The sequence below is a fragment of the Hyperolius riggenbachi genome, chromosome 1 (assembly GCF_040937935.1).
Source record: "Hyperolius riggenbachi isolate aHypRig1 chromosome 1, aHypRig1.pri, whole genome shotgun sequence".
NCBI lineage: Eukaryota > Metazoa > Chordata > Amphibia > Anura > Hyperoliidae > Hyperolius > Hyperolius riggenbachi.
Window position 1 is genome coordinate 578029368 of NC_090646.1, and position 230483 is coordinate 578259850.

At 47.1% G+C, this 230483-nt stretch overlaps 1 protein-coding gene across 2 annotated transcripts; it reads left to right on the forward strand.

Moving 5' to 3' along the window:
• The first annotated feature begins 816 nt into the window (after positions 1-816).
• Positions 817-120382, forward strand: ACOT12 (acyl-CoA thioesterase 12). Of its 2 annotated transcripts, XM_068247953.1 has the most exons (16): positions 817-839; positions 32429-32682; positions 36501-36570; positions 54128-54188; positions 57752-57853; positions 66160-66295; positions 68186-68342; positions 72823-72942; positions 75635-75785; positions 77795-77850; positions 77981-78044; positions 84363-84446; positions 94436-94569; positions 99124-99252; positions 103880-104006; positions 117906-120382. In XM_068247953.1, the coding sequence occupies exons 2-16, from the start codon at positions 32490-32492 to the stop codon at positions 118047-118049; spliced, it is 1728 nt and encodes a 575-aa protein (XP_068104054.1). In that variant the 5' UTR covers positions 817-839; positions 32429-32489; the 3' UTR covers positions 118050-120382. The 2 variants fall into 2 exon arrangements, with proteins under 2 accessions (XP_068104054.1, XP_068104052.1); XM_068247951.1 differs by lacking the exon at positions 817-839 and having other exon boundaries at positions 32228-32682.
• The last annotated feature ends 110101 nt before the right edge of the window (positions 120383-230483 follow it).

Genomic DNA, 230483 nt, shown 5'->3' on the forward strand with positions numbered 1-230483 from the left:
CCATGTAATTGCCTATTATTTACCAAATGCACTGAAAAATTCAACTGTAGCTACACAGCAAAGTGCGGCTATACATATTCAGCACATTTAAGTATTTAGTAAGAGCATGCAATGCTGAAATGTTAGGGCTAATTTCCACAGGCAGTTGAACTGTGTGCTCAGCAAGCAGTTACCAGGCAGCAGCAAGCAGTTGCAAGAGGTTTTTTTTTTAAAGAGGAACTCTTTATAAAATTAAAAAAAAAAGTGCTTAATTTTTACAATTATGTATAAATGATTTAGTCAGTGTTTGCCCATTGTAAAATGTTTCCTCGCCCTGATTTACATGCTGACATTTATCACATGGTGACATTTTTACTGCTGGCAGGTGATGTCAGTGGAAGGAGATGCTGCTTGCTTTTTTGGCAGTTGTAAACAGCTGTTATTTCCCACAATGCCACAAGGCTGCCACAGTGTTTCAGAACCATGGTCCTGACATCACATTGTGGGAGGGGTTTCACCACAATATCAGCCATACAGAGCCCCCTGATGATCTGTTTGTTAAAAAGAAGAGAGGAAAAAAAAAAGGAATTCTCATGGGAAAGGGGGTATCAGCAACTGAATGGGATGAAGTTCAATTCTTGGTTACAGTTTCTCTTTAAGGCCTCATTTCTACAAGCAATTGATAGGCAGTGAAAAGCCGCTCAAACTCTCACAACTGCTTGTTGCTGCCTGGTAACTGCTTGCTGACCAAACAGTTCAACTGCCCATGGAAATTGGCACTTAGAGGCTTTTCGCTGCCTATCAACTGTTTATGGGAAAAGGGGCCTTATATAGTTCCAAAAACTTCAGGCACCAAGCAGGTACCGTACTTCTAATGTTGGCTACAACTGCTGCTTATTAACAAACCATTACAGCTTATCGTAATTGACTGCATTTCACGCTGAAAACTTGGGTGCCCATTAGCAGCAGAAAAATGACCAGCCTGATGATAAATAGTTGCCCAAATTTAACACGTTAGCCGATATTTTATATAGGTAAGATGGGGAATGGTTAAGGTTAGGTGGCTCTCCAGTACTCTGCTTCACCGAGACCTGGCTAAGTGAGACCATCCCCGACAACTCCCTCAACCTACCAGGCTTCAATCTTATCCGTGCAGACCGCAACCACTCTCTCTCAGGGAAAAGTAAGGGCGGCGGAATCTGCTTTTATATCAATGCCACTTGGTGCTCAAACACAAGCATCCTGCAGAATTGCTGCTCCCCAGACATCGAGTTTCTACTCATAAACTGCAGGCCTCAGTACTCGCCAAGGGAGTTCACCTCCTATGTCCTCGCAGGTGTCTACATTCCCCCGGATGCGGACACCAAGAATGCCCTGCGTATACTCAGCGACATCATATCATGGTGGGAGACGTCCCTCCCGGACTCCCTTTTCATCATCTTAGGCGACTTTAATAGTGCAAACGAAGAGGCCAAGCGAGCTTGTAGAGAGATGAGTAGGAGACACAGAGAGCCCAATATAGTGTAGTATGTATTGGAAACCGTGGATGAATGTAAGTGTGAGATGAATATACTCACAAACATGGGTTACCTCTTAGGCAACCACTGTAGATGCAGGTGAGGAGATTAGACTTGTCCTCACTCAGGATTAAGATGTCGCTCTCTGTAGATCAGGAAAGTAGGGGTAGGTCACCCCTCCACCAGGGGTGGACACAGTATTATCGTAAGAGAACAGAGGCGCCAGCAGGATAAAAGGTAATACAAATTTTAAAATTTGCTGGGAGGCAGTGGATGACTTACCTCCGGAAAGCAGACTCAAAATACTGTCTGAATTAAACAAATACATTTATTATTGGTACCCCAAAAGATGCAACGCGTTTTGCAGGCACAGCCCGCTTCATCAGGCAATAAGATAGGGGACAAACTGTGGACAAAGACAAGACGTTGCTGTAGCGAGCCACATAAAATTAACTAAGTATGTAGTATCGTGCAAATTGTATGCAACATTTTCACAATATAAACACTGGATATAAGGTTGCACAATTAAAACAAGGTTGACAGACCCTAGCGTCATAAAATCCACAAAAAATTGATTGAGGTCAACACCGAGTCGTGATAAGTTTTCATACAGGATGATCGGACATATGGTGTTGAAAGTGGAGCTGAAGTCCAGGAGCAGGATTCTCACGTAGGTGTTGGGATTATCTAGATGTCCCGTGATGTGTGCTAGGCTGATGTTAATGCCATCCTCCACAGACCGGTTGGCCCTGTACGCAAACTGCAGGGGGTCCATTTTGGTGGTGGTGTGATCCTTCAGATAAGAGTGGACGAGTCTTTCGAAGGTCTTCATGATGATTGGAGTTAGGGCAACAGGTCTGTAGTTGTTAAGATCTGTGACTCCTGGCTTCTTGGGGACTGGTATGATGACGGCTTTTTTGAAGCAGGAGGGGACCCTGCCCAGCGACAGGGATTTACTGAAGATGGAGGTGAGGATCGGGGCTAGCTGAATTGCACAGGTTTTCAGGCACGTGGGGGATATGCCGTCCGGGCCTGAAGCCTTCCTGGAGTTAAGCTTCTGGAGGTGCCATAAGACTTCAGCCTCGTGGGCTATTTCCGGTTCCAGGGGGGCAGCGACAGCTAGGCGGGATGAGGAGGGGAGAAGCTCCGTTGGTGAGGAATCGAGTGCTAGGTTCACGAGGTGGGTGGATTGGTGCTCAAACCTGCAATAGAATTTGTTGAGCTCCTCAGCTAGCGCAATGCTAGGTGTGTGTTGAGGACGGGGCCTGAAGTTGGTGGTGGCCCTGAGGCCTTTCCAGACATCCCGTGAGTTGTTGGACTGCAGGTTCAGACTTCATTTATCTGAATAGTCTCTTTGCCACCTTTTAGCTCTCGATTCAAGGTATTCCTGGCCTCCCTGAACTCCTCTGGGGTGCCAGATTTGTGTGCTTCCTCTTTGATCCTACGGATTCGGCGTAGCCTGCCGTTAAACCAGGGTTTGTTATTTGGGAAGTTGATAGTTGACGTGAACTTTGATAGTTGACGTTGGGATGCATGACTCCTCACAGAAACTGATATAGGAGGTGACGTTCTCTGTCCATTCATCCAGGCAGGGAGCCTCCAAGGCTGACCAGTCAGTGCTGTCGAAGCAGGCTTGTAGTTGACTCTTAGCCTCTTCCGTCCACTTTTTCACTGTCCTGACAGTCGGCTTGGAGGTCTCAAGGTGCCTTCTGTAGGTGAGGATCAGGTGGATTAGGCAGTGGTCAGAGTTACCTAGGGCAGCCCTGCGGGTAGCCTTGTACGCATCTTTGAGGACCGTGTAGCAATGGTCCAGGGTGTTCTGATTTCTGGTGGGGCAGGTGACGTGTTGCTTGTATCGGGGCAGCTCCTGGCAAAGGTTTGCACTATTAACGTAAGAGAACAGAGGCGCCAGCAGGATAAAAGGTAATAAAAATTTTAAAATTTGCTGGGAGGCAGTGGTGGACTTACCTCCGGAAAGCAGACTCAAAATACTGTCTGAATTAAACAAATACATTTATTATTGGTACCCCAAAAGATGCAACGCGTTCGCAGGCACAGCCCGCTTCATCAGGCAATAAGATAGGGGACAAAGACAAAAGACATTGCTGTAGCGAGCCACATAAAATTAAGTGTGTAGTATCATGCAAATTGTATGCAACATTTTCACAATATAAACACTGGATATAAGGTTGCACAATTAAAACAAGGTTGACAGACCCTAGCGTCATAAAATCCACAAAAAAGTCAGTACATCTTGTAGCCTAAGGAATAATTCAATTTAGTGTAGGAGGCAAGAAAGTGCAGAGTGCTAATTATGTAGTGCAAAATATTGCTAATAAGGTGCCATAGTGTAGCAGCACAAGATGTGTGACCGCAGATACAATTAATTGTAAAGTGCAGCAGTATAGGGCAAGTATTAAGTAAAAATGCATTGCATAAAAGTATGTAGTATCATGCAAATTGTATGCAACATTTTCACAATATAAACACTGGATACAAGGTTGCACAATTGAGACAAGGTTGGCAGACCCTAGCGGTATAAAATCCACAAAAAAGTCAGTGAATCCTGTAGAAAAATTCAATTTTATGCAGGAGGCAAGAAAGTGCAGAGTGCTAACTATGTACTGCAAAATATTGCTAATAAAGTGCTGAAGTGTGGCAGCACAAACTGAGTGACCGCAGAAAAAATAATCGTAGTGTGCAGCAGTATACGGCACATATTAATAGAAATACATTGCATAAAAGTCAATTGCATAAAAGTTGTAGTGCGGCAGGGTATAGTGAGTATAAGCAAGGATTGTGAAATATATTTTAGGATACATTTTCAATACAAATGGCCACATTACATTTGGCAACAGCCGATTGGCTGCCTGTCCCCCTCCACGTATCTCTGCCCCGCCCACCCTACACCCTCTGTTTCCTTCCATTGGCAGACACATCCCAGGCACCATATATAAAGCATGAAGTGTCCTCACTTCATCACAGAGGTGCCATTCGTGCTACTGGTAAGACTACTACTATTTCTATTTTACTATTTTATCCTAAAATATATTTCACAATCCTTGCTTATACTCACTATACCCTGCCGCACTACAACTTTTATGCAATTGACTTTTATGCAATGTATTTCTATTAATATGTGCCGTATACTGCTGCACACTACGATTATTTTTTCTGCGGTCACTCAGTTTGTGCTGCCACACTTCAGCACTTTATTAGCAATATTTTGCAGTACATAGTTAGCACTCTGCACTTTCTTGCCTCCTGCATAAAATTGAATTTTTCTACAGGATTCACTGACTGTTTTGTGGATTTTATACCGCTAGGGTCTGCTAACCTTGTCTCAATTGTGCAACCTCATATCCAGTGTTTATTTTGGGAAAATGTTGCATACAATTTGCATGATACTACATACTTTTATGCAATGCATTTTTACTTATATCTGCCCTATACTGCTGCACCTTATGATTATTTTTCTGCGGTCACTCATTTTGTGCTGCTACACTACTGCACCTTATTATTAGCAATATTTTGCACTACATAGTTAGCACTCTGCACTTTCTTGCCTCCTATACAAAATTGAATTTGTCCTTAGGCAACAAGATGGAAAGACTTTTTTTGTGGATTTTATGACGCTAGGGTCTGTAGTCCTTGTTCTAATTGTGCAACCTTATATCCAGTGTTTATATTGTGAAAATGTTGCATACAATTTGCATGATACTACATACTTAGTTAATTTTATGTGGCTCGCTACAGCAACTTCTTTTGTCTTTGTCCCCAGTTTGTCCCCTATCTTATTGCCTGATGAAGCGGGCTGTGCCTGCGAAACGCGTTGCATCTTTTGGGATACCAATAATAAATGTATTTGTTTAATTCAGACAGTATTTTGAGTCTGCTTTCCGGAGGTAAGTCCACCACTGCCTCCCAGCAAATTTTAAAATTTTTATTACCTTTTATTCTGCTGGCGCCTCTGTTCTCTTACGTTAATAGTGCAAACCTTTGCCAGGAGCTGCCCCGATACAAGCAACACGTCACCTGCCCCACCAGAAATCAGAACACCCTGGACCATTGCTACACGGTCCTCAAAGATGCGTACAAGGCTACCCGCAGGGCTGTCCTAGGTAACTCTGACCACTGCCTAATCCACCTGATCCCCACCTACAGAAGGCACCTTGAGACCTCCAAGCCGACTGTCAGGACAGTGAAAAAGTGGACGGAAGAGGCTAAGAGTCAACTAGAAGCCTGCTTCGACAGCACTGACTGGTCAGCCTTGGAGGCTCCCTGCCTGGATGGACAGAGAACGTCACCTCCTATATCAGTTTCTGTGAGGAGTCATGCATCCCAACGTCAACTATCAAAGTCTTCCCAAATAACAAACCCTGGTTTAACGGCAGGCTACGCCGAATCCGTAGGATCAAAGAGGAAGCACACAAATCTGGCACCCCAGAGGAGTTCAGGGAGGCCAGGAATACCTTGAATCGAGAGCTAAAGGTGGCAAAGAGAGACTATTCAGATAAATGAAGTCTGAACCTGCAGTCCAACAACTCACAGGATGTCTGGAAAGGCCTCAGGGCCGCCACCAACTTCAGGCCCCCTCCTCAACACCCACATCTCCTAGCATTGCGCTAGCTGAGGAGCTCAACAAATACTATTGCAGGTTTGAGCACCAATCCACCCACCTCAGGAACCTAGCACTCGATTCCTCACCAACGGAGCTTCTCCCCACCTCATCCCGCCTAGCTGTCGCTGCCCCCCTGGAACCGAAAATAGCCCAGGAGGCTGAAGTTTTATGGCACCTCCAGAAGCTCAACTCCAGGAAGGCTTCAGGCCTGGACGGCATATCCCCCACCTGCCTGAAAACCTGTGCAATTCAGCTAGCCCCGATCCTCACCTCCATCTTCAGTAAATCCCTGTCGCTGGGCAGGGTCCCCTCCTGCTTCAAAAAAGCAGTAATCATACCAGTCCCCAAGAAGCCAGGAGTCACAGATCTTAACTACAGACCTGTTGCCCTAACTCCAATCATGAAGACCTTCGAAAGACTCGTCCACTCTTATCTGAAGGATCACACCACCACCAAAATGGACCCCCTGCAGTTTGCGTACAGGGCCAACCGGTCTGTGGAGGATGCCATTAACATCAGCCTAGCACACATCACAGGACATCTAGATAATCCCAACACCTACGTGAGAATCCTGCTCCTGGACTTCAGCTCCACTTTCAACACCATATGTCCGCTCATCCTGTATAAAAACTTATCATGACTCGGTGTTGACCTCAATCTGTGTACCTGGATCAAGGATTTCCTTACCAATAGGTCACAGCTAGTGAGAATTGGCGGCTGCTCCTCCAGTGTAAGAACCACCAACACAGGTGCCCCTCAAGGGTGTGTGCTGTCGTCGATACTCTTTTCCCTGTGCACAAACAGCTGTTCCTCATCCGCCGAATCTGTCAGTCATCAAGTTTGCAGATGACACCACCATCCTGGGGCTCATTGGCAAGAACGGGGAGCATGAATACCGCAAAGAGATCGAGCGGATCCTCGGGTGGTGCAAGGATAACAATCTCGTACTAAATACGGCTAAAACTGTGGAACTGATTGTTGACTTTAGAAGGAATGCTCCGTCTCCCAGTCCGATCTTCATCAATGGTACTGAGGTCTCCAGGGTACACAGCGCTCGGTTCCTAGGAACTACCATCACTGACAACTTGAAGTGGGATGTAAATTCCACCGTAACTCAAAAGAAAGCCCAGCAGAGGCTATTCTTTCTCAGGCAGCTGAGAAAGTTTGGAATGCCGTGGGAGCTAATGACTAGTTTCTACACTGCCACCATTGAGTCTGTCCTCTGCTCCTCCATCATTGTCTGGTACTCTGGGGCAAACGCAAAGGACAGGCACAAACTACAGAGGGTAATCAGTGCTGCTGAGAAGATCATCGGGTCACCCCTGCCTCCTCTGGATCTCCTTCATACATCTCGATTGATGTCCAGGGCCAACAGGATTACCCAAGACCCTTCACACCCGGGCAGCCGCTTCTTCGATCTCCTTCTCTTAGGCTGCCGTTATAGGACCATCCACACCAAAACCGCCAGGCATAGAAACCCCACCTTCCCCCAAGCGGTCCTCCTACTCAACTCGTGCACTATCCCTTGACATTCCCTAATCCTCCTTAGCTGGCCCAGCGGATGAGTGTTTGCCTGCAGGGGTGAGCCTGGGGTGCCTGGCACCTGGGTGCAAGATTTTCTCTGGCGCCTATGGGAGTGGTTAAATTAACCACGCCCAACCACATAACCACACCCATGTCCTGCCTAATCACACCCACACCTTCCACCTCTTTACGCATGCATGTGATACCCCATTCCTACCCCTCTTCCATGGGCTTGCTCCTGGCTGGCTTTGGCTGCCTGCGAGTCTGCTAGTCTCTAGACTGAATTCAGGCTGAGAGGCTCTGCGAGTGCGACGCAGTCACACTGTATTTATGGCTGCCTGCGGCCACCCTACTCTCGCTCGCTGACATCGGCTCCTCCCCCTTGCCAAGCCTAAGCGTGAGGTGGGCTGCCTGTATCTTTCCCGTTGCGCCGCGCAGCCTGCCAGTGTTGCCAACCTTTCAAGATTTTTAGATGACAAAATTTCCCCTGTAAATGCACATAAGAGACAGCTTTTCACCAGTAAATGCACATAATGACAAACAGCCAGTGTCCCCAGAATATATAGCCAGGGATATATGTGCCCAGTATATGTAGGCAGGGGTATATGTCCCAGTATAAGTAGGCAGGTGTATATGTGCCCAGTATATGTAGCCAGGGGGTATATGTGCCCAGTATATGTAGCCAGGGGGTATATGTGCCCAGTATATGTAGCCAGGGGGTATATGTCGGCAGAGGTATAGAGTCCCCGTTTAAGTAGTGAGTGACAGGAGCGCACTGCCTCCCTCCCTCCGCTGCCGCTCCCCCCTCGCCTTGCAGCAGCTTCAGACCTCAATCAGCAGGCGACCCGACCAGAAAGAGGGCGCCGGACGCACCCGCTCTATATGCGGAAGTGATGTCACTTCCGCATATCAGTGCGGCGTGCTAGGTCCTAGCGCCCGCCCGCCTGATCGAGGTCTGACGTGGCGGCTGGAGGGAGGGAGCTTCGGCCACAGGGGGAGAGCAGCGGCCGGGCGGCGCCTCTGAGGCAGGCGCCTGGGTGCCTTGCACCCGCCCAGGCTCGGCCCTGTTTGCTTGTAAGATATCCCCAATGCACTATATGCTACCATATCATGTTTGTGTTTGCACAAATTGTCTTGCCTATCTACACTATGAGCTGTTGTGGTTGTTGTTAGTCAATTGTAATGGTAAATTGTATTGTTGCTCTGTAGTTTTTTTATTCTGTACCATATTGATGCGATCTATTGATCAATGCACTACCTGTACTTTGCCAATGGCCATGTGTCCACAAATGATTCCGGGTGCGACTTGGCGAATAAAGTTGATTCTGTGGAAGGGTGGGGGGGTTGATTTAGGATTAGGCATCAGCAGAGGGTTGGTTAAGGTTAGGCATCAGTAGAGGGAGGGTGCTGTGTAAAAATCTACAAAAGTTTGCTTTCTTAAACCGGAAAGAATTTGCGATAATTCAGGTTGGAGTGAGCTTGAGATGTCTCCCAGGGCATCACTGCTGAATATATGCAAATTAACCATTGTACCCTTAGAAGCTAAACACACCTCCAGAACCGCTGGAATGCAATGATGTGTCAGCTTGTTAATTTGAACAGAGCCATAATAATCCAACATGCATGCAGACTGTTTTTGGATTGTTTGATCCTCATCAGTGCATGGCATGGATTAATTTGGCTCTATGCTGTAGGGCTTGAAACACCGAGAGATACAGACTAATGCTGCATACACACTTGAGATAAAAGTCTTTGGAAAAGGCAAGATCACAGACCAATTTTACCCCATTCCATGTAGTATGAGAGCCATACTCTACACAGCCTTTTCTATGGAGCTGCACTCCCCATCAGACAGAAATCTTTGCAAGATGCTGCACACATTCAAAAGATCAGTATCTGCAAAAGATCTCTTCCTGCAAAAGATCCATTCCTGCAAAATGCATTCATAGTCTATGAGATCTGCAGATCATCATACACACCTTGTTTAACAAAATCCTCTGCAGATCAGATCTACCAGGATGGATTTTCAGATCTGCAGATGATTGCCAGATATGCAGATGAAGTCTGTTAAACAGGGTGTGTATGAGGCTCTGCAGATCTCATAGACTATGAATGCATTTTGCAGGAAGAGATCTTTTGCAGATAATAATCTTTTGAATGTGTACAGGCATCTTTGTGTGCAGCATCTTGCAAAGATTTTATCTGATGGGGAGTGCAGCTCCATAGACTAGACTGTGTAGAGTATGGCTCTCATACTACATGGAATGGGGTAAAATTGGTCTGTGATCTTGCCTTTTCCAAAGACTTTTATCTCAAGTGTGTATGCAGCATAACCAGCAAGCTCATGGTGACCCAGAACTCATTGGAGTGTGTAAGGGACTACAATGGTCCTAAAAGCCCTATTCTACTAGCTGAAGCTCTGTACTCATTTCTTTGCGCCTCTCTTTCATGCACTTTTTTTTTTTTTTTTTTTTTTGTATAGTGAACTTATTTATAGCTGATATTTTGCACAGTAAAGATGATGGTAGGCCAGCATCAGTCATGTGGAGGGGGGGGGGGGGGGGGGGTGGTAAGGTAGTGTGTAGTTGTTGCCACCTCAGAGCCTCGTTCTTTTGTCATCTTGCCAAAAAGGTCTGATGTGAGCAGTGAGGGCCAGCACCACCACCTTGCCTGTGAACCTGCAATTCTTAGGAAATCATTGACTATCCCGTGTGTTAGTTGTCAGAAAGGTGGCTAATGACAGAGGAAAATAACCAAAAACGCCAGCACAAAGAGGGAAGTAAAATATTGATTACTGCATGGTAAGGTTCTTGGGCGCTAATGCTAAGTACACACTATGAGATTTTTCTGGCCGATTTACTGTCAAATCTATTATTTCCAACATGTCCAATCTGATTTCCTGTTTTGACTGTTTTTCCGCTCACTTCTATCGGAAAACTATATCGGACATGTTGGAAACCAATCTGGCAGAAAATCTCATAGCCTGTACCTAGCATAACATAATCTGCTGAGATAAAGAAAAACCTGCTGCTCTGTTTACACAAAAAAAAAAAAAAAAAAAGTGCCCAGGCGTGGCTGTATCACCTCATGCTGGGTACACAATGAGATTTTGTGGCAGATTTCTGATTGTTTTCTGATAGAAGTGAACGGAAGAAAGTCGGAAATCAATCGTAAAATGATCGGACATGTTGGAAATAATAGATCTGATAGTAAATCTGCCAGAAAATCTCATAGTGTGTACCTAGCATCAAACATTTACTACCGATTTACCGATCATCTTTCTGGCCTGATATGACCCAAGTGGTGATTGCAGTGACTATCGGCATATAATAGGCAAAACTTGTGCATAGCCATGTGTATCACATGGTTGATCTTCCCTTAGGGCTCGTTCACACTGTAGGCGTTTTCAGGGTTTTTTTTTTTTTACATGCGGGCGATTTTTATTTTTATTTTTTAAAATAGCCCACAAAACGCTTGTGCAATGAATGTCTGTGAGAAGGTTCATATCAGCGCGGGTCGTGTGCTGTCAATTCAGTAAAGCGGTGCCTGGGACAGTTTTGAGGTGATTCTGCCTCAATGGAAAGTATAGGAGAAACCCAAAATGCTCACAATTGCTTTGTATTGCATTCGCGTTTTTCAGAATCAATACATTGTATTTTTTTCCGGGCCAAGGAGTTCACTTCCTGACTTGCGTCGGGAGTGAATTACAAAACCGTTTGAAAAAAAAAAACGCTTAGAAAACCGCTAAGCACAAAAACAAATCGCCCACCCAAGCGCTGGAATTTCGGAAAAAGACTCCTCAAAAACAGCCCAACTCGGACGGACACGCAAACGGAACGAATGCGGCCCAAATCGGCAGTGTTTCCCCGCAGGTGAGTCAGGTGGGGGAACGCTGCCTATACTTTCAGTAGTTTGCTGTCTGAATCGGACTGTGGAGTGATTCTGGACAGCATGCACCTGAATCCCTAGTTGTGCATGGCTAAGCGATCTGGATGTGTGCAAATATCCATTCAAGGGCCAGCCTGCGTCCTCTCACGGCACGCGCCAGCTAGTGGAAACTGGCCCATATACAACTCTGCGGCCTCTAAAGTACCACTCCAGTGAAGAAAGTAACAGTTAAAATTAAGCAGAACCAACAGGTCTAGTCCATCTCCTCACAAGGGATTCTCAAGGTTTTCTTTGTTTTTCAAAAACCTTTCCTGAATGGCAGTTGCTAAGCCTAACTGCCAAAATACTGAGCAAGTAAGACCTCCTTTCCAAGAACTGTTGATAGGCAGTGAAATGCCTCTCAAACGCTCTCAACTGCTCACTGCTGCCTGGTAACTGCTTTCTGAGCACACAGCTCAACAGTCCATGGAAAGGAGCCCTTAGACTTAGCAGCTGCTTTTGAAAACAAAGAAAACCCTGAGACTCCCCCATGAGGAGATGGGACTAATCCAAAAGCTGTCGGTTCTGTCAGATTTTAAGGCCTCTTTTTTTTTCCATGGACTGTTGATGGGCAGTGAAATGCCTCTCAAACTCACAACTGCTTGTTGCTGCCTGGTAGCTGCTCACTGCAGCCTGGCAACTTCTTGCTAAGCAAACAGTTTGTGGAAAAGAGGCCTAACTTTTTAATCTGTACCTTGGAGTGGTCCTTTAGCAAGAAAAAAAGCGTAAGGGCCCATTTCCAGTAGGTGGCAGCGTCTGTCTACATAACGGACACTGCACAAGTGCATTTCTGAATTCCCATCGGCTTCCCACAGCAGTCAGGAAACGTGGAAAAGGACGTATCTATTTCTCTTTTTTTTTTTTTTTTTTTTTTTTTTTTTTTTCTCTTTCCCCTCTAGACAAAAAAACTTATATGCCAATAATTGGTATGCTGATTGGGTTGCATTGTTACTAATCCAGCCACCCCAGCCTTGGGCCACATACACACATCAGACCATAGTCTTTTGAAAATGAAAGATCACAGACCAATTTTACCCCCTTCCATGTAGTATGAGAGCCATACCTACACAGTCTTTTCTATGGAGCTGAACTCGCCATCACAAAAAAATCTTTGCAAGATGCTGCACACACAGATGCTGTACAGACACAAAAGATCAGTATCTGCAAAAGATATGTTCCTGCCAAAGATCCGTTCCTGCAAATTGCATTCATAGTCTATGAAATCTGCAGATCATCATACACACCTTGTTTAACTGACATTCATCTGCAGATCAGATCATCATCTGCAGATCTGAAAATCCATCCTGGTGGATCTGATCTGCAGATTAATGTGTGTTGAACAAGGTGTGTGTACGAGGATCTGCAGATATCATAGACTATGAATGCATTTTGCAGGAATGGATCGTTTGCAGTAACAGATTTTTTGCAGATACTGATCTTTTGAATGTCTACAGCATCTTTGTGTGCAGCATCTTGCAAAGATTTCTGTCTGATGGGGAGTTCAGCTCCATAGAATAGACTGTGTAGGTATGGCTCTCATACTACATGGAAGGGGTAAAATTGGTCTGTGATCTTTCATTTTCCAAATACTATGGTCTGATGTGTGTATGAGCCTTTGGTTCTCTAGTGATTGGCCAACAGTTTGGGGGAGGTGGTGAAGACTAAATTTTCAGAAACTTTAATGAAAGGAACCCACTTAAAACACAATCTTGATTGTACAATCTTGACAAACTTACTGAAATCTACAGTCCTGGTCAAAAGTTTTGAGACTCAAAAATATTGGAAATTTAGAAAAGTTGGTGCTTAAGTTTTTTTTATTTATTATTATTTTTTTTTTAATAGCAATCTGCATATACTCCAGAATGTTATGAAGTGTTCAGATGTATTGCATAGTCCTTCTTCTTTGCCATGAAAATTAACTGAATCCCCAAAAAACCTTTCCACTGCACTTATTGCTGTCATCATTTCAGTAATTGTCTTGTTAACTCAGGTGAGAATGTTAACGAGCACAAGGCTGGAGATCATTGTCAGGCTGATTTGGTTAGAATGGCAAACTTGATGCTTGAAATTATTGATCTTCCATTGTTAACCATGGTGACCGCAAAGAAACGCATGCAGCCATCATTGCGTTGCATAAAAATGGCTTCACAGGCAAGGATATTGTGGCTACTAAGATTGCACCTAAATCAACAATTTTATAGGATCATCAAGAACTTCAAGGAAAGTGGTTCAATTCTTGTTAAGGCTTCAAGGCATCCAAGAAATTCGAGCAGGCACCAGGATCGTCTCCTAAAGAGGATTCAGCTGCGGGATCTGAGTGCAACAAGTGCAGAGGTTGCTCAGGAATAGCAGCAGGCAGGTGTGAGCGCATCTGCACGCACAGTGAGGCGAAGACTTTTGGAAGATGGCCTGGTGTCAAGAAGGGCAGCAAAGAAGCCACTTCTCTCCCAAAAAAACATCAGGGACAGATTGATCTTCTGCAGAAAGTATGGTGAATGGACTGCTGAGGACTGGGGCAAAGTCATATTCTCCGATGAAGACCCTTTCCGATTGTTTTGGGCATCTGGAAAAAGGCTTGTCGGGAGAAGAAAAGGTGAGCGCTACCATCAGTCCTATGTCATGCCAACAGTAAAGCATCCTGAGACCATTCATGTGTGGGGTTTCTTCTCATCCAAGGGAGTGGGCTCACTCACAATTTTGCCAAAAAGCACAGCCATGAATAAAGAATGGTACCAAAACGCTCTCCAACAGCAACGTCTTCCAACAATCCAACAACTGTTTGAAGAACAATGCATTTTCCAGCATGATGGAGCACCGTGTCATAAGGAAAAAGTGATATCGAAGTGGCTCGGGGACCAAAACGTTGAAATTTTGGGTCCATGGCCTGGAAATTTTCCAGATCTTAAAGGATACCCGAAGTGACATGATGAGATAGACCTGGGTATGTTCAGTACCTAGCACTCAATAACTATGCTGTGTTCCTTTTTTTTTTTTTTTCCTCTTTCTGAAAAAGTTAAATATCAGGTATGTAATTGGATGACTCAGTCCTGACAGACAGGAAGTGACTACAGTGGGACCCTCACTGATGAGAAATTCCAACTATAAAACCCTTTCCTAGCAGAAAATTGCTTCTGAGAGCAATAGTGATAGACAGGAATTTCTTATCAGTGAGGGTCACACTGTAGTCACTTCCTGTCTGTCAGGACTGCGTCATCCAATTACATACCTGATATTTAACAAAGTGAGAGGAAAAAGGAACACAGCATAGTTATTTTTGTGCTAGGCACTGTACATACACGTCTGTCTCATCATGTCACATGTCATTTCGGGTATCTTTTAATCCTATTGAGAACTTGTGGTCATTCCTCAAGAGGCGGGTGTGTGAGGATATATGTGATATGTACAGCAATATGCAGAACATAGCAGCCATATTGTATCGCATGGAGGCCATATGCTTCATTTTTCTGCCTGTGTCACATGTGTATGTCTGCTAAAAGGAAGCTGTTACCTTGAGTTGCTAGCTTGGGGCAAGGAAATGGCTCATTAGGCCACTAGCCAGTCACCTTTGATCTGCTGTCTCAGATGTGATTGTCTGTGAAACTACGTTTGCATTAAGTTCCTGGGGTAGCGGGGAACTGCTAATTAGCAGCCACTTGAGGAAGAAAAGGCTGGTTTGCATGGCTTTTGAACTCCTGTACATGTAGACAGCCCATTCTCCCAATACATTAATCAAGACTACAAGAGTCTGGGGACAGTGGAAGCTAACACAGGAATGTTTGAAGTTTACATATGACCGCCTACTGGAAGTGTTTGAAGTCCTTTTTTGATACAATTTTACCTGTGGTCTGAATATTGGTCTGGAGGCGTTTGAGTGTTTGAAATCGGTAAACTTCAAAAGCTGACACAGGAACCCTTTGAAGTTCGCATATCACAGAAGGGATATGACAAGCGTTCTGTGCAAACAATTTGGGACTGAACCTTAAATGCCCCAGGCCCCAAATCTGGCTATAAAACCCCAGCTAGGACAGTCACAACTCGTAGCTCTTTGGAGATACGCTAGGGCTATCCTGGTCTGACCAGAAGCTGCGTTCTCCCGCAAACAACGTTTAGACCTTCAAGTTGGTAACGTTTTGATTCCTGTTTTATTTTTATGCAAATATCCTTGTGTGTATCGTTGTAACGTTTATCTTTGTAACTTTTTACTTTTTGTAATCTTTTGTATATATTTTCTGCATTCTTCCACTATTGGAATATTAAATCGTTATTTAATAAGTTTGACTTCTGCTGTACTAAGCTAACGCTCATAGCCTAGAAGAGACTGCAGTGTAACTTGCATTACAAAGTCAGTGCCTGATTGCGCCTTGCTACTGTAGGATTGTACTGTGTGTGGCGTTCTCGTATTTGGCCTAAAGCGCAAAGCTGACTCGAATACGAAAACGCGGATTGCATGCAGATCACTCGACAGCAGAGTGGAAGTGACTAGCGGTAGCTAGTGGTGGCAGTGAGAAGTGTTCTGAGGGGTCACATCCTTGTTTTAGCTTGAATAAGGCTGCTCCACGCTTGTTCTGGTCAAACCCGCAGTTCGGAACCGTATCTGCAGGCTTGCCGCGGGGCCGGTTCCTGACAGGGTGGACAAACAAAAATCAACTAATTCTGAGAAACTCAAAGTGATTATGAAAGAATGGGTTGCAATCAGTCAGGCTTTGACCCAGAAGTGGATTGAGAGCATGCACAGTTGAATTGCAGAGGTCCTGAAAAAGAAGGGCCAACACTGCAAATACTGACTCTTTGCATAAATCTCATGTAATTGTCAATAAAAGCCTTTGAAACATATGAAGTGGTTATAATTATATTTCAGTACATCACATAAACAACTGAAATAAAGATCAGCAAAGCAGTTTAGCAGCAAACTTTGTTTGGCCAGGACTGTATACAGAAGAATAAACGCTGTGAATATACTTTGAATTTATCACTTAGAAAGAATCTCTAAGGGCTGGTGCACACCGAGCGGCTTTTCAGCGTTTCTGCAGCCGCTTGCGGCTGCGGCTACGCTTGGTCAATGTATCTCAATGGGGTGGTTCACACCAGAGCGGGAGGCGTTTTGTTGAAACGCATACTCCCGGGGTGAGGCATTTTTTGGATAGCGGAGGAGTTTCTGCCTCCAATGTAAAGTATAGGTAAACAGCAAACCGCTCTAAAAAACAGCAGTTCAGAGCGGATTTGCAGGCGTTTTTGTTACAGAAGCTGTTCAGTAACAGCTTTACTGTAACAATATATGCAATCTACTACACCAAAAACGCTTCACAAAACCCCAAAATGCTAGCTGAAACGCTACAGAAAAAGAAGAAAAAGCCCTTCAAAATCTGCTAGCATTTTGCGGATCTGCTAGCGGCTTTTGGTGTGCACTGGGCCTTATTGCATGGTAGTAAGATTGTACAATTTTGATTGTATCATTGATGGGCACCTCTTACAAAAGACACATAGGAGCGATTGACAGATAAGTGGTACTTGCAGGGTTTCCCTCATGTTAGCTAGCAGTCGCAAGTTGCCTCTCCGACTCTATTTGCTATCATCGGTGGCCACAGTCAACGTCAGTGGTTAGCAAGTGCTACAGAGCTGAGGGCATATCGTTAGGTAAACTAGGAAGCTGTAAGCAGGGTACACACTTGCCTCAACTGCATGTGCACTATGGGAAACTGTGCCACATAATTTAATGGGCTACTTGAGAATCATGACTTTTTTTTTTTTTTTTTTAATTATCCATTATCCCATCTGGGAAAAAAAAATAAAAAAAAATGGCTGTGGTTGCTTGTGGTGTATAAAACTTTTTTTTTTTCCCCCAGCACTCCTTCTCCAAGCTCATCTGAGGACCGTTAGAAGGGGGGGGGGGGGGAGATAAAGATGGAGAGCTTGGTTGGAGAGTAGAAATGTCAGGGAGGACTTATATCGGGACTGCAAACATCACCAGTGCTGTTTGGCAGGGACATGCTGTTAAAAGAAGTCGCTGAAATCGTGAAAGCGGTAATGGTCAAGGGGGTAGACAACCGGGTGGGAGGAGGAGCTGGGAAAAGATAAGATTACCTGCAATCAAGCTAATCTAAATTGCCTGTAGCTTGCTCCTGTGCTCACTACAGGAGTCGGCTGTCAGCACCTGTATCACTGGCTTCTGCAACAGCAGATTGCCCTGTATTATTAATTACTCTGATCAGGATGAATAATCAATAGTCTAGGGCAGGGGCGTTTCTAGGGTCCTTGGAGATCGGGGGCACCTGTGGGCACCAGGTGGGGAGGTATATGTGGCGCGCGCAGCGCGTCGCGGCAAAAAATGGGCATGGCCATGGGTGGGGCCAAATGTACATGAACTGAGCAGCGGTGTAAGCTACAGATAACGGGCCTGCCCATCGAAATATTGGATGGAGCCCCCTGTCCTTTATTTGGATAATTTACAATCAGTATAGGCATAGATCAAAGATGTATACGCACATACAATTTTGATTGGTCAATCACTGACCCCCAATTTTACCACCCCCGTGCAGTAAGTGGGCCAACAGACAATGAATTTTATGAACAGAGCTAAAATTGGCTAATCAAAATTGTATGTGTGTACCAGGCTTTACAGCTAATACTGTACATACTGAAAGTAGCAGGGATCAGCATACAATATAGCTGGTTTACAATCAGTAAAGGCACAGAGTAACACCTTACACTGTACACACTGGAGGTAAATCAGCACACAGTGCAGGCACTAGAGAACAGCGTATACTGTACATACTGTAGGCAGCAGAATTCAGCACACTGCAGCTAGCGTGGCAAAAATATAAGGATCACGTTGTGCGGCGTGCTTATCGTGCCGCACCGAAAAATGGGTGGGCCATGGACCAGAATATAGGTGTGGTAATGGCCGGGTGGAGACAAATTTACATGAACCTAGCAATGGTGGGACATTAGATTATGACAGTGGTGGCGAACCTTTTGGAGGCAGAGTGCCCAAACTGCAATCCAAAAGTCACTTACCTATCGCAAAGTGGCAACCGCAATTTAAACTTAATACTGTACAAACGTTTTAACTCCTACATGAACATTATGGAAAATCCAAGTTGAAAATAAACTGTGAAGATAAACAATTTCATCCATCCTACGCCTGAAAAATGTATTCATTTTTTTTTAGAACCTCCCAGTTTTATTTTCTGTTTTAAAAAGCTAAAAAAGTAGGTTTAATGCTATTGTCTCAGATAAGGATTCAGCTTTTCCCATAGTCTCGCATTTAGCAATCATGTGACCCCCAACAAGACAAATTCAGCAATCATGAGGCCCCCAACAAATCATGAGGCCCCCAACAAGACAAATTCAGCAGTCATGAGGCACATAGACAGCATTTCACATAAATAGGCAGAATGCCCCCTTAATATGGTAGCCCCCCAAGTTAGGTAGTGAGTGACAGGGACCCCCAGGTTAGCTAGTGAGTGACAGGTGCCTCCAGTTAGGTAGTGAGTGACAGGGACCCCGATAGTGACAGGGAGCCCCTTTAGGGAGTGAGTGCCAGGGAGCCCCTTTAGGGAGTGAGTGCCAGGGAGCCCCTTTAGGGAGTGAGTGCCAGGGGGAGCCCCTTTAGGGAGTGAGTGCCAGGGGGAGCCCCTTTAGGGAGTGAGTGCCAGGGGGAGCCCCTTTAGGGAGTGAGTGCCAGGGGGAGCCCCTTTAGGGAGTGAGTGCCAGGGGGAGCCCCTTTAGGGAGTGAGTGCCAGGGGGAGCCCCTCTAGGGAGTGAGTGAGTGCCAGGGAGGCCCCCCCGCCGCCGCTTCCTCCCACTCCCCTTACCTCGTAGCAGACCTCAGGATTAGCGGCGACCCGACCAGTAAGAGCGGGCGCTGGACGCATCTGCTCCATATGCGGAAGTGATGTCGCTTCCGCATATCAGTGCGGGCGCTGGGTCCTAGCGCCTGCACGATTGGTCGCCGGCTCGCCGCCTGATCCTGAGGTCTGAGTGACGCGGCGGCGGCTGGAGGGAGCCGCTGCTAGAGGGGGCGGCCGGGCGGAGATCCGTGGCACCCCAGGACAGATTGGGGGCACGTGCCCCCCAAAATAGGGCTAGCGACGCCCCTGGTCTAGGGCACTCTGGTATTACAGCAGCCAGTGCACATGGCTATTGACAGGCCAGGGGCGTAACAATAGGCCCTGCAGCGCCTACGCCCGCGGGGGCCCCCCCCCCCCCCCCCCCCCCCCCGCTGGGGCCCGCTCAGGGCCGTTTTTTGGGGGCTGGAGGGGTGGCAGCATGAGGGGAAAGCCTTGCCCACAGTCGGCGGGGAGAGGGGTAGTTCCCCCCCCCCCCCCCCTCTCCCTCACCTTGGGGCTCTCCCCTCTGCGCTCCCCTCCAGCTAGTTAACGTGTGTGGGCAGCGGGCAGCAGCGGCGTCAGGATACATACCTTCTTCCTTGCGTTCCATCGCCGCCTTCTCGCTCTAGCGGCTGACGTCACTTCCGCTTCCGGAAGTGACGTCAGCCGCTAGAGCGAGAAGCCGGCGATGGAACGCAAGGAAGGGGGTATGTATCCTGACACCGCTGCTGCCCGCTGCCCACACACGTTAACTAGCTGGAGGGGAGCGCAGAGGGGAGAGCCCCGAGGTGAGGGAGAGGGGGGGAACTACCCCTCTCCCTGCCGACTGTGGGCAAGGCTTTCCCCTCATGCTGCCACCCCTCCAGCCCCCAAAAAACCGGCCACGAGCGGGCCCCAGGGGGGGCCCGCTCTGATATTTTGCAGGGGGGCCCGGTGGGGCTTAGTTACGCCCCTGTGACAGGCTACTTCTGAAGCACTAAACACATCCTGCTACCTCTCCCTGCTAATGTCCCAGCTGCAGCATAGCAATCATTCTCTCCACTCACCCTGCTGCTCTGCACATTCATTCACTGCAGGCTGTATGCAGAGAGCCAGGAAACACATTACACATGGGACAGAAAGTGGGAGGGGTGCTACATCTAGTGCAGGAAGTAGTACAGTCCCCTGCTCTACCTGCTATTTCCCAGATGTTGCCCAAACTATGAAAAAAAAAAAAGGTCCCAGGTGGAAGAACACAGTGGCTGTGCACCACAGCGGCACCCCTAGCCATGGCCACACCCGGTGCTGTGAGCACCATTAGTCTTGTGATGGGTACGCCCACTGAATTCCACTTCCTTCCAGCCAAATTATTAATTTGCATAGTGCCAGCATCTTCCGCTGCACTTGGTCCCAGTCTTCCCCTCATTGTATGTATGAAAGTTTAGGGTTGATAAGGGGGTGCATAAGTTGTCATTATGCAGGAGAACAGAGGCGCCAAAAGGATAAACGAAAGCTAAATGAGCTTAAAAAACAAATTCTTGGTAAATAGAGGTAGGTTTTTTTTTTTTTTTTTTTTTTTTTCTTTTTCTCCTCATCTACAGAGAGCGACTTCTTATTCCTGAGTGGGGTCAGGAAAATCTCCCCACCTGCCTTTACAGTGGTTGCCTAATGGTAACCCTGGTTTGTGAGTATTAATATTTACTCTATCTAGTAACCATTTACCAGTACATATTACACTATTGGGGCTCTTGGTGTTCCTTGTTTTTATGCAGGGGTCATTGCTGAGGTTACATGCTTCACATTATTCACCGTTGTGCGTCTGAACTGCCACCATTCAGGGCCTCCATTGGCAGCTAGCCCTTCATTACTGATGGGAGCCTGGGCAGCTACCCTTTGGACTGAAACAGACCAGTCGGAATCCTCCCTTTTCAAGAAGGATTCTCATTGGTCCACCAGGCAATGGACCAATGAGAATCCTGCATAGGGTCTGTTTCAATCTACTGGGGCTCCCATGGGTATTACAGCGCTTGTCTCCTGCGGTGGAGGACCAGAGCGATGATGCAGAAAGTGATAAGACAAGTGAACGAATGGATACGGGAAAAAGCCTAGTGAGAAAGGACACTTCTGTCCCCATCGGCTTTCACCGTTTCCGTAGGCATTCACAGCTTTTAGGTCTCTGGAAAAGTCATATAGGGCCTAAATTTGCATTCTGATTTTGCTGCTGTTTAAAACAAGTCTGGATCCTATGTTATCTATAGGAGCCCTTCACTTGTCCGTTTTTTGTCAATGCAGAAAACAACACTTAGTGTGACCCTATGCTTAAAAGGAATAAGGTGACGTGGTGAGACAGATGTATGTACAGTGCCAAGCACACAAATGACTAGGCTGTGTTCTTTTATTTTCTTTCTCTATCTGAAAGAGTTAAACTTCAGGTATGCAAGTGACAGTTACTGTCCAGTTGTGATGTGGTCGACCTATAGTGTAACTCTCATTTATAATTACAGCCATAAAACACAATCCAGAAAATGGCTTCTGAGCGCAGGAAAGGGCAAACAAAAAAAGGGTCAATAGTTCATAGATTTTGATATGTGCCATTGAGCAGAGACAATGATGCAATAAAAATCAAAGTAGATTTAAATATTTAATAAAGCTATCTTGGGTTAAGCCAGTGGCATAGCAATAGGGGTTGCAGAGGTCTCGACCACACCGGGGGCCCTTGGGCCAGAGGGGCCCCATAGGGCCCTCCCTTAACCACAGTATTAAGTTTTATTGGTTCTGTGTTGGTAATGATCACTTGTATAGATGCTTTGAATAATAGTAGTAATTAACAAATTGTTTTCCATTTCCTTCTTGCACCTCTGACACTGGGGTTGTCCTTGGCAGGTTTTGGGGCGCCGTATCAATTATGTATAGTGCTTGGAGGGGCCCCAATGTAAAACTTGCACTGGAGCCCATAGTTCCTTAGCTACGCCATTGGGTCAAGCCCTTAATGTAACCTCAGCCCCGCAAAGACTTGCCCCCCCACCACGGATGCACGCAGCAGCAGGAAGTTTGGTGTCTTGAAGAGCAGTCTGTCCCTGGAGAGCAGACATCACAGGGTCCAGATAGACTAACTTGCAGGCAGCCTCCATTGTGCCCCTGTCTCCCTGTGCCCTTCTGTCTCCTTATGCTACCTCTCGTGCCTCCTTCTGCCCCTCTGTGCCAGCTCTGCCCTGCATCATAATTTTTTTCCCCTCCTTCTGCCCCCCTCCTGTACTGCAGCAGGAGATGTCAGGCACTAGGCTGCACGAACAGGTGCAAGCACAGAACTGGACACAGAGTTGAGAGCACAGCTTTTGCGCTGTACTCTGCAGGAGCGTAACTAGAAATCACTGGGCCCCTCTGCGAAGCTTTGGGTGGGGCCCCCCTCCCACCAAACACCTCCCCCATGCAGATAAAAACAGCAGTGAAGCACGGCACACGTTTTCTCTACCTATTACATTAGCTTCTGTGATAAAACGGGCATGTTTTCACATGTACAGACACACATGGTGTACAGAAAATGCATACAGAAAACAGACAGACGAGTGTGCTCCCTGCCTAAGCTGATTATACTCACTCTGTCCATCTCTGATGGAGCAGAACTGGCTCTGCAGCCTTCTCCAGCATCACTACAGTACCGGGAGGTGGACTGACAACTCATGGGGCCCCCGGGCAATAGTAAATTAAGGGGCCCGTACACCTGCAAGCCACACACACTTGCGCGCCAGAGGCATAGGTGCCTCCAATATAGGTAGCCAGTACAGTTGCCCCATTATAGGTTAGATAGGTAGGTTCCCCAGTATAGGTTAGACAGGTAGGTGCCCGCAGTATAGGTTAGATAGATGGGTAGGTTCTCCTAGTATAGGTTAGATAGGCAGGTGCATACAGCATAGGTGAGGTAGGTGCCTCCAGTATAGGTAAGATAGGTAGGTGCCCCACATCGGCGGGGGGAGATGGCATAGTAGTCTCCTTCCTCTCCCGGCGTCTGTCACATTGGTAACAGCATCCCCCTGTGATGAAATGCGGTCACGTCATCACAGGGAGGTGATGCTACCTATGCGATTGACGCCAGAGAGAGAGAGGGAGAAAGGAGATAGAGGTTGCAGGGGATTGACGGTGGAAGGTGAGTTGTAACTGCTAGGCCCAATCCGCCCTCCTCTCCCTGCCTCTCAATTGCACCAGGGGCAGGCCCCCTACTGACCACAAGCCCTCAGTCCATGCCCGAGTGCCCTAATGGTCAGTCTGCCCCTGTACAGAACACAGCACTTGGTGAGGGGTAGAAAGCTTAGGGACTGGGTGCTGTGCAGAAGAGCCTGCAGCACACTGAATAGAGACTGTCTACAAATCTTTGCAAAACTTTGTAAGATTCCTTATCAGTGGCTGAGCAGATGCAGTCATTAAAACAATTTTGCATAGAGCAAACAGCTTTTTTTCTCTGTGCCCTTAGTTGTCTGTTTCTCAGGACAAGGAAAATAAACTTCCCCCTCCCCTCACTGGGCCCCCTGTGGCTCCTGGGCTCCCTTTCGGCTGCATCCCTTGCAGGGTCTATTGTTACATCCCTGGTACTCTGCATTTGCACACTGGGTAGAGGGAGTGCAAGAAAAGGGGCGTGCAGCAAAATGCGACAGGATCGGCTGGTTATTTGTATCTCATGGACTCGTTGTATGTATTATGCATCCACTTTTGGCACATGGTTTATATCTTCTAGTGCCTTAGTACTTTGTTTTTTGTAGTAGTTACAGAGGCGCCAGCAGAATAAAAATTAGTAGTCTATCAAAACCAAATAAAATATTGTGGGACTGGGGTGGATCCGTCTCCCCAATATACACTGTATATGACACAACCACCATTTATGGTATCCAGGAAAAAAAATAAAATAAATATCTATCTCAGTACTCCACAAAGTTATGCAACGCATTTCGCGGGTCCAAAGCCCGCTTCCGCAGGCAAATACAAGAGCAGGAGTAAGGCCCGGTTCACATTAGCGGCTGCTATCCGGAATCGCCGTGCCGGAGCCGGACCGCATGCGGACCGGACGAAACGGACGCACGGCATAGCAATGAAAGTCTATGCGACCGTTCACATGCGTCCGTTTCGTCCGGACCGGAGCCGGACCGGATCCGGACTCCGGCGTCCGTTCCAACATGCGCTATTTTTTGGTCCGGCTGACGTATCCGGACCGGAGCCGGAATGTTGCATCCGGCCAATGGAAACCAATGAGAACCGGAGAGCGCACAACACACTGGCTATAAAAACCGGATGTTGTACCACACTTCCTATGCTGACTCTATGGTATGGTGGCCATTTTGGATGGGGACCACATGGCACCAGCGTTCACAGAGTGGAGCAGCAGTGACTTCATGCTGGAGCTCTTTGGCAGCAATATGGAGCAGGATCTGTCTGATAGCGAGGGGGTGAGGCCCTACACATCAGAAGACCTCATCCTACAGGTGCAGCAGGTACCAGCCCTGTGGGACAAGGGGGATGCGGACCACAGCAACATCAAAAAATGCAGAGGCCTGTGGAAAAAAATTGCCAAGCTGTATGTGGAGGACTTTGAGAACTTGAGCAAGAGACAGCAAGGCACAGAGGGTATGTTGACTAGAAGTTTTTTTGGGGGGGGCTTGTGGTTTAAGCTTGTGATGTATTCAACTTTTGCTATGGATTTGTGTCACCCACGTGTTGCCCACCCACCCGTGGCCCACCCACCTGTTCCCCACCCACCTGTACCCCACCTGTGATGTATCCCACCCACCTGTACCCCACCTGTGATGTATCCCACCTGTGATGTATCCCACCCACCTGTACCCCACCTGTGCTGTATCCCACCCACCTGTGATGTATCACACCCACCTGTACCCCACCTGTGATGTATCCCACCTGTGATGTATCCCACCCACCAGTACCCCACCTGTGATGTATCCCACCCACCTCTACCCCACCTGTGATGTATCCCACCCACCTGTACCCCACCTGTGATGTATCCCACCTGTGATGTATCCCACCCACCTCTACCCCACCTGTGATGTATCCCACCCACCTGTACCCCACCTGTGATGTATCCCACCTGTGATGTATCCCACCCACCTGTACCCCACCTGTGCTGTATCCCACCCACCTGTGCTGTATCCCACCCACCTGTGCTGTATCCCACCCACCTGTGATGTATCCCACCTGTGCTGTATCCCACCCACCTGTGATGTATCACACCCACCTGTACCCCACCTGTGATGTATCCCACCTGTGATGTATCCCACCCACCTGTACCCCACCTGTGATGTATCCCACCCACCTGTACCCCACCTGTGATGTATCCCACCCACCTCTACCCCACCTGTGATGTATCCCACCCACCTCTACCCCACCTGTGATGTATCCCACCCACCTCTACCCCACCTGTGATGTATCCCACCTGTGATGTATCCCACCCACCTGTACCCCACCTGTGCTGTATCCCACCCACCTGTGATGTATCCCACCCACCTGCGATGTACCCCACCTGTGCACATAAAACATACACAATGACCAATTATTATACATCAATTTATTGTAAAAAATTAATACATTTAAAATCACTCAAACTTGAAACTCCAAAATAAACACATTTCAACAAAACATATTAAAAACCAAACATTCACCCTCGTCCAGGTGGTGTGGTAAAATTCTCAGTTGGTCCCTGTTCCGCAGTGACACTACCCTTGGCCTGGTTGCATACCTCCGCAGGGGCATTAGTGGAAGCACATTCGGGGGTTCCGGAGTCTCTCTTTCCTCCTGCCGCACAAAGTTGTGGAGGATGCATGCTGCCTTCACCACGACAACTGCGTTGCCCGGTTTCAGCAGCATGGGCGTGTGGAACACCCTCCACTTTGACACCAGGATCCCAAATGTGCACTCCACCATTCTCCTTGCACGGCTCAACCGAGCATTGAAGTGTAGCTGGCTGGCATCAAGTCCCCTGTCTGGGTACGGACGCATTACATGGTCGGACAGGGCGAAGGCCTCGTCCCCCACAAACACATAGGGGTAGGCCGGTGCCCTTGTCCCAGGCCAGGGTCTGTCACGGGGGAGACGCAGTCTGCCTTCCTCCATCAGCCGGCAAAGGGTCGTACGCTGGAAAATTCCAGAGTCATTGGAACTACCGTACGACCCCACATCCACGTACACAAACTTGTAGTCCGCATCTGCCACTGCCATTAGAACAATGCTGAAGTATTTTTTATAGTTGAAATAATGGCTGCCACTCCCCACGGGTTTGTGAATCCGGATGTGTTTCCCATCCAGTGCGCCAACACAATTAGGAAACTTGCACTCGGTCCAGAAGCCCTGGGCGATCTCCTCCCATTTCGTGGTGTCCGGCACAGGCATGTATCTGGCCCTCAGTCGCGTCCAAAGGATCCTCGAAGTCCTCACGACGATGCCTGCCACCGTGCTCTTCCCAATACGAAATGTGACATGTAGCGATGTATATGTTTGTCCAGTTGCGATGTACCTACAAGAGAAATAATCGAAATCAATTTTTCATGTCGTTACAGGAGAAAGGTACAAGACAAGGTGGCGCAATATACGGGATGCATATGTGAAATGGCTACGGAAGAAAAAACTTGCCGAACGAAGTGGCAGTGGCGGGGGAAGGCGACAAAAAGACTACCAATTTGCCAAGCAATTGTCTTTCATCAATGCAAGCCTGGAACCTAGACTGTAAGTACCACTACTGTGGGCAGGAACTGAGAGCTCATTTACCATGACTTCGGCCATGTATTGCTATGGCCTCAATTCCCATGGCTAGCGAACTTTTCTCACAAGCTTTATCAAATGTTGGGTAGAAACGGGTGATAAAGTGATTGCTAGTGTTTGCTAGCTCTGTGAATTGACGCCACATGCTGTTTGGCACACCAATAAATATTTTTTTTATCTACAGGACTGAAGACAATTTGGAGCAAGAGGAACCGACCCAGGAGGCACGGTTCAGCAGTGAGGAGAGCTTGGTGGATGATGACGTCGCCGATGTAACCTATTGCCCCGAGGCGAGGAGTAGGAGGAGGGAGTCCTTAATCACAACTCCGTCCTTTGATGATGACTTGGCAGAAGAGAGCTTGGATGTTGAGGTTGCAGGACCGAGTGTGGAAGAAGCTGAACCTCCACAATCGACCGCTATGGAAGCTCCAGGGGAACAAGAACAAAGTGAGGAGCACCGAGAGACTGCAGCACAACCAGCGCGCAGGGCAACCCCGACACAGGCCAGAGGACGGGAAGATGCTGCCACACCACCAGTGAGGACCACCACACCAGTGAGGCGTCGAGGTACCCTCCCCCCAACAAGGAGAGAGACAGAGTCCGAGATGTCCGGGGCTGTCTCCGGACTTCTCGGGATTCTTCAGAGCCACCAAACTCTCATAACCCGGCAGTTGCAAGATGAGGACAGGGGCCATATCATGGAGCAGTACAAGTCCCACATCACTACACTGCAATGTGAGCTCGACACTGTACATGGGCACTACAGGGACGAGCTTAAAATGATGCATGAGATGCACAGAGGAGAAATCGACCAACTGCGTGCGCAGCATCATCAGTCGGTGGGCCAGCTGCAGAACATGATGCAGCAAATGCATCAACAAAGCAAGGAACTACTGAAATTGCAGGCACACCCGTGTTTTCACACTGTGATGTCTCTAATACCATATCTTGAAAAGGTGCCTTCACAAAACCTGATGGCGTGCCATTCCAATTTGCTGGAGGTGATTAAACAGCACATGGACACGCCATTATTGCAACCACCAATTTTTAGACCCCCACAACCAACAGCGGTGCCCACCTGGCAATCATCACAGATGTACACCGGCTACAGAGGCAGTCAATATGGGCCACCGCTGTCAGGGTCCAGCTCATCCACGACCAGCACCCAAGAGAGTCCAGATTTCCAGGCAGCAACTCCCACCTTTTCTAGTAGTGGTGCCGATACAATTTGAAAAAAAAAGTCAAATTGTTCCTGGACATGCTCCTCTGAATACCTCCGATCCTCGGAGGAAGGATACCATCACAGGGCTTTTTAACTTTTGGTTTTGCTGGACTTGAACTTTAGGGCCTGGTGTCCCCGAAAGACACTACCTGGGTCACAACCTTGTGCCTGTTGCACTGCACCTGTAGTCCTGCACCTGTGCCTTTGATTACTCTTGTTCCTTACTTTGTTGATCCTAATCACTTGCACAAGACCCTTGGAGCCATGGGTGAAGGACACCTTGACTGGTCGGTGAGAGGCCTAGCCTTTTCACTGACCTGTGTCCTTCATCCATGGCTCAGAGGGTCCTGTGCCAGTCGTTAGGTTTTAGAAGCACTAATAATTTAGGGCCTGGTGTCCCCGAAAGACACTACCTGGGTCACAACCTTGTGCCTGTTGCACAGCACCTGTAGTCCTGCACCTGTGCCTTTGATTCCTCTTGTTCCTTACTTTGTTGATCCTAATCACTTGCACAAGACCCTTGGAGCCATGGGTGAAGGACACCTTGACTGGTCGGTGAGAGGCCTAGCCTTTTCACTGCCCTGTGTCCTTCATTCATGGCTCAGAGGGTCATGTGCCAGTGGTTAGGTTTTTGAAGCACTTCAATTTTAGGGCCTGGTGTCCCCGAAAGACACTACCTGGGTCACAACCTTGTGCCTGTTGCACTGCACCTGTAGTCATGCACCTCTGCCATCGGTTCCTCTTGCTCCTCACTTTGTTCTTGTTCCTAACCACTTGCACAAGACCCTTGGAGCCATGGATGAAGGACACCTTGACTGGTCGGTGAGAGGCCTAGCCTTTTCACTGCCCTGTGTCCTTCATCCATGGCTCAGAGGGTCATGTGCCAGTGGTTAGGTTTTTGAAGCACTTCAATTTTAGGGCCTGGTGTCCCCGAAAGACACTACCTGGGTCACAACCTTGTGCCTGTTGCACTGCACCTGTAGTCATGCACCTCTGCCATCGGTTCCTCTTGCTCCTCACTTTGTTCTTGTTCCTAACCACTTGCACAAGACCCTTGGAGCCATGGATGAAGGACACCTTGACTGGTCGGTGAGAGGCCTAGCCTTTTCACTGCCCTGTGTCCTTCATCCATGGCTCAGAGGGTCATGTGCCAGTGGTTAGGTTTTTGAAGCACTTCAATTTTAGGGCCTGGTGTCCCCGAAAGACACTACCTGGGTCACAACCTTGTGCCTGTTGCACTGCACCTGTAGTCATGCACCTCTGCCATCGGTTCCTCTTGCTCCTCACTTTGTTCTTGTTCCTAACCACTTGCACAAGACCCTTGGAGCCATGGATGAAGGACACCTTGACTGGTCGGTGAGAGGCCTAGCCTTTTCACTGACCTGTGTCCTTCATCCATGGCTCAGAGGGTCATGTGCCAGTGGTTAGGTTTTTGAAGCACTTCAATTTTAGGGCCTGGTGTCCCCGAAAGACACTTGGGCAGCTATGCCCTACAACTCTTCCAGCACAAAGTTGGTGGTTGGTGTTCCTTAAAACTGACCGGGCTATACCATAGATATGTTATTTTTTTGTCTTCCATGTTGGAAGAATGTTTCCATGTTGGAAAGTGGTTGTTTTTGCAATAAAAAAATTTGTTTTTACATACCTCAGTGTGATGAGTAGTTGTTCTTGTGGTGTGACTGCTCTCCTGAACGTGGTATCCTTCTTCCTAAGGTCATCCTTCACCATCTCCAAAAGGGTATCAAACCTGTCAGGAGATGTAAAGGAAGAAGCTGTAAAGTATGTTGTGGGACAAGGTGTTGGGTGGAGGATGGGGGAGGTGTGTTTACAGAGGTTTGGGAGTGTTGTGGAGGGTGGGGGTGTAGTGTATAGCTAGGTATACAGGGGTGTGGGGGTCAGGGTGGTGTGTTTAGCTAGGTATACAGGGATGAGGTGTTGTGGGGGTGAGGGTGGGGTGTTTAGGAATGGTGGGGGTTGGTGTATTTAGGCCTATATACTTACAGGGGAATAGACATCCGAGTGTAGCTGTAGAACTTCTGTGGGTGTCGTCTGAGGTCCCGGTAGAGGGCCTGGAACTCTCCCTTCCTCTGCCTCCTGGCTAGTAGAGGGTGCACCCACCATCTCCTGCGAGGAGCACGCCTTCTCCCCACATAGTAGTAGGTAAACAACAGGAAGGAGAGAATTCCCAGGTAATAAGCGTAAAAAATGACTGGATCCATGGTCCCAACTGCTGTCTCTGTATCCAAGGATGGTCTCCACACGTCCAGCTGTCTCCAACAATGACCCCAGAGCTTCTGCTGACCTCCCAGAACCCCAGGTATTTATACAGGTTGTTATCTCTTTAAGAATCCGGATCCGGACCGCAACCGTGTTCATACCGCACGGAAACCGTATGCAACCGGACCGGATCCGGACCGGATCCGGACAGGAACCGTACGGTTCAGGTCCGATCCGGCTCCGGTGCGGTCCGGACATCCGGTGCGGTTTTTGCAAAACCGCAAGTGTGAACGGGGCCTAACTCCGAGGTTGTGCAGATAGGTGCAGCGCCTCTGACAGAGGCGCTGCACCTATCTGCACAACCTCGAAACTCGTTGCATAATTTTATGTGGAGCACTGATTATAAATCTATATTTTTCTGGATACCATATATGGTGGTTGTCATATATATTGAGGAGACGGATCCACTCTGGTCCTCCAAATTTTTATTTGGTTTTAACCTCCTTGGCGGTAACCGCGCAGGTTTTCTCCGGCCCTGCTGGGCCGATTTTTGTTTATTTTTTTTTTATTTTTTTGCTGCACGCAGCTAGCACTTTGCTAGCTGCGTCAGCACACCGATCGCCACCGCCCCGCGCTCGATCGCCGCTATCCGCCGCGCGCCCCCCCAGACCCCGTGCGCTGCCTGGCCAATCAGTGCCAGGCAGCGCTGAGGGGTGGTTCGGGACTCCCAATGACGTCCCGACGTCGGTGACGTCATCCCGCCCCGTCGCCATGGCGACGGGGGAAGCTCTCCAGGAAATCCCGTTCTTTGAACGGGATTTCCTGATCGGAGATCGCCGAAGGCGATCGAAGCGGGGGGGATGCCGCTGAGCAGCAGCTATCATGTAGCGAGCCCTGGGCTCGTTACATGATATAAGAAAAAAAAAACAAAAAACTGCTGCACTGCCTCCTAGTGGAATTTTTTATACCGCCAGGGGGGTTAATAGACTACTAATTTTTATTCTGCTGGTGCCTCTGTAACTACTACAAATATCATTATCCACCTGGTGGATGGGTGTGTACACCCTTATTTTTCTTCTACAGAGAGCGACTATTAATATCCCCATATGCGATTGGAGTGATTGCCTGAGGTCGGCAACCCAGACTTGTGAGTATATCCATATCTGCTGTACAAATTGAAGATTACTTTATCTCAACAATAATACACTATTGGGGGCTCTTTTTGTCTTTTAGTACTTGGTTTTTTTGTTTTTGTTTTGTTTTTACGTTGCAAAGTACTTCTTGCCTGGGGGGATGAAACGGAGGCTACTATTGTATCTCATCAGTTTATTTTCACCCAGTATTCCTTTAACTGCAGCACTGAGCCACAAAGCTTCCATTGCTATTGCAGTGTGTCCTGTAAGTGGATCTGCAGAACGTCACTGCTGCTCTCACATGCCACACACGCCCAGACTTTCCCTGGTACTGGCATTAGTCCCTCTTCCTATTACCAGGCATCAATAAGAGAGGTGTGAGGCAAGGTGTGGCACGATGCCACCATGGAGAGCTGCCAGGCAGCTCGAGTGACCTGGTACTGCAGTGCACGCATGTGACCTCTGCACAGCTGTGAGCAGCCTGTACTTTGTATTCCTGTTGGAAAATGACCGTAGAAGTGTGACAGTTGCTGCAGGTATCTCACAGACACATACACTTCCCTCCATCATTCACAGCAAAGTGCCCGAGCCCCGCGTCTTATCGCTGATTGCCTCCGCTGATAACTCATGCTGTGCCTCATTACAGAGTCCGTAGTGACAGCCATCAGCCTGATATGTATTCACTGCACACAGCACTTGGCAATTCATGTTCTCGCTGCTCCCAGATCCAGGACTCCCCTCCCGGCCCCCCGGCACCTGCTGCAGAAGTTTGTCAGCCTCACCCGCATGCTGCTGTCCGGGGACTCGCCTGATGGAGCGACCAGCGCTGCCCGGAGAGACTGCACAGCCCTGGCTTCAGGATATGAGATGGGCGAGGTGCAGATGTGCCACACCGTCTTCCCCTGGCACTCCAACCACTGCGGCGAGCTGAGTGCTGGACAGCTCCTCACATGGATCGACACCACGGCCTGCCTAGCAGGTAAGACTGCAACCAGCCTGCATCATTAGTGGGTTCAGCTATTCTTCACTTCTGTATCCCAAAGTGCTGCTAAGCCACTGTGCTATTGCTACCCATGATGTCAGTGCATGTACTAATTGTTATTGGGGATTGATAAAAAAGCTGCATGGAACTGGGTAAGGAGACATCAATTGGAATGTACCAAAAATCTGACTTGACAGCAAATCTCAGCTACATATTATGACTTGTGTACTGCTGGCATACACAATGCAAACACGTTCTTTAGTTATTGGTCACTCCTTTCACAGATAAATATGTTGTCATACAATATTGATAGGTATCCCTTGTTCAATTCTACCTCACTGTTCATAAGAAAGATCTTAATTTAGATTTTAGCAGGGTAATTGACTGTACTACTTAATGCAATATAAAGCTGGCCATACACGCATCGATTTTTTTTTTTTTTTTTTTTTTTTTTTTTTTTTTTTTTTTGCTAACTGATTCCATTGGCATTATTAAATCTGCCAGTTCTCTGTGAACTGCATCGACCATTCTTTTGATAGATTTGTGCCAAAAATCTATCGAGTTAAATATTGGTCGCAGTGGTAAACTGATGGCCCATAGCGCTGCACTGTTTCAAACAGTGCAACTCTGCAGTTCAATAGATTATCATTGATTTTTGGTGAAATGTATTAAAAATCTGTGTGCAGTGTATGGGGTGGGTATCAACCCCTCATTCTTCAACCCTCTATTTTAAATTCAGATCAGAGAGGAATTGATCTGTTGGACAAAAACTGTGTGTGTGTGTGTGTGGCCACTTTAACTCTGTGCAGTCTTCAAACCCCTGCCACTACACCACCTGCTGATACTCGGGTAGTTTATGTATGCTTTACAAAAAAAATTGGTCACGTCTCTTTGATAAGGTAAGCTTGAAACTTGACAATCCTAACCTTCACCTGACATGACCACTTTTCTGATAGCAAAGCCTATCCTTGACCCCTTCCTGAAGTGTAACCCTATAATCCTCCCTTAACCATAATCTGTTTGTTCCTGATTCCCAACTATGCAATGGGGACCACTATAGAACCATGGCCGGTTCTAGACTTTCTGCTGCCTAAGGCAAACTTATGAGAATGCCCCCCCCCCCCCCCCATTTTAGGAATGATCGCACAGCACCACCTCACTTACCATCAGACTCCTCACACAGCACAACAAGCTGCTTTTCCCCAATCATGACCTCTTCACCTTGCTTTCAGGGGCGTAGCAATAGGGGGTGCAGAGGTTGCGACTGCATCGGGGCCCTTGGGCCAGAGGAGCCCCAAAGGGCCCTCCCTCAACTACAGTATTAGCTTTCTATTGTTGCAGTATTCATAATAATCACCTCTATAGATACTATGAATACTGGTAATCATTAACAATCTGTTTCCCATTCCCTTCTTGCACCTCTGACACTGTAGTTGCCATTGGCAGGTTTTGGTGCACCGTATCAATTGTTATGTATAGAGTTCTTGGGGGGCCCCATGTAAAACTTGCATCAGGGTCCTCAGCTCCTTAGCTACGCCACTGCTTGCTCTCATCTCACTTTTCCTCCTACTCTTACTGCTGTTAGTGTAAATGCAGTGCAAAAATGCTGCCCCTGTAATCTCTGCGCCTGATGCAAATATTTCACCTTGCTTCATAAGAGAACCTCCCTGTATATAAAACATAATTCTAATCACAGGAGGGGGGGGGGGGGGGGAGTATAACCCATGTTTGGTGTAATATCTGCCTGTGTCTGGGCCATAGTTACAGCACTGCAGGCTGGTAAATGAAAATATAAGCAAAATATTCTGTAGTCTGCCTACGCCAGCCAATCGGGTTCTTGTTCGATTAGCTATCTTAGTGGTTTTGGTGACATTTAAGCAAGTTGTCTTCATGTTTTGAAAATCAGCTTTTCATTGCTTCCCAAATTGAAAGAAAAACCGGTAAAATTATTACACAGAGTTCCAAAACCCCAAAGAAACCCAGCAGGAGATCAGTGGAGAGGTCTCCTGAGAAACACAAATGCGATTCCTATTACCTTAGCATGCCATAAACAGCAAAGCAATAGCAAGCTAAAAGACACCACAAAGTAGATACCACACCTAGAGGGCACAACAGCTCCTTTGTGGCATAGCTGATACTCTACCAAGGCTAGTTAGTGCAGGCATCAGATGTGAAGTGTGGTGGTAGGAATGAGAACCAGAGATTACGATGTACAAATGAGACCCATTACATCAAAGAGCAGCTTCCTCCAAGCTGGTCTCACTCCAGGCACAAATGGTTTCCTAGATCTGTCTAGGCACTCTTACTCTGCATGTTCTTTATACTGAAGTGACTCTTTAACTATGCACTTGAAACAAAAAGAAAAACCGAGAGCCCAATATAGTGCAGTAAGTCTAACAATTGTTGGCAAAATAATTAACAGATGTGGATATACTCACAAACACGGGTTACCACATAGGCAACCACTTGAAATGCAGGTGGGGAGTATTAGAACCTGACCCCACTCAGGTTTAAGAAGTCGCTCTCTGTAGATAGAAAGAAGGGGACAGTCCCCTCCACCCAAGGTAGACTATATACTGTGCAAATTTGGACAGAGGCACCAGGCAGGTTAAAATGATCTAAAAACAACTAAAAAGGAGGAGTACAGGTGGACTTACCTCCTGAAATGATGGACAATCGAGATTGTTCAAATCGCAAAAAAACAATCTGTCGCACAGAGGCGCATTGCCACTATTGGACCTTTTTGAGCTTGCACTCCTTGCCTGATGAAGCGGGTTATACCTGCGAAACGCGTTGCGGAGTGCCAAAATTGTTTTTTGCGATTTGAACAATCTCGATTGTCCATCATTTCAGGAGGTAAGTCCACCTGTTCTCCTCCTTTTTTGTTGTTTTTAGATCATTTTAACCTGTCTAACTCTTTAACTAGCTTCTGTCAAATCAATCCCCTATAAATACCTGATCTGGAACTGAGTCCTAACCACTGGTACAGCAACCCTGCAGCCATAAGAAAGTGGGGGAAGCTTAAAGTAGTACAGGTAGAGGACTAGCAGGGCAGCCAGACAATGTACAGTATATGCATACATGCAAAAAGGCGTTGGGAAATTTAGGTGTAGGATGAAGCCAAAAAACCCTGCTATTGCAAATTTCCTGGGGTTGTTAAATTACTATTCCTCCTCCAGGCTGCCATGGGATCTGGAAAGATGCTATTGCTGGCAGCTGATTTGCACTGTTTTTATTTTTTTGTGTGATTTGGGCTCTGTCTTTGCTGGTGCCCAAATTGCCCTCCTGAGCACCACTATAGCCATAGTTCACCTTAGTCTATGGCAGCGCCCAAATGCCCAGCCCCTATTTGCATGTCTTGAATTATTGCATTGTTTTACAAGGAAATACATGTCAGTCTCTCCTTCTCCTCTTCCTCTCACTTCAGGTGATATACTGAATTACACCTTGTCCTATGCATAGCCGCCATCATCAGAAACTTCCTGGATTTAGTTTTTCCTGTAGAATATGAAGTAAATTGGCTGTGATGGGTATCAAGTGGGTATGGGAAGAGGATTATGGCTTGGTCTTCACCTGGAAAATTGTATACTGTGGAAAAGTGATAATGGCAGATGGATTTCAGCCTAGATTAATCTTGTAAATTCTGTGTCAAAATGTCCACATACAGGTAACTGCCAAAATCTTCCAAAATGCTGGTAGATCTTTCATGCACAAGCATCATAATTCAGGAAATGGCAGCTGGGATGTGTTTGTGTCACTATCCTCTATGTACTCTATGAATTCTGTGCTAATCCAACCTTCCTGTTTCTTTTAAGCTGAGAGACATGCCGGGATGGCCTGTGTGACGGCGTCGGTGGACGACATCCAGATTGAAGAGACAGCCAGGTACCACATATCTTATCTTGGCGATACAAGTGAGGAGGTCTGCTGTTCATTTTAAGAGAAAATCCAAAAACCTACTTTTTGTGAAAGTGTAAACACATGTAACTCTAGACAAAATCTTTAATGGCCAAATGTAGATAGTTCTTGCAAGCTTTCAAAACCTGATGCTTCTTCTTCAGGGATGATGCAGAACTGTACCTGAGCCATAGAGAGCTGGATGGCATGTGCCATAGGAGACCTCAGAAATGGCTTGTTAATGTCCTCATGTCTTTAGTGTTCTGAGACTGATATTATGAGGTCCCTTAGACACCGTTTAAGGTCACTGTATGGTCACTGGTAGTCTAAGATGAGAGAATGGTCAGAGAAAGTGGCAGTTGGGCTCCCTGACACCCACTGGGCCCCAGGCGCCTGCCTTGGTTGCCTTGTGAATGCTTCTGCTCTGACCAGAATAGTTGGGATGTGTGCAGAGGTGTTTAATAATATGCATGTGTGTTAAAGTATCCATCTACCTATTAGGTGTCTAAATCTGGTAAGGAAAGGAAATTGTTTCAGTGTAATTTTATGAAATTATTCAAGAGCCTGGAGGAAGGATTAATGCTGAACTAAGAGTTCTCGTTCCGATTGTCCTTGTCCACATCCATTTTCTTTTCCATGCAGTTCCCCTTTGTATTATTATTACTAACCCTTCCTGTATATATGGACAGACTGTGGTCTTCAAAATTCTCTAATTTACGACTGTATTCCGCCAAGGTTACCCTCCGCGTAGGTACGCTACAAGGATACTTCAACACAGGAACATGTTTGTTATTCAACCCCTCTTCAGACATCAAAATCCTGTCCTACTTCTTAGCCTGTTGGTCCAGTGTTGCACGGGCTGTGTCATATTGAATGTAATCACATTGTTTATGTACATAGGAAGTTTATTATTTCCTATTTCCCATTTCAAAGTGGACAAGAGTCCAGGAATTAATAATATCCGTGGCAGATTGTTCTCTTCACCTAAAAGTCATTTCTGCTGCCTGTCTCTGGTATTGTGTATCTGGGCTTGTGCTAGTAACATCCAGCTCTCCATGGTTCTGATCCAGTTCCTTATTATGCCTGAAGAAGAAGCCTGGTATATTAAAGCTTGTGACAAAACTTTCCACAGTCATTAAATTTACTGCTATATCAACTTTTGTTTCTTTGGCTCTTATCTTACAATCAGAATAACTGCAGAGCACAATGTGGTGGCCTCACTGCCAGCAGCAGCTGATTTTTGTTTAATTAGTGAGATCAAATTTTCAAGACTTTGTTCTACCGTTAAAGTGAACCCGAGGTGAGAGGATAGGTTTCCTTTTAAACAATACCAGCTGCCTTTAGAGATAGAGAGATAGATTAATTGACAAGATCATATTGGTGTCACATCTTCAGCACAACAGTCAGGCAACTGGCATTTTGATCTGCTGTAATCTGGGCAGTTAGCTGATCTGCTGAGTTACTTGGAATATATTAGAGCCAGCGAATTGTCACAACAGAGGGGCAAACAGCACTATAAAGAACAGAAATTATTATGAAGGCTGCCATATTTATTCATTTCAAGTAATACCAGTTGCCTGGCTATTCTGTGGATCCTCTGCCTTAATACTTTATGCATATGCTTGTTCAAGGTCTATGCCTAAGAGGGTATTTTATTTTAGTATTTATATAGCGCCGACACCCGGGCCGGATTTAAGACTAGGGCACCACAGAATTAAGGGCAGGTGGGCAGCAGGCTATACTGGGGGAGGGGTCACCTGGCTGCCTGTACTGGGGAGAGGGGGTCATCAGGCTATCCAGAAGAGTGGGAAGAGCTTCTTATACTAGAGGTAAGGGGTCATCGGGGTACTGTTACTGGAGGGAAGGGGGGGGGGGGGCATTATGCTGTCTAAACTGGAGGAGTTGAGGGAAGGGTTATCCATCTACCTATACTGGGGGAGAGGGAAGGTCATCTGGCTGCTTAGAATAGAGGTAAGTGTCAACAGGGTACCTATACTGGAGTGAGGGAGAAAAGTTCTCTGCCTATATATCCGGGGGGAGGGGTTATCATCTGGCTACCTAAAGTGAAGGGGGCGGCTGCTGACAGTGGCCTTGGGCAGTAAAGAGTACAAATCCGGCCCTGGCCGACACGTTTCACAGCACTGTAGAGTGTATATAGTCTTGTCACTAAGTGTCCTTCAGAGAGGCTCATAATCTAATCCCTAATCTATTTCTGACATTTGTCAGATCTGGCAAGATTAGCTGCATGCTTATTTCTGGTGTTGTTCAGACACCACTGCAGCCAGATAGGTAGATCAGCAGGGCTGCCAGGCAATTGGTATTGTTTAAAAGGAATTAAATATGGCAGCCTTCATATTAATCTCACTTCAGTTGTCCTTAAAATGGAAATCGCCTGTTATGCTGGGCATATACGGTGAGTTTCTGTGCCGGAATCGAGCCGGCTCGTCCCCGAGGGCGACTGGATCGATTCCAGCTCGTCCCTGCAGGCACTTATCGTCCCCTCGTTTTCTTCTATTGTCCGCCCGTGGGGATTGAGCGCGGAATCGATCCGGCGCGGTGATCGGACACGTCGGAAATTATCAGTCGAGCCATCAGCGGCTCGATTGATGAGAAAAAACTCAGTGTATGCCCAGCATAACACCCATTTCCCCCTCCTTTCAAGTTTTTAATTCCTGAAATGAGAACAGTCAAGGTTGTGGTGGCTTTTTTGATACATTGGCCTGATAAATGCAGATGGATGAAAAATCCTCAGATGGTGAGCCAAGCCTACCTAAGTAGGGCAGTTCAAGATAAGATAGAGTACAAGGTCTTAAGCAAGACTGGGCCTTGTTCCAGCACCCTGAAGCCTCCATTGCTCCAGTGAAGTAAACTTCAGAAGGACTACTCCACTGAGCTCTGCTGGAGATGTCCCAGACGTTGGAGAAATGGGGAAAAGCCTCTAGCTATTTTGCTTTGAGAGGAATTGTTTAGTGTTTCCAAGCAGTTCTCTACTAAACAGCAAAATGAAATGTGCCCAGTATTCTCTGTCAAGTGTCAGAGGCTCCCAGAGCTTGTAATGAAGGTTTGAACAGTGTTGCCAACCTTTCACGTTGTTTTTTACTGACAAATACCTAAAAATTTACTGACAAAAGAATTGTTTTTTTACTGACAAAACCCCCTGCGCCGCGCGCAATGGACGTGGCCACGCAACAGAATGTGGGCGTTGTCATGGGTGGGGCCAAATATACATGATTTTAATATTGCTGTGAAAGGTCTGCCAGGGAAGTTTAAGCTCTGCCAGCGTCCCCCCCCCCCCCCACCTTTCCCCCAAAATACATGTAATCTTACAGCATTTCACCAAAAATCCACGTAATCTGGCAGAGGTTCTTCCAAAATACAGATATGGCAGTGGTTCCCAAAAAATAGATGTAATCTGGCAGCAGCGATTCCCCCAACATACACATAATCTGGCAGCAGTTCCCCAAAATACATTTAATCTGACAGCAGTGGTTCCCCAAAAATAGGTAGCCCCAGGTCTATAGGTGTCCCCAGAACAGGTGGCCAGGGGGAGAGATGTCCCCAGAACAGGTGGCCAGGGGGAGAGATGTCCCCAGAACAGGTAGCCAGGGGGAGAGATGTCCCCAGAACAGGTAGCCAGGGGGAGAGATGTCCCCAGAACAGGTAGCCAGGGGGAGAGATGTCCCCAGAACAGGTAGCCAGGGGGAGAGATGTCCCCAGAACAGGTAGCCAGGGGTACAGGGCCGGTTCTAGACTGGCACATAGTAGGAGGCAACATGTTCGAGGAAATTTGCGGTGACTAAAGTGGGCATGGCAAGTAAATGCACATAATGAGAGACCGCCTTTCACCAGTAAATGCACGTAATGAGACAGCTTTTCACCAGTAAATGCACATAAGAGACAGCTTTTCACCAGTAAATGCACATAAGAGACAGCTTTTCACCAGTAAATGCACATAATGGCAAACAGCCAGTGTCCTCAGTATATGTAGCCAGCAGATATATGTGCCCAGTATATGTAGCTAGAGGTATATGTAGGCATTGTTATATGTGCCCAGTAGATGTAGGCAGGGTTATATGTGCCCAGTAGATGTAGGCAGGGTTATATGTGCCCAGTAGATGTAGGCAGGGTTATATGTGCCCAGTAGATGTAGGCAGGGTTATATGTGCCCAGTAGATGTAGGCAGGGTTATATGTGCCCAGTAGATGTAGGCAGGGTTATATGTGCCCAGTAGATGTAGGCAGGGTTATATGTGCCCAGTAGATGTAGGCAGGGTTATATGTGCCCAGTAGATGTAGCCAGGGTTATATGTGCCCAGTAGATGTAGCCAGGGTTATGTGCCCAGTAGATGTAGCCAGGGTTATATGTGCCCAGTAGATGTAGCCAGGGTTATATGTGCCCAGTAGATGTAGCCAGATGTATATGTGCCCATGGGTAGCCAGGTGACCCCCCCCCCCCAAAGCAGGAGAGGAGCAGCTCGCTCTCCCATCCTGAACTAAGTGAGTGAGTGGCTGGCAGTGAGCGGAACTTGCCTGCGTCTTCTCTCGTCGTCGGCGTGGGATGATTTGCCGCTACTCTGGTCTGGTCCAGACCAGAGCTGCAGAACTTCCGGTGCAGGAGTGAGACGGAAGGTAAGTCCCACCCGCTGCCAAACGCCACTGCCAGCCACTCGTCACTTAGATCAGGAGGGGGACAGTCAGTGAGGAAGGGAGAGCACTAAGGTGAGAGAAGGGGAAGGGGGGGGGGGGGGGGAGATTGCCCCCCTTCTCCACCGCTGCCCACAGCTCTCCCTCCACTGCGCTGCTGTCCTCCTGCAACAGAGCGGGTGGCCAATCGGCCGGCCCTTTTACGGACGCTGCTGAATTCCTTACGGAATTCACGGGCAGCTTAATTTGTATCAAAAATTACGGGCTGCCCGTAAATTAACGGGCGGTTGGCAACACTGGGTTTGAACTGAGGCTGAAGAGTCTGCAAAAGGAGGGTTTTTTATTTTGCTTTCTTCTGTCTAAATATGGCTCGTTTTTAGAAGCTTGCCATATATATGTGAGGTGTCAGCAGCTTCAGCACGGAGGCTATGGAATCGAAGTGAGGGCACAGACATTTACTAAAGTGGAGAAGAGTTGATCACAATAGCAGTCTGAAGGACATTTTCCTTCCCTGGTTCCATAGTCCATCAGCCACAGTGATAAGATGGCAAGTGAGAGGGAATATGGGCACGGTGGCCATGCATTGGCACTATGGATAATTACCATGTTAGGCTCATCAATTAAGCCTCTTTTTTGTTTGTTTTGTTTTTTTGTTACTGAAGTTGGGCCTGTCATGGACTTTGCCCTCCAGAGTGAAACCATTGCATTCTTTTGTGGTGGCATCAACCCTCACCTGTGTATTCTGGCTCTCACTAAGAGAAGACCACACACTGTGCATTATATAAAGCAGGGGTGTCAAATTCAAATACAGAGTTGGCAGAATTGAAAAATTGGAACCAAGTCGTGGGCTAACTTTCATGTTTATTCGCCACCTCGCTCCCTTATAGAGTTCACCAATTTCTAATTGCCCCCTCCCCTGTACAGTTCCCTGGTATCTAGGTGCCCCACTTCCTCCCCTTGACAGTTCCCTTGTGTCTGGTTGTCCCGCCCCCCTCCCCTGCCCCATACAGGTCCCTGGGGTCTAGTATCCCCCCCTCCCCTATACAGTTCCCTGGTGTCTAGTGCTTTCCCTCTCCCTCACCCATATGGCTTCCTTGGTGATCTAGGGCTTTACCTCCAATATAGTTTCCCTTGTGGTCTAAAGTGGGCCAAACATAATGCAAAGCAGGAAAATGACTAGGCGGCCAGATTTGGGCCACGGGCTACAGTTTGACAAGTATGCTATAATCTATTACATTTCTTCAGTGCTGAGCAGTTGGTAGATCTACTCAAACATCACTTCAAGTGATCAGTAGGGTGCATTACCAATAGATCTTTTCTGGCAACCTAGTGCAACTGTCCTGCAGGCTACATTGCTGCTGGAGTTTTAGTGTCAATGGATAAAAGGCTTGCTTGGTGCCTATCGGCTGCACCAGAAGGACCTAGGTTCTCACTGACTGTTCTGAAAAAAAGTTAAAGCAGCAGTAATCCCAGTTGTTGCATTGGGTCATGTCAATGCTGGTGAATGGTATGTGTGAAAAGCACCAGTCCAAAAGGTCCAACACATTCTCACTAAAGGCTTTTAAAGTGAATTGGCCCAGTGAAGTTTGCTTTGTCAACATTGTATGGTGGGCAGTGGCGGCTCCAGCTTCAAATTTGGAAGGTGGGGGTGCACAAATGGGGCACGATTGCTGGCTGGTGGGGCCCATTTGGGTGATCAAAATCGATGTTTGTATGGTGAGCTTAAGATATATTTTTTTTTTTATTTTTTTGCCCAACTCAGATAACATTAAGGCTAAGTAGTTCAGCAGTGATAGTAACCAAATGTAAACATCACAAACAGAACTCAGGCTTTTGAGCAGATTGTCCAAATGTTGGTGCTATTATTGAAGAAATGTTACCTACAGATGTATTGGCTAGTTTGCAGGCATGGTTTAATCTTTACTTCCCAGCAAGCTGCTCCTATGCGGACAAATCATTCCAGCCCCCAGCTTGTGTCTGACAACTCTACAAGCAACGGAGGGGGAAGAGGCAGGAGGGAGAGAAACGCTGTGTAATTCTTTCTTAGGACCGAAGCATGGCTGAAGACTAGTTTGCATTTTACAGACAGGAAGTTTTTCAATCAGGGTTATCTGTAAAATGCAAGCTCTAGTTTATTAGTTCATTTAAAAGAAAAAACCGTAAGCTTTCAGCTTGTGAGCCTTCTTCAGACCCATTTCCTGTTGTCTGACAATGTTAGAACAATCAGAAGGAAGTGTAGAGATATTTTTGCAAGTATAAGTGTCATCCAGATACGTTAATTACAAGGGATCTTGCAAGGATTGTTGGGTATTTATAGCAAATGGATAAGCCCCTTGGTTTACTTATTGCCTACCCAGGATGTCATTGAGAGGTTTTTTTTTTTTGTTTTTTTTTTTGTTTTTTTTTACATACCCTAACTGTTTCCAGGCTCCAGCAGCAAACAGTGAACTGTATGTTACTGAGCTTGGGGGGCACAGTGATTCCCAGCGTGCACCAGTGTATCGGCCGCCAGTGGTGGTGGTTGCTGAAGTGGAGCATTATGGACTGATCCTTTATAATTCTCCTTGTTTTGAACCTACAGTACATTTATCTGTTGCACTCTACATCACTTTCATTATAACTTTTTTTTTTTTTTCATGCTAACACCTTTCAGTTTGATTGCAAGCTGTAGTAAAATGGGATACATGTTCTTTATTCTTCTGCAGTGACGTAAGATTATCAAGCTAGTTAATTTAAATGTGTCTGACCCTCCATCTAAATGTAGATCGTTGTGATGTTTCAGTAGTACTGGTCAGCGCTGTACCTCTGCCATGTTGTCACTCTAGTCTATACTTAGTCATCATGTAGTGATGCTGTGAGGAATTTAAATAAAAGATCATATGATGTCCCCACCCCTCTTCCGATTGGTTGTGCTGTCCTGAAATGAAAAGCCCTTGGCAGCTGAGAATGGAAAACTTCTAGGCCAGTCTTCTTTGGGCTGTGACCTATTTTCAGTCCACAACTCTCTTCTGTCTCCCTGACGAGAAATGTCCTTGGCTACCAGCTAAATGAATGCTTCAAATGGATGGGAGCTGGAATACGCAAATGATTTCAATAGATGTGCAGGAACATTTTCTGCCACAAAAGCTTTCCATTTATTAAGACGAATTATACAGCTTAACAAAGATTGATGCTTTACGCCGCAATATAAGGCAATTAAATAAAATGTTCAGAGGCTGTTTAACTCCTGTGGTCTGCCTGGGTCCAATGCTTTCACCCTCCTCAGAATCAACTTAATTTGATTCCATTTATGTAAGTGATTATGTGACTGGCTTATATTGGTGAACTGTCTGTACAGAACAGGATGATGATTGATGTGGGGCAGAGATGTGACTTGTCTAGATTATAGTTCCTTGCGTACAAGTGCCATTAAAAAGAATTAGATTACCCAATAGTTCACTTCTGGTGAGCCGACTGAAAGGTATGCATACATTTTTATAGCAAAACGCAACACAAACTTGGGAACTAGAAACTGTGTATTTATACAAAATAGTTTGTCCAGTGAAACGTCAGATCCAGACAGAGATATTGGTTTGTGAATTCGGGCAAGCCATCAAGACACAGAACATTGATAGTGTGCTCTTCTCCTGGTGGACTCAAAGCGCCAGAGCTGCAGCCACTAAGGGTGCACTCTATAGGCAGTAGCAGTGTTAGGGAGACTGGCCCAAGGTCTCCTCACTGAATAGGTGCTGGCTTACTGAACAGGAAGAGACAAGATTTTGAACCCTGGTTTCCTGAGGCAGAGCTCTTAACCATTACACTTTCCAGCCAATGGTCCATTGCAATAATGAGGCATTGCAGTCAAAATGTTCTTTTAAGGCCAGTGCACACCAAAAACCGCTAGCAGATCCGCAAACGCTAGCGGTTTTTGAAGTGTTTTTTTTTCTGAGCGATTCTAGGCATGTTTAGAGCATTCCCCCCCCCCCCCCTAATCCTGCCTAGCATTTTTGGGAGCGTTCTTGTGTAGCGTTTTTATATTTTGTTACAGTACAGGTGTAACTGAACAGCTTCTGCAACAAAAACGCTTGGCAGACCGCTCTGTTCTAGCGGTTCCTATACAGAATTGCCTCAGAAAGCAGCAAAAATGCTGCAGGACCCACGTTTGCGGTTGGGGGAAAAACGAACCGCTCTGGTGTGCACCATCCCATTGCAATACATCAGCCAAGCAGTTTTCCCGAGCAAGCGTTTTAAGAAACCTCTCAAAGGCTCTTTGTGTGCACCAGCCCTCAAACAAGTTGCCTGAAGTTTAAAGGAAATAAACATGGGAGCCTCCATATCCCTCTCACCTTGGATTCCCTTTATCTTTTGATGTATGCTGGAAGGTTGACCCTCCTATTGCCTCTTTATAGCTCTAATGCTGGGAATACAATGGTCGATTGTAGCGCTCGATTCTGCGCCCAATCGTTTTTGCTGCTCGATTCTGTGCGCAATTATCTTATCTTCCGCTCGTTTTTTTTTTTTCTTTTTCCATTGTCCTGAATGCAGAATCGAGCGCAGAAACGATCGGGCGGGAGATCGGAAGTGTTGGAAATTATCTATCGAGCCATTTAAATGACTCCAAATTGAGCCATGTATTCCCAGTGTTAGGTACTCTGGTGCCAGGACCTCAGTCTAGGGTGCCCGGTGTCTTATGAAGTAGTAATGTAAGGACCCAATCAATTCTCATTCATCCTGCTGCATTCTTAATGTGGGAATTACCCTGTTTAACAGATTAAGGTCCTCTTGCAACCTGTTAAGATATGTGATGATTCCAGGGCTGGATTCCTGGAAAGGCCGTAAAGGCCCAGTCCTTGGGCAGCTGCAGCCCAAGGGGGCATCTGGACATAAAAGGGGGTTGCTGCATATGAATGAGGCTGAAAAATTGGCAGCTGCACATGAATAGGGAAAACGGATACCCAAGGGAGCTGTTTGAGTGGGGCTGCATACACAGATGTTATACATGGAAGAGGGGGCTGCACATTGGGTGGGGTGCTGATGCACATGAAAGGGGAGCCATAACATACTGTAGTTGGTCTAGGGGCACAAAAAGTATAACCTACATCCCAACTTTTCCAGGTGAGAAAAGGGGTCATTTAAGCCACACCCCTGCCACATCCTTGACCACGCCCCTAGTCACACATACCATTAAGATTTCATAAGAACAATATGTTTAATAATTAAAACCACACTGGTCCTTTTCTATCCTGGTTCATTTTCCTTCATAGTAACATTTCAAAATAAGAAATGTATCAATTTAAAAGAGGGAAATAAAGTTTAGAGCTAATGAAACACATTTTTCAGTAGATAAATATATATATTTACATAGAAAGAGGGACAAATGAGGGAGAAAGAGGGACAGGGCTCCCAAAGAGGGACTGTCCCTTCAAAAGAGGGACAGTTGGGAGCTATGGTATAAATTCATATGTCCTTATAGGGAACCTAAACTGGGAGTGATAGGGATGTTTCCTTTTTAAACAATGCCAGTTGCCTGGCATTTCTGCTGATCTCTTTGACTGCAGTAGTGGCTGAATCACAAACCTGAAATAAGCATGCAGCTAATCCAGTCTGACTCCAGTCAGAGCACCTGATCTGCATGCTTGTTGAGGGGCTGTGGCTAAAAGTATTAAGGTGCATACACACATCAGACTATAGTCTTTGGAAAATGAAAGATCACAGACCAATCTTACCACCCTTCATGTAGTATGAGAGCCATACTCTACACAGTCTTTTCTATGGAGCTGAACTCCCCATCAGATAAAAATCTTTGCAAGATGCTGCACACAAAGATGCTGTACACACTCAAAAGATCAGTATCTGCAAAAGATCTGTTCCTGCCAAAAATCCATTCCTGCAAATTGCAATGATAGTCAATGAGATCTGCAGATCATCATACACACATGATTTAACTGACATTAATCTGCAGATCAGATCCACCAGGATGGATTTTCAGATCTGCGGATGATTGCTTGATCTTCAGATGAATGTCAGTTAAATCATGTGTGTATGATGATCTGCAGATCTCATAGACTATCATTGCAATTTGCAGGAATGGATTTTTGGCAGGAACAGATCTTTTGCAGATACTGATCTTTTGTGTCTGTACAGCATCTGTGTGTACATCAGAAAAAAATCTTTGCAAGATGCTGCAGAGTTCAGCTCCATAGAAAAGACTGTGTAGAGTATGGCTCTCATACTACATGAAGGGTGGTAAGATTGGTCTGTGATCTTTCATTTTCCAAAGACTATAGTCTGATGTGTGTATAAGCCTTTAGAGACACAGGATCAGCAGGAGAGACAGGCAACTGGTAGTATTTTAAAAGGAAAAATCCATATCGTTCTCAGTTTAGGTTCCCTTTGAACAGCTTACCCACTGATGTGACACTCCACCATGGAGTGGCTTAATATCCATCATCTGACGATGGTGTCGGTTTGTTAACCAGGAAGTGTTAGTTTACTCAGAGCAAAGAAAGAGAACAGTGTGTGTTCTTGAGAGAAACCAAAGCATGGTGTCTGTGTGCACTTTGTCTGTCAGAGATCTGCTGTAACTCATAAGATTAGTAGTACACAAAAGATGCTGGTTGCCCGTCACTCAGTGAGGGGGACATGATTGGGTCTGCTGCACCATATATATTAGACAACCCCGTCCTAATCCTTGCTGTAACTTGGATCCTTGTGTGAGGAAGCGTGCATACAGGTTTGCTTTAAAGGGATACTGTAGGGGGGTCGGGGGAAAATGAGTTGAACTTACCCGGGGCTTCTAATGGTCCCCCGCAGACATCCTGTGTTGGCGCAGCCACTCACCGATGCTCCGGCCCCGCCTCCAGTTCACTTCTGGAATTTCTGACTTTAAAGTCAGAAAACCACTGCGCCTGCACGCCCGTGTCCTCACTCCCGCTGATGTCACCAGGAGTGTACTGCGCAGACACAGACCATACTGGGCCTGCGCTGTGCGCTCTTGGTGACATCAGCGGGATCGAGGACACGGCAACGCAGGCGCAGTGTTTTTCAGACTTTAAAGTCTGAAATTCCAGAAGTGAACCGGAGGCGGGGCCGGAGCATCGGTGAGCGGCTGCGCGAGCACAGGATGTCTGCGGGGGACCGTTAGAAGCCCCGGGTAAGTTCAACTCATTTTCCCCTGACCCCCCTACAGTATCCCTTTAAATCATCATTCATATACAGTACACACAAGACAGTCTGTGCACCGCTTCCTTAAGCCACATTTATTTCTCCATTAGTTCACATCAGCAGGTGGATGGGCACAGATACAGTAGCCACTTGTGCTCATGTACATATAAATTGTAAACGATCTGACCTGTGCCGTGGACGGGTGCGGGAGGGTGACCAGGGATGAGAGGACTGCGCGACAGCCGTTTCGCGCCGGTGTGGCGCTTGTTCATGTGCAGGTGTCCTTGGGCAAATGGCGACGTGTACGGGCTTCCGTGATGTTACTCGGAAGCCCCACCCATCACGCACACCATTGGCTCCTGAGTGTTGGGTAGTGATCGTGCGTAAGGCTAGGGGGGAGGAGACCGGGCTGTGACGTTACAGTGGTTTGGTGGTTGCTATGCCAACAAAGGCATGCATGTGCATTAACAACAGATCGCCGTAACATGGCGCTTTAGAACTTGTGAGCATATTATCAATACCTTGTGACTGTGCCCAATTACGTAATGTGTGTCCGTGCAAACCTCTTTCAATATCTTAAACCTTGAAAACTTGTGCATTCCTTGTACCTTAATAAGAGACCGGCTCACACCGGGCCAAAGTGACTATCTGAACTATGCCTCAGTCTCCGCCTGCTTTTTACTTAAAAAGACAACTTTTATTAGACTACTTATCTAAAAACACCCTAATACCCTTAATTAAAATCACTGTGAGGTTGGGAAGGGAGATTAATGAGTAAAGAGACACAAACCTCTGGACAAATTTCTTAAACACTACATTGTGTGATCCCCACCCCCTTCCTAAATCACCACTTTCCCCTTCTTGGAACATTCCAATTGGCACCCTTCCATTCTTGGTGCCAATATTGGGGGGTGGAGAGGGGGGGGGGGGAAACCCCTACTTGCGCCCATAGAAGAGGGCATATACATTATAACGCTCATTTTTATAAGGGGATCCTTTGGTGACAGCCAGAGGGCAGGATTGCATATACTTGGAAAATGGGAAGGAAAAGGGAAGAAGGGAACGGGGGACCTCTGGTGTATCTCCAGGAGCATTGGACCCCCCTACATCTTGGGGACGCAATGGATATGGAGGCAGTGCAAATGTGCGATGGTCTCATCCCGAGGAGGGGTGCAAATGTGCGATGGTCTCATCCCGAGGAGGGAAGAACAAAAAGGACGCCACTGGGGCATACATATCATCCCCAAGCGGCGCCCCCCCCACACACACCCCCTCCAAAGGGACAAGAGTGGGGGCATGACCTCCTCCCCTCCTGTGGCCCCTGGGCCACATTGCCATCCACAAGCTAAAAGCACCTGCCTCACCCCAGCGCATCCCCATCGGTGGTATTCCCACCCATCTGTGCCCCAGGTTCCTGATGCATCACTCTTTGGGCCAGGGGCACATTAGGAGGGGGCGCTCCTGAACAGTAGTACATTTTTATCAGGACCCACTATTCACAGGGGAGGGAAGTGAAAAGAAGGGAAGGGAGGAGTAGGAAGAGACCAAAGGGGGCTCCCATTCCTAAAGGGACACAAAGATCGATATTCACTCATATTCCAATGCCATAATGACACATAATCTTGGCTAATCCTACGTCCGGGAGAGGAAGGGGAGGGAATTTCTAAGGGAGGAGGGGGAGATGTTGTTCTAAAAGGGGGATTTCTGCAACTGGTGGGGAAAGGGGCAGGTGGGAGGGGCACCTACAGGGGAAAGAATCTAAGAAACATTTTCCAGGCACCAGGAGAGTCAAGGGTGGGGGAGCCACCCCTCGTCCAATGCATTGTCCAGGGAAGAATGGAGATGTCTTAACGCTATGGATCAAGGAAGCAGGATAGTTCAAGCCTATCATTGAGGCCCACGGGCCCCATTGCCCCCGTACGCAAGATTACCCGTGATTCACGTCGGGTCAACTCCTGATCCCTATTACCTCCTCTTCTGGAGTTCGCAACATGCAGGAGTCCCGCAAATTTCAAGCATTTAGCTTTTCCTCCATGGGACTCCCTAACATGTTCAATTAGGCGTGGGCATCCCTTCCCGGACTTGATGGACTTAAAGTGCTCCCCCACCCTCTCCTTAAGTGGCCTGGTTGTTTTGCCCACATAGAAAAACTGGCAGGGACAAAAGATGACATAAGAGACAAACTTGGTCTGGCAGGTGATGAAAGCTCTCACCTCCCACTGTGTACCCCCCAATCTAAGGTTCGTACCTTCCAACATCTGTGGACAGTATTTACATCTGCCACATCTGTGGTTTCCTTTTGGGCGTTCATTGGTCAGCCAATTGGTTGGCACAACGGAGCGATACTCTCTTCGGGTTAGGATATCTCCTAGAGTCGGGGCCCTTCTATACACCACTCGTGGGGGATCAGGGAAGATTTTTTGCAAGGCGGGGTCTCTGGTTATGAGAGGCCAGTTCTTTTTTATGACTTGTGACAGTTTCCTGGTCATGGGGGTGTAATCGAAAGTACAGGTAATAGAGCCACCCTTATCAGGTTTCGGCTGTCTAACCAGAAGGGTGGACCTCTCCCTTCCTCTGGCCTTCTCTCTAGCTACCCCCAGGGCAGCCTCATCGTAATCCCTGGCCCGTAGGCGTGTGGTAAGCTCGTCCGCCTGTACCTCGCATGCCTCTGGATTGGTGTTGTTGCGTCTGAGACGCAAGTACTGGCCGTATGGCATGGAGGTTTTCACATGTTCAGGGTGGTAGCTGCTCCTGTGCAGCAATGAGTTAACAGCCGTGGGTTTCCTGAAGCCCTCACATATCAACTTTGCCCCATCGGGTTTGATCAAAAGATCCAGGAACCACACCCCACCGTCGTTGATCTCAGACGTGAAGAGCATGTTGATCCTGTTGACATTGAGGTGCTCCATGAACTCCCCAAATTCCCCGACTGTTCCCTGCCACACGACCAGCACATCGTCCACATAACGCGACCACACCTTGATCTTCCCACGGAATGGGTTCGAAGGGCCCCACACGCAATCCTCCTCCCAGGCTCCCAAAAAGAGCCCGGCGTAGGTACATGCCACAGAGGTCCCCATGGCCGTCCCGGAGGTCTGGTGGTACCACCTTCCGTCAAACAGGAATGCATTGTCTGTTAGGATGTACCTAAGGCATTCACACAGGTAATCCTTATATCCCGTGTCTTTATTGGTTCTGTCGAGAAACCGACGTACTGCCTTCACACCTTCCTCGTGGGGTATACGGCTGTACAGGCTCTCCACATCAATTGTGGCGAGCCTGTACCCCGGTCGCCACTCTGCATTCTCAACAATGTTTATTGCGTCTAACGTGTCTGCCAGGTAGCTGGGGACCCCCCTAAGAAGGGGGCGCAACAAATGGTCCAGGAAGCGTGATAGTCGCTCCGTTAGGGACCCACACCCCGATACTATGGGCCTGCCCGGGGGATTTACCATAGACTTGTGCAATTTAGGAAGGTGGTACCACACAGGGTACCGGGGGGACACGGGCAGCAAATCTGTGGCCAACCTCTGTGGCATGTACCCCAACTGTACCCAGAATGGAAGGGTGCCAATTGGAATGTTCCAAGAAGGGGAAAGTGGTGATTTAGGAAGGGGGTGGGGATCACACAATGTAGTGTTTAAGAAATTTGTCCAGAGGTTTGTGTCTCTTTACTCATTAACCTCCCCGGCGTTCTATTGAGATCGCCAGGGAGGCTGCGGGAGGGTTTTTTTTTAATTAAAAAAAAACTATTTCATGCAGCCAACTGAAAGTTGGCTGCATGAAAGCCCACTAGAGGGCGCTCCGGAGGCGTTCTTCCGATCGCCTCCGGCGCCCATAATAAACAAGGAAGGCCGCAATGAGCGGCCTTCCTTGTTTTGCTTAGATCGTCGCCATGGCGACGAGCGGAGTGACGTCATGGACGTCAGCCGACGTCCTGACGTCAGCCGCCTCCGATCCAGCCCTTAGCGCTGGCCGGAACTTTTTGTTCCGGCTGCGCAGGGCTCAGGCGGCTAGGGGGACCCTCTTTCGCCGCTACTCGCGGCGAATCGCCGCAGAGCGGCGGCGATCAGGCAGCACACGCGGCTGGCAAAGTGCCGGCTGCGTGTGCTGCACTTTATTTGATAAAAATCGGCCCAGCAGGGCCTGAGCGGCAGCCTCCGGCGGTGATGGACGAGCTGAGCTCGTCCATACCGCTCAGGAGGTTAATCTCCCTTCCCAAGCTCACAGTGATTTTAATTAAGGGTATTAGGGTGTTTTTAGATAAGTAGTCTAATAAAAGTTGTCTTTTTAAGTAAAAAGCAGGCGGAGACTGAGGCATAGTTCAGATAGTCACTTTGGCCCGGTGTGAGCCGGTCTCTTATTAAGGTACAAGGAATGCACAAGTTTTCAAGGTTTAAGATATTGAAAGAGGTTTGCACGGACACACATTACGTAATTGGGCACAGTCACAAGGTATTGATAATATGCTCACAAGTTCTAAAGCGCCATGTTACGGCGATCTGTTGTTAATGCACATGCGTGCCTTTGTTGGCATAGCAACCACCAAACCACTGTAACGTCACAGCCCGGTCTCCTCCCCCCCTAGCCTTACGCACGATCACTACCCAACACTCAGGAGCCAATGGTGTGCGTGATGGGCGGGGCTTCCGAGTAACATCACGGAAGCCCGTACACGTCGCCATTTGCCCAAGGACACCTGCACGTGAACAAGCGCCACACCGGCGCGAAACGGCTGTAGCGCAGTCCTCTCATCCCTGGTCACCCTCCCGCACCCGTCCACGGCACAGGTCAGATCGTTTACAATTTATATGTACATGAGCACAAGTGGCTACTGTATCTGTGCCCATCCACCTGCTGATGTGAACTAATGGAGAAATAAATGTGGCTTAAGGAAGCTGTGCACGGACTGTCTTGTGTGTACTACTCATAAGATTAGAAAGCGGCATCAGGCCAGCTATCCCATCTCTTTGGGCCCATACGCATTCCCAACTGATGTCGCCATCAGACCAGGACCGGATTTCCTTGAGCGACATCGCTGGGCCGTGCTGCACACATACGTGTCAGCTGTGTAGCTGATGTGCTGTACTGCTATGTGGGGAACGTCAAGCTGCGCTTGGGTGACATCACATGGGGGAGCGGCATGAACAGTGGGGATAGGCGGGGGATCGGCGTTGCTGGGGCTGGGTACATCCATCTGGCGGATCACTTGAGGGTTGGCTGTCATTGGCTGCCTTACACATACCTGATTGTCTGCTGAGGTGGTCATTATCAGCCGCCTCAGTGGACTTAAGTCAGGCATGTGTACGAGGCATTAATCAAAATGGCAACACAATCATTATGGCTGGTGTGTGAAAGTGCTGATGAATGAGCTAACATTTGTAGAGTGTTCCTCTTGTAGGACTGGGAAGCCAAGAAGTGTGTGTGTGTGTGTGTGTGTGTGTGTGTCCTATATAATAATTTCCCTGTCCCTGCGTCATCCTGTGTCTGTGCGTTCATCATGCCTGGCACACGGGCTGACTTCAGGGCAGTGGTCGCCGCTCGCACCTATTGGCCTAGTCCCCATTAAATAGTTGTCAGGGTTTTTTTTTGGTTTTTGTTTAGGGGAAAGCCAATTTAATTTCCAGTACGATTTTGGGGATCTCAGCCATGTAGTTGGCCAGAGAGAGAAATTTTATAGTTTTGTACTGTTATGGCTCTTAAGCATCGTCTCTTTGGTTTAAGTTGTTACATGGATTTATTGTACTTCTATTTTCCAGGGTTGGTCAACAAATCTGCATCAAGGCAAAAGTAAACCGAGCATTCAATACAAGCATGGAGGTAAGTCTTTTAGCGCTACATTACTAGTTCTATAGTAGTGGTTTTGTTTTTGTTTTGTTTTGTTTAGACCATGCAAAATTGGGGTCTGGCTTATAGGGTGGCAGCATATCACTGCTTAATATGTTCATATCCAGTCATTCACCACCATAAAGCTTTTTATAAAGGGTTGACATTCAATCACATTGCAGCAGTGTCTTTTGAAGGCAGGAAATGTGGGTGCTCATTGGGATAAGTTTGAGCTTCTCATAGACACCTATTGAAACTATCCGTATCAATATGAGATTTTATCGCCCACTATTTGTAGCCATTTTTGATTGCGGGCGGTCTGAGCTATTGGATGCGCATGATGCCCAAACTTCATACTTGTACCAATATGGGGTAGGGGTGTAAGGTTTGCCTGGGGGGGGGGGGGGGGTGGTTAAGGTTAAGCATCAGTTCAGCATGAGACTAGGGTCTGGTTTAGTTGTAGAAAAGTATCAGCATTTGTAGAATGTACTCTCGCTTATGTTAACTTATTTCTATGTTAATGACCAGACACTTGAGGTCGTTTCAAAGAGGTTAAATAAAAGGGGTTTATTTACAAATATACATATGTACAAGTTAGATCATACAAACTGTGACTCACATAATGGCTCTATATACCCTATGCACAGTCACACACTTTCATTAGCTGAGCCCCTATTCGGTTCCACAGTCCATGGCAGCAGCATTCCCAGAGAGATAGAGCTTCCCAAGCATTGTCTTATATCTGGATACCACAGGTATAGAGACTCCTCCTCTGTGTTATACATCATCAATAGTTCCTGCCCTTAGCAGCTGGGGGGAAGGAACTTGTTGTAGCTAGTCCCATGGACCATTGTTGACAAACCAGATAACTCAGTTTCCTCTCACCTTGGATAGCCAGTTCCTCAATGGCCATTTGCGGGGGCTGGGGTCAGTGTCAGAGGCCATTGTCTTTGCTGTGTTATTTACTCATATGCAGATGTGTGTGGTTGTAAAAAGTCATTTATGAAACACAGGCTTTGCGCAAGGTCCCAGCTGATCAACTAGATTCACTGTAAATCTCTCACAGCAACATAAATGTCCAGACATACTTTTCCATTAAGGCACACATGGAAATACACAGTTTATACCGATAAAATACAACATTATTTACTTATATTTTACATTGTAATTGGAAATTTAACAATGTAGAATATCTGTAAATGTATTGATATTCTACTTGCCGAAATTGGGTGCCCAAATTTCCTGTTGCCTGTTGCGAGCTAAAGCGGTCATCATTGGGAAAAAGCAGCTTGTTGTGCTGCGTGAGGAGTATGACAGTGAGTGAGGAGGGGGGAGGCAGGAGAGCAGCAGTTTTATTTGCCTTGGACAGCAGAAGGGGGGAGGTGGCACTGCTGTCCTGAGGCGGCATGGAGGACAGCCAACAGGCTGAGGGTCAGTTTTTTTTTTTTTTTTGTCACAGACTCGCAGCCAGCCAGTATGTTGTTGTGTTGAGCTGCAGCATGTCAGTTGTTGCATATGCTTCCTTGCTGACTGAGAACATTAAATGAAGCAGAGTAAATTGTCGGGTGATGTGCAATCATTGCAAATCGGAGGGCAGGGCATCCTAACGCGTTTCTCAGGCAGCAAAAAGTCTAGGACCAGCCCTGGCAGTATGCGGCCTCATGGAGCAGGCTTGAAAAGGGGACTACTCCATGATGAATTAAACAAATGTAAAACAATGTAAGCCTGCTCTAATATTGGGTTGCAGCACTTGATGCATGTTTTAAGGCTCAGTTCTCACTGCAAGGCCATAAAAAGCATATGGTGGAAATGCATCTGCTCTGGACTCACACCAGGCACAAAATCCCATCAGTGTCTGCTCCAATAAGCCATTTGTGATCAGGCTCAGTGAGGCAAATCCATAAAATGTACGGTACATCTATTATGTAGACGTGTTTGCATATGTGTATCAGCGCCAAGGAAACAAAATGGCCGGTGCTGAGAGTAGAACAATGTCCAGAGTTCACAAACAGGTAAATTTTATATATGCTCAGCGCAGAGTCCAAAAACAAAAGACGAGTCTTCAACAAAGGATAAAGGCAGGTAAATCTCCACCACAATAAATATTGGGTTCACGGCACAGCTCTGCAATCATGGATACCCAAAAATGGAGAGAGGCTTACCAGCTGGCGACAACCCACATTATAAAGTTGAATCAAGGCTTTGGTAGGACATCCGGAGAGCAACAGTCTGTCCAGGATCCACCAATTCAGCAATGATTCCTCTCACGAATGGATATCAGTAAACCTCATAAAAAACAAACGGCAACTCTAAGTGTAACCCGTTTAATATAGAGTTTTCATAGTAAAAACAGCTTAAAAATAGCATAAAAACACAACTTACATACGAGGCCCATGCAATGGGAACCCCGAGAAAGTTGCACATGTGTATGGGTCAGCACAGCAGTAAAGGACAGTATGAAGGTGCTGCCTGTCTCCTTCCCGACCGGTTTCGCAAACTAGCGTCATCAGGGGATTAAGGATACAAGCGGCTGGCACCAAATATATAAACTTTTACTTTTTTTTTTTTTTGGTGCCAGCCGCTTGTATCCTTAATCCCCTGATGACGCTAGTTTGCGAAACTGGTCGGGAAGGAGACAGGCGGCACCTTCATACTGTCCTTTACTGCTGTGCTGACCCATACACGCGTGCAACTTTCTCGGGGTTCCCATTACATGGGCCCCATATGTAAGTTTTGTTTTTATGCTATTTTATATGCTATTTTTAAGCTGTTTTTACTATGTAAACTCTATACGGTTTACACTTAGAGTTGCCGTTTGTTTTTTATGAGGTTTACTGATATCCATTCGTGAGAGGAATCATTGCTGAATTGGTGGATCCTGGACAGGCTGTTGCTTCCTGATGTCCTACCAAAGCCTTGATACAACCTTATAATGTGGATTGTCACCAGCTGGTAAGCCTCTTTCCTTTTTTGGGTATCCATGATTGCAGAGCTGTGACGTGAACCCAATATTTATTGTGGTGGAGATTTACCTGCTTTTATCCTTTGTTGAAGACTCGTCTTTTGTTTTTGGACTCTGCGCTGAGCATAAATAATTTATTATGTAGACGTTACTAAGCTTATGGCTGATGTCCATCTGTATACCAGGCAGACTGTACATCTCATGTATGAATCAGACAGTTTTCCTGCCTGTATTTGTTTCATGATGGAGAATTATGGCCCATGTGTCTTAGTCATCCATGTCCATTCCTTTTAGCTGACCTCAGGCAATATCGGGGGACTCGTTACTCATATAGTAAGCATCCTTGCTAGGAGAAAAGTTTTGATGTTTTATCAGCACAGCCAATCTGTATGCAAGTCATGGTAACTCAATACTCCCATAGTCTGCCTGTTTCTTCTATACCCCCCCCCCCCCCTTAACACAATCCCAGAGTATGATCACAGGACTTTATGCCGTCCAGTCCCGCTCACTGGAGGGGAAGGCTAAGAAGGATCTGGCTCTGTTTTTTTCTTATGCTTAAAATTTTTTTTTTTTTTTTTTTTTAATCTTTTCATAGGTTGGTATTAAGGTGGCGGTAGAAGATTCACTCACAAATTCTCAGAAACATGTCTGCACAGCTTTTTCAACATATGTAGCGAAGCCAGCTGGAACGAAAAAGGTACAGTCCTTCTAGTGTAGGAGATGATTCGCAGTACATGCATGGGAGTAATAATGCACGGATTGTACATATTTGATGAAGGCATAGATTGGAGTAGCATCGTTGACTCCAGCATCATTGACTACTGCCTCAATAATGACTGTTGTGGGACAGGCAAGAAACCAGAGCAGAACTAAACTGGATAAGAAAAGGATCTAGGCAAGTGGCAGACAAAGCGCTCATTGGAGATGGTTAAAATGCTAATAATTCTGTCCTGCATTCAAATCGAACACTAAGGGCCTGTTACCACTACACGCAGATTGGATGCAGAAAAACTGACTCCAATGAATGCTTATGGGAAAATCTGCATCAGAAAAATAAAGTTTAGTGGAAACAGGCCCATAGGCATTCAATGGAATCAGTTTTTCTGCATCCAATCTGCATGTTGTGTAAACAGGCCATTATTGTTCTCATTTACTTTTTCTAGTGGTCATAGGCCAGGCCACACAGGTCAAGGCAGGTGGACGGTTTGGATGGTCAATGGGGGGGCAAATTTTGAGTTGATGCAGGAGCAAAATTTGTATGTGAAACTATGTAGCTTGATGATGGACCACTCAAATCACCCAAGGTGGAATTCAATTGGTCATAAATTTGCATAATTGTCATCAACTCTGAATTATTTGCATCTGAAGGACTATCCCTACTGGTGGTAGACCCTTCATCCTATTCGTTCCTGCATGTTCTACACCTCAAAACTGCCTCCCTTCTTCATGATGTGGACCTATTCTAGGCCAGTGTTTCTCAACATTTTATTGGTATGTACCCCTTTTAAAACCCTGTACTCACTAAGTACCCCCTAGCATAGTAAACATTATCACAAGTACCCCTTAAATATATTTAATCATAGTACATAATTGTTTCTAAACAATTCTCAGTCATTTACTATTGCGTTTAGTTAGCTAAAATACTAACTTTGTCTAAATTGTTATTCTTGGTTAAGTATATCAAGCCCGAGTACCCCCTGGAACCATCAGGAGTACCCCCTGGGGTACGCGAACCACATGTTGAGAACCTACGTAGGTTCTAGGGGATGGATTGGCACCCTTCATCCATACCCGATCCTGCTGAAGCACATCTGGGGACCAGTATAAAGAATACAAGAACTCATTAGAAAATTTGTACCCTGCATGAGTGTTCTCTGCAACATGGCGCAAACATGCAGGGTGGCATAAGCCGAGCAACAGATTAACACTGGTACAATAGAAGAGATTTTCCGGTAATATCATTTTCAAGAACGTATTCTTCCTGGAGTTGAGCGGTGGCATAGCTGAACCATGTGTGCCTCCCAGTTAGAGGCCTGCATCTGGTCGGGTACTCGTGGGTTACCCAAAATGCAGGCTGGGTTTGGGTACCCATTTTTTTTTTTTTTTAATTTTTATTCGGGTTGCGGGTCAGGTGTGGGTAGCGGGGCTGAAAAATTAGACTTGTGTAGGGCATCAGGTCGAGTACCTGTGGTTACCTGAAATGCAGGTCGGGTTCAGGTACAGTTTTGATTTAATCAGGTAGCAGGGGTGCGGGTAACAGGTTCACCAGAAAGCGGTTTACGGGTCGGTGCGGGTAACGGGGCTGCGGGTGTAGGTCTGAAAAATTAGACCCGTGCAGGCCTCTACTCCCAGTAATCAGTAAGTAGTCTTTGTGGCCACAAATATTAGTAGCAGTTTATGCCCTTAGATGGCAGTGTTGGGTAGCCATGCGTGCTCCCAAATAGCAGTATTAATGTGTTGGGTTGCTGATTAGAGGAGAAAGAAAAACACTGACTGGAGGAACGGGGATCTCTACTGGCATATCTACATTTTGGGCTCTACACGGGCCCCTCTCAATTGTGACTTTTTGCCGTTACCCTAAACAGCCAGACTGGGTAAATATTATTTTTTTTATTATTTTTCTGTCCAGCTTTGGCTAAAAGAGTCCTATAGTGACCCAGAGTTTGTATTTGCACTGTTTGTTGTGACATTTGCCAGATTTTAATCTAAGTAAGGTAAAGGTGATTGTATGTGTTGACTTCTCTATCTTCTGGGCATCTTCGCTTTTTAGTCATAGGTCAAAGTTACTTAGTGTTACTAGAGGACAAAAGTTGTAATTATTAACTGAGCACTAATATATATACTGTTTCTGGAAGTCCCAAAGGTTTATTTTAATCTTTGCTTTTTAATAGTTTCAACATTTTTAACCATACCAATATATGGATTATCTCACAATGCAAAATAAGGTGTTTCATATTAGGACAGTCATTCTGACTGACTGCATGTCATTATTTATGTTAAAGTGAACCTGAGGTGAAAATAAACTGATGAGCTAAAGCAGTGTTGTTGAAATTCATAGATATCTGGGCCAAATTTTTTTGTTTTGAGACTACATGGTGGAGGGCAGCTCCAGAGCATTATAGCCCGTCCTGTCCAGAGATTGCAGTGCCGTGTCGTTCATTAACCTCAAACAGGATTATTGATTTTATAAAGCGCCAACATATTCTGTGGCACTGTACAAAGCAAGGAACGAACATGGGGTACATAATACAAACAATGGTATACACCAGAGGTGCCCACACTTTTTCGGCTTGTGAGGTACTTTAACAATTAGCAAGTCAAAATCCTCTACAGATGTACAATTTTAGGAGCAAAGTTATATATACTATAATATATATATAGAGAGAGAGATACAGAATGGAAAATGTAGTACAGTTGGGATCTACCATAAGTCCTTCGCGATCTACTGGTAGATGGGGAACTACCCAATGGGCACCCTGGTATACACCAATATACAAAATACATAATTGGTGACAAAATACAGAAATGATACTTCTATCAGTCATTACCAATTCTGCATTTTGTAACCTGATGAATAAAATGAATAATGAATTCCAAGGCACAAAAGGGTGAGAGAGCCCTGCCCTTGCAACTTACAAGCTAAAGGAATGTGGGGGAGGGGGGTTCAAGACGTAGGGGTAGAAAATAATAACCATACCCAGAGGCAATGTGTTTTAAGCTATCTAGGAGTGCAACTTGGCCTTGGTTGGGTTGGCAGAGTTTTGCACATTACCTGTTCCGCTCACTTCATCACACCCATTGGCAGCTACAGTCTTGGAAAGGAGGCCTTAAAGGGGCACTATGGCGAAAAATTGTAAAGTTTAAAATATTTGCAAACCTATACAAATAAGTAATTTTTGTGTTTTTCCAGAGTAAAATAAGCCATAAATTACTTTTCTCCTATGTTGCTGTCACTTACAATAGGTAGTAGAAATTTTGACAGAACCGACAGGTTTTGGACTAGTTCATCTCTTCACAGGGGATTCTCAGGGATTTATTGATTTTTCAAAAGCACTTAGTGAATGGTCGTTGCTCTGTCCAACTGCTAAAAAACTGTGTAGCGAGCAGGCAGGCTGTCCAGCATCATTGTTTTAAATCCTTTTTAGGGAATATCTTTATAAAGAATAAAAGCCTTGCTGAGAATCCCCTTTGAAGAGATGGACTAGTCAAAAAACCTGTCACTTCTGTCAGATTTCTACTACCTACTGTAAGTGACAGCAACATAGGAGAAAAGTAGTTTATGGCTCATTTTACTCTGGGGAAAAAAACGTACTTCTTATTTGTCTGTTTGCACATATTTTAAATGTTACAATTGTTTGCCATAGTGCCCCTTTAAAGAAGAACTGTGGTGAGAGGTATATGGAGGCTGCCATATTTATTTCATTTTAAGCATACCAGTTGCCAGGCTAACCTGCAGATCCTCAGCCTCTAATACTTTTAACCCTTGACCCTGAACAAGCATGCCGCAGATCAGGTGTTTGACATTTTTGTTAGACCTGACAAGATTAGCTGCATGCATGTTTCCAGTGTGATTCACACTACTGCAGCCAAATGGCTGAGCAGGGCTGCCAGCAGGGCCGGAGCTACCATAGGAAAAAATAGGCAGTTGCCCAGGGCCCCAGAGCCTGTAGGGGCCCCCAAGTTGTCCCTCCCCCATCTGAACTGTTGCTCCCCAGGGACACTGCAGAGTCTGTTAAGTTGGGGGATGATTGGGGGAGGGTCAGCAGCCAGCTCAGGGGCCCAGGAGGGAAATTTGGCTGCAACAAAGGGCCTCTGATGACGCTTTTTGGTCAGGGTGGTGTCTGTTGGGGGGCCCCCCCAAGCTAATCTTGCCCTAGGGCCCCATTGTTACTTGAACCGGCCCTGGCTGCCAGGCAACTGGTATTGCTTAAAAGGAAATCAATATGGCCGCCTCCATATGCCACTCACTACAGTTCTCCTTTAATAAAAAAACAAAGATACTTAATGGGGAGCCAAGGAGGTGTTTTTTTTTTTTTTTTTTTTTTTTTTAATGTCCCAGTTTTTGAATCTTTTTAGGTGTCCCAGAGCTAATCTACATGACCTGTCTCTATCCCCTGCACTCAGCTGTTCTCTTCTAGGAAATAATTTTATGGCTGTAATCCCTTCAGTGGTGTCACAAGAATAACTACGTACCTGGAGCAGGTGCGGCCGGTTTGTAGAGGACAGCTTCCCCTGCGACTTACCACCCCCAGGCCCTGAGGATGAAACAGGGACCAGTGGGAGACAAGGGGCAGGAGCACTAGTGAGACAGCCGGTGTGACGTCGAGAAGCGTGACCAAACTGACTCTCCGTCACTCCCACGGGGGTTGTGCAATGACCTTGCAGCAAGATTGGTGTATTCTGCAGGTCGTAACCCCGGAGGATGACTGTTCAATTGTAGGCTTCTCAGTCTTAGTTGCACAAGTTGAGTTCTTTAGTGAAGCAGATCCGAAGACGAGCAGGGATCCAATACTGGAACAAGTAGTCAGCCAGGCAGAGGTCGGTATCAGAGCGGATAGTCGGACAGGCAAGGGTTCAGCAACGGAGCGGGTAGTCAGCCAGGCAGAGGTCGGTATCAGAGCGGATAGTCGGACAGGCAAGGGTTCAGCAACGGAGCGGGTAATCAGCCAGGCCAGGGTCAGCATTCCAGGAGCAGAGGACAGATTCCAAGATCGAGCACGGAAGACACGACAAATAACACGACCGGACAAGCTGCAATACTACAGCACCGATCGTTAGTCTCTCCAGGTTTAAATAGGCCTTTGGACGGAAGTGACGTACGCGACGCACGCGCACGTCAATACTCATCACGCCGCGCATGCGCAAGTTAGTACGCATGACGCCACGCACGCGTATGTCAGTACGCATCATGCCACGCACGCGCACATCAATCAATGCATGTACATGCGGACGCCCCGTACGGGCGCACGCACGTCCGCACCCACATGGACGCGTTTCCACGCCCATGCCATGCTAACGCGCATAACGCCCGCGGGCACGGACAGCAAGGCCCCCAGGAGCCCGGCCACCCACACCAGGATGCCCACGGACACCAGTCTGTAGCCGCCGCCTTCCCTGGACACGTAAGTGACTGTGACAAGTGGCTAGAAACTGGAGAGAAACTTGCATACCTGAATGGTTAACTTTCAGGCAGAAATAGTAAATAAGGAACAAAGCTTAGTAGTTAATATGCTTGGCACACTGTACATACACCTTTCTATCTCATCCTGTCACGTCGCCTCGGGTACACTGGGATGTAAATGCATTCAAATCCATTACATCGTTTTTCCTTCTCCTTATATTCAGTCGCTCTCAGAATATCTTATTGGAGGCCTGTAGGTATGCTTGCATCATTGATATTTCCTAGTCACTTGCAGCAACCGGCACTGGGCAGTTTATCCACTCTCTCTCGCTGCAGCTTCCTCTGGACAGTAAGTGATATTGTACTATTGATGACAACTGACCACAGTTAACAATAGGTTGACCAACCTTGCACTGACTGCTGTGAGCATCCAGTGGCTTCTTCACATGCAAATGGATCAAAACTGGGAACAAAGTCCATAAAGGAAGTAACGGTGTGGGGGAGAGAGAGTGATATTTATAGATTAGTTTTTTAAACTGAAGTGTATGTTACAACATAGACAAATGATAATAGTATTTTCTATGTGGCCTGGTAGTAATCCAATGGTAGCATTTACTTTTTCCAACATTTCTGGATGCATTTACTGCCAAACACTATTGCTAATGTCCACACTCACAGTATTTCTGGGTCTGCAATGTCTAAAGGTGCGTACGCACGTAAAGCAGTTCTCATCAGAGGTGGTTGGCGTCTGGGCAGAACTTGGCCTGAACTATCATCCAAGATATTGAGTTCTGATCCCTCATGGGTGACATTCGTTGTATGTGATGTGTGCCCAGCTTCGGTTTCCGGAAAACGATGGACCATCACTCAGCACTTGGTGCAGAAATACAGTTTATTGTAATAACTCCAAGTGGTTTATTGTAATAACTCCAAGCAAAGCTAAACCAAATTGTTTCCCATCTGTCCTGAAACTTTTGATTGTGGGACTGTTCACTGAGATTGGAAGTAGGAATCCTTGGAAACTGCCCTCTTCCTTTAAATGTACCCCTCTTGTGAGAGATCAGTGCTGGCTTTCTTTTACTGGCCCTCTAGTTGTAATGGGGACTAGGGATGTTTTGTGAATTTTCACCAGTGCCATTTGCATCCCAAAGTGAAACAAGAATTTTAGAAAAATTGGATTTGTGCTAGCTCATTTACAGTATGTTACAGTGAATTCCTTTTTTTCCATGCTCACTGACATCAATGCATTTTTGCAAAGCGAAGAAAAAATATGCTTTCTTGCTTTTCACCTAGGTGAAATGGGCAACATTTGATGATTACAAATGGTGATGCTTTGGCTATAATGGAACAAGCACATAGATGCCTTGCACCAGAGTCTCAAAAATCCTGATCTGCAAACTCCTTCCAGTCTAGACTGTAAAGCTGAATAACCCACCACAAGGATTGTGGAAGATGGATCCGGGGATGCGTGGCGACATAAGATGCGATGATCGTTCCCCGGTCCATCTTCTGCTTACTGTGGGGACAAACTACGGGCACGAGCTTGATGTTGAACCATTTCGATAATTGGTGTGGGGGTCAATGGAGATCGGAACGACCGTCCACGATTGGGTCAGTCATGATGGTCGTTCAAAGCGAACGATTATCATGTGTAATCAGGCCAATTTAACATTTTATGAACTTTCGGTAAACGATGCTGTGCGATACCACGCAAACAGTTCGTCAACAGTTCAACGCAAATCTTCTGGTGGGTATGAAGCTTAAAGCGGATACGAGATGAAAAACTATAACAAGTAACTTGTCTATATATCCTATCTAAAGTTTAGATAGTTTACACAGCAAATCTAGCTGCAAACAGCTTCAACAGAATATGATTTCTTCCTGTGATATGACAGCGGCCATGTTGTTTGTAAACATTACACACAGGCAAGCTGATCTGTGCATCTCCAGCACTCAGCCTGCGAAAACCTAATTCCCCCCCTCTTCCCCCTCTGCCTCTGAAATCTCTGGCTATCTGGCTAATAAACGCCTCCCACTCCTCCTGCCCAGACTGAGTTCCTATAAGCTCTTGCTACTGTCTGAAAATGCCAAGACACTATGAAAAGCTGTGGGCGAGGCTTGTTTAGTTTATAGGGAATTAGAGTATTAAAACAAAACAACAAAAAAAAGTATTTGGATTGAGGAATGCCCTATAAAGCATATGAAAGGAACACAATTCTGTAATGAGTAAAAGTTTATCTTGGATCCACTTTAAGGGTTCAGTGACATAAATACACATTCTGGCTGTTTTAAAAAAAAAAAAATAAAAAAAAAAAAAAAAAACCCCTCCAGGGATAGTAGCCTAAAATGTTAGATGTGGACACATTTCTAAGTACTCTTACTCACTGAAAAAGTACTACACACCTTAAAAAGGTGATTAGGTAAAAAGCCCCAGTCCTGTGTATACCTGCATGCCATTGATATGCTGAGGGCAGTTTTTTTTTTTTTTTTTACCTTCTACAAAGATATAGTCTAAAACGGCCTGGACCTATTTATAATTTATAACCCCCTTAATTTTTTTTTTTTTTTTTTAAATTTACATTTGATATATCCTGTTTTTTTTATATGTATATGTATATTGTGTGTGGGTGGGTGGGTGTGTGTATGTATATTATTTTTTTTTGGGGGGGGGGGGGGGGGGTAAACCTGTAGTGTTGTAGAATAACAAAGTGGAGTAGAGGGCAACAGTGGTTATGTAAATATTTTACAAGTCCTGTACCAGGATAACTGTTTCACCTGATTATGCAAGAATAAGATAACTAACAGATTAATTGTTACTGTAGTTTTTAGACTCTCTAGCTTGGACTTCTCACCATGTCTGATGGTCTCTAATATTTTTGCAGGTTAATCTGAAACCGGTCAGGCTTCAAACTCCACAAGATCACCTAGAATACAGCCTGGCAGCGGAAAGGAGGCGGGTCCGGCTCTACCATGAGGATGCCTATGACAACCTGATGGAGGACGGCAGTTTGCTTTATGGTTTGTGACATATTTAAGTGCAGTAAGACAGAGTTCTGTTTCATATGAAAGCCCACCTGGTGGAATGTGGCACAGAGTGGCAATTATGCCTACTGTTTACCTGAAAAACTTAGTACAAAGACGTTTTTATTTATTTATTGTGCATTTATAAATACTGTAATAAGTGCTGAGAAATGCTTTATTATTGGCACTATAATCTATTACTGTAGAAAATGTGATCAGACACAGCTCCAGCATAGCAGCTTAGTGGAGAGCAGTGATGGGCTTCCGAATAGCTACCTCCTCGTAACTACTCTGAAGAGAAAAGTTAATTACAGCACCTGAGGGAGCGGGTGAGGGAGGGTTAACTTGCCCATGCTGCCATCTGCTTGAAATGCGTTCCAAGTCACGTTCACGCCACTACCGCACTTCCTCCTTCAATCCCTGAATGATGATTGTAAATGGTATTGTGTCAAAATGGTAGCGATTTTGCAGAGATTTTTATTGTGAAACAGGACCCTAAGTGACCTGGATAAACTTGGGTATCTATAGAAGGAAACCTATAAAAAAGGGGTGTGTCTTCAACTGAGGGAATAAAAAAAAAATCCCCTCTAGCTCTGCATACCAGTAGTAAATTGGATTCCATCCCATGATGTGTGAAGCATTTTCTCTACACCAAACTGACAGGGTAAGATTTTCCTTACCACTACTTCTCCTCCTTTTTAACACACTTTTCCTTTGTTTTGTAAAAAGAAGAAAAAATCCTCCCCTTACAGTTCTTCTTTAACCTCTTATGGATCACATGCTTACACCCCCCTAGTGACTAGGCCAATTTTCAGTAATTCAGTACTCTGAAGCTGTAACAGTTTATTGCTTGGCCATACAACTTAGCAGCCAAATATATTTTACCTCCTTTTCTTCCCACCAACAGAGCTTTCTGTTGGCGGTATCTGATTGCTGCTGCAATGTCCTCCTTTTATATATAAAAAAAATTCTCCATCCATCCTTTCCTCCCTCCCCCGAGATCCACCGCTACAATCGCCTCTCATAGGCATCAGCCTATAAGAAGGATTGGATTGTGAGCCACTCCAGGGGACAGCTAAGTGACAAAGCGCAGCGCTGTACAATTGAAAATAACTTGCTTGTTTTTTTGTGTTTTTTATCTAACAGCCTGCCAGCTCGATTGCGGGTGGCAGGCTGTTTACAAATACCTTCTCTGCGTCACTGCAGAGAACGCACGCGGCATGCATTCCCTGCTAGTCCCTGCCCACCGCTCTTAATGCCAATCGTCATTAGGCGGTCCTGGGGGAGCCACTCTGCTACCGCCCATCGGCGTTAGGTGGTTGCAGAGCAGTTAAGTATTTTATAATATAACTTTAAATGCAGATATAACCTTTCAGAGAAATTGAGTTATAAAATTGTAACCTGAAGAAAAAAATCAAAACCCTGCTTTTGTGTTTGCCTAATACAGAGGTGTTAAACTGAAATACAAAGTGGTCAGAAATTGGACACTGAGACCAAGTAGCGTGCCAACCTCAATGTCTAATGGCTACCCTTCCTCCTTAAGTTCCCGGCTGTCTAGTGACTACCCTCCCTTGCCTATACAGCTCCCTCATGTCTAGTGCTTTCCCCCTCCCTCCCCTAAATGGCTTCCCTGGTGACTTAGGGGCTTTACCTCCAATATAGCATCCCTGGTGTTCTAGACGGCCAAACATAATACAAAGTGGGGAAACCACTTGGGGCCAAATTTGATGTCTCTGAGAGCCAGATTTGGCCCACGGGCCAGAGTTTGACATGTATGACTTAATAGAACTGTGAAATACCACTCTAACTTATATCAACTTTTTCCTCCTTTTTTATTTTTCGAGTGATCATCTATTGTTCCCCTGACAGATGCATTTTCTATTCCAGATGCAGTCTTGGAAAGCGACCATAACAAGGTCTCCACAGACTCCACCTGTGTAGAAAGCATTGAGCTGGTCCTTCCGCCACACGCCAACCACCAAGGAAACACGTTTGGAGGTCAGATCATGGCTTGGATGGAAACTGTAGCGAATATTTCTGCAAGGTTAGTTTTGATATAGTTGGATAGACTTAGTATATGACACATGCAGCTAAATGAAACTCCTGAAATCTATAGAAATGGATGTGCTGCGAGTTTGATAGGCATTGATCACAATCCAATCGCTTCTGAGAGAGTAAATGATTGGTTTGCCACATTGTGGAGAGATTGTGTGTATGGCCAGCTTTTATCAATGAGATGCTCAATCTGGCTTACATGCAAATTTTATCCAGATTGTACGCATCTTGGGATTGGGCCAATCAAAGTTGTTAAAGTTCATTTGATTCAGTTCCAAGCTGCATAAAATCTGCATTCTAGGACAACTAAAGTGAAAGGGATATGAAGGCTGCCATATTTCCTTTTGAGTAATGCCAGTTGCCTGGCTATCCTGCCGATCCTCTGCCTCTAATACTCTTAAGCGGAGTACGCAGGATGCGATTTTTCCCGATGACCGGTGACAGTTTGAGTGATTGCTTCAGCGATCTCACAATGTGGGTACAGGCGCGCAATCACGCAGACATTGCACAGCGATAACTTCCTGATGACTCTGCGCAAACTTGCGGTTTGCGCCTGTTGTGACGTTGTGCAAACCCACCCGCCAGAAGATAGATTGTGGGGCGCTTGTCGTTAAGGAGACATCACTGCATCCTTCTTCCTGATTGCTGGGGTGAGTATTCAGCTTTAGCCATTGACCCTGAACAAGCATGCAGCAGATCAGCTGTTTCTGACATTGTCAGATCTGATAAGATTAGCTGCATGCTTGTTTCTGGTGGTGTTCAGACACTACTGCAGCCAAATAGACCAACAGGGCTGTCAGGGAATTGGTATTGTTTAAAAGGAAATAAGTATGGCAGCCTACATATTATTCTCACTTCAGTTGTCCTTTAAATGCATGTCAGAATTATCAGTATCATTGACCATCTCTATTTCCTGCTGGTGATGAGTTAATTAAAAAGTGTAAAAAAAAATAAATAAATAAAATCTTGGCATACCAATTCCTATTGACCCTTGCAAAGTACGTCCATTGTGTTTCTACGCAATACGGATAATTAATAGAGATGGCCCGAACAGTTTGCCGGTGAACTCACAGGGTTCACGATCGCGGAGAACCGCAAACTTTTCCGGAAGTTCAATTCGCCCCCATAGTGCATCATTTGAGTCAACTTTGACCCTCTACATCAGTCAGCAGGCACGTTATAGCCAATCGGGCTACACTCCCTGCTGGAGCCCCCCCTTATAAAAGGCAGGCAGCGTCAGGCTTTGGACTCACTCATGTGCCTGCAGTAATTACAGAAGGGAGAGCTGCTGCAGAGAGAGCTATAGGGAAAGCTTAGTTAGGCTCTTGTAGGCTTGTTAGCTTGTCCCTTGCTGATTCTTATCGCTAAAAAAAGCACCCCTTAACCTGCTGGGCGGTCTGGACGAGCTCAGCTCGTCCAGTACCGCCGGAGCCTGCCGCTCAGGCCCTGCTGGGCCGATTTGGCTCAAATAAAAAGCAGCACACGCAGCCGGCACTTTGCCAGCCGCGTGTGCTGCCTGATCGCCGCCGCTCTGCGGCGATCCGCCGCGAGCAGCGGCGAAAGAGGGTCCCCCCAGCCGCCTGAGCCCAGCGTAGCCGGAACAAAAAGTTCCGGCCAGCGCTAAGGGCTGGATCGGAGGCGGCTGACGTCAGGACGTCGGCTGACGTCGATGACGTCACTCCGCTCGTCGCTATGGCGACGATGTAAGCAAAACAAGGAAGGCCGCTCATTGCGGCCTTCCTTGTTTGTTCTGGGCGCCGGAGGCGATCGGAAGATCGCCTCCGGAGCGCCCTCTAGTGGGCTTTCATGCAGCCAACTTTCAGTTGGCTGCATGAAATAGTTTTTTTTTTATTAAAAAAAAACCCTCCCGCAGCCTGCCTGGCGATCTTAATAGAACGCCAGGCAGGTTAACAGCTCTTTTGAGAGCTAATCTTCTTGTGATCCATTTTATTTTATTTTTTTGTGTCCCACTGGCATTTGTGTTGCATAGACAGCCTTGGTAATTCCTACTGTGCCACTGCCAGGCCCAGCACATTCAGTGACTACCTGTGTGTGACAGGAAGCTGCACATTTGTAAACTCAATCACTGCACCTGTTCACTGTTCAGTGCACCCACCTACGTGAGCACACGCAGTTTTATATACCACCACCAGTCGCTTCACCTGTTCACGGTACCTGTGTGTGTGACAGCTGCACATTTGCTATACCGGTCACTGCAACCTGTTCACTGCACCTGTGTAACCAAACATTGTATTGATCAAGTCAGTGCATACCTTTCACTTCATACCCCCCCCCCCCCCCCCCCAATATGGACAAAACAAAAGGCAGAGCCAGAGGCAGGCCACCTGGCAGGTCTGTTCGAGGTCGCGCTGTCGTGATTTCGTGCGGCCCTCGACCAAAGTAACGTGTTCAGAAGAAAGCATGTGCCATCAACCCCCAATATTGTCAGGACGTAGTTGACTATGACCTAATCTTTCTCAGCTTCCGCACGGAAGCGTGACATCATCCTCCTCCTGCTCTGATTCTGGCACCCCACTTAACACTCAGTTGGCTGCCGCCACCAAAGTGCCATCACCCCGGGGCTCAGCGGTGTGGAATTTTTTTGTGTCTGCCTTAGATGAGAGCAATGCCATCTGTACTCTCTGCCACCGAAAATTGAGCCGTGGAAAGACCAAGACCCGCATAGGGACAACTACCTTACGAAGGCACATGATTACAAAGCACAAACTGCAATGGCATGACCACCTGAGGAAAAGCGGCACACAAAAGCAAAGCCACACACCGCAGCGGAAGATACCAGGCCGAAATTTTTTTCTCAAAAAAGGCGATACCTAAACTGTACCGTGATGTTGAAAGGCAAGTGGTGACATCTCTGGCGTTGGGTCAAGGGGCCATCTGACCACGGATGCCTGGTCTGCAAAGCACGCTCAGGCTTGCCCGAAGAGTCAGTCCCCACACACAGCATCTCTGCCTGCTCGCCGTGTGACTGCCTTCTTCGCCACCACCAACAGGGTCCACCAGGACTCCAGGTGGATTCCTGAATTTTGAAGGCCGCTGCTAGCAGCGGCCACTATAACAATGTAAAACTTGCACCGGGGCCCATAGCGCCTTAGCTATGCCACTGGCTAATAATGTTTTATTTCTTAGCTGTTCTAAACATACAAGTCATTATATCATAAGTTTTATTTTCACTTCAGATTCCCTTTTTAAAGGGGTTCTGTGGCATGTATAAAAAAAAACTGACAATTACCTGGGGCTTCTTTCGGCCCCCTGCAGCTGTCATGTCCCACGCAGTCTTCCTACGATCCTCCGTTCCCCGGTGCTGGTCTAATTGTCTAACTAGACGAATAATGCTCGCTCCCGCGCGTGTCAACGGGAGTTTACTGTGCAGGCACAGAAAAGTTTTCTTGTACTGCGCAGCAAATTCTCGATGATACGTGTGGGAGCGAGCACGCACTCGGCCACGCAGCTGCACTCTGGTTAGGGTAATAATTAGACCGGGAACAGAGGATCGTAGGAGGACGGCGCGGGACATGACAGCTGCAGGGGGACGATAGAAGCCCCAGGTGAGTGTCAGGTTTTTTTTGTTTTATTTTATACATGCCACAGAACCCCTTTAACCAGTAATATTGCTTGAGCCATAGGTAAACCTAGACATTACCTTGCACATCGGTTGTCCTTTCATTTATAACTGACAGCAACTGATATAGTGAAAAAGGGCTCTAAGGCTTTCAGCTTCTAGAGAGACAGAACTGTAATGCTACGTACACACATGCGACAACGATCGTTCGTTGAGAACGACGAACGAACTTTTTAATTGATGAAATAACGACCTAAGTAAAGTTAGTTTTAAAATGTGTGTAACGATCTGATCGTTAGAACGAACATTACATCACAGAAAGCAACTATTGCGCCTGCGCATAAAAATGAGAAGTTTCACGGAGAAATTGTGAAATGCGCATGTCAAGCCTAGTACTAACGATCGTCGTTGGTTAAAATCCGCCGAGACAGAACTTTCTTTTGTAGCGATTTGGCTCGTTTGTCGTTTGCCTTAATAGTCGGTGGTTCGTTTTTTTGTAACGATCGTCGTTGGTAAAGATCAGGGAACGATCGTTACAAACAACTATAGTCGCATGTGTGTACGCACCTTAAGAAATCATTACCTCATGCGGTGAGGTAAGTATGTAATAATTTGCAAGTACGTCATTTTGTTTTTATTTTAAATATTTTTGGTCCAATTTGATTCTGCCCTTCCTGGTTCTGTGTAGCTAGTAATTAGATTTACTCTTTGTGTATGAAGTGAGTAGGCGATAGCACCTGTCCTTTTTAAATTATGTAAAGTTTTTGAAACTTCTTTGTCTAATATTTTACTATTAGACATAATAGTCATACACTATTGTTGACATTAAGCCCTTAGAATGTACAAACTGGTCATCTGTATTTAGTTTTATCTGTTTTTCTTCCCACAGCCGTTTGTGTCACACACACGCAATCCTTAAATCTGTTGACATGTTCAAGTTCAGAGGACCCTCCACTGTTGGTGATCGACTGGTATTTCGTGCCATTGTAAACAATACCTTTCAAAAAAGGTAGTAATAAATTATATTAACTAATTTACAATGTATAGATTATGCAGCATGACTAAATGCTACAGACCAAACACTAGGGCCACCGTGGCACCTACCTTACGTGAGCACTAGAGACCTTTGGGCCTCTTGTGTCTGGCCTCTAGTGTTTTGTCAGGTGACACAGGAGAACAGGCTGGGCTGCTGAATCAGTCATCCCGAAAGGGAACGCAGCTAGCAACATGCTCACGACCAGTCGGCGACTTGATCCATCAAATGATTGAATAGGCTGGATATCGGTGGAAAATATTGACCTGTGTATGGCCACCTTAAATGAGCTTGGTCTAGTGAGCTTAGTCTGTCCAAATGTCAAGGCCAGGCTGTTATAAGTTTGGGAGGGGGCCAGAATTGCCAGCGGAGACCATAGCTGGATTCTGTATATGAGGAAGGATTTGCTGATCAATGGGACAGGGCAGCCTATTACAGCAGTGGGTCTAGTGTGAAACCTTACAGCCACATAAGAAGCACTTGCCTACTACAGGGTCAATTTAATTACTGAGGTCATTAAGGCCCAGTGCACACCAAAACCGCTAGCAGATCTGCAAAACTCTAGCGGTTTTGGGAGCAGATTTCAGAGCGATTCTAAGCATGTTTAGAGTGGATTTCTAAACATGCCTAGCGGTTTTGGGTGCGTTTTTTTTGTGTAGCAGATTACACAAATTGTTACAGTAAAAGCTGTTACTGAACAGCTTCTGTAACAAAAACGCCTGGCAAACCACTCTGAAGTATCGTTTTTCAGAGCGGTTTGCGTTTCCTATCCTTTACATTGAGGCAGAAACAATTCTGCAATCCGCAAACGTGCAGCAGGAGGCACGTTTGCGGTTTGCTACAATCCTCAAACCACCGGTGTGCACCATCTCATTGAGATACATTAACCAAGCGTTTTGACAGGCGGATGCGGCCGGCGGATCGCATAAAAAAAGCTCGGTGTGCACTGGGGCTAACGCCACATTTTACACAATCCGAGTCGGATAGGGTTTGTGTGCTTTAGTATTTCCATTCCATTACGCTAAGGTGTGGTTCACATTAGCGTTAAACAGCAGACTGGAAGCGGAATGGATGTGAATGGATCCAATGTTAGAGGATCTCCATCCTAAAATACAAAATCCTGCAGCGCTGCTGTAATGAAGTTATATTTACATGCGGTGTCTTGTCCCACGAAGCCGCCTCGAAGACCCCGCATCACTCCACTTCCGGCGACTGGTCCTGTCTCCCCTCTCTCCTCGGAGAAAAAAAACACCCGGCAATTTACTGCAGTAAATAGCTTGGTGTTTGTTCTCAGAGGGGAGGCGGGGTCAGGCACCGGAAGTGGAGTGATGCAGGGTCTTCGGGTCGGTTTTTGGGACAAGACACTGCAGGTAAATATAACTTTATTACAGCTGCACTGCAGGATTTTGTATTTTAGGATGGAAATTCTCTTTTACCAATGGAACTGTTCACAATAGGGTTGAGCAGAAACCACGCCAGTGCGAATTTACGCATCGTAGTTTGCATCTACGCATTGTAGTTCGTAGGTGAAGTTTCAAAAGTACGCTTACAAATTTACGCGTAGCGAAGTACTGCTATGCATAGCTTACGCCCACTATGCGTAGTTAACATGTGTATTGCGTAGTGAACTTAACTACGAATGCGTTACTAGCGTATAATTTTCCACGTGCGGTTGCATGCTTACAAATTTCCGCATTGGAAAGGGGAATGTACACATAGTTTCCGCCTTAAGCGTTTAGCGAAGAATTAATTTGTAAAATTTTCTGCATACGGGCATAAGCATCCGCATACAATACGCTTCACTCTATGCGTAATTGCGTATTTTAATGCATAGTCTACGAAATGCATACGAAGTGAATATTTGATTTCAAAGCCGTAGTTTTGGCGAAGCGTAATTGCGTAAAACTACGTGTAGTTCCAGGGTAGCGAAGTTGGCTGACTACGACCATCCCTGGTTCACAATCCTCTACTCAAAAGGATTCATTCTGTACATTCCGCTGGATGAAATGCAACTTTGCTGTAGCACCAATTTTTTTTCATACCGCTGAGCCCACCGGATCGGAAACGGAAGCTAAAGCCCTGCATTGGGGGCAATGGGAGATTGGAACGTTTCTTTACACTACTGAAGAAACGGACCATTCTAGGTCTGGGGGAGATGTGGGGACGCGAACTGACCCCTACCTGGGCGGGTTAGGGAGGGTTAAAACTCACTCAGGCATCTTCATTGCAGCTGGGTGGTAGAGAGTTTTTCTTCTAGCTCCTCTGACAAGACAGAAGCTGTCACTGCCATGCCTAGAAATTAAGTTTCAGGCAGCAAAATAAAACATCCTGGTTATTAGTTACATTTGTAGTATTGTCTTGCACACACCAAGTTTCAAACCCATGGTCTTTTAAGGGGAGTGCAACAGCTGAAAAAGAGGGATTAATGTTTTGAACTGGACGTACACGTTTATCTCATCATGTCAGATTGTCTTTGGTACACTTGGAGAAGGTGGGAGATTAGTGTTTCGGATTTAAAGCGTGAGAACTGGTAGGTGGGAGTTTGTCAAGCTATTACCAACTACTGTACAATGTACTAACTATAGGTAATCTGTGCCAAACATCTATAACAAATGTATGCGTAAGTGGCTTAATACCAATAATTTGGCAATATGTGCTTTTATTACAGTGTAGAGGTTGGCGTTCGAGTTGAAGCTTATAACTGTGAGGAGTGGACAAAGGGTAAACCGCGCCATATTAACAGTGCTTTCCTCATATACCAAGCACTTGATGCCAAGAACCAGTATATAACATTTCCCAGGGTCAAAGCCTGTACAGAGGTGAGCTCATTTGTATGTCAATACTATGTTATGACAAGCTCTGAGTTTCCACAGGATGAGTGAGGTACACGGGCAGTGGCGTAGCATTGGGGATAGCAGCCATAGGGTTGCTACGGGGCCCCGCGGCAGCGCTACGTCACAGGGGGCCCACAGCTGCCTGAGAGGACTTTTTATTTATTTATTTTTATTTTTATTTTATTTTTTTTCCCGCCAGCTGTCCGGTCGGGCGGGGCCCCCCTCCCTCACCTTGCTGCCCCCCCCGCATGCCTCACCTGGGGTCCCCCCTCCTCACCTAGGGTCCCCCCTCCTTTAATCAGCGGCGAGAGTGCGGCATATAGAGACAGCTCCAGCGGGGGTAATCAGCCGCTAGAGGTTCAGCTGCCACCGGGCTACGCGGTCTCCTCTGTATTGCTGCTCGGCGCTCGCACCACTTCCTGGTTTATTGTGAGCAGCAATACAGAGAAGACATCGTAGCCCGGGAAGCAGCTGAATCTCTAGCGGCTGATTACCCCGCCGGTGCTTCCTGTATATGCCGCTCTCATGCCGCTAATGGAAGGAGGGGGCACCCCAGGTGAGTCAGGGGGGATAGAAGTTGGGCTCCTACCCCACTTACTACACGGCTACCTCCCCTCCCACCCAGCTACCTAACTGCCCACTACCTAACTGCCCACCCTCCCACCCGGCTACCTAACAGCCCACCCTCCCACCCGGCTACACCCCGCTACCTAACTGCCCACTACCTAACTGGCCACCCTCCCACCCGGCTACCTAACTGCCCACCCTTCTACCTAACTTCCCACCCGGCTACCTAACTGCCCACCCGTTGCCTATCTGCCTACCCTCCCACCCAGCTATCTAACTGCCTACCCAGTGCAGTGCCGCCTGCACCGCAAATAGTGTACCAGCCTGCCCAACCACCCTCCCTCCAGGTAATTAATGTTAGCCCACTATAGACCTAACTACATATACTGTATTTTGTTGGGAAATTTGCCGACAATCTGATTTCTATTTGTTGGGAAATCTGCCGACAATCTGGTTGCATTTTGTTGGGAAATCTGCTGACAATCTGGTTGCATATTGTGTGGAAATCAGATTTCCCCACAGAATGTTTGGGTGGGAGGTCCGAGGTCCGTGCGGTTGGAAGGTCGTTGGGGGGGAAGGGGGGGCCCATAATTTTTTTTTTTTTTTGCTATGGAGCCCAGTCATTTCTAGCTACGCCCCTGTACACTGGAACAATCTTTCACAAGTTCCAGCTACCCGGGACACAAGGGGCGAGTTTACACAGAGCCCAAGTACGTGGGACCGAGTTTACACAGAGCCCAAGTACGTGGGGCCGAGTTTACACAGAGCCCAGGTGAACCCCAGGTGAACAGGGCCGAGGTTTTACAGAGCCTAGTTGTACACTTACTTGATGATATATCTGAGCACTATAACAAAATTGGCAGGAAGATGAAACTACACTGTGCACAGGTCCATCGTTTGTCAGGAAATTGAACGCTGGTACCGCCTCACACCCGATCAAACCACTTTGACTGAGATTTCCCAATCCCAGCACCATTCATTTAGTCCGGAAATTAATCCATCGGGTGGCCATGTTGCAGCACCGATTTCTGGCAGATTCGATCATTATGATAAAATCGGCCAGATATCAATGCTCAAAATCGAGTAATATATGGGCACCTTTAGTTTTTGATCTCTAGCTTCCTTGCCTGATCATGATTTAGGATCAATTAAAAAACGACGAGCTGGAGTCAATGGACCTCTGTGATTATTCATACCTATACTTTTAAAGGAGGCTCCCAGCAGATACCAGGGTCTGTACTTGAAGCAATGCTTTTGTTTTCTTGTCATTGAGTTTTTCATCATGACTTGCTTAATAAAGTTGTGGGGCGGCTGTGCTGTTAGTTTGGGCCCGACACCATCGCAAATTCTCATCTCGGATCATTATAATCTTTACACTCAGCAAACTGGTCCCTCTGCTAATGTGATTATTCTTTCCTTGTATATAGGATAGTATCCGACGCTTTCGTGGAGCCATTGCACGCAGGAAAATACGTGTGGCCAGGTACTGTAGAGAACGCTGCATGCGTGTTTGTGTCTGAGAATATTTGCTATTTCTGAAACTTATTTTAATGGATTTTCTTACTTTTTGATCTTTTTTTATAAAGTGTTTGTTTTCTTTTTTTCTTTTATAGAAAGTACATTCTATCAAGTGTACCAGAAAAGCCAATCTCTCATCCTTGGGATAAAGGAAATCAGGTACTGTATTTATAAGCTTGTATTATTGAGGCTCTCAACCCAGTCATACAGCTGGCATGTTTGTGGGTGGCTATTCAACTGGGCATTTTTTTCACTGGTGTCATGTGACCCCCTTGCCCCAGCCCTTCCCCAGACTTCATAACTACTTCTGTAATTCTATATAATTGGAATGGCTTTTGAGCATGAACTATTAACATTAAGATTGGCTCTTGAGGATGTGAGCTCTGCTTAAGAAATTTGTAGAGCTTGGCCTTTTAGCCTTGCTTTTAAGATTTATGTGATATTGGCGCATTTTTTTTTTTTGACTGAGCTGGTGGCCACTCAGTTGGCATGGGGGCAGAAAATGACTTTTGATGAAATGGGGGCCCTAGACACCCCTCCCCCCTCTTTTGCCTACCACTGATCACCTGGCTTTTTTTTTTTGTCGATTTGGTGGGGGATAGCGTCCACCAGGAACTAGGAAGCTGTTTTGGTTTAAGTAGGCACAGGTAAACACAGCACTTAACCTCAAATATTCATTCTGAGACAAACCACCCGTTAATACTAGGAATGTATATACAAGTTTGTTCCATTGTTTGCAGCAATACAAGCTATATCCTGGGAACACACATAAACCACTTGCTTTAGACTAAATACATCATATGCAATCCTCAGCTGTGCAAAGGATTTTGAGCCGCATACACCTTATAAACCGTCCCCAAAGGCTACTGACAGGTGGAGTGCTCTTCCTAGATGCTTGCGTCCTCAATGAAAGCTTTCAAAAGGTAGAATCAGTGCTCAGGCCTAAGTGCAATTATATAGTTGTCGGAAGTGTGCGACATTGCCCTGCACATCGACTCCCCCTTCATTTAAGGAACCCGCCAGATTTTGCGGCCGTTCCGGGCCCGTCAGAGCTGCTGGGATATAGGCTACCCCAATGCCTCTCTGGCACACTGCGTCGCCACTCAGATTTCTAAGTGTGGAAACAAAAACACTCCCATTGCGTAAAAGCGGTTTAACTTTTTTTTTTCACGGGCATAAAAAATGTATAGAATTAAAAAAAAAAAACTTTAAAAATGCAAGTAAAATGATAAATCGGCCACAAACTCCCTCTGAGTAAATCCGTACTACTGAGGGGGTACCGCTATAATGTGGACCCCAGAGATTGTGCCAGGACAGGGCTTGTGTGTGAAACAGCCACTGGCTGATAGCCTCTCACTACTCGCGTGTAGCCACTATACAATTAGAAGTCAGTCCAGTGTACGACAAACGAGCTATGTCCAGCCTAATGTCGCACGGTAATGATGTCACTCCGCCCAACACATTTCTTCACCTTGGCAACTCATCAGGGGCTACAGAGCTATCACGAGTGACCTCCTTTATAGTCTCTGAATGCGCACATGGCTAACAGCTCTCACTCACCAGCCATCCGCATATTCCATCTAATTTAAATATGCTAACAAAGGTTTCAGCTTCATGCAGCAGCTCCCTGCATTCCCTTTACACAGGGGCGTAGCAATAGGGGGTGCAGAGGTAGCGACCGCATCGGGGCCCTTGGGCCAGAGGGGCCCCGAAGGGCCCTCCCTTAACTACAGAATTAGCTCTCTATTGGTCCTATGCTCATAATAATGACTTCTGTAGATACTTTGAATAGTAGTAATCATTAACAAACTGTTCCCCATCCCCTTCTTGCACCTCTGACACTGTAGTTGCCATTGGCAGATTTTGGTGCGCCGTATAAATTGTTATGTATAGAGTGCTTGGGGGGCCCCATTGTAAAACTTGCATCGGGGCCCACAGCTCCTTAGCTACGCCACTGCCTTTACATAGGGCTGCATAGCATAAAACTCAATAAATATCCCCTGATGAGTTGCCAAGGCGACAAAATGCGTTGGGTGGAGTGACCTCATTAGCATGCGACTGGCTGGACACAGCTTTTTTGACACATGCTGGACTGACTTCTATTCAGATAGTGGATGCACGCAAGCAGTGAGAGGCTAACAACCAGGGGCTGTTTCACACACAAGCCCTGCTCTGCATAGTAGCTTAGTGCAGCTGCTTGATGCAACCTCTGGGTGTCCGCATTATAGTGGTACCCCCTCACTCAGTAGTACTGATGTACTCTAAAGGAAATTGCTGTGGCCGAATAACCATTTTATTTTTAAAGTTTTTTTTTTTTAATTTTTTTTTTTTTTTATATGCCTGTGAATAAAAAGTTTTTAAACGCTTTTACGCAATGGGAGTTTTTTGTTTCCACAAATAGAAAACTGAATCAGTGTGCCAGAGAGGCATTTCGGTAGCCTATATCCCAGAAGCTCTGAACGGCCGCAACATCTGGCGAGTCCCTAAATGAAGGAGGAGTCTATGTGCAGGGCAATTTCGCACACTTCAGACAACTATTGCACTTAGGCCTAAGCGCTGATTCTACCTTTTTAAAGCTGCTTAGGTTTGCCTTATGGAAGATCCGGCTCTGCATTGGGGCGGTGTCCCCCATCTTGAAACTTGAATCTCAAGAGATGTCCAATAAAATTAAAGTCTGGGCTTTGGCTGGGCCACTTGCGGACATTCACAAAGCTGCCCTGAAGCCACTCCTTTGGAGCCTTGGTTGTGTGCTCGGGGTCGTCCTGCTGAAAGATGAACAGTCGCCCCAGTCTACATTGAAGAGCACTCTGGAGCAGGCTTTCATCCAGGATATCTCTGTACATTGCTGCAGTCATCTTTCCCTTTTATCTAGACTAGTCCCCTAGTTCTTGCCACTGAAAAACATCCCCACAGCATGATGCTGTAACCACCATGCTTCACTGTAGGCATAGGCAAATGCAGGGGGGGGGGGGGGGGGGGATTACAGCTGCCCAGAATCCCCCTCATACCAGGGCCGGTGGAGTGTCTGGGGACAGGCACAAGTTCAGACACCAGTATATCTACAGGCATCCTGCAGCTCAGCATGGAGCAGCAGTGTGTGTACAGAGCATGGAGTAGCATACGCATGAAGCATGGAGCAGCAGCATGTGTACACAGCATGGAGCAGCTCTGGGGAACTTAACAGTCAGGTATGAGCACAGCCCTGTGCCCCTGCTGTGTGAATGCTTCACTTTCCCCTTCATTAGCATTGTCGGCTGTCCTCATTTTTTTATCTGTATCCAAACTGCTCCTGATTGATCCCATTGTCGATCGAGGGCAGATCGGACATCTAGGAAATAATTGTCAGATCCTGTCAGTCGGACGGAAAATTGCATTATGTGTACCCAGCAGGATGTCCTACCATATTATTATACTGTTTTGTGTGTGGCTGAGGGAGACCTTTCAGGAATCTTCTAGGAAGAGTCCTGGTGGTTTTGAACTTCTTCCACGTATGTATGATGGGAGGTCACTGTGCTCACTGAGTCTTTCAAAGCAGGAGACCTTCTTCTGTAGCCTTCCCCAGGTTTTGTGTCTTGAGACAATCCCGTCTCGGTCTACAGAAAATTCCATTGACTTCATGCTTGGTATGTGCTCTGACATGAACTGTAAACTGTGGGACCTTATATGGACAGGCGTGTGCCTTTCGAAATCCTGTCCATTCAACTGAATTTACCACAGGTAGACTCCAATTAAGCTGCAGAAACATCTCTAGGATGATCAGAGGAAACATGCTGAGCTCAGTTTTGAGCTTCATGGCAAAGGCTTTGAATACATGCATGTGCTTTTATGATTTTTATTTTTTTTTTATTTTTAATTTGCCAAAGCCTCAAACTTATTTTTTTTTTTCACACCTTCATTATGGGGTGTTGTGAGTAGAATTTGGGGTAAAAAAATGAATTTGATCAATTTTGGAATAAAGCTGTGATCCGTGTCAGACTGGGAAGTGGAAAAACTGAGGAAACCCACTTGCTGGCCAAGCAGCAGTAATCAGGTATTGCTGCTCACAGTGAATGCTTACTACAGGCTTCTATTGGGAATGATAACACCGGGTTACTGCTGCTTGGCCAGCAGGTGGACTTCCTCAGCTTTCCTAACCTCCAGTCCGACATTGGCTGTAACATAACAATGTGGAAAAAGTTATATGCTGTGAATACTTTCCAGATGCATTGTAAATTAGTTGTGCAATATTGCTATTGGAGAACCTGCTATTACACACCCAGGCGATGCACTGTTAATCCCTTGGTAAACATGCTTGTGTACTACACAGCCTTCATATGGGTGTAATAATGGGTAATATCAGGTGTCTGAATATAATAATTATTATTATTATTATTTAGTATTTATATAGCGCCGACATATTACGCAGCGCTGTACAGTATGTGTATATGTGTATATATGTATATATGTATATATATGTATATGTGTGTATATATATATATGTATATGTATATGTATATATGTGTATATATGTGTATATATGTGTATATATATATATATATATATATATATATATATATATATATATATATATATATATATATATATATATATATATATATATATATATATATATATATATATATATATATATATATTCTCTCGTCACTAACTGTCCCTCAAAGGAGCTCGCAATCTAATCCCTACCATTGCCATATGTCTATATTATGTAGTGTAAGTACTGTAGTCTAGGGGCAATTTTTAGGGGGAGCCAATTAACTTATCCGTATGTTTTTGGAATGTGGGAGGAAACCGGAGTGCCCGGAGGAAACCCACGCAGACACGGAGAGAACATACAAACTCTTTGCAGATAGTGCCCTGGCTGGTATTCGAACCAGGGACCCAGCGCTGCAAGGCAAGAGCGCTAACCACTACGCCACCGTGCTGCTAATGAAGAAAGGAGGCGTATGACAAACTCTGTCTGAATCACACAACAGAGCAATTACAAGACTGGAACAGTGATCATTTTGTGTAATACAAATATTGCTGGTACTCTTCTACTAGAATTATTGTATTTATAAAGCACCAAAATATTACCCAGTGCTGGACAATAATTATACAGTGGTACAAAAGATGACAGACGTAACAAGTTTATACAACATAGGACCAAGGCAAACTGGTTACCGAATACATGATCATGCAATTATGGGATGGTTAGGTAGGACCAATAATACAAGTACGAGGTGGTTATAGAAAATGAACACACAATCATATACAATAGGGAAGGGAGCACCCTGCCAAAGGCTTACGCTAGAAGACAAGTTACTAAAACTTTTCTACAGTTATAAAGGCAAATATCTAGTGGCTGGATAGTGTACTGGTTAAGGGCTCTGCCTCTGATATGGGAGACCAGGGTTTGAATCCTGGCTAGGGTCAATACCTATTCAGTAAGGAGTCCTTGGGCAAGACTTCCTAACACTGCAAGGTGGGCCCATGAGCGCACCCTTAGTGGCTGCAGCTCTTGAGCAATTTGAGTCCAACAGGAGAAAAGTGCTATACGAATGTAAAAATAGACTTTCTTCATTGCTCTAAATGATTGAGTTTCTTTTTAAACAGCTTTCGTAATTTAAGGCAACTCTGAGTTGTAAGAATACCTGTATTGCGTGACTTTAACACTGTCTAATATACAACTATTCAGAAGGAGACTTTGCTGAGACTGAAAAAAAATGCTTTCAACGTTCTCTTTTAAATAAAGCACTAATCATCCTGAACAAATCCTCCTTATTCCTGTTATGAGCGTTTTAAATTGTACATTATTTTTGTCTGCCGCTCAAACCCCAGTCCTTTGCAGTTTAAATGGGCTGTGAACCCTGTGACAGCTTCAGGGTCGCGGCTCCAGTCGTGATACAAGTGCACACTCTTATGCGCCACCCTGCTCCAAGTATATTACTGGGCATGGAGCAGGGTGGTCTAGTTGCGTACAGCTGACCATTAGATCCAATGCAACTCTATGGGCCATCAATCTGCTGCCAGCAGCCGATTAGCCTAGATTTTCCATCCAGTCAGATAGGTCAAATTGATCGGCTGATTCAATAGAATCTATTTTTAAACGATCAATTCTATTGAATCGATCGATGGCTGAAATCGACCAGTGTATGGGCCCCTTTTACTCTGAGGCAGCATTGAGGACACTGCCTTGATGCAATTGCCTCTGTATATAAGCAAGGCACTTTTGGGCAAGATTAACTAACATACAAGCACAAGGCCTTGCTGCAGGTTGTACAATAGTTTGTGTCCATTTTCATGGATCTCTACATGTGGTGATGGTGCTATATAAACGGTTAATGGTAATATTTAATGCAAAACCTAAACACCCAAATGCAGAAATTGTTGTTTGTATTTTTGAATTTTCAATTTGTTCTATGCTTGAATAAGCAAGAAGTAAATACATTTGGGGCATAATGCATTTAACCCTTTTCCTCCTGTTTTGTCTTATCGCAGGCATATCTCAGTTACAACAATATTGCCGCTCTGACCTTCCTGGCTGCCAGGAATGGATGGGAGTTGAACAGTAAAATGTACAACGTAAGCACCTTTTTAATTTTGTTTGTACACCGCTAAGCTCCTTTATTTACCCTCTCTGCTTACATTTTCACAGCTTCCCCCTCTCGCTTTGCAAATGCCATAACCATTATAGTGGACCTGAACTCTTACACAGGACAGAAGGAAAAACGTAGAGAAATGCAGCCCGAGTGTATTTAGAGTTTAGCCTGTCTAATTCCCCCCCTTATTTGTGTCTAATCACAAGTTGCAATTTGATCCTCCCCTGTGTCACATGACCACCTATGGCAGATAAACAGATAAGCCCATTTGAAAGCACTGGCTGTAAACAATGTCTGCTTCCATGAATCAGGAAGTAGAAACTGTGCAGATTTAGTTTAGGTTTTGTATCAGCTGTAACAAGTGTTTTTTCTATTTTTTTGTTTAAAGGTTATTATGCTGTTGTGTATTTTAGAGCAGAGAGGAATTCTGAGTTCAGGTCCACTTTAAGGATTTTTATTTGCAGGCTACTTAACCTGTACCCTGAGGCTGCTTAAACACTAAGACGTTACAGGCGCACGTTAGTGCAGCCTGTAACGCTCCCCCAACGCACAGCAATGTAACACAAGTGGGCTGTTCACACTGCCCACGTTGCGTTACATGTAACGCTGCACGTTCTTCTGAAAGTTCAGCATACTATAGTGTTACAGCGGCTTAAGCCGCGTTAGACTGTTTGCACATGCTCAGTCATGTTGGGGAGGAGCGGAGAGCGGCCAGGCACTTGGCAAATTAATATTCACTGCACGCTGTGACGTGCAGTGTTTACTTCCTGGTGCGGCCGCTCTGTGCGGCGATTGGCCGGCGGGACCACGTGATGCCGCATGCGTCCAAGAGTACGCATCACAGACGCCAGAGTGAGCTGCACAACGCAGCTCACTCTGACGTCCACATCGAAGAGCACCAGGCCTTGCGTTAAGGTCGCATAACGTGCACCTAACGTAGCACCTAACGCAACGTCTTGGTGTGCAAGTAGCCTAAAGGTGCGTACACACTATGTGTGCATTTTTCATGAACAGATTTTTTGCAGATACTGATATTTTGAATGTGTACATTATCTTTGTGTGCAGCATCTTGCAAAGCTTTTTATCTGATGGGGAGTTCAGCTCAATAGAATAGACTGTGCAGGTATGGCTCTCGTACTACATGGTAGGGGGTAAAATTGGTCTGTGATCTTTCATTTTCCAAAGACTTTTATCTGATGTGTGTACCCACCTTTAGAGGCGCATTGCAGTGAGATTTTGTTCACCCTGTTTACAAGGGTTTCCTTTCGGTAATCTGGTTTTCCCTCACATCCCAAAAACCTACTGGTACATGAACTAATCCTCCCCCTAAAATTGCCTTAGACTATTGCAAGGACATCCTTGAGCTATGACTATAGGGGGGGGGGTTTGAATGTGAGTTCCTCTGAGGGAAAGTTAGTAACAGGACTATGTACTCTGTAAAGTGCTGTAGAAGGTCTCCGTGCCAATTAAATACTAATAATAAAAACATCACTGCTGAGTCTTACTACAGCAAGTCTCCCTTTCTCTAAGGCATACGTATCTAGAACGTATCTAGAAGCGCTTTTCTGAGTGTTTTGGGATTGATTAGTGTTTTATAAAATCGCTCCCATTCACTTTCATTAAAATCGCTGTAAAATCGCGGAGATTTCGCAATAGCGTGCATGAAAATCGCAACATTTGTTTACGCGATTTTAATTAGTGAATTGGAGCGATTTAAAAAAAACTCAATCGCAAAACGCTCAGAAAAGCGCTTCTAGTGTGAATGGGCCCTCGGAACCTTAAGATTTGGTCCTCAGGTGGTTTCCCCACCTTGCATTCTGTTTGGCCCACTCTAGACCACCAGGGAAGCTATATTGGAGGTAAAGCCCTAGATCACCAGGGAAACCATAGGAGGGAGGGGGAAAGTACTAGACAACAAGGAGCTGTATAGGCAAGGGAGGGTAGTCACTAGACAGCCAGGAACTGTATGGGGGAGGGAAGAGGCATTAGACACCAAGACATTGTATAGTGGAGGGAAGAGGGCCACGAGACACTAGGGAACTTTAATAATAATAATAATAATAATAATAATAATAATTGCAGTATTTGTATAGATTTAAGGGAGGTTGGCCCACGTCTTGGTCTCCGTGTTCAATTTCGGCCCACTTTGTATTTCAGTTTGACACACCTGCTCCAAGGCCAGTTTTACATGTATTTTTTGTGTTGCAGTGGGCAGTGGCGTAGCTACAGACCTCAGGGCCCCGATGCAGAATTTGGACATGGGCCCCCCCCCCCCCATACTTACTCTGCCAGTGCCCTATGTATTCTTTCAAGTGATGTGGAAGCAGACAGCAATATAGCTGTCACCTGCAGGCCAATATAGCTGTCACTGCAGGCCAGTGTCCTCAGCAAACAGGCGTGTGCACCATGTGACGCCGGTAGCATTGGATCTGGGGGAGGGAGGGTAAGGAATATTGAGGGGGTAGTGAGAAGAGAGAGCGGGATTATTAGGGGTCTGGGAAAGGGAGGGTGGGGAATATTGAGGGGGGAATGAAGAGAAAAAGGTGGGTTATTAGGGGGGGTGAGTGAGGAGAGACAGGGGGGTTATTAGGAGTCTGGGAAAGGGAGGATGAGGAATATTGAGGGAGGAGTGAAGCGAGAGAGGGGAGCTATTATTAGGGTCGGGGGACAGTGAAGAATATTGAGGGGGAAGTGAGGAGAGACAGGGGGGTTATTAGGGGTCGGGGGAGTAAGAAGGGAGAGCAGTTAGGAGTCTGGGAAAGGGAGGGTGAAGAATATTGAGGGGGGAGTGAGGGAGGTTATTAGGAGTCTGGGGGAGAGAGGTTGAGGGGGGGCTAGTGAGAATTCTGGGGGGTGGATAGAAAGACAGGAAATTACTAGGGGTCTGGTGGAGGAAGGTTAGTGAGCACTGTTGCGGGCTCTGGATACAGTAAAGGCTGATAAGCAGTGACAGGGAAATAAAGAGGGAGACAGCACTCACCTCTCATACCTCCCGCTCTGTTTGCCTGGGGGAAGGGAGCTCTTGGCTCATCTCCATCTTCTCCCATGCTCTGTCCTTGCTGTGCCAGCCAATGGGATTTGCAGGGGCAGGGCTCGGTGAAAGAATCACGCAACTCACAGGAACGATCCTGTGAGAGGCGGAGCTACCCGTGATTTGGGGGCGGAGCTACCCGCGATTTGGGGGCGGAGCTAAGCGGCTGTCACGGAGGGCCTGGGGACAGAGGAGAATGCGGGGAGCAGGGGCCGGTACGGGCCCTAGGAGATCGCGGGCCCCGTCGCCAGTGCGACTGCTGCGACCCCTGCTCCTACGCCAGTGGCAGTGGGGATGCGATGCTGAAACCTATGATCCTGCGGCAGAGTGCACCGCACTCCGCTCAGTGACATGCTGTCTGCAAGCAGGAAGTATGTCACTAGGATTCCCGTCGGTCTGTGTATGTGCGCCAAGACTCACCAACCCGTCGTTTACACTACACTGGTAGCCCTTTGACTGCCATTACCCCAAGCACCTGTTACAGTTGCCCTTGAGTCGGACCACACTTCCAGCGCACTGCAAGGGACTGCAGTAAGTGTGAAAGTCTCCATAGACTTTCATTGCTTTTGCACCCCCTTGAATAAATCCAGCCACAGGCAGTCTCAAAATCCGGATAAGGCCTGGTGCACACCAGAGGAGTTTTTCCGAGCGTTTTGAGTTTTTAAATCTGCTGCTAATGTTATCCTATGTGTCTGTGCACACTGGAGCAATGAGGTTTTGTAAAAAACCTCATAGCATTACACAGGGCCGGGCCGAGGCATAGGCTGGAGAGGCTCCAGCCTCAGGGCGCAGTGTAGGAGGGGGCGCACAATTCATTCAGCTGTCATTCCTAATTGTGTTTGAAGCAGAAAGAAATAAGAAAAGGAGATGCATGGAAGTGACTACAAGCCAGATAACTAGAGATTAAGGTGTTGGGGGCTCTAGGGCACCTTAGGCCACATACAGACATCAGACCATAGTCTTTGGAAAATGAAAGATCACAGACCAATCTTACCACCCTTCCTGTAGTATAAGAGCCATACTCTACACAGTCTTTTTTCTATGGAGCTGAACTCCACATCATAAAAAAATCATTGCAAGATGCTGCACACACAGATGCTGTACAGACACAAAAGATCAGTATCTGCAAAAGATCTGTTCCTGCCAAAAATCCATTCCTGCAAATTGCAATGATAGTCTATGAGATCTGCAGATCATCATACACACATGATTTAACTGACATTCATCTGCAGATCTGCAAATCCATCCTGGTGGATCTGATCTGCAGATGAATGTCAGTTAAATCATGTGTGTATGATGATCTGCAGATCTCATAGACTATCATTGCAATTTGCAGGAATGGATTTTTGGCAGGAACAGATCTTTTGCAGATACTGATCTTTTGTGTCTGTACAGCATCTGTGTGTGCAGCATCTTGCAATGATTTTTTTCTGCTGTGGAGTTCAGCTCCATAGAAAAGACTGTGTAGAGTATGGCTCTCATACTACATGAAGGGTGGTAAGATTGGTCTGTGATCTTTCATTTTCCAAAGACTATGGTCTGATGTCTGTATGTGGCCTTAGTCTAATAGCAATCAGTGTGTGAAGGCTGGGGTCGGAGGGATAGGGGGGCGCACTTTGGTGTCTCAGCCTTGGGTGCTGGAGGACCTTGTCCCGGCTCTGGCATTACATTGGGAAGAGCTTTTAGAGGTTTCAAAAGCTCTTCCCAATGTAATGCTATGGTTTTTTTTTACAAAACCTCATTGCTCCAGTGTGCACAGACACATAGGATAACATTAGCAGCAGATTTAAAAACTCAAAACGCTCAGAAAAACTCCTCTGGTGTGCACCAGGCCTAAGTCGTGATTGTGATCTGGATTTGAAACTAAGGGCTGGTTCACACAGGCGTCTGGCCAGCTTTCGGTGGCGTCGTGTTTGGTGGCGTTGCGGCAGTAACGTGTTCGGGCTTTCAGCAGCCTTCACGTAGCTTTCAGATGCGGTCTGCGTTTTTCTTCCCCCTAAGGGAACATTAACCGTGGCGGTTAACTGCCCCAGGAATCTACATGTAGCGTCCAGGGTCGCCTTGAACTCCAGCGAAAATCTGGAGCCGAACTGGTAAAAGCCTGGTATAAACGCTCCCATTCACTTGAATGTGAGTGTTTAAAGGGATACTGTAGGGGGGTCAGGGGAAAATGAGTTGAACTTACCTGGGGCTTCTAACGGTCCCACGCAGACATCCTGTGTTGGCGCAGCCACTCACCGATGCTCCGGCCCCGCCTCCGGTTCACTTCTGGAATTTCAGACTTTAAAGTCTGAAAACCACTGCGCCTGCGTTGCCGTGTCCTCGATCCCGCTGATGTCATCAAGAGCGCACAGCGCAGGCCCAGTATGGTCTGTGTCTGCGCAGTACACTCCTGGTGACATCAGCGGGAGCGAGGACACGGGCGTGCAGGCGTAGTGGTTTTCTGACTTTAAAGTCAGAAATTCCAGAAGTGAACTGGAGGCGGGGCCCAAGCATCGGTGAGTGGCTGCGCCAACACAGGATGTCTGCGGGGGACCATTAGAAGCCCCGGGTAAGTTCAGCTCATTTTCCCCCGACCCCCCCCTACAGTATCCCTTTAACGCCAAGTCCCAAACACTGGCAGTAATCGCTCTGCAGACGCCCGTCTGAACCAGCACTAATTGGACTCGGCTTTTATATGGGATTGCCTGTAAAATCCGTGATCACGGGTTTGTGATCTGACTTGACTTTAACGTTAATAGCAAAGCTCCCATACATGCTACACAATCACCAAAATTGCTTGGATTGTAAAGGTGATCAGTAGCTACAATTAAACATTTTTTTTTTTTTTTTTTTTTCAAAAAGACTTTATAGTTTTTGAGAAAATCGAATTTAAAATTTCCAATGAAAAAGTATTTGTGATTAAATACGGCCAAACCCGCCGACAGCCGTTAATAGCAAAGCCCCCTTACTTGCTATAAACACAAAGACCTTATCGTTTTTGAGATGACTTTTAGTATACATTTAAATGCAGTAAATGAGTTAATGTATTTACCGCATTTTACATGTATACACTTTTTTTTTTTTTTTTTCCCCTCTAAAATTTCCTTTGAACCTTTAAAATCGATCTTAAACTATAAGGTCTTTTCACCTTGTTCCCACTGTTCTACATAACCTATCCTGCAAGCTTGGTATTTATATCATGTAAGGGGCCTTTGCTATTAACGACTAAAGTCTGCGTCTTTTCAGCTTCTAATCACGGATATATTTTCCATGATCATGGGCCGAATACGTGAAATAACAGCCGCATCCGTGATTGAATTCTGTGATCGATTCCCGATCACTGATTCGGATCACTGTTGGATAGTGAAGAAATGCTCTTACGGATTGTGTCTGAGCAACACTGGTGTCTGTAAATGAACAGCTAGATATGTATCCAAGCACTACAGCCTAGTTTCTCAACATACGGTACGCGTACCCCAGGGGGTACTTCTGATGGTTCCAGGGGGTACTCGGGCTTGATTTACGTAACCAAGAATAACAAATTTAGAGTTTTAAAAATGATAAATCTTATATAAACACCAAGTTAGTATTTTAGATAATTTAAAAGCAATAGTTAAGGCTTGGAAATTGTTTGATACCAATTATCATGTACTATAATTGAATATATATTTGTCAAGGGGTACTTGTGATAATGTTTGCTATGCTAGGGGGTACTTGGTGAATTCAGGGTTTTAAAAGGGGTACATACCAATAAAATGTTGAGAAACACTGCACTACAGCATAGCACTATAAAATGTGATAAATGCAGATTTAGGCCCGGTTCACACTTGCGGTGGCCCTCCGGAATCGCCGTGCCGGAGCCGCACCGCCTGCAGAACGGACGCACGGCATAGCAATTAAAGCCTGTGCGTCCGTTCACATGGGTCCGTTCTGCAGAACCGGAGCCGGACCGGATCCGGGCCGGATCCGGACTCCGGCCTCCGTTCCAACATGCGCTATTTTTTCATCCGGCCCCTCCGGCAGCCGTATCCGGGGCGGAGCCGGACTGCACCATCCGGCCAATACAAACAAATGGGAACCGGAGGCCGCACAACACACTGGCTGAGAAATCCGGATGTTCTACCCCACTTCCTATGCGGATTTTTGCGGCGATATTGGCTGGGGACACATGGGCAAGCATTTTGGAGTGGAGCAGCACGAGCTGGAGGTGTTGGCAGCATGTCGGAGGTGGAGGTGAGTGCTAAACAGCAGAAGGCCTGATTCCACAGGTCCCCCTTCTGCTGACCTCCCAGACCCCAACATTTTTTTTTTTTTTACGTTAACTTTGCCAAACGGATCCGGATCGCATCCTGATTACCACCTGATGCAACCTGACCGGATCCGGATTGGATCCGGATCAGAACCGTACGGTTCCGATCCGGATCCGGATCCGGTCAGGTCATCCGGTCCGTTTGGCAAACAACCGCTAATGTGAACCGGGCCCTTAGCCTGTTAAGTGCAGCACTGCCCTCTAGTGTTTATCTTTTCATATTGTTTCTGAAATTTTGGATTGGGCAATGTAGTATTACTGAAAAAATAATATTTGTATAGCTCAGAATCTGAAGTGTGATTTTGATGTGAGATTTGCAGAGAAATGAGGGAAACTGCTCTCCATAGGGCCCTGTAGTCCTGCGCAGCTCAGAATTAACATGGGCTTGACATTAGTCTTTAAAGTGAACCTGAGGTAAGAGTGATATTGAGGCTGCCATATTTATTTCCTTTTAAGCAATACCAGTTGCCTGGCTGCATTGATTTAGCTGGCCTAAAGCTGTGTTAATTCATTTGTTTATCCAGGATTACTATCCCAAGCTACCTCCGTAGAGTAGTGCTTCCTGGACCTATGCTCTAATTCCTCTAATAATGAATGTTTTATAGGTAACCTCACATATGCACAGCTGGGATAAATGTCTCATTAATGTGGATTGACTACTTGTGTCACAAAACATGCTATTTTGATACGACTTGGGAAAAAGCTGCTTTAGCCAGTATCTAGGCATCACCTTCAGCTACGGTTACCAGTCTGAGCATTAACAGTGGCATAACTACAATTCATGCCCTCCTACCGCAAGCGCAAGCAGAACTTTGATGGGGCCCCCAATGTTCCCACCCCTTCCCTTGCCTCTGTGTGGTGTTCTTCTTAGGCTTGGGGCCCATCTCACAAGGATCATAAACAAGTGTGGCCTTCATGATCTTCACACCCGTAACAAGTGTGGCCACAAAAAGATCTGATCTGAAGTATAGCCCGCTCTATTGGAGGAAGGGAGAGGTTACTAGTAGTTGGGGGGGCCCCTTACAGCTCTGGGCTCCTGTGCAATCACAGTGGCTGCTTCCCTCTAGTTATGCCCCTTAGCTTGATCCATTACATGGTTTTTAACACCTGTTATTGACAGTACCATAATAAAATGCCTCCAAGAGAGGGAGGTACCTACTTATCTTCCAATACTTCATGCTTTGCTAAACCTTTTTAGAACCTATAATGAATTCTACCCTTACCCATCCTAATAGGTTTATAATTTAGTTGTGATCAGCTGTGCTGCATAAAAACATGGCTGAAAATAAATGTGAAGCTTTAGCAAGAAACCTAGGACAATTTATTGTAAGGATGAGAGATTGTTCTCTAAATTTGTATCCTCCTACTCTGTGGATATTTGAAAGTGAACCAGACCTTTTCTCACAGAGCACTACATTTTGGACCTGAATGGCTTTTGATCTGACTTTTTGCACATTCTGGGATTTTTATTGACCCATTCTGACAATGCGTGCACTGATAGAATGGTAAGGCTGCATACTAGACACCGCCTCATGCCGTCCTTGGCAGCCCTGCTGGTCTATTTGGCTGCAGTAGTGTCTGAATTGCACCAGAAACCAGCATGCAGCTAATCTGGTCCGATCTGACAATTTCAGAAACGCCTGATCTGCTGCATGCTTGTTCAGGGTCTTTGGCTGAAAGTATATGAGGCAGAGGATCAGAAGGACTGCCAGGCAACTGGTATTGCTTAAAAGGAAATAAATATGGCAGCCCCCATATCCCTCTCACCTTTGGTTAACTTTAACCACTTGAGGACCCACCCTTTACCCCCCCTTAAGGACCAGCGCTGTTTCAGCTGATCTGTGCTGGGTGGGCTCTGCAGCCCCCAGCACAGATCAGCGTGCAGGCAGAGCGACCAGATCGCCCCCCTTTTTTCCCCACTAGGGGGATGATGTGCTGGGGGGGTCTGATCTCTCCTGCCTGCGTGTGGGGGGGGTCCGATCTCTCCTGCCTGCGTGTGGCTGGCGGGGGGGGGCACCTCAAAGCCCCCCTCCGCGGCGAAATTCCCCCCTCCCTCTCCTACCTGCTCCCCCCTGGAGATCCAGGCTGCACAGGACGCTATCCGTCCTGTGCAGCCAGTGACAGGCTGTCTCCTGTCACATGGCGGCGATCCCCGGCCGCTGATTGGCCGGGGATCGCCGATCTGCCTTACGGCACTGCTGCGCAGCAGCGCCGTACAATGTAAACAAAGCGGATTATTTCCGCTTGTGTTTACATTTAGCCTGCGAGCCGCCATCGGCGGCCCGCAGGCTATTCACGGAGCCCCCCGCCGTGAATTGACAGGAAGCAGCCGCTCGCACGAGCGGCTGCTTCCTGATTAATCAGCCTGCAGCTGGCGACGCAATACTGCGTCGCTGGTCCTGCAGCTGCCACTTTGCCGACGCACGGTATAAGCGTGCGGTCGGCAAGTGGTTAAATAGGTTTGCGGTATTGTGAAAACATCAGATTATGGTGAATGGGAAATGTTTACCTTCGTTATGCAGCCTACCTGAAATGCTAAACTTCATAGGTGTTCCTGACTGATGTTCTGCTTTCTATAACACAAAATGCCACTTCTACTCCTCTCCACAAACATGCATTTTTAATACACTTTGCTGTTTATATTCTTCAGGTGAAAGTTTTTACTCATGAAGAAAACGATACTCTTTCTATTAGAGTTGATATGCAAGTGAAGATACAGGCCAGTCAGGCCTATCTGCTGCTGTCTGACCTTGGTCTGCGGCCACACTGGGATGTGCACTACTTGTAAGTGTTATGTCATTTCAATTTCTTTTTTACCTTTAACGTACACCTGTTACAAGGGAAATATATCAAAAGTGCCTTTGAACTCCTGAATCGTTCCCATGTGACTAAAGATGCATACACACCTATGATGTCTCGCCCGTCAGGGATCGGCACCTGATCCCCTTGGGTGACCTCACAGGGCTGGCCAGTACAGACTCGTGTCAGCTATGCAGCTGATGCCGCATGCTATTGCTATGCTGAATGAGTCGCTCACGCGTGCCTTACACGGCGGGCAAGGGGAGCAGCATCTTCAAAGTAGTTGGCAGTCCGTCAGGGGCTGCCGAACACACGATTGGCTGAGGCTGTCATTATCGGACGCCTCAGCTGACTTTAGTCATGCATCTGTGTGAGCTTTAAAACCAATTTGCACGCTAGGTCTGAAAATAAATTTACAGCCAGGTAAAAAGAATTGCAAAATAGTTGTTCAGGATTATTAGAAGGCATGCAACAATCACTGGCTTCATATTTCTCTAACAGGCTTATGTTAAATTAGAACTGCTACATTTTGGTTATGCAGGTCTATTGATCTTGTAACAATGTGAAAGTCAAAAAAATACAAGTAAAATGTAGTGGATATTGTGGTGATATGTGGTGATGATGATATGTATGGTAAAATGCAGAACATGGGTACAGTTTTTGATTAGTATCTAAGGTAGCCTCCATCTTGTTCGTCTACCTCGCATGCATTTGGCTATCGCCTGGAAATGGTACATTTGCATCTAAAGGTGAACTTTTGTGAATAGTAGGAACAGGAAATGCTAAATTGGTTTGCTAGCCTCTGGCGAGGAAATGGATAATTAGTCCAATAGCCAGCCATGTCCTTACCTTTGGTCTGCTATGAACTACTGTCTCATGTGTATTTTGCTTTTGTCACCTGTAACTTGTAGTAAGGAAGTCTAGAGTGCCTATAACAAGGAAACGGATAATTAGACTATTAGCTAGCCATTGTCCCGAATTCACACCTGGACTGGCTGCAGTGTGCTTTGATGCAGATCAAGCCAGGAAGCCCGGACTCAGAAGTCTTTTGATGTGTGTGTTAAAATACAATTTTACCTGTGAAAATTAGATCTATGGGGCGAGGGGAAATGTCTGGTAAGTTAATTAAAACTAGTTCCTCTCCTTCCAAACTGGCTTGCAGCCTCAAGGCATATCATCCAGCATAAAAGGCAGGGCCATCATCTTCTCTTGGAAGTAGCGCATAGCTAGAGATGATCCTGAGCGAATCAGAAACTAGTGTCTTCCCACGACCAAGTTAGACCTCGTATTGGTAACGTTTATTCCCATTTTTATTTTTAAGTTGAACTGTCTTGTGTATCTTTGTAATTTTTACTTTTTGTAAATCCTTTTGTATATATTCTGGTCTGCACTGTTCCACTTTTTTTTCTGGAATATTAAATCTTCATTTAATAAGTTGGACTTCTGCTGTACTAGCCCAAACTCATAGTCTGGAGAGACTGCAGTGTAATTTGCGTTACAAGTTCAGTGCCTGGTTGTGCCTTGCTACTGTGTGATTGTATTGTGTGTGGCGTTCCCGTATTTGGCCTAAAGCGCAAAAACTGACCCAAATACGGAAGCGCCAGACTGCGTGCAGGCCATTTGACAGCAGAGTGGGAATTGTTGAAGTGTCTAGCAGCAGCTAGTGGTGGCAGTGAGAAGTGTTTTGAGGGGTTACAGCCTTGTGTTAGCTCGAATAAGGCTGCTTTCCCTCTCGATCTGGTCAAACCCTCAGTCGGGAACCGTATCTTTAGGCGTGCCGTGGGGCCGGTTCCTGACCAGAGCCCTGGTTCCAAAAGATGACTCTGAGGCAACACCGCAAGCTCATGAAAGTGGCGCTTATCCTAAAACGACAAATCTATTTCTAGCCAACAGCTAGAACTCGGCTGTCGCACACAAGGCCCGCATGCCGAAATGTGGGCCTCCTTGCCATTTTATGCGGTCCTCAAGCTTCATAATGTGCATCATTGTAAATCACTGAAAATGCCACCACACTGCCTTCTCATCCAAAGGAGCACAACGGTGACTGAGTTTCTAGTTGAAACACATCCGTTTTTAAGGTGGGGTGGAGACATGACCCATGGGAACCAAACCCCTTGTATGCCTAGAACCCCACCCACACACACACCCACCTTCGCCACTATCTCATGTTACCCAAAAATCTTTGGGAAAAGTGAAGGCTAGCATCTTGCCTTGGGCCACATTTTGTTTTGATCATTCTGCCGAAACCGCACTGGGGCTGGTAAATATTAAACTTCTCCACTGGGTTACTTTGCAGAAGGGGGGGGGGGGGGGGGAAGCGGGCAGAGCCGGGACAAGGTCCTCCAGCACCCAAGGCTGAGACACCAAAGTGTGCCTCCATGCCCACCCTAGCCGTTAAACACTGATTTGCTATTAGAGTAAGAGGCGCCCCAGGGCCCCCAACACCTTAATCTCTAGTTATCTGGCTTGTAGTCACTGCCATGTATCCCCTTTTCTTATTTATCTCTGCTTCAAACACCATAGGGGAATGATAGCGGAGTGAGTTGTGCACCCCTCCTACACTGCGCCCTGAGGCTGGAGCGCCTCTTGCCTCCGCCCTGCCCTGGGAGCAGGCCTCCCACTGTTGCTATAGTTACGCCACTTAGTTTGAGACTGTTAAATCTTAATAAGCAATTTGGTCCACAACTTGACTATGTGTTAGGTTTTGGCCCCGTCCATAATCGAGTATGACAACCCTTAGCTAGAATATGGAATTTGCCACAACCCTGGGCCCTTGTGCAAGTCCAGGGTCTGCTTTTTCCAGTTGATATGCTTTTTCTGGTTAGTCATTTTCAGATTAACTACCGTAGTTTGTTACGTTATACTTTCCTAAGCCATATACTATTGCAGATGCATAATAAAAAATAAAATTCTGGGAGGACTTGCTGGGAGAAAGTAACCATTTTATTTAATGCCTTGTAGGCAGGTGAGAATTTGCAGTTAAAGAGAATCTGTATTGTTAAAATCGCACAAAAGTAAACATACCAGTGCGTTAGGGGACATCTCCTATTACCCTCTGTCACAATTTCACCGCTCCCTGACGCATTAAAAGTAGTCAAAAACTGTTTTAAAAAGTTTGTTTATAAACAAACAAAATGGCCACCAAAACAGGAAGTAGGTTGATGTACAGCATGTCCACACATAGAAAATACATCCATACACAAGCAGGCTGTATACAGCCTTACTTCTGAATCTCAAGAGATCACTTGTGTGTGTTTACCTTCTGTCCCCAGCTTCTCTCATGCACTGAACATTACAGGCTTCCTGCAGACAGCTCTGCCTATGTCGTTAATTCCTTAGTATGTGACAGACCAGCTCCTTTCACAGCCTCCAGAGGAGGATTTTTATCCAGCTCTCTTCTATCACTGATAAGATAGCAGAGAAGCTGCTGGCTTATGTAAATAAAACACACACTGGAGTGTGCATAGAGGAACAGTTCAACACTGAAGAACTTGGCAGCCTTCCAGACACAGGCCGACAAGTCTGACAGGGGAAAGATACATTGATTTATTACAGAGATGGTTATAGTAGAAAGAGCTGCAGCAAGCCAGATCACATTAGAATAGGTTTAGGAACTTGTAGGATGGTAGAAAAAACGTTGTAATTTTTGTTAGAGTCACTTTAATATTTCAAAATTAAGAGCCTTAGATACCCACACGCTGAATGCCTGTTCAAATTATCGGTTCAAATATTCCTAATCAGTTTTTAAAGCAAAATGGGTGGGAAGCTCATCAAATGTATAAAGTCATTATAGTGGCAATATTGACATATTTCTGCTGGAAATCATTAAAAATCTGAAATGTTTGAGGGTGCACCTGTTGATATTCCACTGTCACAGTTCCAGTTGGGAAAAACAGATAGTGAGAGCTATAGTCCCGTTCTATTGATGCCAAGATTAGCGACGGTCAGAGCAGGGACAAGGTCCTCCAGCACCCAAGGCTGAGACACCAAAGTGCGCCCCTCCATCCCTCCCACCCCAGCTGTCACACACTGATTGCTATTAGACTAAGAGGTGCCACAGGGCCCACAACCTCCCCAACACCTTAATATCTAGTTATCTGGCTTGCAGTCACTGCTATGTATCCCCTTTTCTTATTTCTTTCTGCTTCATACATAATTAGGAATGACAGCTGAATGAATTGTGCGCCCCCTCCTACACTGCGCCCTGAGGCTGGAGCCTCTCCAGCCTATGCCTCGGCCCGGCCCTGGCGACGGTTGACCAATGGTATCAGCTTGGAGAGGAAGGAAGGGGTAGACACAATTTATGACTCAAAGTTTCAATCCATAAACAGTTGGACACAGGTTAACTTTCAGAAGCAGTTCGTCACGCCATCCTACTGGTGTTCACCGAATATGTAATTCTGGCTTTCAGAGAAACTGACCCTTAACCATAGAGCTATTTAAAAAAAATTGTCAGTAATAAAGGTTTCTTCTGAGTCTTTAACTGAGTTTAGGAAACTTGACTCTAACAAAATATTTTACTTTACAATGTATTTGCAGGAGCTGTGAAGTAGTTGAAACTGCCGGTGTTGATGATAAAATATTTTACATTACTTGTCCTCCAATAAAACAGAAAAGGTCCACAGACTTTGTGGTGCTCATGTCTAGGAGGTATCCGTGTAAAAATGGGTAAGTCGTAATTTCAGTGTATTGAAATGGAGTAGTATATGACATGGAAAAGAGTTGGTGTGTCTGAAAAAGTCAGGTTCTTTTCTTACATCAGACCTGATGTAAGAGGGATATAGGGACTGTCAGCCTTATTTTGGAGGGGGACTATCAGTTTGTGTGTGGGGTGTTTTTTTTTGTTTTTATTTTTTTTAGGTCATATGACTAATTTGTAAGTTGTTATTGAGCAGTATGGTGGCGTAGTGGATAGCACATAAGTTAGTTTGCTCCTCTGAGGGACAGTTGGTGACATGACTCTATACATGCTCTGTAAACAGGCGTTTAAAATGTTGGCGCTATATAAATAATAATTGTGCAATATAGCACTTTTTACATAATGTATACAATATCATGTCACTAACTGTCCATCAGAGAAGTTTACAACAATGTAAAACCTAACAGTCATTATCTTATGCTGGGCATACATGGCTCGACGCAGGCTTATCAATCGAGCCGCTGATGGCTCGATTGATAATATCCGACGTGTCCGATCACCACGGGGAGCGATTCCGCGCTCGATACCCGCGGGCCGACGATGGCGGCGAATCGAGCGGAAGATGAGAAGTGCTGGCGGGGACGAGCGGGAATCGATCCGGGCGCACGTGGGGACGCGGCGGGAGTCGATCCGGCAGCTAATCGGCCGCCAGATCGACCCATGCATGCCCAGCATTATGTTCCTATTGTGGTCGAAGGCCATTTTCTGTTTTCGTTAGAGGGAATGGGGAATTCTGTGTTTTGGATGAGGGGAGGACACTGGGGTACCTGGAGGGAATCGATGAAAACACTGAGAACATACACATTCCCTGCAGCTAGTGCATAGACTATAAAAAAACACATATATCCAGGCATATTGCCTCTAGTTGGGACATTAAATAAGTTAAGGAAAGGGAGGTGCTGAAAGGGGTGTGGCCAGAAAACAGCAAAAGTCTATTAACCCTTCGCACTCACATGCAAATGTTTAAACAAATGCATTCACAGATTCACTCATCCAGGCACCACTGTTATCCCTACAGCGAAGTTAAAAGCCGGGGTCTTAGTTCACATAAAAATGCATTATTTTGCTTAGTCACCGATACTGCGCAGAAGTACCCAGGTAACGTAGGTATCCTAACTCTGGCCCTGTAACATGCATAGTGCAGACATGCAAACATTCATTGCATCAAACCTATCTAGGGATTAGGAGCACACATCCTGACATCCTCTCCTGGGACAGATAATGAATTTTACCAATTGCACAAGGGAGCTAACGTAATGTATCCATGCGCACCATGCACATACACCAGTATAAGCTGTGTGCATGCTGACAAAAAAACACATACAGGGGAAGGAGGGAAGGTTTGAGGTAATGAATGTTTGCATATCTGCACTATGCATGTTACAGGGCCAGAGTTAGGACACCTACGGTTACCTGGGTACTTCTGCGCAGTGTAGGTGACTAAGCAAAAGAATGCATTCTTCTGTGAACTATGACCCTGGCTTTTAACCATTTTACCCCCAGTGGTACGGATTTCTCCGTACCTTTTTCCACCGTTACCACCAAGGGATGGAGAAATCCGTATCTGACGCCGCTGCCCGCACTCCCGCTCGCTCATCCGCGCACCCCGCGCTTGTGCACGCCGCCGCTCCCCCGGAGATCAATGAACGGGAGAAACCTTTCTCGTTCGTTGATCTAAGCCCCCCGCAATGATCAGCTGCTTCTACGAGAAGCAGCGCGATCATTGTGAAAAAAAAAAAAGTTGCCCAGCCTCCCTGAACTTCCTGCAAGCGTACTTCCTGTACGCTTGCAGGTCACATAAACTCACTGTGGCCATCTTGTGGACAAATAGTAAAACTACACCCTAAAGCATTTTTCATATACAAATACATTAGTTATACATTAAAAATTAACTCCTTACCTCCCACACTCCCCAATTTTATTTTATTTTTTGTAATTCAAAAAATAAAATACAATAAAAAAAAAAAAATAGTTACCTTAGGGACTGAACTTCAGTGGCGTACCTAGGGCTTTTGGCACCCGGTGCTGGGTATTAAAAGACCCCCCCCCCCCCCCCTGGAGAAATGGGCATGGCCACAACCTGCGGCAAAAAATGGGCGTGGTCATGACCAGATGAGGACGGAGCTAACTGTAATTTAAGGTATTAGCTAGTACAGTTGCCCCCAGTGTAGCTAGTACAGTTGCCCCCAGTGTAGCTACTACAGTTGCCCCCAGTATAGCTAGTACAGTTGCCCCCAGTATAGCTAGTATAGTTGCCCCCAGTATTGCTAGTATAGTTGCCCCCACGCCCCAGTAGTATAGTTATATGGGGGAAGCTTGGAAGGAGGGGTGGCGGGGAGGGGGCCAGACCCCCCACCTCCCTCACCTGGGTCCCCTCCTTCTGGCGCTTCCCTCCACTTCTAATTAGCAGCAGCTTTAGATATGCGGGCAGGAGCGGGCGGAGAGGACTTACCTGCTTCCTGGCGATGGCGCACACGTCATCCTCACGTGATGCTGGTCTCCGACTTCTCTGTCACTCACTGCGCTTCCGCTAATCAGGAAGCACAGTGGGTGGTGGAGAAGGCGGAAAGCAGCGTCATCGCCTGGAACACAGGAAGCAGGTGAGTAAGTCCGCTCCGCCTGCTCCTGCCTGCATATCTAAAGCTGCTGCTAATTAGGAGGGGGGAAGCGCCAGAGGGAAGGGGACCCAAGTGAGGAAGGTGGGGGGTCCATCCCCCCTCCCCGCCGCTTTCCCCACCACCCCTCCAATTCTGTGTTGTTTCTCCCTCTGTGGGAGGCCTTGATGACACCCCCTGGGGCACCAGACACCCGGAGCGGGGTGCCCCCTGCCGCCCCATGGTAGGAACGCCACTGCTGAACTTTTTAAATATTTATGTCAAGAGGGTATAACACTGTTACTTTATAAACTATGGGCTTGTAATTAAGGATGGACACACAACTGAAAAAATGCACCTTATTTCCAAATAAAATATTGGCGCCAAACATTGTGATAGGGACATGATTTAAATGGTTTTATAACCGGGACAAATGGGCAAATTTCATGGGTTTTAATTACAGTAGCATGCATTATTTAAAAAGTATAAAGGCCGAAAACTGAAAAAAAAAAAAGTTCCCACATTTTTTTTCCTATTTTCCCATTAAAACACATTTAGAATAAAATAATTCTTGCCATAATGTCCCACCTAACCAGTTTGGCCTATCTGGACGAGTTTCCTCGTCCAGATAGGCACTGCCTCTTTCCCTGCGTGGTGGGCGCGCGCGCCCGCCGCTAGCCCCCCCGATCAGTGAATGGGAATATAATTCCCATTTACCGATCTAACTTCCCCGCAGAAATACCGACGCTTTCTCTCCAGGAAACTTTTCCCCAGCATTTTAGTTCCTGGATGCGAGATCGTTCGCATTAAGGACTTTTTTCACTGTGGCCATCTTGTGGCCAAATAGTAAACTGTACCCACATACATTTATTAGTAAAAAAATATATAATTTTACATTTAAAATTAGCAGTTTCCCTCCCACACCAAAAATTACCCACATACACTTTTTTTTATTAAAAAAAAAAAAAAAATACAATAAAAAAATACAAAAACATAAATAGTTACCCAAGGGTCTGAACTTTTTAATTATGCATGTCAAGAGAATATGTTATTATAATATTTAAAATTATAAGCTTATAAATAGGGATGGACGCAAATTGAAAAAAATGCACCATTATTTCTAAATGAAATATCGGCACCATAAATTGTGATAGGGACATTGTTTAAACGGTGTAAGAACTGGGACATATGGGTAAATAAAATACATGCGTTTTAATTACGGTAGCGTATATTAATTTCAAACTAGAATGGCCAAAAACTGAGAAATATGATTTTTTTTTCCGGTTTTTTTCTTATTCTTCCTGTTAAAATGCATTTACAGTAAAGTGGCTCTTAGCAAAATGTACCCCCCCAAAGAAAGCCTAATTGGTGGCGGAAAAACAAGATCTAGATCAATTCATTGTGATAAGTAGCAATAAAGTTATAGGCGAATGAATGGGAGGTGAACGTTGCTCGGATGCATGAGATTTTCGGCACTGCGGCGCTGAACCGGCTAAAGAAAGCCTAATTGGTGGCGAAAAAAACAAGATATAGTTCATTTCATTGTTATAAGTAATGATAAAGTTATAGACGAATGAATGGAAGGAGCGCTGAAAGGTGAAAATTGCTCTGGTGCTCAAGGGGTAAAACCCCTCAGTGGTGAAGTGGTCAACTTAGCTGTAGGGATAACAGTGGTGCCTGGATGAGTGAATCTATGAATGCTTTTGTTTGAACATTTGCATGTGAGAGTGCGAAGGGTTAATAGATTTTTAGTGCATAGACTAAAGGAAATTCTCATGTCACTGGAAGAGTTGTTTGAGCACAGCATTGGTGGTTAAGAGAGCTGGAAGGGTGAAATAAAGGGGCAAACTAAGGACAAGTGACCTGGTGGCATTATACAGAGGAAGGAGGCAGAAAGGGCAGTGGGCTGAGGTGCAGTGGATAAGATTTTTGACACTTACAATAAATACATACAGAAATATGTTAATAAAATGTGATTAATCTGTCCATTTTTTATCTCTAGAGATCCTTATGTCATTGCGGTGAGATCAGTAACTCTGGCTTCCTGTCCCCCGTCAGTGAAATTCCTGAGAGGTGAAGTGCAGTGCGCAGGGTTCTTAATTTATAGCACTGGAAGAGATGAATGTCAGGTGGGTTTGGTGTACAGCAGTGAATACACTAGTAGATCTTTAACCACTTGAGGACCTAGGGCTTTCTACCCCTTAAGGACCGGCCACTTTTTTTCCATTCAGACCACTGCAGCTTTCACGGTTTATTGCTCGCTCATACAACCTGCCACCTAAATGAATTTTGGCTCCTTTTCTTGTCACTAATAAAGCTTTCTTTTGGTGCTATTTAATTGCTCCTGCGATTTTTACTTTTTATTATATTCATCAAAAAAGACATGAATTTTGGCAAAAAAATGATTTTTTTAACTTTCTGTGCTGACAGTTTTCAAATAAAGTAAAATTTCTGTATACATGCAGCGCAAAAAATGTGGACAAACATGTTTTTGATAAAAAAAAAACCCATTCAGTGTATATTTATTGGTTTGGGTAAAAGTTATAGCGTTTACAAACTATGGTGCAAAAAGTGAATTTTCCCATTTTCAAGCATCTCTGACTTTTCTGACCCTCTGTCATGTTTCATGAGGGGCTAGAATTCCAGGATAGTATAAATACCCCCCAAATGACCCCATTTTGGAAAGAAGACATCCCAAAGTATTCACTGAGAGGCATAGTGAGTTCATAGAAGATACTATTTTTTGTCACAAGTAAGCGGAAAATGACACTTTGTGAAAAAAAAAAAAAAAGTTTCCATTTCTTCTAACTTGCGACAAAAAAAAATGAAATCTGCCACGGACTCACCATGCCCCTCTCTGAATACCTTGAAGGGTCTACTTTCCAAAATGGGGTCATTTGTGGGGTGTGTTTACTGTCCTGACATTTTGGGGGGTGCTAAATTGTAAGCACCCCTGTAAAGCCTAAAGGTGCTCATTGGACTTTGGACCCCTTAGCGCAGTTAGGCTGCAAAAAAATGCCACACGTGGTATTGCCGTACTCAGGAGAAGTAGTATAATGTGTGTATTTTTACACATACCCATGCTGGGTGGGAGAAATATCTCTGTAAATGACAATTTGTTAATTTTTTTTACACACAATTGTCCATTTACAGAGATCTTTCTCCCACTCAGCATGGGTATGTGTAAAAATACACCACTAAACACATTATACTACTTCTCCTGAGTACGGCGATACCACATGTGTGGCACTTTTTTGCACCCTAACTGCGCTAAAGGGCCCAAAGTCCAATGAGTACCTTTAGAATTTCACAGGTCATTTTGAGAAATTTCGTTTCAAGACTACTCCTCACGGTTTAGGGCCCCTAAAATGCCAGAGCAGTATAGGAACCCCACAAATGACCCCATTTTAGAAAGAAGACACCCCAAGGTATTCCGTTAGGAGTATGGTGAGTTCATAGAAGATTTTATTTTTTGTCAAAAGTTAGCGGAAAATGACACTTTGTGAAAAAACACAATTAAAATCAATTTCCGCTAACTTTTGACAAAAAATAAAATCTTCTATGAACTCACCATACTCCTAACGGAATACCTTGGGGTGTCTTCTTTCTAAAATGGGGTCATTTGTGGGGTTCCTATACTGCTCTGGCATTTTAGGGGCCCTAAACCGTGAGGAGTAGTCTTGAAACGAAATTTCTCAAAATGACCTGTGAAATTCTAAAGGTACTCATTGGACTTTGGGCCCTTTAGCGCAGTTAGGGTGCAAAAAAGTGCCACACATGTGGTATCGCCATACTCGGGAGAAGTAGTAAAATGTGTTTTGGGGTGTATTTTTACACATACCCATGCTGGGTGGGAGAAATACCTCTGTAAATGGACAATTGTGTGTAAAAAAAATCAAAAGATTGTCATTTACAGAGGTATTTCTCCCACCCAGCATGGGTATGTGTAAAAATACACCCCAAAACACATTATACTACTTCTCCCGAGTACGGGGATACCACATGTGTGGCACTTTTTTGCACCCTAACTGCACTAAGGGGCCCAAAGTCCAATGAGTACCTTTAGGATTTCACAGGTCATTTTTGTTTCAAGACTACTCCTCACGGTTTAGGGCCCCTAAAATGCCAGGGCAGTATAGGAACCCCACTAATGACCCCATTTTAGAAAGAAGACACCCCAAGGTATTCCGTTAGGAGTATGGTGAGTTCATAGAAGTTTTTATTTTTTTGTCACAAGTTAGCGGAAATTGATTTTAATAGTTTTTTTTCACAAAGTGTCATTTTCCGCTAACTTGTGACAAAAAAGAAAATCTTCTATGAACTCACCATACTCCGTACGGAATACCTTTGGGTGTCTTCTTTCTAGAATGGGGTCATTTGTGGGGTTCCTATACTGCCCTGGCATTTTAGGGGCCCTAAACCGTGAGGAGTAGTCTTGAAACCAAATGTCGCAAAATGACCTGTGAAATCCTAAAGGTACTCATTGGACTTTGGGCCCCTTAGCGTACTTAGGGTGTAAAAAAGTGCCACACATGTGGTACCGCCGTACTCAGGAGAAGTAGTATAATGCGTTTTGGGGTGTATTTTTACACATACCCATGCTAAGTGGGAGAAATATCTCTGTAAATGACAATTGTTTGTTTTTTTTTTTACACACAATTGTCCATTTACATAGAAATTTCTCCCATCCAGCATGGGTATGTGTAAAAATACACCCCAAAACACATTATACTACTTTTCCTGAGTACGGCGGTACCACATGTGTGATAATTTTTTGCAGCCTAGGTGCGCTAAGGGGCCCAACGTCCTATTCACAGGTCATTTTGAAGCATTTGTTTTCTAGACTACTCCTCGCGGTTTAGGGCCCCTAAAATGCCAGGGCAGTATAGGAACCCCACAAGTGACCCCATTTTAGAAAGAAGACACCCCAAGGTATTCCGTTAGGTGTATGGCGAGTTCATAGAAGATTTTATTTTTTGTCACAAGTTAGTGAAAAATGACACTTTGTGAAAAAAAACCAATAAAAATTAATTTCCGCTAACTTTTGACAAAAAATAAAATCTTCTATGAACTCGTCATACACCTAACAGAATACCTTGGGGTGTCTTTTTTTCTAAAATGGGGTCACTTGTGGGGTTCCTATACCGCCCTGGCATTTTACGGGCCCAAAACCGTGAGTAGTCTGGAAACCAAATGTCTCAAAATGACTGTTCAGGGGTATAAGCATCTGCAAATTTTGATGACAGGTGGTCTATGAGGGGGCGAATTTTGTGGAACCGGTCATAAGCGGGGTGGCCTTTTAGATGACAGGTTGTATTGGGCCTGATCTGATGGCTAGGAGTGCTAGGGGGGTGACAGGAGGTGATTGATGGGTGTCTCAGGGGGTGGTTAGAGGGGAAAATAGATGCAATCAATGCACTGGGGAGGTGATCGGAAGGGGGTCTGAGGGGGATCTGAGGGATTGGCCGAGTGATCAGGAGCCCACACGGGGCAAATTGGGGCCTGATCTGATGGGTAGGTGTGCTAGGGGGTGACAGGAGGTGATTGATGGGTGTCTCAAGGTGTGATCAGAGGGGGGAATAGATGCAAGCAATGCACTGGCGAGGTGATCAGGGCTGGGGTCTGAGGGCATTCTGAGGGTGTGGGCGGGTGATTGAGTGCCCTAGGGGCAGATAGGGGTCTAATCTGATAGGTAGCAGTGACAGGGGGTGATTGATGGGTAATTAGTGGGTGTTTAGGGTAGAGAATAGATGGAAACACTGCGCTTGGGTGGTGATCTGATGTCGGATCTGCGGGCGATCTATTGGTGTGGGTGGGTGATCAGTTTGCCCGCAAGGGGCAGGTTAGGGGCTGATTGATGGGTGGCAGTGACAGCGGGTGATTGATGGGCGGCAGTGACAGGGGGTGATTGATGGGTGGCAGTGACAGGGGGTGATTGATGGATGATTGATAGGTGATTGACAGGTAATCAGTGGGTTATTACAGGGGAGAACAGATGTAAATATTGCACTGGCGAATTGATAAGGGGGGGTCTGAGAGCAATCTGAGCGTGTAGGCGGGCGATTGGGTGCCCGCAAGGGGCAGATTAGGGTCTGATCTGATGGGTAACAGTGACAGGTGGTGATAGGGGGTGATTGATGGGTGATAGATGGGTAATTAGTGGGTGTTTAGAGGAATAGATGTAAACGCTGCGCTTGGGTGGTGATCTGATGTCGGATCTGCGGGCGATCTATTGGTGTGGGTGGGTGATCAGATTGCCCGCAAGGGGCAGGTTAGGGGCTGATTGTTGGGTGGCAGTGACGGGGTGATTGATGGGTGATAGGTGATTGGCAGGTGATTGACAGGTGATCAGTGGGTTATTACAGGGAAGGACAGATGTAATTAATGCACTGGCGAATTGATAAGGGGGGGGGGGGGTCTGAGGGCAATCTGAGCGTGTGGGCGGGTGATTGGGTGCCCGCAAGGGGCAGATTAGGGTCTGATCTGATAGGTAACAGTGACAGGTGGTGATAGGGGGTGATTGATGGGTAATTAGTGGGTGTTTAGAGAAGATAACAGATGTAAACAATACATTTGGGAGGTAATCTGACGGCGGGTTTGCGGGCGATCTAATGGTGTGGGTGGGTGATCAGATTGCCCGCAAGGGGCAGGTTAGGGGCTGATTGATGGGTGGCAGTGACAGGGGGTGATTGATGGGTGATAGGTGATTGGCAGGTGATTGACAGGTGATCAGTGGGTTATTACAGGGAAGAACAGATGTAATTAATGCACTGGTGAATTGATAAGGGGGGGTCAGAGGGCAATCTGAGCGTGTGGGCGGGTGATTGGGTGCCCGCAAGGGGAAGATTAGGGTCTGATCTGATAGGTAAAAGTGACAGGTGGTGATAGGGGGTGATTGATGGGTGATTGATGGGTAATTAGTGGGTGTTTAGAGGAGAGAATAGATGTAAACAATGGATTTGGGAGGTGATCTGATGTCGGATCTGCGGGCGATCTATTGGTGTGGGGGGGTGATCAGATTGCCCGCACGGGGCAGGTTAGGGGCTGGCTGATGGGTGGCAGTGACAGGGGGTGATTGACGGGTGATTGATGGGTGATTGACAGGTGATCAGGGGGATAGATGCATACAGTAAACAGGGGGAGTGGTCTGGGGGGGGGGGGTCTGGGGAGAATCTGAGGGGTGGGGGGTGATCAGGAGGGGGCAGGGAGCAGGGTGGGGGATAAAAAAAAAAATAGCGTTGACAGATAGTGACAGGGAGTGATTGATGGGTGATTAGGGGGGTGATTGGGTGCAAACAGGGGTCTGGGGGGTGGGCAGGGGGGGGTCTGATGGGTGCTGTGGGCGATCTGGGGCAGGGGGGGGGAGAAATCAGTGTGCTTTGGTGCAGACTAGGGTGGCTGCAGCCTGCCCTGGTGGTCCCTCGGACACTGGGACCACCAGGGCAGGAGGCAGCCTGTATAATACACTTTGTAAACATTACAAAGTGTATTATACACTTTGTATGCGGCGATCGCGGGGTTAACATCCCGCCGGCGCTTCCGTACAGCCGGCGGGATGTTGCGGCGGGTGAGCGGCGCCAGGCGGAGGATCGCGTCACTGATGACGCGATCGCTCCGCCCATGCCCCTACAAGGACCGCCGCCAATTGTCAATACGGCGGTCCTTGCGGGGTGCACTTCCCGGCCGCCAATTGTCAATACGGCGGTCCTTGCGGGGTGCACTTCCCGGCCGCCAATTGTCAATACGGCGGTCCTTGCGGGGTGCACTTCCCGGCCGCCAATTGTCAATACGGCGGTCGGGAAGTGGTTAACAATGTAAGGTGTGCCATCAGTTTTATTCTGTCAGTCGCGCTGTTCATGCACTTCCTCATCAGATCCCATCTTGGCCACTTTCATATGGCCTAACCACATCATCGCACCACTTTAGTTCCTACCTAATTTAGCTTGTCTCACCAACTGAACATTGACCGGTTCCAGACTAGCTTTCCTCTTTTTCATATAGGGGGGAGAGGATGGCTAATTTGGGATGATGAGGCGGTCTTCATCTTTTGCAATGATGATTGGAAACACTGTTGGCTGACAGAAACTAAAAGAAAAGTGTGCTGGACAATTTTCCACAGAAACCCCCTCGATACATAAAGCATGACCGCATTCAGTAATGTAGAAAACAGCTGACTTTACTGAGCTTGTTGATTCATAAAGGCTGTTACTGCATGGAAAGCTGAAATTATGCAGTACTACAGGGAGTGCAGAATTATTAGGCAAGTTGTATTTTTGAGGAATAATTTTATTATTGTAACAACCATGTTCTCAATGAACCCAAAAAACTCATTAATATCAAAGCTGAATATTTTTGAAAGTTTTTAGTTTGTTTTTAGTTTTAGCTATTTTAGGGGGATATCTGTGTGTGCAGGTGACTATTACTGTGCATAATTATTAGGCAACTTAACAAAAAACAAATATATACCCATTTCAATTATTTTTACTAGTGAAACCAATATAACATCTCAATATTCACAAATATACATTTCTGACATTCAAAAACAAAACAAAAACAAATCAGTGACCAATATAGCCACCTTTCTTTGCAAGGACACTCAAAAGCCTGCCATCCATGGATTCTGTAAGTGTTTTGATCTGTTCACCATCAACATTGCGTGCAGCAGCAACCACAGCCTCCCAGACACTGTTCAGAGAGGTGTACGGTTTTCCCTCCTTGTAAATCTCACGTTTTATGATGGACCACAGGTTCTCAATGGGGTTCAGATCAGGTGAACAAGGAGGCCATGTCATTAGTTTTTCTTCTTTTATACCCTTTCTTGCCAGCCACGCTGTGGAGTACTTGGACACGTGTGATGGAGCATTGTCCTGCATGAAAATCATGTTTAACTTGAAGGATGCAGACTTCTTCCTGTACCACTGCTTGAAGAAGGTGTCTTCCAGAAATTGGCAGTAGGACTGGGAGTTGAGCTTGACTCCATCCTCAACCCGAAAAGGCCCCACAAGCTCATCTTTGATGATACCAGCCCAAACCAGTACTCCACCTCCACCTTGCTGGCGTCTGAGTTGGACTGGAGCTCTCTGCCCTTTACCAATCCAGCCACGGGCCCATCCATCTGGCCCATCAAGACTCACTCTCATTTCATCAGTCCATAAAACCTTAGATATTGAGATATTTCTTGGCCCAGTCTTGACATTTCAGCTTGTGTGTTTTGTTCAGTGGTGGTCGTCTTTCAGCCTTTCTTACCTTGGCCATGTCTCTGAGTATTGCACACCTTGTGCTTTTGGGCACTCCAGTGATGATGCAGCTCTGAAATATGGCCAAACTGGTGGCAAGTGGTATCTTGGCAGCTGCACGCTTGACTTTTCTCAGTTCATGGGCAGTTATTTTGCGCCTTGGTTTTTCCACACGCTTCTTGCGACCCTGTTGACTATTTTGAATGAAACGCTTGATTGTTCGATGATCACGCTTCAGAAGCTTTGCAATTTTAAGAGTGCTGCATCCCTCTGCAAGATATCTCACTATTTTTGACTTTTCTGAGCCTGTCAAGTCCTTCTTTTGACCCATTTTGCCAAAGGAAAGGAAGTTGCCTAATAATTATGCACACCTGATATAGGGTGTTGATGTCATTAGACCACACCCCTTCTCATTACAGAGATGCACATCACCTAATATGCTTAATTGGTAGTAGGCTTTTGAGCCTATACAGCTTGGAGTAAGACAACATGCATAAAAAGGATGTGGTCAAAATACTAATTTGCCTAATAATTCTGCACTCCCTGTATAGTGAGGTAAATTAATGATGTAGTGTGCGTAAATACCTCAACAAATGTCAGTAAATGTCAATTCCTAAAGCTTATAACATGCGGTAAAGCCACAAAACAATACTGTCTACTTTGAAGTGGTGAAAAGAGTGCGGCGTCTGTGCGAGGAGACTGTGCTGGGAGCCGTGACTCACAAGCAGAAGCAGAGAGAGCTGTGACTGATAGGAGCAGGGAGCCAATAGAAACATCCCCTGTCTCCTGCAAATCTGGATGATGGAATTTGATAGGACCCGCAACCTTATCAGGCGGGGACAAGCTTTTAAACCCCCAAGGCAGCAGCAGAGCAATCGGAACAAAACTGGCTTCCCATGAATACCTTTGGTGTTTTAACCTCTTGGGTTTCTGTTTGAAGATGCGTAGGAGCTAGTGGGGAAAATAACCTAAGCATGGCATGTGTAAAGTTTCTTGAAGTTTCTTCTAAGCTGTGGCAATTAAATAGAATGTTAAGAAAGACTAATAGACAGATTCAGAGCAAGCAGAGGCACTATATAAATAACATGTACATCTAAAGGGATGTCTCTTAACCTCCCTAGCCAGGGTCGGACTGGGACTCTGGGGGCCCACCAAAGAAATTTCAACCTGGGGCCCACACTTCCCATGATTGCTGTGAAAAAAGGGCGTGACCATGTACAAGAAGGTGGACGTGGTCATGATGTATTATGGACAGGGCCAAATGTACATGATCTTAGCAGCATTGTAATTCAGAGACACTGCTGCCCAGCAAAACTTTGCATAGAGTCCCCTCCTTCAATATAAAGTAATGTCCTACTTTGCAGAGGTTGCGACCGCATCGGGGCCTTTGGGCCAAAGGGGCCCCGAAGGGCCCTCCCTCAACTACAGTATTACCTCTCTTTTGGTCCTTTGCTAATAATAATCACTTCTATAGATACTTTGAACAGTGGTAATCATTACCAAGCTATTTCCCATTCCCTTCTTGCACCTCTGACACTGTAGCTGCCATTGGCAGGTTTTGGTGCGTCAAATCAATTGTTATGTATAGAGTGCTTGGGGGGCCCCATTGTAAAATTTGCATTGAGGCCTACAGCTCCTTAGCTACGCCACTGCTCTCAGCATGAGTGATTACAGCACTGAGAAGAGAATTTTCGTGCTGCAGACAGCAATTGGAGCTCTGTCAGACAAGGGGAGGGGGGGCCCACCAGAGACCTGGAGGGGGGGCCCACCGAGGGAAAAACTGTACTACTGTGGCCCAGTCTGACCCTGTCCCTAGCGTTCTGGACGAGCTGAGCTCTTCCAGTAACGCCGATGTGCACTGCTCCGGCCCTGGTGGGCCGATTTGCACTTTTTTTTTTTTTTTTTTTTTTTTCTTCAAACCTGCAGCTAGCACTTTGCTAGCTGCGTGTTTGTTTCGATCGCCGCCGATCCGCCGCTACCCGCCGCGAAAGAGGGCCCCCGCAGACCCCTTGCGCAGCCTGACCAATCACCACCAGGCTGCGCTATGGGGGTGGATCGGGACTCCCTGTGACGTCACAATGTCGATGACATCACTCCGTTCGTCGCCATGGCGACAGGGGAAGCCCTGAAGGAAATCCCATTCAGAACGGGATTTCCTGATGGGCATCAGAGGCGGGACAAGGTCCTCCAGCACCCAAGGCTGAGACACCAAAGTGCGCCTCTCCATCCCTGCCACCCCAGCCGTCACACACTGATTGCTATTAGACTAAGAGGTGCCACAGGGCCCACAACCTCCCCAACACCTTAATATCTAGTTATCTGGCTTGCAGTCACTGCTATGTATCCCCTTTTCTTATTTCTTTCTGCTTCAAACGCAATTAGGAATGACAGCTGAATGAATTGTGCGCCCCCTCCTACACTGCGCCCTGAGGCTGGAGCCTCTCCAGCCTATGCCTCGGCCCGGCCCTGATGGGCATGATCGCCGGCGGCGATCAGGAGGGGGGGAGCAGGGAGGGGGAATCATGTAGCTAGCGATAGGCTAGCTACATGGTTAAAGAAAAAAAAAATTGGGCAAAAAAACCCGGCCACGGGAATCGGAACGCCCAGCAGGTTAATATTGCAATGCCCTCACTGCATGGAACAGCTTGTAAGGACAGACACTCCACTCTCTTCTGCTGTTACGTACAGGTTTTTGTCAATGAGCTTTGGTAGTTTACCAAACTTCTACCACACCTGTGAACATTTTTATGAATTGGCACATGAAAGTCTAAAATAGCGAATGCAGTATTTTTCATTGAATATAAAATATGTGCAAGTGGAGAAATGTGTAACCTATGTACAGTGGCTGAACAAAAGTATTTTAAGTGAGGGAGTTGCGTCAGAAGAGGTACTTTAATGACGCAGATTTCAAGCATACCATCATACTGTTAGAGGCAACTATACCAGCTGTTTCTGTTGCCGGTATCTTTCACCCCTGTTTGTCTGAGGTAGTATTCTCCCACCTCATAACTGCACTCTCATGCAGTTCTTCAGCTCATGTGAGCTCTGCCCACCGACGCCCCCTTCAGTGCTACTGGAACAGCCATGGACACCTAATATCTGTTGGTGTGAAAACCAGCTTTTGGCAGGACATAGCTATAGCGCTTGTGCATGCTCAATGCTGTTACTGGGGTTGTGCACAAAGCCAAAAGCTTGTATCCATAGCAACAGACATTAGGTGTTTGTGGCTGTGCCAGCAGCGCTGATGGGGGCCTCAGTGGGCAGCATTACACTCAGAGCTCAAATGAGCTGAAATACTGCATGAGAGTACAGTTACAAGGTAGGAGAATCTTACCTCAGACAAACAGGGGTGAAAGATATGGGCAACAAACAGCTGGTACGCTTGCCTACTACAGGATAATGGTATGCTCAAAATCGGCGTCGGTAAAGTATTTCTTCTGACGCAACTCCCTCACTTGAAATAAGTAATGTCATTGTGGTGATTACTTTTGTTCAGCCACTGTACATATTTTATTGCGAAATAAGGGCTTTCCAGATCATTTAATATAGTGCCCCTTTAAAGGACACCTGATCTGGAAACCACTTATTTCACAATAAAATATGTGCAAGTGAAGTAATTTGTAACATGTACAGTGGCTAAACAAAAGGAATCACCACAATGACATTACTTATTTCAAGTGAGGGAGTTGCGTCAGAAGAAATCATTTACTGATCCGAATTTTGAGCATACCATCACCCTGTAGTAGGCAAGTGTACCAGCTGTTTCTGTTGCCGATATTTTTCACCCCTGTTTGTCTGAGGTAAGATTCTCCTACCTTGTAACTGTACTCTCATGCAGTTTTTCAGCTCAGTTGAGCTCTGGGGGTAATGCTGCCCACTATCGGCAACAGAAATAGCTGGTACACTTGCCTACTACAGGATGATGGTATGCTCAAAATCTGCGTCAGTAAAGTATTCTGACGCAACTCCCTCACTTGAAATAAGTAATGTCATTGTGGTGATTACTTTTGTTCAGCCACTGTACATGTTACACATTACTCCACTTGCACATATATTAATGCGAAATAAGTGGTTTCCAGATCATTTAATATAGTGCCCCTTTAAAGGACACCTGAAGTGAGAGGCATATGGAGGCTGCCGTATTTATTTACTTTTAAAGCATTACCAGTTGCCTGGCTGCCCTGCTGATCCTCTGATTTTCGTCAAATCTGACAAGATTAGCTGCATGCCTGTTTCTGGTGTGATTCAGACACTATTGCAGCCAAATAGACCATCACGGCTGCCAGGAAACTGCTATAGCTCAAAAGGAAATAAATATGGCCCATATTTTCTCCATATACTTCTCACTTCAGTTGTCCTTTAATTTTTTTTTTTTTAAAGATTGCCATAGTCTTCTCCATACATTTTTTCATTACCGATTTTAGACCAACATATTTGAAATACTATGAATGGATTGTGTAGGTATGCTCCAATACTAAACTGAAAAAGAAGGGACACAGAGAGCCCGATATAGTGTAGTAAGTTAGGTGATGGGTAAATGGAAAAGTATATGATAGATATACTCACAAGTCAGGGTTACCAATTGGGCAACCACTGTGTAGGCAGGTGAGGAGATTAGGCCTGTCCTCACTCAGGATTAAGATGTCGCTCTCTGTAGATAAGGAAAAATGGGGATCAACCCCTCCACCAGGGGTGGCTGCTGATATTGTAAGGAGAACAGAGGCGCCAACAGAATAAAATATATCTAAAAACTTTTTAAAATTCCTCGGGAGGCGGTGGTGGACTTATCTCCCCGAAGCAGACATGATACTGTCGGTTTTAGTAGAAACAAATTTCTTTATATACTCAAACATACAGTGCAACACGCCTTGTGGGTATATTCCTGCCTCCTCAGGCAACAACGAACAGGAGTACATACAGTGCAGTCTTAAGGTCACGATAAGCGCCTCTGAGGTAGGTGGACAGTATCATGTCTGCTTCGGGGAGATGAGTCCACCACCGCCTCCTGAGGAATTTTAAAGGTTTTTTTTTTTTTTTTAGATGTACTGTATTTTATTCTGTTGGTGCCTTTGTTCTCCTTCCAATACTAAATTGGTGCATGCACACATCCAATCTTGCCTGGCAGATTTTACCACTTCTATGTAGTATTTAAAATCTATTCTACGTGGAGGTGGCAAAATTGGCTGCGTGAACGCTCTCCAACTCCTATCAACTAGGTCATCTGCATTCCTTCTATATTATTGACTAAACTCTTGCCAGACAAAATCAAAAGCCAACAGCCTTTCAGGGCTCGCTCACACTAGTGGCGTTTTTGGCCTTTTTTTTTTCAAGCACAGGCAATTTTTTTTTATTTTTTTTTTAAATAATGCAAAAAAATCTCTGAGAAGATTCATATCAGCGCGGTACGTGCACTGTGTGTGCAGCAAAGCGGTGCCAGTACCATTTTTGGGGCGATTTTGCCTCAATGGAAGGTATAGGAAAATCTCTCAAAATATTTGTGCAGTGATTGCGATTGACCCAGAAAATAATAAATACAATGTATTCTTAAAAACACAGAGTTCACTTCCTGACTTGCGTCTGGGACTGAATTACAAAACTGCTCTGGAAAAGCGCTTAGAAAAGCGCTTTTACCAGAAATGCAGCATGCAGTGGAGCGCCGGGAGGTGAAAAAAAGCACACAAACCAAAACGTTTGGGTTTTTCGTTTTTAGATTTAAATGAGGCCTCATAGAGCTCTCCAAGCCAAAATAATTTATTAACCTATTAGGCACGTGATGCCTTATAAATACTGGAGTTGGTTACATAGGGTCTGATGCTTGAACCTACAGTATTATTGCCAGTAAGCATGTCAGCAGAGTACCATGCATTGTGCAACTAGTACAACCTGTGGTACATGGGTAACATGAGCATTGCTATGATAATGCATGCTAAGCAAGACATCCAAGGTGAAAATAAACTGAGCTAAACAATTGCATCTATCCTTCTTATAAACATGATTTTTTTTTGTCATCCCACTGTTTTTTTTTATATTTAAATATACTTTTTAATTTTTTATTTTTTTTTTACGGTTTCCTGACTTCTTCTCAATACCCCGTTCATTGAAGTATGTCAGAGCTAAAATCTTTTAATTATTGACCCTTTTTTATCTTGTGCTGCTCTCAGAAGCCATTTACTGACAGGAAAGTGTTTTATGGCTTCAATTCTTTATCACTGAGGGTTACGCTATAGTCCGACCCAGACAGAAATGGTCACTTGCATTCCTCTTTCAGGTTGAGAAAGGAAAATAAGGAACACTGCATAGTTATTTGTGTACTTGGGACTGTACATACACATGTCACCTCAGATGTCCTTTAACATGTTACCATGGCTACGTGCGCTGCCTTCACACGGCAATATTACCTTAGGTTCATGTGTCAAGCATATAGTGGTCCAATCCTGCAAATGCCTCTATTTGCTCTGTATGCTGTTAATACAGTCCATTTAAAAAGCCTTTTGTGTGCCGTCTCCATTTTGTTTCTTAAATAGTATAACGGTCTGAGCTGAGTAGATCTTGGTCTAGCACTGTGAATAGCATAATGTCATTGGTTACCAGATAGCAGAGTGCATTGATTAGCCTAACATGCCATGTAGAGAAGGAATTGGAGCTATAAACAGTATCTTTGTGGTCACACTTGTGCTACCAAACATTAGTGTAGTATACACATTACAGATAAAAACTGATATATGCCATATACTGTTTGCCTTTGGAAGAGCTGACTCTACTAATTTTTCTTTCTGTGTTTTTAAATTGCAGGTATCTTACCTGAACCAGCTGACCTCTGGTATAATGCCATACATTGAGGAGAACCTCACCGGCTGGTCTAATTCTATAGAAGAGACTGCATCCTCCTGCATTAAATTCCTAGAAACTGCCAAGATTTACACCACGTTGCTGTAGAGAAGCAGACCTCCTTATTGATTACTGAATGACTTTCTTGCTGAATCTGTTTCTATGAAACCAAACCTGTTGTCCCAGCATTCTCATTCATGTCCACACGGTCTTCACAGGCCACAATTTCAGCAATTCTGAGTAGCAAATAATCCTGGACCCAATGCAGGTCATTTCCGTAAATACCTAGTGAGGTCTAACCATAGCAACTCCCCAGGTGGACAAATGTCCACCTGGGATAAACTAATATAGGACCTCTTTAGGCCCCATTCACACTTACAAAATGCTAGTGCTTTTGCTAGTTTTTTGCTCTGGCGTTTTTTGGCGATTAACGCCATTCCCACTTCGGCCGATTTCCCGGCGATCGCGATTAGCGATTCTATAGCACTAAACGCGATCGCCAGGAAATTGCCTGAAAATGGTTCAGGATACAAATTTTTTTGAGCGATTTGCGTTAATCGTTGCCCAAGTGAGAACAGGCCCATAGGTTATTATTGCACTAGTGCTTTAAAAAGCGCTATCGCTTGAGCGTTTTGCCGGCAAAATGCTCTAGTGTGAATGGGACCTTACATGTGATGGGATGTTTGAACTGCTCATATGAAATCCCACTATCCTTCATTGCAATTCTCCTGCAGCGTTAAGAATCTATTTGTCTAAATTTTTAAAGGGACACTGTAGTAAAAGATCTGAAGGCTGCCTTTTTTCCCCTTTTAAACTATACTAATGTCCTGGCTGTCCTGCTGGTCGTGTCTCTAATACTTTCAGCCACAGACCCAGAATGAGTATGAACATTGGGTGCTGTATTAATGTCTGATTTGCACACCTGAAACAAGCATGCGGGCAAACACTAGGGATGTTGAATGAGATTCAAATAATTTTGAGTTGATGCAGGGCCAGGGTTATGCAAATGTTGTATGCAAATTTATGCAGCTTGAAAATGGACCAACTGAAATTTACTTCAGCAGGATTTGAATGGTTTATGTTCAGGCTGCATAAAGTTGCATCAACTTTAAATTATTTGCATATCATTGACCATCCCTATCAAACACTACTGCAGCCAAAAGGATCAGCAAGACTTTAGTGTCCCTTTTTAATGGTGTAAACTTCACACAATTCTTCTCCTTCTGACCAGTTTTCATAAAATGGAACGGAAAAAAGGTAAACTCTTAGCCTCAGACCAATTGCTTTCCATTCAGTGGCCATTCAGTGGAACTGGATGACAGATTAATTCTAATTGGCTGCATTTCCTGACAGCACTTTGCACCTTTACAATGTGTGCATCTGTCTACTCTGTGTAACGGAGTACGTTTTATGCACCAGCATACACCATCATGTTTTCTTCTGCTATGTTCTTGTACCGTTTGGTGCCTCATCCTACACCTCCATCTCTTGCTGTTCTGTCAGCCACAACTTAACACCTCTACCTGTCATCCTTGCTTCTTAATGCACCTTCTTTATGACAGGATCTGCAGCCTACCAATCAGACCTGTCCTTTAATTTTCAGCTGCACAAGTGGCATCTGAAATCTGATAAGCTGTAAAGCACTTATTTTAAACATTTGGATAATAGAGGCCTGGTGGCACAACCGTTTTACAGAAACGACACCACCTACAAAGAAAAGTACTGTGAAATGTTTTTATAGATGTTATGTAAATATTGTAATTGTGTACTGTAATTAAGTATGAAGATGAAGAAACACTAGTCACTTTAATGTTGTAATCTACATGCACTTTGGGGCTCATTTGATATGATGGCACAATGATTGAATGAAAAGTGCAGTATCCAATGGCATTGATTTCTTTGACTGATCTTTCTCCAGGGAAGATGATTGGTTGCCGTGCGTTGCTGCATTTTTCATGTAGTTGCTGCACTTTACAATGTAGATGCCTGTATAGATTTCACTTTTGATGCAGACAATATTTATTCCGCCATTTAGAATTACCATATTATGAATGAATTTGTAAAGGGGTTTTAAATATGTAATGTGATAATTTAACAGAAGCAGCACATCTTATAGTAAAAGCATTTTCAATATATAACATATACAAGTTAAAACTTAACTTCACCTGAAACTCATGTCAGGGCCTTGGAGCAAGGGAAGGGAAGCAGCATTTGCCACATACTTACTTCTGTCTGGTTAGAACCTCAAAAAAGACAGGTTAACATGTGGGCCTCAGCTTAAATGCTTTTTCCATCTGGGAGTCACAGATCGGAATGAGGATCCATCTAGGCTCAAAAATCTAGTCCAATCTATTCAACATCAATCTGGGCTCGACCAATAGTATAAGAAAAATTCTTCAAATGTTCATATTTTTATTGTCAGCAGTTATACAGCACATATAGACCAGCACGACGTTTCGGGCAACCTGCCCTTTATCCAGTGTTTTCAGGCAGGTTGCCCAAAATGTCATGCTGGTCTATATGTGCTGTATAACCACTGACAATGAAAAAAATGAACATTTTGAAGACTTTTTCTGATACAATTAGTCGAGGCCAGATTGGTGATTTGAACATCTTTCACTTCCTGTCCCTGTCACACGTGTGTTTTAAGTTAGACACACAGATGGTGTATATAACGACATTTATAAATACTGGACAGATGTTCTAACTCTTCCCCACTCAAAGTCCCTGTCTTCTGACTGCTGTCACTAAAAACAGTGACATAACACTGGGATGAAATATCAAATGGGGACACAGCAATATGAAACTGGCATAAGTTCTGTCCCTTGTACTTTAGTTTGCCGTAACTACTGTAAATCTCTGTATATCTGTGAATATTTTTTTTTCTCCCGTCACTGAAATGTTTTCACTAAAATGATTTGCAATAAAAAAAAAAACTTACCATGCAATGTTACTTTGTCTCACTAGATGGTAGTAAATACCAGGATGGCTTAGATATTATCTGCTTAGCATAGTAGGATTTGATGAATGAATACCTAGTGCAAGTCACATAACTGGATACTTGATTAAATGGAACCAAGCACTACTATTTTTTTCCATGGTTTCTAATAACTATAGGAGCTGCCAGGTTTCCCCTCCCCTTCTAGCTGCCCATTATTTAGCTGTGGCTTCTGTAAACTTTTTGAAGCATAGTGACCAATATCTCCACACCCCCTGCTGATGAAAGCTTTCTGTGCAATAAAAATTACAACAGTCCTCATCTGCCTCAAATTTCTGCGGTCAGATAGGCCTGGGAAGTAGGAGGAAGAAGGATCATAAAGGCCTCTGCTAAACTTTTAAATGTAAAAGTGTGTGGGGTTTTTTTTTGGTTTTATTTTATGAGACCTTGTTGCATGGCATGCATGTTTATTGTGCTATTCAGATGCCCTGGGTGCTAAACATGGTGCTTGGTTCACTTTAGTCTACAAAGACATTTCACTATTAGTTAGAGTGACCAGATTTTTGAAGGCTCAACCTGGGACGGGGGGAATTGGGGGGGGGGGGCAAACAAATGTGGTGTCTGCAGCGCGTGCGGAAAAATGGGCGTGGCCATGACATTCTATGGGCGGAGCTAACGTAATGATGCAACAGCGAGGCATAAGAAAGCAGTGTTTACGCCGTGATGTGGTCAAACGTGGATTCACATCATAGGTGTGCAGAAACTGTGTGATGCTATTTAATAGTATGCCATAACCCCAAAGCAGCAAACACAGCCAACTATGACCATTCAATAATAAATGCAGCAACAGTTACCCCAGACACCACAAAATAAACGCAATGGGCAACATTTCAGCACAAAATAAACGCATTGCGGGCAACATTTCAGCACAAAATAAACGCATTGCTGGCAACATGTCAGCATAAAATAAACGCAATGGGGGCAAACATGTCAGTACAAAATAAACGCAATGGGGGCAACATGTTAATACAAAATGAACGCACTGCGGGCAAGCATGTCAGTACAAGATAAACGCACTGCGGGCAAACATGTCAGTACAAGATAAATGCACTGCGGGCATACATGTCAGTACAAGATAAACGCACTGCGGGCAAACATGTCAGTACAAAATGAACACAATTTGGGCAAATATGTCAGTACAAAATGTGGGCAAACACTTCACCTGCAGGAAAAAGCATTTACTCACCTGGCAGAAGACGTCCCCTCATGCAGCCGGCCTCTGGTGTGTGCAGCTCCCCCTGGCCTGGACGATCTTCAATCTCCCGCTCAGCCTCTCACAGGCAGAGCAGGGCTACGGCAAGATGGCGTCCGGAGGCGGAGCCCTGTACTGGAGACAAATCGTCTCCAATACAGGGCTCCGCCTCCGGACGCCATCTTCCCGTAGCCCTGCTCTGCCTGTGCCTGCCGGAGGAGAACATTGCAGGCTGGAGCGGGGCTGCGGGGAATGAACTAGCGCAGCGTCTATTAGACGCTGCGGCTAGTTCACTGTACGGTGGCCAGAGTCCCGAGGCCGGGACGTCCCGCTGCTAAAAGCGGGACGTTTCCCGGGACCTCATGCAGCCTGGGACAGCGCCCCCCGAAGGCGGGACGCGTTCCGGGTAAAGCGGGACGTATGGTCACCGTATATTAGTCCAAATGTCTTTCCAGTTGCCACTTGCATGATTGGTAAAATATCCTTTTGAATTCTGGAGGTGTGTTTAGCTATCAGAGACATCAAAGAAATGTTTTGCATATTCAGCAGTGATGCATTGTGGGACACCCCAGAGCTCATTCCAACCTGAATAATCGCGAATATCTTCTGTGTTAAGAAGGTAAACTTCTGATTTTTATATCGTCTTAGTAAGGGGGCTTTTTGGTCTCTTTTAGCCCCTAATGCTGGGAATACACTGTGCGTTTTTGCGGCTCGATTCTGCCGCCCAATCTATTCCCCGCTCGATTTCGCGCCCGATTCTCTTATCTTCCATTCGTTTTTTCTGATCTTTTCCCATTGTTCCCTATACAAAATCGAGCGCGGAATCGATCGGGTGGGTGATCGGACATGACGGAAATGATCAATCGAGCCATCTAAATGGCTCAATAGAGTGGCAAAAACGTACCGTGTATTCCCAGCATTACACGCTACTTGGAGTTCTGCCTCACCTTGAGTTTTCTGGGTAATCGGTAACTATATATTACAGCATGTAAGTATGTGGCAATGATACATGTACAAATATATAAAAGCTTAAAGAGAAACTTGTACTGAGTAAAATTATTTAAAATAAACACATGAAGTAACTTCAAATGAACATTACATAGTTACCTTGCCATCAGTTCCTCTCAGAAGCTCACTATATTTTCTTCTGACAATGATCCCTTCCAGTTCTGACAACATTTTGTCAGAACTGAAATCTCTCAGTTGCTGTCAGTTACAGCTGAGAGGAGAACTGATGTGTCCATGTTTCCCTATGGCTCAAGTGGGCTATGTTACAGTTTAACTGTGCTGACCAGAAAGCTATTATGGTGTAATGGCCATTTTCAAAATGGAGGACGGAGAATTCCATTGATCACGGTGGACAAGGAGAGGAAAAATAGATTGAGTAGACTACACAGGAAGCAAGTATGACTTGTGTATGTTTATTTTGACTTTTAGCTCGGCAGGTGCCGATCAGCCTGCAGCTGCTGAACTGGCGGTGGGTTGGAGCCATGCTGGTGTGTCAGCGATTTTGGAAAAAAAAATCGCTAGGGCCTGTTCTGGGAGGCCATCAGGACAAGTGAGTCTTTAACTCTGTGACCCCTCTACTGCATGTGACCCTCTTCTTTTTAGTTGGCCATGCTCCTATCCGTTTAAGAGTGCAGCCGTAATTTGCACGTGTGAGTATGGTCAGCGTTTACCCAGTAGCACAAAGCTGCTCATCCACGGAGGAAAAATGGAACTGCTTCATGCTACTGGGCAGGCATGCTCCATACTCGCACATCACAGTTCAACCACGCTCATACACAGAAGGAAGCATGGTCATGATAACCTATTTCTCAGGTTTTTTTTCCAATATGTCCAGAGGGACCCTGAGCTGGAATTGTGGGTTAGAGAAGCATGAGGGAAGCCAGTGGACTATCCAGGGCCTTCCCGCTACTCGGGTAAGTATCTATTTTTATTTTATTTTTTTTAAACGTTATTTTCCAATTAAAGCTTTGCTTTAAAGGGAAGGTCCAAGCAAAATAAAAAAATGAGTTTCACTTACCTGGGGCTTCTACCAGCCCCATGCAGCCATCCTGTGCCCTCGTAGTCACTCACTGCTGCTCCAGTCCCCCGCTGGCAGCTTGCTGACCTCAGAGGTCGGCGGGCCGCATTGCGTACATTTTTACGCATTCCCGCTCATGCAGGAACCGTAACACAAACATTTTTACGCGTTAGTGGATCAATGCGTAAACATTTACGCATTGATCCACTAACGCGTAAATATGTTTGTGTTACTGTTCCTACACTTACTGGAATGTGTAAAAATATACGCAATGCGGCCCGCCGACCTCCGAGGTCGGCAAGCTGCCAGCGGGGGATTGGAGCAGCAGTGAGTGACTACGAGGGCACAGGATGGCTGCATGGGGCTGGTAGAAGCCCCAGGTAAGTGAAAATCATTTTTTTATTTTGCTTGGACCTTCCCTTTAAAGTGATACTGAGCAGGTTTTACAATCTGTCTGTGCTTACCTGGGGCTTCCTCCAGCCCACCGTAGGCTGTGAGGTCCTCCTGGCTCCTCTCCCGGTCCTGCTGGTGGCTCCATTTATTTGGCGACTTTGACCTGAAGTTGCCGGTAGGGGTCCAGGCCGCGCCCATTACGGGTCATCACGGCAGATGGGGAGAGGAGCCAGGACGCCGGGGGACCTTGCGGCCTACAGTGGGCTAGAAGAAGCCCCAGGTAAGTACAAATTGTGATGATTTTTTATTTTTTTTTATTTTAAAATCTGCTCAGTATGTTTGATATTTGGGGTTGGTGATACTGCCACCTATTTATTTTGTGGGCCGTGGATGCCTATGTGGCTGGATAGTGTAATGGTTAAGGGCTCTGCCTCTGACACAGGAGACCAGGGTTTGAATATCTGCTCTGCCGGTTCACTAAGCCAGCATCTATTCAGTAGGAGACCTTGGGCAAGTCTTCCTCACACTGCTAATTCCTATAGAGCGTGTCCTAGTGGCTACAGCTCTGGCACTTTGAGTCCACTAGGAGAAAAGCAAGATATAAATGTTCTGTTTATTATGCTTGTCTCCAAAGCCATTAAGGCAAAGGGAGCAATTGCCCCAGGGCACCTGACAGCTACTGGGCCCTCCAGGTGGCAGAGACGGCCTTAAAGTATGCGGGGTCTGGGGCGAGTGTCATATGCGGGGCCTAGAAATGCAGATATGTTGCAGATACACACACATATGATATATATATATATATATATATATATATATATATATATATATATATATATATATATACACATACACACACACACACACACACACCTAGTGGTTAGCGCTCTCGCCTTGCAGCGCTGGGTCCCCAGTTTGAATCCCAGCCAGGTCAACATCAGCAAGGAGTTTGTATGTTCTCCCCGTGTCTGTGTGGGTTTCCTCCAAGCACTCCGGTTATGAATGAAATTATTAGATTGTGAGCTCCTCTGAGGACAGTCAGTGACATGACTATGTACTCTGTAAAGTGCTGCAGAAGATGTCAGTGCTATATAAATACATAATAATAATATGGTAGGACATTAGACTATGATTATGGTAGGATTAGATTGTGAGCTCCTCTGAGGAAAGTCAGTGACATGACTATGTACTCTGTACAGTGCTGCAGAAGATGTGTGAGGAAGAAAGGGGGGGGGGGGGGTTGGACTGCAATATATGATAGAAAAGATTACACTATGGCAGAGAGGGGAGATGAAAAAATAGAGAATGTGATGGGGAGGAAAGTTTAAAGACAAGAGGTCTCAGCTGAACCGTTTATGTTGGACAAGCTGCAGAGGAAAGACAAGTGAACGATCAGCAGCAGCCCCCATTCCCCCTCCCTCCGGTAATTGATCTTATCTTTATTGCAGCTGTCTGCAGTTATCTTAGAATTCCCCTTACTTGCCTGTGAAGGCTTCAAAACTTTTTCTGCAGCTCTGGAATCCTCTTGAGTCTTCCGCAGTGTTGAGACAGGCAGCCCGGAGAGGAAGGGGGCGTGGCTGCAGGACACACAGCTTCGTAACAGGGAGGAGGGGGAGGACTCGGGGAGCGACAGGCTGCAGGCATAGACATCACTGTCTGTGAGAAGCCTGCAGCGTCATCACCTCCCTCTGCCTCCTTACATCCCCGACTGTCAGATATAGCTGCCGTGGCCGCCCGCAGCTTCCTGCAGCAATCTCTGAAGCAGGGCTGCTGCGGATCGGATTGGATCAGGTTGTCTGCTGTCTGCACGGCTCCTCAGAGGGTGCGGGGCCCTCTTCAGGTGCGGGGCCTGGGGCGATTGCCCCACTTGCCCCCCCCCAAAGGCCGGCTCTGCAGGTGGTCTTCCCCTGTCTGCTCCCGGGTTTCCTGCATAATGTGTGGTTGTATAGTTATAACCCGCCTGTTCAGGCATGCTGCTCCGTCCATGCTCCAGCTTCATCCCTGCTGCCTGCCTCTTCTCCATGACGTGGCGCAGGTTATTTATGCATAAGATGCACCACATGGAGAAGAGGCAGTGGGACTGACTATGGAGCATAAGTGGTGCAATGTGCAGGACAGGTGAGTTATTACAATGTAGCTACACATCTTACAGGGGCCGTGTGGACAGGGGAGTACTGGGACCTTTTGGCCTGGGGGAAAAACACAGCCCAGAGGACCTTTCATAGCAGCCGCAGTCTAAATCTGTACTTTTCTTGTGTGCAAATGTATAAAGGTGTGAAGCAGCAATACATTTTGCAGTTACATTAAGAAAGGTTTGATGCATCCTGGCTCCTGAGACTGGTATAATGGTGAAGAGGACATATTCTTGCCACACGTTTGACCCCTAAGTACTGATTGACCATCATTTACATGCTACAGCCTATCTGAGCGCTGTTCCTGACCACATCCCCATCCCTTTATGACCACAAAGTTCCCAAATTCTGATGGCTGCTTATACCATGCACCAAGTCAATAAGCTCACACCATCTCAAACTGCTTTGAACATTAAAATGATTTCCATGCACTCCTATGGCCTCTGCAGTCACCTGATCTTGTTCCAATAGAGCATCTTTGGATGACCTGAACAAGACATTCACATCATGAAAGTTTAGTCAACAAATGTTCTGCAGCTACCTAATGCTATCATAATAATATGGTTCAAAATATCTGGGGAATACCACAAATTAAGGTAGTTCTGAAGCCAAAAGTGTGTGCAACTTGGTCCTAGAAACATTTACACAATATACCCCACATATGAAAAGCAGCAGTCGTTACCTCACATATGAAAGAACTGAGGAACAGTAATAGTATACCTCCCAACTTTTGAAGACCGAAAAAATGGATACTAATGCACGCCACGTTCATACATCGCGCGCCTTACCATCACTACCAGAAAGAGCCTTGTCGTCACCTGCTGTACCTGTGGCAACGCAAAGACAGGAGTCCGAAGAGGAGTCAGAGGATGAAGGTGGCTTTGTGGAGGTGGAAGACCAACTGGAGCAACCGTCCCAGGGGGCTTACTGTCACCTTTCAGGGACCTTTGGTATTCTACGTGACTAGGGGAGGAGGAGGAGGAGACCATCAATGAAATCGGTGAAGACAAGGAATGGGGAGATGGCTACTTCTGCATCCAACCTTGTTAAAATTGGGTCTTTCATGCTTTCCTGCCTGCTGAAGAATCTCCCTATAAAAAGGCTAAAAGAGAAGGACCTGCAGGGCTGTATTTAGGGTTTAGGCCACCCTAGGCACCCCAAATCTATGATGCCCCCCCCCCCCCCCCCCAAAGGACATTGGTGAAAAGTGGGTGAGGCCACAATGCAGTGGGCGTGCCCATAACATACAGTGGGTGTGACCAATTAAAATTTCCTAGTAAGCATGCAACCCAAAGTCAGTGGGGCCGACCATAGGGGCTGGAAAACCGCCTGCACTCCTGCGAACATGCGCACAAGCATGGCAACCACTACACAAAAATTACCGTCGAAAGGACTAACATTTATGTCCTGGAGGTGTCACCTAGCAAAAACAATGATTTGCTCACCTGACATTAACGCTAAAGCTCTTTGCGGTTGTTTGTGGTGCGTTTAATGCAGTGTTTCATCTGTCAGTGTGAACCGGGCCTAACCCTTACACTACCTTATCGCGTGTACACACGCAGGACATTTTAAAGAACTTTATTCCACAAAATTAGGAAAGTACAGTGATTTCTGCCCTTTACAGATTAAAACACTACTCTGCATCAACTACGTAATTTGGTGGGGCTTTTGCCATGGATCTCCCTCCGGCATGTCACGTCCAGGTGTTGCACCTTCAAACAACTTTTACATCACTTTTGTGGCCAGAAACGGTCCCTATAGGTTTTAAAATTCGCCTGCACATTGAAGTTTATGGCGGTTTGCCAATTTTGCCTGTTCGCAAACTTTTGCAGAAATTTGCGTTCGAAATTTGCAAACCAAAAATTGGATGTTCGGGCCATCACTAATAATTGGATAAACTGCCAAACTCTTTCACCCTAGTCCAAGGGCTGGACCTTAGCCGGAGGGCAGATTGCTAATGGTGGGGAAATCATCTGTTGTTACCATCTCCACCCTCCAGTGGAGAAAGTTATAATTGCTGAACACAGGCTGGCAGGCAGTCCTTCCGTATTTGGCACGCTTTTATTGGGAATTGATAGCAGCGACCCAAACTCTATGAGATTGCAGATTGTATCGCTTGTATATACTATCAAAATTGTACTGTGTGTAGACTCACCAACCAATTAAAAAGGATACTATGCCTGCAGTGCTGACTGTCTTCAGGATTCCCTCTAAATGCTAAACTGCAGCAAAGGGAACAGGAATTGGATGGTGACATCAGAGGGTGTTTTCTTGGTGGCACCGATTCTCATCCAATTCAATTATAATTATTAAATCAGTTGGTCAAGTTGAGTATGGGCACCTTTAGGTGAGGTTGCAGTTAGGTTCAGTGTTGCCAACTGATCCCTTTAATTACTAACACATCTAAGATATACAGGTTCTGGGGCTATTTGCACATAATTAGCGCCTTAAAGCCAATGGGTACCACATTTAAAAATAAAAAAAAGTCAGATACTCGCCTAAGGAGAGGGAAGGCTCGGTCCTAATGAGCCTTCCCTCTCCTCTCCCGGTGCCCTCGGTGCTGCGCTGGCTCCCCCGTTCGCGTCCGGCGCCGCAGGGACTTCGAAGGTCTTCGGGAGCACTCGGGCGAGTGCATCATAGAGGGCGCTCGCGCATGCGTAGTATGGAGCGGCCCGTCTTCGGGAGCCCGAGTGCTCCCGAAGGCTTCCGAAAGCTCCCTTCGGCATGCGGAAGTGGCAGTATTTGACCGAACTGGTCGAATACTGCACGGGGATCCTGCGCCGGACCGGGCACCGGGAAAAGAGAGGGAAGGCTCATTAGGACCGAGCCTTCCCTCTCCTTAGGTGAGTATCTGACTTTTTTTATTTTTTAAATGGTAAACACTCACTTTAACTGCATTTACCTAGCCCCAAAACTTGTATAATTCATATGCGTCAGTAATTAAAGGGATGAGTTGGCAACACTGGTTAGGTTAGCGTTAGCGGTAGTAAGAAAGTTAGTGCTAGGTGGGGCCAGGACCAGGTTAGCGTTAGTGGTAGTAAGACAGTTAGTGCTAGGTGTGGCAGCCCCCCCCCCCCCCTCCCCCCTTAGAAATTTTAGTATTCATTCACAAAACACACACATCTACCTTTTCCTTCCATCCTCTTTTACTTTCTCACAACTCTGCAGGTGCAGCCATTCCCCTGCAATGTGCCAGCACCGCCCTGTACACAGCACCCTGCAGCTTCCAGTCAGAAAGCTCCTGGTAAGGGGGTGGAGTTTGGACGCCACAGCAGCAAGCTAGGACCTACAAGCAGGAGGAGCCGAGGAGCTCTCTCGCCCAATGATCATGACTCTGAATGAAACTACAGCTGAGCGACAGCCAGATTACCAAACAGGGCAGGTTTTGTCATAAAATGTGATCTGATCTTCATCTAAGTCGCAATAGACACTCACAGTCTGCTTAAACTAATACTACACAAAAAAAAATTTGTTTCCATGTTTTTATTGAACAAACCATGTAAACATTAACAGTGCAGGTGGAAAAAGTATGTGAACCCCTAGACTAATGACCTCGTCTAGAGCTAATTGGAGTGAGGTGTCAGCCAGCTGGAGTCAAACCAGATGAGGTTGGGTTTGCTTTTCCCAAGAAGCATTGCCTAATGTGAATGATGTCTCGCACAAAAAAGCTCTTGAAGACCTACAATTAAGAAGTGTTGACTTGCATAAAGCTGCAGCTGTTACGATTTCGATCAATCGCAAAGGCGCTGCATGCAGCATTTTGGGGGCGGTTGCTCTGTGATTCCCATTCTATCGAATGGGAATCCCAAACGTAAAGTCACAAGAATTGCAAGATTAAGTTAAAATCGCGATCACAAGTCGATCGCGGGATAGCGGTGCTCTGAGCGTCCAGTGTGAACTAGAGATGTCGCGAACCCGCGGATTTTGGTTCGCGAACCGGCGAACCGCAATAGACTTCAATGGGCAGGTGAGCTTTGAAAACTACAAACACTAATTCTGGCCACAAAAGTGATGGAAAAGATGTTTCAAGTGGTCTAACACCTGGAGGGGGGTATGGCGGAGTGGGATACATGCCAAAAGTCCCTGGGAAAATTACAGAGATTACAGTGATTTAGGTAGTGATTTTAAAAAAGTGTAAGAGTTTTGCCAACGATTTGCGATTAGCATTTTTTGTTCTGATTGGTCCTTTCAATGAATTTAATTTTTTTTACAGTGTAGAGTAATTTAAAAACGCTAGCTAATTTTGGGGGCGATTGCTCTGTGATTCCCGTTCTATAGAATGGGAATCACAAACGTAAAGTCGCAAGAATTGCAAGATTTAAATTAAAATCGCGATCACAAGCCGATCGCGGGATAGCGGTGCTCCGAGCGTCCAGTGTGAACGAGATGTCGCGAACCCGTGGATTTTGGTTCGCGAACCGGCGAATCATGCGAACCGCAATAGACTTCAATGGGCAGGCGAGCTTTGAAAACTACTAACTCTAATTCTGGCCACAAAAGTGATGGAAAAGATGTTTCAGGGGGTCTAACACCTGGAGGGGGGCATGGTGGAGTGGGATACATGCCGAAAGTCCCAGGGAACATTACAGAGATTACGGTGATTTAGGTAGTGATTTTAAAAAGTGTAAGAGTTTTGCCAACGATTTGTGATTAGCGATTAGCGTTTTTAGTTCTCATTGGTCCTTTCAATGTATTTACATTTTTTTACAGTGTGCAGTAATTTAAAAACGCTAGCAAAATCGCTCTGTGTAGCGATTTATGCAGGGCCGGCCCGCCCATGAGGCGGGGTGAAACGTTTGCCTCAGGCGGCGCTTCTGAGGGGGCGGCACCCGCCCGTCCGTGGGTGTGGAGTGCCGCCCGAGCTGGAGGGAATAGCGGGCAGGAAGGGGGTATTGGGCCTAGCGGCTGGGTCCCCCGTCCTCCGCTCCCCTCCAGCTTGTTATGCGCGCTGGCTGGCTGGCTGCAGCTGTAAGAGGCAACGGGCGGGGATCACTCACCTCTTCCTCGTTCCAACGTGCGCTCCACTGACATCACTTCCTGCGGCGTAGCAGGAAGTGACGTCAGTGGAGCGCAGGCTGAACGAGGAAGAGGTGAGTGATCCCCGCCCGTTGCCTCTTACAGCTGCAGCCAGCCAGCCAGCGCGCATAACAAGCTGGAGGGGAGCGGAGGACGGGGGACCCAGGCGAGGGAGGGGGGGGGGTCCGACCCCCCCTCCCCGCCGCTAGCCCCAATACCCCCTTCCTGCCCGCTATCCCCTCCAGCTCGGGCGGCCCCCCCGCACCCACGGGGGGGGGGGGCGCAGCGGCGATTTCTTCAAAGTTTGCCTCAGGCGGCAAATAGTCTAGGGCCAGGCCTGGATTTATGAGTGATTACTCCAGCGTTTATATACTTTACATTGCAGAAACGCTAACGCTCAAAAATGCTGCATGTCCTGCGTTTGCGATATTGCTAATCGCAATCGCTCCAGTGGAATTGGGCCCATCCATTAACATTAGCTGAGCGTTTAGGGAAATCGCCAGCGTCAAGTGGTAGTGCTGAGGGGGTGTCAGGAAAACACTATGACCCTCAGCATCATTGTAATGTTTTTATTTACATACAATCTCACCTCCAAAAAACATGTTGAAGCTGCCTGGTTCTCTGTCACTTGTGGGATTTTTGATTGTCTTTCCAGTGAGGCCTTGTTCTGTGCCCTGGGGTTTTTGACCTAGCAGTGCAAGACGTCCTCTTCACTGTATGCTAGCTGGCCCCACACCTCCATGGCGCTCATATGTTGCAGCTGGACTGAGACATGCAGTAGATGGCAGCGAGCTTGGCTGCTAGGATGCAGCAGCTGCCCGCTAAACACAAGGAGTCTCTGAATCCACCGGTGGAGATCAGGGTGTCATCTGTAGCTGCCCGCAGCACACAAACACAGGATGGAGAGCAAAGCAGAGCAGCTGCAGATTAGGTGTGTGCTGCGGAGAGCGGGGGAATGGTGTGGCTCCTCTGCTTTTTGAAGCCCAAAGCCCAGACCTATGGGCCTTCTCCTAAATCCAGCCCTGCTTAGGCAGCAAAATAGGACAGAATCAACCACAAATGTAAGCACAAATTGCACTTCTTTTCAGGGCTGGAATCTGTACAATGTTTGCAGTAGAGTCTCACAGTGCCCATAATTTAATGGCAATGGCTGAAGACAGAGAGCACATGCTAGCCCTAGCCACTCACTCTGATCAATGTACTGATGGCAGAAAATGTGAGCACAGTTAGACTGTACCGGGTGGGGTATGTCGCTGATGCTCAATTACTCCTGGCTGAAGATACACTGATTCAAATGTGCCCCACATAACCTGATTTCCCTGCTGCATGGAAAGTTGTCTCCTCCCTCTCCTGTGCCGGCTCTGGTGGTTGCATTTGTTGTAGGAGGGAGAAGTGTGTCATGCTGCACACTTCTGATGGGTGATGGAAGGTGTCAGGGTGCCTGCACATTTACATAGCGGGTGCAATTATGGCTGCATTTGGTAAGTGACAGGGAAGGTGGTGTGATGTCACTCTCTGCTGCCCTACATCCTTGTGCGGCTTGTTATCACATGGATGCGCAGTGTATTTTCAATTACAACCCCCACCCCCCCCATAAATTATTTAAAGAACTGAAGTGAGAAGGATATGGAGGCTGCCATAGCTATTTCCTCTTAAACAATACCAGTTGCCTGGCAGCTCTGCTGGTCTATTTGGCTGCAGTAGTGTCTGAATAACAACAGAAACAAGCATGCAGGTAATCTTGTCAGATCTAACAATAATCTCAGAAACACCTGATCTGCTGCATGCTTGTTCAGGGTCTATGGCTAAGGCCACCAGGACATTGCGTTTTAGGGGACGTTATGGTCGCATAACGTGCCCCTAACGCAACGCCTGGTGGTGTTAAAGCAGGACGCCAGAGTGAGCCGCGTTATGCAGCTCTTTGTGTGCTCCGTGTGTCTCTGTGTCGCTGATTGGCTGGCGGGACCATGTGATGCGGAGTGTTCCACTCTGCATCACGTGGTCCCGCCAGCCAATCAGCGCACAAAGCGGCCGCCCAAGAAGAAAACGCTGCACGTCAGCAGTGCAGTGAATATTAATTAGCCATGTGGCTAATTACTGCGCATGGGCAACCAGTCTAACGTAGAACGCACAGTATGCTGCACTTTCTCAGAACGTGCAGCGTTACAGTGTAACGTAACATGGGCACTGTGAACAGCCCATTGATTTTTCATTACTGTGAGTTAGGCTGCATTACAGGCTGCTCTAATGTGCGCCTGTAACGTCCCACTGTGAAAGCAGCCTAAAAGTATTAGAGGCAGAGGATCAGCAGGATAGCCATGAAACTGGTATTGCTTAAAGGGAAATAAATATGACAGCCTCCATATTCCTCTCACTTCAGTTGTCCTTTAAATTGCAGTCCCTACAGGAGGCAGAAGCAGCTGAGAAAGCACACAAGGAATGCTTGGTGAGAGCCCATGTTACTAATTTCTATCGGTAGGTCCCCTTGTTGCTGCCAGAACAATGAGTGAGACAGGTCAACAAGAGGATTTGCGAGAATGTATACAGGCTGAGTTTTCTGTATCGGTGGCCTGATTTAAAGACTGTCCAATTTTTACAATTAAAAACATACCAATCGCGTCATTTTGATCTCCTGAATCCCTCTTTGCCGTTTCCGCCACTCCCCGCCCTGATCCTGGCTTTTAATCACCAGGAATTGGGGTGTGTGTGTGTGTATATATATATATATATACACACATGTATGTATGTATGTATGTATGTATGTATGTATATGTGTGTGTGTGTGTGTGTGTGTGTGTATATATATATATGTATATATATATATATATGTATATATATATATATATATGTATATATATATATATATATATATATATATACACACACACACGTATGTGTATATATATATATATATATATATATATATATATATATATATATATATATATATATATATATATATATATATACACACACACATGTGTATGTGTATATGTATGTATGTATGTGTATATATATATGTGTGTGTGTGTGTGTGTGTGTGTGTGTGTGTGTATATATATATACACGTGTGTGTGTGTGTGTGTGTGTGTGTGTGTGTGTGTGTGTGTGTGTGTGTGTGTATATGAATATGAATATACAGTATATCTATCATGTTACATGTTATTGCATAGTGAATTATCCCCCCTCAGCCTCACAAACTGCATCACAGACAAGCTGAAACTGAGTGCAGGGAAGCTGTCTGTGAGGAATAAACAAAGCACACGGAGCTTGCAGGCCCCCTAACTTGTCCATATTACAACAGAGGCAGCCCATTCCTCCCTGGGTTGACAAAGCTTGACAAAGAAAAGAAGATTAGCTATATTACAGAGACAGTGCAAGGCTGCAGTAATCTCGACCACATTAGAACAGTTATACGATAGAAGAAATAAGGCTGAAAATGTTGTTACAGAGTCTCTTCTTTAAATGCAGCATGAGAAAAAAGTGAGGCAAGGTGACCATGGGTGATATTGCTGTAATTTACGACATGTGACAGAGAGGGCTTGGCTTGAGGTAGGGATAAAACCGAGAAACCATATGTGGGAGGGAGGGGAAAAGCACTAGACACCAGACAACGGTAGAGTATAGGGGAGGAGTAGGGGGCACTAGAAATCGGGGATCTATATAGGGGAGAAGAGGGGGGGGGGGGGGGGTCAGTGGCACTACACACCAGAGAACTATATAAAGGAGGAAAGGGGCCACTATACACCAGGGAACTGTGTAGGCGAGGAAGGGGGCCACTAGACACCAGAGAACTGTACAGGGGAGTGAGTAGGCCATTAGACTCAAGCAAAAGGGAGGGGAGGGGGACCATTAGACTAAACTTTTATAAGGGAGAGCGGTGGCCACTAGACATTAAAGAGAACCCGAGGCTGGGTCTGCCTATACAGCCCAGCCTCTGTTGCTATTTCAATCCCCCCTAACTTCCCCCTGCACTCTGTAATCAGCCATAAATAACAGCCGCGCTGCTGACAAACAGCGTGTCAGAGCGGGCTGTGTTTACATCTGTCCTGTCAGTCTGCCGCTCCCCCCGCCTCCTGCAGAGCTCCGGTCCCAGCCCGCGTCCCTTCCCTCGCCGCTGATTGGAGGGAAGGGACGCGGGCGGGGACGGAGCTCTGCAGACGGCGGGGGGAGCAGCAGACTGACAGGACAGATGTAAACACAGCCCACACAGCGCGGCTGTGATTTATGGCCGATTGCAGAGTGCAGGGGGAAGATGGGGGGGATTGAAATAGCAACAGAGGCTGGGCTGTATAAGCAGACCCAGCCTCTGTATGTGGATTGCATTGTTAGAACCCCGCCTCGGGTTCTCTTTAAGACCCTTTGACCCAATGTTCAATTTCGTCCCACTTTGTATTTAAGTTTGTCACCCCCGGTCTACAACAAGAAGATAATTTTCCTCTGTCTTCCTCACCGGGTACCAGGATTCCCCCTCCACGCCCACTGTGGACTAAAGGCACGCCTCGCAAAGCTATCAGACCGAGAACTTCTTCTCAGAAGGCCTCAGGTTCATCGGACGGGTGAGTGTTCATAAAGGAATTAGTGGCAGTGAGAAGCGGTAGTAGGAGAGTTAGTGTTAGGTAAAGCTGCAGTGACATTAGTGTTAGACATAACGGTAGTAGGAGGGATAGTGTTGGGCATAGTGGCACTGGCACTGAGGTTAGTGTTAATGGCAGTGAGGTTACTATTAGCAGTAGTAAGAGAGTTACTGTTAGGTGTAGTGGCAGTGATGTTAGTGTTAGGCAGGATAGTGTTAGGTGTAGCGGTAGTAGGAGAGATAGTGTTAAAGAGACTCTATAACTTGAAAAAGATCCCCTGGGGGGTACTCACCTCGGGTGGGGGAAGCCTCCGGATCCTAATGAGGCTTCCCACGCCGTCCTGCGTCCCACGGGGGTCTCGCTGCAGCCCTCTGAACAGCCGGCGACAGGCCCGACTGTAATTTCAATATTTACCTTTGCTGGCTCCAGCGGGGGCGCAGTGGCTGCATTCGGGAAACTTGCGCCTGCGCAGAGACTTGCGCCTGCGCAGTAGAGCGGACCCGACGGCGATCGGGTATTTCCGCCTACTTCGGAGCCGACAGCCATCAGAGCGCCTGCGCAGGAGCCAGGAAGGTAAATATTGCGTCACGGCTGTACGGAGGGCTACAGCGAGACCCCCGAGGGACGCAGGACGGCGTGGGAAGCCTCATTAGGATCCTGAGGCTTCCCCCACCCGAGGTGAGTACCCCCCAGGGGGCGTTTTACCGTTACAGTTCCTCTTTAAGTGTGATGGAGGTGACGTTAGTGTAAAGGTGGCCTCTAACGATACAATTTACTGAACGATCGTTTACGGATGATACTTCGTATGAACGATTGTAAATGACTGTTTGGGACCACTAATGGACAAAATTCTTCTAACCAATCCAATCAGATTAATGAAATTGATCCAAAAACCAGATCGATTTAATTAATCTTATTGGATTAGTTAGGAAATTTTTGATCGTTGGTGGTCCCAAACGATCATTTATGATTCATTACGTTCATATAAAGAATCATTCGTAAACGATTGTTCAGTAAAGTGTATTATTAGTGGCCACCTTAAAGTTGGCCATTAACTATACAGTCCCACAGCTGATCAATTGTTTCTGGTCACTGCATTAATCGATTGGAAACGATCGGTCGTACCCAATAACGGTCAATTTCTCGCTAACCAATTTCATCAGCTTGATGGGATGGATCCAAAAAACAGTTTGATTCCATTAATCTGATTGAATTGGTTAGCGGGAATTCGTATTTTAACATGCAAAACTAATCATTTCTGATCAATTACCGCGACTGATCATTTCTGATCACTACGGTAATCGATCAGAAACATTGTATTGGGATTGTATCTTTAATGGACATCTTTAGGGAGAGTTAGGTTAGTGTTAATGGCAGTGAGATTAGTTTTACTGGTAGTAGGAGGGTTAGTGTTAGAGGTTGCAGTAGTAGGATGGATATTGTTAAGGTAGCATACATCTAGCGATTTTGGTGGCCGCTCAACCAAGAGACAGATCTCTATCTGATCTGAGAGAGATCTGTTGGATGCTATAAACCGCAGGCCAGTTCCTGATCGATTTTAGCATGAAATCTTGTGATAATTGGCCTTGTGACGCTGCCACACTGCTCTCGGCCGCTGCCCCCCTAATGTATGTCCTCCTGGTGCCCCGCGCAGTTATACTTTATCCGCTGCCATTCGCGTACTTCCACATTTACGCCAAGTGGTTGCCAGCGCTGTAGCACATGTGGCGTGTGTGTGATGTCACACACGTGCCCCACGCTCTATATGCCGGTAGTCACATGGGGTCACAATACAGAAGTATGGCAGACACAGCGGTAAAAAACATCTTTCTCTGGGCATGCTCTTAGCAGCAATGATTTTCATCCAATTCAGTTCTAATTATTGAATTGGATGGTCGAGTTCAGTAATCTATGGGCACCGTTAGGCGAAGTGGCAGTTAGGTTAGTAGTAGTAAGAGCAGAGCCATGACAAGGTCCTCCAGCACACAAGGCTGAGACAGCAAAGTGCGCACCTCCATCCCTCCCACCCCAGTCATCACTGATTGCTAATTGCTATGAGACTAAGAAGCGCCCCAGGTCCCCCAACACCTTAATCTCTAGTTATTTGACTTGCAGTCCCTGCCATGTATCTTCTTCTCTTATTTCTCTCTGCTTCAAACACAATAGGAGAATGATAGCTAAATGAGTTGTGCACCCCCTCCTAAGCCAATCTCGCTTCTACCTCGGCCCTGAGTAAAAGAGTAGGTTAGTAGTAGTAAGAGAGTAGTAGGTTAGTAGTAGTAAGCAGCAGTGCTGGGTGGAGCCAGGTTAGTATTGGAGGTAGTAAGGGCTCTTTTACATTAGAAAACGCATGCAGCAACCCGATTTTGTGCATGCGTTATGACCTATGGCGTGACGTCAGGAAGTTGCTAGTTCTAATTTACCCGATGAGAGAGCCTTGGTGCTGGACGATTAAAAGCCCCCAGATGTGTTACAAATTAACGCTATGGAATGCTTTGTTTAAAGGTAACCTTAAGTCTGGCAAAAAAAATGACAGCCACAATAAAAAATTCCCAGCCACAATATCACCCCCTATGCTGCTATTGCGGCCAGGAGGCCGCAATAGCAGCATAGGGGGTGATATTATGGCTGGGAACGAGAAGAATCACTCGCGTTCCCATGCCTGTCGGCCGGTGACGGCCAAGCCGGAAGTGGTCGCCGGCGAGGACGGGAGGATCTCCGAGACACGGCGAGGGCACCGATCGGCTGCAGGGGGCTGAGGGAAGCCCCAGGTGAGTAAATGTCATTTTTTTTGCCAGACTTAAGGTTACCTTTAATGTGAAAGGTAACACGAAAGTCAAAAAGACTTATGTTACCTTTCTAACTGCATCCTAGGGGCGATCAGTCAAAACGGACGTATCAGCTCCTGTCACGGATCAGCCGTGAGAAACGAGAACGCAATCACAATCGGTTTATTGCACCGATTGCCAGTGACGTGCTATATCTCGATTGATTGTGTAGGAGCATCTGCAGTCTTTTCTCAGCAGAGAGATAGCATCAGCTTAACTGCAGGATGGCTCTTTTGATTTACTAATGAACAGAAACAAACTCTTGTGTTCAGGAGGCTAGTGTTTACTTTTCATTACCTCAGATGTCAATAGGCTCACCAAATGGTGAACCTATTCAAAGCACTGCTTCCCACAGACTGGCCGGAGCCATATAGGCAGCTTAAAGAGACTCCGTAACAAAAATTGCATCCTGTTTTTTATCATCCTACAAGTTCCAAAAGCTATTCTAATGTGTTCTGGCTTACTGCAGCACTTTATACTATCACTGTCTCTGTAATAAATCAATGTATCTTTCCCCTGTCAGACTTGTCGGCCTGTGTCTGGAAGGCTGCCAAGTTCTTCAGTGTTGTGGTTCTGCTATGAACTCCCCCTTCCAGGCCCCTCTATGCACACTGCCTGTGTGTTATTTAGGATTAGAGCAGCTTCTCTCGTCTCTCTTATCTTTTACAAGCTGGATAAATCGTCCTCTGAGCTGGCTGGGCTTTCACATACTGAAGAATTACAGACAAGGGCAAAGCTGTTTGCAGGAAGAAACAAGCAGCCTGAAACTTCAGTGCATGAGAACGGGGAAAGAAACACACAAATGATCTCTTGAGATTCAAAAGGAAGGCTGTATATAGCCTGCTTGTGTATGGACGTATTTTCTATGTGTGGACATACTGTACATCAACCTACTTCCTGTTTTGGTGGCCATTTTGTTTGTTTATAAACAAACTTTTTAAAACAGTTTTTAACCACTTTTAATGCGGCGAGGAGCGGCGAAATTGTGTCAGAGGGTAATAGGAGATGTCCCCTAACGCACTGGTATGTTTACTTTTGTGCGATTTTAACAATACAGATTCTCTTTAAGAAGTACATGGAGTTTAGGATTCTGAGCATGTTTAAGGAATACCATTCAGGTGAGAAATGTGAAAGTTATATCATTCGGCTGGTCCGGATCTTGTGAGTATTTTGATATTAAATTGGGGCCACTGGCATAACCAGAACTCGGGGTATTCCGCTGTTTTTTAGCCGGGCATGCAAACATGCCCAAGTTCGGTATCATATGAACTGGCATAGTCTGAGACATATGAATATGTGATGGTCATGTGTGTGCGGAAAGCGTAAGCCGAGATATGACAAATGTCATATTTGATGGGCATGGGGCACTCAGCCAGGGAGCTCAACGCCCCTGTCCAACCCCTGGGCTGTACTTGAGGCTCCACCCAAAGATGTGCATTGTTCAAAAGTGTTTGCGAGGGACTCCTCCCTCATTACTCCAATTTCCACCGTCCTGATAGCTGCTGCCACTTTTGAGGAACGAGTGCTAGCCATTTTGTTTTGGACTTTGAACTTTGCTGAAATTGAAACCAAGAACTTTACAAGTTTTCCCACAAAAGGACATCTCTCCATGAACTCTAAGTATCTTTTTTTGCTCCCCTTTATTTTCATACTGTGTTATCTCATGTCTCAATAATTGTTGATTTTAATGATTTTCTGTATATATTAATTATTTATATTGCTTTCAATAAACCGATGTTATCGTCAGTTGTTGTTCCAGCTACCCTATTATTCAGCATACACAGAAACTGAACTCAGGTCTCTGAGGAGTCGCTACTATTACTGATATCTAGACAGGATACAGCATGTTTTAACCGTTTTATTTGCAGTCAGTCAGTCAGTTGGCAGGGTCCACTGGCCCAAACCAGTGGTGGTGGCAGATATGCCCTGAAATAGTGTGTAAGTTGTAATTTACCGTACCTCACAGGCTCCCTTCTGGTTTGTCTGCGGCCAATTCCCAACGGTTTCTGCGCCTTGACTGCGACCACAGTTCGCACGATCCGTGCGCTCGAACCGTTTGGAAGGCATTTCGCGTTCCAGCCACCAGGGCTCCTGTGATGGTGGTGGCAGCGGTGGGATGCTCCTAGTGTGAAAGACCCCTGAGAGAGTCATGGCTCGTTTCTACTTGTGCACCGCATGCGTCTTGCTTGATGCGATGTTGGCACAGCTGCTCGCGTCTCGCAGCCGAATCCCTGTAGCTGCGCTATGTGCGGCTATGGGATTCGGACAGTGACGCGTGCAATTATGCTGCAGGGCCTCAGATTTTTTTTCTCGCCCACGAATTCTGATGCCTTACATAGACTTCTATAGGCTGCTAAAATCCATCCACATTTGTGGGCGGGGAATCGGCCAGGAATCGCAGCAATGGAAACTTAGCCTTAGCGCTTGATAATCTACTTCTCCCATTTTCTTTTACTTTATGTGCAGGTGCAGCCAGCAATGTGAAAGCACTGTCCTGTACACAGCACCCCAGCCTCCAATCAGAAAGCTCCTGGTAAGGGGGTGAAGTTTGGACACCACAGCAGGCAGCCAGGACCTACAAGCAGGAGGATTGTGGTGGTTCAGGAGCTTTCACCCAATGCCCTAGACTCTGGCTGAAACTACAGCTGAGCACAGCCAGATTGCCAATCAGGACAGGTATTTACTGCTGTAGGCGGGGCTTAGCCAGCTGCTCGAGGGGGCGGAGCTTAGCCAGCTGCTGGGGGTGGAGCTTAGCCAGCTGCTGGGGGTGGAGCTTAGCCAGCTGCTGGGGGTGGAGCTTAGCCAGCTGCTCGAACGGGCTTTACCAGGGGATCGTGGCAGCATGAGACAAGTGTCGGCTGGTAGAATCAAATACTTCGCCCGGCACCTGTATCACTAGTGCTACTGCTACCCCACCAGCCCTGATATGTGAGCTCCTGCCCGTGGAGCAGACGGGGTTTTGTCAGCAGCCATAAATCCACCCTGAATGTCTCACCTGTATCCCCCCCCCCCCCCCCCCCCCCCCCTACACACACCAAGACATTATGTCCAGGCTCAAATGTTTTCAAAGTGTAAATAATTCATATTTATTTCATTATGCTAATTGAAAAAGGGGTGTGGTCACGTGCAATTGCATGAGCCCTCCTCAGCGGCTCAGCTGTGCACCTGCGGCGCAATAGCTAATTTGCATAACCCCTCAGCCCCATGCGTCACAATAGCCACTTTGCATAACCCCTCCCGGCGTGTCACAGTAGCCACTTTAGATAACCCCTCCTTGCCCCGCGTGTCTCAATAGCCACTTTGCATAACATCCTGCCCTCATACCTACTCCACGCGGACAGATCGCCAAGAGAGGAGGAGTCGGGCGGCAGGTTTCCCAGCTCCGTACTTCCAAACTAGAAGTGAGGATGTCTCATCAGTAATTACACCCGGAGCTCCCCCTTGTGGCCGGCAGTAGGAGGACCGTGTTCAGGCAGGACAGATGCGATGGAAGAAAATTCCTGTGAGTGCAAAATACTGTATAGAGTTGTAACACTCGTCCGGGGCTGGGTAATGATTGATCTACAATTAACTGAACTCATGTGAATTCTATAGAGCAGCAAAAAAGGCCTATTGTTGTACATTGACTATCAGGCGTTTCAGACCAGTTTCCTTAGCAGAACCCTTCTAGTACCCCTGAAATGTCCCTAGATCAGGGGCGTTTCTAGGGTCCTTGGAGATCGGGGGCACCAGGTGGGGAGGTATATGCGCCGCGGCAAAAATGGGCGTGGTCATGAGGTGAGTGGGCGTGGCCATGGGTGGGGCCAAATGTACATGAACTTAGCAGTGGTGTAAGCTACAGATAACAGGCCTGCCCATCGAAATATTGGATGGAGCCCCCTGTCCTTTATTTAGATAATTTACAATCAGTATAGGCATAGACCAAAGATGTATACGCACATACAATTTTGATTGGTCAATCACTGACCCCCAATTTTACCACCCCTGTGCAGTAAGTGGGCCAACAGACAATGAATTTTATGAACAGAGCTAAAATTGGCTAATCAAAATTGTATGTGTGTACCAGGCTTTACAGCTAATACTGTACATACTGAAAGTAGCAGGGATCAGCATACAATATAGCTGGTTTACAATCAGTAAAGGCACAGAGTAACACCTTACACTGTACACACTGGAGGTAAATCAGCACACAGTGCAGGCACTAGAGAACAGCGTATACTGTAAATACTGTAGGCAGCAGAATTCAGCACACTGCAGCTAGCGTGCCAAAAATATGAGGATCACGTTGTGCGGCGTGCTTATCGCGCCGTATCGAAAAATGGGTGGGCCATGGACCAGAATATAGGTGTGGTAACGGGTGGAGACAAATTTACATGAACCTAGCAATGGTGGGACATTAGATTATGACAGTGGTGGCGAACCTTTTGGAGGCCGAGTGCCCAAACTGCAACCCAAAAGTCACTTATCTATCGCAAAGTGGCAACAGCAATTTAAACTAAATACTGTACAAACGTTTTAACTCATACATGAACATTATGGAAAATCCAAGTTGAAAATAAGCTGTGAAGATAAACAATTTCATCCATCCTACGCCTGAAAAATGTATTCAATTTTTTAGAACCTCCCAGTTTTATTTTCTGTTTTAAAAAGCTAAAAAAAGTAGGTTTAATGCTATTGTCTCATATGATAAGGATTCAGCTTTTCCCATAGTCTCGCAGTTAGCAATCATGTGACCCCCAACAAGACAAATTCAGCAATCATGAGGCCCCCAACAAATCATGAGGCCCCCAACAAGACAAATTCAGCAATCATGAGGCCTCCAACAAATCATGAGGCCCCCAACAAGACAAATTCAGCAATCATGAGGCCTCCAACAAATCATGAGGCCCCCAACAAGACAAATTTAGCAATCTTGAGGCCCCCAACAAATCATAAGGCTCCCAACAAGACAAATTCAGCAGTCATGAGGCACATAAATAGACAGCATTTCACATAAATAGGCAGAATGCCCCCTTAATATGGTAGCCCCCCAAGTTAGGTAGTGAGTGACAGGGACCCCCAGGTTAGCTAGTGAGTGACAGGCGCCTCCAGTTAGGTAGTGAGTGACAGGGACCCCGATAGTGAGTGACAGGGAGCCCCTTTAGGTATTGAGTGAGTGCCAGGGAGCCCCTTTAGACAGTGAGTGAGTGCCAGGGAGCCCCTTTAGGCAGTGAGTGAGTGCCAGGGAGCCCCTTTAGGCAGTGAGTGAGTGCCAGGGAGCCCCTTTAAGTAGTGAGTGAGTGACAGGGAGGCCCATTAGGGAGTGAGTGAGTGACAGGGAGCCCCATTAGGGAGTGAGTGAGTGACAGGGAGTCCCTTTAGGTAGTGAGTGAGTGACAGGGAGTCCCTTTAGGTAGTGAGTGAGTCACAGGGAGCCCCATTAGGGAGTGAGTGAGTGCCAGGGAGTCCCTTTAGGTAGTGAGTGAGTGAGAGGGAGGCCCTTTAGGCAGTGAGTGAGTGCCAGGGAGCCCCTTTCGGTAGTGAGTGAGTGACAGGGAGGCCCTTTAGGCAGTGAGTGAGTGACAGGGAGTCCCTTTAGGTAGTGAGTGAGTGGGAGCCCCTTTAGGTAGTGAGTGAGTAACAGGAAGCCCCTTTAGGAAGTGAGTGAGTGCCAGGGAGCCCCATTAGGTAGTGAGTGAGTGCCAGGGAGTCCCTTTAGGTAGTGAGTGAGTGACAGGGAGTCCCTTTAGGTAGTGAGTGAGTCACAGGGAGCCCCTTTAGGAAGTGAGTGAGTGACAGGGAGCCCCATTAGGCAGTGAGTGAGTGCCAGGGAGCCCCTTTAGGTAGTGAGTGAGAGCCAGGGAGCCCCTTTAGGGAGTGAGTGAGTGCCAGGGAGCCCCTTTAGGTAGTGAGTGAGTGACAGGGAGGCCCTACCTCCAGCCGCCGCCGCTCCCCCCTTACCTTGCACTGCAGACAGTGCGTCACTCAGACCTCAGGATCAGCGGCGACCCGACCAGTAGTACGAGCGGGCGCCGGACGCACCCGTTCTATATGCGGAAGTGATGTCACTTCCGCATATCAGTGCGGGTGCTAGGTCCTAGCGCGCGCGCGCACGATTGGTCGCCAGCTCGCCGCATGATCGAGGTCTAAGTGACGCAGCGGCGGCTGGAGGGAGCCGCTGACAGAGGGGGTGGAGATCCGTGGCACCCCAGGACAGATTGGGGCAAACCCGGATTAAGGCTAAATGGGTCCCTAAGCAAAGTAACTGATTTGGGCCCCCCTCCATCATGTTGTAATAGAATCAGAAGATGCAGCTGCACAGCAACATGCCGCACACACCGGGGCGGCCGAGCTCCTAGTTGCTATGGGCAACAGTCCGCTTTCCTCTGTGGGTGCACAATGCAGGGAATAGCAGCGGCAAAATGGAGAGTGAGAGATGAATGGCTGGGACATTTGCACTCAGGGGCTGGGGCACCTTTGTGAAGAGGGCGCCAGATATCACAGCAGCAGCACTTTCCCCCTGCATCTCCAGCCTGGCAATAGCAGAAAGCTCTGGACACCGCCAAACCGGAAGCCGTTTCCCAGACAGAATTACATAACCACCCCCACCACCGAACAACCGATTTCCTCCCAAACTAGACAGCCACCATGCAGCCTCCATCCCAGTGAATACGATAGTCCAGCAGAGAAGGCAGCCGCAGCGGGGGATAATAACAGTACCAGATGACTCACATTCACCTATGTTATATTCTTTCTATATCACCTTGTTCCGGCACCAGCAAACACGATCACACAGCAAGCAGGAGATAGACTTTTCTCAGGCTTCTTCAATATTCACGAAGTTTATTAAGGAAACATATAGACAGATATAGTTCATCATATCCTGGCAAAGCAGATTTCCATGTTGCGTTACAAGCTTCTTGATTAGACTTCCTGCTGAAGTCAATCAGGTACCTTCTTCCTAACTACGTTACACTAGACTACCTACAGTATGTACAGCATACATTATATCAGATTACATATAGAATGAAAATAGAGGTTCCAGTCAGCCTTTAGATCTAGTGGGAAAGTCAGAAGCATAGTGAGCTCTGATCGCCCACCTAGGTGTTTAATACCGACTAGGAAAGAGTTAAACGTGACATCATATTCGCCATCCCCTAGATCAGTCTATTGGTGGACCCACTCGTGGTGTCATCATACACACCTACTCAATTAATAGTCAATGAGGCTTCTGTCCCACTTACAAGGAATCTGGTTGTTTAGTAAATATGGCTGATGTTTATTGTTCCAGTGGCGTACAAGCTGAGGTCAGTGAGACCTGCGGCCTTGTCCACAGAACAGCTTCTTGGTATGTTCTAGTTCTGCTGACAGAACTGCAGATTTTCTCTCTAAGAGAAAATCCCTTAAAGGGCAGGTCTGCTCCTCAAGCCTTTTTGACTAACTCAGTCCAAATAACTGAGGCCTACTTAAATTATAACAATCCCCCCTAAAACGGCTTGACTCGCAGATCCCAGCTTCTGAACCTACCAGTACCTGGTTTCTTTCTTTATGTTTCACTTTTCGATGTTCGTGCTCACACAACTTCTCTGCTCTAGGCGGTTATCCCTGGAAGAGAGATCAAGACCTCTTGGTCTTCCTGTAACCAGGCTCTCTGGGGAGGCCCTACTTCTAAGTCCCTCTATACCACATGCTCAGCATTTGCGTCACTTGCGTATCACTCACAAACTTGCATGACCACAGAAAAGTGAAACTCGTTTGTTTGTTACTCAATGGAGCAGTGCCAGGTGCCTTCTAAAAGAGCGCCTTTATACAATCAACTCCATCACCGGTACTACTAAACCTATACCCGTAACCCTGTATATCCCTTAATTTGAAAATATTGGTTCATGAGATTGTTTATGAGGCACCAATCTCTCGACCGTGTTAATTTGTTTTACGTAATTTTAACACGCAACCTCACCTGGATCATGATGCCTAAAGTTGTCATCCCCATCCAGACGACCAGTGGGTGTAGGAAGAACTTTTGAACTGCAGAGGCCCAGTCCGAGTGTCCCTGGAACATCACCGGAAACCTTTTCCACCAGGTCAGACTGGAACTCACCTGCTTATTTTTGTGTTCTACCTCGGTAAGATCACCTGGACCATGGTGAAATCTTACCTCTAACTTAGTGTACTGTTTGTTTAACCGTTGTATCAAAGTGTGGTCGTCTTGGATCAACCCCTGTTCCCCTTTGTCCCATGTCGTGTTATCTTTCAGGATGGGAACTTCCCGTGAAACTTTGAACTTTAGAGTTCTCTTAACCATTTGAGAAATAACGTCATCAAACTTGGATGACTCGATCCATATGGGATCTCCGCTCACACCATATGTTCCCCTTGGAAAATCCCCCTTATCGGAACAATTATGAGAATATACCTTGAATGTATCCTCAGACCTTATGTTAAAAAAACAAACCTTTCCTTCAGCCCCCGGAACTATCGGTTGGGCTTCAGGGTGGATCTTTTGAATGGTAGCCTCGCATTCTGTGTTATCAAGCCTGCAGGCTTCTTCACTAAATTTGACTTGCCCTGGCAAACACAGGTACCTCTGTGAGAATTGCCCGCATAAGGACAACTCTACTCGTTTCACCTCCCCGTCTAGCACCAAAAAAGTTTGACCTCTCAGGTCATGGTGTAAGACGTGTTGAGGTGGGAACTAAGGAAGTGGCGGTGCCTAAAGGAATGTTGCACCGTTTCCATTTGTTCACCCAAACATCTTGAAGCTTCCATGCAAAAGATCCTTCTCCAGAAAAATCGATATACCTCCCCTTGTCCAATCTCAGTTGGACAGGATCTTTAAGCATCTCCCTGACAAAATATGTCCCCAACTGTCCTGATTGGACCTCTTCCCCCCTTATATCCTGAGGCACAATATGTACCTGAGGTCGGGAAGACTGTACTCTCTGCAATCTTTCAATTAAGAATACCTCTTCACTTACCCAACTAGCCTGAGGATAAGCGGCTGCATATGGACTGTGTACCATAGTCCCCTGTGGTGACCCGTGTAGTGTGAATGGGGTTCCCTGTGTTGGCTTTCCCTCCCCCGGGACCACTCTCCCCACCCTCTTTGTCACCTGGAAATGTGGCTTGATCTCGATTTTTACTTCTTGTTTCGAGAACCACCAACCCTCGGCTTTCCAGCCTTTACGTGTGTATAGTTGTTTCAGAGGCACTCTCTGTTGGTAGTTCCAGAGTGTGATGTTGTCCCCTCCGTCTCTCTGGTAGGAGAATTGACGCCTCCTGCTCGTTCCTCTCCAATCTGGAACCATCTCACTCTGCATAACCAAGACAAGGTACCCCTGAATCACACACTCCACCTTTTGCATGTACCCATTGTACTGCAAGGTACCTTTTAACAAAACTTTGGATCGGTGCATCGATTCTGGGAGCGTGACATTCAATAGCAGATTTACACTGCCATTCACGTCACCCTTCCAGCACACCTGACCTTTCAGACCTTTCACCCACATTGTGCCATGAAATTTGTCTGCACCTGGCACTTGTGTTCTCATTAACCCCTTATTATACATGAGAATGTCCTCTCTTCGTTCTCCTAGGACGAAATGGCAACCTAGGATCACCATCAGCACAGTACTCTTCATTAGGAAAGCACCTCCTTGGGAAAGAAAAACATTAGCACTTTGCATTATGCTTTGCTCAGACAGTTTTGTTAGTCTCTTTCCGATCTCCGAAATCTCGTTTTTTAGTCTCTTTCCAATTTCAGGAATCTCGCTTTTTAGTCTCTTTCTAATCTCAGGAATCTCGCTGTTCTCCAAACTCAGACTCAGGGTGCAGGGCTAAGCATCTGGAACCTTTCGCTTATCCGACTGACATCTCCATCTTTGCTGCCAGCACTGCAGCTGTCTCGAGTCCATATTGCCAAACTCCTGAAATCGAAATACAAACAAATCAATTCTTATTAATGATTTGGGTTTCGCCCTGCGGCTTGTACTCTGTACACTTTAAATCGATCAATATATACCGTAATTGATCTCGTTGCTTTATGGTTCTCATGAACTCTGTTTACTCTTATTGGTAGATTGGAGTTACAACCTCTCTCCCCTACCTAAGTACTAACCTCAGTACTTACCTGTTTAAAATATGCTCCCGCGGACTTCACCTTTGGAAGCTCTCACCTCATTGCAAGCTCTCACCACACCCCCCCTTCTGTACATACGCGGCCGTCGTATGCACAGAGTACAGATGCCACACACCTGTTGCTGCTTTGCAGGTGAGCCTGCAATGCTCTTACTCATTTTCGCATTTACTTACCTAGAACTTCATTGCGATACCAGCTCTGCTAGAAGTTCTGTGTGTTGTACCCTCTGACCAATGTTTGCCGCGCCACTACCCTCAGACTACCAAAAAAAAAACGGCCGCCTCCCTGTAGGAAGGAGCACGCTGCACTTAAACTACACAGGGTGCAGGGCTAAGCATTCCAGCGTCAAATGCCTGTATGCAGATCCCTGAATGCCCACTTGGTAGGTAGTCGCATGGCAGACACCGTACTGATACACTGTCACTCTGTAAATGGCAATTCTATCATCTGTATAATTGCCCCATGAACTGCTACCAGTTCTGTTCTGTGCTAAACTGAATCAGAGCTGGAGAAAAGAAGAGAAAGAAAAAAAAATATTTTTGACCAATCGGTGGGCGAGGAAAAACACGCTAACAGCCCAGCAATGACTTCTTTGTCAATCTCTGGTCCTGTCCCTGGCACAAAAAAAACCCCGAAAAAAACCCTCTGCAGTCGCAGCGAGTACACCTGGATTGGTCAACTCCTATCTTTCTCTCTTTTCCCTTCCCCCTCTCCAACTCTGCACTGTCCCCCCTATCTCTATTGGGAACACATGCTGCACCGCACTTTAAGGTGCCTCACTTAAAGGAATAATCCCATAAGCAACACAGTACAGACACTTTCCTGATCTGCGCTGCGCCGTGTCTCCCTGCACCTAGCTGGGAAACACTCCCTATCCGTGACCCTGCAACTTGCTTGGCTCACGTATGCGGACACTCCCTGTGCCCAGACTTTTTCTGAGGAAATCATCTGGAAGCCGAGAAACTCAGTAGAATCACTCTTCTGTCCCCACTCTGGACCCCCCCCTCCCACCAGCTGCTTCCGTGCATGGCGCCTTGTGCACAGCTGTGACGTGGGACGTGGGATCCCCCCCAGCACATCCTCCCCCTGCCATTGGGGCGTGCCTATCAGTGGGCGCTTCCCGCCCCCTCCCCTCCTGATACATCATGAAGATGGGAGTGGCTTTCTCAGAATTACGACTCCATGTTGAGTCATGGCATGCCAGCCAAGATGGCTGCTATGTCAGTCCCCCATAGCAACCCCTTAATCCTATGCACCTTTAGAAAAAAGCAGTTAGAACATACAAGGCATATGCACACTAAACATTTCAGCATATACATTTCTCGGATACCTGCAAAAACAGACACAGCAGTGTGTGAAATTTCCTATCTCCTTCCCAGAAAAAAAAACGCAAATCATCTTGGACATGTAGATGGAGGAAAAAAAAAACATGCACCCAACCCCGTGCACTCAAACGCTTCCCACAGAACTCTGATCTTATGAGGGCTGAAAAAAACATCCTGAACAGATGGAATTCTCCACAACTACACCGAAACTTTACTCATATCATAAACCTTTGCCTGGAATGCGGAGTGACAGAAACTGAACAAATCTTCCAGCTGTTAGCAGATATCCGCGGACACAAACCTTAACCGTGCTTCCCCCAATCTGTAGAGAGGGGGGGGTGGGAGGATGCACTGTATTGGCCCCCCTTCCCACTAAACCTACGCTCTGCGATCCGCAAGAAAAAAAACAATAAAACCCATGACACTGAATCATGCTGAGATTACAGGAACATCACATAGCACTGACTAATAGCACTGACTGGAACCAGTTTTCCCACTATTCTGGGCTCTCGTTATACCAACTTTTTCTCTTCATTTCACCCTCCACCTGCTCTCCTCACCATCCACCATCTGCGTGACAGAGCACGAGAGAAAAACAAACACCGCTGGCCTCCCTCCCAGCCCAGAACTGCCCAGAGAGAAAACAAAACTATATACGCTGCCCACACTTTAGCATAACACAGAAAGATAACACACAGCTGTAGAAAAAAAACACTGTTAACATATAACAGACCACAAACATTGCTACAAAACCAAATAAACGAAACGCTATACTTGCCTGGCTCTACAGACTTGTACCGACTTCCAATCCGATCAGCTGACGGCAAGTTCTTTCCACGAGTCGATGGACCTCGGTGAGCGTTTACTGAGCGTTCTCTCAGCGGATTCTCCGGTCCCGAAGGTAACTTGCTCAAAACCTCTGCCTGGGATACCTCACCACGGAATCCTTTGTTCGGCTAGATTGCGTGTACATTACAATCCAAATAAAACAGGTCCATGACTCGCCGCTGATCATCACCCGGATTGCAGTCCGTGTGTTGGCCTCTCTAGCGGCCTCCCACACACCACTTATCCTCTTGATAAGCTTTTCCAGTCCGCGTCAACTCCGCTTGTGTCGCTGTGGAATATCTTGAAAACTTCGGCCCCTGGCCCCTGTCTGCCTGTTTTGCTAGGCAGTGAAGGGGGGTTTCAGCACCACTGTTATATTCTTTCTATATCACCTTGTTCCGGCACCAGCAAACTCCTCCTCAAGAGTTGCAAACACGATCACACAGCAAGCAGGAGATAGACTTTTCTCAGGCTTCTTCAATATTCACGAAGTTTATTCAGGAAACATATAGACAGATATAGTACATCATATCCTGGCAAAGCAGATTTCCATGTTGCGTTACAAGCTTCTTGATTAGACTTCCTGCTGAAGTCAATCAGGTACCTTCTTCCTAACTACGTTACACTAGACTACCTACAGTATGTACAGCATACATTATATCAGATTACATATAGAATGAAAATAGAGGTTCCAGTCAGCCTTTAGATCTAGTGGGAAAGTCAGAAGCATAGTGAGCTCTGATCGCCCACCTAGGTGTTTAATACCGACTAGGAAAGAGTTAAACGTGACATCATATTCGCCATCCCCTAGATCAGACTATTGGTGGACCCACTCGTGGTGTCATCATACACACCTACTCAATTAATAGTCAATGAGGCTTCTGCCCCACTTACAAGGAATCTGGTTGTTTAGTAAATATGGCTGATGTTTATTGTTCCAGTGGCGTACAAGCTGAGGTCAGTGAGACCTGCGGCCTTGTCCACAGAACAGCTTCTTGGTATGTTCTAGTTCTGCTGACAGAACTGCAGATTTTCTCTCTAAGAGAAAATCCCTTAAAGGGCAGGTCTGCTCCTCAAGCCTTTTTGACTAACTCTGTCCAAATAACTGAGGCCTACTTAAATTATAACAACCTATTGCGATCCAAGCAATAGAGGTCCCGTCATCCGGAGCCCATCTGTTTCCTCTAGAGTGCTGCCGCTCTGTTACTACTACTATTACTACTTCCTACTTCCTGTCTGATCTGAGAATCAGGAAGTTCAGAGCGAGCGGCTGCACTGTAGAAGAGACAGATGGGTTTCAGATGACGGGATCTCTATCGCTTGGATCATGGATAGGTGAGTGAGCGTTTGCCATCTGCTGCTATCATTCTTGCTGCAGCTGTGGTTCTCTGTGGGAAGGGAGGGAGGAATGGGCAGTGGCAGAGCGCACAGTAGCAGGAGGGGGACCTAGGAGGAGAGCCTGGCTCTGAAGACAATCAGCAGCGCACGGCATCATTTGACAAGACAAGACGACATTTATATTGGGCTTTTCTCCTGGCGGGCTCAAAGCGCCAGAGCTGCAGCCACTAGGATGTGCCCTATAGGCAGTAGCAGTGTTAAAGAGACTTGCCTAAGGTCTCCTACTGAATAGGTGCTGGCTTACTGAACAGGTAGAGCCGAGATTCGAACCCTGGTCTCCTGTGTCAGAGGCAGAGCCCTTAAAGGGACTCCGAGCAGTGCCTGTGTGTATGCCTTTAAGCATACCTGTAACGAACGGTGAAGCACAGAGAGGATCTGATTACCGGTGATCTGCAGTATTACGGGAAATACAGATGTATACCAGATTATAAGTGATCTGCAGTATCACCGATAATCCGATATACCAGCTAACCTCTGTTCACCTGAGTAGAGTGTAGTGTTTGGTGTAACAGTAACACTTAGAGGACTGGCCTCAGTGCAGTGAGGATTACTGCACGGCTTCCTTCCGAAGACCTGAACTCTCCAAGGCGGGAGGAGTCAGGTTGCGAGTAGGAAGGTTAGTCTGAGAGTGACACTAAGGGGGAAGTGTCACTAACAGGACGAGGAACCGCCTCCAATCAGGGCCGGGCCGAGGCATAGGCTGGAGAGGCTCCAGCCTCAGGGCGCAGTGTAGGAGGGGGCGCACAATTCATTCAGCTGTCATTCTTAATTGTGTTTAAAGCAGAAAGGAATAAGAAAAGGGGATACATAGCAGTGACTGCAAGCCAGATAACTAGATATTAAGGTGTTAGGGAGGTTGTGGGCCCAGTGGCACCTCTTAGTCTAATAGCAATCAGTGTGTGATGGCTGGGGAGGCAGGGATGGAGGGGCGCACTTAAGTGTCTCAGCCTTGGGTGTTGGAGGACCTTGTCCCGCCTCTGCCTCCAATAGTGAGGTCAGTTCTCGAGGTCAGACAAGCCAGGTCGTAACACACGGACAAATAAAGTACAGATTCAGAAGGCAGAGGCGGAGTCTAGGTACAGGCAGAGATCGGCAACAGGGTATCAGAATTATCGAGGTACAAGATCAAGAGGCAGAAGCAGAGTCTAAGGATGAGCCGGGGTTCGGCAACAGAGTATCAGAAGGCAAGGTACAAGATCAGAATACAGGAGGATGGTTAGGCAGGCAAAGGGTCATAACAGATAATCACAATCAAACTAGTACTTTAAACGATCAACAGAATCTAGCTAAGTGTAGGATTACAGCTCCAGCTGGTCCCGGCACACTTAAGGATCTGACTACGGGTCTGAGTGCTCCCATGTATGTGTTCGCAACGCCAGACAACCAGCAACTGAACAGCCAGCAGTATATATACACAAGGACCTCTCCAGAACCTCCCATAATTGCTGGACCAATAAGAGTAGTGGAAAATGTCAGCTGACCCGCCTGGTCAGCTGACTCCCTTCTGACTGTTATTTAAGCTCTGCCTCTGTGCGCGCGCGCGTGTCACTCTGAATCTTGGTGGACTATCAGTCCCAGCCACACCAGTACTGTCTTGCAATGTATCTAATGAACCGAGTGCGGGAGCCGCCTCCAATGCGGATTCCGCCGTTACTAATGCGGATTCCGCCATTATCAATGCGGATTCCGCCGTTACCAATGCGGATTCCGCCGCTCTGCCTATGCGGCATGCGGCGTTTTTTCCACGTTGTGACGCCATGCTGGACGCGGAAACAGCCGCCTCACCTTGAGAGACAGCGGCTTTTCCGCGTTTCATCACAATACCCACAACTAATTCATTACATACTCACACCTACCAGCATGATGTCTGTAATTATATCCCCCTGGGTTCCTTATATTTCATTGCATTGTTCTGAATCGAGCTGCCGACTTTGGAGAAAAGTCGTCCTGTGGCCGCGATTTCGATCGCGAAAATAGCGAAAACTAAAAGGCATAGGGTGGCCGTTTGTATATCATTGGAAAGAGGAGAAAGAGAGCTTTAAAATGATATGCATCTTTCCATAGTTACTGCACTGCTCAGAGTCCCTTTAACCATTATACCATCCAGCCACCGCTGACAGGATAGCGAGGGCTGGTTTATGTGCTAATGGGGCCCCTTTGACTCTGAATGGGGGCCCCAAGCAACTGCTTTTGTTGCCTGGTCGGTAAGCATGTGCCCCCCAAAATAGGGCTAGTGACGCCCCTGCCCTAGATTAGTACCCTAAAGAGCCTTCATTATTTACATAGCATTGAGCACTTGTGAGAAGTGCTCCGATTAGCGATTCACACCCCTACCAGGTGCATCTAAGTAGGCTGCTTGCTATGGTGACCTCCAGTGTGTGTGTATATATATATATATATATATATATACATATATATATATATATATATATATATATATATATATATACAGGGAGTGCAGAATTATTAGGCAAATGAGTATTTTGACCACATCATCCTCCTAATGCTTGTTGTCCTACTCCAAGCTGTATAGGCTCGAAAGCCTACTACCAATTAAGCATATTAGGTGATGTGCATCTCTGTAATGAGAAGGGGTGTGGTCAAATGACATCAACACCCTATATTAGGTGTGCATAATTATTAGGCAACTTCCTTTCCTTTGGCAAAATGGGTCAAAAGAAGGACTTGACAGGCTCAGAAAAGTCAAAAATAGTGAGATATCTTGCAGAGGGATGCAGTACTCTTAAAATGGCAAAGCTTCTGAAGCGTGATCATCAAACAATCAAGCGTTTCATTCAAAATAGTCAACAGGGTCGCAAGAAACGTCTGGAAAAACCAAGGCGCAAAATAACTGCCCATGAACTGAGAAAAGTCAAGCGTGCAGTGGCCAAGATTCCACTTGCCACCAGTTTGGCCATATTTCAGAGCTGCAACATCACTGGAGTGCCCAAAAGCACAAGGTGTGCAATACTCAGAGACATGGCCAAGGTAAGAAAGGCTGAGGACTGGGGAAGAGTCTGTGTTCATGGATAGGGAACTGGCTAATGGACAGAAAACAAAGAGTTGTGGTCAATGGATCTGTAACGATTGTGGAACTTTCTCCGTGATCAGCGCACAACGCGTGCGCTGACACGGCGGAAATCCTCCACAAGCGTATATTTGCAGGCACCCAGCAAAAGGTGCTACGCACCTGTAGAGGGAAATTCCTGTCCGCAGATGGCGCTGGGGAGTGCAGAGGAACCAATCCTCTGTACCTCCACAAGTGCCAGACAGGAATTGTACGAAGCGCAGAACGCAATCGCAAGAGAGGCGATTGCGAATGAGATTGAGCAAAGGGATAGGTTGTATGTGTGTGTGCGCCAATCCAGTCGCCACCCCGCGACCGCGCACACACAACAGCAGATACGAAATAGGAACGCGATCGCGAGAGGTGCGATCGCCAGACGTGACACAAGGCAGATCAGAATACGAGGGTAGCAAAGGCACAGCAAATACAATAAGGAGATACGGAAAATAACAAACGCTAGCTAACCGCGAACACCGCACTCATTCGCAACAGTGCACGCGGTTATGCGCGATCTTCACGTGATAAGCACAATAGAGACAAGCACGCCTAACTAACCATTAACAGACAAACATGAAACAGAGGACGCGAGCGCTTGCTTAACGGTTACCTCACCGAGCCTGCAGCAAGCGTAGCGGACAAGACAGACACACGAAAACAGGGACAAACGAGAGATAGGATCCACAGCACTAGCGAAAAGTGGCTAGCGTGATCCAGGTGCAGAGTAGCAGAACAGAAGGATCCCCAGCGCTAGCGAAAAGTAGCTAGCGCGATCCCAGGGAACAGAACAGAAGAGATAGCTGGTAGCAACCGCTGCACCAGCTATACTCCAAGAACAGAGATCAGAACCATTTCCTGTCGACCACCATAGGGGCAGGACAATGGCAACAGGCAAGACAAGACAGAACAGGCAATACAGATAATACAACCTGACTGGGCTAGAAGGGGAGCCTAAAGCAACCCCCAGGAATTAACTATACTAGATAGCAATGGCTGACACTCCAGCAGTGTCCATCAGGAACAGACCATGGAAAGGAAACGACCAGCAAAGCCTTCTGGGAAACATAAAGCTCTTATAGTGCCAGTCATCAAAGAAGGCAGGTAGGGGATTTGCATAACGAATGTATGCAAATTCCCCAGCAAGAGAACAGACCAGAAACTTGCAATGGAAAGACAGGTCTCTGTTCCAGAGACCTGCAGCCCACAGACTAGAGGAATGGACAAACAGCTGTCTGCCTGTGCAGCCAGCTGAGCGGATCATCACAGGATCGTACTCAAAATGGGAGACTGTTAGCAGTGGGGTCCCACAGGGGTCTGTTCTGGGTCCAGTGCTCTTCAATTTATTTATTAATGACCTAGTAGATGCAGTAGTGAGCAATGTTGCTATTTTTGCAGATGATACAAAATTGTGCAGAATCATCAGCTCTCAGGAAGATAGTGTCATATTGCAACAGGATCTGGATAGGATGGCTATATGGGCACATACATGGCAGATGAAATTCAATGTTGACAAATGTAAAGTCATGCATTTTGGACGTACTAATGGTCTAGCACCATACAAAATAAATGGGATACAGTTGGGGACATCAAACTTGGAGAAGGACTTAGGAGTACTCATTGACAACAAGTTAAATAATCGTACTCAATGCCAAGCAGCTGCAGCTAAAGCTAACAAAATTTTGGGATGCATTAAAAGGGAAATAAAAACTCGAGATGCTAGCATAATATTGCCCCTGTTTAACTCTCTAGTAAGGCCACATCTGGAATATGGAATTCAGTTCTGGGCACCACATTACAAAAAAGATATTGCAGTTTTAGAGCAGGTGCAGAGACGAGCAACAACATTGATACGTGGGATGGAAGGTCTCACTCAGGGGCGTAACTAGAAATCACTGGGCCCCCCTGCGAATATTTGGATGGGCCCCCCCCCCATAGGTGCCAAATAATCGTAATGGGGCAGCGTTTCACTGTAAATTAATTGTAAAGTGGGCAGCATTTTACCAGACAATCGTAATGTGGGCCAGAAAATCGTAATGTGGGCAGAGTTCACCAGAAAATCGTAATGTGGGCCTTTAGAAAATCATAATGTGGGCAGAGTTCACCAGAAAATCGTAATGTGGGCACCAGTCACCAGAAAATTGTAACGTGGACAGCATTCACCAGACAATCGTAATGTGGGCAGCGTTCACCAGAAAATCATAATGTGGGCAGAGTTCACCAGAAAATCGTAACGTGAGCAGCAGTCACCAGAAAATTGTAGCGTGGACAGCATTCACCAGACAATCGTAATGTGGGCAGCGTTCACCAGAATATCGTAATGTGGGACAGAAAATCGTAATGTGGGCAGAGTTCACCAGAAAATCGCAATGTGGGCAGCAGTCACCAGAAAATCGCCATGTGGGCAGCAGTCACCAGAAAATCGCAATGTGGGCATCAGTCACCAGAAAATCCTAATGTGGGCAGCAGTCACCAGAAAATCGCAATGTGGGCAGCAGTCACCAGAAAATCCTAATGTGGGCAGCATAAACCAGAAAATCGTAATGTGGGCAGCAGACACCAGAAAATCGCAATGTAGGCTGCAGACACCTGAAAATCGTAATGTGGGCAGCAGACACCAGAAAATCGTAATGTGGGCAGCAGACACCTGAAAATCGTAATGTGGGCAGCAGACACCTGAAAATCGTAATGTGGGCAGCAGACACCTGAAAATCGTAATGTGGGCAGCAGGCACCTGAAAATCGTAATGTGGGCAGCAGACACCTGAAAATCGCAATGTGGGCAGCAGACACCTGAAAATCGTAATGTGGGCAGCAGACACCTGAAAATCGTAATGTGGGCAGCAGACACCTGAAAATCGCAATGTGGGCAGCAGTGACCAGAAAATCGCAATGTGGGCAGCAGTGACCAGAAAATCGTAATGTGGGCAGCAGACACCTGAAAATCGTAATGGGGGCAGCAGGCACCTGAAAATCGTAATGTGGGCAGCAGTCACCAGAAAATCGTAATGTGGGCAGCAGACACCTGAAAATCGTAATGTGGGCAGCAGGCACCTGAAAATCGTAATGTGGGCAGCAGGCACCTGAAAATCGTAATGTGGGCAGCAGTGACCAGAAAATCGCAATGTGGGCAGCAGTGACCAGAAAATCGTAATGTGGGCAGCAGTCACCAGAAAATCGTAATGTGGGCAGCATACACCAGAAAATCGTAATGTGGGCAGCAGACACCAGAAAATCGCAATGTGGGCAGCAGACACCTGAAAATCGTAATGTGGGCAGCAGACACCAGAAAATCGTAATGTGGGCAGCAGACACCTGAAAATCGTAATGTGGGCAGCAGACACCTGAAAATCGTAATGTGGGCAGCAGACACCTGAAAATCGTAATGTGGGCAGCAGGCACCTGAAAATCGTAATGTGGGCAGCAGACACCTGAAAATCGTAATGTGGGCAGCAGACACCTGAAAATCGTAATGTGGGCAGCAGACACCTGAAAATCGTAATGTGGGCAGCAGACACCTGAAAATCGCAATGTGGGCAGCAGTGACCAGAAAATCGCAATGTGGGCAGCAGTGACCAGAAAATCGTAATGTGGGCAGCAGTGACCAGAAAATCGTAATGTGGGCAGCAGGCACCTGAAAATCGTAATGTGGGCAGCAGACACCTGAAAATCGTAATGTGGGCAGCAGACACCTGAAAATCGTAATGTGGGCAGCAGACACCTGAAAATCGCAATGTGGGCAGCAGTGACCAGAAAATCGCAATGTGGGCAGCAGTGACCAGAAAATCGTAATGTGGGCAGCAGACACCTGAAAATCGTAATGTGGGCAGCAGGCACCTGAAAATCGTAATGTGGGCAGCAGTCACCAGAAAATCGTAATGTGGGCAGCAGACACCTGAAAATCGTAATGTGGGCAGCAGGCACCTGAAAATCGCAATGTGGGCAGCAGTGACCAGAAAATCGCAATGTGGGCAGCAGTGACCAGAAAATCGCAATGTGGGCAGCAGACACCTGAAAATCGTAATGTGGGCAGCAGGCACCTGAAAATCGTAATGTGGGCAGCAGTCACCAGAAAATCGTAATGTGGGCAGCAGTGACCAGAAAATCGTCATGTGGGCAGCAGGCACCTGAAAATCGCAATGTGGGCAGCAGACACCTGAAAATCGTAATGTGGGCAGCAGTGACCAGAAAATCGCAATGTGGGCAGCAGTGACCAGAAAATCGTAATGTGGGCAGCAGTCACCAGAAAATCGTAATGTGGGCAGCAGACACCTGAAAATCGTAATGTGGGCAGCAGACACCTGAAAATCGCAATGTGGGCAGCAGACACCTGAAAATCGTAATGTGGGCAGCAGACACCTGAAAATCGTAAAGTGGGCAGCAGACACCTGAAAATCGCAATGTGGGCAGCAGTGACCAGAAAATCGCAATGTGGGCAGCAGTGACCAGAAAATCGTAATGTGGGCAGCAGACACCTGAAAATCGTAATGTGGGCAGCAGGCACCAGAAAATCCTAATGTGGGCAGCAGTCACCAGAAAATCGTAATGTGGGCAGCAGACACCTGAAAATCGTAATGTGGGCAGCAGGCACCTGAAAATCGTAATGTGGGCAGCAGTGACCAGAAAATCGCAATGTGGGCAGCAGTGACCAGAAAATCGTAATGTGGGCAGCAGTCACCAGAAAATCCTAATGTGGGCAGCATACACCAGAAAATCGTAATGTGGGCAGCAGACACCAGAAAATCGCAATGTGGGCAGCAGACACCTGAAAATCGTAATGTGGGCAGCAGACACCAGAAAATCGTAATGTGGGCAGCAGACACCTGAAAATCGTAATGTGGGCAGCAGACACCTGAAAATCGTAATGTGGGCAGCAGACACCTGAAAATTGTAATGTGGGCAGCAGGCACCTGAAAATCGTAATGTGGGCAGCAGACACCTGAAAATCGTAATGTGGGCAGCAGACACCTGAAAATCGTAATGTGGGCAGCAGACACCTGAAAATCGCAATGTGGGCAGCAGTGACCAGAAAATCGCAATGTGGGCAGCAGTGACCAGAAAATCGTAATGTGGGCAGCAGTGACCAGAAAATCGTAATGTGGGCAGCAGACACCTGAAAATCGTAATGTGGGCAGCAGACACCTGAAAATCGTAATGTGGGCAGCAGACACCTGAAAATCGCAATGTGGGCAGCAGTGACCAGAAAATCGCAATGTGGGCAGCAGTGACCAGAAAATCGTAATGTGGGCAGCAGTGACCAGAAAATCGTAATGTGGGCAGCAGGCACCTGAAAATCGTAATGTGGGCAGCAGACACCTGAAAATCGTAATGTGGGCAGCAGACACCTGAAAATCGTAATGTGGGCAGCAGACACCTGAAAATCGCAATGTGGGCAGCAGTGACCAGAAAATCGCAATGTGGGCAGTAGTGACCAGAAAATCGTAATGTGGGCAGCAGACACCTGAAAATCGTAATGTGGGCAGCAGGCACCTGAAAATCGTAATGTGGGCAGCAGTCACCAGAAAATCGTAATGTGGGCAGCAGACACCTGAAAATCGTAATGTGGGCAGCAGGCACCTGAAAATCGCAATGTGGGCAGCAGTGACCAGAAAATCGCAATGTGGGCAGCAGTGACCAGAAAATCGCAATGTGGGCAGCAGACACCTGAAAATCGTAATGTGGGCAGCAGGCACCTGAAAATCGTAATGTGGGCAGCAGTCACCAGAAAATCGTAATGTGGGCAGCAGTGACCAGAAAATCGTAATGTGGGCAGCAGGCACCTGAAAATCGCAATGTGGGCAGCAGACACCTGAAAATCGTAATGTGGGCAGCAGTGACCAGAAAATCGCAATGTGGGCAGCAGTGACCAGAAAATCGTAATGTGGGCAGCAGTCACCAGAAAATCGTAATGTGGGCAGCAGACACCTGAAAATCGTAATGTGGGCAGCAGACACCTGAAAATCGCAATGTGGGCAGCAGACACCTGAAAATCGTAATGTGGGCAGCAGACACCTGAAAATCGTAAAGTGGGCAGCAGACACCTGAAAATCGCAATGTGGGCAGCAGTGACCAGAAAATCGCAATGTGGGCAGCAGTGACCAGAAAATCGTAATGTGGGCAGCAGACACCTGAAAATCGTAATGTGGGCAGCAGGCACCAGAAAATCCTAATGTGGGCAGCAGTCACCAGAAAATCGTAATGTGGGCAGCAGACACCTGAAAATCGTAATGTGGGCAGCAGGCACCTGAAAATCGTAATGTGGGCAGCAGTGACCAGAAAATCGCAATGTGGGCAGCAGTGACCAGAAAATCGTAATGTGGGCAGCAGTCACCAGAAAATCCTAATGTGGGCAGCATACACCAGAAAATCGTAATGTGGGCAGCAGACACCAGAAAATCGCAATGTGGGCAGCAGACACCTGAAAATCGTAATGTGGGCAGCAGACACCAGAAAATCGTAATGTGGGCAGCAGACACCTGAAAATCGTAATGTGGGCAGCAGACACCTGAAAATCGTAATGTGGGCAGCAGACACCTGAAAATTGTAATGTGGGCAGCAGGCACCTGAAAATCGTAATGTGGGCAGCAGACACCTGAAAATCGTAATGTGGGCAGCAGACACCTGAAAATCGTAATGTGGGCAGCAGACACCTGAAAATCGCAATGTGGGCAGCAGTGACCAGAAAATCGCAATGTGGGCAGCAGTGACCAGAAAATCGTAATGTGGGCAGCAGTGACCAGAAAATCGTAATGTGGGCAGCAGACACCTGAAAATCGTAATGTGGGCAGCAGACACCTGAAAATCGTAATGTGGGCAGCAGACACCTGAAAATCGTAATGTGGGCAGCAGACACCTGAAAATCGTAATGTGGGCAGCAGACACCTGAAAATCGCAATGTGGGCAGCAGTGACCAGAAAATCGCAATGTGGGCAGCAGTGACCAGAAAATCGTAATGTGGGCAGCAGACACCTGAAAATCGTAATGTGGGCAGCAGGCACCTGAAAATCGTAATGTGGGCAGCAGTCACCAGAAAATCGTAATGTGGGCAGCAGACACCTGAAAATCGTAATGTGGGCAGCAGGCACCTGAAAATCGCAATGTGGGCAGCAGTGACCAGAAAATCGTAATGTGGGCAGCAGACACCTGAAAATCGTAATGTGGGCAGCAGGCACCTGAAAATCGTAATGTGGGCAGCAGTCACCAGAAAATCGTAATGTGGGCAGCAGACACCTGAAAATCGTAATGTGGGGAGCAGGCACCTGAAAATCGCAATGTGGGCAGCAGACACCTGAAAATCGTAATGTGGGCAGCAGTGACCAGAAAATCGCAATGTGGGCAACAGTGACCAGAAAATCGTAATGTGGGCAGCAGTCACCAGAAAATCGTAATGTGGGCAGCAGACACCTGAAAATCGTAATGTGGGCAGCAGACACCTGAAAATCGTAATGTGGGCAGCAGTCACCAGAAAATCGTAATGTGGGCAGCAGACACCAGAAAATCGTAATGTGGGCAGCAGGCACCTGAAAATCACAATGTGTGCAGCAGACACCTGAAAATCGTAATATGGGCAGCAGACACCTGAAAATCGTAATGTGGGCAGCAGACACCTGAAAATCGTAATGTGGGCAGCAGACACCTGAAAATCGTAATGTGGGCAGCAGACACCTGAAAATCCCCCTCCAGCTAGTCAATGTGTGTGGGCAGCGGGCAGCGGGCAGCAGCGGGATACATACCTTCTTCCTTGCGTTCCATCGCCGCCTTCTCGCTCTAGCGGCTGACGTCACTTCCGCTTCCGGAAGTGACGTCAGCCGCTAGAGCGAGAAGGCGGCGATGGAACGCAAGGAAGAAGGTATGTATCCCGCCGCCGCTGCCCGCTGCCCACACACATTGACTAGCTGGAGGGGAGCGCAGAGGGGAGAGCCCCGAGGTGAGGGAGAGGGGGGAACTTCCCCTCTCCCCGCCGACTGTGGGCAAGGCTTTCCCCTCATGCTGCCACCCCTCCAGCCCCCAAAAAACGGCCCCGAGCGGGCCCCAGGGGGGGGCCGGGCCCCCCCGCGGGCGCAGGCGCTGCAGGGCCTATTGCTACGCCCCTGGTCTCACTTATCAAGAAAGGTTAGATAAACTGGGTTTATTTAGTCTAGAGAAAAGATGCCTTAGAGGGGATCTAATTAACATGTATAAATACATCAGAGGGCAATATAATAGCTTGGCGGATGAGCTTTTTGTCCCTAGGCCTTCTCAAAGGACTAGAGGACATGATCTGCGCATGGAGGAAAAACGTTTTAGCCATTTATTTAGGAAAGGGTTCTTTACAGTTAGAGTGATTAAGATGTGGAATGCATTGCCAGAGGAAGTCGTTATGGCAAACTCTATACCTGCATTTAAAGGGGGCTTAGATGCTTTCCTTGCGTTGAAAGACATCCATGGCTACAATTACTAGGTTATGCCTAATGATGTTGATCCAGGGATTTTATCTGATTGCCATCTGGAGTCGGGAAGGAATTTTTCCCTTTAGGGGCTAATTGGACCATGCCTTGTAAGGGTTTTTTTCGCCTTCCTCTGGGTCAACAGGGATATGTGAGGGAGCAGGCTGGTGTTGTACGTTATACTGGTTGAACTCGATGGACGTATGTCTTTTTTCAACCAAAATAACTATGTAACTATGTAACTATGAAAGACGACCACCACTGAACAAGACACACAAGCTGAAATGTCAAGACTGGGCCAAGAAATATCTCAAGACTGATTTTTCTAAGGTTTTATGGACTGATGAAATGAGAGTGAGTCTTGATGGGCCAGATGGATGGGCCCGTGGCTGGATTGGTAAAGGGCAGAGAGCTCCAGTCTGACTCAGACATCAGCAAGGTGGAGGTGGAGTACTGGTTTGAGCTGGTATCATCAAAGATGAGCTTGTGGGGCCTTTTCGGGTTAAGGATGGAGTCAAGCTCAACTCCCAGTCCTACTGCCAGTTTCTGGAAGACACCTTCTTCAAGCAGTGGTACAGGAAGAAGTCTGCATCCTTCAAGAAAAACATGATTTTCATGCAGGACAATGCTCCATCACACGCGTCCAAGTATTCCACAGCGTGGCTGGCAAGAAAGAGTATAAAAGAAGAAAAACTAATGACATGGCCTCCTTGTACACCTGATCTGAACCCCATTGAGAACCAGTGGTCCATCATAAAATGTGAGATTTACAAGGACGGAAAACAGTACACCTCTCTGAACAGTGTCTGGGAGGCTGTGGTTGTTGCTGCACGCAATGTTGATGGTGAACAGATCAAAACACTGACAGAATCCATGGATGGCAGGCTTTTGAGCGTCCTTGCAAAGAAAGGTGGCTATATTGGTCACTGATTTGTTTTTGTTTTGTTTTTGAATGTCAGAAATGTATATTTGTGAATGTTGAGATGTTATATTGGTTTCACTGGTAAAAATAAATAATTGAAATGGGTATATATTTGTTTTTTGTTAAGTTGCCTAATAATTATGCACAGTAATAGTCACCTGCACACACAGATATCCCCCTAAAATAGCTAAAACTAAAACCAAACTAAAAACTACTTTCAAAAATATTCAGCTTTGATATTAATGAGTTTTTTGGGTTCATTGAGAACATGGTTGTTGTTCAATAATAAAATAATTCCTCAAAAATACAACTTGCCTAATAATTCTGCACTCCCTGTATATATCGCAGCAATGGAAACTTAGCATTAGAGCTAGATGATCTACGGTACTTCTCCTCCCATTTTCTTTTACTTTTTTAGAACTGTGCAGGTGCAGCCATGGTTCCCTGCAATGTGCCAGCAATGTCCTGTACACAGCACCCTAGCCTCCAATCAGAAAGCTCCCGGTAAGGGGGTGGAGTTTGGAAGCCACAACAGGCAGCCAGGACCTACAAGCAGGAGGATTGTGGTGGTTCAGGAGCTTTCACCCAATCCCCTGGACTCTGGCTGAAACTACAGCTGAGCACAGCCAGATTGCCAATCAGGACAGGTATTTAATGCTGTAGGCGGGGCTTAGCCAACTGTTTGAGGGGCGGAGCTTAGCCAGCTGCTCGAGCAGACTTTACCAGGGGACAGGGGCAGCATGAGACAAGTGTCGGCTGGAAGAATTAAATACTTCGCCCAGCACCTGTATCACTAGTGCTACCCCACCAGCCCTGATATGTGAGCTCCTGCTCGTGGAGCAGACGGGGTTTTTGCCAGCAGCCATAAATCCACCCTGAATGTCTCACCTGTATCCTTCCTACACACACCAACAGGGCTGGCGCTACCATTAAGGCAAAGGAGGCAGCTGTAGGGGCCACCAGTGGCTACAAGAGGAAAACATTTTTTTTCAAATCGGCCTTATAGTTTTTGAGAAAATCGATTTTAAAGTTTCAAAGGAAAAAAAAAATACACATTTAAAAACCTGCCGACTTTAATGGTTAATAGCAAATCCACCTTAAATGCTAGAAACCCTAAATTTGCAGGATATGTTAAGGAGATCATTAGGAATAAGAGGAAAAAAACAATTTTTCAAAAAGACCTTATAGTTTTTGAGAAAATCGATATTAACGTTTTGAAGGAAAAAAGTATACTTTTAAATGCGGTAAATGTCACTTTTAGTAGCAAACCTAACAGTAGTGTAATTTTACATGCATCAAACGAAAGTGCAATACATTTCCTGACGGGGTTTCCAGGGGGTCTATACGCAGCCGCATCGCTTTGGCCAGGGATCGCTATACAGCCGCAATATGGCTGTATGAAGATCCCTTGGATTTTTTCCTATTTTCCCAATTTTTTTTTTTAATGTTTAGAGTGTGGGAATTAAAAAAAAAATAAATTATGTGGGGGTCCCCCCTCCTGAAACTTTTTAACCCCTTGTCCCCCATGCAGGCTGGGGTAGCCAGAATGTGGAGCTCCGACCGATTGGGACTTCACACCCTGACTATACCAGCTGCAAAAAAGGTCCCCTAATGCCGATTTTTGTTCCAGGGTATATGTTGGAGGGGCCCCCCAGGTTTATTTTGCCCTGGGGCCCCATTGTTGCTTAAACCGGCCCTGCACACCAAGAAATCATGTCCAGGCTCAAATGTTTTCAAAGTGTCAACAATTCATATTTATTTAATAATGCTACTTGAAAAAGGGGTGTGGTCACGTGCAATTTCATGGGCCCTCCTCAGCGGCTCAGCTGTGCAACTGCGGCACACTAGCTAATTTGCATAACCCCTCTCAGCCCCGTGCGTCACAATAGCCACTTTGCATAACCCTTCCCTGCCCCGCGTGTCGCAATAGCCACTTTGCATAACCCCTCCCCGCCGCGCGCATCACAATGGAGGAGAGCCTGGCTCTGAAGACAATCAGCAGCGCACGGCATCATTTGACAAGACAAGACGACATTTATATTGGGCTTTTCTCCTGGCGGGCTCAAAGCGCCAGAGCTGCAGCCACTAGGATGTGCCCTATAGGCAGTAGCAGTGTTAAAGAGACTTGCCTAAGGTCTCCTACTGAATAGGTGCTGGCTTACTGAACAGGTAGAGCCGAGATTCGAACCCTGGTCTCCTGTGTCAGAGGCAGAGCCCTTAAAGGGACTCCGAGCAGTGCCTGTGTGTATGCCTTTAAGCATACCTGTAACGAACGGTGAAGCACAGAGAGGATCTGATTACCGGTGATCTGCAGTATTACGGGATATACAGATGTATACCAGATTATAAGTGATCTGCAGTATCACCGATAATCCGATATACCAGCTAACCTCTGTTCGCCTGAGTAGAGTGTAGTGTTTGGTGTAACAGTAACACTTAGAGGACTGGCCTCAGTGCAGTGAGGATTACTGCACGGCTTCCTTCCGAAGACCTGAACTCTCCAAGGCGGGAGGAGTCAGGTTGCGAGTAGGAAGGTTAGTCTGAGAGTGACACTAAGGGGGAAGTGTCACTAACAGGACGAGGAACCGCCTCCAATCAGGGCCGGGCCGAGGCATAGGCTGGAGAGGCTCCAGCCTCAGGGCGCAGTGTAGGAGGGGGCGCACAATTCATTCAGCTGTCATTCTTAATTGTGTTTAAAGCAGAAAGGAATAAGAAAAGGGGATACATAGCAGTGACTGCAAGCCAGATAACTAGATATTAAGGTGTTAGGGAGGTTGTGGGCCCAGTGGCACCTCTTAGTCTAATAGCAATCAGTGTGTGATGGCTGGGGAGGCAGGGATGGAGGGGCGCACTTAAGTGTCTCAGCCTTGGGTGTTGGAGGACCTTGTCCCGCCTCTGCCTCCAATAGTGAGGTCAGTTCTCGAGGTCAGACAAGCCAGGTCGTAACACACGGACAAATAAAGTACAGATTCAGAAGGCAGAGGCGGAGTCTAGGTACAGGCAGAGATCGGCAACAGGGTATCAGAATTATCGAGGTACAAGATCAAGAGGCAGAAGCAGAGTCTAAGGATGAGCCGGGGTTCGGCAACAGAGTATCAGAAGGCAAGGTACAAGATCAGAATACAGGAGGATGGTTAGGCAGGCAAAGGGTCATAACAGATAATCACAATCAAACTAGTACTTTAAACGATCAACAGAATCTAGCTAAGTGTAGGATTACAGCTCCAGCTGGTCCCGGCACACTTAAGGATCTGACTACGGGTCTGAGTGCTCCCATGTATGTGTTCGCAACGCCAGACAACCAGCAACTGAACAGCCAGCAGTATATATACACAAGGACCTCTCCAGAACCTCCCATAATTGCTGGACCAATAAGAGTAGTGGAAAATGTCAGCTGACCCGCCTGGTCAGCTGACTCCCTTCTGACTGTTATTTAAGCTCTGCCTCTGTGCGCGCGCGCGTGTCACTCTGAATCTTGGTGGACTATCAGTCCCAGCCACACCAGTACTGTCTTGCAATGTATCTAATGAACCGAGTGCGGGAGCCGCCTCCAATGCGGATTCCGCCGTTACTAATGCGGATTCCGCCATTATCAATGCGGATTCCGCCGTTACCAATGCGGATTCCGCCGCTCTGCCTATGCGGCATGCGGCGTTTTTTCCACGTTGTGACGCCATGCTGGACGCGGAAACAGCCGCCTCACCTTGAGAGACAGCGGCTTTTCCGCGTTTCATCACAATACCCACAACTAATTCATTACATACTCACACCTACCAGCATGATGTCTGTAATTATATCCCCCTGGGTTCCTTATATTTCATTGCATTGTGCTGAATCGAGCTGCCGACTTTGGAGAAAAGTCGTCCTGTGGCCGCGATTTCGATCGCGAAAATAGCGAAAACTAAAAGGCATAGGGTGGCCGTTTGTATATCATTGGAAAGAGGAGAAAGAGAGCTTTAAAATGATATGCATCTTTCCATAGTTACTGCACTGCTCAGAGTCCCTTTAACCATTATACCATCCAGCCACCGCTGACAGGATAGCGAGGGCTGGTTTATGTGCTAATGGGGCCCCTTTGACTCTGAATGGGGGCCCCAAGCAACTGCTTTTGTTGCCTGGTCGGTAAGCATGTGCCCCCCAAAATAGGGCTAGTGACGCCCCTGCCCTAGATTAGTACCCTAAAGAGCCTTCATTATTTACATAGCATTGAGCACTTGTGAGAAGTGCTCCGATTAGCGATTCACACCCCTACCAGGTGCATCTAAGTAGGCTGCTTGCTATGGTGACCTCCAGTGTGTGTGTATATATATATATATATATATACATATATATATATATATATATATATATATATATATACAGGGAGTGCAGAATTATTAGGCAAATGAGTATTTTGACCACATCATCCTCCTAATGCTTGTTGTCCTACTCCAAGCTGTATAGGCTCGAAAGCCTACTACCAATTAAGCATATTAGGTGATGTGCATCTCTGTAATGAGAAGGGGTGTGGTCAAATGACATCAACACCCTATATTAGGTGTGCATAATTATTAGGCAACTTCCTTTCCTTTGGCAAAATGGGTCAAAAGAAGGACTTGACAGGCTCAGAAAAGTCAAAAATAGTGAGATATCTTGCAGAGGGATGCAGTACTCTTAAAATGGCAAAGCTTCTGAAGCGTGATCAGCAAACAATCAAGCGTTTCATTCAAAATAGTCAACAGGGTCGCAAGAAACGTCTGGAAAAACCAAGGCGCAAAATAACTGCCCATGAACTGAGAAAAGTCAAGCGTGCAGTGGCCAAGATTCCACTTGCCACCAGTTTGGCCATATTTCAGAGCTGCAACATCACTGGAGTGCCCAAAAGCACAAGGTGTGCAATACTCAGAGACATGGCCAAGGTAAGAAAGGCTGAGGACTGGGGAAGAGTCTGTGTTCATGGATAGGGAACTGGCTAATGGACAGAAAACAAAGAGTTGTGGTCAATGGATCTGTAACGATTGTGGAACTTTCTCCGTGATCAGCGCACAACGCGTGCGCTGACACGGCGGAAATCCTCCACAAGCGTATATTTGCAGGCACCCAGCAAAAGGTGCTACGCACCTGTAGAGGGAAATTCCTGTCCGCAGATGGCGCTGGGGAGTGCAGAGGAACCAATCCTCTGTACCTCCACAAGTGCCAGACAGGAATTGTACGAAGCGCAGAACGCAATCGCAAGAGAGGCGATTGCGAATGAGATTGAGCAAAGGGATAGGTTGTATGTGTGTGTGCGCCAATCCAGTCGCCACCCCGCGACCGCGCACACACAACAGCAGATACGAAATAGGAACGCGATCGCGAGAGGTGCGATCGCCAGACGTGACACAAGGCAGATCAGAATACGAGGGTAGCAAAGGCACAGCAAATACAATAAGGAGATACGGAAAATAACAAACGCTAGCTAACCGCGAACACCGCACTCATTCGCAACAGTGCACGCGGTTATGCGCGATCTTCACGTGATAAGCACAATAGAGACAAGCACGCCTAACTAACCATTAACAGACAAACATGAAACAGAGGACGCGAGCGCTTGCTTAACGGTTACCTCACCGAGCCTGCAGCAAGCGTAGCGGACAAGACAGACACACGAAAACAGGGACAAACGAGAGATAGGATCCACAGCACTAGCGAAAAGTGGCTAGCGTGATCCAGGTGCAGAGTAGCAGAACAGAAGGATCCCCAGCGCTAGTGAAAAGTAGCTAGCGCGATCCCAGGGTACAGAACAGAAGAGATAGCTGGTAGCAACCGCTGCACCAGCTATACTCCAAGAACAGAGATCAGAACCATTTCCTGTCGAACCACCATAGGGGCAGGACAATGGCAACAGGCAAGACAAGACAGAACAGGCAATACAGATAATACAACCTGACTGGGCTAGAAGGGGAGCCTAAAGCAACCCCCAGGAATTAACTATACTAGATAGCAATGGCTGACACTCCAGCAGTGTCCATCAGGAACAGACCATGGAAAGGAAACGACCAGCAAAGCCTTCTGGGAAACATAAAGCTCTTATAGTGCCAGTCATCAAAGAAGGCAGGTAGGGGATTTGCATAACGAATGTATGCAAATTCCCCAGCAAGAGAACAGACCAGAAACTTGCAATGGAAAGACAGGTCTCTGTTCCAGAGACCTGCAGCCCACAGACTAGAGGAATGGACAAACAGCTGTCTGCCTGTGCAGCCAGCTGAGCGGATCATCACAGGATCGTACTCAAAATGGGAGACTGTTAGCAGTGGGGTCCCACAGGGGTCTGTTCTGGGTCCAGTGCTCTTCAATTTATTTATTAATGACCTAGTAGATGCAGTAGTGAGCAATGTTGCTATTTTTGCAGATGATACAAAATTGTGCAGAATCATCAGCTCTCAGGAAGATAGTGTCATATTGCAACAGGATCTGGATAGGATGGCTATATGGGCACATACATGGCAGATGAAATTCAATGTTGACAAATGTAAAGTCATGCATTTTGGACGTACTAATGGTCTAGCACCATACAAAATAAATGGGATACAGTTGGGGACATCAAACTTGGAGAAGGACTTAGGAGTACTCATTGACAACAAGTTAAATAATCGTACTCAATGCCAAGCAGCTGCAGCTAAAGCTAACAAAATTTTGGGATGCATTAAAAGGGAAATAAAAACTCGAGATGCTAGCATAATATTGCCCCTGTTTAACTCTCTAGTAAGGCCACATCTGGAATATGGAATTCAGTTCTGGGCACCACATTACAAAAAAGATATTGCAGTTTTAGAGCAGGTGCAGAGACGAGCAACAACATTGATACGTGGGATGGAAGGTCTCACTCAGGGGCGTAACTAGAAATCACTGGGCCCCCCTGCGAATATTTGGATGGGGCCCCCCCCCATAGGTGCCAAATAATCGTAATGGGGCAGCGTTTCACTGTAAATTAATTGTAAAGTGGGCAGCATTTTACCAGACAATCGTAATGTGGGCCAGAAAATCGTAATGTGGGCAGAGTTCACCAGAAAATCGTAATGTGGGCCTTTAGAAAATCATAATGTGGGCAGAGTTCACCAGAAAATCGTAATGTGGGCACCAGTCACCAGAAAATTGTAACGTGGACAGCATTCACCAGACAATCGTAATGTGGGCAGCGTTCACCAGAAAATCATAATGTGGGCAGAGTTCACCAGAACATCGTAACGTGAGCAGCAGTCACCAGAAAATTGTAGCGTGGACAGCATTCACCAGACAATCGTAATGTGGGCAGCGTTCACCAGAATATCGTAATGTGGGACAGAAAATCGTAATGTGGGCAGAGTTCACCAGAAAATCGCAATGTGGGCAGCAGTCACCAGAAAATCGCCATGTGGGCAGCAGTCACCAGAAAATCGCAATGTGGGCATCAGTCACCAGAAAATCCTAATGTGGGCAGCAGTCACCAGAAAATCGCAATGTGGGCAGCAGTCACCAGAAAATCCTAATGTGGGCAGCATAAACCAGAAAATCGTAATGTGGGCAGCAGACACCAGAAAATCGCAATGTGGGCTGCAGACACCTGAAAATCGTAATGTGGGCAGCAGACACCAGAAAATCGTAATGTGGGCAGCAGACACCTGAAAATCGTAATGTGGGCAGCAGGCACCTGAAAATCGTAATGTGGGCAGCAGACACCTGAAAATCGCAATGTGGGCAGCAGACACCTGAAAATCGTAATGTGGGCAGCAGACACCTGAAAATCGTAATGTGGGCAGCAGACACCTGAAAATCGCAATGTGGGCAGCAGTGACCAGAAAATCGCAATGTGGGCAGCAGTGACCAGAAAATCGTAATGTGGGCAGCAGACACCTGAAAATCGTAATGGGGGCAGCAGGCACCTGAAAATCGTAATGTGGGCAGCAGTCACCAGAAAATCGTAATGTGGGCAGCAGACACCTGAAAATCGTAATGTGGGCAGCGGGCACCTGAAAATCGTAATGTGGGCAGCAGGCACCTGAAAATCGTAATGTGGGCAGCAGTGACCAGAAAATCGCAATGTGGGCAGCAGTGACCAGAAAATCGTAATGTGGGCAGCAGTCACCAGAAAATCGTAATGTGGGCAGCATACACCAGAAAATCGTAATGTGGGCAGCAGACACCAGAAAATCGCAATGTGGGCAGCAGACACCTGAAAATCGTAATGTGGGCAGCAGACACCAGAAAATCGTAATGTGGGCAGCAGACACCTGAAAATCGTAATGTGGGCAGCAGACACCTGAAAATCGTAATGTGGGCAGCAGACACCTGAAAATCGTAATGTGGGCAGCAGGCACCTGAAAATCGTAATGTGGGCAGCAGACACCTGAAAATCGTAATGTGGGCAGCAGACACCTGAAAATCGTAATGTGGGCAGCAGACACCTGAAAATCGTAATGTGGGCAGCAGACACCTGAAAATCGCAATGTGGGCAGCAGTGACCAGAAAATCGCAATGTGGGCAGCAGTGACCAGAAAATCGTAATGTGGGCAGCAGTGACCAGAAAATCGTAATGTGGGCAGCAGGCACCTGAAAATCGTAATGTGGGCAGCAGACACCTGAAAATCGTAATGTGGGCAGCAGACACCTGAAAATCGTAATGTGGGCAGCAGACACCTGAAAATCGTAATGTGGGCAGCAGACACCTGAAAATCGCAATGTGGGCAGCAGTGACCAGAAAATCGCAATGTGGGCAGCAGACACCTGAAAATCGTAATGTGGGCAGCAGACACCTGAAAATCGTAATGTGGGCAGCAGGCACCTGAAAATCGTAATGTGGGCAGCAGACACCTGAAAATCGTAATGTGGGCAGCAGGCACCTGAAAATCGTAATGTGGGCAGCAGTCACCAGAAAATCGTAATGTGGGCAGCAGACACCTGAAAATCGTAATGTGGGCAGCAGGCACCTGAAAATCGCAATGTGGGCAGCAGTGACCAGAAAATCGCAATGTGGGCAGCAGTGACCAGAAAATCGCAATGTGGGCAGCAGACACCTGAAAATCGTAATGTGGGCAGCAGGCACCTGAAAATCGTAATGTGGGCAGCAGTCACCAGAAAATCGTAATGTGGGCAGCAGTGACCAGAAAATCGTAATGTGGGCAGCAGGCACCTGAAAATCGCAATGTGGGCAGCAGACACCTGAAAATCGTAATGTGGGCAGCAGTGACCAGAAAATCGCAATGTGGGCAGCAGTGACCAGAAAATCGTAATGTGGGCAGCAGTCACCAGAAAATCGTAATGTGGGCAGCAGACACCTGAAAATCGTAATGTGGGCAGCAGACACCTGAAAATCGCAATGTGGGCAGCAGACACCTGAAAATCGTAATGTGGGCAGCAGACACCTGAAAATCGTAAAGTGGGCAGCAGACACCTGAAAATCGCAATGTGGGCAGCAGTGACCAGAAAATCGCAATGTGGGCAGCAGTGACCAGAAAATCGTAATGTGGGCAGCAGACACCTGAAAATCGTAATGTGGGCAGCAGGCACCAGAAAATCCTAATGTGGGCAGCAGTCACCAGAAAATCGTAATGTGGGCAGCAGACACCTGAAAATCGTAATGTGGGCAGCAGGCACCTGAAAATCGTAATGTGGGCAGCAGTGACCAGAAAATCGCAATGTGGGCAGCAGTGACCAGAAAATCGTAATGTGGGCAGCAGTCACCAGAAAATCCTAATGTGGGCAGCATACACCAGAAAATCGTAATGTGGGCAGCAGACACCAGAAAATCGCAATGTGGGCAGCAGACACCTGAAAATCGTAATGTGGGCAGCAGACACCAGAAAATCGTAATGTGGGCAGCAGACACCTGAAAATCGTAATGTGGGCAGCAGACACCTGAAAATCGTAATGTGGGCAGCAGACACCTGAAAATTGTAATGTGGGCAGCAGGCACCTGAAAATCGTAATGTGGGCAGCAGACACCTGAAAATCGTAATGTGGGCAGCAGACACCTGAAAATCGTAATGTGGGCAGCAGACACCTGAAAATCGCAATGTGGGCAGCAGTGACCAGAAAATCGCAATGTGGGCAGCAGTGACCAGAAAATCGTAATGTGGGCAGCAGTGACCAGAAAATCGTAATGTGGGCAGCAGACACCTGAAAATCGTAATGTGGGCAGCAGACACCTGAAAATCGTAATGTGGGCAGCAGACACCTGAAAATCGTAATGTGGGCAGCAGACACCTGAAAATCGTAATGTGGGCAGCAGACACCTGAAAATCGCAATGTGGGCAGCAGTGACCAGAAAATCGCAATGTGGGCAGCAGTGACCAGAAAATCGTAATGTGGGCAGCAGACACCTGAAAATCGTAATGTGGGCAGCAGGCACCTGAAAATCGTAATGTGGGCAGCAGTCACCAGAAAATCGTAATGTGGGCAGCAGACACCTGAAAATCGTAATGTGGGCAGCAGGCACCTGAAAATCGCAATGTGGGCAGCAGTGACCAGAAAATCGCAATGTGGGCAGCAGTGACCAGAAAATCGTAATGTGGGCAGCAGTCACCAGAAAATCCTAATGTGGGCAGCATACACCAGAAAATCGTAATGTGGGCAGCAGACACCAGAAAATCGCAATGTGGGCAGCAGACACCTGAAAATCGTAATGTGGGCAGCAGACACCAGAAAATCGTAATGTGGGCAGCAGACACCTGAAAATCGTAATGTGGGCAGCAGACACCTGAAAATCGTAATGTGGGCAGCAGACACCTGAAAATTGTAATGTGGGCAGCAGGCACCTGAAAATCGTAATGTGGGCAGCAGACACCTAAAAATCGTAATGTGGGCAGCAGACACCTGAAAATCGTAATGTGGGCAGCAGACACCTGAAAATCGCAATGTGGGCAGCAGTGACCAGAAAATCGCAATGTGGGCAGCAGTGACCAGAAAATCGTAATGTGGGCAGCAGTGACCAGAAAATCGTAATGTGGGCAGCAGACACCTGAAAATCGTAATGTGGGCAGCAGACACCTGAAAATCGTAATGTGGGCAGCAGACACCTGAAAATCGTAATGTGGGCAGCAGACACCTGAAAATCGTAATGTGGGCAGCAGACACCTGAAAATCGCAATGTGGGCAGCAGTGACCAGAAAATCGCAATGTGGGCAGCAGTGACCAGAAAATCGTAATGTGGGCAGCAGACACCTGAAAATCGTAATGTGGGCAGCAGGCACCTGAAAATCGTAATGTGGGCAGCAGTCACCAGAAAATCGTAATGTGGGCAGCAGACACCTGAAAATCGTAATGTGGGCAGCAGGCACCTGAAAATCGCAATGTGGGCAGCAGTGACCAGAAAATCGCAATGTGGGCAGCAGTGACCAGAAAATCGTAATGTGGGCAGCAGACACCTGAAAATCGTAATGTGGGCAGCAGACACCTGAAAATCGTAATGTGGGCAGCAGGCACCTGAAAATCGTAATGTGGGCAGCAGTCACCAGAAAATCGTAATGTGGGCAGCAGACACCTGAAAATCGTAATGTGGGCAGCAGGCACCTGAAAATCGCAATGTGGGCAGCAGACACCTGAAAATCGTAATGTGGGCAGCAGTGACCAGAAAATCGCAATGTGGGCAACAGTGACCAGAAAATCGTAATGTGGGCAGCAGTCACCAGAAAATCGTAATGTGGGCAGCAGGCACCTGAAAATCACAATGTGTGCAGCAGACACCTGAAAATCGTAATATGGGCAGCAGACACCTGAAAATCGTAATGTGGGCAGCAGACACCTGAAAATCGTAATGTGGGCAGCAGACACCTGAAAATCGTAATGTGGGCAGCAGACACCTGAAAATCCCCCTCCAGCTAGTCAATGTGTGTGGGCAGCGGGCAGCGGGCAGCAGCGGGATACATACCTTCTTCCTTGCGTTCCATCGCCGCCTTCTCGCTCTAGCGGCTGACGTCACTTCCGCTTCCGGAAGTGACGTCAGCCGCTAGAGCGAGAAGGCGGCGATGGAACGCAAGGAAGAAGGTATGTATCCCGCCGCCGCTGCCCGCTGCCCACACACATTGACTAGCTGGAGGGGAGCGCAGAGGGGAGAGCCCCGAGGTGAGGGAGAGGGGGGAACTTCCCCTCTCCCCGCCGACTGTGGGCAAGGCTTTCCCCTCATGCTGCCACTCTTCCAGCCCCCAAAAAACGGCCCCGAGCGGGCCCCAGGGGGGGGCCGGGCCCCCCCGCGGGCGCAGGCGCTGCAGGGCCTATTGCTACGCCCCTGGTCTCACTTATCAAGAAAGGTTAGATAAACTGGGTTTATTTAGTCTAGAGAAAAGATGCCTTAGAGGGGATCTAATTAACATGTATAAATACATCAGAGGGCAATATAATAGCTTGGCGGATGAGCTTTTTGTCCCTAGGCCTTCTCAAAGGACTAGAGGACATGATCTGCGCATGGAGGAAAAACGTTTTAGCCATTTATTTAGGAAAGGGTTCTTTACAGTTAGAGTGATTAAGATGTGGAATGCATTGCCAGAGGAAGTCGTTATGGCAAACTCTATACCTGCATTTAAAGGGGGCTTAGATGCTTTCCTTGCGTTGAAAGACATCCATGGCTACAATTACTAGGTTATGCCTAATGATGTTGATCCAGGGATTTTATCTGATTGCCATCTGGAGTCGGGAAGGAATTTTTCCCTTTAGGGGCTAATTGGACCATGCCTTGTAAGGGTTTTTTTCGCCTTCCTCTGGATCAACAGGGATATGTGAGGGAGCAGGCTGGTGTTGTACGTTATACTGGTTGAACTCGATGGACGTATGTCTTTTTTCAACCAAAATAACTATGTAACTATGTAACTATGAAAGACGACCACCACTGAACAAGACACACAAGCTGAAATGTCAAGACTGGGCCAAGAAATATCTCAAGACTGATTTTTCTAAGGTTTTATGGACTGATGAAATGAGAGTGAGTCTTGATGGGCCAGATGGATGGGCCCGTGGCTGGATTGGTAAAGGGCAGAGAGCTCCAGTCTGACTCAGACATCAGCAAGGTGGAGGTGGAGTACTGGTTTGAGCTGGTATCATCAAAGATGAGCTTGTGGGGCCTTTTCGGGTTAAGGATGGAGTCAAGCTCAACTCCCAGTCCTACTGCCAGTTTCTGGAAGACACCTTCTTCAAGCAGTGGTACAGGAAGAAGTCTGCATCCTTCAAGAAAAACATGATTTTCATGCAGGACAATGCTCCATCACACGCGTCCAAGTATTCCACAGCGTGGCTGGCAAGAAAGAGTATAAAAGAAGAAAAACTAATGACATGGCCTCCTTGTACACCTGATCTGAACCCCATTGAGAACCAGTGGTCCATCATAAAATGTGAGATTTACAAGGACGGAAAACAGTACACCTCTCTGAACAGTGTCTGGGAGGCTGTGGTTGTTGCTGCACGCAATGTTGATGGTGAACAGATCAAAACACTGACAGAATCCATGGATGGCAGGCTTTTGAGCGTCCTTGCAAAGAAAGGTGGCTATATTGGTCACTGATTTGTTTTTGTTTTGTTTTTGAATGTCAGAAATGTATATTTGTGAATGTTGAGATGTTATATTGGTTTCACTGGTAAAAATAAATAATTGAAATGGGTATATATTTGTTTTTTGTTAAGTTGCCTAATAATTATGCACAGTAATAGTCACCTGCACACACAGATATCCCCCTAAAATAGCTAAAACTAAAACCAAACTAAAAACTACTTTCAAAAATATTCAGCTTTGATATTAATGAGTTTTTTGGGTTCATTGAGAACATGGTTGTTGTTCAATAATAAAATAATTCCTCAAAAATACAACTTGCCTAATAATTCTGCACTCCCTGTATATATCGCAGCAATGGAAACTTAGCATTAGAGCTAGATGATCTACTTCTCCTCCCATTTTCTTTTACTTTTTTAGAACTGTGCAGGTGCAGCCATGGTTCCCTGCAATGTGCCAGCAAAGTCCTGTACACAGCACCCAGCCTCCAATCAGAAAGCTCCTGGTAAGGGGGTGAAGTTTGGATGCCACAGCAGGCAGCCCCCAGGACGTACAAGCAGGAGGATTGTGGTGGTTCAGGAGCTTTCACCCAATCCCCTGGACTCTGGCTGAAACTACAGCTGAGCACAGCCAGATTGCCAATCAGGACAGGTATTTAATGCTGTAGGCGGGGCTTAGCCAACTGTTTGAGGGGCGGAGCTTAGCCAGCTGCTCGAGCAGACTTTACCAGGGGACAGGGGCAGCATGAGACAAGTGTCGGCTGGAAGAATTAAATACTTCGCCCAGCACCTGTATCACTAGTGCTACCCCACCAGCCCTGATATGTGAGCTCCTGCTCGTGGAGCAGACGGGGTTTTTGCCAGCAGCCATAAATCCACCCTGAATGTCTCACCTGTATCCTTCCTACACACACCAACAGGGCTGGCGCTACCATTAAGGCAAAGGAGGCAGCTGTAGGGGCCACCAGTGGCTACAAGAGGAAAACATTTTTTTTCAAATCGGCCTTATAGTTTTTGAGAAAATCGATTTTAAAGTTTCAAAGGAAAAAAAAAATACACATTTAAAAACCTGCCGACTTTAATGGTTAATAGCAAATCCACCTTAAATGCTAGAAACCCTAAATTTGCAGGATATGTTAAGGAGATCATTAGGAATAAGAGGAAAAAAACAATTTTTCAAAAAGACCTTATAGTTTTTGAGAAAATCGATATTAACGTTTTGAAGGAAAAAAGTATACTTTTAAATGCGGTAAATGTCACTTTTAGTAGCAAACCTAACAGTAGTGTAATTTTACATGCATCAAACGAAAGTGCAATACATTTCCTGACGGGGTTTCCAGGGGGTCTATACGCAGCCGCATCGCTTTGGCCAGGGATCGCTATACAGCCGCAATATGGCTGTATGAAGATCCCTTGGATTTTTTCCTATTTTCCCAATGTTTTTTTTTAATGTTTAGAGTGTGGGAATTAAAAAAAAAAAAAATTATGTGGGGGTCCCCCCTCCTGAAACTTTTTAACCCCTTGTCCCCCATGCAGGCTGGGGTAGCCAGAATGTGGAGCTCCGACCGATTGGGACTTCACACCCTGACTATACCAGCTGCAAAAAAGGTCCCCTAATGCCGATTTTTGTTCCAGGGTATATGTTGGAGGGGCCCCCCAGGTTTATTTTGCCCTGGGGCCCCATTGTTGCTTAAACCGGCCCTGCACACCAAGAAATCATGTCCAGGCTCAAATGTTTTCAAAGTGTCAACAATTCATATTTATTTAATAATGCTACTTGAAAAAGGGGTGTGGTCACGTGCAATTTCATGGGCCCTCCTCAGCGGCTCAGCTGTGCAACTGCGGCACACTAGCTAATTTGCATAACCCCTCTCAGCCCCGTGCGTCACAATAGCCACTTTGCATAACCCTTCCCTGCCCCGCGTGTCGCAATAGCCACTTTGCATAACCCCTCCCCGCCGCGCGCATCACAATAGCCACTTTGCATAACATCCTTCCCTCATACCTACTCCACGCAGACTGATCGCCAGGAGAGGAGGAGTCGGGCGGCAGGTTTCCCAGCTCCGTACACTAGAAGTGAGGATGTCTCATCAGTAATTACACCCGGAGCTCCCCCTTGTGGCCGGCAGTAGGAGGACCGTGTTCAGGCAGGACAGATGCGATGGAAGAAATTCCTGTGAGTGGAAATTACTGTATAGAGTTGTAACCAGGGGCGTAGCAATAGGGGTTGCAGAGGTAGCCACCGCATCGGGGCCCTTAGACCAGAGGGGCCCCGAAGGGGCCTCCCTCAACTACAGTATTAGCTCTCTATTGGTCCTTTGCTCATAATAATGACTTCTATAGATACTTTGAATAGTGGTAATCATTAAAACACTGTTCCCCATCCCCTTCTTGCACCTCTGACACTGTAGTTGCCATTGGCAGATTTTGGTGCGCCGTATCAATTGCTATGTATAGAGTGCTTGGGGGGGCCCCATTGTAAAACTTGCATCGGGGCCCACATCGGGGCCCACAACTCCTTAGCTACGCCACTGGTTGTAACACTCGTCCGGGGCTGGGTGATGATTCATCTACAATTAACTGAACTGAACTTATGTGAATTCCACAGGGCAGCAAGAAAGGCCTATTGTTGTACATTGACTATCAGGCGTTTCAGACCAGTTTCCTTAGCAGAACCCTTCTAGTACCCCTGAAATGTCCCTGGATTAGTACCCTAAAGAGCCTTCATTATTTACATAGCATTGAGCACATGTGAGAAGTGTTCCCATTAGCGATTCACACCCCTACCAGGTGCATCTAAGTAGGCTGCTTGCTATGGTAACCTCCAGTATAGTGATGATCCTCGCAGAACTTGTTTCTCCTCACTCCACACCCATAGCTCCCAACTGGAGGGACAGTCCCTTTTTGGGAGCCCTGTCCCTCTGTCCCTCTTTCACCCTCATTTGTCCCTCTTTCAGGACTTTGTACCTCTTTCTATATAAATATATAATATATATCTATACTAAAAATGTGTTTGATTGACTTTACTAACTATTACTAATTTTAAAATGTTACTATGAAGGAAATAGGATAGGAAATAGGATAGCTATAAAGGACCAGTGTGGCTTGAATTATAAAACAACATATTTTTCGTATGACATTTGTATGGTATGTGTGACTAGATGCGCGGTGGGGGCGTGGCCAGGGTTGTGGCAGGGGCATGGCTTAAGTGTCACTTTTTCTCATCTCAAAAAGTTGTGAGTTATGCACACGATCAATGCTATAATGGGTGTGTGTGCGCGTGCGTGTGTGTATATATAGATATATAAGAATAGCTAATGTGCATAACCCCTCCCCGCCTCGCGCGTCACAATAGCTAATTTGCATAACCCATCCCCACCTCGCGAATCACAGTATATAATTTGCATAACCCCTCCCCGCCTCACGCGTCACTAGCTAATTTGCATAATCCCTCCCCGCCTCATGCATCACATTACCTAATTTGCATAACCCCTCCCCACCTTGCGCATCACAATAACTTCCTCCCCTCCTACCTCCCCCTCGCAAACGGATCCGCAGGAGAGGAGAAGACTGACAGCAGCTTCCTCAGCTCTGTACAGCCAACACAGAAGTGAGGCTGTTTCTTAAAGAGGAACTTCAGTAAAAATAATGTAATAATAAAAGTGCTTCAATTTCACAATAATTATGTATAAATGATTTAGTCAGTGTTTTCCCATTGTAAAATATTTTAAATCCCTGATTTATATTCTGACATTTATCACATGGTGACATTTTTACTGCTGGCAAGTGATGTAGCTGCTGCTTGCTGTTTTGGCAGTTGGAAACAGCTGTAAACAGCTATTTCCCACAATGCAACAGGGTTCACAGACAGGAAACTGCCAAGAGTACGCACTCAGAATTTCTTTGTGGGAGGGGTTTCACCACAATATCAGCCATACAGAGCCCCCTGATGATCCGTTTGTAAAAAGGAAAAGATTTCTCATGTAAAAGGGGGTATCAGCTACTGATTGTGATAAAGTTCAATTCTTGGTCAGAGCTTCTCTTTAAGTAATTGCACCCGGAGCTTCCGCTTGTGGCCAACTATATATATATATATATATATATATATATATATATATATATATATATATATATATATATATATATATATATATATATATATATATACATATACATACATATATGTATATATATACATATAAAATATATAAATAAATATATATATATATATATATATATATATATATATATAATTTTACATATGCCCCAGAGTGGTAGTTTTTAGTTATGCCCAATAGCGGTCCTCTGCAACTTGCCACCATTAACGAGGACTGATATTGCTGTAGGGGGAGGAGGAAGTCATACTTATGGTTATATTTAAATAGTTTTAAATATGCCCCAGAGTGGGTACTCTGCAGGTTGCCATGCCTGACGAGGATTGGCTTGGCTGTAGGGGAGGAGTAGGAGGCCATACTTAGGTGGCATATTTAAATCATTTGAAATATGCCCCAGCAGTAGTGGTGCTCAAATACCCCTTTTCAAAATTCGAGTTAGGTCGAATTCGAATAGTAAATTATTCGAGATCAGTCGAATATTCGAGTCGAATAATTTTTACTATTCGATTCGACCTCGGAATTCGAGCTCACTATTCGAGTCGGTATTCGAGCTCATTATTCGAGCTGACTATTCGAAATGGCCTTAAATAGCTTCCAACACTTGTTTTGAGGGTGAATGATGCAAGAAACCTCTTTTTTTCAAAGTAACAACAGCAAGTGATTATGTGGGGATGTTCCTTTAAAAAAAAAAGTTGAAAAGAGAAGTTGTGTCCAGAAATTTGTTCAGTACTGTATATACTTCTTCTTCTTCTTCTTTATCTTCTATATCTTCTTCTTCTTCTTCTTCTATATCTTCTTCTTCTATATCTTCTTCTTCTATATCTTCTTCTATATCTTCTTCTTCTTTTATATTGTCTTCTTCTTCTTCTTCTTCATCTTCTTCATCATCATCTTCTTCTTCTTCATCTTCTTTTTCTTCATCTTCTTCATCTTCTTCTTCATCTTCTTCTTCATCTTCTTCATCTTCTTCTTCATCTTCTTCATCTTCTTCTTCATCTTCTTCATCTTCATCATCTTCTTCTTCTTCTTCTTCTTCTTCATCATCTTCTTCTTCATCTTCTTCTTCATCTTCTTCTTCTTCATCATCATCTTCTTCTTCTTCATCTTCATCTTCTTCATCTTCTTCATCTTCTTCTTCTTCATCATCTTCATCTTCTTCTTCATCTTCTTCTTCTTCATCTTCCTCTTCTTCATCTTCTTCTTCTTCATCTTCTTCATCTTCATCTTCTTCATCTTCTTCATCTTCTTCATCTTCTTCTTCTTCATCTTCTTCTTCTTCATCTTCATCTTCTTCTCCTTCTTCTTCTTCTTCTTCTTCATCTTCTTCTTCTTCATCTTCTTCTTCTTCATCTTCTTCATCTTCTTCTATATCGTCTTCTTCTTAACTTATTTCTCTTTTCAAATTTTTTTTTTTAAAGAAATGCAGCTATTTTTGAGCGTAACAAATAGCTGGTGGCGCACGCATGTTGGAAGCGCCATTGTATGTGCTCCCTGGCAGTGGAAACACACAGACAGCAGGAGGTAAATTCAGCAGCAGGAGGAGGAGGATGAGTGTGTGGCAGCAGGCAGTCAATGAGGCAGGCAGCGTGACATAATAGCCCTGGTACCTAGCGGTGATACCAGGGCTGTAAATAAACACAGCAGGCAGGAGGTCCCAGACAGCGGTCGTGTAGCCCACATTGTGTCCAATACACAACTGGGACAACACAGTTTTCAACCCGGGCACCTCAGAAAAATTAAACCTTTTTTTTTTTTTATGGTTTTGTAGTTTTGGTTTTACAACCAATTACACAGATATAGCTATTTTTTGACGTAATAGCTGGTGGCAGAGTGGCAGCAGAAGGTAAATCTGTGTACCCTGGCGTTGGGAAACACAGACAGACAGCAGCATCAGCAGGAGGAATGGAGGAGTAGTGTGAGTGTGGCAGCAGGCAGGCAGCGTGACATAATAGCCCTGGTACTTAGCGGTGATACCAGGGCTGTAAATAAACACAGCAGGCAGGAGGTCCCAGACAGCAGTCGTGCAGCCCACATTGTGTCCAATACACAACTGGGACAACACAGTTTTCAACCCGGGCACCTCAGAAAAATTAAACCTTTTTTTTTTTTTTATGGTTTTGTAGTTTTGGTTTTACAACCAATTACACAGATATAGCTATTTTTTGACGTAATAGCTGGTGGCAGAGTGGCAGCAGAAGGTAAATCTGTGTACCCTGGCGTTGGGAAACACAGACAGACAGCAGCATCAGCAGGAGGAATGGAGGAGTAGTGTGAGTGTGGCAGCAGGCAGGCAGCGTGACATAATAGCCCTGGTACCTAGCGGTGATACCAGGCCGTAAATGAACACAACAGGAGGTCCCAGACAGCGGTCGTGCAGCCCACATCGTGTCCAATACACAACTGGGACAACACAGTTTTCAACCCGGGCACCTCAGAAAAATTAAACCTTTTTTTTTTTTTTAATGGTTTTTTGGTTTTGTTTGTAAAACAAATTACACAGATATATAGCTATTGTTTGACGTAATAGCTGGTGGCAGAGTGGCAGCAGAAGGTAAATCTGTGTACCCTGGCAGTGGGAAACACAGACAGACAGCAGAAGGGCAGTACACAGCAGCCCACTGTAGGTGTAAAATGTGTGGCTGCAGGCGACGTAATAGTCAAAGTGAACCAGGCTGGCTTAGTGAGCAGGAGCCAGGAGGTGGTAAAGGGTGGTAAGGCACATTAACGATGGTTCTTAGCCAGTTCATGTCCCCCTCTCGCCGACAACAGGGGCCAGGAACTCGCCTTCCACCCACGCCTGGTTCATCTTGAGAAACGTCAGTCTGTCCACAGACTTGTGAGACAGACGTGAGCGTTTCTCGGTGACTACACCACCAGCTGCACTGAAGCAGCGCTCGGACAGCACGCTGGAAGGGGGGCAGGACAGCACTTCCAGGGCGTACTGCGCCAGCTCGCTCCAGATCTCCAGGCGCTTGACCCAATACTCCATGGGATCAACAGGGGCATCGCTGTCAAGCCCGCTGTAGGACCCCATGTAGTCAGCCACCATGCGGGTCAGGCGCTGGCTGTGACCGGTGGAGGATGCTGCTGCATGCACCTCCTCTCTAGTCACTGCTGCCGGAGCCTCTACAGTCCTGTAGAGCTCGTGGCTGAGAGACAGCAGGTCTGTGGGGCGCTTGCTGCTGGATGCAGGCACCTGCTGCTGCCTCTGTGCTGGCTGCTGGACAGTGGGGGTGGAAGGCTGGGGGAAGGCTTCCTCCAAGCGCTCAACAAGGGCCTGCTGCAAGCTCCTTATTTGTTGCGCTGGGTCTCCTCCTGCAGGCGGCAGGAACTGGCTCAACTTCCCCTTGAGGCGTGGGTCCAACATCATGCTGATCCAGATGTCCTCCCTCTGCTTCATCTGGATCACCCTGGGGTCTCTGCGCAGGCACGTCAGCATGTGCGCTGCCATTGGGAAGAGGCGGGCCACGTCTGCTGGCACATCGACGGCAGTGCTGCTGTCCTCATCCTCCTCCTCTGCCTCGTCAGCCTCATCCTCTCTCCACCCCCGCACCAACTCAGCTGCACTGGGCTGATCCCCCTCATCAGCAGCAAGGTCAGGGACCTCCACCAAGTCCTCCTCCTCCTCCCCCTCAGAGGTGGACTGTGCAGCTGCTTGCCGCTCCTGCTGGTCCAAGGCTGCCGCTCCCTGTTCCAGCAAAGTATCGAGGGCCCTGTTCAGCAGACAAACCAGGGGCACCCACTCGCAGACCATAGCATGGTCCCTGCTCACCATGTTAGTGGCCTGCAGAAAGGGAGCCAGCACTAAGCACACCTGCTGCATGTGCCTCCAGTCATCATCGGGGACGATGGACGGGATGTTGCTGGTCTTGTCCCTTCTCTGAGCGGCGGAAACAGTGGCCAGGGCAAGGTACTGTTTGACAGCGCGCTTCTGTTCAACCAGACGCTCCAACATCGCCAGGGTGGAGTTCCAGCGAGTCGGAACGTCAAGGATCAGCCGATGGCGTGGCAGATCCAGCTCCTTTTGCACATCTTCCAGGCTCGCACAGGCTGCAGCCGAGCGCCGGAAGTGACGCACAACGTTCCTTGCCGTTTCCAGCAGTTCGCCCATCCCCTGGTAGGTGCGCAAGAATTTCTGCACCACCAGGTTCAGCACGTGGGCAAGACAGAGGATGTGGGTCAGGTTTCCCCTGTCTATTGCGGCAACCAGATTGGCCCCATTGTCGGCCACCACCTCTCCGACTCTGAGGCCTCTGGGGGTCAGCCAAATCCTCTCCTGCTCCTGGAGTTTGGCCAACACATGGGTTGCCGTCAGCTTGGTCTTCCCAAGGCTGACCAAGTGCAGCAGCGCTTGGCAGTGGCGGGCCTTCACGCTGCTGCTGAGGCGGGGGGTTTGGCCAGGTGTGCCGGAGGATGGCAGAGGATCGGAGGAACCTGCTGCAGTTCCCCTGACCCTGCGGGGTGGCACCACCCACTGTGTTGCTGCTGCTGCTGTGCCCGCTGCTGCTCTCCCATCCTCACCCCCTTCCACCAAGCTGACCCAGTGGACAGTGAAGGACAGGTAGCGGCCTGTCCCGAAGCGGCTGCTCCAGGAGTCCATGGTGACGTGGACCCTTTCACCAACCGCGTGCTCCAGCCCTCGCTCCACATTGGCCATCACAAAGCGGTGCAGTGCAGGAATGGCCTTGCGGGAGAAAAAGTGTCTGCTGGGGAGCTGCCAGTCTGGGGCTGCGCAAGCAAGCAGCGCACGAATGTCGCTCCCCTCCTGCACGAGCGTGTACGGCAGGAGTTGGGAGCACATGGCCCGTGCCAGCAAGCCGTTCAGCTGCTGCACGCGACGGCTGCTGGGAGGCAGAGCCCTAACCACCCCCTGGAAGGACTCGCTCAAAAGGCTCTGGCGTGGCCTTTTGCTGGCACGGGAATCAGCAGACACAGCGGAGGAGGCCACTGAGGACTGGCTGCCAGAACAGGCCTCAGTGTCGGCGGCAGGAGTTGCAGAGGGGGGAGGAGCAGTGCATTTCCGCACTCCTGCTGGTGCTGCTGGAGGAGCAGGAGGGCGGGTGGCTGCTGTTGCTGCTGCTGCTGAAGGCTGTGCAGTGATGGGTGTGGTGCCACTGCCAGCACCAGATGCCTTCAGCCTCTGGAACTCCTGATGCTGGTGGAAATGTTTCGCAGCAAGGTGGTTGATGAGCGAGCTGGTGCAGAACTTTAAGGGGTCTGCACCTCTGCTCAACTTCCACTGACAGTGGTTGCAAGTGGCGTACTTGCTGTACACTGTGGGCATGGTGAAAAAGCGCCAGATTGGTGACAGAAACATCCCCCTACGGCATGGAAGCGCTGCTGCCTGTCTCCCTGTGGTGGTTGGGGGGGGGCTTGGGGGGCTTGGGTGCGGCTGGTGGTGGTACTGGCAGATGCTGCTGCTGCTGCTGCTGAGCCTGAGACACCAGCAGGCTGTGGGACCTGCCTACTGCTGCTGCCAATGCTTGCAATGATGCGCCTCCTTGCAAGGCCCACAAGAGCATCCTCCTCCTCCTCCTCAGAGCTGCTGAGGACGACATCCCCTGGAGGTGGTGGCACCCAGTCTCTGTCTGTCACCGGGTCATCAACATCCTCCCCCTCCTGAAACATGTCCTGCTGGGATGAGGACCCCCCAAACTCCTCTCCTGATGCATGGATGGGCTGCTTGACTGTCGCCACAGTCTTGCTGTCCAATCCCTCATCCCCCAAAGTGCCCATCAGCATCTCCTCCTCAAGATCGCCAACAACAGCAGACAATTTACTCATGATGCCTGGGGTCAAAAGACTGCTGAATGACAGGTCGGCGAGTGACGGTGAACTGGCCTCCTCCCCAGACCCTGCTGGGCGGCTGCTGCGAACAGGGGTGGTGGTGGTGGTGGTGAGGGTGGAGGCCTCAGATGCAGAGCTGATGGCGGGCTGCTCATCCTCCGTCATGAGTTGCACCACAGTGTCTGCATGCTTTTCCTCAATGGGACGTTTCCGACCCGGCTGGAGGAAAATCGGAGCAGGTGCTACACGCTGCTGCTGCTGTGTCTCTGCAGCGTCAGTTGCAGATGCTCCTGCTGGGCGGCGCCCAAGGCGTCCACGGCCAGTGGCTATGGGAGGAATGTTAGCCACTGACGCTGCTGCTGCGGAACTGTGCATGGTGGCGCGCCCGCGCCCGCGGCTTGCCACAATGCTGCTCCCTCTCCTCCTGATTCCCTTGCTGCCCTTCCCCTTGCCCAAACCGCGCTGGCTGCCACTTCCAGACATCTTCGATGTTTTGGGCGTATAGACAAAAGTTTTTTAAAAGGGCGGGTGAAAAGTGGGGTACTTAAATGGAGTGGGTTGGTGGGTGAGGTGACTGAGTGAGTGTCCCTAGTACAGTAAGTAAGTAGTAACAGTCAGGAAGTACAACTAGCAGTTACAATAATCAGTAGTAATCACAAGTAAATTTAGTGTGTGTACACTACAGACAGTGAGTGCACGCACGCGCAAACACGCGCAGGAGCTAGCCTATGAACAGTGACTGAGTGAGTGTCCCTAGTACAGTAAGTAAGTAAGTAGTAACAGTCAGTAAGTACAACTAACTAATTACAATAATCAATCAGTTATCAGAAGGAAATAGAGTGTGTGTAGTATGTACACAGACAGTGAGTGCACACACGCAGGAGCTAGTAGCCTATGAACAGTGACTGAGTGTCCTAGACTCCTAGTACAGTAAGTAGTAACAGTAAGTACAACTAACTAATTACAATAATCAATCAGTTATCAGAAGGAAATAGAGTGTGTGTAGTGTGTACACAGACAGTGAGTGCACACACGCAGGAGCTAGTAGCCTATGAACAGTGACTGAGTGTCCTAGACTCCTAGTACAGTAAGTAGTAACAGTAAGTACAACTAACTAATTACAATAAGCAATCAGTTATCAGAAGGAAATAGAGTGTGTGTAGTGTGTACACAGACAGTGAGTGCACACACGCAGGAGCTAGTAGCCTATGAACAGTGACTGAGTGTCCTAGACTCCTAGTACAGTAAGAGTAAGTAGTAACAGTAAGTACAACTAACTAATTACAATAATCAATCAGTTATCAGAAGGAAATAGAGTGTGTGTAGTGTGTGTACACAGACAGTGAGTGCACACACGCAGGAGCTAGTAGCCTATGAACAGTGACTGAGTGTCCTAGACTCCTAGTACAGTAAGAGTAAGTAGTAACAGTAAGTACAACTAACTAATTACAATAAGCAATCAGTTATCAGAAGGAAATAGAGTGTGTGTAGTGTGTGTACACAGACAGTGAGTGCACACACGCAGGAGCTAGTAGCCTATGAACAGTGACTGAGTGTCCTAGACTCCTAGTACAGTAAGTAGTAACAGTAAGTACAACTAACTAATTACAATAATCAATCAGTTATCAGAAGGAAATAGAGTGTGTGTAGTGTGTACACAGACAGTGAGTTCACACACGCAGGAGCTAGTAGCCTATGAACAGTGACTGAGTGTCCTAGACTCCTAGTACAGTAAGTAGTAACAGTAAGTACAACTAACTAATTACAATAATCAATCAGTTATCAGAAGGAAATAGAGTGTGTGTAGTGTGTACACAGACAGTGAGTGCACACACGCAGGAGCTAGTAGCCTATGAACAGTGACTGAGTGTCCTAGACTCCTAGTACAGTAAGTAGTAACAGTGAGTACAACTAAGTAATTACAATATTCAATTACAATAATCAATCAGTTATCAGAACTTGGAAATAGAGTGTGTGTAGTGTGTACACAGACAGTGAGTGCACACACGCAGGAGCAGCTAGTAGCCTATGAACAGTGACAGTGAGTGTCCTAGTACAGTTACAGTATATAACTACAATACTAATACAATCAGTAGTAAAGGACAGCAGAAATACTGGTATAGAATAGAGAGAAATAAACAGAGGACAGGAGGACAGCTGCCCACACAGGCAGGCCCTGAGGCCTAAAGCTGTAAGCCTGCAGCAGCTGGCCTGTCTCTATGTAACACAAAAGCTACTAACTAAAATACAATGTCTAACTAACTAACAACAATATAGGTGTGTATAGGAGGTGTATGTGAGCAAAAACGCTAGGTAAATGACCACAATAAAGCTCTTGCTAAGCCAAAGCACAAAGGAGCAACTCTCTCTCTATGCAAGTCTCAGGCAAGGACGGAGAAACGTAACATGGCGGCCGCTATTTATAGGGTAGGGGCTGGCCAGGGTCCCCCTCTGTGATTGGCTGCCGTCAGAGGGCCTGGGAGCCCTCTGATTGGCTCTAAGGACATCAATCTGGGCTATGACGCTATTCGAGCTCGGTACCGAGCTCGAATAGCGCCGTTTGCTCGAATAGCTCGAATAGTGAATGGGCTATTCGAGTGTACGCGAATAGCCCATTCGAATAGCTACAGCTATTCGGAGCTCGAATACCGAGCTTGAATAGCTGGAAAAGAGCTCGAATATTCGAGCTACTCGAATATTCGAGCTCTGCTGAGCACCACTGCACATGGGACAACGTCACTCCTCCAATGGCTGCAGGCTTCACTGAGGTGCTTACGGGACGCGTATCAAGCCGTTCAGCCAATTGCAACAGCACCATGATGAACATGTGACCGTGGTGCTGGTTTATTACTAGAGTAATTCATGTTTTTCCTAATCACAATTGTCAGCCTGCAGAATTTTTGTTTTGTTTGCGATTTTTATCCTTTGTACTTTTTTGAAGAGGATTGGCATGGCTGTAGGGGAGGAGGAGATACCCCTGAGTTCAGCTCTGCAGGTTGCCACAATTTGTGATCTACGTCACCCCTCCCAGAGCTGCAGACTTGTTGACCGAAGTGCTGCTTTCACTGAGGGGCACATGGTATGATGTCATCCTCCCATGTCTGCAGGCTTGTTGACCACAGGCCTGCATGAACTGAGGGGCACACGGTATGATGTCACCCTCCCAGGGCTGCAGGCTTGTTGACCGCAGAGCTGCATGCACTGAGGGGCACATGGTATGATGTCACCCTCCCAGGGCTGCAGGCTTGTTGTACGTAGGGATGCGTGCACTTAGGGGCACACGATATAATATCACCCTACTGGAGCTGCAGGCTTGTTGACCGCAAGGCTGCATGCATTAAGGAGCACACGGGATAACGTTACCCCTCCCATGGCTGTAGGCTTGTGGACCGCAGGGCTGCGTTCACTGAGGAGCACATGGGACAACGTCACTCCTCCAATTGCTGCAGGCTTGTTGACAGCAGGGCTGCATGCACTGAGGTGCTTACGGGACGCATATTATGCTGTTCAGCCAATTGCAACAGCACCATGATGAACATGTAGACCGTGGTGCTGGATTATTACTAGAGTAATTCATGTTTTCCCTAATCACAATTGTCAGCCTGCAGAATTTTTGTTTGGTTTGCGATTTTTATAATTTGTACTTTTTTGGAGAGGATTGGCATGACTGTAGGGGAGGAGGAGGCCATACTTAGGGGTATATTTAAATCATTTTAAATATACCCCTGAGTTCAGCTCTGCAGGTTGCCACAATTTGTGATCTACGTCACCCCTCCCAGAGCTGCAGACTTGTTGACCGCAGCGCTGCTTTCACTGAGGGGCACATGGTATTATGTCATCCTCCCATGTCTGCAGGCTTGTTGACCACAGGCCTGCATGAACTGAGGGGCACACGGTATGATGTCACCCTCCCAGGGCTGCAGGCTTGTTGTACGTAGGGATGCGTGCACTTAGGGGCACACGGTATGATATCACCCTACTGGAGCTGCAGGCTTGTTGACCGCAGGGCTGCATGCATTAAGGAGCACACGGGATAACGTTACCCCTCCCATGGCTGTAGGCTTGTGGACCGCAGGGCTGCGTTCACTGAGGAGCACATGGGACAACGTCACTCCTCCAATTGCTGCAGGCTTGTTGACAGCAGGGCTGCATGCACTGAGGTGCTTACGGGACGCATATCATGCCGTTCAGCCAATTGCAACAGCACCATGATGAACATGTAGACCGTGGTGCTGGATTATTACTAGAGTAATTCATGTTTTCCCTAATCACAATTGTCAGCCTGCAGAATTTTTGTTTGGTTTGAGATTTTTTTTATGATAACATCCTCCCAGTGCTGAAGGCTTGTTGACAGTAGTGCTGCATTCACTAAGGGGCACACGGTATGATGTTAACCACAGAGCTGCATGCACTGGGGGTCACAAAGGATGCCGTTACACCTCCCAGGGCTGCAGGCACGTTGACCACAGGGCTGCATGCACTGACGAGCACATGGTATGATATCATCCTCCCAGGTCGGCAGGCTTGTTGACCGCAGGCCTGCATGATATGATGGGAACACGCTATGATGTCACCCTCCCAGGGCTGCAGGCTTGTTGACCGCAGGGCTGCATCCACTGAGGGGCACACGGTATGATGTTGACCGCATTTCTGCTTGCACTGAGAGGCACAAAAAATGATGTTACTCCTCACAGGGCTGCAGGCTTTTTGACCGCAGGGCTGCATGCACTGAGAGGCATCCGGTATGATGTCACCTTCCAAGGGCTGCAGTCTTGTTGAACGCAGGGATGCGTGCACTTAGGGGCACATGGTATTATATCACACTCCCAGAGCTGCAGGCTTGTTGAACGCAGGGCTGCATGCTCTAAGGAACACACGGATAACGTTACCCCTCCCATGGCTGTAGGCTTGTGGACCGCAGGGCTGCGTTCACGGAGGAGCACATGGGACAACGTCACTCCTCCAATGGCCAATTGCAACAGCACCATGATGAACATGTGACCGTGGTGCTGGTTTATTACTAGAGTAATTCATGTTTTTCCTAATCACAATTGTCAGCCTGCAGAATTTTTGTTTGGTTTGCGATTTTTATCCTTTGTACTTTTTTGAAGAGGATTGGCATGGCTGTAGGGGAGGAGGAGATACCCCTGAGTTCAGCAGGCTTGTTGACCGCAGGGCTGCATGCATTAAGGAGCACACGGGATAACGTTACCCCTCCCATGGCTGTAGGCTTGTGGACCGCAGGGCTGCGTTCACTGAGGAGCACATGGGACAACGTCACTCCTCCAATTGCTGCAGGCTTGTTGACAGCAGGGCTGCATGCACTGAGGTGCTTACGGGACGCATATCATGCCGTTCAGCCAATTGCAACAGCACCATGATGAACATGTAGACCGTGGTGCTGGATTATTACTAGAGTAATTCATGTTTTCCCTAATCACAATTGTCAGCCTGCAGAATTTTTGTTTGGTTTTCGATTTTTATCCTTTGTACTTTTTTGGAGAGGATTGGCATGGCTGTAGGGGAGGAGGAGGCCCTACTTAGGGGTATATTTAAATCATTTTAAATATACCCCTGAGTTCAGCTCTGCAGGTTGCCACAATATGTGATCTACGTCCTCCCTCCCAGAGCTGCAGACTTGTTGACCGTAGCGCTGCTTTCACTAAGGGGCACATGGTATGATGTCATCCTCCCATGTCTGCAGGCTTGTTGACCACAGGCCTGCATGAACTGAGGGGCACACGGTATGATAACATCCTCCCAGTGCTGAAGGGTTGTTGACTGCAGGACTGCGTTCACTGAGGGGCACACTTTATGATTTCACCCTCCCAGGACTGCCGGCTTGTTGACCACAAGGCTGGAAGAACTGAGGAGCACACGGTATGATTTCATCCTCCCAGGGCTGCAGGCTTGTTGACAGTAGTGCTGCATTCACTAAGGAGCACACGGTATGATGTCAACCACAGAGCTGCATGCACTGAGGGTCACAAAGGATGCCGCTACACCTCCCAGGGCTGCAGGCATGTTGACCGCAGGGCTGCATGCACTGAGGAGCACATGGTATGATGTCATCCTCCCAGGTCGGCAGGCTTGTTGACCGCAGGCCTGCATGATATGATTGAGAACACGGTATGATGTCACCCTCCCAGGACTGCAGGCTTGTTGACCGCAGGGCTGCGTCCACTGAGGGGCACACAGTATGATGTTGACCGCATTTCTGCATGCACTGAGAGGCACAAAAAATGATGTTACTACTCACAGGGCTGCAGGCTTTTTGACCGCTGCATGCACTGGGCTGCATGCACTGAGAGGCACACGGTATGAAGTCACCTTCCAAGGGCTGCAGGCTTGTTGAACGCAGGGATGCGTGCACTTAGGGGCACATGGTATGATATCACCCTCCCAGAGCTGCAGGCTTGTTGAATGCAGGGCTGCATGCTCTAAGGAGCACACGGGATAACGTTACCCCTCCCATGGCTGTAGGCTTGTGGACCGCAGGGCTGCGTTCACGGAGGAGCACATGGGACAACGTCACTCCTCCAATGGCTGCAGGCTTCACTGAGGTGCTTACGGGACGCGTATCATGCCATTCAGCCAAATGCAACAGTACCATGATGAACATGTAGACCATGGTGCTGGTTGATTGCTAGAGTAATTCAAGTTTTTCCTAATGACAATTGTCAGCCTGCAGAATTTTTGTTTGGTTTGCGATTTTTATCTTTTGTACATTTTTGGAGAGGATTGGCATGGCTGTAGGGGAGGAGGAGGCCATACTTAGGGGTATATTTAAATCATTTTAAATATACCCCTGAGTTCAGCTCTGCAGGTTGCCACAAATTGTGATCTACGTCACCCTTCCCAAAGCTGCAGACTTATTGACCGCAGGGCTGCTTTCACTGAGGGGCACATGGTATGATGTCATCCTCCCAGGTCTGCAGGCTTGTTGACCACAGGCCTGCATGAACTGAGGGGCACATGGTATGATGTCATCCTCCCATGTCTGCAGGCTTCTTGACCACAGGCCTGCATGAACTGAGGGGCACACGGTATGATAACATCCTTCCAGTGCTGAAGGGTTGTTGACTGCAGGGCTGTGTTCACTGAGGGGCACACTTTATGATTTCACCCTCCCATGACTGCTGGCTTGTTGACCACAAGGCTAAAAGAACTGAGGAGCACACGGTATGATTTCACCCTCCCAGGGCTGCAGGCTTGTTGACAGTAGTGCTGCATTCACTAAGGAGCACACAGAGCTGCATGCACTGAGGGTCACAAAGGATGCCGTTACACCTCCCAGGGCTGCAGGCACGTTGACCGCAGGGCTGCGTGCACTGAGGAGCACGTGGTATGATGTCATCCTCCCAGGTCGGCAGGATTGTTGACCGCAGGCCTGCATGATATGATGGGAACACGGTATGATGTCACCCTCCCAGGGCAGCAGGCTTGTTGACCGCAGGGCTGCGTCCACTGAGGGGCACACGGTATGATGTTGACCGCATTTCTGCATGCACTGAGAGGCACAAAAAATGATGTTACTCCTCACAGGGCTGCAGGCTTTTTGACCGCAGGGCTGCATGCACTGAGAGTCACACGGTATGATGTCAACTACCAAGGGCTGCAGTCTTGTTGAACGCAGGGATGCGTGCACTAAGGGGCACATGGTATGATATCACACTCCCAGAGCTGCAGGCTTGTTGAACGCAGGGCTGCATGCTCTAAGGAGCACACGGGATAACGTTACCCCTCCCATGGTTGTAGGCTTGTGGACCGCAGGGCTGCGTTCACGGAGGAGCAGATGGGACAACGTCACTCCTCCAATGGCTGCAGGCTTCACTGAGGTGCTTACGGGACGTGTATCATGCCGTTCAGCCAAATGCAACAGTACCATGATGAACATGTAGACCGTGGTGCTGGTTTATTTCTAGAGTAATTCATGTTTTTCCTAATCACAATTGTCAGCCTGCAGAATTTTTGTTTAGTTTGCAATTTTTATCCTTTGTACTTTTTTGGAGAGGATTGGCATGGCTGTAGGGGAGGAGGAGGCCATACTTAGGGGTATATTTACATCATTTTAAATATACCCCTGAGTTCAGCTCTGCAGGTTGCCACAATTTGTGATCTACATCACCCCTCCCAGAGCTGCAGACTTGTTGACCGCAGGGCTGCTTTCACTGAGGGGCACATGGTATGATGTCATCCTCCCATGTCTGCAGGCTTCTTGACCACAGGCCTGCATGAACTGAGGGGCACACGGTATGATAACATCCTCCCAGTGCTGAAGGGTTGTTGACTGCAGGGCTGCGTTCACTGAGGGGCACACTTTATGATTTCACCCTCCCAGGACTGCCGGCTTGTTGACCACAAGGCTGGAAGAACTGAGGAGCTTACGGTATGATTTCACCCTCCCAGGGCTGCAGGCTTGTTGACAGTAGTGCTGCATTCACTAAGGGGCACACGGTATGATGTTAACCACAGAGCTGCATGCACTGAGGGTCACAAAGGATGCCGTTACACCTACCAGGGCTGCAGGCACGTGCTCTGAGGAGCACATGGTATGATGTCATCCTCCCAGGTCGGCAGGCTTGTTGACCGCAGGTCTGCATGATATGATGGGAACACGGTATGATGTCACCCTCCCAGGACTGCAGGCTTGTTTACCGCAGGGCTGCGTCCACTGAGGGGCACACGGTATGATGTTGACCGCATTTCTGCATGCACTGAGAGGCACAAAAAATGATGTTACTCCTCACAGGGCTGCAGGCTTTTTCACCGCTGCATGCACTGGGCTGCATGCACTGAGAGGCACACGGTATGATGTCACCTTCCAAGGGCTGTAGGCTTGTTGAACGCAGGGATGCGTGCACTTAGGGTCACACGGTATGATATCTCCCTCCCAGAGCTGCAGGCTTGTTGAACGCAAGCCTGCATGTTCTAAGGAGCACACGGGATAACGTTACCCCTCCCATGGCTGTAGGCTTGTGGACCACAGGGCTGCGTTCACGGAGGAGCACATGGGACAACGTCACTCCTCCAATGGCTGCAGGCTTCACTGAGGTGCTTACGGGACGCGTATCATGCCGTTCAGCCAATTGCAATAGCACCATGATGAACATGTAGACCGTGGTGCTGGTTGATTGCTAGAGTAATTCAAGTTTTTCCTAATGACAATTGTCAGCCTGCAGAATTTTTGTTTGGTTTGCGATTTTTATCTTTTGTACTTTTTTGGAGAGGATTGGCATGGCTGTAGGGGAGGAGAAGGCCATACTTAGGGGTATATTTAAATCATTTTAAATATACCCCTGAGTTCAGCTCTGCAGGTTGCCACAATTTGGGATCTACGTCACCCCTCCCAAAGCTGCAGACTTGTTGACCGCAGGGCTGCTTTCACTGAGGGGCACATGGTATGATGTGACGTCATCCACCCAGGTCTGCAGGCTTGTAGACCACAGGCCTGCATGAACTGAGGGGCACATGGTATGATGTCATCCTCCTATGTCTGCAGGCTTCTTGACCACAGGCCTGCATGAACTGAGGGGCACACGGTATGATAACATCCTCCCAGTGCTGAAGGGTTGTTGACTGCAGGGCTGCGTTCACTGAGGGGCACACTTTATGATTTCACCCTCCCAGGACTGCCGGCTTGTAGACCACAAGGCTGGAAGAACTGAGGAGCACACGGTATGATTTCACCCTCCCAGGGCTGCAGGCTTGTTGACAGTAGTGCTGCATTCACTAAGGGGCACACGGTATGATGTTAACCACAGAGCTGCATGCACTGAGGGTCACAACGGATGCCGTTACACCTCCCAGGGCTGCAGGCGCGTTGACCGCAGGGCTGCGTGCACTGAGGAGCACATGGTATGATGTCATCCTCCCAGGTCGGCAGGCTTGTTGACTGCAGGCCTGCATGATATGATGGGAACACGGTATGATGTCACCCTCCCAGGGCTGCAGGCTTGTTGACCGCAGGGCTGCGTCCACTGAGGGGCACACGGCATGATGTTGACCGCATTTCTGCATGCACTGAGAGGCACAAAAAATGTTACTCCTCCCAGGGCTGCAGGCTTTTTGACCGCAGGGCTGCATGCACTGAGAAGCACATGGTATGATATCACCCTCCCAGAGCTGCAGGCTTGTTGAACGCAGGGCTGCATGCTCTAAGGAGCACACGGGATAACGTTACCCCTCCCATGGCTGTAGGCTTGTGGACCGCAGGGCTGCGTTCACGGAGGAGCACATGGGACAACGTCACTCCTCCAATGGCTGCAGGCTTCACTGAGGTGCTTACGGGACGCGTATCATGCCGTTTAGCCAATTGCAACAACACCATGATGAACATGTAGACCGTGGTGCTGGTTTATTACTAGAGTAATTCATGTTTTTCCTAATCACAATTGTCAGCCTGCAGAATTTTTGTTTGGTTTGCGATTTTTATCCTTTGTACTTTTTTGGAGAGGATTGGCATGGCTGTAGGGGAGGAGGAGGCCATACTTAGGGGTATATTTAAATCATTTTAAATATACCCCTGAGTTCAGCTCTGCAGGTTGCCACAATTTGTGATCTACGTCACCCCTCCCAAAGCTGCAGACTTGTTGACCGCAGGGCTGCTTTCACTGAGGGGCACATGGTATGATGTCATCCTCCCATGTCTGCAGGCTTGTTGACCGCAGGCCTGCATGATATGATGGGAACACGGTATGATGTCACCCTCCCAGGGCTGCAGGCTTGTTGACCGCAGGGCTGCGTCCCCCCTCTACGCCCACTGTGGACTAAAGTCATGCCTTGCAAGCTATCAGACTGAGACCTTCTTCTCAGAAGGTCTCAGGTTCATCGGACGGCTGAGTGTTCATAAAGGAAAAAGTGGCAGTGAGAAGCGGTAGTAGGAGGGTTAGTGTTAGGTAAAGCTGCAGTGACATTAGTGTTAGACATAACGGTAGTAGGAGGGATAGTGTTGGGCATAGCGGCACTGGCACTGAGGTTAGTGTTAATGGCAGTGAGGGTACTATTAGCAGTAGTAAGAGAGTTACTGTTAGGTGTAGTGGCAGTGATGTTAGTATTAGGCAGGATAGTGTTATGCTGCGTACACACTGGCGACTACGGTCGTTTGAAACAGCTAATTAACGATCGTTCCGCCGACAGTCGGGGAAAAAACTTTACCCAACGATCATTAACACGAACGACAAAAGAACGACATCGGGAAGATGGAAATATCCAACCTGACGGATCGTATCTACCGTCAATCGTTACAAAACTATAGTGTGTACAGACATCGGCCGAGAACGATCGTTACTGCGTTGAATTCTGCCCAGCTTCAGTACTTCCTTTGTAGCGCAACGTAAAGATTGTTACATTGCTCATTTCAATTAAACTTTGTTTTCAAGTTAACAATCATATATTTGTATCTATTGTAACTCCATGTCAGTGTTTTTTTTTCTTATTTTATATAAATATGTACGCAACATTTCCTTTTGATCGTTCTTTTCTGTGAGAACGATCGTTAAAATGTGTATGATGATCGCTGCATCCCATCGTTGCATTCCAATCTTTCCAATATCGTTCATCTGGTAACTAGCGTTCCTTGCAAACGATAGTTATCGCAAGTGTGTACGTAGCATTAGGTGTAGCGGTAGTAGGAGGGATAGTGTTAGGTGTGATGGAAGTGACGTTAGTGTAAAGGTGGCCTCTAACGATACAATTTGCTAACCGATCGTTTACGGATCATAGTTCGTATGAACGATTGTAAATGACTGTTTGGGACCACTAATGGACAAAATTCTTCTAACCAATCCAATCAGATTAATGAAATTGATCCAAAAACCAGATCGATTTAATTAATCTTATTGGAATAGTTAGAAAATTTTTGATCGTTGGTGGTCCCAAACGATCATTTATGATTAATTAAGTTCATACGAAGAATCATTCGTAAACGATTGTTCAGTAAAGTGTATTATAAATAACTATACAGTCCCACAGCTGATCAATTGTTTTTGGTCACTGCATTAATCGATTGGAAACGATCGGTCGTACCCAATAACGGTCAATTTCTCGCTAACCAATTTCATCAGCTTGATGGGATGGATCCAAAAAACAGTTTGATTCCATTAATCTGATTGAATTGGTTAGCGGGAATTCGTATTTTAACAGGCAAAACTAATCATTTCTGATCAATTACCGCGACTGATCATTTCTGATCACCACGGTAATTGATCAGAAACAATGTATTGGGAATGTATCTTTAATGGACATCTTTAGGGAGAGGTAGGTTAGTGTTAATGGCAGTGAGATTAGTTTTACTGGTAGTAGGAGGGTTAGTGTTAGAGGTTGCAGTAGTAGGATGGATATTGTTAAGGTAGCATACATCTAGCGATTTTGGTGGCCGCTCAACCAAGAGACAGATCTCTATCTGATCTGAGAGAGATCTGTTGGATGCTATAAACCGCAGGTCAGTTCCTGGTTGATTTTAGCATGAAATCTTGTGATAATTGGCCTTGTGACGCTGCCACACTGCTCTCGGCCGCTGCCCCCCTAATGTATGTCCTCCTGGTGCCCCGCGCAGTTATACTTTATCCGCTGCCATTCGCGTACTTCCACATTTACGCCAAGTGGTTGCCAGCGTTGTAGCACATGTGGCGTGTGTGTGATGTCACACACGTGCCCCACGCGCTATATGCCGGTAGTCACATGGGGTCACAATACAGAAGTATGGCAGACACAGTGGCAAAAACCATCTTTCTCTGGGAATGCTCTTAAGGTGCGTACACACATGCGACTATAGTCGTTTGTAACGATCGTTCCCCGATCTTTACCAACGACGATCGTTACAAAAAACGAACCACCGACTATTAAGGCAAACGACGAACGAGCCAAATCGTTACAAAAGAAAGTTATGTCTCGGCGGATTTTAACCAACGACGATCATTTGCAAAAGTAGTACATCGTTGGAGAACGGTCGTTAGTACTAGGCTTGACATGCGCATTTCACTATTTCTCCATGGAACTTCTCATTTTTATGCGCAGGCGCAATAGTTGCTTTCTGTGATGTAACGTTCGTTCTAACGATCAGATCGTTACACACATTTTAAAACTACCTTTACTTAGGTCGTTCTTTCATCAATTAAAAGTTTGTTCGTCGTTCTCAACGAACGATTGTTGTCGCATGTGTGTACGTAGCATGAGCAGCAATGATTTTCATCCAATTCAGTTATAATTATTGAATTGGATGGTCGAGTTCAGTAATCTATGGGCACCGTTAGGCGAAGTGGCAGTTAGGTTAGTAGTAGTAAGAGCAGAGCCATGACAAGGTCCTCCAGCACACAAGGCTGAGACAGCAAAGTGTGCCCCTCCATCCCTCCCACCCCAGTCATCGCTAATTGCTATGAGACTAAGAAGCGCCCCAGGTCCCCCAACACCTTAACCTCTTGAGGACTGCTGTGTTAAACCCCCCTAAAGACCAGGCACATTTTCATTAAATTGGCCACTGCAGCTTTAACGCCAAGCTGCAGGACCGCAAAACACAGCACACAAGTGATTCCTCCCCCCTTTTCTCCCCACCAACAGAGCTCTCTGTTGGTTGGGTCTGATGCCCCCCCCCCCCAGTGTTTGTTTATTTGTGTTTGTTTTTTGTTTTTTTAAATAAAAACGGTGTTTTAGCTTCCCCTCTTGTATAGCCCCCTCCCCCCGCCGGCCAATCCCTGTGATCAGCTGTCATAGGCTTCAGCCTATGACAGCCGATCACCTCCGTGGCTCAGGAGGGGACAGCCGTGCCACACGGCTGTCCCCAGTACAGCGCTGCTGCTGATCGCAGCGCTCTACGGGTAATTAGACGGCGATTACGCCGTCTAACAGTCTCCCGAGCAGCAATAGCCGCTCGGAGACTGAAGAGGAGGCGGAACTCCGCCCTCCGAGAATGAGTTGCGCGCGCAGCGTGCGCGCGATCTCATTCAAAACAGAGCCCCAGGACTTTATGCCAATTGGCGTTAGGCGGTCCTGGGGCTGCCGCCGCGGCCACGCCCATCGGCGTGACGCGGACGGCAAAAGGTTAATCTCTAGTTATTTGACTTGCAGTCCCTGCCATGTATCCTCTTTTCTTATTTCTCTCTGCTTCAAACACAATAGGAGAATGATAGCTGAGTGAGTTGTGCACCCCTCCTTAGTGATGATTGATCTACAATTAACTGAACTCATGTGAATTCCATAGGGCAGCAAGAAAGGCCTATTGTTGTACATTGACTATCAGGCGTTTCAGACCAGTTTCCTTAGCAGAACCCTTCTAGTACCCCTGAAATGTCCCTGGATTAGTACCCTAAAGAGCCTTCATTATTTACATAGCATTGAGCACTTGTGAGAAGTGTTCCGATTAGCGATTCACACCCCTACCAGGTGCATCTAAGTAGGCTGCTTGCTATGGTGGCCTCCAGTATACTGATGATCCTCTCGCTGTGCAGCTGTCATCTACCACACATACAGCATAGTGAACTTGTTTCTTGTCAATATATATATATATATATATATATATATATATATATATATATATATATATATATATATATATATATCGCAGCAATGGAAACTTAGCCTTAGGGCTCTTTCACATCAGACAACGCGGGCAGGAGCCGTTCTCACGCACGCGTTGATAGCCTGCGGCGTGTCGTTGTGTATCTGCGGTGCGACACAATCAGCGGCAGTAGCTATACATTGAACCCAATGGAAAACGCCAGCTCCCGGGTGCGTCGGACCGCACCGCACAAAAACGCAGCATCGGGTGTGAAAGGTAAAATGAAAGTCTATGGACTTTCATTCTACCTTGTTAACGCAAACTTTAGCCGTTGGGTCAAAACGCAGATGGGGTTTTTGTCAGCAGCCATAAATCCACCCTGAATGTCTCACCTGTATCCCCCCTACACACACCAAGAAATCATGTCCAGGCTCAAATGTTTTCAAAGTGTCAACAATTCATATTTATTTAATCATGCTAATTGAAAAAGGGGTGTGGTCACGTGAAATAGCATGAGCCCTCCTCAGCGGCACAATAGCTAATTTGCATAACCTCTCTCAGCCCCGTGCGTCACAATAGCCACTTTTCATAACCCCTCCCGGCGTGTCACAGTAGCCACTTTGCATAATCCCTCCTTGCCCCGCGTGTCTCAATAGCCACTTTGCATAACATCCTGCCCTCATACCTACTCCACGCGGACAGATCGCCAGGAGAGGAGGAGTCGGGCGGCAGGTTTCCCAGCTCCGTACTTCCAAACTAGAAGTGAGGATGTCTCATCAGTAATTACACCCGGAGCTCCCCCTTGTGGCCGGCAGTAGGAGGACCGTGTTCAGGCAGGACAGTTGCCACGGAAGAAAATTCCTGTGAGTGCAAAATACTGTATAGAGTTGTAACACTCGTCCGGGGCTGGGTAATGATTGATCTACAATTAACTGAACTCATGTGAATTCTATAGGGCAGCAAAAAAGGCCTATTGTTGTACATTGACTATCAGGTGTTTCAGACCAGTTTCCTTAGCAGAGCCCTTCTAGTACCCCTGAAATGTCCCTAGATCAGGGGCGTTTCTAGGGTCCTTGGAGATCGGGGGCACCAGGTGGGGAGGTATATGCGTTGCGGCAAAAATGGGCGTGGTCATGAGGTGAGTGGGCGTGGCCATGGGTGGGGCCAAATGTACATGAACTTAGCAGCGGTGTAAGCTACAGATAACGGGCCTCCCCATCGAAATATTGGATGGAGCCCCCTGTCCTTTACTTTGATAATTTACAATCAGTATAGGCATAGACCAAAGATGTATACGCACATACAATTTTGATTGGTCAATCACTGACCCCCAATTTTACCACCCCCGTGCAGTAAATGGGCCAACAGACAATGAATTTTATGAACAGAGCTAAAATTGGCTAATCAAAATTGTATGTGTGTACCAGGCTTTACAGCTAATACTGTACATACTGAAAGTAGCAGGGATCAGCATACAATATAGCTGGTTTACAATCAGTAAAGGCATAGAGTAACACCTTACACTGTACACACTGGAGGTAAATCAGCACACAGTGCAGGCACTAGAGAACAGCGTATACTGTACATACTGTAGGAAGCAGAATTCAGCACACTGCAGCTAGCGTGCCAAAAATATGAGGATCACGTTGTGCGGCGTGCTTATCGCACCGCACCGAAAAATGGGTGGGCCATGGACCAGAATATAGGTGTGGTAACGGGTGGAGACAAATTTACATGAACCTAGCAATGGTGGGACATTAGATTATGACAGTGGTGGCGAACCTTTTGGAGGCCAAGTGCCCAATCTGCAACCCAAAATTACTTATCTATCGCAAAGTGGCAACAGCAATTTAAACTAAATACTGTACAAACGTTTTAACTCATACATGAACATTATGGAAAATCCAAGTTGAAAATAAACTGTGAAGATAAACAATTTCATCCATCCTACGCCTGAAAAATGTATTCAATTTTTTAGAACCTTCCAGTTTTATTTTCTGTTTTAAAAAGCTAAAAAAGTAGGTTTAATGCTATTGTCTCATATGATAAGGATTCAGCTTTTCCCATAGTCTCGCAGTTAGCAATCATGTGACCCCCAACAAGACAAATTCAGCAATCATGAGGCCCCCAACAAATCATGAGGCCCCCAACAAGGCAAATTCAGCAATCATGAGGCCTCCAACAAATCATGAGGCCCCCAACAAGACAAATTCAGCAATCATAAGGCCTCCAACAAATCATGAGGCTCCCAACAAGACAAATTCAGCAGTCATGAGGCACATAAATAGACAGCATTTAACATAAATAGGCAGAATGCCCCCTTAATATGGTAGCCCCCCCAAGTTAGGTAGTGAGTGACAGGGACCCCCACGTTAGCTAGTGAGTGACAGGCGCCTCCAGTTAGATAGTGAGTGACAGGGACCCCGATAGTGAGTGACAGGGAGCCCCTTTAGGTAGTGAGTGAGTGACAGGGAGCCCCTTTAGGCAGTGAGTGAGTGCCAGGGAGCCCCTTTAGGCAGTGAGAGAGTGCCAGGGAGCACCTTTAGGCAGTGAGTGAGTGCCAGGGAGCCCCTTTAGGTAGTGAGTGAGTGACAGGGAGGCCCTTTAGGTAGTGAGTGAGTGACAGGGAGTCCCTTTAGGTAGTGAGTGAGTCACAGGGAGCCCCTTTAGGAAGTGAGTGAGTGCCAGGGAGCCCTATTAGGCAGTGAGTGCGTGCCAGGGAGGCCCTTTAGGCAGTGAGTGAGTGACAGGGAGGCCCTTTAGGCAGTGAGTGAGTGACAGGGAGGCCCTTAGGCAGTGAGTGAGTGACAGGGAGTCCCTTTAGGTAGTGAGTGAGTGACAGGGAGGCCCTTTAGGTAGTGGGTGAGTGCCAGGGAGCCCCTTTAGGTAGTAAGTGAGTGACAGGGAGGCCCTTTAGGCAGTGAGTGAGTGACAGGGAGTCCATTTAGGTAGTGAGTGAGTGGGATCCCCTTTAGGTAGTGAGTGAGTCACAGGGAGCCTCTTTAGGTAGTGAGTGAGTGACAGGGAGCCCCATTAGGTAGTGAGTGAGTGACAGGGAGCCTCTTTAGGTAGTGAGTGAGTGACAGGGAGCCCCTTTAGGGAGTGAGTGAGTGCCAGGGAGCCCCTTTAGGTAGTGAGTGAGTGACAGGGAGCCCCATTAGGGAGTGAGTGAGTGCCAGGGAGCCCCTTTAGGCAGTGAGTGAGTGCCAGGGAGCCCTTTTAGGTAGTGAGTGAGTGACAGGGAGCCCCATTAGGCAGTGAGTGAGTGACAGGGAGCCCCATTAGGTAGTGAGTGAGTGCCAGGGAGCCCCTTTAGGTAGTGAGTGAGTGACAGGGAGCCCCATTAGGGAGTGAGTGAGTGCCAGGGAGCCCCTTTAGGCAGTGAGTGAGTGCCAGGGAGCCCCTTTAGGCAGTGAGTGCCAGGGAGCCCCTTTAGGTAGTGAGTGAGTGCCAGGGAGCCCCTTTAGGTAGTGAGTGAGTGACAGGGAGCCCATTAGGTAGTGAGTGAGTGACAGGGAGGCCCTACCTCTAGCCGCCGCCGCTCCCCCCTTACCTTGCACTACAGACAGTGCGTCACTCAGACCTCAGGATCAGCGGCGACCCGACCAGTAGTACGAGCGGGCGCCGGACGCACCCGCTCTATATGCGGAAGTGATGTCACTTCCACATATCAGTGCGGGCGCTGGGTCCTAGCACCGCACGATTGGTCGCCAGCTCGCCGCCTGATCGAGGTCTGAGTGACGCGGCGGCGGCTGGAGGGAGCCGCTGACAGAGGGGGTGGCGGCTGGGGAAGAGATCCGTGGCACCCCAGGACAGATTGGGGGCACGTGCCCTCCCAAAATAGGGCTAGTGACGCCCCTGCCCTAGATTAGTACCCTAAAGAGCCTTCATTATTTACATAGCATTGAGCACTTGTGCGAAGTGTTCCGATTAGTGATTCACACCCCTACTAGGTGCATCTAAGTAGGCTGCTTGCTATGGTGACTTCCAGTGTGTATATATATATATATATATATATATATATATATATATATATATATATATATATATATATATATCGCAGCAATGGAAACTTAGCATTAGTGCTAGATGATCTACTTCTCCCATTTTCTTTTACTTTTTTAGAACTGTGCAGGTGCAGCCATGGTTCCCTGCAATGTGCCAGCAATGTCCTGTACACAGCACCCTAGCCTCCAATCAGAAAGCTCCCGGTAAGGGGGTGGAGTTTGGACGCCACAGCAGGCAGCCAGGACCTACAAGCAGGAGGATTGTGGTGGTTCAGGAGCTTTCACCCAATGCCCTGGACTCTGGCTGAAACTACAGCTGAGCACAGCCAGATTGACAATCAGGACAGGTATTTACTGCTGTAGGCGGGGCTTAGCCAACTGTTTGAGGGGCGGAGCTTAGCCAGCTGCTCGAGCAGACTTTACCAGGGGATCGGGGCAGCATGAGACAAGTGTCGGCTGGTAGAATCAAATACTTCGCCCAGCACCTGTATCACTAGTGCTACTGCTACCCCACCAGCCCTAATATGTGAGCTCCTGCCGGTGGAGCAGACGGGGTTTTTGCCAGCAGCCAGTGGCGTAGCTAAGGAGCTGTGGGCCCCGATGCAGGTTTTTACAATGGGGCCCCCCCCAGCACTCTATACATAACAATTGATACAGCGCACCAAAACCTGCCAATGGCAACTACAGTGTCAGAAGTACAAGAAGGGGATGGGAAATAGCTTGTTAATGATTACCACTAATCAAAGTATCTATAGAAGTGATTATTATGAGCAGACGACCAATAGAGAGCTAATACTGTAGTTGAGGAAGGGCCCTTCAGGGCCCCCCTAGTCCAAGGGCCCCGATGCGGTCGCAACCTCTGCAACCCCTATTGCTACGCCCCTGCCAGCAGCCATAAATCCACCCTGAATGTCTCACCTGTATCCCTCCTACACACACCAAGAAATCATGTCCAGGCTCAAATGTTTTCAAAGTGTCAACATTTCATATTTATTTAATAATGCTACTTGAAAAAGGGGTGTGGTCACGTGCAATTTCATGGGCCCTCCTCAGCGGCTCAGCTGTGCAACTGCGGCACACTAGCTAATTTGCTTAACTCCTCTCAGCCCCGTGCGTCACAATAGCCACTTTGCATAACCGCTCCCCGCCGCGCGCATCACAATAGCCACTTTGCATAACATCCTTCCCTCATACCTACTCCACGCAGACGGATCGCCAGGAGAGGAGGAGTCGGGCGGCAGGTTTCCCAGCTCCGTACACTAGAAGTGAGGATGTCTCATCAGTAATTACACCCGGAGCTCCCTCTTGTGGCCGGCAGTAGGAGGACCGTGTTCAGGCAGGACAGATGCGATGGAAGAAATTCCTGTGAGTGGAAATTACTGTATAGAGTTGTAACACTCGTCCGGGGCTGGGTGATGATTCATCTACAACTTACTGAACTGAACTCGTGAATTCCACAGGGCAGCAAGAAAGGCCTATTGTTGTACATTGACTATCAGGCGTTTCAGACCAGTTTCCTTAGCAGAACCCTTCTAGTACCCCTGAAATGTCCCTAGATTAGTACCCTAAAGAGCCTTCATTATTTACATAGCATTGAGCACATGTGAGAAGTGTTCCCATTAGCGATTCACACCCCTACCAGGTGCATCTAAGTAGGCTGCTTGCTATGGTAACCTCCAGTATAGTGATGATCCTCGCAGAACTTGTTTCTCCTCACTCCACACCCATAGCTCCCAACTGGAGGGACAGTCCCTTTTTGGGAGCCCTGTCCCTCTGTCCCTCTTTCACCCTCATTTGTCCCTCTTTCAGGACTTTGTCCCTCTTTCTATATAAATATATAATATATATGTCTATACTAAAAATGTGTTTGATTGACTTTACTAACTATTACTCATTTTAAAATGTTACTATGAAGGAAATAGGATAGGATAGGAAATAGGATAGCTATAAAGGACCAGTGTGGTTTGAATTATAAAACAACATATTTTTCGTATGACATTTGTATGGTATGCGTGACTAGATGCGTGGTGGGGGCGTGGCCAGGGGCGTGGCAGGGGCATGGCTTAAATGTCGCTTTCTCTCATCTCAAAAAGTTGGGAGGTATGCACACCCCCAATGCTATAATGTGTGTGTGCGCGTGCGTGTATATATATATATATATATATATATATATATATATATATATATAATGTGTGTGTGTGTCACGATAGCTAATTTGCATAGCCCCTTCCCACCTCGTAACACACTATAGCTAATTTGCATAACCCCGCCTCGCGCGTCACACTACCCTTCTTATTGTATAAGATCCTACCCTTCTATCTCCCCCTTGCAGACGGTTCGGCAGTAGTGGAGGATACAGACGGCAGCTTTCCCAGCTCCGCAAAGCTGAACCAGGTGTGAGGCTGTGTGATCAGTAATTACACCCGGAGCTCCCCCTTGTGGCCGGTGTTCCGCAGTGGCTGAAAATGATTTCTGTGAATACAAATTACTAATAGATAGATAGATAGATAGATAGATAGATAGATAGATAGATAGATATGTCAGAATAGCTAATGTGCATAACCCCTCCCCGCCTCGGACATCACAATAGCTAATTTGCATAACCCATCCCCACCTCGCGAATCACAGTATCTAATTTGCATAACTCCTCCCCGCCTCGCGCGTCACTAGCTAATTTGCATAATCCCTCTCCGCCTCATGCATCACATTACCTAATTTGCATAACCCCTCCCCACCTTGCGCATCACAGTAACTTCCTCCCCTCCTACCTCCCCCTCGCAAACGGATCCGCAGGAGAGGAGAAGACTGACAGCAGCTTCCTCAGCTCTGTACAGCCGACACAGAAGTGAGGTTGTTTCTTAAAGAGGAACTCCAATAAAAATAATGTAATAATAAAAGTGCTTCATTTTCACAATAATTATGTATAAATGATTTAGTCAGTGTTTTCCCATTGTAAAATATTTGAAATCCCTGATTTATATTCTGACATTTATCACATGGTGACATTTTTACTGCTGGCAAGTGATGTAGCTGCTGCTTGCTGTTTTGGCAGTTGGAAACAGCTGTAAACAGCTATTTCCCACAATGCAACAGGGTTCACAGACAGGAAACTGCCAAGAGTACGTACTCAGAATTTCTTTGTGGGAGGGGTTTCACCACAATATCAGCCATACAGAGCCCCCTGATGATCCGTTTGTGAAAAGGAAAAGATTTCTCATGTAAAAGGGGGTATCAGCTACTGATTGTGATAAAGTTCAATTCTTGGTCAGAGCTTCTCTTTAAGTAATTGCACCGGGAGCTTCCGCTTGTGGCCAACTATATATATATATATATATATATATATATATATTATATATATATTATATACATATATATATATTATATACATATATATATATATATATATATATATATATATTTATATATATATATATATATATATATATATATATATATATATATATATTTATATATATATATATATATTTATATATATATATATATATATATATATATATATATATATATACACATATATATATATTTTATATATATATATATTATATATATTTTATTTATATATATATATATATATATATATTATATACATATATATATATTTATATATATATATTATATACATATATATATATATATATATATATATATATATATATATATATATATATATATTTATATATATATATATATATATTTATATATATATATATATATATATATATATATATATATATATATATATATATATATATATTTATATATATATATATATATATATATATATATATATATATACACACATATATATATATTTTATATATATATATATTATATATATTTTATTTATATATATATATATATATATATATATATATATATATATATATATATATATATATATTATTTTACATATGCCCCGGAGTGGTAGTTTTTAATTATGTCCAATAGCGGTCCTCTGCAACTTGCCACCATTGACGAGGACTGATATGGCTGTATGGGGGAGGAGGAAGTCATACTTATGGTTATATTTAAATAGTTTTAAATATGCCCCAGAGTGGGTACGCTGCAGGTTGCCATGCCTGATGAGGATTGGCTTGGCTGTAGGGGAGGAGTAGGAGGCCATACTTAGGTGGCATATTTAAATCCTTTGAAATATGCCCCAGCAGTGCCGTCCCGACTATGACGCGGGGTGATGCAGCTTCCTCAGGTGGCGGAAATGTGACAGGAAGTGAAGAATGTGTCTAGCTTGCCGCTGCCTGCCTTATTGCCGCCTGCATGGACATCACAGCCACCTGGACATGACAGTGCGGACGGCAGAAGATCGGAGAGTCCTGTAGCAGTGCCTGGTGATATAGTGGTCGACAGATATCAGAGGTCCTGCAGCGGTGTCTAGCTATGAAGTTGCTGTGGGAAACAGGAGGAGATCGGAGAGTATTGTTAGAGCGGCTGAGGGGGACCAGAAGAACATCCTGGGAGCGGCTATGCAGGAGCAGTGGCAGGAAGCAGGATGTAGCAGCAGGAGCCGGGAACCAGAGCAGGGACAGCAGAAGATCGGAGCCGGAGGGGTCCTGCAGCCATGCCTGTAATGGAGCGGTCAGCAGAAGATTGGAGGATCCTGCAGCAATGCCTCGCAATTGAGCGGCCGACAGATGACTGGAGGGTCTTGTAGCTGTGCCTGGTGATGGAGCGGATGGCAGAAGATTGGAGGATCCTGTAGCGGTGCCTGGCGATGGAGCGGCTGGCAGAAGGAAGCAGGAGCCACACGCTAAGGACACAGGTAAACATGTAAGCTGTATATGTATTGTATATGTATATGACTGTATGGCTCAGTCCAGACAGTTTCAAGGTTCTGTGTAGCATTTAATTGCAGAGCAAATTTTTGTTTTTTTTTTGGGGGGGGGGGGAGCATCCTCACATGTTTGCCTCTGGAGGCAAAAAGTCCAGAACCGGCCCTGTGCTCTAGTGTGGTACTCTGCAGGTTGCCACAATAGGATTGGCATGGCTATAGAGGAGGAGGAGGAGCCCATACTTAGACGGCAAATTTGAATCATTTCAAATATACCCCAGAGTTCTACTATGCAGGTTGCCACAATTTGTGATCTATGTCACCCATCCCAGGGCGGCAGGCTTGCTGACCGGAGAGTTTCGTGCACTGAGGGGCACACAGTATGATGTCACCCTCCCAGGGCTGCAGGCTTGTTGACCACAGGGCTGCATGCATTGAGGGGCACAAGGGATGACATCAACCCTCCCAGGGCTGCAGGCTTGTTGACCACAGGGCTGCATGCACTGAGGGGCACAAGGGACGACGTCATCCCTCCAATGGCTGCAGGCTTGTTGACAGCAGGGCTGCGGGATGCGTATCATGCCGTTCTGTCAATTGCAACAGCACCATGATGAACATGTAGATCGCGGTGCTGGTTCATTAATAGTGTAATTCATGTTTTCCCGAATCACAATTGTCAGCCTGCAGAATTTTTGTTGGGTTTGCGATTTATATGCTTTGTACTTTTTTGGTGAGGATTGGTATGGCTGTAGGGGAGGAGGAGGCCATACTTAGGGGTATATTTAAATCATTTTTAATATACCTCTGAGTTCAGCTCTGCAGGTTGCCACAATTTGTGATCTACGCCATCCCTCCCAGAGCTGCAGACTTGTTGACCGCAGGGCTACTTTCACAAAGGGGCACATGGTATAATGTCAACCTCCCAGGGCTGCAGGCTTGTTGAACGCAGGGATGCGTGCACTTAGGGGCACACGGTATGATGTCACCCTTCCAGGGCTGCAGGCTTGTTGTACGTAGGGATGCGTACACTTAGGGACACACGGTATGATATCACCCTCCTGGAGCTGCAGGCTTGTTGACCGCAGGGCTGCATGCATTAAGGAGCACACGGGATGATGTTACCCCTCCCATGGCTGTAGGCTTGTTGACTGCAGGGTTGCGATCACTGAGGAGCACATGGGACAATGTCACCCCTCCAATGGCTGCAGGCTTGTTGTCGGCAGGGCTGCGTGCACTGAGGTGCTTACGGGATGCGTATCATGCCGTTCTGTCAATTGCAACAGCACCATGATGAACATGTAGATCGCGGTGCTGGTTTATTAATAGTGTAATTCATGTTTTCGCGAATCACAATTTTCAGCCTGCAGCATTTTTGTTTGGTTTGCGATTTATATGCTTTGTACTTTTTTGGCGAGGATTGGTATGGCCATAGGGGAGGAGGAGGCCATACTTAGCTGTATATTTAAATCATTTAAAATATACTCCTGAGTTCAGCTCTGCAGGTTGCCACAATTTGTGATCTACAACACCCCTCCCAGAACTGCAGACATGTTGACTGCAGGGCTGCTTTCACTAAACGGCACATGGTATGATGTCATCCTCCCAGCTCTGCAGGCTTGTTGACCGCAGCCATGCATGAACTGATCGGCACACGGTAGGATTTCACCCTCCCGGGTCTGCAGGCTTGTTGACTGCAGGTCTGCATGCACTGAGAGGCACACGGTATGATGTCGCCTTCCAAGGGCTGCAGGCTTGTTGAACGCAGGGATGCGTGCACTTAGGGGCACATGGTATGATATCACCCTCCCAGAGCTGCAGGCTTGTTGAATGCAGGGCTGCATGCTCTAAGGAGCACACGGGATAACATTACCCCTCCCAGAGCTGTAGGCTTGTGGACCGCAGGGCTGCGTTCACGAAGGAGCACATGGGACAACGTCACTCCTCCAATGGCTGCAGGCTTGTTGACAGCAGGGCTGCATGCACTGAGGTGCTTACGGGACGCGTATCATGCCGTTCAGCCAATTGCAACAGCACCATGATGAACATGTAGACCGTGGTGCTGGTTTATTACTAGAGTAATTAAAGTTTTTCCTAATCACAATTGTCAGCCTGCAGAATTTTTGTTTGGTTTGCGATTTTTATCCTTTGTACTTTTTTGGAGAGGATTGGAATGGCTGTAGGGGAGGAGGATGCCATACTTAGGGGCATATTTAAATTATTTTAAATATACCCCTGAGTTCAGCTCTGCAGGTTGCCACATTTTGTGATCTACGTCACCCCTCCCAGAGCTGCAGACTTGTTGACCGCAGCGCTGCTTTCACTGAGGGGCACATGGTATGATGTCATCCTCCCATGTCTGCAGGCTTGTTGACCACAGACCTGCATGCACTGAGGGGCACACGGTATGATGTCACCCTCCCAGGGCTGCAGGCTTGTTGACCGCAGAGCTGCATGCACTGAGGGGCACACGGTATGATGTCACCCTCCCAGGGCTGCAGGCTTGTTGTACGTAGGGATGCGTGCACTTATGGGCACACGGTATGATATCACCCTACTGGAGCTGCAGGCTTGTTGACCGCAAGGCTGCATGCATTAAGGAGCACAAAGGATGACTTTACCCCTCCCATGGTTGTAGGCTTGTGGACCGCAGGGCTGCGTTCACTGAGGAGCACATGGGACAACGTCACTCCTCCAATGGCTGCAGGCTTGTTGACAGCAGGGCTGCATGCACTGAGTTGCTTACGGGATGCGTATCATGCCGTTCAGCCAATTGCAACAGCACCATGATGAACATGTAGACCGTGGTGCTGGTTTATTACTAGAGTAATTCATGTTTTCCCTAATCACAATTGTCAGCCTGCAGAATTTTTGTTTGGTTTGCGATTTTTATCCTGTGTACTTTTTTGGAGAGGATTGGCATGGCTGCAGGGGAGGAGGAGGCCATACTTAGTGGTATATTTAAATCATTTTAAATATACCCCTGAGTTCAGCTCTGCAGGTTGCCACAATTTGTGATCTACGTCACCCCTCCTAGGGCTGCAGACTTGTTGACCGCAGCGCTGCTTTCACTGAGGGGCACATGGTATGATTTCATCCTCCCATGTCTGCAGGCTTGTTGACCACAGGCCTGCATGAACTGAGGGGCACACGGTATGATGTCACCCTCCCAGGGCTGCAGGCTTGTTGACCGCAGAGCTGCATGCACTGAGTGGCACACGGTATGATGTCACCCTCCCAGGGCTGCAGGCTTGTTGTACGTAGGGATGCGTGCACTTAGGGGCACACGGTATGATATCACCCTACTGGAGCTGCAGGCTTGTTGACCGCAGGGCTGCATACATTAAGGGGCACAAAGGATGACTTCACCCCTCCCATGACTGTAGGCTTGTGGACCGCAGGGCTGTGTTCACTGAGGGGCACATGGTATGATGTCATCCTCCCATGTCTGCAGGCTTCTTGACCACAGGCCTGCATGAACTGAGGGGCACACGGTATGATAACATCCTTCCAGTGCTGAAGGGTTGTTGACTGCAGGGCTGCGTTCACTGAGGGGCACACTTTATGATTTCACCCTCCTAGGACTGCCGGGTGGTTGACCACAAGGCTAAAAGAACTGAGGAACACATGGTATAATTTCACCCTCCCAGGGCTGCAGGCTTGTTGACAGTAGTGCTGCATTGACTAAGGGGCACACGGTATGATGTTAACCACAGAGCTGCATGCACTGAGGGTCACAAAGGATGCCGTTACACCTCCCAGGGCTGCAGGCACGTTGCCCGCAGGGCTGCGTGCACTGAGGAGCACATGGTATGATGTCATCCTCCCAGGTCGGCAGGCTTGTTTTACGTAGGGATGCGTGCACTTAGGGGCACACGGTATGATATCACCCTACTGGAGCTGCAGGCTTGTTGACCGCAGGGCTGCATGCATTAAGGAGCACAAGGGATGACTTTACCCCTCCCATGGCTGTAGGCTTGTGGACCGCAGGGCTGCGTTCACTGAGGAGCACATGGGACAACGTCACTTCTCCAATTTCTGCAGGCTTGTTGACAGCAGGGCTGTATGCACTGAGGTGCTTATGGGACGCATATCATGCCGTTTAGCCAATTGTAACAGCACAATGATGAAAATGTAGACCGTGGTGCTGGTTTATTACTAGAGTAATTCATGTTTTCCCTAATCACAATTATCAGCCTGCTGAATTTTTGTTTGGTTTGCGATTTTTATCCTTTGTACTTTTTTGGAGAGGATTGGCATGGCTGTAGGGGAGGAGGAGGCCCTACTTAGGGGTATATTCAAATCATTTTAAATATACCCCTGAGTTCAGCTCTGCAGGTTGCCACAATTTGTGATCTACGTCCTCCCTCCCAGAGCTGCAGACTTGTTGACGGCAGCGCTGCTTTCACTGAGGGGCACATGGTATGATGTCATCCTCCCAGGTCTGCAGGCTTGTTGACCACAGGCCTGCATGAACTGAGGGGCACACGGTATGATGTCACCCTCCCAGGGCTGCAGGCTTGTTGACCGCAGAGCTGCATGCACTGAGGGGCACACGGTATGATGTTACCCTCCCAGGGCTGCAGGCTTGTTGTACGTAGGGATGCGTGCACTTAGGGGCACACGGTATGATATCACCCTACTGGAGCTGCAGGCTTGTTGACCGCAGGGCTGCATGCATTAAGGAGCACAAAGGATGACTTTACCCCTCCCATGGCTGTAGGCTTGTGGACCGCAGGGCTGCGTTCACTGAGGAGCACATGGGACATCGTCACTCCTCCAATGGCTGCAGGCTTGTTGACAGCAGGGCTGCATGCACTGAGGTGCTTACGGGACGCGTATCATGCCGTTCAGCCAATTGCAACAGCACCATGATGAACATGTAGACCGTGGTGCTGGTTTATTACTAGAGTAATTCATGTTTTCCCTAATCACAATTGTCAGCCTGCAGAATTTTTGATTGGCTTGCGATTTTTATCCTTTGTACTTTTTTGGAGAGGATTGGCATGGCTCCCATGGCTGTAGGCTTGTGGACCGAAGGGCTGCGTTCACTGAGGAGCACATGGGACATCGTCACTCCTCCAATGGCTGCAGGCTTGTTGACAGCAGAGCTGCATGCACTGAGGCGCTTACGGGACGCGTATCATGCTGTTCAGCCAATTGCAACAGCACCATGATGAACATGTAGACCGTGGTGCTGGTTTATTACTAGAGTAATTCATGTTTTCCTAATCACAATTGTCAGCCTGCAGAATTTTTGTTTGGTTTGCGATTTTTTTATGATAACATCCTCCCAGTGCTGAAGGCTTGTTGACAGTAGTGCTGAATTCACTAAGGGGCACACGGTATGATATCAACCACAGAGCTGCATGCACTGAGGGTCACAAAGGATGCCGCTACACCTCCCAGGGCTGCAGGCATGTTGACCGCAGGGCTGCATGCACTGAGGAGAACATGGTATGATGTCATCCTCCCAGGTCGGCAGGCTTGTTGACCGCAGGCCTGCATGATATGATGGGAATACGGTATGATGTCACCCTCCCAGGGCTGCAGGCTTGTTGACTGCATTTCTGCATGCACTGAGAGGCACAAAAAATTATGTTACTGCTCACAGGGCTGCAGGCTTTTTGACCGCAGGGCTGCATGCACTGAGAGGCACACGGTATGATGTCACCTTCCAAGGGCTGCAGGCTTGTTGAACGCAGGGATGCGTGCACTTAGGGGCACATGGTATTATATCACCCTCCCAGAGCTGCAGGCTTGTTGAACGCAGGGCTGCATGCTCTAAGGAGCACACGGATAACGTTACCCCTCCCATGGCTGTAGGCTTGTGGACCGCAGGGCTGCGTTCACGGAGGAGCACATGGGACAACGTCACTCCTCCAATGGCTGCAGGCTTCACTGAGGTGCTTACGGGACGCGTATCATGCCGTTCAGCCAAATGCAACAGTACCATGATGAACATGTAGACCGTGGTGCTGGTTTATTACTAGAGTAATTTATGTTTTTCCTAATCACAATTGTCAGCCTGCAGCATTTTTTGTTTGGTTTGCGATTTTTATCCTTTGTACTTTTTTGGAGAGGATTGGCATGGCTGTAGGGGAGGAGGAGGCCATACTTAGGGGTATATTTAAATCATTTTAAATATACCCCTGAGTTCAGCTCTGCAGGTTGGCACAATTTGGGATCTACGTCACCCCTCCCAGAGCTGCAGACTTGTTGACCGCAGGGCTGTGTTCACTGAGGGGCACACGGTATGATGTCATCCTTCCATGTCTGCAGGCTTCTTGACCACAGGCCTGCATGAACTGAGGGGCACACGGTATGATAACATCCTTCCAGTGCTGAAGGGTCGTTGACTGCAGGGCTGCGTTCACTGAGGGGCACACTTTATGATTTCACCCTCCCAGGACTGCCGGGTGGTTGACCACAAGGCTAAAAGAACTGAGGAGCACATGGTATGATTTCACCCTCCCAGGGCTGCAGGCTTGTTGACAGTAGTGCTGCATTGACTAAGGGGCACACGGTATGATGTTAACCACAGAGCTGCATGCACTGAGGGTCACAAAGGATGCCGTTACACCTCCCAGGGCTGCAGGCACGTTGCCCGCAGGGCTGCGTGCACTGAGGAGCACATGGTATGATGTCATCCTCCCAGGTCGGCAGGCTTGTTTTACGTAGGGATGCGTGCACTTAGGGGCACACGGTATGATATCACCCTACTGGAGCTGCAGGCTTGTTGACCGCAGGGCTGCATGCATTAAGGAGCACAAGGGATGACTTTACCCCTCCCATGGCTGTAGGCTTGTGGACCGCAGGGCTGCGTTCACTGAGGAGCACATGGGACAACGTCACTCCTCCAATTTCTGCAGGCTTGTTGACAGCAGGGCTGTATGCACTGAGGTGCTTACGGGACGCATATCATGCCGTTTAGCCAATTGTAACAGCACGATGATGAAAATGTAGACCGTGGTGCTGGTTTATTACTAGAGTAATTCATGTTTTCCCTAATCACAATTATCAGCCTGCTGAATTTTTGTTTGGTTTGCGATTTTTATCCTTTGTACTTTTTTGGAGAGGATTGGCATGGCTGTAGGGGAGGAGGAGGCCCTACTTAGGGGTATATTCAAATCATTTTAAATATACCCCTGAGTTCAGCTCTGCAGGTTGCCACAATTTGTGATCTACGTCCTCCCTCCCAGAGCTGCAGACTTGTTGACGGCAGCGCTGCTTTCACTGAGGGGCACATGGTATGATGTCATCCTCCCAGGTCTGCAGGCTTGTTGACCACAGGCCTGCATGAACTGAGGGGCACACGGTATGATGTCACCCTCCCAGGGCTGCAGGCTTGTTGACCGCAGAGCTGCATGCACTGAGGGGCACACGGTATGATGTTACCCTCCCAGGGCTGCAGGCTTGTTGTACGTAGGGATGCGTGCACTTAGGGGCACACGGTATGATATCACCCTACTGGAGCTGCAGGCTTGTTGACCGCAGGGCTGCATGCATTAAGGAGCACAAAGGATGACTTTACCCCTCCCATGGCTGTAGGCTTGTGGACCGCAGGGCTGCGTTCACTGAGGAGCACATGGGACATCGTCACTCCTCCAATGGCTGCAGGCTTGTTGACAGCAGGGCTGCATGCACTGAGGTGCTTACGGGACGCGTATCATGCCGTTCAGCCAATTGCAACAGCACCATGATGAACATGTAGACCGTGGTGCTGGTTTATTACTAGAGTAATTCATGTTTTCCCTAATCACAATTGTCAGCCTGCAGAATTTTTGATTGGCTTGCGATTTTTATCCTTTGTACTTTTTTGGAGAGGATTGGCATGGCTCCCATGGCTGTAGGCTTGTGGACCGAAGGGCTGCGTTCACTGAGGAGCACATGGGACATCGTCACTCCTCCAATGGCTGCAGGCTTGTTGACAGCAGAGCTGCATGCACTGAGGCGCTTACGGGACGCGTATCATGCTGTTCAGCCAATTGCAACAGCACCATGATGAACATGTAGACCGTGGTGCTGGTTTATTACTAGAGTAATTCATGTTTTCCTAATCACAATTGTCAGCCTGCAGAATTTTTGTTTGGTTTGCGATTTTTTTATGATAACATCCTCCCAGTGCTGAAGGCTTGTTGACAGTAGTGCTGAATTCACTAAGGGGCACACGGTATGATATCAACCACAGAGCTGCATGCACTGAGGGTCACAAAGGATGCCGCTACACCTCCCAGGGCTGCAGGCATGTTGACCGCAGGGCTGCATGCACTGAGGAGCACATGGTATGATGTCATCCTCCCAGGTCGGCAGGCTTGTTGACCGCAGGCCTGCATGATATGATGGGAATACGGTATGATGTCACCCTCCCAGGGCTGCAGGCTTGTTGACTGCATTTCTGCATGCACTGAGAGGCACAAAAAATTATGTTACTGCTCACAGGGCTGCAGGCTTTTTGACCGCAGGGCTGCATGCACTGAGAGGCACACGGTATGATGTCACCTTCCAAGGGCTGCAGGCTTGTTGAACGCAGGGATGCGTGCACTTAGGGGCACATGGTATTATATCACCCTCCCAGAGCTGCAGGCTTGTTGAACGCAGGGCTGCATGCTCTAAGGAGCACACGGATAACGTTACCCCTCCCATGGCTGTAGGCTTGTGGACCGCAGGGCTGCGTTCACGGAGGAGCACATGGGACAACGTCACTCCTCCAATGGCTGCAGGCTTCACTGAGGTGCTTACGGGACGCGTATCAGCCAAATGCAACAGTACCATGATGAACATGTAGACCGTGGTGCTGGTTTATTACTAGAGTAATTTATGTTTTTCCTAATCACAATTGTCAGCCTGCAGCATTTTTGTTTGGTTTGCGATTTTTATCCTTTGTACTTTTTTGGAGAGGATTGGCATGGCTGTAGGGGAGGAGGAGGCCATACTTAGGGGTATATTTAAATCATTTTAAATATACCCCTGAGTTCAGCTCTGCAGGTTGGCACAATTTGGGATCTACGTCACCCCTCCCAGAGCTGCAGACTTGTTGACCGCAGGGCTGCTTTCACTGAGGGACACATGGTATGATGTCATCCTCCAAGGTCTGCAGGCTTGTTGACCACAGGCCTGCATGAACTGAGGGGCACATGGTATGATGTCATCCTCCCATGTCTGCAGGCTTCTTGACCACAGGCCTGCATGAACTGAGGGGCACACGGTATGATGTCACCCTCCCAGGGCTGCAGGCTTGTTGTACGTAGGGATGCGTGCACTTAGGGGCACACGGTATGATATCACCCTACTGGAGCTGCAGGCTTGTTGACCACAGGGCTGCATGCATTAAGGAGCACACGGGATAACGTTACACCTCCCATGGCTGTAGGCTTGTGGACCGCAGGGCTGCATTCACTGAGGAGCACATGGGACTACGTCACTCCTCCAATTTCTGCAGGCTTGTTGACAGCAGGGCTGCATGCACTGAGGTGCTTACGGGACGCATATCATGCCGTTTAGCCAATTGCAACAGCACCATGATGAACATGTAGACCGTGGTGCTGGTTTATTACTAGAGTAATTCATGTTTTCCCTAATCACAATTATCATCCTGCAGAATTTTTGTTTGGTTTGCGATTTTTATCCTTTGTACTTTTTTGAAGAGGATTGGGATGGCTGTAGGGGAGGAGGAGGCCCTACATAGGGGTATATTCAAATCATTTTAAATATACCCCTGAGTTCAGCTCTGCAGGTTGCCACAATTTGTGATCTACGTCCTCCCTCCCAGAGCTGCAGACTTGTTGACGGCAGCGCTGCTTTCACTGAGGGGGACATGGTATGATGTCATCCTCCCATGTCTGCAGGCTTGTTGACCACAGGCCTGCATGAACTGAGGGGCACACGGTATGATGTCACCCTCCCAGGGCTGCAGGCTTGTTGTACGTAGGGATGCGTGCACTTAGGGGCACACGGTATGATATCACCCTTCTGGAGCTGCAGGCTTGTTGACCACAGGGCTGCATGCATTAAGGGGCACAAAGGATGACTTTACCCCTCCCATGGCTGTAGGCTTGTGGACCGCAGGGCTGCGTTCACTGAGGAGCACATGGGACAATGTCACTCCTCCAATGGCTGCAGGCTTGTTGACAGCAGGGCTGCATGCACTGAGGTGCTTACGGGATGCGTATCATGCCGTTCAGCCAATTGCAACAGCACCATGATGAACATGTAGACCGTGGTGCTGGATTATTACTAGAGTAATTCATGTTTTCCCTAATCACAATTGTCAGCCTGCAGAATTTTTGTTTGGTTTGCGATTTTTTTATGATAACATCCTCCCAGTGCTGAAGGCTTGTTGACAGTAGTGCTGCATTCACTAAGGGGCACACGGTATGATGTTAACCACAGAGCTGCATGCACTGAGGGTCACAAAGGATGCCGCTACACCTCCCAGGGCTGCAGGCACGTTGACCGCAGGGCTGCATGCACTGAGGAGCACATGGTATGATGTCATCCTCCCAGGTTGGCAGACTTGTTGACCGCAGGCCTGCATGATATGATAGGAACACGGTATGATGTCACCCTCGCAGGGCTGCAGGCTTGTAGACCGCAGGGCTGCGTCCACTGAGGGGCACACGGTATGATGTTGACCGCATTTCTGTATGCACTGAGAGGCACAAAAAATGATGTTACTCCTCACAGGGCTGCAGGATTTTTGACCGCAGGGCTGCATGCACTGTGAGGCACACGGTATGATGTCACCTTCCAAGGGCTGCAGGCTTGTTGAACGCAGGGATGCGTGCACTTAGGGGCACATGGTATGATATCACCCTCCCAGAGCTGCAGGCTTGTTGAACGCAGGGCTGCATGCTCTAAGGAGCACACGGATAACGTTACCTCTCCCATGGCTCTAGGCTTGTGGACCCCAGGGCTGCGTTCACGGAGGAGCACATGGGACAACGTCACTCCTCCAATGGCTGCAGGCTTCACTGAGGTGCTTACGGGACGCGTATCATGCCGTTCAGCCAATTGCAACAGCACCATGATGAACATGTAGACCGTGGTGCTGGTTTATTACTAGAGTAATTCATGTTTTTCCTAATCACAATTGTCAGCCTGCAGAATTTTTGTTTGGTTTGCGATTTTTATCTTTTGTACTTTTTTGGAGAGGATTGGCATGGCTGTAGGGGAGGAGGAGGCCATACTTAGGGGTATATTTAAATCATTTTAAATATACCCCTGAGTTCAGCTCTGCAGGTTGACACAATTTGGGATCTACATCACCCCTCCCAGAGCTGCAGACTTGTTGACCGCAGGGCTGCTTTCACTGAGGGGCACATGGTATGATGTCATCCTCCCAGGTCTGCAGGCTTGTTGACCACAGGCCTGCATGAACTGAGGGGTACATGGTATGATGTCATCCTCCCATGTCTGCAGGCTTCTTGACCACAGGCCTGCATGAACTGAGGGGCACACGGTATGATAACATCCTCCCAGTGCTGAAGGGTTGTTGACTGCAGGGCTGCGTTCACTGAGGGGCACACTTTATGATTTCACCCTCCCAGGACTGCTGGCTTGTTGACCACACGGCTGAAAGAACTGAGAAGCACACGGTATGACTTCACCCGCCCAGGGCTGCAGGCTTGTTGACAGAAGTGCTGCATTCACTAAGGGGCACACGGTATGATGTTAACCACAGAGCTGCATGCACTGAGGGTCACAAAGGATGCCGTTACACCTCCCAGGGCTGCAGGCACGTTGACCGCGGGGCTGCATGCACTGAGGAGCACATGGTATGATGTCATCCTCCCAGGTCGGCAGGCTTGTTGACCGGAACACGGTATGATGTCACCCTCCCAGGGCTGCAGGCTTGTTGACCGCAGGGCTGCGTCCACTGAGGGGCACACGGTATGATGTTGACCACATTTCTGCATGCACTGAGAGGCACAAAAAATGATGCTACTCCTCCCAGGGCTGCATGCACTGAGAGTCACACGGTATGATGTCACCTTTCAAGGGCTGCAGGCTTGTTGAACGCAGGGATGCATGCACTTAGGGGCACATGGTATGATATCACTCTCCCAGAGCTGCAGGCTTGTTGAACGCAGGGCTGCATGCTCTAAGGAGCACACGGGTAACGTTACCCCTCCCATGGCTGTAGGCTTGTGGAACGCAGGGCTGCGTTCATGGAGGAGCACATGGGACAACATCACTCCTCCAATGGCTGCAGGCTTCACTGAGGTGCTTACGGGACGCGTATCATGCCGTTCAGCCAATTGCAACAGCACCATGATGAACATGTAGACCGTGGTGCTGGATTATTACTAGAGTAATTCATGTTTTCCCTAATCACAATTGTCAGCCTGCAAAATTTTTGTTTGGTTTGCGATTTTTATCCTTTGTACTTTTTTTGGAGAGGATTGGCATGGCTGTAGGGGAGGAGGAGGCCATACTTAGGGGTATATTTAAATCATTTTAAATATACCCCTGAGTTCAGCTCTGCAGGTTGCCACAATTTGTGATCTACGTCACCCCTCCCAGAGCTTCAGACTTGTTGACCGCAGCACTGCTTTCACTGAGGGGCACACGGTATATTGTCACCCTCCCAGGGCTGCAGGCTTGTTGTACGTAGGGATGCGTGCACTTAGGGGCACACGGTATGATATCACCCTACTGGAGCTGCAGGCTTGTTGACCGCAGGGCTGCATGCATTAAGGAGCACACGGGATAACGTTACCCCTCCCATGGCTGTAGGCTTGTGGACCGCAGGGCTGCGTTCACTGAGGAGCACATGGGACAACGTCACTTCTCCAATTGCTGCAGGCTTGTTGACAGCAGGGCTGCATGCACTGAGGTGCTTACGGGACGCATATCATGCCGTTCAGCCAATTGCAACAGCACCATGATGAACATGTAGACCGTGGTGCTGGATTATTACTAGAGTAATTCATGTTTTCCCTAATCACAATTGTCAGCCTGCAGAATTTTTGTTTGGTTTGCGATTTTTTTATGATAATATCCTTCCAGTGCTGAAGGCTTGTTGACAGTAGTGCTGCATTCACTAAGGGGCACACGGTATGATGTTAACCACAGAGCTGCATGCACTGAGGGTCACAAAGGATGCCGTTACACCTCCCAGGGCTGCAGGCACGTTGACCGCAGGGCTGCATGCACTGACAAGCACATGGTATGATATCATCCTCCCAGGTCGGCAGGCTTGTTGACCGCAGGCCTGCATGATATGATGGGAACACGCTATGATGTCACCCTCCCAGGGCTGCAGGCTTGTTGACCGCAGGGCTGCGTCCACCGAGGGGCACACGGTATGATGTTGACCGCATTTATGCTTGCACTGAGAGGCACGAAAAATGATGTTACTCCTCACAGGGCTGCAGGCTTTTTGACCGCAGGGCTGCATGCACTGAGAGGCACACGGTATGATGTCACCTTCCAAGGGCTGCAGTCTTGTTGAACGCAGGGATGCGTGCACTTAGGGGCACATGGTATGATATCACACTCCCAGAGCTGCAGGCTTGTTGAACGCAGGGCTGCATGCTCTAAGGAACACACGGGATAAAGTTACCCCTACCATGGCTGTAGGCTTGTGGACCGCAGGGCTGCGTTCACGGAAGAGCACATGGGACAACGTCACTCCTCCAATGACTGCAGGCTTCACTGAGGTGCTTACGGGACGCGTATCAAGCCGTTCAGCCAATTGCAACAGCACCATGATGAACATGTGACCGTGGTGCTGGTTTATTACTAGAGTAATTCATGTTTTTCCTAATCACAATTGTCAGCCTGCAGAATTTTTGTTTGGTTTGCGATTTTTATCCTTTGTACTTTTTTGAAGAGGATTGGCATGGCTGTAGGGGAGGAGGAGATACCCCTGAGTTCAGCTCTGCAGGCTGCCACAATTTGTGATCTACGTCACCCCTGCCAGAGCTGCAGACTTGTTGACCGCAGCACTGCTTTCACTGAGGGGCACATGGTATGATGTCATCCTCCCATGTCTGCAGGCTTGTTGACCACAGGCCTGCATGAACTGAGGGGCACACGGTATGATGTCACCCTCCCAGGGCTGCAGGCTTGTTGTACGTAGGGATGCGTGCACTTAGGTGCACACAGTATGATATCACCCTACTGGAGCTGCAGGCTTGTTGACCACAGGGCTGCATGCATTAAGGAGCACACGGGATAACGTTACACCTCCCATAGCTGTAGGCTTGTGGACCGCAGGGCTGCATTCACTGAGGAGCACATGGGACAACGTCACTCCTCCAATTGCTGCAGGCTTGTTGACAGCAGGGCTGCATGCACTGAGGTGCTTACGGGACGCATATCATGCCGTTCAGCCAATTGCAACAGCACCATGATGAACATGTAGACCGTGGTGCTGGATTATTACTAGAGTAATTCATGTTTTCCCTAATCACAATTGTCAGCCTGCAGAATTTTTGTTTGGTTTGCGATTTTTTTATGATAACATCCTTCCAGTGCTGAAGGCTTGTTGACAGTAGTGCTGCATTCACTAAGGGGCACACGGTATGATGTTAACCACAGAGCTGCATGCACTGAGGGTCACAAAGGATGCCGTTACACCTCCCAGGGCTGCAGGCACATTGACCGCAGGGCTGCATGCACTGACAAGCACATGGCATGATATCATCCTCCCAGGGCTGCAGGCTTGTTGACCGCAGGGCTGCGTCCACTGAGGGGCACACAGTATGATGTTGACCGCATTTATGCTTGCACTGAGAGGCACGAAAAATGATGTTACTCCTCACAGGGCTGCAGGCTTTTTGACCGCAGGGCTGCATGCACTGAGAGGCACACTGTATGATGTCACCTTCCAAGGGCTGCAGTCTTGTTGAACGCAGGGATGCGTGCACTTAGGGGCACATGGTATGATATCACACTCCCAGAGCTGCAGGCTTGTTGAACGCAGGGCTGCATGCTCTAAGGAACACACGGGATAACGTTACCCCTCCCATGGCTGTAGGCTTGTGGACCGCAGGGCTGCGTTCACGGAAGAGCACATGGGACAACGTCACTCCTCCAATGACTGCAGGCTTCACTGAGGTGCTTACGGGACGCGTATCAAGCCTTTCAGCCAATTGCAACAGCACCATGATGAACATGTTACCGTGGTGCTGGTTTATTACTAGAGTAATTCATGTTTTTCCTAATCACAATTGTCAGCCTGCAGAATTTTTGTTTGGTTTGTGATTTTTATCCTTTGTACTTTTTTGAAGAGGATTGGCATGGCTGTAGGGGAGGAGGAGATACCCCTGAGTTCAGCTCTGCAGGTTGCCACAATTTGTGATCTACGTCACCCCTCCCAGAGCTGCAGACTTGTTGACCGCAGCGCTGCTTTCACTGAGGGGCACATGGTATGATGTCATCCTCCCATGTCTGCAGGCTTGTTGACCACAGGCCTGCTTGAACTGAGGGGCACACGGTATGATGTCACCCTCCCAGGGCTGCAGGCTTGTTGTACGTAGGGATGCGTGCACTTAGGGGCACACGGTATGATATCACCCTACTGGAGCTGCAGGCTTGTTGACCGCAGGGCTGCATGCATTAAGGAGCACACGGGATAACGTTACACCTCCCATGGCTGTAGGCTTGTGGACCGCAGGGCTGCGTTCACTGAGGAGCACATGGGACAACGTCACTCCTCCAATTGCTGCAGGCTTGTTGACAGCAAGGCTGCATGCACTGAGGTGCTTACGGGAAGCATATCATGCCGTTCAGCCAATTGCAACAGCACCATGATGAACATGTAGACCGTGGTGCTGGTTTATTACTAGAGTAATTCATGTTTTTCCTAATCACAATTGTCAGCCTGCAGAATTTTTGTTTGGTTTGCGATTTTTATCCTTTGTACTTTTTTGAAGAGGATTGGCATGGCTGTAGGGGAGGAGGAGATACCCCTGAGTTCAGCTCTGCAGGTTGCCACAATTTGTGATCTACGTCACCCCTCCCAGAGCTGCAGACTTGTTGACCGCAGCGCTGCTTTCACTGAGGGGCACATGGTATGATGTCATCCTCCCATGTCTGCAGGCTTGTTGACCACAGGCCTGCATGAACTGAGGGGCACACGGTATGATGTCACCCTTCCAGGGCTGCAGGCTTGTTGACCGCAGAGCTGCATGCACTGAGGGGCACATGGTATGATGTCACCCTCCCAGGGCTGCAGGCTTGTTGTACGTAGGGATGCGTGCACTTAGGGGCACACGGTATGATATCACCCTACTGGAGCTGCAGGCTTGTTGACCACAGGGCTGCATGAACTGAGGGGCACACGGTATGATGTCACCCTCCCAGGGCTGCAGGCTTGTTGTACGTAGGGATGCGTGCACTTAGGGGCACACGGTATGATATCACCCTACTGGAGCTGCAGGCTTGTTGACCACAGGGCTGCATGAACTGAGGGGCACACGGTATGATGTCACCCTCCCAGGGCTGCAGGCTTGTTGGCCGCAGAGCTGCATGCACTGAGGGGCACATGGTATGATGTCACCCTCCCAGGGCTGCAGGCTTGTTGTACGTAGGGATGCGTGCACTTAGGGGCACACGGTATAATATCACCCTACTGGAGCTGCAGGCTTGTTGACCGCAGGGCTGCATGCATTAAGGAGCACAAAGGATGACTTTACCCCTCCCATGGCTGTAGGCTTGTGGACCGCAGGGCTGCGTTCACTGAGGAGCACATGGGACATCGTCACTCCTCCAATGGCTGCAGGCTTGTTGACAGCAGGGCTGCATGCACTGAGGTGCTTACCGGACGCGTATCATGCCATTCAGCCAATTGCATCAGCACCATGATGAACATGTAGACCGTGGTGCTGGTTTATTACTAGAGTAATTCATGTTTTCCCTAATCACAATTGTCAGCCTGCAGAATTTTTGTTTGGTTTGCGATTTTTATCCTTTGTACTTTTTTGGAGAGGATTGGCATGGTTCCCATGGCTGTAGGCTTGTGGACCGCAGGGCTGCGTTCACTGAGGAGCACATGGGACAACGTCACTCCTCCAATGGCTGCAGGCTTGTTGACAGCAGAGCTGCATGCACTGAGGTGCTTACGGGACGCGTATCATGCCGTTCAGCCAATTGGAACAGCACCATGATGAACATGTAGACTGTGGTGCTGGATTATTACTAGAGTAATTCATGTTTTCCCTAATCACAATTGTCAGCCTGCAGAATTTTTGTTTGGTTTGCGAATTTTATCCTTTGTACTTTTTTGGAGAGGATTGGCATGACTGTAGGGGAGGAGTAGGCCATACTTAGGGGTATATTTAAATCATTTTAAATATACCCCTGAGTTCAGCTCTGCAGGTTGCCACAATTTGTGATCTACGTCACCCCTCCCAGAGCTGCAGACTTGTTGACCGCAGCGCTGCTTTCACTGAGGGGCACATGGTATTATGTCATCCTCCCATGTCTGCAGGCTTGTTGACCACAGGCCTGCATGAACTGAGGGGCACACGGTATGATGTCACCCTCCCAGGGCTGCAGGCTTGTTGTACGTAGGGATGCGTGCACTTAGGGGCACACGGTATGATATCACCCTACTGGAGCTGCAGGCTTGTTGACCGCAGGGCTGCATGCATTAAGGAGCACACGGATAACGTTACCCCTCCCATGGCTGTAGGCTTGTGGACCGCAGGGCTGCGTTCACTGAGGAGCACATGGGACAACGTCACTCCTCCAATTGCTGCAGGCTTGTTGACAGCAGGGCTGCATGCACTGAGGTGCTTACGGGACGCATATCATGCCGTTCAGCCAATTGCAACAGCACCATGATGAACATGTAGACCGTGGTGCTGGATTATTACTAGAGTAATTCATGTTTTCCCTAATCACAATTGTCAGCCTGCAGAATTTTTGTTTGGTTTGCGATTTTTTTATGATAACATCCTCCCAGTGCTGAAGGCTTGTTGACAGTAGTGCTGCATTCACTAAGGGGCACACGGTATGATGTTAACCACAGAGCTGCATGCACTGAGGGTCACAAAGGATGCCGTTACACCTCCCAGGGCTGCAGGCACGTTGACCACAGGGCTGCATGCACTGACGAGCACATGGTATGATATCATCCTCCCAGGTCGGCAGGCTTGTTGACTGCAGGCCTGCATGATATGATGGGAACACGCTATGATGTCACCCTCCCAGGGCTGCAGGCTTGTTGACCGCAGGGCTGCGTCCACTGAGGGGCACACGGTATGATGTTGACCGCATTTCTGCTTGCACTGAGAGGCACAAAAAATGATGTTACTCCTCACAGGGCTGCAGGCTTTTTGACCGCAGGGCTGCATGCACTGAGAGGCACACGGTATGATGTCACCTTCCAAGGGCTGCAGTCTTGTTGAACGCAGGGATGCGGACACTTAGGGGCACATGGTATTATATCACACTCCCAGAGCTGCAGGCTTGTTGAACGCAGGGCTGCATGCTCTAAGGAACACACGGGATAACGTTACCCCTCCCATGGCTGTAGGCTTGTGGACCGCAGGGCTGCGTTCACGGAGGAGCACATGGGACAACGTCACTCCTCCAATGGCTGCAGGCTTCACTGAGGTGCTTACGGGACGCACATCAAGCCGTTCAGCCAATTGCAACAGCACCATGATGAACATG

Bases quoted from the DNA above. Each gene is read 5' to 3' on its own strand.
- ACOT12 (XM_068247951.1), top strand. From the start codon at position 32,331: ATGCTGTGCCTCATTACAGAGTCCGTAGTGACAGCCATCAGCCTGATA. The intron at 68,343-72,822 runs GTTAGTTTTGAT...TTCTTCCCACAG, and splicing joins GTAGCGAATATTTCTGCAAG to CCGTTTGTGTCACACACACG. The intron at 77,851-77,980 runs GTACTGTAGAGA...TTTCTTTTATAG, and splicing joins AGGAAAATACGTGTGGCCAG to AAAGTACATTCTATCAAGTG.